This window comes from Macaca nemestrina, chromosome 11 (assembly GCF_043159975.1).
Source record: "Macaca nemestrina isolate mMacNem1 chromosome 11, mMacNem.hap1, whole genome shotgun sequence".
Taxonomy (NCBI): Eukaryota; Metazoa; Chordata; class Mammalia; order Primates; family Cercopithecidae; genus Macaca; species Macaca nemestrina.
In genome coordinates this window covers 71,924,415-72,160,737 of record NC_092135.1, presented here as the reverse complement: position 1 = coordinate 72,160,737, position 236,323 = coordinate 71,924,415, and the positions used below count along the sequence as shown (strand labels likewise).

At 38.4% G+C, this 236,323-nt stretch overlaps 1 protein-coding gene and 3 pseudogenes across 2 annotated transcripts; 1 reads left to right on the top strand and 3 right to left on the bottom strand.

Moving 5' to 3' along the window:
- The first annotated feature begins 19,726 nt into the window (after positions 1-19,726).
- Positions 19,727-190,405, top strand: LOC105483215 (Obg like ATPase 1). 2 transcript variants are annotated; one of them, XM_011743947.2, is made up of 11 exons: positions 19,740-19,873; positions 21,481-21,581; positions 38,518-38,661; positions 44,129-44,256; positions 123,802-123,977; positions 141,169-141,249; positions 141,566-141,663; positions 183,469-183,609; positions 184,286-184,382; positions 186,451-186,573; positions 189,887-190,405. In XM_011743947.2, the coding sequence occupies exons 2-11, from the start codon at positions 21,481-21,483 to the stop codon at positions 189,986-189,988; spliced, it is 1,191 nt and encodes a 396-aa protein (XP_011742249.1). In that variant the 5' UTR covers positions 19,740-19,873; the 3' UTR covers positions 189,989-190,405. The 2 variants fall into 2 exon arrangements, with proteins under 2 accessions (XP_011742247.3, XP_011742249.1); XM_011743945.3 differs by lacking the exon at positions 21,481-21,581 and having other exon boundaries at positions 19,727-19,873.
- On the bottom strand, positions 47,870-48,298 carry LOC105483214 (small ribosomal subunit protein uS8-like; annotated as a pseudogene).
- Positions 95,512-96,387, bottom strand: LOC139357027 (Y-box-binding protein 1 pseudogene; annotated as a pseudogene).
- Positions 190,406-222,639: 32,234 nt separating the features above from the next.
- On the bottom strand, positions 222,640-224,081 carry LOC105483360 (small ribosomal subunit protein uS2B-like; annotated as a pseudogene).
- Between the last annotated feature and the right edge of the window lie 12,242 nt (positions 224,082-236,323).

Genomic DNA, 236,323 nt, shown 5'->3' with positions numbered 1-236,323 from the left:
AATACATTATACTTTCTTTAAAGTTAATATTTATGGCACAGATATAAAATACAACAGAAGACAGGTGCTTTTGATAGGCACAACATTCCTGAGATTTTGACTTTAAAAAAATAATGTGGATTAGAAGACTAACGTTAAAAAAATCTTCAAACAGCACCAAACACCTGCTTCAAAGCCCCACATCTAAGGTGGAATCTGTGGCTAAAGAATACTGATATTTCTATACTCCCCCAAGATAGCTCATTTCAACTTATTCACAAATGATTGAGTGTTTATATTTAGCTAACAATTCTATATGAAGGAATCTCTAAGCATTCTCTTTAGCAGGATATTTTCATATAAACATGAGCAATGGTTTTAGGCCAAATTTGTTCCTTTGGCCTAAAGGAAGCTCTAGACTTTCACAGTTTCATAATCTGGCTCTTCTTAGGGCTGTTTTACTAGTTGGCAGGAACTTTAGTCCACTTTAATTGTGTGCATTAACAGAAACATTGGTAGAGACAGCAGTGGTGAGAAGAGGCTGGCAGGTAAGTGCATTTAGGATCTTGCCTTTGTCCGCTGCTACCATGCACCCTGTGCTCTGCCCTAGTCACATGCAGCTATTTATTGAGGACTCTGTGAATAAGTCGTGTTCTTGCATTACTCCAAGACTTGCTTCCCATCTCATTTAACCTCTACTCAGTCTATACAACTCAGCACAAACATCTCCCACTCCAGGATGTCTACCAGTTATTTTCAGTCTTAGTGCCATATTGCATTTTACTCACCTCCACTATGGGCCTGACTTATTACATTGATTCCTTCGCTTCTTTTCCCCATTAGACTATGGAACCATTGAGAGAAGGAATTACATTTTAACCTGGCCCTGAGCAGAGTACCTGGCAGGCCATTAGGTTCAATAAATGTTTGTTTGTTGTTGTTGTTTTTGTTGTTGTTGTTTTGAGACAGAGTTTCATTCTGTCATCCAGGCTGGAGTGCAGCTCACTGCAGCCTCCAACTCCTGGGCTCAAGCAATCCTCCCGTCTCAGTCTTCCTGAGTAGCTAGGACTACAGGAATATGCCACTGTGCCCAGCTAATTTTTAATTTTTTTTGTAGAGACAGGGTCTTGATCTGTTGCTCAGACTGGTCGACTGGTCTTCAACTCCTTGCCTCAGGTGATCCTCCCAAAGTGCTGAGATTACAGGCATGAGCCACCATGCCTGGCTAACATGCTCGTTAAAGGAGAAAATGAAAGAGAAGCTCTGTGTCTTACAGGAGAAAAAAAAAAAAAAAAAAAAAGAAACCAAACCTTAGAAAGGCATCTTCATGGAGAACCATAAAAAACCCCACCATTTTCGGCCACTGCACTCCAGCCTGGGCGGCAGAGCGAGACTCCGTCTCAAAAAAAAAAACAAAAAAAAAAAACCCACCATTTTACATTCTGTTTTGGACAGGTTTTATTGAGAGATCATTCACATGACATATAATTCACTTCTGAGGGTTCTTTATGCTGCTATGAGGAACTGCCGGAGGTAGTTAAAATTTATATTCCTTCCAGCCATCACGCATACCACGAATAGTTGTTTTTTCAAAAAAGCTTTTTTAATATTGGGTTTTCAAACACACTAAAAATATTCCACACCCTTAAAAAACTTGAAAGCCCTTTGTCTAGCACACAGGGGTTCTCAAATTTTAGGTGTATCAGAATCACCTAGAGGGTTTAACAGGTAGATTGCTGGGCCCTACCCTCAGAGTTTCTGATCCAGTAGGTCCTGGGGTAGGTCCAAAAATTACCATTTCCAGCAAGTTTCCAAAGAAGGTCGATGCTGCTGGTTAGGAGATCTCATTTGGGAACTTCTAGTCTAGAAGTGTCAACAGTTATCATGGGGCACAGTGGCTCATACTTGTAATTCCAGCACTTTGGGAGGCCAAGGCAGGCGGATCACTTGAGGTTAGGAGTTCAAGACCAGTCTGGCCAAAATGATGAAACCCAATTTCTACTAAAAATGAAAAAATTAGCTGGGCGTGATGGTGGGCGCCTGTAATAACAGCTACTCGGGAGGCTGAGGCAGGAAAATCGCTTGAACCTGGGAGGCAGAGGTTGTAGTGAGCCAGACTGTGCCACAGCTAGAAAGTGAGACTCCGTCTCAAACAAACAAACAAAACATTTTTTCCATTTATCCTTTCCTTCCTTTCCTTATCTTCTATAGTTTCTTTTTGAATTTGCTTTCAGCAAATTTCTCTTCCTTCCTGTCCTTCCTTCTTTCTTTTTTGAGACAGGGTCTTGGTCTGTCACTCAGGCTCGAGTGTAGCATAGTGACCAGATAATAGCTCACCGCAGCCTCAAGCTGCCAGGCTCAAGTGAACCTCCTTTCTCGGTATCCCCGGTAGCTGAAACTACAGGTGTGAGCCACCATGTTTGGCTGATTTTTAATTTTTTGTTGAGATTGGGTCTCACTATACTGCCCAAGGTGGTCTGGAACTCCTGGGATCAAGCAATCCTTCCACCTCAGCCTCCCTAGCAGGTGGGACTAGAGGGGTGCGCTACCACACCCAGCTAATTTTTTTTTTTTCTTTTGTGGAGACGAGTTTTCACCATGTTGCCCAGGCTGGTCTTGAACTCCTGAGCTCAAGCAATCTCCCTGCCTTGGCCTCCAAAAGTGCTGGAATTACAGCTATCAGCCACGACACCTGGCCTCTAAAAGCAAATTTCTGACATTTCTCTATCGTTTTACCCTGAAATACTTTGATATTTGTCTAAAAAATAAGGACTTTCTTTTTTACATATGTTCGCACCTAAAAGCTAACAATACCTCCTTATATCATCTAGCTGATAATCATCATGATTTCCTGATTATCTGAAAAACGCTTTTTATGGTTGTTTTGTTCAAATCAGAATTCAAACAAGGTCAGCACATTCCATTTTGTTGTCATGATTCTTAAGTCTCTTTGAATCTAGAACAACAGTGGCCCCTCCCTTTTTTTCTTTTTTTTTTTTTTTGAGACAGAGTCTCACTTTGTCTCCGAGGCTGGAGTGCAGTGGTGCAGTCTTGGCTCACTGCAACCTCCGCCTCTGAGATTCAAGCAATTCTCCTGCCTCAGCCACCGTGCCCCCCCACCCCGCCCACCTGAGTAGCTGGGATTATGGGCGTGCACCACCTCTCCTGGCTAATTTTGTATTTTTAGTAGAGATGGGGTTTCTTCATGTTGATCAGGCTGGTCTCAAACTCCTGACCTCAGGCGATCTGCCCACTTCAGCCTCCCAAAGTGCTGGGATTACAGGTGTGAGCCACCACGCCTGACTCCTTTTTTATTTTCTCATGCCATTGACCTGTTGACAAACATCAGGTCAGTTACCATGCAGAATACAGTCCTGTCCTACACTCTGGGTTTGTATAGTTGCTTCCGTGTAGTGTCATTTAAACTTGTCCTTCTATCCACTGTATCACCCATAAACTGAAAATTAGAACTAAAGGCTCAATCGGATTCTGTTTTAACTTCTTTAGCAGGAATATCTTGTTGGCGATGCAATGTACTTCATACAGCATCACATCAGGAGGCATATAATGTCTGGCTGTCCCACTTTTAGTGCTGCAAAATTGGTGTATTCAAGGGGTAACAGCTTAATTTTTACATTGAACAGTGAACTATCAACCTTTCTCCTAACAGTTTTATCATCCATTGATAAGCACTGCCTAACCCACATAATAGTGGTTTTCTAAGTCTATCATTCCTTTTACATGTATTAACTGGATTTCTCTTTTCATTTTTCGTTTTCTTTTCTCTTTTTTTTTTCGAGATGGAGTCTCACTCTGTCACCCAGGCTGGTGTGCAATGGCGCAATCTCGGCTCACTACAACCTTCGCCTCCTGGGTTCAAGCCATTCTCGCCCCTCACCCTCCCGAGTAGCTGGGATTACAGGCACGCGCCACACGCCCGGCTTATTTTTCTATTTTTAGTAGAGACCATGTGGGCCAGGCTGATCTCGAACTCCGTGCCTCAGGTGATCTGCCCACCTTGGCCTGCCAAAGTGCTGGGATTATAGGCATGAGCCACCACACCTGGCCCTTCTCTTTTCAATTAGGGCTATTTAGTGATTTAAAAATACAGTTTCTACAGGAGAGGCAGGATAAATTCTTTCTTCTTCTCCTTTAATTTTAAATTTTCGAAGTATACACTTGGTGCCTGTCCTTACTACATTGTGTCCCTAAAATTCATATGTTGAAGTCCTAATCTTCCATTCCTGTTTTTGCAGACAGGTCTTTAAAGAGGTAACTAAGTTAAAATGATGTCATCAGGGTGGGCTGTAATCCAATATAAATGCTATCCTTATAAGAAGAGGAAATTTGGATACAGACGGTACAGAGGGAAGACCATATGAAGACACAAGAAAAGACGGCAATCTACAGGTCAAAGACAGAGGCCTCAGAAGAACCAACCCTGTCAATACCTTGATCTAAAACTTCTAGCCTCCAGAATTGTGAGAAAATAAATTTCTATTTTGTTTTTGTTTTTTGTGTTTTTTTTGAGATGGAGTCTCACTGTGTCGCCCAGGCTGGATGCAGTGGCACATCTCGGCTCACTGCAAGCTCCGCCTCCCAGGTTCACGACATTCTCCTGCCTCAGCCTCCCAAGTAGCTGGGACTACAGGCGCCCGCCACCTCGCCTGGCTAATTTCTGTTGCTTTAAGCCACCCAGTCAGTAACCCTTTGTTATAGTAGCCAGCTACTTCTAATGATGACCAGTGACTTTTTGTTTAATTAATTAGCTTTCTTTTTCTTTTTCATATCACTGTGAATTCGTGGATTTTATACAATCAGTGTGTTTCAATCGGTCGCAGTTATTTTTGTTTTGAATGTTTAAATATTTCCATATTTGGCCAGAAGAAGCCCCAGAGGAAGTTAACTTTTGGGTCATTTTAATATAACCCCGGCAGTCTTTGATAACTCTCTTGCTTTCAGGTACATTTTATGTTCTAGACCTGGAAGCAGCTATCTTAAAAATGGTACAGTAGTCCCTCCTTATCCATGGGGGATACATTCCAAGACTTGCAGTGGATGCTGGAAACCAGAGATAGTACCAAATCCTATGTATACTAAGTTTTTCCTACATGTACCTGTGATGAAGTTTAATTTATAGGCTTGTCCAAGTGCAGTGGTGTTTACAACTAATTTGATCACAACCAGTTATATGTTCCTTTGTTCCTTCTTCACTACCACTTCTTTACTTGACTAGCCTAAAAAAAAGATTAATTCATAAATTAAAACAGGCAAATATTAGCAAAATTAATAATAGAACAAATACAAAAATACAGTGTAATGAAAGTTATGTGAGGCTGGGTGTGGTGGCTCACGCCTGTAATCCCAGCACTTTGGGAGGCTGAGGCGGGTAAATCACAAGGTCAGGAGATCGAGACCATCCCGGCCAACACGGTGGAACCCCGTCTCTACTAAAAAAAAAAAAAAATTAGCCGGGCGTGGTGGCAGGTGCCTGTAGTCCCAGCTACTTGGGAGGCTGAGGCAGGAGAATGGCGTGAACCTGGGAAGCGGAGGTTGCAGTGAGCTGAGATCACACCACTGCACTCCAGCCTGGGCGACAGAGCGAGACTCCGTCTCAAAAAAAAAAAACCAGTTATGTGAATATGATCTCTCTCAAAATATTACTGTACTGTACAATACTTCTTGTGGTGATGTGAGATGATAAAATCCCTAAGTGATTAGATGAAGTGAGGTGAATGACATAGGCATTGTAACTTAGTGTTAGACTACAGTTGACTTTCTGACAATACATCAAAAGGAGGAGGATTTGCTTTGGGTGATCCTGGATCATGCAGCCATGACAATGGCAATGGTTGGCTGTCAGGAACAGATGATGTTGATGACTAATGGGCAGGTAGCACACAGGGCATGGATACACTGGACAAAGGGATGATTGACATTATGGGTAAGACAGAGAGGTATGGCTCACGATTTCATCATGCTACTCAGAACATTGCACAATTTAAAGCTTATGAATTGTTTATTTCTGGAAATTTCTATTTAATATTTTTTGGACTGTGGGTAACTGAAACCTTGAAAATTGAAACCATGGTTAAGGGGGATCATTGTAAAATCTGGGCATATGATTGTTCATTGCTACTAGGTTGCCACTGCATCTAAGCTTTTTCAGGAAATAAAAGACTATAGGGCTTTCACTTCTTTGTTTTTCTATTTGTATCTTTCATCTCTCATGTGGAAATTTTAGACCTAACACATTACTATAATCATTTTTACTATAATATCTACAAAAGTTTCAAAATGATACATACACACATATATATTTGCCAACCATTAGACTATTAAACGAAGTTTTTAAATTTTTATTTATTTATTTAAGATGGAGTCTTGCTCTGTCACCCAGGCTGGAGTGCAGTGGTGTGATCTCCTGGGTTCAAGCCATTCTCCTGCCTGAGCCTTCCAAGTAGCTGGGATGTACAGGTGTATACCACCTTGCCCGGGTAGTTTTTCTATTTTTAGTAGAAACAGGGTTTCATCATGTTGGCCAGGTTGGTCTTGAATTCCCGACCTCAAGTGATCCGCCCACCTTGGCCTTCCTAAATGCTGGGATTACAGGCACAAGCCACCACACCCGGCCTAAATGAAGTTTAAAATTCGCCTTTTTGAGTTCGAGACCAGCCTGGCTAACATGGTGAAATCCCATCTCTACTAAAAATACAAAAATGAGCCAGGTGTGGTGGTGCACGCCTGTAATCCCAGTTACTCAGGAGGCTGAGGCAGGAGAATCACTTGAACTCAGGAGGTGGAGGTTGCAGTGAGCCAAGATCATGCCACTGCACTCCAGCCTGGGTGACAGAGTGAGACTTTGTCTCAAAAAAAAAAAAAAAAAATTGCCTTTCTGACCTTAGAATACATATTTGTAAGACTACATAGTCGAAGTCTTATGTTCTAAAATAATTGAAAATAGTTCTTTCCTTTGTGGTTATGTCAACTTAATACACAGTTAAATTCATTTGTTTTAGAACAGTTTTTTTGGTTATGTCAACTTGATATACAGTTAAGTTTATCTATTTTAGAACACTTTTTTTGGTACTTTCTCAGACAATGTTTTTTGTTTTATTTTATAAGCATCATTAGAAAATAGTTATCTTCAAGCTGCAATGAGAACTGAGGTTAAAAGACAGAAGAAATGGGACAAGACCGTCTGGGACCTCATCTTCCTACTTATATGCATCATTTAATAGTTCACCATTGATTTCACAGCAATTCATCCAGGATTCCCTGAATAAACTGCTCCCTGACAAAACATTTTAATCATTGCTTCAATTTAGATAATCCTGGTCACATCAGGAACATTGAAGCCTTAATGTTCCCAGGCTCTTGTTTCTCCTTGAATACCGAAGCCTACTGATACATTGAATATGTCTTCCAACACTGTTAATATTCATATTTACAGAACTGAAATAGTCATGATTAAAAACAGAAATCCTAGCCAGAAATTCCCTTTGAGGTCAATTCTTTTTTTTACATAAAATATTTGAATTCATATTTTGCTTCAGTAAAAAGAACACACACCCACACCCACACACACACACATCCCTTCTTCTTTTTTTTTTTTTTTTTTGAGACAGGGTCTCACTCGGTCACCTAGGCTAAAATGCAGTGGCACGATCACAGGTCATTGCAGTGTCGACCTCCCTGGGCTCAGGTGATTCTCCCACCTCAGCCCTCAGGTAGCTGAGACTACAGGCACATATCACCATACTCAACTAAATTTTTGTATTTTTTATAGAGACAGGGTTTCACCATGTTGCCCAGGCTGGTCTCAAACTCCTGGGTTCAAGCAATCTGCATTCCTTGGCCTCCCAAAGTGTTGGGATAACAGGTGTGAGCCACCGTGCCCAGCTGTCTTCTCTTTTAAAAAGCAGACTGGCCAGGCGCGGTGGCTCACACCTGTAATCCCAGCACTTTGGGAGGCCAAGGCGGGTGGATCACGAGGTCAGGAGCTCAAGACCAGCCTGGCCAAGATGGTGAAACCTCATCTCTACTAAAAATACAAAAATTAGCTGGTTGTGGTGGTGGACACCTGTAATCCCAGCTACTCAGGAGCCTGAGGCAGAGAATTGCTTGAACCTGGGAGGCGGAGGTTGCAGTGAGCTGAGATCACACCATTGCACTCCAGCCTGGGTGACAGAGCAAGACTGCGTCTCAAAAACAAACAAACAAACAAACAAACAAAAAACAAGACTTTATTTTTTTATAGTGGTTTTAGGTTCACAGCAGAATTGAGAGGAAAGTATAGAGATTTCCCATATACTCCTGCCCCACTCATGCATAACCTCCCTATTATCAACATCCTCACCAGAGTGGTGCATTTGTTACAACTGATGAACCTACACACTGACACCCAAAGTCCATAGTTTACATTAGGATTCACTCTTGGTGTTGTACATTCTGTGGATTGGGACAGATGCATAATGACAAATATTCACCATTATAGTATCATATAGAGTAATTTCATTGCCCTAAAAATCCTCTGTGCTCTGCTTATTCATTCCTCCCTTCCCCCTAACCCTAGCAACCACTGATCCTTTCACTGACTCCATTGTTTTTGCCTTCCCCAGAATGTCATATTGTTGGAATCATACAATATGTAGCCTTTTCAGATTTGTTTCTTTCACTTAGTAATATGCATTTTAAGTTTGCTCCATGTCTTTTTATGGCTTGATGGCTCATTTCTTTTCAGCACTGAATAATATTCCATAGTCTAGATGTAACACTATTTATCCATAATTCTTACTGAAGGGCATATTGGTTGCTTCCAGATTTTCGCAACTATGAATAAAGCTGCTATCCACGTGCAGGTTTTTGTGTTAATATAAGTTTTCAACTCCTTTGGGTAAATACCAAGAAGTGCAGTTTGCTAGACTGTATGGCAAAAGTGTGTTTAATTTTGTAAGAAACTGTCAAACTGTCTTCCACAGTGGCTGCGCCATTTAGCACTTGCATCAGCAATAAGTGAGAGTTCCTGTTGCTCCATATTCTTTCCTTCATTTGGTGTTTTCAGTGTTCTGGAGTTTGGCCATTCTAATGGGTGTGTAGTCACTTTTTTTCATCTATACTGTTAGATTGCATTATTTACTATACTATGTAACATCATTTGATTACTGTTGGAAAAACATGTTTAAATAGAAAGTACAAGAACTCTGAAGTCAGGTGGAACTGGTTTTATGCAACCTAACAGTTGTTTAAAGTTAATAAAACAGTGGCCGGGTGCAGTGGCTCATGCCTGTAATTCCAACATTTTGGGAGGCCTAGGCAGGCAGATAATCGGAGGTCACAAGTTTGAGACCAGCCTGGCCTACAAGGCGAAACCCCGTCTCTATAAAAAATACAAAAATTAGCTGGGTGTGGCAAGGCATGCCTGTAATCCTAGCTACTCTGGAGGCTGAGGCAGGAGAAGTGCTTGAACCCAGGAGGCGGAGGTTGCAGTGATCCGAGATTGCGTCACTACACTCCGGGGGCGGGGCGAGAGAGGCGCGACAGAGCAAGACTCCGACCAATAAATAAATAAATAAATAAAACTAATACAGTTTCCTACCTTTTTACAGACTTGGCGTCCTTAGCTGTGTTGTAATAATACATACTCATGGAAAGTTATCTTGAGCAGTAAATTAGGTCCCAAATGTAAAGTGCTAGCACAGTACTTCATACAACAGGGGTTTAACCATTATCTTTCTCTCAACCTAAAAACCTCTTAAGACAAACATAAACAGAAAAAATGGCTTGATCCTGAGGATGATTGTTAGTACCGTCCTCTCTTGATTTTTAGGTCATTTGTGTAATCCAGGTGTAATTTAAAAGAAGTACCAAACCGAGTCCTTATTTATTACTTCAGTTGGGCAGGAAGCCAATGTATTAAGCAATCTTTTTAGTCTTGCTGATTCATACAGGGCACAGAAATAGTATTAAAAAGTGGCTATTCTAATCAGGGGTTCTTGTACTGGCTGTCAGACAGGACATCCTAAAGATAGTTTCTAGAGAGAGATCCCTAATTTGCCAAGGTCATTTAAGAAAAGCTACAAATTTCATCCTACTGTTTGGAGATCTTTTACTCCACTTGAAAACATATTTTCTCATCCAGAATGAAATATAGTTCAAGATTCTTAATTTTATTTATTTATTTATTTATTTATTTATTTATTTATTTGTTTGTTTGTTTTTTGAGATGGAGTCTCGCTCTATTGGCAGGCTGGAGTCAGTGGCGCGATCTCAGCTCACTGCAACCTCCGCCTCCCAGATTCATGCAATTCTCCTGCCTCAGGCTCCCAAGTAGCTGGGACTACAGGTGTGTGCCACCACACCCGGCTAATTTTTGTATTTTTAGTAGAGACGGGGTTTCGCCATGTTGGCCAGGATGGTCTCGATCTCTTGACCTCGTGATCCGCCCACCTCGGCCTCCCAAAGTGCTGGGATTACAGGTGTGAGCCACTACATCTGGCCAGACTCTTAATTCTAATTTAAAATTTTTTCTTGATAGACATCTTGTGGGAGCACTGTTTTCCTTAGGATTGAAACTCACTTTTCTTTTTCCTTGTTAAGTAATCATTTTGTTTGTTAGTTGTTAAAAGGCAAGGGAAGAGAGTACTCCTCAATATTTTTTTCTGCAACAAAAGTTATCCTAAATCACTATAGTAGCAACTTTCAAAGAGTTGCTCTACAGAGAGTATGTGTTCCAAGAGATTTTAGTGCTCGTTATATTAAGAAGGCTATACGCATTTGGTAATGCTGGGTTAAGGGGTGTTAACAGATCTTTTTTTCTTGCAGAACTTCTCAAAACTTTAAATATACTAATATATGTTATCAGTCTCCCAAAGGGGTTTTACAGCACTTCCTAAAGTTATCTGATCCTGGATCTCTTATTTCACAGAGCAACATGGACTGTCATTGTTCCACAGAATACACTATGGGAAATAATGTCTTATAACTTAAAACTACAGATAAGAGGGGCCGGGGGTGGTGGCTCACACCTGTAATCCCAATACTTTGGGAGGCTGATGTGGGAGGCTTGAGGTGGGAGGCTTGAGGCCAGGAGTTCATATCCAGCCTGGGCAACATGGCAAGACTCTTTCTACAAAAGACAAACCAAAAGAAAAAACTACAGCTAAGAGGAACTTTGGACCAATGTGCCCCAAAACATATTAACAGTTTTCAGGAGAGTATACATTTTCGTTTGCTTTGGCCATTGCAACCATTGTCTGGCTATAAGAAACAGAAACCACTGCAAATGTATTTAAATAGAAAATGGAAGTTCTTGTAGAACACAGTGCTATCTCACAGAGTCCAGGGTCAGAAAATACACAGGGCTTTAGGAGAACTAGACTCTGGAACTGGAAACTCAGAACTTGTGATGACTTTCTCCTCTCTCAGTTTCCCCAGGACCCTACAGATGGTTGATTAACTGCACTTCTTCCTCCCTCCCTGCATATTTTAGTTTTCTCTTTCTTTCTTTCTTTTTTTTTTTTTGAGACGGAGTCTCGCTCCATCTCCCAGGCTGCAGTGCAGTGGCATGATCTCGGCTCACTGCAAACTCTGCCTCCCAGGTTCACACCATTCTCCTGCCTCAGCCTCCCAAATAGCTGTGACTACAGGCGCCCGCCACCACACCAGGCTAATTTTTTGTATTTTTAGTAGAGATGGGGTTTCACCGTGTTAGCCAGGATGGTCTCGATCTCCTGACCTCGTGATCCGCCTGCCTCGGCCTCCCAAAGTGCTGGGATTACAGGCGTAAGCCACAGCGCCCGACCAGTTTTCTCTTTCTTTAGTGTATCTACCGGTCAACAAATTGTCTGACATAGACCTGATTATATGTTCCCCTTTAAGCAGCAGATATTATTTGTTGCTATGTTCCAAGTTCAGCTTCTAGAGAGAAAGAGAATCTCAATTTGCACAGCTTGGGTGAGGTTTTCATCCATCCCTAGTTCAATCTACTGTAACTGGAGGGTTCATGTGCTATAAGCAAGAAGGCTTAGTCTCAGTTTGATGAGGAAAACGAACGCTTCTTAGAGTGAAGGGGTTATGGGATGATAGGTACCACCAAAGTCATGACTTCTAAGAATCAACTTAGGACCTGGTGCAGTGGCTCACGCCTGTAAACCCAGCAGTTTGGGAGGCCGAGATGGGTGGATCACCTGAGGTCAAGAGCTTGAGACTAGTCTGGCCAACATGGTGAAACCCCGTCTCTACTAAAAATACAAAATTAGCTAGGTGTGGTGGCACATGCCTGTAATCCCAGATACTTGGGAGGTTCAGGCAGGAGAATGGCTTGAACCTGGGAGGCAAAGGTGGCAGTGAGTCAAGACTGTGCTGTTGGCTCCAGCCTGGGCAACAAGAGCAAAACTCCGTCTCAAAAAAAAAAAAAAAAAGATTCATCTTAGAAGTCCAGCCTGATTATAGTATTTCATATATAGGCGGAGCATCCTAATCTGAAAACCTAAAATGTTTCCAAATCTGAAACTTTAAAAAACTGACATATAATAATTCTGCGTATTTGGCCAGGTGCGGCGGCTCAGGCCTGTAATCCCAGCACTTTGGGAGGCTGAGGTGGACGGATCACCTGAGGTCAGGAGTTTGAGACCAACCTGGCCTGGTTTAGTGAAACCCCGTTTCTGCTAAAAATGCAAAAATTAGCCGGGCGTGGTGGCACGTACCTGTGATCCCAGCTTACTTGGGAGGCTGAGGCAGGAGAATTGCTTGAACCTCGGAGGTGGAGGTTGCAGTGAGCCAAGATCGTACCATTGTGCTCCAGCCTGGGTGACAGAGCGAGACTCCATCTCAAAAAATAATAATAATAATAATAATTCTGCATATTTATGGGGTACACATGTTGATACATGTATACAATGTCTGAGGATCAAATCAGGGTAATTGGGATGTCCATTACCACAAATATTTATCATTTCTTTGTGTTGTGGACTTTTTTTTTGTTTTTTGAGATAGGATCTTGCTCTGTTGCCCAGGCTGGAGTGCAGTGATACAATCACAATTCACTGCAGTCTTGAACTCCTGGGCTCAAGTGAGCCTCCTGCCTCAGCCTCCAGAGTAGCTGGTACTACAGGCATGCACCACCATGCCTGGCTAATTTAAAAATTTTTTTTTTGTAGACATGGGTTCTTGCTATGTAGCTCAGGCTGATCTCAAACTCCTGGCCTCATGTGATGCTCCTGACTCAGCCTTCTGAGTTGCTGGGATTACAAGTGTGAGCCACCGCCCCCAGCCTGAAACATAAATTTTGTGTTTAGAGTTGGGTTCCCTCCCCAAGACATCTCATTACATATACGCAAATATTGCAAAATTTAAAGACATTTAAAATCTGAAACACTTCTGGTCCCAAGCATTTTGGATAAGGGATACCCAATATGCATTACAATACCACATTCATTTAGAAAGAATGTCCTTCACAAATCTATTTCTGAATGAATATTGGGTTAGGCATTATTAATATTTATCAATATCTAATTTTCCTCTACTTCTGGGTACAAGGAGGATTCCCAGTCCCTTGAGATTAGATGTGGCCATGTGACTTAACTTGGCCGATGACATGTTACATTGGGATAACAGCACTTCGATATGGAAGGGTTTTGAGATGGAAGCATCCTGAAAAGTGCTGGGCCAACTCATGGACAGCTGGCAGATCTCCAGTGGACTTCATGGAAGAAAATAATTTTATTATGGTAAGCCCCTCAAATTCTGGAGTTGTCTGCTATTATATTGCTATCTAGCCTATTCTGAGTAGTACAAATATTCTTTGAACTGAACAACACAGGTTCAAAACTGTAATGAAAATGATACATTAAGCTGAACTGATGTTGAGAGGCCATGAATTTGGTGACCTAGGCCCATGCACAAGATTCCTCAATTTCCAGCTCAATTGATGTGACAATTGGGACACATTTTGGTAAGTAACCTTCCACTTCCATGATGGGAATTTTTAGTATCTTGTAAAGGTTAGTAAACATATTGTTTTCACATGCTGTCATTTTATAACACCATTAAGTGTTGTTAGAAGATGATCAGTTTTCTTCAGTGTTTTCTCAGTGATCTAGGTGTGCCAATGTTTATTATATTACAATTTGTACATATCATATCAGATGACCACCAATGCCACTGATATTTTCCAGAATTACCATACTCTGCTCAATGTGTTATCTTAAAAAAATGGTTCAGGAAGTGAATATTGCTGGTGTCCTTTTCTTATAAAATCCTGCTTTTGCTCAGATATCTATCCGTACTTCACACAGTCATGTGGCTCAGAGGAAGTTGACTTCTCCTCTAGCCCCAAGGATGGACTAAATGGTCTAAGGGTAAGTCCATTTTCCCTGCCAGTGTCTGGTTCAGGTACAGGCATGAGACCCAGTTTTGCCCAGTGAAACAGAAGAAGTTATCTGGAGAGATCTGAAACATGTTTCCCATACTGAAAGAGAGCTACTGAAAGAGATGGTCCCACTCTACCCCAATATTGTCATTCTGGTTATGTTGCCTAGAACTGCTATCATAGTCAGCTTGCTGTTAACTTAAGAATAAAACCAGGGAAGCCCAAGGAAGACAGAGACATTACATGGAAAGAATTAGTCTCCTTGAAAATAGTGTTGAGCTGTTGACTCTATGAGCCTTGTTCTCCCACTCTGTACTTTCTGTTATATATGATACATTTTCATTGAATCAAAACTTCTGTTATTTGTATCTCAAAGTATTAGCTAGCTATTACAATGATAATATATTTACTTTTCTGGATTAGGATATGTCTTTTTATGTTGCCTCTGAGAAAATAATATGTATAGTTTTCTTTTAAGAATTCCTAAATTGAGGCTGGTCATGGTGGCTCATGCCTGTAATTCCAGCACTTCTGGAGGCTGAGGAGGGAGGATTGCTTGAACCTAGGACTTCGAATCTAGACTGAGCAACATACTGAGACCCTGTCTCTACCAAAGAAAAATAAATTAGCTGGGTGTGGTGGTATGCACCTGTAGTCCCAGCTACTTGGGAGGCTGAGGTGGAAGGATCTCTTAAGCCCAGGAGGTCAAGGCTGCAGTGTGCTATGAACAGCCCTTGGTGAATAGCCACTGCACTTCTGTGAACAACCACTCCATTCCAGCCTGGGCAACATAGGGAGACATTGAATCTTAACAACGAGAACAAAACAATTCCTAAATTTTTATTCATGAATTACAATAGATATTACAAAACAAAACTCCAGCAGTTTCTAGGATACAAGACTCTTTTAATCAGCATTCTTTCAAATACTATGAGCAATTCTAGAATAGAAGCAATTGATTACTTGTGTTTTGCTTCAACGGTAACTTATAGTCCAATTTCAATAACTCAGAAAATAGACTCTGTCAAGCGTAAGAATGACAATGGAAAATCTGGGCTGGGCACGGTGGCTCATGTCTGTAATCCCAGCACTTTGGGAGGCTTAGGAGGGTGGCTTGTTTGACTCTAGGAGTTCGAGACTAGCCTGGGCGCCATGGCGAAACCTTGCCTCTACAAAAAATACAAAAAAAGTGGCCTGCCATGGTGGTGCACACCTGTAGTCCCAGCTACTTGGGAGGCTGAGGTAGGAGGATTGCTTGAGTCCAGGAGGTCGAGACTGCAGTGAGCTGTGATCTGGCCACTGCACTCCAGCCTGGGCAACAGAGCAAGACCCTGTCTCAAAAAAAAAAAAAAAAAAAAAAAAGAAAGAAAGAAAGAAAGAAAATGGAAAATCTGTTTCTTTGCTGATGCCTAATAAGGTTTGACTATTGCTGGTGATGGAAAAGGAAAGGGATGATGATTAGGCACTGCCTTGTACATAATATCAGAAGTTGTGAAGGTAAGTGAAAACCAAGATGGTTTATTTTAAACTTTCAAACTGTAGTTAATGTATTTAGGTATCCTTCTATGTATTTTACCAGCTTGTTATATAATTATTTATGTAGTCACCTATTTGTTTGCTCCACTAGGTTGCTAGTTTCTTCAGGGCAAGGATATGTGTGTGTATATATATATATATACATATACATATATATATATATTTTTTTTTTTTTGAAACGGAGTCTCACTCTGTCACCCAGGCTGGAGTGCAGTGGCGAGATCTTGGCTCACTGCAAGCTCTGCCTCCCTGGTTCATGCCATTCTCCTGCCTCAGCCTCCTGGGTAGCTGGGACTACAGGTGCCCGCCACCACGCCCAGCTAATTTTTTGTATTTTTAGTAGAGATGGGGTTTCACCGTGTTAGCCAGGATGGTCTCGATCTCCTGACCTTGTGATCCACCCACCTCAGCCTTTCAAAGTGCTGGGATTACAGGCCTGAGCCACCATGCCCGGCCGATCGTATTTATCTTATTCTTCACTACTCTAAGGCCTACAGCAATGCCTGGGATGGAGTAGGTGTTCAAGAACATAATTTTATATAAATGACAATAACAAAAATGTTCAGAGTAGGATATTCTAAGCATATGGGACTATCCCAGTCCTTTGTCTGAATTCTGGATATGATAGTAAGATTAGTGTAGACCAAGAAAAACATCTGATACAGGTAATAGATAAAAATGTGATTTAAGTTAACTACCTATATAGGATAATTATTTTTGTGCAACTTGTCCCCTTCCCCTCCTAAAGTTATTATCAGGACTCAACTTCCCTTTTAGTGTAGTTATTACTCTTATTCTGTTTTCTGTTATGCCCCTCACAGATGTGGACAGGGCTGGCCAACAGGTGTAGTCAGGCCTTGCTAGCACATGGTGAACACGTTGCTGCTATTTTCCTCTTTTCCTTCTCATCCTCTCTCTTTGTGTACTCTTTCTGTCTCCTGTTGCTTAGCTTTCTGTACAGGATCAATAAACCTTTGAATTTCCAGCGGAGCTACTCTGTATTTGGGGATAAATTACTGACCCCAAACCATTCTCTAGTTCCTTTGTGACCTTAGGTCAACTCACTTGATCCCTGGTCATTGGCTGAGCCTGGGAAGGAAAGAAAATCCAGAGAGGCTAATGATAGCAAAGAGTGAAAACATGGGCTCTGTCTACTTTTTTTCATTCCATTGATCTTTCCATAGTAGCAACCTTCTATTGACATGACCTGATGGTCTATTCTCATTTCCCCTCTGACTGAAATCTTTTGCTCAATTTTCATTCTAGAATACATCTGATTCTTTCCTCTAGGTTTAACTTAATCATTTAGCCCAACGGGTACTAAATAGACTTCCCTTCGTGCAAAGGCTCAAAAACATACTTTCCTCTGTTTAAAGGCCCTTTTTTAAGGCTTGGCATTAGTATTAACTATTTTTGTTTGTTTGTTTTTTGTTTTTTTTGAGACAGAGTTTTGTTCTTGTTGCCCAGGCTGGAGTGCAATGGCGCAATCTCAGTTCACCGCAATGTCCGCCTCCTGGGTTCAAGCGATTCTCCTGTCTCAGCTTTCCTGAGTAGCTGGGAAGGTGGTATACGCCACCATGCCTGGCTAATTTTGTATTTTTAGTAGAGACGGGGTTTCTCCATGTTGGTCAGGCTGGTCTCAAACTCCTGACCTCAGGTGATCCGCCCACCTTAGCCTCTCAAAGTGCTGGGATTACAGGCGTGAGCCACCGTGCCCGGCCAGTGTTAATTATAATATCCTGTTTGTTTCACTGAGTCTTCCTTTAGCATTGTAGAATAGTAGATACCCACTAGGGTCTTTTCTGAGAACATGTGTTTCGTTGGTAGGTAGGGCAAGGTCACTCATACAGCTGTTTTGACTATGTGACCCTTATCCACCTAGCCAAGGCTGATGGGACCTGGGACTTTATGGGAACTGGGCCAATCAGATCTTCTTTCTCATGAATACAAATTTACCCCCAGTGACACTGAGTTGGAAATGGAGTTGTATTATCAGGCAAGCGTTGGCAGCAGCAGCTGGCCACTCCTGAATTCTGCCTGAGATTTGTGTAACCTGTTTTGGCAAGGCACTTTAAAGGTGGTTAAAAGTGTAGGTAAGAAAGATGTAGTTATAGAGAAACAAGTGATTAAGAACTTGATAGTGTAAATTTAAGGAAATGGATAGATCTGAGAGATACTGATATTGAAGAAGTAGCTAGATTTGGCCAAAAGACAGTGATACGTGGAAGATGATTCTAGTACTCCATGACTGGGGAACATCTTCAATCAGTATTGGAGTGGCTGGTTGCTGGGCAGAGAGGGCTCTCTGGGATTCTTGAGCTTTTTTTTTTGAGATGGAGTCTTGCTCTGTTGCTTAGGCTGGAGAGCTCTCAGGCTCATTATGCTCTCACCTCTCACCTTAGTGTAGAGAGAGAAAAACATCTGATACAGGTGATCATAGCTCACTGCAGCCTTGAGCTCTCAGGCTCAAGCCGTCCTCTCACCTCAGCCTCCTGAGAAGCTGGGACTACAGGTATGTGCCACCAATCCCAGCTAATTTTTTTTTGTTTTTATTGGTAGAGATGGTGTCTCACCACGTTGTCCAGGTTGTTCTCCAACTCCTAGGCTCAACTGGTCCTCCTATCTTGGCCTCCAAAAGTGCTGGGATTACGGCCAGATTTTCAGTTAGATTGGGGTTTGAAATATGCTGCTGCCATGTGCTAGCTGTGTGACTTCATCCAAATTAATCAACCTTTCTGATATTGTTCCCTCACTTGTAACATGAGGATAGCAACCAGTTTATATCCTTTAATATTAATAGCAACTAATCCCTTTAAAAGGAGCTTCTAGTGTCACAATTTTTGGACAGGTATTATATTCATTACAACAAAACCTGAATGGCATCTGAAGGCCAGGACCTAAATGAAAGAATTCCTTCTCCAGTGGCTCTCATGGTGTTGACATGGTGTGGGTGAGATGGGATGAAATCCTAATATTAACAACAGAGACTATTCACAAGCCTTTTCTATATGTGCTGGGTACTGTTGTTACGAGCTCAACCCGCATTGTCTCATTTTATCCTCACACGAATAACCTCATAAGGTGGTCTCAATAGCCTCATTTTATCCAGAACGAAACTGAAGTACAGCGAAGTTAATTTGTCTAGGGTCACACAGTCAATGAGTGGAGGAATCCAGATTGGAAATCCCCCAATTTCAAAGGCACCTGCTCTCAACCACCAAGAGGAAAAGGGAGGAAATTGGCTCAATTAAACGCATTCTGTGATCCAGTACCTGTGTGCGACGCTTTAACTATAAGGCGAAGAAGAAATCCTTAGACTAAAGTTTCCCTTAGCCCCTTTTCCTTCAAGAACGTTTAGTTAACAGCTTATCTCCGCACGGACTGAACGAATAAAGTTATAGGAAAAGGGAGATGGGCTAGCGGCCAAGCGGTCCCCGGGGCTGGTGTGGCTGTTTGCCTGACTTCAGGCGCCCCGAATCTCCCGGAGGGAAGTCAGGGCCCAAGGCGCTTCGCAGTCCAGCTGGGGAAGCGCGGGGCTGCAGGCCCGCGAGTGAACATGAGCAGGTAACCCAGGCCGCGCAGCCGGGCGGAAGCGGAGACCTAGAACCGAGAAGCCCATGTGCTAAAGCGGAAGACTAGAGCTCCCGGGAATGGCCTGGTCAGCGCCTTGCCCCTCTCCAGCCCTCGCGTCAGTCGCGAGGCTCCTCCCACCCTGGGCTCCTCCGGCCCTGCTCCCGCCTCCCCGGCCTGTCGGGCCAATGGGCGGGGCGCGCGGGCAAAACGGGGAGGGGCGGGGCCCATGGCCTGCGCGCAGGTGCCGCTCGGCGCCCGGCCCGCCCGTTCCGCCGCTGCCGCCGCCGTCGTGCGTGCCGCTCGGCGGATGGGCCGGGCCTGCGTTCTCTCCTCCTTCCTCCCCGCCTCCGGCTGCCGGCAGGACCTTTCTCTAGCTGCCGCTGGGACCCCGTGTCATCGCCCAGGCCGAGCACGGTGAGGCCCTCAGGGAGCCCGGGGGCGCGATCTCTGCCAGGTCTTCGGTGCCCGGGCTCATTGCCCTGAGGCTGGCGCGAGGCCCGGGCCCAGTGGCCAAGATGGGGCCAGGGCAGCGGGTGGCGTGGGGGTGTGTGGATGAATGAGGCGCTGTCGGACTAGGCCGCGAGTCGGGAGATCGGCCTAACCTCACGCGGGAAAACCCTGGGGAAAGCCTTCTCCCGAGGCCGGGACGCCCGGTGACCCCGTCCGGAGAGGAGGATGGGGGTGGGGCCCACTTTGGGTGGGCTGCCGGCCACCCCTCGGTAGGCCAGAGGACCCGACAGGCGCTGTTCATGTGTCTGTTCTTTGGAGGCCTGGGGGTTGGCCAGGAACAGGTGTCAGGACGCTGAGAAGGGAAATTCCTGGCGCTCGGGGTCAGGGATCAGAGGCTGGAATACTACTACGAGGGCTTGGCCTCAGCGTGGTCCTAGGAGATACAACTCTCAGCCAGAATAGAGGGACAGTTTTAGTTCCCAGCTTCTGAGACGTGAGCTTAGCGGTCCTTGTGATTTCACTTTGCAGTACAAGAGTGGGACTAATTCTGCACGCATGATTTGGAGACAGAACTAGTAAGGGACAGAGAAAGTTTCTACTTGTAAATAAAAAGTTCCATCGATTAATTTACGATTAGAAATAGTAACCATAGTGTAGATTATGGAGGTTGCTTATGAGGACTGATGAGCCGTACCTTCAGTGCCAAAGGTGGCAGGGACTTGGTGGAAGGACCCCAGTATCTGGTGGGTGTTCATCTATGTGAAAATGGGGATTGTGGGCGAATGGGAAGGATAAGATTCCAGATTATAGAGGAATGGTTTTGTGTGAAGGGTGACTTGGTTGCTGGTGGTTCCAGATGGAATTTTCTTTGACTCTCATCTATGTACGTGCTTCCAAATGCTTTCATTCATATAACCATGTATCAGGTTAAGAAATAAAGTGTTTTGTGAGCAGTCTGGATGGAAGATTGGTAGCTAAACTCTTAGTTTATCTTTGATTCCTGGTGCCACAAAGATTTTATTTATTTATTTGAAACAGGGCCTCGCTTTGTCGCTCAGGCAGAGCCCAGGGGCGTGATCTCCGCGCAGTGCAACCTCCGCCTCTCGGGTTCAAGCAGTTCTCTAGCTTCAGCCTCCCGAGTAGCTGGAATTACAGGCACGCGCCCCCACGGCCAGCTAATTTTTTGTATTTTTTTTTAGTAGAGACGGGGTTTCTCCGTGTTGGCCAGGCTGGTCTCGACTCCCGGTCTCAAGCAATCTGTCCACCTCGGTCTCCCAAAGTGCTGGGATTACAGCGCCTGAGCCACTGTGCCTGGCCCAACAAATATTGATTTTAGATCAGTCTTTCTGGGACTTCTCAATAGCGACTTTTTTGACAACAGATAGATTTACAGAACTTTTTAAAAATTTTTGCTAAAAAAAGGATTTAGCTCTGTGTTAGTTTTGGATCGCTATATGAAGTATGTTTTGTTCTTAATCTTAATTCAATAATGTATTTTATATGATGACATGTGTTTTGGGTCCATGTGGATAGTAAAAAGTTTTGTTCATATGTTTGCTTTGGTATTTCAGATGCCCCCTAAAAAGGGAGGTGATGGAATTAAACCACCCCCAATCATTGGAAGATTTGGAACCTCACTGAAAATTGGTATTGTTGGATTGCCAAATGTTGGGTAGGTGAACGCTGGGGCTTTTCTGATTTTCATTCTGTAAATATTTTGGGTCCTATTTTAGAAATGGGAACCGTGAGGTAATTAAAATTTAAGTTGAAGAAAAGAGGCCAGGAAGCTGGACTATTAATGTTGCAAAATTAGGCTTTAGTTTAGATGTATTTTATTGATTTCAGTGCTGGTTGGCTATGTGTGGTACCTACCTAGGCTGGCTACCGGAGGCCGTGCAGTAGGATGCTTTAGGAAATCGATTTGAAAGCTCCACTAAAAGCTTGATGGAGAAGGGGGTGACAGTTTTAGATTTCGTAGTAGAACTTGGTAGGTAAAAGCGTTGCTGTTATAAAGTGTCTAAATCTGAAAGTTCTGAGAGCAGAAATTTGAGTTTTTGTAATGTTTTCTTTTCTTTTTCTTTTTTTTTTTTTGAGACAGAGTCTCAATCTGTCGCCCAGGCTGGAATGCAGTGGCATGATCTTGACTCACTGCAACCTCTGCCTCCCGGGTTCAAGTGATTCTCCTGTCTCAGTTTCCTGAGTAGCTGGGATTACAGGCACGCACCACCACGCCCAGCTAATTTTTGAATTTTTAGTAGAAACAGGGTTTCACCATGTTGGCCAGTCTGGTCTCGAACTCCCGACCTCAGATGATCCGCCTGCCTCAGCCTCCCAGAGTGCTGCGATTACAGGCACGAGCCACTGAGCCTGGCTGTAATGTTTTCAAAATTACAGTGAGTTGAGTATTTGCAAATAAGAAAGTGATAGTAAATACATGTGGGGTTTATCATAAATCTATACACATGCAACTTAAGTGTTTAAAGTCTTTTTTTTTTTTTTTTTTTGAGACGGAGTCTTGCTCTGTTGCCCAGGCTGGAGTGCAGTGGCATGGTCTTGTCTCACTGCAGCCTCTGCCTCCCTGGTTCCAGCAATTATCCTGCCTCGGCCTCCTGGGTAGCTGGGATTACAGGCACGTGCCACCACGCCCGGCTAATTTTTGTAATTTTAGTAGAGACGGGGTTTCACCATGTTGGCCAGGCTGATCTTGAACTCCTGGCCTCAAGTGATCTGCCTGCGTTGGCTTCCCAAAGTGCTGGGATTAAAGGCGTGAGCCACCGTGCCCGGCCCAAGTCTTCCTTTTTCATTATTTAATCTTTCACTAACCTTAAAATATAAAACATCTCAAAAGTGATTAGGGTGTACTAATAGGTAACAGATTCAGTGTGGATTTGTGAGATCAAGGGTGGCCTTTTAGATTCGTGGCAAGTAGGACAATCATGTTCTTAGGTATTCCGAGGAGCCCCTGTCATAAGGATTCCTCAATGAATAGAGCATGGTGTGACCAAGTGAGGCATGTCTTAAATTCATGTCATGTAAAACATGAGCAAGTGTGACTGTCCTGATTTCAGTCTTTCGTGGAGCTTGAAGAGGCTTTCATTTTGAAGGGGTTTCCTGCTGTGATATAGTCTGCTTGCAGAGTAAGACTAAGTAGAGAGTTGAAATGTAAGCAAAACAAATAATTAATCAAAGTACTGTAGGGTGCTATCAATAAACGAGAAAGCAAGGTATGATCATTATGTATGTTGTGAGCTTTATTCCACTAGTAAGGAAGATATAGTTTTTAGATATTGACATACTTCTCATTCTAGAATTGTTGCAGTTACTACAACTTGATTTTAACTGGGACTATATTAAAATGGGCCATATTAAGTGTTTTCTCTTCATATAGGCAACCTTCTGTATCTGTGGTTTCACATCCTTGGACTCAACCAATCTCAAATCAAAGATATTTTTTAAAAAATTGGCTGGGCATGGTGGTTCACGCCTATAATCTCAGCACTTTGGGAGGCCGAGATGGCTGGATCACTTGAAGTCAGGAGCTTGAAACCAGCCTGACCAACAGGGTGAAACCCCGTCTCTACTTAAAAAAAAAAAAAAAAAATTAGCCAGGCATGGTGGCAGGAGCCTGTAATTCCAGATACTTGGGAAGCTGGGGCAGGAGAATAGCTTGAGCCCGGCGGGGCAGAGGTTGCAGTGAGCCAAGATCCTGCCACTGCACCCCAGTCTGGGCAACAGAGCGAGACTCTGTCTCAAAAAAAAAATTTTTTTTTAATTAAATAAAAAATGACAATACAGGCTGGGCGCGGTGGCTCAAGCCTGTAATCCCAGCACTTTGGGAGGCCGAGACGGTGGATCACGAGGTCAGGAGATCAAGACCATTCCTGGCTAACACGGTGAAACCCCGTCTCTACTAAAAAATACAAAAAACTAGCCTGGCAAGGTGGCGGACGCCTGTAGTCCCAGCTACTCGGGAAGCTGAGGCAGGAGAATGGTGTGAACCTGGGAGGTGGAGCTTGCGGTGAGCTGATATCCGGCCACTGCACTCCAGCCTGGGCGACAGAGCGAGACTCCTATAAAAAATACAGTAAACAACTATTTACCTATCAATTACATTGCATTAGGTATTGTACTACACCATTGTATATAAGGGACTTGATCTGCTGGAATCTTAGAACCAATCCCCTGCAGCTATGGAGGGATAACCATATAAGCTTTTTAGTCATAAAGCATAATGAAATTAATGTACGTGGAAATAACCTAAAAATATTTTATTATTCAGAATAAGTGTGCTGTTTACACTTTTAAATAAAATGCTTTCCCCACCCAGTGTCATTGAGGTATACTTCGCAAATAGTAAAATTCACTCATTTTAAAGGTACAGTTTAATGAGTTTTGGCAGTTGTATTTGGTTGTAAACACTACTTTTTGTAGAATGATCTTATTTCACACAACTGTATCAGGTAGGATTCTTTGTAAGCAACACAATTCTGGCTATTTTCAGCAAGAGAAAGAGGTTTATTGGAATAAGTGAATTAGGATCTGAACAGCCAGGCCTCAAGAGGGATAGGAGCCAAGTGGTGCTGGCAGAAATGGGTCCATGTGGAGCTCAGCCATGTGAATCCCTGGACTTCTGGGTGGTTCTCATTTCCTGTCTCTCCTGTAATTCCAATTCCTGAGTAAGGAAATCCAGCTGGACCTGTGTGCTTCTGTGTAGGTCTACAAGATCAAGATTGTGGGAGGGAGACAGTTCTCTAAAGGATGGCCTGCTGATCAAAAGTAAGGACATTCAGTACAAAACCATCTGGAGAATCTCTTGGTTTTTAGCTGGGTGAATAGGAAGGCTTACTTTTTAGTCTGCATAAGGCTGATGACCCAGAAACTTAGAGGTAATATTTATAGCGAATCAGATATTTATTGAACATTTACTATATGCCAGTCACTATTCTGAATGCTTTGTATATATTATCTAATTTAATAAGTGGTTTGACATTCCCCTCCATTACAATTTAAGTTCTGTGAAGGTACGGATTGTCTTGTTCTTGCTTATTGGTATATTTCTAGTGCCTAGACTGGTATTAGGAACATAGTAGATATTTAGTAATTGTTTGTTAATGGGACATGGTGTTAGGAACATAGTAGATATTTAGTAATTATTTGTTAATGGGATACATATTTCCTCTTTGACGGCTGGGTGTAGATTTAGTGATAAAGAGACATGTTTTAGTTTTTGTTTTTTGAACAAGATTTCATTCTCTTGTCCAGGCTGGAGTGCAGTGGCATGATCATGGCTCACTGCAGCCTCAACCTCCCCGGCTCAAGCAGTCCTCTCATCTTAGCCTCCTGAATAGCTGGAACTGCAGGCACAAAAAAACACCATGCCTGGTTAATTTTCGTATTTTTTGTAGATGGGGTTTCACCATGCTGCCTTCAGGCTGGTTTCAAACTCCTGAGCTCAAGCGATCTGCCCGCCTCAGCCTCCAAAAACATGTCTCACGTTAAAACATGTCTCCAGCTGGGCGCGGTGGCTCACACCTGTAATCCCAGCACTTTGGGAGGCTGAGGCAGGTGGATCATGAGGTCAGGAGTTCGAGACCAGCCTGACCAACATGGTGAAACCCCATCTCTACTAAAAATACAAAAATTAGCCGGGTGTGGTGGCAAGTGCCTGTAATCCCAGCTACTTAGGAGGCTGAGGCAGGAGAATTGCTTGAACCCGGGAGGCGGAGGTTGCAGTGAGCTGAGATTGCACTACTGCACTCTAGCCTGGGCGACAGAGCAAGACTCAGTCTGAAAAGAAAACAAAAAAACATGTCTCCTTGCCTGGCGTGTTGGCTCACGCCTGCTGGAATTACAGGTGTGAGCCACGGTGCCTGGCAAGGAGACATGTTTTAATGGCCTCTTTTAATGATGTAGAAAGAATGTGGAGATTTGGTTTATAGTTCTGTACTGCTTTTTCTTACCCGAGTGACCCTTTATAAATGAGCTCCTGTTGGACCAATGTATTATTGTTGTTGTGAGGAGTAGAGAATACTGGGGGGAAGGTACATTTTGGTACAATTGGTACAATTTGGTACAAGAAGGTACAGTATTCCAAACTTCTTTATTTCTGTGAGGGATAGCTCTTCTTGTTGCTATGCACTGCATCAGATGGGATTAGATTCAATTAAGAGCATCAGAAAACCCCAGGTAACCAGTTGGTTTTTTTTCATGTAAAAAATGTACCTTTTACAGTCATAGATTGGTATAGTGGACCTGCTTTATGAAGTCCTCAGCAACCCATGGTCCTTTCACTTCACAACTTGGCAATCCCTAGGGTGTGGTGTCATTCTCATGGTCTAGGGCTAGGGTCCCTGAACCTCATGCTGGGGACTGGTACTGATCTGTGGCGTGTGAGGAATCAGGCCGCATGGCAGGAGGTGGGCGGCAGGCGAGTGAGCATTCCCACCTTAGCTCCACCTCCGGTCAGGTCAGCAGCAGCATTAGATTCTCAGAGGAGCGTGGACCGTGTTGTGAACTGCACATGCAAGGGATCTAGGTTGCACGCTCCTTATGAGAACGAACTAAAGCCTGGTGATCTGAAATGGGGCAGTTTCATCCTGAAACCATCTCCCACACCCTTGGTCCATGGAAAAATTGGCTTCCATCAGCCAATTTATGGTCCAGTCCCTGGTGCCAAAAAGGTGGGCAGCTGCTGGTCTAAGGTGTGAATTCCAGGCGGCTGGTTATCCGAAGGGTCAAGGGGCCAAACTTGACTAGCAGCCTTTTTCCTGTAAACTGCCATACCATACTTCTGCCAACATCCCTTTGTCCAGAATTTAGTCACAAGAATTTAGTTGTGAGGAAGGCAAGGAAATGTAGTCTTTATTTTGACAGCCACATGTTCAGTTAAAAATTCTGTTATTCTTGGCTGGGCGCAGTGGCTCACGCCTGTAATACCAGCACTTTGGGAGGCCGAGGCAAGCAGATCACTTGAGGTCAGGAGTTTGAGACCAGGCTGGCCAACATGGTGAAACTCCATGTCTACTAAAAATACAAACATTAGCTGGGTGTGGTGGCACACACCTGTAATCCCAGCTACTCGGGAGGTTGAGGCAGGAGAATGGCTTGAACCTGGGAGGCAGAGGTTGCAGTAAGCCAAGATTGCACCACTGCACTCCAACCTGGGCCACAGAGCGTGACTCTGTCTTTAAAAAAAAAAAAAGATTACGCTGAAAGAAGGGGAAATGGATATTATGGACAACTAGTATACTCTGTTCAAACACTCACAAACTGCCCCAGGAGAGTGACTGTCTTGCTTAGCTGATCTTCTGGGAATGCATTTTGGTGTCCCTGCAAACTGCCTTCTCCCATTTTTCTACAGACCAGTCACAGCATCTGTAAAAGCCATTTACTATTGCTGAAGGAAAAGGTTATAGAAAATGCTAAAAAAAAAAAAAAGCAAAAAAATCACAACAGAATTATCATCATTGTTTAGTTACCTATTATTGTGTAGCAAACCATTCCAAAAGTTGATGGTTTAAAATAGTAACAATTTTTATTGGTCCGGAATGTAGTGAGTTACATAGGTCTTCTGCCAGTCTCATTGGGATCCCTCATGTGACTGCATTCAGCCTGTGGCTAGTTGAGACTGGAAGATCCAAGATGGCCATTTTAACAGATCTGGGACCTTAGCAGGGTTGGCTGGAAGTCTGGGGCACTTCTCTTATATTTGGCCTTGTTCTCTTTCTAAATGGTCTCTAGACCAAGCTTCCTTATATCCTGGTGTCTGGCTCTTGAGAGAATGGAAGTGTGGCAGTGGCATAGCACACTTACACAGAAATCTTTTGGTCAAGGCAAGTCATGACCCCAGCCCAGAGACTTGGGGAGAGGGGAAATAGACTCCACCTCTTGATGGGAGTAGTGACAAAAACTGTGTGGCCATCTTCAATCCACTGCAGTCCACTATTTTTCCTAATACAAAATACGTGATGCCTATGTGTTCCTAGAAGTCTTCCTAGTTGATTCTTAGCTCACTTGTTTTTTAGACGCTCCATTCTTGATTGCTCAAAGGAACTCACAGGAGGAAAATTATTCTCTAGGCTGCATATACCTGAACTGGTCCAGGTCAGAAACAGAGCAGATGAAAACTCCTGTCCTGATGGGTAGTGAGATCTCTGAATAGCCACCACACTCTAGCCTGGACAATATATGGAAAAAAAATTTCTTTTGAAATAATTTCATGCTTAAAAAAATCTCACAGTTGCAAAAATAGTTTTAAAAATTCCGATTTATCTTCTGCTCGCATCCCCTAAGTGTTAAAATCTTGATAACTATAGTACGATGTTTCCTTAGTTTCCTTTAACCTGGAACACATTCTCAGTCTCTTTTTGTATTTGATGTCCTTGACACTTTTGAAGAGTACTGACCAGTTATTGTGTATAGCCCTCATTTGGGGTTTGTCTGATGTTTCCTCATGATTAATTTCAAATTATGTACTTTTGAACATAGGAGTGACATATGCTTTTCAATACAGTGTATTAGAAAGCACATGATGTTGATTTATCCATTTTTGGTGATGTTAACTTTGATTGCTCGTTGCTGTCTGACAGATTTCTTCACTGAAAGGGCTATTATTTTTCCCATTGCAATTAATAAGCATCTTGTAGGAGGTCCTTTGAAATTATGTACATATATTGTTTCCAATGCTTTTGCCCCCTAATTTTGGCATCTATTATTGATTCTTACTGAAACAGTTATTATGGTGGTGTTTGCCAAATGGTGATTAAAAAATATCCCTTATGTCTTCTACATTTAGAAGGAACAATTTATAGAAGGAACAATGGAAATTCTATTGTGTAAAACCCTATTGTACAAAAGAGTTTCCCATTTATTCATGTATTTGATTATAATTTTTGTATATCAGTATAGATTCTTATTCTTTGGGTTATAATCCATTACTGTTGTTATTTTGGTGATTAGGAGCCTTTATGTTCACTTATATTCCTTTTGACACGTCCTCTTTATTTTTTGAGTGCTTTCTACTTTCTGACACCACAGTACATTTCAGTTATATACAACATATTTTATATTTCAGTACAATATGTTATTTGTACTCTGTCTGCTTCAGCCTTAGGATACATAAATTTTTATTTAGACATACGATTTTATTTCTCTTAGGTATATATTTAGGAGTAGAATTTCTGGGTCATATGTGACTGTGTATTTAACTATTGAGGACTGCCAAACTGTTTTCCAAAGTGGCTGCACCATTTTATATGCGCACAAGCATTGTATATGGGTTCCAATATTCCACATCCTTGTCAACACTTGTTGTTATCTTTTTGATTATAGCCAAGTTGTGAAGTTTTTGATTGTTTTTTCTGTTTTTTTTTTTTTTTTTTTTTTTTGACAGAGTCTCACTCTGTTGCCCAGGCTGGAGTTCTGTGGCACAGTCTTGGCTCACTGCAGCCTCCACCTCCCGGGTTCAAGTGATTCTCCTGTCTCAGCCTCCTGAGTAACTGGGATTATAGGCGTGCACCACCACCGGGTAATTTTTGTATTTTTAGTAGAGCCAGGGTTTCACCATGTTGACCAGACTGGTCTCAAACTCCTGACCTCAGGTGATCCACCTGCCTCAGCCTCCCAAAGTGCTGGGATTACAGGCATGAGCCACTGGGCCTGGCTAATTGGTGTTTTCTTGATGGCTAAGAATATTGACATCTTTTCATGTGCTTATGACTTCTTCATTTTGAAAGATATTTTCACTGGGTAGAATTCTAGGTTAACAGTTATTCTTCTAGCACTTTGAAGATAATCTTCTACTTTATTCTCTTTCTGGGATGCCTATTACAGACAAGTGCTGCATAATGATGTTGGTCAATGACTGACTGCATATATGATGGAGGTCCCATAAGATTATAATGGAGGTGAAAATTTTCTACTACCTGGTGATATTGTAGTGCAAGGCATTACTCACATTTGCAGTGATGCTAGTGTAAACAAGCCTGTGCTGCCAGTCATATAAAAGTATAGCATATACAATTATGTACAGTGTATAATACTTGATAATAAACGACTGTGTTACTGGCTTATGTACTTACTATAGTTAATTTTTGTTTGTCTGTTTTTTGAGACAGAGTCTTGCTCTGTTGCCCAGGCTGGAGTGCAGTGGCCTAATCATAGCTTACTGTAGCCTAGAGCTCCTGGGCTCAAGCAATCCTCCTGCCTCAGCCACCTGAGTATAGCTGGGACTACATGCACACCCCGTCCCACCTGGGTAATTAAAAAAATATATACACTGTGGATTTTATGTTAAATGGGGACTTCTTGTGTTGCCTAGGCTGGTCTTGAACTCCTGGCTTCAAGTGATCTTTTTGCCTCAGCCTCTTTGTGCTGGGATTACAGGCATGAGCCTCCATGCCCAGCCTATACTGTAATTTTTATTGTTACTTTAGAGTGTACTCTTTCTACTTACAAAAAATGAAGTAACTGTAAAACAGCCTTAGGCAGTTCCTTCAGGAGGTATTCCAAAAGGAGGCATTATTATCAAAGGGGATGACAGCTCCACGTGTGTTATTGCCCCTAAAAACCTTCCTGTCGGACAAAATGTGTAGGTGGAAGACAGTGATATTGATGATCTGACTCTGTGTAGGCCTAGGTTAATGTATATGTTTATGTCTTGGTTTTTAACAAAAAAGTTTAAAAAAAGCACACATTTGAAAGATATAAAAAAGCATATGGAATAAGGATATAAAGAAAAATATTTTTGTACAGCTATACAGTAATTTGTATTTTAAGCTAAGTGTTATTACAAAAGAGTCAATAAGTTAAAATTAAAGTTTATAAAGTAGAAAGTAATGGTAAGCTAAGGCTAAGTTATTGAAGAAAAATACCAAAAAATAATTTTAGTGTATCCTGAATGTACAGTGTTCATAAAGTCTACAGTAGTGTACAGTAATGTTCTAGGCCCTCACATTCACTCACCATCACTCATTGACTCACCCAGAGCACCTTCCAGGCCTGCAAGCTCCGCTCATGGTAAGCATCCTGTATCACTTTTATACTGTATTTTCACTGTACCTTTTCTACGTTTAGATATACAATACCTGCCATTGTGTTACATTTGTCTCCAGTGTTCAGTACAGTAACATGCTGTACAGGTTTAGCCTAGAAGCAATAGGCTATACCATATAGCCCAGATGTGTAGTAGGCTGTACCATCTAGGTTTGTGTAAATATACTCTATAATGTTCACACAATGATGAAATTGCCTAAGGACCCATTTCTCAGAATGTATCTCCACCATTAAGCGATGCCTGACTGTAAATGCATGTTCTTCCCTAGATAGTATCCTGCAGAAGCTCTGGTTATTTCCTTCTCCAGTCTTTTTCTCTCTTGTGCTTCATTTGGATACTTTTATTGCTGTCTTCAAGGTCTTTTCTTTGCAGTGTCCAATCTGCAAAGTTTTTCCTTAAGAAAAATTTTAAAAGATTTGTAACATTTATTTTAAGGTCCTTTTATTCTACTTCATCTCTCAAACTGAGTATGTTTATATTTACTGACTTTTATCCTGATTTTGGTGTATATTTTTCTGCTTTTTTGCATGTCTTATAATTTTTAATGGTTTCCATACAGTGTGGATTTTATGTTAAATGCTAAATATTGTTGTTTTCCTTTAAAGAGTATTTGACCTCGGTATGGCATTTAGTTAATTATGTATCAGATTAATTGTTTTGAGGCTTCTTATGATGGATTAATACGATTTTGTGCTCTGGTGCTACTTAATCCCTAGTACTAAGACGTGACCCTTTTGAGGACTCTATCCAAATTCCCTTGTATTACAGGATCTCTCCAGTCTAGCTCATAGGAATGTGAACTGTTCCAATCTCTGTGTGAGCCCTGAGAATTGTTCATCCTAGTCTGTTTGGGTGATCCTTTCCCTGGACTTGTAGCGATTGAATTTACTCATGCGCAAATCATTACTTAGCTGTGTTCTTGAGGGGACCCTCTGCAGCTCTTCAGAGTGCTTTCTCTGTGCAGCTCCCACCTTTCTAGTATACTCTCCCATAAATTCTAGCTGCCTTGGCCTCCTAACTCTCATCTTAGTCTCTTCAACTTGGTGTGACTGCTGGGTTCTGTTGGTTTCCCCTCTTGGAATGGTGACTTTGAAAGCATCAGTAGGCAGTAAGCTGGACCAGTCGCAGAGCTTAGTTTATTTGTTATTTTTCTCTCAGGGAACACAGTCCTGTGATGCATATTGTCCTTTGTGTGAAAACTGTTATTTCATAGATTTCATCTGGTTTTCTAGCTCTTTATAGCAGGAGGGCAGTTCTTGTAGCAGAGGGGAAGCAAAACTCCCCAATACCATTTTAAATGAATTTAAATCTTATTGTCTACTTGTCAACATTCCAGAATGCCTGTTCTTTCATAGAAATTTATGATTTGGGAATTATTTGCTTTCTCTTTTTAATATGTTCTGAATGATCTTTTTGAATAACAGATCTGTTTTTCTACTCATTCTTTCCTAGTATTCAGCAGTGATTGTGTGCCTTAGAGGTACTTCGTAGATTAATGGGTTTTAAGTTTTAATTTTTTTTTCCTCCAAGACAAAGTCTCGCTCTGTTGCCCAGGCTGGAGTGCAGTGGTGCGATCTCCACTCCCTGCAACCTCCGCCTCCTGGGTTCAAGCAATTCTCCTGCCTCAGCCTCCCAGGTAGCTGCGATTACAGGCATGCGCCACCATGCCTGGCTAATTTTTGTATTTTTAGTAGAGATGGGCTTTCATCATACTGACCAGGTTGGTCTCAAACTCCTGACCTCAAGTGATCTGCCCACCTCTGCCTCCCAAAGTGCTGGGATTACAGGCTTGAGCTACCATGCCCCGCCTAATTTTAAAATTTTAAATGAGTTTCTTTTTCAGAATTCTAGTCTGTATTGCTGTATCACCACATAATTTCAAATAATTTTTTTTTTTTTTTTTTTTTTTGAGACGGAGTCTCACTCTGTAGCCCAGGCTGGAGTGCAGTGGCCGGATCTCAGCTCACTGCAAGCTCCGCCTCCCGGGTTCCCGCCATTCTCCGGCCTCAGCCTCCCCAGTAGCTGGGACTACAGGCGCCCGCCACCTCGCCCGGCTAGTTTTTTGTATTTCTTAGTAGAGACGGGGTTTCACCGTGTTAGCCAGGATGGTCTCGATCTCCTGACCTCGTGATCCACCCGTCTCGGCCTCCCAAAGTGCTGGGATTACAGGCTTGAGCCACCGCGCCCGGCCCCCCTTTTTTTTTTTTTTTTTTTTGCTCCTTAAGGTACAGTTGAGGGCTGGGCATGGTGGCTCACACCCATAATCCCAGCACTTTAAGAGGCTGAAGTTGGCGGATCGCTTCAGTTTAGGAGACCAAGATCAACCCGTGCAACAGGGTGAAACCCTGTCTCTGCAAAAAATACAGATATTAGCCAGGGGTGGTGGTACGCACGTGTAGTCCCAGCTACTTAAGAGGCTGAAGCGGGAGGATCTCTTGATCCTGGGAGGTCGAGGCTGCAGTGAGCCATATTTATGCCACTGCACTCCAGCCTGGGCAATAAAGTGAGACCCTATCTCCAAAAAATAAGAAAGTTAAAAAAGAAATTACAGTTGACCCTTGAATTAGGAGCACTGACCCCTGGCCCAGTCAAAGATTTGTGTGTAATTTTTGATTCCCCCAAAACTTAACTAATAACCTACTATTGACTGGGAAGCCTTACCAATAACATAAACAGTTGATTAAGCTATATTTTGCATATTATTCTATACTGTATTCTTACAATAAACTAAGCTAGAGAAAATAATGTTATTAAGAAAATCATAAGGAAGAGAAAATGTAGCTACTATTCACTCAGTGGAAGTGAATCATCATAAAGGTCTTTGTTGTCTTCATGTTGAGTGGGTTGAGGAGGAGAAGGAGGTGGAGGGTTTGGTCTTTCTGTCTCAGGTGGCAGAGGCAGAAGATAGAGAGGAAGTGGAAGGAGAGGAAGGAGGGGCAGGCACACTCATTGTACATTTTATTGAAAATAATCTGTGAACACATGCACTTTGAACATACATTTCAAACCAGTGTTGTTCAAGGGTTAACTGTATTTGCTTTTTTACTATTAACTAAACCTCAGACTTTATTTGGATTTCACCAGTATTCCCATGATGTCCTTTGTCTTTGAATACCATGTTGCGTTTTAGTCTTCATGTCTCCTGTCTCCTCCAATCTTTGACAGTTTCTGAATGTTTTATTTTTCATGACCTTTAAAGATTTATTTTTGAAGAGTACTGGTTAGGTATTTTATATAATATTTATCCATTTGAGTTTGATACTTTTTAAAGAAATTATGATAATAAACATATAATATATGGCCATGTGCAGTGGCTCACGCCTGTAATCCTAGCACTTTGGGAGGCTGAGGCAGGAGGATCACTTGAGTTCAGGAGTTTAAGACCAACCTGGCCAACATGGCAAAACCCTGTCTCTTCTAAAAGTACAAAAAATTAGCTGGCCATGGTGTCATGCACCTGTAGTCCCAGCTACTCTGGAGGCTGAGGCATGAGAATCTCTTGAACCCAGGAGATGGAGGTTGCAGTAAGCCAAGATTGTGGCACTGCATTCCAGCCGGGTGACAGAGTGAGATTCTGTCGCAAAATAAAAAATGTGATATATTATACAATTTACCATCTTCATCGTTTTTAAATGTGCAGTTCAATTGTGTTAACTATAATCATTGTTGTATAACAGATCTCTAGAACTTTTTCATCTTGCATATCTGAAACTCTGTACCCATTGAACAACTTCCCATTTTTCTTTCCCCCCAGCCCCTGGAAACCACCATTCTACTTTCTGTTTCCATGATTTTGACTACTCTAGATATCTCATATAAGTAGAATATATGAGTATATTAATATAAGTAGAATCATAAAGTGTTTGTACTTTTGCGACTGGCTTACTTTACTCAGCATAGTGTCCTTAAAGTTTATTCACGTTGTAGCATGTGACAGGATTTCCTTCTTTTTAAGGGCTGAGTAATATTCTATCATATGTAGATAACATTTTCTTTATCCATTCATCTGTTTATGGACATTTGGTTCTACCTCTCGGCTATTATGAAAAATGCATCAATGAATATGGGTTTGCAAATATCTCTTTGAGATCCTGCTTTCAACTCTTCTGGATATATACCCAGAAGTGAGATTGCTGAATCATATGGTAATTCTATTTTTACCTTTTTGAGGAACCTCAAACTGTTTTCCACAGTGTCTGTACCACTTTACATTCCTACCAGCAGTGCACAGAGTTCTAATTTCTCTGTACTCTTGCCAACACTTGTTATTTTTTTTTTGATAGTAGCCATCCTAATAATTGTAAGGTTTTGATTTGTGGTTTTGATTTGCATTTTTCTAGTGATTAGTGGTTGAGCATCTTTTCATATTTTTTTAGCCATTTGTGTCTCTTCTTTGGAGAAATAATCTGTTGAGAATAGACATTTCTCTAGGTGTGATCATTGCTGCTGAAGTGTTGCTATTTTTAGACCTCTGATGGAGTTAGAAAATATGTAATTATACTCACCCATGTATACATGGATTATTATTTATTTCTGTCATCTTATGTATTTGTGTATCTATCAGATAGATGCTTTTAACAGTTTAGTTATATCTAAATTGAAAACATTTTGCAAGGACTTTCTAATTCTTTTCCCATGTTTTGAATGGATATTATATATACATGGTTAATTCAGAATGCTGTGGGAATTTGCACTGGTATCCCTACTTCCCATTACATGCTGCAATTTTGTGTAAAGTTTTACATAAAACATCTATTCTGTCAGGTTTACTTAATAGATTAAAATAGTAATTTCCAAAATAAAGTATTTAGGTCCTAAGTCTAGGGGGCATACACTTAGTCTAGTCACTGTTTTTTTTTTTTTTTTTTTTTAATACTATCATTGCTGAAATAAGTTATGTAAACCCATTCTTGCATGAGAGAAATTCCTACAACTTTGAATCTTTCTCCTACTTTTAAGCTTTAGTATTAACCTCAAGGGATCTAAGTGTGTGTGTGTGTGTGTGTGTGTGTTTAAAAAGTTCTCATTTTACAAAAAGCATATGGGCTTTAATACTTCAGGCATAGGCCAAAACTTTCAGATTCTTTGCTTTCGCAAGGCTTTTCTTAATAGATTTGAATAGATCAAAATGTCTTATGTTGCCACTGAAGCCTATAGTAATGATCTTTAGAAATTTCTTTTTCCTTCTTCCTTATTTCTTTTTACTTTTTTATACCTACAAAGCTGTTAGAAGCTACAGATGACTTGGGTTTCATGAAATTTAAAATTCATCTAAAATGAGACAGTCTGTGAAAATGGACGTTTGTCTTCTAAGTTTAGTTTGAATGCATGTAAGAATTTTTTCTGCCTAAGGAATTTTCTTTTGCTATGTTTTACCATATAATATGCTTTAGGGGATACATTTTTTTAAACAATCACAAAACATATCTTATTTTCTTATTTTGTCCAGGTAGACAATATAAAATATAAATAGTAATAGCCATACATTTGAAAAAACTTCTGTAAACAACCTATGGCCTTTTCAGAATTGCAATTGACTGTGGTAATAGCAATGAGCGGTTTTTAAACTACACTATACAAAAATGCAATAGCATTTTGTCTTCATAATGTTAGGCCCAAGTGTCCTATAAATGTTTAAATTACTGTATTTAAATTTTGTCTCACATACTTTTATTACAACATTATTCTGTAATATTTCCATTGTAGTTATACAATATTTTCATTACATTTTAGATAAATAAGGATTCCTGGACTGTCCTGGCAACTTAACTATCACTCTTTATTTTAAATTTTTTCGTGGTGAGGGGAAGAAGGTATGGAGAGTGGGCCAGTCTGTGTTACCAGTGACTGGAGTAGGCTTTTGTAGTTTTCCCTGGAGGAAAATATCCCCAGCGGGAAAACTGGTGGTGTGCCTGAGGTTCTCCAAGTCTCCTCCAAATGTTTTGCTGGCTTCTTTCTCCATCAGCATCAGCTTTCTATGGGTATAAAGTCTGGATCCTTGCATCCTTCTTTTGCCCAGAATGGGCACAGGTCCCCAGGGTAAAAGTGGCTGTGGAGGTCAAGTGTCTCCTTCCAAATTTTTTGTTTTCATTTTCAGAATCCCAGACCCTTCAAACAGATGACTTCTGTATCCTGCATTTTAGATGGTTTTTCTAGTTCTGGGTGGGATTGTTAGTCTGCTGTTAACTTTTACATCTCATCCAGAAGAAGTTTCCCACTTACTTCCAGCCCCCAGATGACCTGTTGAAGAAATCTGGTTTTTAGGCTTATAAAATTTGCCAGAGTCTGGATTTTATTGATTGTATCTCTGTGGTATCATTTAATATGTTCTTCTGTCCTCTATATTTCCTGTAAATTAGCAGTAACATGTAAAGTGTTGGTCAGATTAAGATGACAGATGATGTATATACTTCTTTCGGGAGGTACTATTTTTTTCTCCTCTTTTTGCAACACTAACTGTCATTGGAAATTATTACCAAGATCCATTAATTTGTTGGGGTTGCAGAATGATGCTCTTCTAAGTTTTTATTCTTTCCTCATTTATTGGCTGGAATATGTCTATAAAATAATTTTCTTTTCATAACTACTGGTTATTTTGAAAGCACAATTTGTATAGGTAAGACATGGTAACTACTTTAACAGTCTTCAAAGAATTAATTACCTAGCATTCTTAAAAGATGGCCACTGAGAGTTTAAAATTTTGTTTTAGATTTTACTCTATATGATATATGACACCATATTCTCTTATTTTATATGATATTTGGTACCATATTCTCATATTTTATTTTTATTTTTAAAATTTTATTTCTTTTTTCATATTTTTAAGACATGAATGATAAAGTATTATCACATTTTTAAAAAAACATGGCTGATGTTAACATGAGTGGGCTTTCTCTGAGCTCTGCTTACTTGATGGCAGTCAAATGATTGGAAAAGTAGTGACTAGTTTATTTCATATTAATAGATATTATATTTTCTTGATTTAAGTCATGCCTTGAATAAAATTCACATTTTGATTTTCATAATTCACAATTCTAGACTTACCAGTAATCCTTGTATACTAATGATTAGAAGGCAGTTCTGAGTAACAACCTCCCATTTCCTATCAGATACCAGACATTTAGCATCTCTTTCCCAATTCAGAGTTTTTGGAAAGTCATTGACTTGACTAGAGACATGCCTTGTACATTTCATGCTAGAGAAGGTTATGTTAGGTATAGATGAAGTGATGCTGGTACGATCAGGTATATTATGGAAAAAAATAGATTTTGTAGTATGACATGAAACTCACAACAAAGATTCTTTGAGAACATGCTTTTCAAGTTTCAAATAGACTGTGATAGGGACATAACCTAATTATGTCATGAGCTGCCGCTATACTGTTGTAAATTTCACTGACTTCTGTTAGTAAAAAATGTGTTGTTCCTTTTTCCCTCTCTTTGTAGATTGGTTTTATATTCCTCATGGATCTTATTTGAGCATTGAAATTAGAGTGAGATAAAGTTTTCTTGGTGTTAACCTAAGAATTGATTGAAATTGCTTTTGTTCGTTTTAGGAAATCTACTTTCTTCAATGTATTAACCAATAGTCAGGCTTCAGCAGAAAACTTCCCATTCTGCACTATTGATCCTAACGAGAGCAGAGTACCTGTGCCAGATGAAAGGTTTGACTTTCTTTGCCAATACCACAAACCAGCAAGGTAAGAGATATTTTATGCTATTTATTTGGTGGCTTTGTGTAGACTGGGCAGATATGTATGTGATACGTTTAAAGTCATATGGAAGAATTTTTCTTTTAAAATTAATGTAGCATTATTGTTTTGGATGAGTATAAAAGTAATGCAGAGGGCTGGGCCTGGTGGCTCACGCCTATAATCTCAGCACTTTGGGAGGCCCAGGAGGGCAGATCATGAGGTCAGGAGTTTGAGACCAGCCTGGCTAACACACCACTCTCTACTAAAAATACAAAAAATTAGCCAGGCGGGGTGGCAGGCGCCTGTAATCCCAGCTACTCGGAAGGCTGAGGCAGGAGAATTGCTTGAACCCAGGAGGTGGAGGTTGCAGTGAGCCGAGTTACGCCATTGCACTTCAGCCTGGGCAACAGAGCAAGACTCCGTCTCAAAAAGAAAAAAAGTAATGCAGAGTATGGAGAAGGGTGTAGAAGGGTATACCCAGTTGTTAACATTGCAATTTTTTTTTCTGGGGAGTATGAAATAGAGGGAGTAATTAGTCTGTATTATGTGATCTCATTCATGTAAAACTATATGTGTTTGCTTATGTGCATAAAAAATGTATGAACATAGGCTGATGATTGTCTCTGGGTAGTGGAATTTTTACGTGATTTTTACTTTATTCTTATATTCCTCTATGTTTGAATTTTTTTACAATAAGCGTGTATTATATCTTCAATTAAAAAATAAGTAAAACTTTTATTAGGAAAAGATGAGATAGTTTAAGTTCATTGTCGGAAGTTCAGACATTAGGGAAATGTATAATGAGAGGAGTGAAAACCACCTCTACTTCCTCTACCTTGATAAAATAGTTGTAAATACTTTGGGGATATATCCTTCCATAATTTCCTGACTGTGTGCACACTTCCTTACAGAAATAGAATACTTGTTTTACTTGGGATATTATTAATATCTTTCTGGATTAAGCAATACAGACTTAAGTAATAATTTCTAATATAATACTTATATTTATTGCTATATTATATGAATATAGCACAGTTTACCATTTGCTTATTATTGATAATTTAGTTTTTAACTTTTTACTATTTTTAATGTCCTGATAAATCCCAAGTTTCTGTCTCGTGTCCTGAACTCTGCAGAACTCCAGATTTCTTCTATCTCTGACTGCCTCCTTGATATTGACAATTGGAGGTCTGAATAGGTGCCTTAGACTTGACATGTCCAAAATGACCTCTTGATTTCACCTTCTTGCACCAAATTCTTCTTCAAGACTGCCATAACTCAATAAATAGCACTGTCATTTCCTCAGTTGCTTAAATCAGTGCCCACCATTTATCTTTGATTCTTCTCTCCCCTCAGCCCGTATCCAGTCTATCAGCAATTTTGTGAGTTCTAACTACAAAGTATATACTGAACTCATTCACTTTTCTCACTTTCACTTACTAGTTGTAGCATCCATTGATTTTTTTGATGAATTAATTTTTACTATGGATATTCTCACATGGTGATTTTGTAGTTCTATCATTCCTCCTTCATTTGTTAATATTGTACTGTAAGGAAAAGCTTTCTTCATCTGTTCATTCATGTATTTATTCAGATGAGTGTTATTTTATTGGTTTTAATCTGTCACAAACATTGATTTGATGCTCAAATTATATCTCTCAGATTGGCTCCTCAGGCTGACTTCAGTGTCCTTTCTAAAACCTTTTTATTTTTAAATGATTTTAAATTTATATAAAAGCTGCCAAAGTACACAAGTGCTTATATACCCTTGCATACCCAGATTCTTTGAACCTTTGAGAGTAAGTTACAGACATAATGCCATATTATACTTCAGTTCTTTAGTTTGTATTTACTAAATACAAAGACATCCTCCCACACAACCATAGTAAACCATCAAAATCAGGGTAGTTTACTACGAGATTAACACTGATCCCATATTACCATCTAATTCATAGACTTTATTTAGATTTTTTCAGTTGTTCCAATTATATGCTTTGTTGCATCTAAACCAGGATCATGTGTTTGTTCAGTTGTTTTATCTCATTTTTTCCTTTCTTTCCTTTCTAAAATAGAGATGGGGTCTTGCTATGTTGCCCCAGGGTGGTCTTGAACTGTTGGCCTCAGGCATTCCTCCTGCCTCATCCTCCCAAAATGGTGGGATTACAGGCATGAGGTACTGTGCCTGGCCTTTTCTTTCTTTCTTTCTTTTTTTTTCAAGACAGAATCTTGCTGTGTTGTCCAGGCTGCAGTGCAGTGGTGTGATCATACCTCACTGTAGCCTCCAACTCCTGGGCACAATCAAATGATTCTCTCACCTCAGCCTCCTGAGTAGCTGGGACTACAGGCACATGCCACTGTGCCTGGCTAATTTTTAAATTTTTTGTAGAGATGGGGTCTTGCCATGTTGCCTAGGCTGGTTTGAACTCCTGGGCTCAAGTAATCCTCCTGTCTTGGCCTCCCAAAGTTGTGCCCAGACCCACCAGCCTGTTTCTATTGAAGAACATTAATAAATGGTTTTGGTAGTCTGTGTTCATTACAGTATAGCGATTAAAAAGATTTTAAACATCATTTTAGTCTCAAGAGTTCTAAAGTAGTATTTCATTCTAGAAGTATTTTGTTCAAGTAGTCGTGAAATCATTGGTGTAATACATCAGAATTCCTTGACTTAAATCTCAAGTTTTAATTTTTTGAGATATTATATTTATAGTTTAAACCTTATCCTAGCCATAAATCACAAACCAGAATTGAGAAGCTCATTTTCAATAGAAAATAGAATCTCAGAGCTGAATATCTTCCTGTCTAGTTTTCTCATGAAAAGAAACTTGAAGCCTAGAAAGATGAAATAATTTGTTCATGGTCACACTTATAGTTATGTCAACCAGAAATAGAACTCAAGGCTTCTCACTTCAAATTTCATGCCATTCTACCCATATGCATGCTACTTACTGTACTTCTGCATTAGTCCATTTTGTATTGCTGTGAAGGGTTACCTGAGGCTGGGTAATTTATAAAGAAAATGGGTTTACTTGGCTCATGGTTGTGCAGGTCATACAAGCACAGCACCAGCATCTGGCTTCTGGCGAGGCCTCAGAAAGTTTTTTTTTTTTTTTTTTGAGAAGGAGTTTCGCTCTTGTTGCTGAGGCTGGAGTGCAATGGCGTGATCTCAGCTCACTGCAACCTCCACCTCCCGGGTTCAAGCAATTCTCCTGCCTGAACCTCCCAAGTAGCTGGGATTACAGGTGTGTGCTACTACGCCCTTCTAATTTTGTATTTTTAGTAGAGACACGGTTTCTCCATGTTGGTCAGGCTGGTCTCAAACTCCCGACCTCAGGTGATCCACCTGCCTCGGCCTTCCAAAGTGCTGAGATTATAGGTGTTAGCCACTGCACCCAGACAAGGAAGCTTTAACTCATGACCAGAAGATGAAAAGGGTAGTAGGTGTGTCACATGGAGACAGGGGGAGCAAGAGAGAGTGGAGAGAGGTACCAGACCCTTTTAAACAATCTGCTCTCCAGTGAACTAACAGAGCGAGAACTCACTCATTACTATGGGGAGGGCACCAAGCCATTCATGAGGGATCCACCCCTGTGACCCACACAACTCCCACCAGGCCCCACCTCCACCATTGGGCATCACATTTCAACATAAGTTTTGGAGGTGACACAACATCCAAACTATGTCAACTTCATATTTATCATATGGGTGCTTTTAGTTGTTAGAAATATCATTTAGGATGAATTTAGTTGCCCTTAACAGAGTGACTTACAGAGCTGATTTATTGAGTTAGTAACAGGTAGCACAGTGTTTAGCTCAGTGATATCATCAAAGGCCTGGCTTCTTTCCTGTCTTCAGTTTACTTTATCAACTTGATCATAAGGTTGTCTTCCCCTTGTGGTCACAGGATAGATCTGTATACTTTCTCATCCATGTTCAGAGTGAAACGGGATTGCTTCTAAAAGTTCTCCCAGAAGACTGATGAGCTTCTATTTAACAGCCTCCTACACCCCCTCCAGTAAACCTCTTCTTAAGTCTTTTCATGTCTTTTTTTTGTTTTTTAAGAGGTGGCGTCTCACCATGTTGCCCAGGCTGGACTTGAACTCTTGGGCTCAAGCCATCCTCCCTCCTGACTCAGCCTCCCAGATACTTGGGACTACAGATGTATGCCACCATGCTTGGCTTTTTAAGTTCTTTGAGGCGATTAGGGCAAGGTGAAGGTCCTAGAATTTTTTTACTTTGCCTAGGAATGAGATTAAACTGCTTAGTGAAGGCCGGAGCTACATGCCTCACTTCTAGAGTTAGGGGTAGAGCAAGCTTCTCCAAAGCTCTGGGCTATGCTGGAGAGGAATGGCTATCGAAATGAAAATCAGTATAGGTACCAAGAGAGGGGGCAGTGGATGCTGGGGAGGCAGTCACTGTGTCCAACAACAAAAAAACTAACCAAATTTATGTGGTTTTAGTGGATTTGGTGGTAACAATAATCAAGTAATTTCAATCTGTAATATTTGTTTATAGAATAATTATTTTGAAAGGACTCATTTTCCATGCCAATAATAGGGAAGTCTTTTGTGGAACTTTTATGTTGTATTTTATCAGGTAGTGAAATTGACATTCTGCAAAATGCATGCTCTCAAAAATTGACAAAGGATACAAAATTACATTATATATGCCTTTGTCATATAACATTAAAAGTTGCTTTTATGTATTGATATACTTAAATCTCCATTTTGACATGGCAGACTTGTGTTAAATGTGCCTTTGTTTAGCAAAGCAAGGGTTATTTTGTATATAGCCTAATTTGGTTGCTGTTATCAACAACTAGGTTATTACTATGCTGATAACTGGTTCTCAGCATTACACACATTTTTTTTTTTTGTCTATATAACATGTGGGTGATCAAATGCAAACCCAGACAGCCTGTGTTTGAATCCCAGTTTTGTCACTACTGGCTGAATGATCCTCAATACAATAGATTTCGTAACTCCTCTAAGGCATAATTTCCTTATCTGTAAAGTGGGCTTAATAAATAGCACCCATCTTATAGAGTTAATTTGAACTTTGAAGTGAGATAATACGTGTAAAATACTTAATTTAGTGTCTGGCACAAAGTTAGTTGGCTCATTTTATGATGATTACCTCGGCATACTCTAAACATTCTTCACCGCTTTTGAGTGTGTGTGCATGTGCCAATAGAACGTTACAGTAAATTTAATGATAAGTGTTTTAATTTCAGAAACATGATAAATACATTTATACTGTTTTAGTTTTCTCCCTCATTATCCTAGGTAAGAAAGTCCTAATGTATTACAAGGCCATTTCTAATTTTTTTTGAGGGGGTGGATATTCATTTATCAAATCATTATTGTTCCATCGTTCTAGAAAGGAAAGAATTTATGTAAAATGTTTGGGGAATTCATTTGGTTAATAGATAAGTTCTTAGTACTGTTTTATAATAAAGCCATGTTTTGTTTTTCAGCAAAATTCCTGCCTTTCTAAATGTAGTGGATATTGCTGGCCTTGTGAAAGGAGCTCACAATGGGCAGGGCCTGGGGAATGCTTTTTTATCTCATATTAGTGCCTGTGATGGCATCTTTCATCTAACACGTAAGTACAGTTGTTTATTTAATCATTGATTTCATTCAGATCAGTGTTTTCTTTCCATTAGTGCTCAAATAAAATTAGAAAAGACTAATGGAAGATTGCTTTGCTTTACCAGATGAATCTTGGGTTTGTCTGTAAATCTGTGACTTTAATGTTACTTAGTATCATCTCTGTATCTGAGGGCTTATTCCATAGCAAGTATATGCTGCGTTGAGATTATATTCGAATTGAACTTTATTCCCTGTTCTGGATTAGAGCAATCAAGAAGTGTTTCTATATGGAACTTTGTTCATTGTAAAGGCATTTTGAAATTGTCTTAAATTGTGGAACTTTTATTGCTTTTCTGTGTGTTAAGAAGGCAGAATTGTTAGAGAAGGGGATTCTGATTATTTAACAAGAGAGAAAGGCTTCTGGGTTATCTATTAGAGATGAAAAGATTAAAGAGAAACTATAGATCAGCTAGTCCTTATGGAGACAGGAATATAAAGCAAAGAGAAAAAACAGAACTGTGGCTTAGTTTGGGCTCTGTTGACCGACTGTAAAAGTGAGCCAATCACATAGTAGTTTTCTGACAAAATAGAGTTTAGGTTAAGGCTTAGGTCAAGGCTGCACTTTGTGTTAATAGTATTATAATGAGCAAATTAATAGAAACAGAAAATACAAGCTAGAGGTGAGAGGGCCAGCTGTGGTCTGGTTAAGTGCCTTTGTTACTGGTCCTCAACTAGATAACTAGAGTAATTGAAAGTGAGCTTTTAGAAAATATAGCAATTTGACTAATTTTTTGGTCATTTGAATAAAGTAATAATAAAATTGTGCTGGTACTTTTGGTGTGCCTTTTATAAAACACCATTTACCTCTGTGGTTTGCATAAGCTGTCTAGAAAAAAGATTTGTTTGCCTAGTATTAGGTTGATGCAAAAGTAATTGCAGTTTTGCCAATGTAATGCCCAAAACTGCAGTTACTTTTGTACCAACCTGATAATTCATTTGTATTGTATTTTACAAAACCCCATGACAAACAATTTGAGAAGCATTGATCTAGGTAGTTTAAATTTGCGTAAAGGTATGGTGAGACCTCTGGGAAGTCTAGACAAAGAATGAGGCTGTGATGGGGAAGTGATCCAGTCTTGTAGAAAAGTTTTAACTAAAGCCTGTATATTGGCAGAACCTCTGTTTTCCTGACTGGTTTTCTTCTGGTTTTGGTGACTGATGTGAGGATTTCAAAGAGAAGCTGGAGTGAACTGTGACTCCTGGATTTCTGGAGTAGGTCAGTTGAATGAATTGTGATACTGTTCATTGAGACATTAAACACAGAAAAAGCAGCAAGTATTGAGAGAGATGATGATGAGTTCAGTTTGGGGCAATTTAAAAAATTTTGTCGTTGAGACATCCTGATAGGTGTCTGTCAGAAACTAGAATTGATAGAACACACGTGACAGAAGGATCAGGGCAAGAGAACTGAAGATTTGGGTATGAGAGAGTGAGTTGATGGGTAGAAAAGAACTTAAAATACAGAGTGGGAGTGAAAATAGGAGAGGACTGAAAAATGGAAGGCTTATGGATCTGATTCCCTGATAAGGGTTTATAACAGGTAGGTTGAGTGTAAGGGTGTCATGTGGTTAGGGAGGGATATTTGACTTAAAATTATCCAAGCCGGAGCAATTTAGGATGATGGTAAGGTCCTGATGTTGTTGGTAGTAAAAATGTCTCTGGTTTTGTTGTTTCTTACATAATATTCATTTGATGTGTTTTTCTAACCCTTGGGGGGAAAATGAATTTGGTGAGGAGCATACATACTATACTGTATTTAAGTCAGGCCAAATATACTATCATTCAGGAAGGAAAGAAAATCCAATTAAACTAGATACTATGCTCTTTTAGAGTGATTGATCTCAGAATGTGAAAGTGTCAAAATATGCATCTTAGAATTGATGAAATACAGTGTATATATTATTGTATAGTACATAGAACACTGAATGGTACATTTATAATCAGAACAAAAAAAATCCTTAGATTTATAGTCAGAAAAAAAGACTTGTAGAGATTAGAAAGATTAGGGATTACTTTGAGGCTATGAAAATTGATAATTCTTTAATTTCAACTGTCAGATATATGTTAGTGTTTAGAGTACTTTTCAGCTTTTTTCTATTAGAACATCCGGGCCGGGCGCGGTGGCTCAAGCCTGTAATCCCAGCACTTTGGGAGGCCGAGACGGGTGGATCACGAGGTCAGGAGATCGAGACCATCCTGGCTAACACGGTGAAATCCCGTCTCTACTAAAAAAATACAAAAAAATTAGCCGGGCGAGGTGGCGGGCGCCTGTAGTCCCAGCTACTCGGGAGGCTGAGGCAGGAGAATGGCGGGAACCCGGGAGGCGGAGCTTGCAGTGAGCCGAGATCGCGCCACTGCACTCCAGCCCGGGCGACAGAGCGAGACTCCGTCTCAAAAAAAAAAAAAAAAAAAGAACATCCGAAAGTTCGGGAACAGAAAAAATTGTTAATGAGAAGTTTTAGTTTATCTCTGAATTTTAATTTATTAATGTCATGTTTATCTCCATTAATTTGATTAATTTTTAAAAATTAACTTTTCCCTCACCTTGTTAACTTCCCTGGGTTATTAGAAATATGTAAAATATATACATTGTTTCAAACACATATACTTGTTTAAAATGCAAATACTCATCTTGATGGATTTGCTTTGGCTTTAAATCTTTAGATCACTCTATCTTATTCATTTGACCCATTTGACTCTTATAAGTGTAGTAGGTGCTGAGGGATGTATTGGTGAGTAAAAACAGACATGACCGTTTTTCTCGTGAGCTTATCCAGTGGAGGATATAGACATTGAATAAAATGGTCACATAAATATTAGATGTCTTTCCAGTTGTGTACAAGGAGAAAGGAATATGTGTGTGAGTATGCAGTGTTACCTTGAGGAGGTGACAGTTATGCTGAGAGGTAAAAGCTGAATGGGAGCGAAGCTGGCAAAAGGAGGAAAGGAAAGATTAATTATTCAGAGTAAATGGTTTGTTTCAAGGCCCTATGGTGGAAAGGAGCCTGCTGCCTTAAGAACTGCCATGGTGGATAGAATGAATGATGAGGAGTAGGAGCGGTGGAAAAGAGCCCAGGGATATAGTTAGGGATGTCATTAAGTTTACCATATTAAAGATATCCATCTGAAATGGCTTAAATATAAAGAATTTTGTTTATTTATTTATTTGAGACAGAGTCTTGCTCTGTCCTCCAGGCTGGAGTGCAGTGGCATCATCTCGGCTCACTGAAACCTCCACCTCCAAGGTTCAAGCAATTCTCCTGCCTCAGCCCATCCAATAGCTGGGATTACAGGGGCACACCACCATGCCAGGCTACTTTTTGTATTTTTAGTAGAGACGGGATTTCACCATGTTGGCCAGGCTGGTCCTGAACTCCTCACCTCAAGTGATATGTCCACCTTGGCCTCCCAAAGTGCTGAGATTACAGGTGTGAGCCGCTGTGCCTGGCCTAAATATAAAGGATTTTAAATGGACAATTAAGGTGGGGATGGCGGCAGATGAAATTGTTCCAGCAGCTTATTTTGCAATCACAGTATTCAGTTGAGTTGCACTTTTTTTTTCCATGAGGCATTTTATTTGTAAATATATGTATTACATCCCTAGAAAAAGAATCCCAGGATTTTCCCTCCTGTGTGTTTTCGTCTTGCTTCTTCATGGTGCATGATGCCAGCTGAGGTTGTCAGTACAATGAAACCAAACTGGCGAGATGGAAGCAGATTATTCTGCCAATTTTATAGATCTTTGAGTTGCACTCAAATCTGGGGCTGATCACTCCACACTTGTTTAGCCGGCCTGTGAGGTTCACAACAATTTTCCCAGCTCTGTGATCATCAATGATTTCAAATTCGCCAATGTAACCATACTTCATCATCACACTGAGAAACCGGACGATGACTTTGGAGCATGGCCTAATAAGCACCTGGCGTTTGTCTCTCCTTTCTACATTGTTGATGCTCTTGAGAGCATCAGCCAGGACATTCATGCGCACCATTGTGGCGGCGCGGAAAGATGGCAGAATGGGAACGGGAGGGGAGAGCGCAGGGAGTTCGAATTGCACTTTTAATGTTTTAACCAATCAAAATGGGCTGAGCACGGTGGCTCATGCCTGTAACACCAGCATTTTGGGAGACTGGGGTGGGCAGATTGCTTGAGTTCAAGACCAGTCTGGACAACATGGTGCGACTCCTGTCTACCAAAAATACAAAAAATTAGCTGGGTATGGTGGCGCGTGCCTGTGGTCTCAGCTACCCGAGGCTGGATTGGGAGGTCTGCTTGAGCTTGTGAGGCGGAAGTTGCAGTGAGCCAGCGTCGTGCCACTGCACTCTAACCTGGGTGGCAGAGTGAGACCCATCTCAAAAAAAAAAAAAAAAAAAAAAAAAAAGGAAAAGAAGGGAAGTAAAAATGGAGTAAGTTGCCAATAGTTTGAATTTTCATTTTGTATAAAACTATATTTCCAAGATACTGATAATGATTTCCCTAGATAATGTTTGAGCATAAACAATGTAGAATACTTTTTTTTTTTTTTTAAAGAGTCAGGGTCTTGCTGTGTTATCCGGGCTAGTCTTGAACTCCTGGACTCCAGCAGTCCTCCACCTTGGCCTGCCAAAGTGCTGGGATTACAGTCATTAGCCACCGTGCCCGGCCAGTAATGTATAAAGCTTCTTTCACATATAAAATGTATTTGCCCAGGTGTGGTGGCTCATGCCTGTAATCCTAGCACTTTGGGAGACCTACGCAGATCACTTGAGCTTAGGAGTTCAAGACTGGCCTGGGAAGCATAGGGAGACCACATCGCTGCAAAAAAAAAAAATTCGCTGGTCTTGGTGGCCTGTGCCTTGTAGTTCCAGTTACTTGCGAGACTGAGGCGGGAGGATCACTTGAGCTCAAGAGTTGGAGGCTGCAATGACTTGTGATTGCACCACTGCACTCCAGCCTGGATGACAGAGCAAGATCCCCTGTCTAAAAAAATAAAAAAGATTAAAATAATCTATACACATGACTTAGTTTGTTTACCCCCAAATAACATACGCGCCCACCCACTGGGGTTTGCTGCCTAATGTAAAGGTATTTCAGATCGCTACCCCCATTAGTCATTTAGAGTTCTCGCTAAAGTTTTATTTTCAGTAGTTTTGTTGTTTGCAAAGTGTACTAATGAGGACATGCCAGATAGTAGAAATAATGAAAGATTATTTTCTTGTTTGAATATGTGCAGATCTGGAGCTACTGTAGTTTTTTAAAGTATATTTTTGAAGTTACTGTATGCTAACTCGTAACTATGGATTCAGCTATATAAACAGGAGTTTATCTTTCACTAAACAAGTGCTGCTGAGGTGAAAGTTAGGTCTTATTTTGACACTTAAAAATATAACAACTGTCAGGATTTGCATGAGGAATTACAAGAGCTCATCTTTTTATTCTGGTGGTTTTTTTTTTTTTATCAGAAAAGCTTTGTGAGAAATATTTTTATAGTACAAATGAATGTCTGCTTATTAAATTTAATTTGAAAACAGAATCAGAGTCTTCGCTTATTGGAGGGTCACTTATTTTTCTTGCCCTAATTTAAATCCTTGGAATACTTTTCCAAAAGAATATCGGTTCTTCAGTGATAGTAAGGAGCTGAAAAAAAAAGATTCAAAGCCAGGTGCAGTGGCACATGCTGGTAATCCTAGCTACTCAGGAGGCTGAGGCCCGAGGATTGTTTGAGCCCAGTAGTTTGAGGCTGTAATGTGTTATGATTGTGCCTGTGACTAACCACTTCACTGTAGCCTGGGCAACAGAGCGAGACTTTGTTTCTTTAAAAAAAAAGAGACAATACTGATTCAAGAATGATCTAATAATCTGCTGTCTAGGTGAAACTTTACGTGTAGCTAATTGAAGATTCCCATCTTGTGTGTAAGCCCAGTTTGCCCCAAATATGGACTAATTTTATATAGCAGGTAGATGCAGCATTAAAAAATTTTCTATACACAATAATATGGATGAATCTCAAAATAATTATGCTGAGTGGAAGAAGGCAGTCCAAAAAAAGAGCGTATACTATGATTCCATTTATATAAGATTCTAGAAAATGCATACTAATTAGAAAGCAGATCATGGTAGCCTGGGGGAGGAGCAGAGAGAGGGATTATAAAGGGCTGTGAGGAAACTCTTGGAGTGGTGGATATGCTCATAATCTTGATTGTAGTGATAGTTTCACAGGTGTATGCATATGTCAAGACATGTATACATCTGACTACACTTTTTGTACATTTTATTTTATGTCAGTTTCACCTCATTAAAGCAAAAAAAGTGGGAAAGAAAACTTTTCTTATACTTTTCCTTTTAGGGGAGCTTTGTTTGTACTCTGTTTACTTTGTTTCAGCAGTGTAAGCGTTGGAAATAATGTCATATTTTTAGATAATAATTAGCAGGTTGGTGCAGCTATTTGTATTGATTTAAAAATGAAAATAGGGCCAGGTATGGTGGCTCATACCGGTAATCCTAGCACTTTGGGAGGCTGAGGCGAGTGGATTACTAGAGATCTCGTCTCTAGAAAAAAAAATTAAAAGGAAAAATAAAACCTGATTGTTTATGAGCCTTAAAATTTTGTGAAGAACTTTGGGTTTTGGTGCAATTATAGTGAAATTATTTCTCTCTCATATATCAGTCTTGGAAGTACAAAATCTTTTCAGTTACAGAATTTGTTAAACTTGTTTCCAAAATACAGTTGACCCTTGAACATACTGGGGTTAGGGGAGCTGAGCCCTGCACAGTTGAAATTCGGATATAACTTTTGTCTCCTCAAAAACGGAACTACAAGTAGCCTACTGCTGACTGGAAGCCTCACCAATAATAGAAACAGTCAATTAACACATATCTTGTATGTTATATATATTATATTCTATATTCTTAAAATAAAGTAAGCTAGAGAAAAGAAAACGTGTTCAAGAAAATCGTGGCCGGGTGCGATGGTTCAGGCCTATAATGCCAGCACTTTGGGAGGCTGAGGGAGGAGAATTGCTTGAGTCTAGGAGTTTGAGACCAGCCTGGTCAACATAGGGAGATTCACATCTACAAAAGATAACATTAGCCAGCATTGTGGCGTGCACCTGTAGTCTAGCTACTCAAGAGGCTGAGGCAGGAGGATTGCTTGAACCCAAGAGTTTGAGCTATGATTGTGCCATTGCACTCCAGCCTGGGTGACAGAGTGAGACCCTGTCTTTAAAAAAAAAAAAAAAAAGAGAATATACATTTACAGTACTATACTGTATTTTATTGATACTGTCATCTGTTTACAAGATGAATTGTTTATCTGAAATGGCAGTAACCCCAGGTGCAAACCTCAGTCTATGGTCCATATCAAGCAATTCAACTTTTTCTTATATTGTCAGTGACTTTTCTCTTCTCTGCTTCTTGGGAGCATTTCCAGCATCACTAGTAGCACTTGGTATAGGTACCATAATGCTATTTTTTATTTTATTATTATTGTTTTAGAGATAGGGTTTAGCTCAGTTGCTCAGGCTAGAGTGCAGTGGTATAATCATAGCTCATTGAAGCCTGGAACTCCGGGGCTCAAGTTATCCTCCTGCCTCAGCCCCTGTAAGTAGCTAGGACTACAGATGTGCACCACCATACCCAGCTCATTTATATTTTTATATATATATATATATATATGTATTTTGTATTTTGTAGCAACAGGGTCTTGCTGTGTTGCCCAGCCTGGTCTCAAACTCCTGGGCTCAAGCAGTCCTCCTGCCTTTGCCTCCCAAAGTGCTGGGATTGCAGGTGTGAGCCACTTGCCCGGCTTTTGTTCTTCAACATTTATAGTATTGCGACCATGATGAAAAATATTAATATGCAGGAACCTTGAGGGATCACTTTTTACAGCAATACACAATTTACTGGAGAAATGAACTGCTCACGTGGTGATTAATGTCTCACAGTGTTTTAAGATGAGGATACTCGCAACACTCAAGCGTATCCCAGTAGCAACCGGAGGTGGCTGTGAAATAATTATGGTAGTACAATATGGATTACAGTTAATTTTATGCAGTTACAATTTTATACTGCATTTTTAGTTTATTTACATTTCCCTTAAATGTGAATGGTTCCATGTATGGTCTATAAGTGTATCTAAGTTTTGATAAATTTTAACTTTTTATAATAGATTTGTGTATATCTTACAGTAGTAAGTGATAAAATAGACAAGTATCTATGTATATTTTATGCATGCATGGCATACATAGTTTTTTCTTTTTTTCCCCATATTTCTAGGCTACATGTTTCATCTACACGTTTTTTCAAATTATTGCAAATCTTCAAAAACTTTTCCATTATATTTATTGAAAAAAAGTCTGTGTGTAAGTGAATCCTCGAAATTCAAACCTAAGTTCAAGGATCAACTGAAGTATTTATTGACAAGTTTATTAGTAAATTTGTTATGTAAAGCATTTAAAAATATTTGTAAAGTTCAGGAGTGTACATATTTTATTTTACAAATTGTCGTACAGTAAAGTAGACATTTTGGGTTTACAGTTCTATGAATTTAACATGCTTATAGATTCATAAAACCACCACAACAGTATGGCTACAGAACACTTTCATCATCCCAAAAACTCCCTTCTACTCACATTCTTTTATGGATCTTTTAGGTGTGTTTAAATTCCAGAATGTTCTTTTCATTCTTGGTGTTTTGGAAATATTCCTCTTATTTTCTTCCAAAGTTTACTTTTTAAAAATTCTTTTTATTTATTTATTTTTTTGAGACAGTCTTACTCTGTTTCCCAGGCTGGAGTGCAATGGTGTGATCTTGACTTACTGCAACCTCCACCTCCAGGGTTCAAGCAATTCTCCTGCCTCAACCTCCCGAGTAGCTGGGATTACAGGCACCTGCTGCCATGCCTGGCTAATTTTTGTATTTTTGGTAGAGACAGGGTTTCACCACGTTGGCCAGGCTGGTCTCGAACACCTGACCTCAGGTGATCTACCCGCCTTGGCCTCCCAAAGTGCTGGGATTACAGGCATGAGCCACGGCACCCAGCCCCTTTCTAAAATGCTTAACAAAATTTTGTGTTAAACCAAACTAAATTTTGAACTAATGGGCAGAGCTGCCTATTTCTGAAATGTATAAAGAATTTGATACATTCCAGACATTTTACTGTCTGGAAAATACAGGATAATATGAAAATGGCAAGACTCCTGTGTTTGTTAAACTTTTCCACCCAAGAGCCCTAACCACAAAGGATAAGGAACATGATGACTTTTGGTACGTGGTGTAGTGCCACACACTTTACTTCAAGGAAAAGTTTTTAGAGTCTCATGGGTTTTTTTTTCTTCTGTATTTCCAGCAGTCTCCAGTTTGAGAGGTAGGATCTTAGGTTAAGATATAACCCTAGGGCAACCAAGAGGCATATCTGACCAAACTACCAAGTGCAACTTACAATAATAGTAATGAATATTTTTATAGCACTTTGCTTAGTTAGTACTGTTTGTTTATTTATTTTTTTGAGGCAGAGTCTCTCTCTGTTGCCCAGGCTGGAGTGCAGTGGTGCAATCTCGACTCACTGCAACCTCTGCATCCTGGGTTCAAGCTATTCTCATGCCTTAGCCCTCTGAGTAGCTGGGACTACAGGCGTGCGCCACCATGCCTGGCTAATTTTTGAATTTTTAGTAGAGACGGGATTTTACCATGTTGACCAGGCTGCTCTCCAACTCCTGACCTCAAATGATCCGCCTGCCTCAGCCTCCCAAAGTGCTGGGATTACAGGGGTAAGGCACCGCTCCTGGCCTTGCTTTATTTTTAATGATACATTATTGGTTTTTTTTTTTGGTGAATATAGGTTTTAAATTTCAATACTTTTTTTTCATTTTTTATATTTAAAAAACTGTGGTAATATATACATAACATAAAATTTGCCACTTTAATTTTAGGTATAGAGTTCAGTGGCATTAAGTACATTCACATGTACTTTTAAAAAATTACAAATGACATTGCTAGTGAATACCCTTTTAAAAAAAACTTTTATGATAGATTTTTCTCTTTCATCTTCAATAAACAGAATCATGCTCAGATAAAATGGCCTTCCAAAGATTAAATACAGGAGAAGGAAATAGCAATCATATTATAGGAAGCAAATTCTTTTTAAATTCATACATACAGTAACCTATCTGAAAGCAGCATGTGTTATTTGAAAAAACCACTAACTTTTTCTCTAGGGCTCCTTGAGCCAATATGACTTCACCAGTTTTTGGAATCAATATAACTTACTATTGCTGGGATTTTTAAATATTTGAATATGATGAAGCTATTGATTTCACCAAATCTTTAGCCTTTTTTTTTTTTTCTTTTGACACCTAAAGATCACTGAGCAAAGATTCTTAACTTTTTAAAGCTGTCGTTAGAAGTTTTGAAGTTACATTTCAACAGGAAGCTAAGACATTTGTGTGTTACTTGAAGGATATCACCTTTGGTGGTATCACTGTACCTACTGTCAGGCTATTCACGGATCAAACTTGTTAAGGTTTCTCAGTAAGTACTTAGAGATATGACTTTGGAGACTAGAAGCAAGAGTGCTGCTTTCTGAGCTATGGAACAGTTTTCTTCCCAGTTTAGAAACGTATAGTAGGAGGGTCTGATATATGGGACTGGTATGTAATTAGTTATAGTTGTGGAAAACAAAATTTCAAGTATGATTTATTTTCAGCTAAGTTTGCATGTGCATGTATGTGTGTATGTGTGTTTGATGGTGATGGTGGGAGTAGGGGATATATTGCCTTATTCTTTCCTGAGTTCTGGTCACCCATTGTTATAGTTAAATTTTCTGCCTGTGGATTTATTTTGAACTTTTTGTGTGAATTTCAGTCACTATACTTTTTCTCGTTAGAGTGTACTCTTTCTAGTTATTAAAAAGAAAAGTGAACTGTAAAACAGCCTCAGGTAGATCCTTCAGGAGCTATCCAGAAGAAGCCATTGTTATCATAGGAGATGACAGCTCCATGGGTGTTATTGCCCCTGAAGACCTTCTAGTGGGACAGATGTGGAGGTGGAAGACAGTGACACTGATGATCCTCACCCTGTGTAGGCCTAGGCTACTGTGTGTATTTATGTCTTAGTTTTTAACAAAAAGATTTAAAGATAAAAATAAAATTTAAAAAATGAAAAAAGCCTATAGATAATATAAAGAAAATATTTTTATACAGCTGTGCAATGTGTTTGTGATTTAAGCTAATTGTTATTACAAGAGTCCAAATGTTAAAAAAATCAAAAAGTTTATAAAGCAATAAGTTATGGTAAGCTAAGGTTAATTGATTATTGAAGAAAAAAATTAACATAAATTTAGTATAACCTAAATGTACATGGTTGATGAAGTCTACACTTGTCTATGGCAATATTCCAGTCATTCACATTCACTCACCACTCAATCACTGACTTAGCCAGAGCAACTTCTAGTCTGTAAGTTTCATTCATGGCAAGTGCCCTATACAGATATATGACATTTTTGTCTTTTATACTGCATTTTTACTGTACTTTATATTTAAATATGTTTCGATACACAAATACCATTGTGTTACAGGTGCTTTCAGTATTCAGTACAGTAACATGCTGTACAGGTTTGTAACCTAGGAGCAATAGGCTAGACCATTTAGCCTAGGTGTGTAGTAGGTTATACCATCTAGGTTTGCATAAGTACCCTGTATGATGTTCACATAATGATGAAATTGCCTGAAGATGCATTTCTCAGGTGTATCCCCGTTATTAAGCAACTCATGTCTGTAGTTGGGAGTAGTACTCAATAAGGCAAGTCTAATTCTAAAAACAGCACTGTTTGCCTTTGTACCAATGCTGACCAATGGAAATATAATAAAAGCCATAAATGTGAGCTACATATGTAATTTAAAATTTTTCTGATAGCCACATTAAAAAAAGTAAAAAGACACAGGTGAAATCAATTTTAATAATATTTAATGTAACCAAAAATATTATTTCAGTATGTCAGTATGGACTAGCCATATTTCAAGTACTTAATATCTTAATAACTTAATGGTACTTAATAACTTGTGGCTACTCGCTGCAGTATTGGACAGCCAAATCCTGTACTATAAGCATAGAAAAAAATTTCAAAAAGATACATTACACTATTGATAGATTTCTGAAAAATAGAACTGGGATAGAGGGAGAAATGGGGGACTTTTATTTTTTATTTTAGAACCTTTGCTTTTAAAAAAGTGAATATGTATTATTCTGATTTTTAAACATGAGGAATTTTTCATTTTAAATACCAGTTTTGGATATGATGTGTACAAATGATTCAAATATAATTCTCAAGAGTTCTGCATTAAAACAATGATAGGATGATTTTGGCTTAGAATGATGTGATGTATGGAGTTATCAATAATGTATTTCTAAAATGTTTGCTTTTTAAGCTGGGATAATCATGGTGGTTCTACCAGGATGGTTTAGGTAAGGGGTTTACTCTCAGATAATGAACTTTGTGGGTTCTGTTGTTAGAGAACTTACTTCCTCGATTGTTCTCATAGTATTATGTTTGTACACTCTGTTCTACCGTAAAGTGATATTCTAAGAAACGTTAGTGGAGAGAGAGAGAGAGAGAGAGAGAGAGAGAGAGGGAGAGGGAGAGAGAAAGAGTGTGCGTGTGTGTTCTAGGGAGGAGGAATGGAGGCTGAGGGAAGGGAGGGCTGCCCTTACCTCTTTGTCCTAATAACAAATGAATTTCTTTGCACACAACTGCCTCTTCCCTATTCTGTGTATTCTTGGTGAAGGGAATATTATCCAGCTTCCTCCTTCTACCTCAGGAGTATGAGGTGGCCTTATCTATCCTCTGCCAGGTAGAGCCAGGAAGTGGCCAGTTAACTTAAGCTGGACTTAGAAGGATGCAAAGCTGGAGGGAACATCATTGAGAATTCAGTATTTCATTTCATATGGCCTCTTCTTTTTCAAAGGTAAGAATGATGATAGAGGAAGAAGCGCAGCCTTTTAAGTAGATTTCAGCAGTCTTACTGTCTTTATACCTGTTGTTTTAATGTACACAGTGCAGAATCACCTAAACAAAATTCTTTTCTTGATTTGTCAAAGCAAAGGAAAACCTATGCTAATTATGCCATCCACTGTTGTTTGATATAATCAGTAGTCATCTACTTGCTAGCAAAAAGCATTCCCTTATAATAGATTTAACTGTATGCAATTTAGGTACAAAAACTTGTGTTTTAGAAAAAATGAGGGTCATTCTATAGTACATATAAAATTATGATTTAATTATGTGTTTGCACCCCTTTCCCTTATACCTTATGAGTAGACAGTTTTGGTTTTATCAGTTTTGCACTCCTTTTGATTATAAATGACCAAACAAATGCTATTACTTAAAAAAATTAATTATAACTTTGTAATATATATTACAAAATGTATATGTAATATATAAAAATTCTAAATGATATATGCCTATTTTTAAAAAACAGGAAATAATTAAGGTTCAAAATAAAATTTCATGTTTGGCCCTGTTCCCAGTCTCCAGAAGTAACTGCTTTTCCTTGTTTTTCTTTTTCTTTTTTTTTTTTTTTTTGAGACGGAGTCTGGCTCTGTCGCCCAGGCTGGAGTACAGTGGCCGGATCTCAGCTCACTGCAAGCTCCGCCTCCCGGGTTCACGCCATTCTCCTGCCTCAGCCTCCCGCGTAGCTGGGACTACAGGCGCCCGCCACCTCGCCCGGCTAGTTTTTTTTTTGTATTTTTTAGTAGAGACAGGGTTTCACTGGGTTATCCAGGATGGTCTCGATCTCCTGACCTCATGATCCGCCCGTCTCGGCCTCCCAAAGTGCTGGGATTACAGGCTTGAGCCACCGCGCCCGGCCTCCTTGTTTTTCAAATCAGAAAGGATATATGCTTGTTTTCTTCTCCTGATTTCATGTGTAGTACATGTATGTTGTACAGCATTCGTTTTCAGTAATTAAAATATGATAGATATAATGTAGAAAGTGAAATCCTATGACATCTCCTGTCAGTTTTGGAGCATATGCCATCAAGTTTATTTTTATTCTTGAATATATCTTAATGTAAATTGTTGTTAATTTTTTCCCACAAATGGAATAATTCTGTATATACTTCCTTGATGATTTAATTTTATCTTTGATACAATTTTTTAATCTTTCCTTGTCAGTATTGATACTTCATTTTTTAGCAGCTATACAGATTTCATTATATGGATATATCATTGGTTAATAGTTCCTTATAAATGTTTATTTTTATAAACAATTCTGAAGTGAACATTGTTACACAGAACATTCACGTTATATTTTTGCAGACTTATGTGAATAGTTCTGAAGGATAGATCCCAAGTGAAATTACTATTCTAAAAACGTGTCAATTTATAATCACATCAATTTATTTCTTCATTTAGAAAAATTCTAAGATCTTCACTTTTACAGTCTTATCAGGCCACCTGGGAGGGGGCAGTGAACCAACATTATTATTATTTTTTCTTTAGAGCCCAAGATTCTATTTGTATGCAGCTACCAATAGAGTCTCTTTTGTCCCCAATTTCTTGGATCTCCTTATCTTAAACTGTTCACCTCTGCTTCAGCCCGAGTTTTTAATCTCTCCCTGCTCCTTTGGAGTTGATGTTGCTTGCTGACCCTTGATTTGGGTCATTGGTCAGCTAGCCCAATGTGCCCACTCTGTGTGCCCAGGAAACCTAGCCTACCCCAGGATTCTTGGATCCTTTCATTTGCTTAGAAAAAAAATTGGAAATTATGTATACTTGGGATATGAAAAACAGCATGTGATAGGTGCCAGATGAATGGTACATAAAATTAGTCATGTATCAGAGAGGGATAGAAGTTCTAGAAATAGTTTGGGTCAGGTTATGTAGATACCAGGATGAAAATACAGAATTATTTTTATGAGGAGTAGAATGTATTGATTTTTGTGCTGGCAAGTGTATAGCTTCGTAAACGTTTCAGGAAATGTATTAGATTTGAAGAAGACTAAGATGGGTGATTAGTGAAAACATTGTTTTATTTGTTTATTTATTTATTTAGAAGCTGGGTCTCATGATGTTTGTTGCCCAGGCTGGTCTCGAATTTCTAAGCTGAAGCAGTCCTACTGTCTCAGCAGTAGCGGAAACAACAGTCATGCACCACCATGCCCAGAGAATGCATTGTTTTAACAGTCCAAGTTAGAGGCCTCAAAATAGAAAGGAAGGGACAGACTTGAAAGACATAGACATGAGTATAGAGTTGATGGTAGTGTTTTTACTAACTTTATGCAGTTTTTGTGTATTGTCCATTTATTTGATGCTCTGAGACATTAAAGCTATTGTCCTTTCTGCCAAAGTTCTGAGAAAAGAACCTGACTAAGGGAATAGATAAGAAGTTGTGTGTGTGGAAGTTGGTGATGGATATGCATGGAGGAGGGAGTACAGATACATAGAGTGAACAGAGCACAACTTACGCTGATAGTAACATTTGTGAACATCAGATTTGGTGGGAGAGCTTTGATTAAGAGGGAAATGTATAATCTACTCTCAGCTGTTAAAATTTTCAGTTTGACTCCTGTGTACTGCTTTGCTCCCATCACATGGTAAATTGATATGGGTGACCATAAAAAAGCTTTAACACTGAATTTGGTTTTGAAACATCTTGGACAGACCAAGCCCTATATTCTTCTGAGGTGAGAGAAAGAGTCATGAATAGCAAAGAGGTTGCTACCTGGTATGTTGTATAGCTGATTAGAGAGGCTCATTTTCAGAGGCGCATTTTTCAGAGGGAGGAAAATTCATACTTTCCCTTTTTGGGGCAAAGAAGTTGAGGGAAAGTAGGAATATAGGCCTTATAGTAGACCCTTGACCTTTTCTAATTTAATAATAATGGTTTGGACTATTTTTAAGTGATTCTGAAGATACAGGACATGAAATTTACTTGTAATTTTGCTGACCCATGAATTTGAATGGCTAGAGCTCAGAGGCTAATTAGCCAAGTGATCATAGCTGATGATTTTATTGTTTTCTGCGCATCCTTCTCCCAGCAGTAACATCAACTTTTTGCTGTATTTATAAAGTCATGGATGATAAAGGTTATAGGTGAACTGTATTTATGAGCCTTAATGTCCTTTGCAAATCTAAATAAAGTGTGCAGATTTTGGAACATAGAAATGTATTACAGTCGTCCCTTGCTGTATGTAGGGAGATCAGTTCCGCAACTGCCTGTATTTTGCATCAGGCCAATACTGTATTTTCTGTCCATGTTTGGTTGAAAAAAGTCTGTGTTAAAGTGAACCTGTGCAGTTCAAACCTGCGTTGTTCAAGAGTCAACTTTACTTATTTTCTCTCACAATGATATTTGCAATGTTAGACTTAAGTTTTTTTAGCCAATAATTTAATTTCTGTTTGATTTTACTTTTCAATCTTTATTTTCCTTAAAAGAGTCTATTTTAGTAAGTAGAGCATATCAATTTTTTGAATAACTGTACTGTACTGGTTTTGATGTCACTCTTTATTTGAAAAATCTATACAGTTTTATAGTTATTAGAAAAATAATTCCGTCTCTTGCCCCCGTCTCCCCAAATGTGATACTCACCATTGACTGATTTCACTTCTCCCTTGGCCTTCACCACTCATAGGCTGGTCTGACAAGTTCTTAAGGAAATAGAGCTAACATCAATCGATGTAGGTGATTTTTGTGCAAATGGTTAGAATTTTTGGCTAGGAAAAATAAAAGCCCTTATCCTTTCTCCTTATTTATTAATGGCAGATGTGACTTCATTCTGTTTTATATTACTGTCCCTCTGTATCTGTTTGAATTTCATATGTTTAAATTGCTCAGGGCTTTAAAAATAAGATTCCAGAGAGCTACTTTAGTTTTGTTATGGGTGTTTGGTTAAAAAGAGATGAAGGTGGCACTGATGAAAAAATAGTTTCTAAGTTGCCTTTTTAGTTTATATGGAATTGTAGCCCTTAAGGCATTACAACTTTATTGAACTGCTAAATGAGAAGGTAAAAATGCCTTCATTTAATTGCTGCCCCCCCAACTTAGGTTAAGTTAGGTGTTGTTTATATGTCTTGTAAATCACCTTTAGTAACCATGAACATAAATTACTGTTTTCAAGAGCCCACCTTCCTCCCCAGTAAGCACATCATTTAAAAGTTTTAAATGAGTCACACATTTTTGCCTAGACACAAATTGCCAATATAAAGCTGTCTTTGATTGTATCCTAAAATAATGGAGTTTTTTCCTTGGGTCCTGTAATTTTCTTTTTCAGCAGTATTTATTAAATTACTCTAGTATTGGATTGCAGTAAACAATCTGACCAAAAACCATATGTTTTCTTTGTTTCTTCAGTACAAATTCAATGGGTTAAGTAATTATGCAGTGGTTCTCATCTACATATACAATGCATTCTAATAACCAACTTCTGTTTACTGTGGAAAATATTGCAGCAGTAGGAAGCAGTTCCTTCTACTTTGCATTGTAATACTGTATGAAGCTGTGCAATCTACTGGCTATTTACAATTTAATTGCATGAATATATCCTTATATTCATTCATGGTGGTCTTATATCTAAGTGATTGGTGATTGAGGCATTTGTATTTTTTTCTGGAATATCTTTTCTGACATGTTTTTGAAGGTCTTGTTTCCTGTCCTCTCTGCCCAAAATAGCTGGCTGACTGGGTTCTTTTAGAAACTCTCATATCGAAATTCCTTAGGGATGTGAGGGCAACGTTTAAGGGGCTGGAAAATCTCTTGATCTTTAATGATCAGTTTTTGTTTTGCTTTGTTTTGTTTTTTAAGAGATGAGGTCTCGCCATGTTGCCTAGGCTGTCCTCAAGTTTTGGGGCACTAACAATCCTCCTGCCTCAGGCTCCCGAGTAGCTGGGACTACAGGCTTGTACCACTGTGCCCAAGTTAGTGCGTCAAGTTTGAACCTCATTTTTCTTGTCAGAATGCTGTCATTATAAGTTAAAAATGTAAGTATTGAGACTGACTTGGTTTTGAAAACAAAGGCATTCATTATTATATGTAACTTGAATGAATGAAATCAGTTGAGCATTTGTGTTTTATTACAGTGAATCTTCATTTCCTTATAACCTGTCCTTTTGCAAATTTTACATTGATGCCTTTACTGCCTTTACACCACTCATTGCATGCCAGATACAGTTTTTCTATGTCAGTGACTTGTAATTTTGAGCTTATGACTTGGTAGTACCACTTGCTAGCCCTGAGAGTTGAATGAAAGGCAGGGCTATAGGGCTCTAAGGCTCTACGGGCTGTAGGCTGTGTTGCAGCACTGGTCAAAATAAAAGTTTTCTTTCTCTGCGTTGGTAATGTCAGGGCTTCCCCTCAGAATCCCCAGACTGTCCATGTGCCTGGAATTTGTTTGTTCAGGGCCATGGTGTCCCCCTTGACTGGTCCATCTGCTCCCACTCCAACTCTGTCTTTGCTGTCGTTGCTAACTCTGTGGCAGGAAGGAACATTACCTGGTTGTCCTGGACTTGACTGACTCAACTCTTGCCATAGTATAGTACCTAAGGAAGACCCCATTGAACCAGCAGAGATTTAGATATTTTGTACTTCTCACAGGTAAGAGGTTGGGTCAGGGAAGACGGTCTTGTTCCTCTTCCCTAGTTCCTGAGATGAAAAGGACAACTGTATCCACCTTCTGTTCAGTTCATTTGTGAAGGTCTTCTCTTTCATTCCAGGTTGCCAGATGAGTAGAATAAAAAACTAGGGATTACTTGATAGATTTCTGGGAATAGTGTTTTTTATCTTCCAATTAACTCAATGTTCAAATATGTTTTTTAAAAGTATTAGGTGTGAAGGTGCAGGGCAGGTGTCTTGAAATCTTCTCTGCCCATTTTCCTAACTTGTTTTTTTCCGCCATTTTTGTATATATGGGCTGAATTCTGATTTGTGTATTGTAGGTAACAATTTCGTTTGGGAAAGAACTCTAAATTGAAATTATTTTGAATATCATTTTTAAAACAATTGAAGCAGTGTTATATTCAGGATAACAGCTGTACCAGGGGTTGATGACTTTTAAAGAACTGAGGAATATATACCAATAAGGAAATTTACTATACGTGAGAATTTTATTTTTTTATTTTTATTTTTATTTTTGTAACAGAGTCTCGCTCTGTCACCCAGGCTGGAGTGCAGTGGTGTGATCTTGGCTCACTGCAAGCTTCACCTTCCAAGTTCACGCCATTCTCCTGCCTCAACCTCCCAAGTAGCTGGGACTACAGGTGCCTGCCACCACGCCCAGCTAATTTTTTGTATTTTTAGTAGAGACGGGGTTTCACCATGTTAGCCAGGATGGTCTTGATCTCCTGACCTTGTGATCCGCCCGCCTCGGCCTCCCAAAGTACTGGGATTACAGGTGTGAGCCACTGCGCCCGGCCACCTATGTGGTAATTTTAAATGTGGAACAACAATCTTATGACTTTAACACCATTTTAGATATGACCTGCTGTTTATATACTTATAGTGCAATAATGGGAAGGGAATCAACTGAGTAATAGGGAAGGGAATTTATTAATGTTAGGGGGCCAGAAACTTTATGGTGATATCATTTGATTCTCCTAGGAACCTATGAATTTCATATTATTACCCCATTTTAGAGATGAGGAAACTGATTCTCAGAGAATTTAAAAATTTGTCAAAAAATCACACAGCTGCTAAGTGGCAGAATCGAGATTTTTAGCAAAACTTCTATCTTTCCTGCTCCTGTATATCTATTTCTTAAAGGTTTTTTTTATTAATATTATATCTTAAAATATTTTTCTTGTTTTGGAATAGCTTTAATATTAATAGCTTTAGTGAAGGAATAATATTTCATTGTATCAATGGTGTATGATTTATCATTCTCTAATTGTTAAGACAGCTGGATGTTTTCAGTTATTTTGCTATTATAGGTAACTCTTTAGTGAGTGACTATCCATTTATATTTTTACCTTTATTAAATTTTTCCTTATGAAATTTTATTGGAGATAAATTAATGAATCAAAGATTAGATTTCTCTTTTAGTGGCTCTTGTTATATAATACCATGTTGATTTCCAAAAGGATTTATTAAATTTGCTTTTTAAAAATAATTACTGGCTGGGCACACTGGCTCACGCCTGTAATCCCAGCACTTTGGGAGGCTGAGGCGGGTGGATCACGAGGTCAGGAGTTCAAGACCAGCCTGGCCAAGATGGTGAAACCTCGTCTCTACTAAAAATACAAAAATTAGCTGGGCGCGGTGGTGTGTGCCTGTAATCCCAGCTACTCAGGAGACTGAGGCAGGAGAATCGCTTGAACCCAGGCAGCAGAGGTTGCAGTGAGCCGAGATCGTGCCATTGCACTCCAGCCTGGGCGACAGAGTGAGACGCTGTCAAAAAAAACAAAAAATTACCATACTCCATTTAACCAACTGTAAATATAAAATTGTACAGCATACATAAGGAATAACTTAAAGTGTATGTATCTCAGTAAAATAAAATAACAAAGCATCTATTTACCCTATCTAGAGTAAAATGGAGGAGCTGGGGAACCATTATATGGAAACAGCTGGAGAAGGCCCAAGAATAGAACTGTTTCTAAAGCTGATAGAGCCTGGGCACAGTGGCTTCTGCCTGTAATCCCAGCAGAGGCTGGGAGGCTGAGGCGAGAGGATCGCTTGAAGCTGGGAGTTCGAGATTAGCCTGGGTAATAAAGCAAGACCCCGTCTCTTTAAAAAAAAAAAAGATGTTAGCTAGACAGTAGTGACAGTAGTTAGGAGTGAATGCACTTGAATTTGTTAGGGTGATGGTTTGTACCTGGTTTGCTGTAATTGGCAGGGTGTTGCAGTTAATCTTTACGAATTGAATTTGATGTAAATTAAGATCAAGCTATAATTTAAATTTGAATTTTAATCCCTCTTTGTTATAATCCCTTTCTGTTCTCATCAGCCTTTCTTTGCTAACATTGTAATTCATGGTGAGAGAATTTTAAAGTTTGCTTCATTTGATTTAAGAAGCATTAGGACACTGGCCTATTTTACTTGCAAATAGAAGGTTTATACTGAATATTTACATACAAGGATCATTATGTTTTAAACGTCACTATGTTTTTTTCAGTAAATGACATGTTAGATCGCATTTTATTAAACCTAGAAAAGAGGACAAAGTTGATGTTATTTCAGATAGTACAGTTACAGATGGCTTCTGTGAAAATATGTGCACATTTATGCACAGTTGACCCTTGAACAACATAGGGGTTAGGGATGCTGACCTCCTGCTCAGTTGAACTGTGTGTAACTTCTGACTGCCCAGAATCTCTACTGTTGAGCAGAAGCCTAACCAATGACATAAACTGTTGATTAACACATATTTTGTATATGTGTTATATACCATATTCTTGAATTAAGCTAGAGGAAAAAATATTAAGAAAATCATAAGGAAAATAATTTACAGTACTGTACTTCTGATACCATAGGTTCGTATTATCTGTTTACAAGATGAGTCTTCTGAAATGGCAGCAACCACAGCTGTAGATCTCAATCTACGGTCCCTATTAAGTGGACTGTCTAATCTATGGTCCAATTCAACATTTTCTTGTAAAGTCATGACATTTCTCTGCTTCTTGGGAGCACTGCCAGCATCACCAGTGGCACTTGGTATGGCTTCCATGGTGTTATTCAGGGTTTACAGTATAGCACTAAACACAATGAAAAAAACACAAGAACTGCAAGAGATCACTTTTTACTGTAATACACAATTTTCTGGAGAGATGAACTGCTCATGGGAAGATGATTAATGTCTCACGGTGTTTTAAGCGGATACGCACAACACTCAAGCTCATCCCAACAGCAACAGGAGGTGGCTGTGAAATTATTATGGTAGTACAGTATGGAGTACAGTTAATTTTATGCAGTTATGATTTCATACTGCTTCTTTATGTTTACATTTCTCCCAACTGTGAATGGTGTTATGTAAAAATCTTAAGTGCGCATGTGTACATTTCGATAAATTTTTAAGTTTTTATAATTTATATATATTTTATGTTAGTAGACGATAGACTAGTGTCTGCATATTTTTATGCATTTTTGACACACCTAACTGTAAACATTTTTCAGTATTTCTAGGTTACCAGGTTCATCTGTGAGTTTTTTTCAAACTTGCAAATCTTCAAAAATTTAAAAATATGTTTACTGAAAAAAATCCACAGGCAAGTGAACCCTCTCAGTTGAAAGCCATATTGTTCAGGGTCAATTGTATTATATTTCTATGTCATTTTTATAACTACCCATATTGGCTAAACGCAAAATGGTAGCTTACCTTTATTGGACTGATAATGATATCCCTTAATAGTTGGTAAAAGGAGCTGTTTTACCCAGCGTTTTCCCATCATCTTCTTTTTTTCCCATTGCATGATATAAATGGTAACAATGTACTTTTACTAGAGGCTTTATTTATTGAGGATTAATGTGTTATAAGCAGTATAATAAAGGCTTAATTATTCCATCTATTACCTCTCAAGATTTGCATGAAGTACACACTATTATTCCCATTTTGCATACTAAAGAAACAATTCTAGTGCTTTGTGGGGGCTGTGACGGGAAGATCGCTTGAGTCTTGAAGTTCAAGGCCAGCCAGGACAACATAGTGAGACCCCCCTTCTCTACTAAACAAAAAAAAAATCATCCGGGCATGGTGGCGTGCGCCTGTAGTCTCAGTTACTTGGGTGGCTGAGGTGGGAGGATCACTCAAGCCCAGGAATTTGAGGCTGCAGTGAGCCATGATTGTGCCACTGCACTCCAACTTGGGCATTAAAGCAAGACCCAGACACTGTCTCTTAAAAAAAGACAGGCGAAGTGACTTGCTCAAGTTAGTAAATGGAAGAATTGCGAGTTTAATCTAGGATCTGTGACCTGAAACCCATCATTTTAACTTCTCTCATATTGTATGCTGTGTGCATTTTTAGTTAATTGACTATAACACTCATGGTTACATGCTTTAAGCCTTTAGTCTCCTCTACCTACAACCCATTTACTTGAGAATAACTTCGCATTCTCTTTTTGAACCTAAAATACTCATGATGATACTTTGATGCTGACAAGTAGTTCTAGGAATAGAGGGCAGAGGGCAAGAGAGATCATCTTTAGTCAGACAAGTTGTAATTTTGTTTGGTTTTTAAAGGTAGGTGTTTGGTGTAGGTTTCTTTGAAGGCAATTTATGTGTGGTGAGGGGAATATAGTTTACTTTAAAAAGTAGATGCTTACTATTAATTGGTATCAATGAATCAGTATTTTCTATGGAATTTAAACAATTGTATTTAAGGGTTACAAGATCTCGTTTTTACCAAGTGAGGATTCCGTTGAAATGCTTTACTGTTTTAAGCCTCCTCCCCTTACTCCTTGGAGATGTGGATGGGATTGATTAAAAAAAAAAAAAAGGAATTATATTGATGTTTTCTTTGGATAAAGTTGTTAAAATAATGAGTTGATTCATTAGGCTCCTCCAAAGGTAGATAATGATGCTTTCTGATTTCTTAAAAGCTCCTGGGTTTAAACATTTGTTATGTTTCCATCCTTTGCAGTTATCCATATTGATATTCCAGTTGTTCCAAGGGAATCTCTTCAAGTTGGTTCCTGAGCACTTTTGATGCCACATTAGTGGTCTTTGATAGCTTTCTTGCTGTCTAGTATGACCTCAAGGGTGTTCCAGGCCTGTCTTTTTCTATCCTTCCCAGGTCTGGAAATAGCCAAATGTCCAAGGAGCCTTGGTTTCTTTCTCTAACTGCTATAGTCTTTCTCACTCAGCTATCCTTTGTAGCTCCTTAAAAAAATGTATTTTTATAAAAAAGAATGTAACTCTTCATCCACCTGTCTCCCTACGGAAAGATAGAAATATATCTTGGAAGAAATTGGTATTAATAGCCTTCAAAGCAATGGTTCTCAAATTTTTTTTATCTCAAGACTCTAAAACTTTTAAAATTATTAAGGGCTCTCAAAACCTTGTGCTTTTGTAGGTAAATGTCAGTCGGTATTTACCATATTAAAAATTAAAACTAAGATTTTAAAATGACCTATTAATTCATTTTAAAACCATGGTAAACCCATTATATGTGTACATAATATATTTTTTGAGAAATGATTACATTTTCTAAAACAAAAATATTTAATGAGGCAAGTGGGATTGCTTTTTTTTTAAATAAATTCTTTAATGTCCAGCATAAGAGAAGACAGCTGGATTCCTATATCTGCTTGTACATTTAATCTATCACTGTATGTTGTTTTGTTTGAGTTATATAAAGAAAACCTGGTCTCAGATATGTGGTTAGAAAAGGGAAGAATATTTTAATAACCTTTCAGATAATTGTGAATATTCGTCTTTGCTACTACATCAAAACTTGACAAATAGTATCTTAAAAGTTAATCGGAATGTGGAATCTACAACTATAACTGTGAACATTCTGTACTCTTATATTAAAGTCCCTTAGTCTATCTTGTGCTTTGAATGACTCTTTTACTCCTTTGGTTGTTTGGAAAATACTGATTCTTGGTGAGTGATACAGATCTTCCAAATCTTGACACCTTATGTGATACAGTATCAAAAAATCAAATCTGTCGATATCACCACAGATCTCATCGGAAAAGTCTTTAAATATTGGGACGTTGTCAGGCTCACAGTGGCAAATGCAAATTTTCAAAAATTATAATTTTTACTTGAAAGCCTGTATCCTGCCGCCTCCCAACCCCCTACTATCTTGCCAGGTCTTATTAACTAATACTTGACAAGGAATGGAGCATTGGCTGTGTTTGAGCAGCTGCCCCCTGCTAGTGTGTAATTCAGGAAATTGGGAACATGGGAATGTTTTTGGGTGGTATGGTCTGTGTCTGCCCTGTCCTGAGCTTTCCCCTGGTGGCTGAGAGCCTGAATTTTATAATTTACAAGAAAATGGCTGCCAGATACAAAAGATTAAATAACCATAGTTTGAATGTCAGTTATTTTTTCACATAGAAATGGTATTCTACAAAAAAGTGGGTAGTTCAGTTTGCAACCCAAATGCTTTCCTTTGACAACCATTATTTTGGTGTGTAGCAGAAACATTTTATGCATACTTCTGTTACCTCACCCAGCACATTAAAGATGTGTACCCAACGGTTGAGATACAATAAAATTAATAGCCCTTACTGGACTCATCAAGGACTTCCTTAGGTGAAACTGGGATGTTTATTTTTAATTGTGATGAATACACGGACCAAGTACAGTATGACCTTGATTCATGCTAAGATACTAGCAGTTTTTCCCACAATTACTTTTGTACCATGACTACTAGTGTCAATACAGTGAAAAAGGCAAATAACATCTTAATATTATGAAATTACATATATGTAAAAAATATATATATATATACACACACACATATATATGTATAGAAATTTTGAGACAGAGTCTCACTCCATGACCCAGGCTGGAGTGTAGTGGTGTGATCTTGGCTCACTGCAATGTGTGCCTCCTGGGTACAAGCAATTCTCGTGCCTCAGCTTCCTGAGTAGCTGGGATTACAGGTGCCCACTGTCACACCCAGCTAATTTATGTATTTTTAGTAGAGATAGGGTTTTGCCATCTTGGCCAGGCTGGTCTCGAACTCCTGACCTCAAGTGGTTTGCCTGCCTTGGCCTCCCAAAGTGCTAGGATTACAGGCATGAGCTACTATGCCTGGCCTAAAATAATATTTTGACCTGGAAGGCTCCCAGGGGTTCATGGACCATACTTTAAGAACCCCTGCTTTAAGTTATTTGAAAATATCCAGAAGCCTATATTAGTCTTTATTAATCTGCCCACTTTCTTGTTTTTAACTTGGATTTCTTCAGTTTCTACAAGTGCAGGTAAATGACATTAATTTAGAACTCAGTTTTACCATTTTTGCTTTGCAAGCATTGCAAGCATTGCATATAAAATTTTATTGCAGGCCGGGCATGGTGGCTCATGCCTGTAATCCCAGCACTTTGGGAGGCCGAGGCGGGCGGATCACGAGGTCAGGAGATCGAGACCATCCTGGCCAACGTGGTGAAATCCCATCTCTATTAAAAATACAAAAATTAGCTGGGCATGGTGGTGCGCCTGTAATCCCACCTACTCGGGGGGCTGAGGCAGGAGAATCACTTGAACCTGGGAGGGAGAGATTGCAGTGAGCCGAGATCACACCACTGCACCGTAGCCTGGCGACAGAGCAAGGCTCTATCTCAACAAAACAAAACAAAACAAAACAAAGAAAACCTTTATTGCAAATGTGCAGAGTTTTCAGCTACATGATCATTTTTGAAGACTGAATAGATATTAATATTTGGCTATACTGTGTCAATAAATTGAGTGTTAAATTTACACTCCAGAATTAAACAGTTTTAATGTGAGTTTGAGGTATTCCTTGCTTGTATTAATGTGACTGTAAGAGAAGTTGTAGATCACACTTGCCTTTTTGTTTTTTCTTCATTTCTTAGTAGCTAATTCCATCCCTCTTCACCCTTTAAACTAGAGCAGTTGTCACCCTTTGAACTAGAACAGCTAAAATCACTTGAGAGAAATAAGGAGCCTTTGTGTATAGGAACATTTAGAGTTAGGGAAGTGGGAAGAATCCTTCAGAGTGTAATTCATTCCTAATCAAAATTTCCCCCCCTGGGCTTCATTGGAGTTGGGGGTGGGATAGTGAGTGCCTATGTGTCAGACTTTTGAAGTTTAATTTCATTCTGACTTGGAATTATTCTCATAAAAAAAAAAAACATCAAAACAACATAGCTTCTAGCGCTTTATTAAAAGGTTAAATCCTTAGGTGGTGGTGGTAGTATTGGGGAACGCTAGTCATTCTGGACACTGCCATCTGTTTCAGTTTTTGCCATCAGTGAGAAACCGCCTCCAACACTGCTAGTTAATTAGGCCTTTAGAGCTTGGGTGTTTGTTGTTTTGTTTAGCTTCTATGGGGAGGTTTTCTCCAGCACTGAATAACAGTAGCCAGATATCAGTTAACCTATTTTTGCCTAAGTGTTCCATTATTGGAACACTAAGCTTGTGGGAGTTATTTATATCCTACTGCTCGAGGTCTTCTCCACGGTCTGATTTTTCACAAAAAAACCAACTTGCCACCTCTGGTGTAAATGGGTTAATAGGACAAATGTTAAAAAATATTTGAAAACATTGTAACAAATTATTAACCTATAGAATACACTGGCAACATATCACTACATTGGTAATATATCAGTACATTGTCTTATATAAACATTCAGCATTAATTCTAGTTTGATTCAGCTTCTTTTTTAGGTTGAGAATATTATATTTCCCTGTTTAAGAGTTCTTTTAGTTATTCAAAGATTATAGCAGATATTCTGACAGGGCATATTATAAAAACGTTGATTGTGAACATGTTAAAAGCTTCTCTTCAGTATTTTCTTTTTATAAACCACCTGTTGTCTTATGTGCATAGCATATACATTTGAACAAAGTGCTCATCACTTGTCAGCCATCAGTGGCAGCATAGAAATTACTTGTGGTACTTGCTTTGCAAGAAATTCTTTTGTATTTGTGACATCAGCTTTGTTTTATACAATTAAAGTATTACACGCTAGAATAATCTAAATTACAACCACCAAATGGTGATGTAGTTCTTCTTCCCTTGAACTGAATTTGTTTACTGAATGTGTGCAGCTATTGACTATTATTTAACACGACAGTTTCATAAAAATCTCTCCCTTATTTTGGTAGCAAATAAGAAGGTGGTTGTATTATTAAAGATATTTCTCAATTTTAAAATGTATTTTGAATAAATATTACATTAATCGATAAAATGTGGAAAATCCCATGTGTGTGAAAATCCTTCAATTATACAATTTGATTTTCAAATGAAATTTAATACTCTTAATATGATACATTCATGATCACTTTAATAGTATTTTTCATTTTTAAATTCCCAGTTAAAAGCATTTTGTACTCATTTTAATTCATTTTCTTCTGTTAAAAGAACAAAATATAACTGATTAAAACTTAAGATTGATATTAGAATAAATATTTAGACTGTTAGATAACTTCTTTTATATTTGCATGAGCATTAACTCTACACAGCAAATCTAGATACTTAGAGAACCATACCAATGGATTCTAAGTAATTGAGTTTTTTTCCCTTTGATGTTTTGTTAAATAATCCTGGTTATTATTTATTTAAGTAAGTTAACAGTACTAGTATATTGACATTATTTGAGTTGACAAGGATTTTTAGATAATTATTTCAAAAAACATGTTTTGGGACTAATGGAATAAAATTACTCATTTAAAGTAAGTTTATTATCTTGTACTTTGTAAAAAGCTTTAAGAATGTCACTGTTTAATAATAGGTAAAAGGTATATTTAGTTTTTATTTTAATAACAGGTAAAAGGCATAGTGTAAGGATGTTTTTTAAAGTAGCCAGTGGTATGCCTCTGCAATATAATTGGCTTGCTAAACCTCTATAATAGTTTGCATACAGAAGCTCTACATGAATTCAGTGATTAAAAAGCAGGAAACTACTTAAAATAAGACCTTTTGTTCTTTTTAGAAACAATCTAAATGGGAACTTTGTATTTGCAAGAACAAGATTTGGCATTTCTTTTTCACTGCTTGGTTGCTTTGATGTGAGTGGTATAGTGTAGTGGACATTAGTATATAAGTAAATGATTAAATGAGTCATAAGATGGAACATCTGCCTGAGAAGGCCTTTCAGACAGCATGAGTTATGTTGTTGAAGTCTCTAATCAGTGCATCTGTCCCTGAGACTTCAGTTGGTACAAGGATAGTTTTCTATTTTGGATTAGTTACTATATGAAGACAGCATATTTAAAAAAATTTTTTTCATGCATGCAACTGGAAAATTTGTGCCTGTGATATTGGAATAAAAAAATTACAGCAGTGATTTTTTTTGAGCATAGTAATAAATAAAGGATAGCAATAAGTGTATAAATTTTAACTTTTATAAGCCTTAAAGTGGTTATTTATGGTCGGATTTTACATTACAGACCCATAAGTCTTAATGTCTTGCCTGAGGAAATATTCTTAGAAATAATGGTATTATAACAGGAGATAAATTCAGATGGAGGCTGAAGCACAGCAGGATTCAGATAGGATATTTAACTGAAACTGCAAACCATGTTGTGGGTCCCTTCCGATCTCGAATATTACCATAGTTTCAAAATTGCAGAGAGAGAGAGAGAGAGAGAGGAAAATATGAATATGCACGTTCATATGTTGTATACAAGATAAAAACTCCTAACCAAAAGCACATTGTAGAATACCAGAGGATGATGACATGGAGTTGTGGTAAATGTATGTATGTTTTATTCTTTATAATCAGCAAGTCACGGGAGACAAATTCTTGTGATCATAGTTAATTTTCACTAAAGGGTGCAATTGAAAGGAGAAGTTGGCTCTTCTTTCCTTCGAAAATTTATACCTAGCTGTTCAATTAAACTTTTTTACAAGAAAATAATGAGTGCAATTAAATGAGAATATGGGAGTTTGAATAAGAATTGGTACATGTTAATTTACATATTGGGATTTTTAAATCTTTGAAATATAGATCAGTCATCAGGAAATATTTTTATTTTAAAAAGTGGTTTTAAAAAGTTGTGAGGTCCTCTAGTTTTTGCCCTGGGGTGTAGAGAACTAGAAGGAGTATCACTCCCACCCTCACAATGAAAAGGAGCCTGACTAACTTTAAAATGTAAGGATATACAGTGCCTGTGGGGATGGAGGAGACATGAACACACACTCAACTTGGGTAAACACAATGGTACACCAGTGAGAAGAGTTCAGCTAGATTTGGGACAGATTAGTGAAGGTTGAGTCCATGCCAGCAAGAATTTGTGATATCCGTGCAGGCTGCAGAAACTGGGGGACCTGGTACCCTCTTGTATATTCCTTCTTCACTAGTGGATGGGGTAAGAATCTCAGGAGATGGGAAATGGGAAAGAGTCCCCAACAGTATGCGACGTGGCACACACCCTGGGGACAAGAACAGTGGTGACAGGTGGCTTCTCCCTTCTCTCCACTATACAACAAAAGCCGTCATCTGGGAACAGTGGAGTGGGAAGGAAGTAGTACGCACAGCAAGCCTTAGGGCCTTGATGAAATTCTGAAATTCAGTGCGGTTAGGGAGAGGAAAGTGCATGCACGTGTGTGTCTACTTTGTCAGGAATATGCTGGGCCCGCAACTGTGGTTTAGGGCAGGAGGATAGATAACTGATAAAGCTGTATCCTCAAGACCCAGGTTGACATGTGACTAAGGCTGAGGCTTGCTCAGAACAACAGAGGATTGGTCTGGGTCCCCAACCATTTCTCACCACCAAACTAACAGGTTTCTAATAATAATTAACAGCTGCTGGGTGAGAGACAGGAGAGGAAAGAAGAATAGACAACGATTCCTGGTGTAAAGGAAAGAGCTAAACTCACAATAGAATAGACATTACTCTGATAAATTTTAAGCCCCATCATAAAAACAAGATATTTCTACAGGAGTTTAAAGCCTGTAGTATACTTAGGGTAACAGTGCTAACTTCAAACCCAGCCCAATTCCTAACTAGATAAACTCTAACCCTTCAGTAAAGCCTAGGAGAGGAAAAGACTTGCCCCGTTTTCGGCATTAAAAACTATTTAGTTTCTACTGTTGCACACAAGAGGATCAGCTTCCAACAACAACAAGAAAAACACTAGATGAATTTAAAAAGCAAGAAAAAACACACTCAGGGTTAAAGCAATCATTGAAACAAGCCTTAGATGGCTGGGCGCAGTGACTCACACCTGTAATCCCAGCACTTTGGGAGGCCAAGGTGGGTGGATCACCTGAGGTCAGGAGTTTAAGACCAGCCTGGCCAACATGGTGAAACCTCATCTTTACTAAAAATATAGAAATTAGCCCAGCATGGTGGTACACGCCTGTAATCCCAGCTACTCGGGAGGCTGAGGCACGAGAATCACTTGAATCCAGGGGGCGGAGGTTGCAGTGAGCTTAGATCATGCCACTGCACTTCAGCCTGGGCAACAGACCGAGAACCCCATCTCAAAAAAAAAAAAAAAGAAAAGAAAAGAAATAATGACCAAGAATTTTAAGAAATAATGACCAAGAATTTTCCAAAATTAATGAGAGACAAAACCATAGGTCCAAAAAGCTCAAGAGAATAACAAGCAGGATAAATACCACACACATATGCTTGCACATGGACATGTAATATTCAAGCTGCTTAAAATGAGAGTTAACGAGAAAATCTCGAAGGCACCCAGAGAAAAACGTAGCATTATATATGGAGAACAATGATAGGAAGTTTATGTGATGGCTGACTTTTCATAATTATGGAGGCTAGGAGACTGTGGAATGACCCTGTTGAAGTGCTGAAAGAAAAAAACTCAGCCCAGAAATCTATACCTAATGAAAATATTTTTCAAAAATGAAACGGAAATAGTCTTTTATAGGCAAACAAAGGCTAGGAATTCATTGCCAGTAGACCTACTCTACAAGAAATATTAAAGCAAGTTATTTAGGCACATGGAATAAATGAAGGAAAAAATTGATATTTTATGGTTAATTGTTCTGAAACAAGAATCAGCAAACTTTTTATATAAAGATTAGATAATAAATATAGGCTTTGAGGGTCATACAGTTTTTGAAACTACTCAACTTTGCAGTTGTCGTGTGAAATATGAATGAATGAATGAATGAATGAATGAGCACATAGCACATCTGAAGTGGTGTGTAGGCTGAGTATCTCTAAAAATTCAAAATTAAAATGCTTCAAAATCTGAAACTTTTTGAGGGCTGACGATGCTCAAAGGAAATTCTTGTAGGAGCATTTTAGATTTTGGACTTTTAGATTATGGATGCTTAACTGGTAAGTATGATGCACATATTCCAAAATCCAAAAAAAATCTGAAATCTGAAACACTTCTGGTTTCAGGCATTTTGGATAAGGGATACTTATAATATCATTTAAAGGTGGACTCAGACTAATGAAAAATGTATGTGGTAAACCTTTAGACAACTACTGGAAGTTTTGAATTGGAGGCATAATAACAAATCTATAGAAGAGATAAAATGGAATTATAAAAAAAATCCTTAGCACAAGTCAGAGAAAGAGGAAGAAAGAAAGAATAGCTGGAACAAGTAGAAAATTCTAGCAAGATGGTAGATTTTAGTTCAGTCATATCAATAATATTATATGTGAATATTCTAAATCAGGGATTGACAAACTGCTAACAACTATTTTCATTTGTTTGTACACATGTGCTGTGATTGAGAAAACTCCTGGACTTAGAGCGCATCTAGAATTTAGATAGCCATAAACATGTGCATGAGGAAGAATTTAGATAATGCACGGTGTGGCCCACGAGTTTACTGGTAATTTTTTTTCAAGAAACCATTTTTGGTTGGGTGTGGTGACTCATGCCTATAATCCCAGCACTGTGGGAGACCAAGTTGAGAGGACTGCTTGAGGTCAGGAGTTTGAGACCAGCCTGGGCAACACAGTGAGACCCCATATCTACACAAATTTTAAAAAATAATAAGTTAGCCGAGTATGTGACGGGTGCCTCTAGTCCCAGCTACTCAGTAGGCTGAGGCAGGAAGATCACCTCAGCCCAGTAGTTCAAGGCTGCAGTGAGCTGCGATTGCATCTCTGCATTCCAGGCTGGGCGACAGAGTCAGAGCCAGGACCCTGTCTTCACAAAAGAAAAAAAAAAAAAGAAAAAGAATTTTCATTTTAGGGGAAAACATTGACTTGGGTGAATGTGGGTAGAGATAAAAGGGGGCATTGTGTTTTAGACTTTAGGAACACTTTTCTGAAATAAAAGAGAAGGTGTTATTGTAAACACACGCTGAAGCTGTTCTGTCTTGTCAGTTTCCTAAATGACATTGGATCAGGAATTATTTTTCTGTATATACATACATTTTTAAGTATAAATTATATATTTATGTTGTACAACATAATGTTTTCGTATATGTATACATTGTGGATTGGCTGAATCAAGGTGTTTAATGTATACATTACCTCATCTACTTGTCATTTTTTTGGTTGGGGTAACACCTGAAATCTACTGTTAGCAATTTTCAAGGATACAAATATAGTATTAACTATACTTACTGTTATGTACAATAGAGCTCTTGAATGGATTCTTCTTGTCTAATTGAAATTTTATATCCTTTGACCCAGAGTTACTTTCTAATGTAAGAAGTTTTCAAAATTGATTTGTGAAACATAACCTATTATTAGATATACACCCATTATTCCTAGAGCTAAGGTATATTCTTTTCCTTTGGAATACTGCTGAATGTACTAAAATAGGAATGCTTCCACATTACTCTTTGATAATTACTAATGTGTGGTTGATCAAAATCTGTTCTTAATATTGTGCTTGTAACTTTCATGTAAATCATTTGAAGCAGTACTTACTGCCTTTGAAGGTAGAATTTCATATATTCAACATAGAAGTAACCCAATATTTGGAAATAGGTCCATGGATTTTAGTCCCGGCTTCGTAACTTACTAGTTTTGTGCAAGGAGTAGCATTTAAGCTTCATGAGTCTCAGTTTCCTCATATGTGAAATGGAGATGATTTTCATATTTGGTTTATAGTCATAATTAAATGAGATATATGTCAAATATTAATTGCTGAGAAATACTATACAAATTTAAATCCAAAAGTAATTGTTTTGAATATATAATTACGTATGTGGCACAGAAGTAAAATAGACATAAAGGTATACGCTGAGAAGGCTTACTCCTTGTCTGTATCTACCATGTCCCCCTTCACGCCCACAGCATTTATTTTTACTATTCCTTATGTATTTTTCTGTATTTTCTTTATATAAACATAAACAAATGCAATTAAACTTTTTTTTTCTCTTTCCTAAATGAAAAATAGCCTACAATGTACACTGAAGTACCTTACTTTTGGCATTTGCAATCTCCTAGAGGGCCTCCACAGCAGCGCACAGTTCTTGTTTTCATTTTTCTTCTCAGATACATTTTATTTCATTGTATGGCTGTAATGTTGTTTATTGAGATCGTTCAGTATTGGTGGGTACTTGAGTGTTTTCCAGTTTTTTTTGTTTTTTGTTTTTTTTTGCTCTTTTTGCTCTGATTGTATTATAATGCCACAAGGCCAAATTCATAATTCAGTATATATGTCATTTTATACATGTATAGTGAATGGGAGATAGGTTTACAAAAATGGGATTGTTGGGTCAAAGAGAAAATGCATCAGTAATTATGGTAGATATTTAAGTTTCCCATTTAGGAGTTATACCATTTTTGTACTGCTACCAACAGTGTATGTGAATGCCTATTTCTCTATGCCCTTGTCAGAAGAATGTGTTAAACCTACATATCTTTGCACTGAGAATTGATATGTTGGTATAGTTTTACTTTGCTTTTCTCATTATGAGTAGTGAGACTGAACATCTCTTCATATTTAAGAACTTTTTTTTTAATGTATTGCCTGTTCATGTTGCTTGCCCCTTACTGTATTGTTCTTTCTTTCATTTTTAAATTTCTTAACAACTAAGACTTCTTTATAGATATCAGCCCTATGTTGTATGAGTTGCAGATATTTTTTCCAAGTTTGTCATTTGTGCTTTAACTTTCTTTGTGATGTCTTGTGCTATTCAAATTTCTTTTTAGTTGATCTAAGTTATCAGAAAGGTTTTCCTCAATCCATGCTTACAAAATAATTTACCTATTTCTTTCTTTTATGATTTCATTTTTTTCTTTGTAAATCTCTAATCCATTTACAGTTCATATGCACTGAGACATAGATCCTACCTTTTTATTTTTATTTCCAAACAGCTCTTTGGTTGTTCGATAATTTTTATTAAAAAGTATGGATTTGAGTTGCTTTTATCATATGCTAGATTCCTGTGAGTATTTGGGCTCATTTCAGATCTTCCTATTCTGTTTCATCAATCTGCCAATATATTAATTTCTTAATGCCACACCTTTTATATAACTAAGATATAGTAATACAAGGTGAATATCTCTTATCTGAAGTGCTTAGGATCAGAAGTGTTTTGGATTTTGGATTTTTTCAGATTTTGGAACATTTGCTTATACATAATAAGATATCTTGGGTATGGGACTCAAGTCTAAACGTGAAATTTATTTATGTTTCATATATGCCTTATACACATAGCTGAAAGTAGTTTCATACAATATTTTTAATAATTTTGTGCATGAAACAAAAGTTTGTGTATGTCAAACCATCAGAAAGCAAAGTTGTCACTGTCTCAGCCACTCATGGGGACAATCTGTAGTTGTTTTGCATCACCATCCTTCCTGACTCTGAATTTATATGCTGCTGATTAAGCAGCCATTTTCTTACACTTATTTACATGTAAGTACTTAACAGTAAATGTAACATATCATTAATATGTGAAAAGATGATGTGTTCAGGGTAACTCAGCAGCACAGTAGCATCACCAGAATAGCCATGTCAGCTGTTAGACAACAACAACAACCAACAGCAGCAGGCTTTCAGTCTCCTTCTATGATGCTGTGTTTTGATAAAAAGGTTACTATATACTGTATTTATTTATTTATTTAGGAGAAAAGAAACATTAGAGGCAAGTGAAGGACCAGAAAGTGGGTTTTGTAGGCATGAGGAGACATTCTGCTGGATGGTTTTTTAAAATGTTTGCTTCAGATCATCTGCCTCGTTAACCATGTTTTTTTGTCTTAGCAACCTGTCTTTGATTTTATAAACTGACGTGATTCCTTGTTCTGTTATGAACACATGCTGTTCTAGTCCTTTTATAAGCCCATCACACATTTTCACCATGTGGTCTATATGTACTTCTGCAGAATTAATGTCCTCTCCATCATTGGTATTATCATGATCACCTTGATTCAGAACAATTTTGGCCGTTTAACCATTGGTCAATGAATGAACAACTGGAGCCTCATTATTGATGTTAAAAACTTCTTTGATATTCGCTTATTCCAGCTTGCTGACAGACTCTGAAGGTATATATTTTGCATATATAAGGAGGTCAGGCATCATTTTTTCTCACTGGACATACAGAATCCTTCACAGTCACCACCTTGTTCATCATCACTCAATATAGTCACAGGACAGAGGTTGTGTCTTTAGTTACTGTGTTCCAAGCATTGGCAACAGCATATGTGGCATCCTTCATGCTAAACTCCTTTTGAAAACTTTCCATACCCATGCCTCTGTTCACTGCTACATGCTATTTGAGAAAGTGTTTTTATATTTACTCTTCATTGATCTAAGGATACCCTGGTCACATGACTTAGTTAAAGAAGTCACATTGGAGGAAAGCACATGGCATAAACATTACTTTTGATGAGAATTTCAGCTGGAGGATGAGCAAAACAGTTTCCAAAGAGTAGCAAAATCTTGTAGTTGTCATTCAGTCCAGCTTCCCTGCAGTGAGCATGAGCTACTGGTACAAAATGTTTGTGAAACCAATTAGAAATGGTGTCGGTGGTGATCCATGCCTTTTTGTTAGCATAATGGACTGGTAAGAAGTTTACTCCTTGAAAATAGCAAGGATGCAAGCTTTTGGCTCTCACAGCAAGTGTGCCTGCTGTATTAGCACATCCTAGCACAGGTATTCTGTTATTGGCATCCTTAATTCCTTAGGAACAGTCTTATTACCTGTAGTCAGTATCTTTCTGGGGCAATAACACCAAACAGTAGTGATTTTTCTCGAGCAATATAGACTTGTTCTGGCATCACATTTTTATCAGTGATGACCTTGGCAAATGTGTCAGTGAATTTTTCATTGATTTGTGATCAGCAGATGCTTTATCACCACAACATTTAAAAATTGAATAATTTCTGCAACCAGGCTGTTGAGTATTCACAATCCCCTTTAATTTTTAGTTCTTCAGTAGATCTTTGCTTGTTTTTTGATCATATTATTAAGTGGCATGTGTTCACTGTGATACTGATGGATCCGCTTTTTCAATACATGATTGAGATCTCCATTTTTAGCTTTATTTGGTGTTTTTCTGTTTTTCATTAACTTCTGTTCATCACTTTTGGTATAGAGTGTCAACAGTTTATACCCTCGTTTCTTCATGTCATATATGGTGGACATTTCAACACCATGCTCTCCTGTAGGACGTTTCACACTTACACCACTGTTCAATTTCTCCAGGTCTTTCTGTGCTATAGATAAACACTTCCTTTTTTTCTTATCACTGTTAGCTGTAGGGGCATCAGCGGGCCTTTTTTTCTTTTTTTTCTTTTTTTGACATTTTCAAGAATATTTTTACACCCCAGAGCACAGAATAAGCGAAAAACAAGTGAGTAATGCACCTAGGTCTTGGCCTTATGTGGGAACATCAGCAGGGAACCTGTGTGTCCAGCCTGCACAACACATGCCATTTTATACCCTTTGTGGATGTGCTTGCATGGGGGAGTCTGGGTATGATCGGAAAAGATATGCCAGCTCAAGAGGGCTAAGAGGGTCTTTTTTTCTCTTGGATATGCTGAGTAAACTGTGTGCTGTGCACTTGCATTTTGACTGTGAGCTGTCACAGAAGTCAGGTTTGGAATTTTCCACCTGTGGCGTCATGTTGGAGCTCATAAAGTTCTGGATATTGGAGCATTTTGGATTTCAGATTTTTGGATTATGGAGTTCAACCTGTATCTTGTCAAGCTTATTTCCTTTCATATTCAGAGTGTTTGGTCTTGTTTATTTTTTGCATATAAACTTAAGAATCAGCTTTCTTCAGCCTACAAGTAGAAATCTTATTGGAATTATTATTATGAAGACAATACATTCATACATTAACTTACTTACATGTTTTGAATCTTCCCATTCAAAAACATGATACGTTCTTTTACTTGTTGAAGTATACTATTGGAGCATTTAGAAATGTGTTAAAGGTCTCTCATGTTGGTTTTGCATATATCTTGTAAAGTTTATTTCTAGATGTCTTGTCTCTTTTTTGTTGATATTGTAAATGTGGTATTTTCTTGTGTTATGTTTTCTGATTGCTGTTTATATATGAAAAATACTTTATTTATTTATTTGAGATGGAGTCTTGCTTTGTTGTCTAGGCTGGAGTGCAGTGGCGCAATCTTGGCTCACTGCAACCTCTACCTCCCGGGTTCACTCGATTCTCCTGCCTCAGCCTCCCAAGTAGCTAGGACTACAGGCACGTGCCACCACACGTGGCTAATTTTTGTATTTTTAGTAGAAACGAGGTTTCACCATGTTGGCCAGGCTGGTCTTTAACTCCTGACCTCAGGTGATCCACTCGCCTCAGCCTCCCAATGTGCTGGGATTACAGGCACGAGCCACCGTGCCCAGCCTGAAAAATTCTTTAAAAGATCAGTTTGTTTGCGTAATTCTTTATTAAGTACTGTAGAGATTACCTAAGGAAAATGTGAAAAATATACTTTCTTCCTTAGTGACTAATATATAGGTTGAATATATAAAGCTTGTATGTTTGAAATTCTCAGACTACTTTATACTCATATTTAAATTATGCATTTCAGACTATCATTGGGAATTAATGATAAATCAGCATCAGTAGAATGAATGTATAAACTCAACATAGCAAAAGCCTTCCTGGATGAGGTAGGTTTTAAAGAAATACTTGAAAGATGGATAAAATACAGATGAGAGGAAATTGGATCTAGCACATTAATTCAGTGCAGGGGAATACTATGCAGGCTGTATTAAAGTGGAAAGCTGTCTGTCACACTACAAGTGAAAAAATAGGTTATACATGGAAGCATTCTGGTTTGTTTAACCAAAAAAAAAAAAAAAAAAAATAGGCTCATAGGAAAAAAGTCTCAAAAAATAAGTATTCGAATGTTGACAGTGGTTATAGATTTCTAGGTGATTTCTTCTTTTGCCTACGTATTTTAATGGTGATTACTAGTTGTCCACCATAATCCATGCTCTCCTTCTTCTTGGCACATGGCTGCTCATCTTTACTACATTTTATTTCATTTTATTTTTTTACTACATTTCCCAGTTTACCTTGAGAATATGTGTTTGTGTTTTCTGCAATGGGTTGTGAAAAGAATTGGTATGTGACACTTTTTGGCCTGGATCTCAAGACATTGTGCCTTTCCTAGTAGTTGCTCTTTTCCTTTTATGCTGTTTTAATTGGAAGTACTCAGACCATTCAGATGATGACAGTGCCTTAGAGAATAGCAGAGCCATGACTTGGAAAGTACCTGAATCTGTGAATGACTACAAGGAACGGGGAGCTGCTCCACCAAGCTGGACCATTTATGTTAAGATTGAAATTAAAGAGAAATAAACTTTTCTGTTTGTGAAGCCACAATATTTTGGAATCTCTTTTACTTCCATAGCCTTATTTACCCTAGCTAATATATCTGTATTTTCTTCATACATTGTAGACATACATATTACTTTATAATTTAAAAGAAAGCTACTTTTCAAACAACTTGAGAACATACTATGCATATGATGCTTAAACTTGCTTTTGTTGTTTAATATAGTCTGAATATCTTGCCCATTTTGTTGAAATAAATGTTTTATTTTGGAACAGTGTTAGATTTACAGAAAAGTTTTACAAATAATACATAGAGTTCTCATATACACCTCACTCAGTTTCCGTTACCTCTTATGTTATCATTTTACTGTGATACATTTGTCAAAACTAAGGAACCAACATTGGTATATTGCTGTTAACTAAACTCTAGACTTCATTTAGATTTCACCAGTTTCCACTAATGTCATTTTTCTGTTCCAGGATTCAATCCAGGATATCACATTACATTTACTTGTCATGTTTCCTTAGTCTTCTCTGTTCTCCTGATAGTTTCTTAGTCTTTCTTTATTTTTCATAACCTTGACATACTTCACTGTTCAGATATTTTATAGACTATTCCTTATATTGGGCTCATCTGATATCTTCCTCATGATTAGATTGGGTTGTGGGTTTTTGGAAAGAATATTTTAGAGGTAAAGTATACTTCACATCATATCGTGGAGTACGTGATAGCTACATGCCATTAGTGATCTTCCTTGCTTGGTTAAGGTAATGTTGGTCAGGTTTCTCTACTGTGAAGTTACTATTCTTTCCTTTCCATATTTTCTTTTGAAAGCAGGATAAACTTAGGCCACTCTCAAAGCAGAGGAGGAAACACTCATTTTTAAATGCTAAATTTAATTTGATAGATGTCAGTCTTCATGTTCACCAGACCAACATTGAATACTTGGATTTTTATAAAAAACTTTCATCCTATGGACAACTGAGCAGCCAGCATGGAATCAGGCTGGAATTTCCTTCTTTAGTTGCATGGAGTATAGCCTGCTGGTTGAGAACAAGAGAGGAAGAAATGAAATCAAAGAATATACCTGTGTCTCAACTCCAAAGCCCCAGTTTTTCTTTTGGTCATCTTGATTTGGAAATCAAAGCTAAATTCCTATCTTTAGAGACCTGAACATTTCTGATAGTATTAATGAGAAGAAGAGATATTGAGTACCCTTTATTGAGTTCCATTTGAGATCAGGACTCTGCAAGGCCTTCTACATGAATCATCCATTTAATCCTAAGAGGAAAGTACTACTATTATCTACATTTTACAAATGAGGAAACGGAGACTTAGATTTTGACTTGCTTAACACTTCCAACGTGTAAGTGGTAGCATCTAGATGAAAATCGTCATTTGCTTATTTTTGCCCTCTTACACATCAGAGTACCACTAGTTCTACATCAATGAGAACAGTCTAGTTATCAGAGGAGTATGGTATTCGATAGAGGGATAAGGTAGCTATTTGGGAGTACTGAACAGATAGCATGGAGAGATAAAGGCCACTAATGCTAAGTGGTGAATTCAGATTTTCCAACTAGGGTTCTCCCTTTTCCAACCTGGATCTTGTGTGCTCTGTTTTCTACATGTTTTCTGTGCCCTAGTGCATACTTCCTGAAATATCTGAAGCAACCCATGAGAGACTGAACTCTTCTGGTCTCAGTTTGGCTCATCATTGCACAGCTCATGGCTGGATTATCAAGTCTGGCTTTGCTATTGGCCAGCTCATTCTGATGCCAGTGGCCTACTTTCTGCTAACTTAGAGTCTTGGTATGCCAACACATTGTAACTAATCCCTCCCTCAGAACTGCACTTGTTGTATTTTTTTCTGGGAGTAAGTTATGTGCAGATACAGTAGTTATATTAGCCAAGATTGACCTTTTTTTTTTTTTTTTTTTTGCTGAAGTAGTGTCCCATTTTATTAAAGATGTGATGCTGGACTTTCAAAAAAATGGCATTTTTAGAGATTGTATGGAGCCACTTAACAGTGAAACTTTTGAACATTTTATTAACTGAGGCAGTACACACTTTTCAGTGAACTAAATTCTTTGACAAACAGTGAGATTCTGGCATTTATGGAAAACTTTTAGTTTAACTCCCACAATTAGATGAGGTAATTGGGGATGGAGTAACTGACAGTTTTGTTGTCACCATCAAATCAACTCAAAACATCTTGGATATTGCATGGCATCTTACAAACAGGATAAAAAGACAGCCCTAACCTGGAGAGACCTGCTTGGGAAGGTTGTTGATAAGATGGTGCATTGAGGGATGAAAACAGGGATTTTTTTTTATTTAGGAGAAACAAACATTATTTTCTGTCTGATAATTATGACCACAGTAATACATTTGTACTGTAGGTGAAGTGGCCCATTGCTGCCATATGTGTGCACCTTCCTCAATACCCATTTGTACTTCACAGAAATTGAAAGAGATTTTTAAAAAGAAATTAAATTGCATATAATACATGTGGATCACTCTTAACTCTTTTTAATGGCTATGTAGCATTTTGTCATAGGAACATACCACAGTTTACTTAAATGATGGATATTTAGGTCATTTCAGATTTTTAGTTCTTCAAATATTTAACTCTTTCTTCCCTCTTTCAGTTCCTTATTTTATTGAGAAAACAGAAGCAGTCAGAAAAGAATTACCTCCCTCTTTTCCCACAATTTATTCACTCAAGGATATGATAGTGAACAAACGAAACAAAAATCTGTGCCCTCAAAGTGCTTATATGCTAAAGGAGGGAGATAGAAAATAAACAAGGTGTTTAAAAAGTAAAGTATGTTGTATATTAGATTGGCGATAAATACTGAGGAGAAAAAGTAGGGAAGGAGCATAGTATAGTAAGTGTTGGGGGGTGGAGTTTGTAGTTTTAAAGGCAAGGAGAGATTCACTGAAGTTGACAATTGAGTAAATAACTGAAGGAGGTAAGGGAACAAATCACGTAAATATTTGTAAACAGAGGCAACAGCAAATGCGAGTGCCATGAAGCTGAGTGAGGCCTGCTGTCTGAGTTCTGTCACCCTACATCCACTTGCATCATATATTCTACCTTTCCCTCTGATTATAACGAGTGAGTTGTCCCTGCCAAGGCTAACCCCATCCACTTGCACATGAAATCTGCTTCCCTCTGTCATATAGGACTGTGATCCTGCTGTCATGCCCTCTTACCTGTGTCACATTTTCTCTCTAGTTGGTTCCCATGAGCTTGCAAACATGCAGCAATATCACCCATCTTTAAAAAATGAACATGAAAGAAAAACAAAACAACAGAGTCCCTTGGCCCTCATTCCCTCTTCTCCCCAGCTACTGTTTTATTTCTTTGTTCGCCTTCACAACAAAGCTAAAAAGAGGTTGTCTCCACTTCTTCACATTCTATTCCTTTTAAAAACCTACTCCAGTGAGGTTTTGCTCCCAAAAGAGCATTTTAAAATGCCCTTGTTTATGTCACCAGTGACCTCTATGTTGCCAGTTGCTCCTTTTCCATCATTTTCTCTGATAAAGTATTAGCAAATCATGGTTTTTTTGTTTGTTTGTTTATTATTTGTTTTGCCATACTAGAATGTAAGATCCAAGACCATAGGTACAGGGGTGCTCTTCAATATTTGTTGAATGAGTGAGTGAATGATAATACCAGCCTCCTTGTACATACCTTATATGTACCATTGTCCTCTTGCCTGATTTGTTTTCCTTTGAGATAAATACCTAAAAGTACTAAAATGATAATTTCCTAAAAGTACTGAGTCAAAGGGTGTGTGCATTTTTAAATGCTTTTATCAATTGCTACTAAGCAACCTCTTTAACCAAAACATGCAGTTAGGATTTGTTTGTTTTTAAAACTTTGATATTTATCATGGACACTTCTTAAAACAGATTATTTTACTACTTTTGATTTCTATCTTTTCCCAGACTGCCAGGATCAAATGATGTATGCAGAAATTCCAGTGTAACTTGTATTTTCATACTTGAATATTCAGTTAGGGCCAGGTAGGCCAGTAGAAAAGGGTTCTCCTCAAGTTTTGTGTCCACAGGACAGTGAAGACTTAGAATGTCATTGAAGCTGCATGACTGTCTTTAGGAAAAAAGGTTTTAGCCATTATACTGCATCCTGCTGTCTTATCTGAGGAATAACACATTTGCTAGAGGTTCTTTCCTTTAGATTGCTGCCCCAGTCAAAGGTCAAGTATTGTGGTAACTACACTTTTGCTATATTGATTGAAGAAATAGAGCACTAACACACATACAACAAATTTGTACTCAGATTATATGCCTGGATTTCTGGTGCTGTACTTAAAGCTAAGGAGTCTGGTTTTACTTATCCGTTCCCAGCATTTTGTAGTCAAAATGCGGATAAAGCTATTGATAAGAATAGAAATGGATACATTTGTTTTCTAATTGTCTCAGTATTAGACTGAAGGTAACATATTAATAGTTGCCCACATAAATATAATATTTATAACAAACTTTTATTATCGAATCTTTAGATTTTTTTAACCTTCATTGAGAAAAATGTTTCTGCTAATGTTAATTAGCTAGTAACTGCTGTTTTCAGTGTGCTTCAATTACAGTATGTTGCTTGATTATATGTTATAAAATAAACTTAAGGTTGCCCTAGGCCGTTAGACTCAGTAGTTTATGTTAGCTTATAACCTAGAAGCAGATTTCTTATAAATTTGTGAGGAAAGGAGAAAAGTAAAAATTAAGCTCTATCAAGATATTTTTCTATTTTATTATGCTTTCTCATTAAATTACTCTCTTTCTATTTCTGGTTCTCATTATGTGAGTTGCAAGTGAAAAGTTGCCAGTCCAGAATGTTTCAGAAACATGGAGCGTTTCAATGATAGCTATCACTACTGTCTAATAATTGATAGTGAACATTTATTAAGTGCTTACAATGTCAGATGTCAAACCCTAAGGTCTGGGTTAGTAAAATTCATAATATATCTGTCCTTAAGAAGTTCAAAGCCCAGTGGAACAATTAAGACAAATGATGAAATTCTTTACAATTCAGATTTAGTCAGTAAGTAAAATGTTAGTAAATCTGCTTTGTAAGGAGCATGTAGTTTTAGGAAATTTATTATAATATTGTTACCCAGTAGATATGTCTAAAAACCTTTATATGTTTATCCCACATGAACCTTTTTCTGTCTTTCAGATAATTCAGCAAAAATATTTATAGGTTCCATAACTGTTGATATTGAAGAGTTTTTCAAAGAAGTATTCCTGAGTTAATATAAGGTTCCCATAAATCAGCCTTTAGTGTAACAAATATATATATTTGAATATCTAGCATATGGACATGAAGTTTTGAATATTTAATAAACTGAAGTCAGTATACTATACTGAGTACTTATGCGTAACTATTTTCAAACATTTCTATTTATTTAAACTTTAATGTATTGTATAATAGCCAGTCATTTCTCACAGTTTGTCAAACTGTAACCATAAAGTTACATTTTAGGAATTTAGTTTTTAAGTTTTTTTTTTCTTTTTTCTTTTCATGGTAATGTTTTATCCTGGATATGTGTAAAATAAACTACTTACAGTTAAAAAATACATACACTCCTGTGCATATAATTTTCTGCCCATTCATTATCCTTTTAACTTAAGCATTATCTTTGGTTAAAATCGCTACTCACATTTGCTTTTTAAAATACCTAATGTAGTTTTAATATAAGTTATATAACTCAGATCATAAACTAAACCAATACAAAATAAGACAAGTAAGAAATGGATAAGATATGGCATCTTTCTTGCTATACTCATTCCTTTCTGGTGGAAGTGGAACTTTTGAAAATAAAAGGTAATACTGTTTAGGAGCAAAGTTTTAATTTTGTTCTTATTGAAATAATTGATAAATTGCTTATTTCTTTGTAAATTTGTACTTAGTTTCAGAAGTCAGGAGTTTATCAAGTTTGTACAAGTTTTTTGGAACTAGTTTTACAACATAAAATAATTTTGCCATCTTCTCATTTTGTGATTAGACATTTAAACCAAATATAAAGCTTAGGTTAAAGACGTTGAATAGAACATAGCATATATACTATATATGTGATTTGAAATGTACTTTGTTCATAGGCCCATATAAAGACAGTTTAAGTTAGCTGGCCTAATGTATGCCGAAAGTAATAACAATTTGATCATATCAAGTGTATGTTTGTCTTAAGTAAGTAGAGTATGTTTACTGTATTTTTTCTTGCTCACGAATTAATTAAATTTCTATCTTACTTTTCCAGATCCACCAGTTCCACCAGGCTTTGAAACTGGTGATTATTTATAGTGTTCCTTTGTGGAAGGAGTGGATTTATAAATTAAAATTGTCTTGTTTTACCACTGTTTATTTTGATTTAGTTTATTCATAAAATTAGTTTAGTTCTTCCCAGAGAGCTGTGTTTTGATTTAATTAATAAATAAAAAATAGGTGTTTTTAACTTTTGCATAGGCTTATAATATGCTACCAAACATCTATAATAAATACTGAAATAAAAACCTGTGTTTGGCTAATACCTATAATAAATACTGAATGTTAATGAAATTATTACATAGCATTGAATCTTTAGGTGTAAAAAGAGTTTGGATAAATTAGCTGTAGTTTAGTAGCAATTTGAAATGTACAGCTTTTTTATGTGGTTTAATTCAATATTTTAAAAATAGGGCTAGTATATTTTGAAATCACTAGAGAATTAGTTGAATTGGGGAAAAGTCAACAACTTTTTGTAAATTAAGTTTTTTTGAGATCTATTCTTTCCTTTTAATTGATATTAATTTCCTGAGTTGATATTAATTTTCTGATTAATCATTTTAGGTTGTGTCTGAAAAAATTTTAAGAAATCCAAATGTATTTGATTTTATTAAGCTGGCTGACTTTGTCAAAAGTCTGGAAAAAATTTAAGACATTCAAATGTACTTGATTTTATTAAGCTGGCTGACTTTGTCAACAGTCTGAAAAAAATTTAAGAAATCCAAATGTACTTGATTTTATTAAGCTAGCTGACTTTGTCAAAAGTCCATTGCTATTTGCTTAAGGTTTCTAGCTTTTGCAGCAGAGGATAATAGTGCTCTTAAATTGGATTTATGCTAACTTTTAAGAAACATATCTGTTCCAAGCAGTCTAAGAAGTGCAGAGATCCATGTCAATATTCAGAATTCATATTTTCCTTGAACAGAAGGTTGTGATAAAATGGTACATGGTGTGTTTTCATTGCCTGTTGAAAGACTTTCATGCAGTTAAAATAAGCATTTTGATGGTGGTTGAATTAAGAGTTTTTGTCAGTCTCTTCTCATCATGGATGATTAGACTAAAACGTCTGCTTGTCTTGACTTGAGATCACCACAGCTTCAGATAACATGCTTTGTGATTGAAGGTCGAAATATTTTGAATTCTAATAGGCTGCCAGATGAATTGCTTGAAATAGACTGTAAAATTTCAAGGCTTCCTTTTCCATCTGCTGTGAAAAGAACCATTGGGAATGGTTGAGCTTGATGATCATAGAATTACTGGATGGTGATTCTAAAACCCTCAAAGGGAAGTTGCTATGGAGATCTAGTTCCAAACTGTGAAATGATTCACCTTTGAAAGGCTGCAGGGTCTGAGAAGCTGAACACATCATTGTTCAGGTGGTCATTGGTTAGGAAATTGCTGGTGCCTGTGTAATCAGCACTCCTGTGGTAGTTAACGATCTAAAAAGGTTTGTTCTGAATGATGTGGGACAACAGCAATGTGCATAAGATGGCTTCTCTCAATCATGGTTTGCTCAGCCTGGTGCTTGTAAAAATACAGCAAACTAAATAGCACAGAAATGAATTGCTTTATTGAGGGAATCTTTTGAAAACAAAATTTTGAATTGATGAGTTTAGCATCTAAAATAAAATGGTTCTTTTTGAAAATAAAGTTTTTGCAGAAACGTGCATTGTTTTCTTTATTTTAATTCATCCCCATACCTCCCACTTTTTGTGATAAAAAGCTCTTTGTCTTTCTAGGTGTAAGACCCTTACCGTGATGAAATGTTTAGCTTTTAATATCCTAGAGTACTATTTCAAGAGCCTTCTTGCATAAGCACAGGGGCACCTGAGAAGGAGTTTAGAAAAGCCCCTAGTCATTGAGAATGAGTCTAGGAAATCCCCAAATCATTAGAAGTAGAAAGTAATTAATCCACTTATAGCAAATTGTTTCCCCTCAAATTGTTTTTTATTTGCCTATTTGTGACATGTATTTTAAATTGATATCTTTTCCAATTTTTGTTTTATTAAATCAACTTTCGTTTTTATTTCTGGAAACCTGAGGCCAAAATAATTTTTGAAATTCATTTAACAGCAAATTATTATAAACTGCTATTCTCCCATATTAAGATTTCAAAATAGGTAAAATTCAATCTTAGTTAATTTCCTATCAGCCTATAATGGTGAACTTTAGTAATCAAGTATGAAATCTTATCAAAAATAATGTATGTATATCAAGTTTGTCTGTATGGTGTTTTCTCCAGACAACATTAATGTAAAATATACATGTAACAAAAATCATATATTCTTAGTGTACAGTTTGATGAAGTTTATTGTACACAGTTGTAGATCTACTATCACAGTCAAAATACACAATGTTTCAATCATCCTAAAATGTTTCTTTGTGTCCTTTTGCAGTTGATCCTCTCCCCTAACCCTTATCCTTAAGTACTCACTGATCTGCTTTCTATTGTTGCATTTTTATTATATTTAAAATTTCATGTAGTATCATGTAGTATATAGTTTTTTCTGTTTGACCCTTTTTAAACCTAGCATAATGTTTTTGATATTCATTCATATTGTGTACATTAATACTTTCTTATTACTATGTAGCCATTAATATTATCAGTTTGCTTGTCCATTCATTAACTGGTGGACATTTGAATTGTTTCCAGTTTTTATTGTTATGAATTATTTGTGTAGAAATGTTTGTATGGATATATGTTTCTATTTCTTTTGGGTAAATATCTAGAAATGGGATTGCTGAAGTGTATGGTAACTGTATGTTTAGCTTTATAAAATACTGCCATACTGTTTTCCAAAGTGACGGTAACATTTTGATTTCTCACCAGCAATATGAGTTCCAGTTCCTCCGCATCCTTTCTAACACTTGATATTGTCAATTGTTTCTAGTTTAGGCGTTATAGAGAATACTTCATTGTGGCTGTCATTTTTATTTTCCAGCCTATTAGTGATGACCATCTTTTCATTTGCTTACTTCCAAACTGTATATCTTCTTTGGTGAAGTGTCTGTTTAAATATTTTGTCCATTTTTAATTGGATTGTTTGTCTTATTTTGAGTGGAAAGAGTTCTTTACATATTCTAGATACAAATTCTTTGTCAAGTATATATTATATGAAATTTTCTCCTAGTCTGTGGCTGGCTTTTTTTTTTTTTTTAATTATGTCTTTCAAAGAACAAAATTTTTCATTAGGATGTTCATTTTATCAGTTGATTTTCTCTGATATTTGTGTTTTTTGTGTCTGGTTCAGAAGTCTTTACCCAGCGCAGTGTTACAGATATTTTCTTTTGTTAAAGTTTAATATTAAATAACTTTAGCTCTTACATTCAGGCCTATCATCTTTCTAGTTAATTTTGCATATGGCATGGGGTAAGGTGTTAATTTTCTTCCATAGAGATGCATAGTTTTTCCAGAATCATTTGTTGAATATTTTTTCTCTCACTGAATTAACTTGACACCTTGTCAAAAATCAATTCACTGTTTTAGGAGGTCAAATGCAGGTCAGTTTATGCACCCTATTCTGTTCCATTGATCTATTTGCTTTGGCAATACTATACTGTCTTGATTACCATAGCTTTAGAGTAAGTCTTAAAATTACATAGTGTAGGTCTTCTGACCCTTTCCCTATTTTTAAGATTTCTTTAGCTTTTCTAGTTCCTTTGCATTTCTGTATAAATTTAAGAACCTGAAAAAAAAGCTTGATGGAATTTTTTGATTTTTGACTTTGTACTGAAACTGTCAGTGGAGACTACCAATCCATGAAGGTGATAAATTTTTAAATTTATTTGGGTCTCTTCTCAACAGTATTTGATAGGTTACAGAGTATAAATCTTATACATATTTTGTTCATTTTATCCCTAGGTATTGAATATTTTTCTGCTATTATAAGTGATATTATAGGTTAGTTTTAGAAGCCCTTAATCAGGTTGAAGTAGTTATCCATTATTCCTAGTTTGCTGAGAGTTTTTATCCTGAATAGGTGTTGAATTTTGTCAAATGAATTTCTTTTATCTATTGGAATGATCTGGTTTTTCCTTTTTATTCTATTAATATGGCAAATTACATAGACTGATTTTTGAATGGTAAGCTTTTGTTATTCCCAAGATGAACTCACTCTATCATTATAAATAAACCTGTGTGCTTTTGAATTTGATTTGCTAAAAATGTTTTAAAGGATTTTTACATCTGTATTAATGAGGGATTATTGTTTCTGTGGTTTTCTTTTATTGTAATTTTTGTCAGAATTTGATACCAGGGTAATATGAACCTTGTAAAATCACTTGTGAAGTATTTTCTCTTTGATTTCCTGGAAGAATTTATGGAGGATTCATGTTATTTCTCCCCTAAATGCTTGATAAAATTTACCTTAAAGCCATCTAGGCATGGAGTTTTATTTTTTATTTTTATTTTGTTTTTGTGGGAAGGTTTTTATTTCAGATTCAATTTCTTGAACCGATGTAGGACTATTCTTATTTTCTATTTCTTCTTAGTTCAGTTTTGGTAATTTTTGTCTTTCTAGCATTTTGATTACTTCATTTAAGCTGTCAAATTTATTGGGCATAAAATTATATATGTTTAATGACTTAGGACCTATAATGTCTCCTCTTTCCTTCGTGATGTTAGAATGAAGTGTAATTTTTGTCTTTCTTTTTGATTAGTCTATCTAGAGGCTTATCAATTTTATTGAGCTTTTTAAAGGACTATGGGTTTCACTGATTTTTTTTTCTTTGTTCATTTCCTATTTCACCAGTTTATTCTCATATCTTTTGTTATTTCCTTCTTTCTACCTATTTGGGTATTTTAAAATTACTTAAGACCTTTTTTTTAATAGGTGCTTGCAGGTTGTTGACTTATAAAAAAATCAAGTTGTAAATTTTTATCACAGATTTCAAATGAAGTTCTTAAAAATCTTAACTTGAACAAATATAAAACAATTTAAAACCCTTTCTTTAAAGGCAGATTGAGAAAAAAACAGGCTTAAAAATATGTTTGTTATTAACAGAAAGAAACATATTTAGGTAAAAGTAATAAAAACCTCACGCTGCATAAGTAATGCAAATGGTTCTAGTTATCTGATCGTTGGACTAAAAGCAAGTACTTAAGGTCTTCAGCTCCAATCTTTTGTTCATTTCTTATTGCTGGAATTTTATATTCATTTCTTCTTGTTAGATGACTAAACAGGATGATGGTTGATAGTAGATAGCCTTATCTGCTGGCGATCTGACGTTTTTCACCACTTTGCCATCTTGTGGTTTAGAGTTGTGTTAGTCCATTTTTGCGTTGCTATAAAGAAATACCTGAAGCTGGGTAATTTATAAACAAAGTAAGTTTATTTTGGCTTATGGTTCTGCAGGTCCTATAGGAAGCATGCCACCAGCATCTGCTTCTGGTGAGGCCTCGGAGCTTACAGTCACGGCAGAAGGCAAAGGGGGAGGCGGCATGTCACATGGCTAGAGAGGGAACAAGTGAGATGGAGCAAGAGAGAGTGCCACTCTTTTTTGAACAACCAGACCGCACTCAACTCAGAGCAAGAACTCCTTATGGTGAGGACAGCACCAAGTCTTTCATGAGGGATCTGCCCCCATGACCCAAGCATGTACCACCAGACCCCACCTCCAACACTGGAGATTACATTTCAACATGAGATTTGAAGGAGACAGAACAAGCAAACCATATCAAGAGTTTTCAGGTTGTCTGCACTGATACTTGAAGTTGTAGTGGCACTGTTGCTGAGGTGTCTGCTGACCTTGGGTATCATCTCCTTGATTTTTCCTTATCCTCTTCACTTCTGTCTTCTCTAGACTACCTTTGGCAGAGGGTCCCTGAAGAATCATGGTCTGTCTCTCCCATACCTACTCTGCCCCATTGGCCTGCCTTGTTCTCTTGCCCACTGGTTGTGGGTACCCTCCAGCCCTTCTCCCTGGGTGTAGGGTCTCCGCATTGGGAGGTAGGAAGGTGGGAACTTTTCCTTCCCTAGGCCCTGCGTGTTGGGCCTGGCCTTAGGGAGCACTCTTTTCCCTGGTTCTTTTTGCCACTCTCACTATTATGGTAATTCTGCTGGCAGTTGCCTGGAGGACCCCTAGGAGGTAGATAGGGACTTACAAAGATACAGTCCCCTGCATATTTACTGCCTTGAACTGCAACTCCACCAGGGCCTGCGGTGCTGGCTGCCTCTGCATTCTTTTCTCCTTCAACAACATCAAACTCTACATCTCTCCAGCTCCGCCACTGCCAAGCTAGTTCTTGGGGTTATTCTTTATGGCAGTATGGTGTACAAATACATCTCACTTGGTGTCATTCCTGTTGATGAATCTGTATCCGTTTCTTACATTGAACCGTTTTACTGTTCCCAAAACTTTCGTAGTGATGACCTTCTTGTCCCTGCTGGTCTATATGAGACCGACTGGGCCCCCGCTCCCCGCTGCCTCTGGTGCTGGGCTGGCTGTTGACAGTGCCAAGGGTCGGGGGAGGGGGGCTGCCGGCGGCTGCTGGGTCTCCCCAGTGGTTGCGGAGGTGGTGAGTGGGCCTGCGCTGGCTGCGGCTCCTCCCATGTGAAGCCCTGAAGGCTGTGATGGGTGGGGGCTGCTCAGGGCTCTCTGGAGTCCACTGTCCTCTCCTGCTGCCCATCAAACGCCTGTTTGGTTTTAATTTACTTTTTCTTTCTCCAATTTGTTAGGGTGAGAACTCAGATTATTAATTTTGGAGGTTCTTTTCTAATATGATTTTAAAGTTACAAACTTCTCTCTAAGCACTGCTTTAGCTGCATCCCACATACGTTGATAGGTTATATTTTTATTATCCCTTAGTTTAAAGTATTTCCTTATTTTTCTTGTGACTTCTTTGATCCGTTGATTCTTAAAACGTTTGTGTATTTCCAAGTATTTGGAGCTTTCCTAGCATTCTTTCTGTTACTGATTTCTAATTTAATTTTTTTGTAGTTAGGGATCATCCTCTGTGTGATTTCAGTTCTTTAAATTTGGGACTTGTTTTTTGGCTATGCATAGTCTGGGCCAAATGAACTACATGCTTTTGAAAAGAACGTGTTTTGTTATTATTGAATGTAATGTTCTATAAATATTTCGTTCAAGACGATTAATAGCATTGTTCATATCTTCTGCGTTTTTACTGATTTTTTCATCTAGTTCCATCAATTTAGTTAAGAGAAGGGTATTAAGATCTCCAGTTCTGATTGTAGAATTGTTCATTTCATCTTTACTTCTGTTAATTTTGGCTTCCTGTAATTTGAAGCTGTTATTAGGCACATATACATTATGTGTATATTATGCCTTATGTGAATATTATGCCTTTTGGATGAATTTACTTTTTTTTCATTAAAAAATATGCTGTACTTTTTATTTTAAAATCAATTTAATCTGATATTAATACAGCTACTATAGCCGTCTTATACTTACTGTCTTCCATCCATTTACTTTCAACCTATCCCTGTTGGTTTGTTTGGAGACAGAATCTTGTGCTGTTATACAGGCTAGGGTGCAGTGCCACAGTCACAGTTCACTGCAGCCTCAAACTTCTGGGCTCAGGCAATCCTCCCACTTCAGCCTCTCAAGTAAGTAGGACTGCAGGCTCATGTCACCATGCCTGGCTAATTTTTTAGTTTTAAGTTTTTGTAGAAATGGGAGCTTGCTATGTTGCCTAGGCTGATCTTGAACTCCCGGCCTCAGGCAATTCTTCTGTCTCAGCCTCCCAAAAGTGTTGTGATTACTAGGGTGAGCCATTGTGCTTGCCATGTCTTTATATTAAAATGTATCTCTTATACAGAACATATGATTGTGTTCTATTTTATTATCAATTCTGATAGTAAACACCTTTTAAAGTGCTTATTCCATTGCCTAATGGACTTTATAGGTTTGGATTTGTAAATTTTTATTTGTGTTTTATTTGTTGCTTCTGTGGTTTGTTCCTCTGTTTCTCTATGTTTTTTTTTTTGATTATTTGAATATTTCTTAGGATTTTATTTTAACATTCATCTTCGATTCCAACTAGATTTCACTTTTTTTAAGTGATTGCTCTAGTGATTAAAATATACATCCTTAACTTTTCAGTTTGTTTACAGATGCCTTTTAGTTTTTTTTTATAGTTTACAGTTTATATTGTATCACTTCATGTAAAATATAAAAAACTTGCAAGTTTATAATCCCATATTCCTCCCCTGTCTTTTATGCCATAGTTGTGTGTAATACTTTACACATATTGTAAATCCCACAATTTAAAAAATTGAGATAAAATTTACATTACCTAAAATTAACCATTTAAAAATGTACATTTCGGTGGCATTTAGTATATCATAAATGACTTTTGTTTAAATATATTTGTATTATGAGGAAACCATGAAAAGAAAAAACAAAAACCCTTTTGCACTTACTTAGATATTTGCCATTTTTGATGCTTTTCTTTTCTTTCTGAGAATCTGAGGTTCTACTTATCATTTCTTTTAACTTTGAAGACCTTTTTATAGCATTAATTGTAGCACAGGGCTGTTGGCAATGAATTATCTTAGTTTTCTTTCATCTGAAAATGTTTTTATTACAAGATTCATTCTTTAAGAATATTTTTGCTGTATATAAAATTCTTGGTTGACAGGTTTGTTTAATTTTTTTCTGCACTTTAAAAATATTGTTGCACTCTCTTCTGTCCTTAATTTCTAATGAAAAAATCAATGATTAATTGAAACTTTTTTTTGCTTCTTTCAAGAATTGCTCTTTACCTTTGACATTTATGTCATACCTCTGCTATTGTATGTCTTAGCATTGCACTTCAATTTGTAAATTGCTTTCAATAAATTGTGTAAATGTTTATTCATTAATTCTTCAAATTTTTTTTCTCCCCATCTCTTTCCCCTCTCCTTCTAGGACTTTAATTATATGCATGTTGGGGCTGGGCGCAGTGGCTTACATCTGTAAACCCAGCACTTTGGGAGGCCAAGGCAGGCAGATCACGAGGTCAAGAGTTCGAGACCAACCTGGCCAACATGGCGAAACCCCATCTCTACTAAAGATACAAAAAAATTAGCTGGGCATGATGTTGCATGCCTGTAATCCCAGCTACTTGGGAGGCTGAGCCAGGAGAATCACTTGAACCTGGGAGGCGGAGGTCGCAGCGAGCTGAGATTGCGCCATTGCACTCCAGCCTGGGCTACAGGGAGGGCGAGACTCTCTCTCAAAAAAAAAAGAAAAATTATATGCATGTTGGACCATTTTATATTATCTAGTAGGTCCCTGAGGCTCTGTTCATTTTTATTCTGTCTTCTGTGTGTTCAAATTAGTTTCTGTTGATTTATCTTTGACGTATTCTTTTCCTCAGTCATCTTAATTTGGCTGTTATATCGATAGATAGATAGATAGATAGATAGATAGATAGATAGACATATTGTGTTTATCAGTTCTAAATTTGCCTCCCTTCCTCCCTGCCCTCCTTTCTTCTTCTCTTCTTCCTTCTCTCCTGCCATTTCTATTTCTCTGCTGGGAGTGCCTATCTCCCAATTCATTTTGTGCATAATTTACTGTTATTTATTGAAGATAGTTTTAATAGGCACTTAACATTTTTTCTCAGCTACTTCCACCATCTGGATCATCTCAAATTCAATCTCACTTGTTTTCTGATAGCATTATGCTTGATTTTTCTTAGGTAATTTTGGATTGTATCCTGGACATTATGAATGTTACGTTTTGGTGATTCTAGGTTCCAGTTTTTCTGTCATATGTGTAGGGGGTTTGTTTTGTTTTTTGGTTTTGTATTAGTAGACAGTTTGAACTACAATCTCTGTTTCTTAGATGGCAGCTCCAGTCTCACTTCACTTTGTCTTTAGCTGATCTGCTTTGAGTCTGCCCACCTCTTTGATTGAGTTCTGGTATCAAAGAGGTGAGTAGACTGAGGGGATTTCATCTATTTTTCCTGTCTCTTTCTCTTCTCTTTGCATTCTTCCATTGCTACAGTTTCCCTAGCTTTGGTTTTCTGCTTCTCCAGGACAGAAAGACTAATTTATCTGTAGCTTGCCCCATGTTGACAATACTTGGTTGCAAGCTAAAAGCCTTGAAAAGATGAATTTCCTTCATATAACTCCCCTTCTTTGAGCAGGTACTCCTAACCAGTCTTTCTGATTTCCTTTGCTCTCCAGTGCCTTTAGGTAGCTGCTTTTTGTATCTTGTCTGTGTTTTATAGTGTTTTTCCCCACCAGGGTGGTCAGTGGTAGTTTTCCAGTGAGATCTTACTGTGCCATTATTGAAAATGAAAGCCCTTGGTTGGAATTTTAGGCTACCTAATAAGTCAGTAGCACTTCTTATCAGTTTTATACACCAGTACTTTACTTCCTATAGTGATAGCATGCATACTAAGACAGTGGGTTTTGAACCTTAAGGAAAAAATATTTGTGATTTATAGTTAATTTTAACTTACTACCAAGTATAATAATCTTATATTGATTATTACACACTATTTAATCTTTAGCATTAATTTATTACCATCATACCTTAATTACTATGTAATACAGTTTTACCACGTGAGTAACTGAAAATTATAAGGATTATATATATATATATACACACACACATACATATATATATATATTTTTTTCTTTTTTCGGGGGGAGGGGGATGAAGTTTTGCTCTTGTCGCCCAGGCTGGAGTAAAATGGTGCAATTTCGGCTCACTGCAGCCTCTGCCTTGCAGGTTTAAGCGATTCTCCTTCCTCAGCCTCCCAAGTAGCTGGGATTACAGGCGTGCACTACCATGCCCAGCTAATTTTTGAATTTTTAGTAGAGACAGGGTTTCACCATGTTGGTCAGGCTGGTCTTGAGCTCCTGACCTCAAGTGATCCACCCACCCCGGCCTCCCCAAGTGTTGGGATTACAGGCGTGAGCCACCACTCCTGGCCTAAGGATTGTATTTCTATAAATTCTGAATTGACTTGTGCCAGAGTCCTATTTCTCATGTAGCCTTTGAGGATGAATTGAAGAAGATGTAAAAGATTCAGTCCAGTATGATAGTGACTAAATTGTAACTAGTTTATATTTACTGATGTCTAATGGGGCACTTTTTTTTTTTTTTTCCTGGGGATAGGCTAAATGTTGTGTTGGCTTGTGGGTTCTTTCCCTCTCTTCTTTTTCAGTTTACTTAAAATTTCCTTAAGACATAATTGTTGACTCCTTCTAATGTTAGTTAATTTTTATCTTGCGTAACAATTATTATGACACGATTATAAAAGAAGATATTAAGTGAATTCTTAACTAAATGGGGGTTATAGGAGAAAGGAGGGGAACTTTAAAATATGTTTCCCATAAAGAAGGCCCTTATTAAATTCCCCTAAAGAAGTTAGTACAGTCTTTCAGCAGGGTAATTTGGGGCCATAAAGTGGAGTAGTAGTTGGGTAAATCAACAGTATAAGAAATATAATCTGCTGCATTTTTGTGTCCCCATACTTTAAAGATAATAGTTATGATTTTCACTTAGATAAATTTTGTGGACATCTGTGTTATTACAGAACACAATTTTGTAGATATTTAAAATCATATAAATGGCAATACTTAGCAAAATGACAAAAGGAAGCACTATTGCACAGTGCTATGGTAGTAATAGAAATGACTTTCCTCTAGGAAATCAGAGACCCATTCAAGTAAACATTTACCTAGATCTATGATACACCGAAGGAATTTGAATTGGCTGCCAATCTTTGTTGTTGTTGCTGTTGAGAGTTCATGTTCAGATCATGTTTCCCAAGTATGTGAACCAGTACTGCGACTCCCACAGTTGGGTTTCTAAGGAGAGCTTCCTTGTCTTCTTGTATCTGCTTGCTCAAATCTGATATCTGTTCTGTCTAAGAAACTCAGTCTGTCTAAGAAACTGCTTCTCAGAGGCCCTGTCATATTTTCTTCCTGTGCAGGAGGTAAATTTTGGTCCCACTTGTAAATAATTTGGCTTATTTTTAGTATGTGAATTGGAATGTTCTGAATTAGGTCAAAAATTAAATGTTCAACAGTTAGCTACAAATTTATCAGATACTATCTTCTGATAAGTAATAGGAGGTGACATCTGAGGTTTTTTTTTTGAAATGGAGTCTCACTCTGTTGCCCAGGCTGGAGTACAGTGACACGATCTCTGCTCACTGTGACCTCTGCCTTCTGGGTTCAAGCAATTCTCCTGCCTCAGCCTCCCAAGTAGCTGGAGGCTACAGGCGCATGCCTCCACGCCCAGCTAATTTTTTTATATTTTTTGGTGGAGATGGGGTTTCACCATGTTGCCCAGACTGGTCTCAAACTCCTGACCTCAACTGATGAGCCTGCCTCAGGCTCTCAGAGTGTTGGGATTACAGGCATGAGCCACTGCACCCAGCCTGACATTTGAGTTATGAATGGTAAATCATTTGCTAGACAATGAATAGAGGAACGGCATTCTCATTTGTTTTTTTGTTTGTTTGTTTGTTTGTTTTTGAGATGGAGTCTTGCTCTGTCTCCCAGGCTGGAGTACAGTGGCGCATCTCGGCTCACTGCAAGCTCGGCCTCCCGGTTTCACGCCATTCTCCTGCCTCAGCCTCCCGGGTAGCTGGGACTACAGGCGCCCACCACTGTGCCCAGCTAATTTTTTGTATTTTTAGTAGAGATGGGGTTTCACCGTGTTAGCCAGGATGGTCTCGATCTCCTAACCTCGTGATCCGCCCGCCTCAGCCTCCCAAAGTGCTGGGATTATAGGCATGAGCCACCGCGCCCGGCCAGCATTCTCATTCTTGTAAAGTGTGTTTCTTTTTGTCTCTGTTACTGAAATTATTTAATTTGACAAGCTAATCCAGTCCTTTGATAGGTGATACTCTTGCATATGATAAATGCTTGAACACTATTTAAACAAATTATTTTATGTTTAAGAAAGAAAACTTAAACTGGATAGAATTTGGTTAGATGGAAGGGAACAAGAATTTCTTTGGCATGGACTCTCCAGCAAAGGTGGGAATAGGATCAGCATTTGTTCTATACTTTCTTTGTGTCAGAAATTTTGTGTCACAATTTTTTTTCAGTACATATTGTCAGTGTTTGGAAATGAAAAAACCTTTGAAAAAGATTGTTGGCTATGTGACCTTGGGCAAGTTAATGGCCGAACTCACAATTTCTGAAGACAGGACTGTTGTTGGCCTGAACATACCCTTTCTTTCACCTCTTATGTCAGTTGGATGTATTTTCCTTAGACATATTTGTTTTCTGAATATACCTTGTGCATTTCACCGTTATTTTTTCTGTATCCCATTTTAAATATGGGACAGTAGATACTCATTATTACAATGTTTTATTTATGGTAGGAAGCGTAATATAAGAGTTGTGATACTTTCAGTTACAGTAGAATTCCAGTCCAAAATGGTTTAAAAAATAAAGGTAGTCTATATATATATTGGCTTGCAGTTACTGAGAAGATAACATACATGGTTTCATGCAGTACATGATTAGTGCATTGTCTCAGAACTTTCCCTAAGGTCTTAATTTCTTTCTGTCTCTACCTTTTGGCCAGCTTTACTCATCTTTTGGCTGATTCCTCTGATGGTTGTAACATGGCTTCCTGCATTTCACTGGCCATGTGGTTTTTAGTTCACATCTGTCAGAGGAGAAGGAGTGACCTTGTTCAAGTCTTGCAATAAATTTTGAAATTTCCTCCAGTGGGCCAGCTTAGGTCACATGCCCAATCCTTCAGTAGTCACTGTGGGCAGATAAAATAATCTTACCTGAAGTTACCTAAATTCCTAAGCGGCAGTTGGGGAGCTAGAAGAGAGTATAGATAGGATATAGAAAGATGCTGATGCCTAAACAACAAATGCTCTACCTATCAGTGATAAACTTGAAATTGTTATTGATAATTCTGTGAATTTGGAGAGGGGAGAAAATACCTGTGAAATTTTACCTTTAAAATATTTTAAGAACCTATTTACTTTGATTATTGACTGAAAAATACATTTATCTCATCTTGGTAATACCTCGTAATACTGGTTTAAAACATCACACTATTATGAGAGTTAGAGCAGTATAATTCTGATGAAATTTCTTTACCACAGTTGTAATAAAAATGTTTCCTCTTCATTAAATATGTGGTGAAGCTTATTGTTCGTGAAAATGAAACCGATATATTACTTTGTGGGATCACCAAACATAAAACAGAATGGTATCCAAACCCCTTCTTAGTTCTCTGTATTGTGTAGTTGCCAACTCTAACCTTGTCCTGTGGGAGAAAGTCAGGGCATAGGGCAAGTTGAAACTTTATTAAATGCCATGTGTATTAGTCTGTTCTCATGCTGCTATGAAGAAAATACCCAGGACAGGGTAATTTATAAAGAAAAGAGGTTTAATTGACTTACAGTTCTGCATGAGGCTGGAGAGGCCTCAGGAAACTTACAATCATGGTGGAAGGCATCCCTTCACAGGGCAGCAGGAGACAGAATGAGTAAAGGGAAAAGCCTCTTATAAAACCATCATTATCTCGTGAGAACTCACTGTCATAAGAACAGAATGGGGGTAACCACCCCCATGATTCAATTACTTCCCACCAGGTCCCTCCTACCACACATGAGGATTGTGGGTACTACAATTCAAGATGAAATTTGGTTGGGGACACAGCCAAATTGTGTCACTACATTTTAAAAGTTTCATTTCTATTTATTTTTAAACAGTTTATTTGGTTAAATAAAGTAGTTTTGTACTCTAAATGAAAAAACTTTTTTTTTTTTTTTTTGGATCAGCTTTCTAAGCAGGCACCCATACATTTATTTATTTGTTTATTTTTATTTGTTTTTGAGACAAAGTCTCACTCTTGTCTCCCAGGCTGGAGTGCAATGGCGCAATCTCAGCTCACTGCAACCTCTGCCTCCCGGGTTCAAGCGATTCTCCTGCCTCAGCCTCCCAAGTAGCTGGGATTTATAGGCGCCCGTCACCACGCCTGGCTAATTTTTGTATTTTTTAGTAGAGACGGGGTTTCACCATGTTGGCCAGGCTGGTCTTGAACTCCTGACCTCGCATGAGCCACTGAGCCCGGCCTATTTATTTTTAATTAATAAAATTGATTTACCTTATATTATTGCTATTATCTGTCATCAAGTTCTATCAGTCTTTTCTGGAAGTACTTCTCTTCTTTTTTGCCTTATTCTATTTTCACTACCACTTAACTGACGTTACTAATAAATTGTTGCTGGGGCTCTGTTTTTCTGATCAGTGTGACCCTGTAATCACTTGTCTCAGACATATGTTTTCTTTGAAATGCAGAATCCCAGGCTTCTCCCTAGTAATCCAGAATCAAGGAGAGGGCTGGGAATCATCTGCACACTAGAAGATTTTTTAGAATAACTGTTATAGTCTTTTCTTCTTCCAGTTTCTTCCTTTAAAAGCAGTGGTTCTTTTCTTTGTTTGAGACAGTCTCACTCTGTTGCCCAGGCTGGAGTGCAGTGGCACTATCAAGGCCCAGTGGACCCTCGACCTATCGGGCTCAATCGATTCTCCACCTCAGCCTCCTGAGTAGCTGGTACTACAGACACGCTCCACCATACCCAGTTAATTTTTGTATTTTTTGTAGAGATGGGGGTTTCGCCACGTTGCCCAGGCTGGTCTCGAACTCCTATACTCAAGCAATCCGCCCGCCTCTGCCTCCCAAAGTGCTGGGATTACAGGAGCAGTGATTCTTCACCATAATTATATCACTTAGTGACTCTGCCCCAGTACTTGGTTTCCTATATCATAGAGGGGTTAAAAATCTATTTTTCACAAAACAAAATAATTATGTGTATTTTGTTAAATTTCTAACTTAAGTTTTATCAGCATTATAGTATTACTTAGAAGTATATATTGTTGCCATGGTTTAAACATATATACACAAATAAAAATCTACCAGTAGCTGAACATTAGTGATTATTCAGTTTTGTCCTATACTAACTGTAAAACAAAAAGATAACACATAAGCATACAGTTATTAAATAGGAAGCAATAATACCTTCATAGCCTAGTATGGGACAAGGACTTAAGGTCCACAAGTATTGCCGTTATTCCAGAGGACCACATCTTTGGCATATCACCTTTAATTGTGATATGGCCATTGAGAAATTAGATGTATCACTGCTTGAGGGTCATTGCATTTGATTATGTTACTGCCTGTTGTAAAACATTCATGCCTTCCTGGGAATTCCATTTTCTGCCTGGTGCTCAATGCTCTTCATTGTTAAGCGTTAGTATGTTTTCCAGTGCTTTCTTTTCTGTTCTAAATTTTCCTCAGACATATCTACTCTGTGTCCTGAATGTACTTTATGTATTCCACCCTTGCCTTTGCTGTACCTCTAGCTAAGTTTTGTCCTTTAAGGTCCATATCCTCTGTGAGCTCCCTCTGTCCGCCTTTTGCTCATGTTTCCTGCCTTTGAGATTAGGAGCCTTCTTCATGTAGGGGTCATTTTTTGATGCCATGGTTTAGTTACATATTCTTGTCTTATTTCTCCAACTAGACTGTAAACTCCTTGACAGTATGGGTCATGTCATTTAATTTCATCTCTCCCTAAATACCTAAAATGTGCTTTTTTACATAGCAGTCAGTAAAAGAAGGAAGGGTATCAGTTTCATTGCTAAAATTTTTTTCTTTAGTGTAAAGTTATCTAGATGTGGTCTAGTACATTTTTTCAATTACTTTGGTTGATTAAGAGAATATGCAGGGTGCAAATGTATGTATGTGTGTCTGTCTATCTGTCTGTGTGTGTGTGTGTGTGTGTGTGTGTATTTTTTTTTTTTTAAAGAGACAAAGTCTTAGTCCGTCACCCAGGCTGGAGTGCAGTGGTGCCATCATAGCTCACTGCAGCCTTGAACACTTGGGCTAAAGCAGTCATCCCGTCTCAATCTTCCAAGTAGCCAGGACCACAGGTGTGTCCTGCCATACCTGGGTAATTATAGGCGTGAACCACTGCTCCTGGTCAATGTATGTTTTTTTGTCTTTATCCAAATCTGTTAGTCAAGCAGTAAGGTTTTAGATAAATGAAAATAAAGTTCTTATATTTTACTGTTTTGCATTTATTTCTAGGCCACTGTGTATTTTTCTTTATGCTAGTCACATGCATATTTATATTCAGCATGTGTATAAGTAGGCCTATGTAAGTTATAGGCATATAATACATTTATGTTTACATTGTTAGTTTGCTTTTGTTACTATTACTTGTGTTGTCTCTTATATTATACTTTTATTCAGGATTAAAACTTAGCTAGCAAAATATTATATGGCATTGTATTAACTGTGTATGTGATATAGTTGGATGCATTCTTATAGGTAAAAATTTATATGAAGAAATGGAAATCTTATTTAAAAAATAACTGCACTATTTAAAATAGAAACCCACCTTTTTAACATTGCAGCTGAGTTAAACAAATAATCTTTCCACCATTACCAAGAGGTGCTGTAGTTAAAAATACATTTATACATATTATTTTTAAAAACCTAGTTAACTTTAAAATATGTAAGTTTTCTTGTCGTTTAGGGTTCTGTGAAGCTGATCATCAAGAGGGTTGCAAATCATTGGTGGTTTCTATTTTCAGATTTCCACATCCCGGAGTAATTTGCTTTAATTTCACCCAATTTAACCTATACTTCACACCATCACCATTCAGCTTTAATAGCTATGTTCTATGCATAAGAAAAGCAGATAAATGTCCACAATTAGGCTGCAAATGATTACAACTAGTTAGGGCTTTATGAAGACAAAACTTAAAGGACCATGGCGCCAAACAAAGCCACAAAGACGGCTTGAAAATGCTGTCTCGAGAAGTCAAGTCTACCATGGCATTTGATTTATTACTTTTGTAGTTGATTTTACTTATTTTTAATATATTGGCAGGTGTGCCTACTCTGAGAAGTATTCATCTTTAAAGAATATTAGTTCTCTGTTCATTTATTTTGGTTTTTAATTTATTTGCTTTTTTGAATCTCAGCATAACCAGATTGATTCTTTTTTCAAAAATATTATTAAAAGGTAGCAATTTTTTAAAAATTGAGAATAATTTTTTGAAATGTACTGGCATTTATATGCCTTGTTAAAGCATTTCTGAAATCAAGACTTTTCTGAAATGTTTATATGTTGAATAACCCTATCAGACATTTACTGGAAGTATAGTTTTACAATTTTGTATAGAATTTCATTTCCAGATAGGTTTTAGTATGCAAAATATAAGCCTATGGAGGATTACTTCTATGAAATGTTACTTGTATGTGCACATGTATAAAAAATTCAGAAATTGTTTTAATCCTATTTGTATATTTTCTAAGATGTATGTTCTTGTTGATGGTTAATGTATACTGTTATTTCAAGGTATAAAGAATTTATTTATGGTTTAAGGTTTTAAAAAGTTAAATTATTCATTTTAATATAATGGCATTTTGTAAATTTATTTTCTCCTATGAAGTAAAACTTATTATTTTGGTTAATATATCGCTGTATTTAATGAAGTAAATAAATCTCAGTCTCAAGACTGGATCCCATCTCTTTTCAAAATTTTCTGAAGATTTTAATCAAGGGGTGACATATAAAAACATTTTTCTTTAAATACTTTGTAATAAATATGTACATAACAAATATAAAATAAATATAACTCAAGGCTTTAGTCTGGTATTCCAACATTAGTCATTCTGTTAGAAGTTCTCTCACACATTTTATATAGATAAGAATAGCAATACTGATGGATAATAACTTTATGGGCACCCATAATTATTATTATAATTGTAATTCTCCCCATTTTAGAAATGTAGTGTTAATCATTTTATTTATTATATAAGTGGTGACATGTATTTAAACATTTAGATAAGTCTTATTTTCTTAAATAATAATTCTGTCCTTAGTTTATTATTGCTTGAAATCCAAAATAAATGTAGATGAAAAACCAAAGCAGTTGTGGGTTTTTTTGTACACATGTAACACACATGTGTGTGGTGTTGCATGCAGGTGCTAACTTTAAAAAACAATACTGGGGAATTAATAGCTGTGTACTTTGTTTATAAAACCAGTGTATGTGGGAAAGTACACTAAAACTTATTATTTTTAAATATCCTTATTTTAAAGAAAGTAGTCACTTATTTGTCCTGCAAAGTAGACCAGTATAGCCGTGGCAAGACAATACAGCTACACAGCTTCACAGTTGTATTAAACTAGTTTCATATGCTATATCATAAAACTTTCAGTCCAATCAGCAACTAAATTTAAATACTGCAAATTGTAGCAGCAAAACAATAATTCTGCTGATTAGCCCCTTTCCATTTCTTGTAAGTGAACTGTTTATGCTGTTGAGTACCTTTTGAAAAAAGAAAAAGCCAAAACAGCCTTGATTAGTCAAGGAGTAATTGGATGACTTGATTTTAGCAAGAGAATGAATTGGTTGATGATAGCCTGTAACTAAGTGTAGTGGTTCTGTTCAGATGAATACATAACATACAGTCATCAGATCTTGACAGGTATAACATATTAGCAGTGCTAAAATCCCGTGGTGGGGGGATTAGATGGAAATGGAGGGGAATAAGTTTGCCATGAAGTCTTCTACTGGAAAATTTGAGGTGATTCTTAGAGGACTTTCCATAAATATTCATAGTTTTTTTGTTGTTCTGATTTTCCATTGGGGGGTAAATAGGTGGAGCGATTTCTCTATTACAATAGTCCCCCTGTTTTTTGCTCTAAAGACAAAATAGTTCTATAGACAAAAGAGCTAATGGGATCACTGAACTTTTTGCAGGAGGATCAATGATAATATCCTTTCACTTTTGTGGAAAATCATGCGGTAAAGATCATGGCTTCTTAGTAAGAGCCTTAATGCATTAAATGTATTCATATTTAACTAAAGTCTTGATGATGTCAGAACTTTTTGTATACTGCATTCTTATTTATGATTTCCTGATTACTTTCAAGACTGTATCTGAGTTTATATTAATGAAATATGGCATAAAGCAGGAAAGAAATTTTTTAAATGTATTCATTTGTAACTAGTCTTATAACAGCCCGGTTGTACTGCCTGTCCTCCACCAAGAGTAGAATACAATAACCACCCCTTCTCTACCATAATGTGTTGTGTGGGTCCAAAAGTTTCATTTGCATAAAATATGGGATCACTTTATTTCTAGGTGAATTAAATGACAGGATGAACCTGCACAACTGACCACAGCGGGGTGTCACAAGGTCCTGGCCCATCCAAATCCATTCTGATACTGGCTTTGATTTGGCACCACCTGGTGGTGATAGCTCTAGCTTAACTGTTGAGGACTAGATCTTGTAGACTGACTAGGACTTTATAAGATTGCAGTAGAAATTCTAGAAAGATCTCAGGTAGATCGTACCCATTTTGTTGGGCCAGTTGGGGTGGGTTACATCAGAAAAGTACTGGGGATGCAGTGGCCTCCCTTACACAGTCTGCTCCCAAAGGACGTGGTTGCTTGCTTATCCTTCATCTCCCTAGATCTTATCCTTTCTTCCATGTTTCTATTCTCATTTTAGAACTGTGTGTTAATGCATTTAACGGTATATTTTGTGAGGTATATTATCTGGTTTCAGGGCATCTACCATCACAGTACTTTTCATTTGGACCTAAGATGTGATCTCTATTGTGTAATGTGGACTTAGTCAAACCATCATCTTCCTATTATAACACTAGGTGTTCTTGGTGAGTCATCCCTCTTACATTCCTATATTCTCCCGTCTGTATCTTAGAAAAATTAGATAGAAGTCAAAATCCATTGATATTATGAATAAAGGTTATAAAATGATCTTAGGAGGTAGGTGCTGTTATTGTGTACATTTTACAGAGGAAACTAAGGCATGGAGAAATTCATCCAACAACTAATCAGTCAGTCTGAAATCCAGATTTGAATCCAGATGTTCTGATTCCAGAGTATGTGCCCTTAATCACTTCTGTTATACTTCCATCCTGCTGGAATGTCTTCTTTACTCTCTGCTTCCCTTTGCAAATATCTGTCCCTGAAAGGCCTCGTCTGCATGCCGGCCTTCCCTCCTTAATCCTGATTCATGCTGATCCATCCCTTCTCTCTCTCTTTTCTCCTTTTTTATTGCTACATTCATTGGTCTTAGTTATAGTATGTAGGTATGTGTTCCCACTTCTTAATTTGACTTATACATTCAAACAATTGTTTGTATTAACTAAAATATGTAATCCAATGCAAACACCCCAGAAGTCTTCAGAAGATAATTGTCTGTCCTTCACTAACAGTTAAGCAATTCAGGGATGAAGAGATAAGAAATTTCTTGTGTCTTCTATTGCAGTCTGTAGTTTGCCATGTTTTATGCTTTGCTTCTCTAGTAATTTTTGTGATTGATATGCTTAGCACTAGTTTCTTTGAAATGCTCACTAAATGTCTTATTGTGTGCTGTGAAATTGATCTTTTTCTGTTGTGCTGCATGTTTAGCTTCATCTAGAATCTGTAGTTTCCCTCTAACAATTTTTCATTCTAAGTGCCAATAGCTGCTTGAGGCATTCATTCATTCATTGATTCTTCCTTCAGTCATGTCTTCACTTGTATTTTTGCTCACCCCTTTTTTGGGCCTGTTGTGCATCAGCTCTGATCAGGGCACTGATGGGAATTAGAAAGACGTTTAAGATACACATAATCCCCAAGCTTAGGTAACTAGGCATAGAATCATATATTCTAATACTAGATGTTAGAATGGATAGTGGTCAGATGAATAGAATAGATAGTGGCAGTTCAAATAGAGGGTGTGGTTAGAGAAGGCATATTGCTATGGAGATACCATTCAGTGACATTTCATTAAGGCCATGAAAGATATGTAAGTTTTTTTGAAAGGCAAAAGTGAGGAGGAAGAATATTCCAAGCAGAGGGATGAGTAAGAGCATGGAAGATGAGAAATGAAAGCATTGAGAGTAATTTAGTTTGATTGAAAATGGGGTCTTGTGGGCACCAACATTACAAAAATTAAAGCTCTGATTTGCTGTTTAGTTTATTTCTTGAATAATGAATGGTTCACATGTCCCCTTTATCCATAACTTACAGTATTGCTAATACAGACAGAATTCTAGTTTTTGTTAATTTCTGTGCTTGCATTTTTTTCCTCCTTGTAATATGACTCCTTGGAAAGGTGTAAAAATGGGATTTTCTCAGAAGCCATATTTAAGGTAAAATATGTAACCACCAGTTTTGCTGTACTTTATTCCAAACAAGTCTCTACAACTTCTCTGTGACTCAGGTATGGTAGAGATCTCTTAGACCTGAATTCCTCTAGAATTGCCTTGTAAATGAAGGGAAACTAAACTATACATTTTAAGGATGGATGTAATTTGTAATAGAAAGAAAGGATATTTATTTATCTTTGAGGCCCAAAAAAGGCAGTGGGAAAAAATACAGTGATAGTTAAACATGAGGAACTTTCTGGCCTTCATGAGTCAGCACGAGTTTGGCCTGAGCTGAGGATTTCTGGAGGGTGGTGATGGTAAGGTTGGAAGGGTGAGGGCAAGGTCAGTTTATACGGGGCTATTTCTGCAGGCAGAAGGCTGAGTGATGTTTTGTAAGTTAAGAAAATAGAGAGCCGGCTATTGCAAAGGGTAAATACAACAGAAACAGTCAGCTCAATATTGGAAGTAGGGCAGAATCTCAATATTAATTCAAAATAACATTGATTGGCTGAGCGCAGCGGCTCACGTGTAATCCCAGCACTTTGGGCAGCTGAGGCGGGAGGATTACTTCCACCCAACTGTTCAAGACCAGCTTGGGCAAGATAACAAGACCTCATTTCTACTGAAAACAAACAAAAAAAATTAGCCCGACTCAGTGGCAGGCCCTTGTAGTTCCACCTACTCAGGAGGCTGAGGCAGTAGGATAGCTTAAGGCCAGGAGATCAAGGCTGCAATGAGTCGTGATTGTGCCACTGCACTCCAGCCTGGCGACAGAGCAAGACCCCATCTCAAAACAAAAACTAAATAACATTGGTTAATTTTGCCTTTTACACATTTAAAGTATTTGTTATATAATAAGGAATAAGAAGTGAAAATCTTGTTTAAAGCCGAATGCTAGTTCTCATTAAGATACTTCTTTTTTGCCTACTTCTTTGAAAAGAGTTGCTATGTTGCAGCAACTAAAAATTTAAAACCCTTGAGCAATTGAATATAATTAAGTACAGGTGTTGACTCTGGGTTATAATTCATAACTTTTAAGTGACTTTAAGGATTCTTTAATGGTGCGGATGTCTAATTATCTACAATATAAGTATAATACCAGTAACTGTTAGGCAGAATTTTCTGGTGTTCTGTACATTTAGAAGAATTACACTGTATAATATTGTAATGTGTTGCTTCTTGTCAGTCACAACCAGAAGATTTTTTTGATTGCTACTATATTAAATATAAGCTCCAATTTTAACGTTTTTCATGTCTTTCTACCTGCTTTTTTTCTCTTTATCTCATCCTTACTATTCAATGTTGTTTTTCACTGCTTAAAAGTATGTTATTTTTAATTTAAGAGAACTCTAAAAATTAGAAGAAAATAACAATTTTTAAGGTTTCTCAGAACTGAATTGACCCACTTTATTATTCTCTCCTATGCTAAATATCTGTTTGTCTCAAGATTTGGAATTATATTTACTTACAGCTTTGCTTGATTGCTCCCATATAAGTTTACTTTGTGTAAAAGTCCTATAGGAATCATTTATGATTTCTTTAATTTTAGACTAGTCCCTCAAAGTCAGCTACATATGCCTTTTTACTAAGCTTTTCGAAAACTTAATCAATTTTTGAGTATGTCAAAGGGATGGTAGTTTTATTCCTCTGGGTCTAGATTCAGTTTTAGAGCTGTTTCCTGTAATGAGAGAGGAGGAAGGAAGAGGAGAGGGAGGGGAGACAAGCAGAGCAAAAGCAAATTCTTCTGGCTACTTGTAGTTTTGTTTTTTATTCCAGCATTAAACAATTAGACTGTAGCACAGACTGGATTATTTTATGGCCTTTGTTATATCTATTTTAATAGACTTTTCTCTGGAAAACAAATATTAAAGACTTTAGAGATTACTTTTGATTGATTTCTTATTGTAAATCAGCACAACCCACCAACTCCAGTTATACTATTCCAATGCTTTTGAATCAAGTAATTAACACTTTACATACTAGACCAATTATTTGCATTTTTATATATTTACAAAATATTTTATTTCTCCAGAGATCTAAAAATACATTCACTGATTAATACAACTCTCTTCATTTGTTTCAAACTCTAAAGGCTAGAAATGTAAACCTACCTCTTTTTGAGTGGAATATTGTTAGCGGAATGTACTGTTAGTTATTTTGTGTATGCCAAAATTTGCCTTCTTCCCTGATATTGTTAAGAAAGGCAAATTGATTTTTGAAGTGAATATAATAAATTGAGATGCTCTTCTCCCACTTTTTAACTTTTTAATTTTTACTTTTTGAGACGAAATCTTACTCTGTCACCCAGGCTGGAGTGCAGTGGCGCAATCTCCCCTCACTGCAACCTCCACCTCCCCAGGTTCAAACAGTTCTCCTGCCTCAGCCTCCTGAGTAGGTGGGACTACAGGCACCACCACGCCCAGCGAATTTTGTATTTTTAGTAAAGACAGGGTTTCACTATGTTGGCCAGGCTGGTCTCGAACTCCTGACCTTAGGTGATCTGCCCGCTTAGGCCTCCCAAAGTGCTGGGATTACAGGCATGAGCCACTGTGCTGGGTCCCACTTTCTAACTTAAGGAAAGTGATTAAAACTACACACCTTACTTAATGCAAAGATACATATTACAAGCTTTAGGTTAAGCTATAAATTAGATTATGGTTTTGCTCAAATTGCTTTTGTTGCCAAGATGTTAAGGAGCTTTATCGAGATTAAGACTAGAGTTTTGCAGTGTTTCTGTAAACCAGGGCTTAAACTATATTTTCAAATCAGAGCATTTGGAGTATGCAATAACTAGCTTTTATACCTCTTCTCCCCCCAACCCCTGTTCACATCCCCACTTCCACTCCAGTGCAATAAAGAATTTTTGTCATGTCATTTATGGAAAATAAATAGGAGTTTGTATTTTCCAGTGTTTATTAATAAAACTATAGATAGTAAAGGAATTGCCAATGCATGTTTAGCTCTCTCCCTTCTCTTTAAATATTAATGAGTTAGAGAACTGTAAGGAAGTTGGGAACCAGAGTTCTGACATAAGGTAATACTTTGTTTTGAAGAATGGATTGGAAATTTGAAAAGGTAAAGGTTTTTTTAGCAGGATATTCTTGTCTTGATTTCTAACATTGTATTTAATAATTGATCTTCTATTGATTTAGGAATCTGGCCCCTAACCTCTGAATGATTAGACTATAAACTAGTGGGACTCTGGATTAGAATATAAACACTCAAAACATATACTGTTAACACATAGGACAAACTGGAAAGCAGTGTAAAATAATGTAGCATGTAGTTTGTTTTGGTGCTGTGATTTAATATTACCATATATTTGTGTAATAATTTTATTTCTCTTTATCTGTAGTTTGCATTTTAGAAAAGTGGTTATCTGGTTGACATCATTTTCTTGAGTTAATTTGCACGTTCATCCTGTTTTCGTGTGTCCCATCAGATTTCTAATGCCATTCTTCTGATCGTATGTGAAGAACAGTGATTCCCTTTTAGCTAGTTCTTTACTTCTGGTTAGTCTTTCTAAACTGCTGCTTTCTATATTACTCATTAATGTAAGACTCCTTATTGGCTCCCTATTGGCTAGTAGATGAGCTCCAGACTTATCCTGATATTTGGACCTCCCTATCCTCCATGCCCACCTTTTATCATTTTCTACTCTTCAGCACAATTTCTCACTGTGATCAGCTCTCCAGTAAGCTTTGTTCATTTCAAATTTTAGTTTTTAGCTGATGCTTTCTCCTGTTGCTTGTCATGCCTTTCTTTATCTTCTTAACCTGTTCAATTTTTCCTATTTTTAAAGGCCTTACTGATTACCTGTTATTAATTATGCTTATATTTAAAGTCTGCTGGTGAATATTGCTCTCCCTTTTTAATAGGTTAGATTTGTTTTCTCACCAGATTATCCAGTTACTGAGATCAAGATCCTCTTCTTTTGATTTTTGTTTTTAATTCTCACAGACTTAGCACATTGTTGGATATATAAGGAGTCTTTCTCCAATTGGAAAACTTATATTTAACAAGGCATATTATAGTTTGCATATGTGTTGAGAGGGTGGCAGTTTATGCAGTGGTTTACATACCAAGGAATTCTTTACCTCTGTATTGTATAGTGGTAGAGTATGGGAAAAGCATAAGTCAAATAGGTCTATTTTGATTACATACCCTCTTATTCCCAAGAAAACTCTAGACATGCTATTTGGAATCTCAAAGTATCTTATCTGTTTTCTCTTGCTGTAACTGAATACCTGAGACTGAGTAATTTATAAAGTAAAGAAACATATTTCTTACAATCATGGAGTCTGGAAAGTACAAGGTCAGCAGGCTGCAGCTGGTGAGGGCCTTCTTGCTAGTGGGGACTTTCTGTAGAGTCCCAAGGCAGCACAGCTCAGGCTACCATATGGTGGTGGAGCTCATAAGAAATGGGCAAACTTTTTATAACAAACCCACTCTGGTGATAAATAGCCTACTCCCTTGATAACCCAAAAACCCATGAATGGCTTAATCCATTCTAGGGGCAGAGCCCTCATGACCCAGTCACCTCCCAGAGATTCCACTTCTCAACACTGCTGCATTGAGTTTCCAACACATGAACTTTCAGGGAATGCGCTGAAACTATAGCCCAGGTTTTCTATGACAGATGGTTTATCAGTATTGCTGTGAAGCCTGTACTCTTCAATACATCATGTATTTCTATGTCTCTCTAGGGATTCTTTACTTCTAAAAACTGAATACAACCCAAGTTTAAGTAGTACTGTAGGAAAGCAGTTCACTGAAGTGCTGAATTTCCAAAGTATATTTTTGTTTCTGAAGTCCTTCAGGTTAGATTCAGCATCCTAAACAGTGTATAGATTTATCCTTTTTACTCACATCTTTATGGAGTAAGAACAGGCCTTGAGTGAATGAGTAAACTGATTAATCTTCACTTCATTTGTAATCATTGATAAGAGCCAACTCATCATTTCTGCCAAATCATACCAATAAATAAGTAGCATGCAGAATGTCCAGTACCATAGGAATAGTGAAATGTATCTCACCAAGTAGATATGTATTTTGAATGGACCTCAGTAAGGGAGGTACAGAAATTAGAAAAGTCACAATTTTAGAGTAAGCATTGACATTTTGCATTTATTCCCTTAGTGAATAGATTTTATATTAGAAACAGTTTATATAACTAACTAAAAATATTTTTTGGTTCATTTCATTTGATACTGCCTCAGAGTATACTGGACCCACTCAGGGGAGTTCTGAGTTGGAGATTCTGTTAGTGAGAATGTAATAGAGGGATAAGAGAAGAGAGCTGAGAAAGACATCAACATTTACAGGTAAGTTATAACAAGAAAAGAAATGACCAGAGAAAATAGAAGAAGAATATCAGGAGAATGCAGTTAGAAAGAAGCAATGAAAGAGACTACTATTTCAGTGCTCTAAAGTTAGGTGCTACTGAGTGGTCATTCAAGATTCCTAAAGAATGGCTGTTAGATTTTAAATCATTAAGGCAAATCACTGATGTCCTTTCTAAGATCAGTTTGTTAGCTTGGTGGTGGCATATGCCAGACTATAGTGGGTTGAGTTGTAAATAGGGGAAAAAAGTAGAGAGAGCAGATGTAGATAGCTCCTTCAAGAAGCTTAGCTCTGAACTGGAGGAATGAAAGTAATAACTAGAGGGGAAATTAATGTCCAGGGTGAATGACATGATTGATTTAATGCAGAATCTTAAGCATGCTTAAATGTTGATGAGCAAGTATTAGTGGAAATGGAGGAGATACAAATACAGGAGAGAGGTGTAATAGATTGAGGTCTGAGGAAATAGAAGGAACAGTCTATGGAGCAAACTTCCTTGGTAGGGGCTCATATCCAGCACAGAGATGGGAGAGAGATTTACTAGAAATAGTAGAAGGAGTGATGTTGTCCATTTTACTGCTGGAGAGAAGGAAAGGTTAGTTAGATAACAACAAAAAGGGGGTTGGCTCTCCAGAAATGACATGCATTTCCCTGTGAAGCGGGGAAGGTTAAGGTAGCAGGGGAGAACTGGAAAGCACTAGAAATTTGAGAGAAGTCAAGAAGGTTTGAAAAGAGTACTTTGCTGTGAAAGGAAACACTGTAGGATTGCTGGGTGAGAAATCTCTGTAATAGAATCTGGCTTAAGCCTATTAAGGTTAATTTTTTTTCTATAACAAATAGTTTTTTAAATGAGGGTTTACCATAGTTAATGTTTTAGTTACCCATTATGTATTTCTCCTTGTGCAAATTAAACTTGTTTGTTGTGTTTTTTGTTTTGTTTTGTTTATTTGAGACATAGTCTCAGTCTTGTCGCTCAGGCTGGAGTGCAGTGGCGACATCTCGGTTCACTGCAGCCTCCACTTCCCAGGTTCAAGCAGTTCTCCTGCCTCAGCCCCCCAAGTAGCTGGGACCACAGGCGCATGCCACCATGCCTGGCTAATTTTTTGTATTTTTAGTAGAGATGGGGTTTCACCATGTTGGCCAAGCTGGTCCAGAACTCCAGACCTCAAGGTGATCTGCCCTCGACCTCGCGAAGTGCTAGGATTACAGGCATGAGCCACCATGCCTGGCCTATTGTGTTTTTTAAGAAGTGACTTAAAAAGACCAGGCAGGCAGATCACTTGAGGCCAGGATTTGAGACCAGCCTGGCCAACGTGGCAAAACCCCATCTCTACTAAAAGTACAAAAAAGTTAGCCACACATGGTGGCACGCACCTGAAATCCCAGCTATTCAGGAGGCTGAGGCACTAGAATTGCTTGAACCTAGGAGGTGGAGGTAGCAGTGAGCTGAGATCCCACTGCTGCCCTCCAACCTGAGCAACAGAGCAAGACTCTTTCTCAAAAATAAATAAATAAACAATAAAAAATGACTTGTTTTTGTATAAACAATGCATGTTTATTATAAAAAGTTTAAATGAGACAAAACTGATAAACAAGTTTTTAAAAATTACTCAGTAGCTCACTTCTCAGAAATTCTCATTAGCATTTGGTCGGTGCCATTAAGAGAGAGAAATGACTTTATACAAATGTGATCATATAGTGTATGTGCTATTTCAAATAGACTAAATTTCATTTTGAGTTTGAAAGAAAAAGAAATAATACAGAAGAAATTACTGAACCTCAGGTACGGGTTTTTTTTTTTGTTTGTTTGTTTGTTTGTTTTTTTAAACAAAAGATACAAAAGATAGGTTCTTAAATGATCCTTTAGGCCATAAGAGAGAATTCTGAAGCCTTTTGTAGACTTGATTTTTTTTTTTTTCTTTTCTTTCCTTTTTTTTTTTTTTTTTTTTGAGACGGAGTTTCGCTCTTGTTGCTCAGGCTGGAGTGCAGTGGCACGATCTCAGCTCACCACAACCTCTGCCTCCTGGGTTCAAGCAATTCTCCTGCCTCAGCCTCCTGAGTAGCTGGTGATTACAGGCATGCACCACCATGCCTGGCTAGTTTTGTATTTTTAGTAGAGATGGAGTTTCTCCATGTTGGTCAGGCTACTCTCAAACTCCTGACCTCAGGTGATCTGCCCACCTTGGCCTCCCAAAATGCTGGGATTACAGGCGTGAGCCACCGGGCTCGGCCTTTGTTGTTGTTGTTCAATCACCCAACTTGAAAATGTGTGACTTGATTTTAATGCTTGTATGAGCATAGTTTTCTTCTCCTGCTCTTGATGTTATGTGTGGTGTCAGTGATTCTGTGTCAGATGGTTGACCATCCTATAGTTGGTCAAGTATACTTTTTATTTCAGTGTTTATGCCATCTTATTTGGAATGTGAGTCTTTGAAAGTGGCTATGATTTCTAAGTAGGCCACCTTCTTGACTGATAGGATCACTTTCACAGACTGTGAGAAATCTTAGGGTGTATTACTTTATACAATTAGTCCACTTATAGAAAGAGAAAATGTTTCAAAACTCGGTGAATTTAGAAAAGCTAAACTTTAGCACTTTTGGACTCTTGCGTTATAAGAAATTTTATCTGTCTTTATGTCTAAATAGTATCTGACTGTTGAATACACCTTCCTTCTTTAAATATTTTTTCCCTCACTCTCATAAGAGCATACTCCTAGTTTTTCTCTGACTTAGGTTAGTCCTTCTCAGTCTCTTGCCAGTTCTTCTCCTCTCTCAGATATCTGAGTGTTGGAGTGCTCTCTCTAGGTGATGTCATTCAGATCTGTTACTTTAAACACATTTGATAACTGTCAATTTTGTATCTTCATTCATGACCTTACATCCTACATCTAGCCTATCTCTAAAATATAGTCCTAGTACAAACGCTTCTTTTCTTCTCCACAGTCTTATTTGAGTACCACTCGTCTGGTTATTGCTCATTGGCACCACTATAGCTACCTCCTAACTTTGTCTGCAGTCACTCTTGCCTCCTCTCTTAGAATCTTTTCTTTTTACAGTAGCTAAAGTGGACTATTTAAATCATAAGTCTTATCACCCTGCCTTCCATATATATATATTTTATATATATTTTATTTTAATCCTTTCCAAGATGAATTGAATAGCATGAAACTATATTACTCAAAATTAATTTTTTGAGTATATTGCTGAGGATTTCTTCTAAATTAGTAATTCCTACATTAAAAAAAAAAGGTATATTCCCCAGTTACTGAAAGAATTTTGTGTGTTAGACTCTCTGCTAAACACTTGACGTATATTATCTGATGTAATCGTATCCATTCTCTGGGAGGTAGAAGCATCCTCATTTTAAAGATGCGAAGATAAGATCTATAGAGGTTAGATAATTTGTCTAAGATTCTATGATCAGCAAATCTATCTGATATATAGAGTCCGTGAACTCAGATAGGTTTGCTGATCATAGAATCATATATATATATTTAAAAACTATATATATAAAAAAACTATATATATATAGTTTTTTTTTTTTTTTTTTTTTTTTTTTTTTAACAGGGTCTTACTCTGTCGCCCAGCATGATCACAGCTCACTGCAGCCTCGACCTCCCAGGTTCAAGCAGTCTCCCACCTCAGGTCCCCAAGTAGTTGAGACCACAGGTGTGCACCACCATGCATGGCTAATTTTTTTATTTAGAGACGAGGTCTCACTATGTTGCCTAGGCTGGTGTCAAACTCCTGAGCTCAAGCGATCCTCCTGCCTCAGCTTCCCAAAGTGATAGGATTACTGGTGTGAGCCACCATACCAGGCCTCAAAGACTATATTCTTAAGCACTAAATCTTGTACTAAAGAAGGCAAGATGCAAAAAAATAAATTGCTATGACATAAGTGTATGATGAAGTTGGTTGACCCAGAAGCATGTCTTTGGAAAAGAATCTCCAATTTTTTAGCTCTAAGAAATGAGAAGTTACTCAAATGGCCACCAAATTTTATGGAAGCTTATATTTTATGGCTTTTCTAGGCCCATTCTAGGCTATTCCATTTGACAGGATAGCCTTAGTGTTCCCTTTACTTAATTTTTATCTTAATATTTGACAATTTTTTTTCAGAAATAAATTTAAATTCTACTTGTGGTATGTTACCACCTTACAATACAAATGAATATAATAATATTAACCTTGGGGCAAGGGAGCAACAGTGCCACCAGAGTATATAAGGTCTGTGGTTTGAATTTTTTTCTTATAGCAGGGGGAATAGATTAGTGATGATACAGTCATAACTCATTTCCTAGGCTAGTCCTTGGCAGAGTCTAGGTAAGGTACAAACTAGAAAATAATTTGGTTTTTTTTTGGGGGGGGTCGTTTTTGCTCGGCAAGGTCTTGCTCGGTTGCCCAGGCTCGACTGTAGTGGCATGATCATGGCTCATTACAGCCTCTAACTCCTGACCTGAAGCAGTCCTCCTACCTTAGCCTCTCCAGTAGCCAAGAGTATAGGCACACACCACCATGCCCAACTATATTTTTTTTTAATTTTCTTGTAGAGACAGGATCTTGCCTTGTTGCCCAGGCTGGTCTTGGACTCATGGGCTCAAGTGATCCTCTCACCTTGGCCACCCAAAGTGCTGAGATTACAGGTGTGAGCCACCACACCCAACCTAAAAGATAATTTGAAAATTGCAAGATAGACACATGATTTCTTCCCCTTCCTCCTTTATTCTGTTTTTTTTCTTTGGATTTGTTTAGATCGTCGGAGGGCTTTGTTTTCTTTGCATTCAGAAGAATTGCAGTTACTAAGTTTCTCTCTATTATCAACTTGGTTAAAATTGAGGATTGTAATTAAGAATTGCCATTAAAAACCTGCTAATGCATTTACTGTAGGGATGTTGTTGAGGACATCACTATGGTTAGTCATTGGACCCTACATAGAGACAACTATGTAGGATATTTTTCATTCTGAGTGTCACAGAAAGCTTAGTCACTTCTGTAACTTACAGTGTTATTTGTGTTGCTTGACTGCCAGGAAGCTTCCATTTTTATTTTCCTACTTTATTGTGCTATTTGCATAAGATGCCTCAAATCTTGACAAGAAGTAAATAATATTGTGCTTTCAGGGAGACTTCTTTCATATTTTCAAAGATTCAAAAAATTTACCTAAACCACTGTCTATTTTGTTTATTAGTAAAACATAATGTAACTCCTCATTTCTGCTAATTTTGCTCATATGAATTTGACATTAAATAGTATACTATTTGTACACAAAAAACTTAAATACTACTTTACATACCTATACTTTAATTGTAATAGTATATTTATGTTTTATTATTATTACTGAATAATCCACATTACAATACAACTTAATTATTTTTAATTCTGGGAAATTATATTTTAAAACAATTTATAACTTGTAACAAGAGTATCTTGGTTTTTGGTATTTAAGAATGAGCTGTGTTCACTGTTTCTCTTAACCAAAGTCAATCAAACTCTCTCATGATTTCTTTGATACCTCTGTCTAAAATAATTGATACTTTATGTTTGAAAACATCTCATTTGGGGACTATAATCTAATTGGTAATTTTAATGAAATTAATTTGTTTATAAATGTGTATATTGTTTGGTGGATGTATCATTGCTTTCTGTTTGTAATATTTCTTAGTATTTGTTCATTTTTTATGATACTGTTCTTTATCTGGTAATTTGAGTAAATCCCAGTTGAATTATGTTGCCACATTATGTCTTCAAAAGGGCATAAAGTCAGTACACATGCTTCAGTAATATCTGGTTGTTTTACCCTTATGTTTCCAGTTGGCAATTTGAAATTATGGCTTCAACTGCACTTTAAATATGTGATAATAGCATGTGTTTCTAATAAGGGCCAGCATCATTTTGTTCAGATAGTGTGAATGGTTGTCACTCATATATGACAAATGCACCTTCATCTGCTTCTTTGATAGCCCCCTAAAAACCATACCCTGAAATCAGGCCGATGAAATTAGCTGCTGTGTAAATTGTGTGTCTGAGTGGTTCATTATCTAATCACCGTCAGAACCACAGTGATAAAGTAGATTGAAGCAGGGAAGAGGTCTGCCAGATGATTTCAGACACCCCCCCTCCCTAAATCTGGTTTCCCTTGGAAACCCTAATAGTGCAGTTCAGAACTTCAATCTTTCATGCCTGGAATTCAGTATCTTTTAATGTACCAAACTTGGAAATGCCAATAGTTCTAGAACATAATTTTGTTTTTGTAAAGACCATAATTTTATTTATTTAAATCAATTTTTGAAATATTGAGACTCTTGAACTACTGTTTTATTGCCAGTAGCCTCACTATTACTAAATGGGGAAAAAATGCTATGTCCTACTTGCTGAGAAGCCAGAGTAATTTATTTATTATATTTATTTGTTAACCTTCTAGGAATCTTTCCCTCTAATCATAATGAACCCTCTGTATTATTTGTTTATTGAATTGCTTCCCTTTAATTCATTTTAGGTGCTTTTGAAGATGATGATATCACACATGTTGAAGGAAGTGTAGATCCTATTCGAGATATAGAAATAATACATGAAGAGCTTCAGCTTAAAGATGAGGAAATGATTGGGCCCATTATAGATAAACTAGAAAAGGTGGCTGTGAGAGGAGGAGATAAAAAACTAAAACCTGAATATGTAAGTAAAAATTTACAGCTTCTTTAGATACTCAAGAGTTTATTTTTCTTGATTAAATTTTTTAAATAATGCATGTGATATATCTAATATTGTTATGGAATTTTAGAAGCTAAGGGTTATTTCTGTTAAAAAAAATTGTTAAGAAACTTTATTTTTAAACAACCAAGGACCATGGTGATAGGCTAATTAGGGGGTTCTAAGCAAGCAGTAGTTAGCAGTAATAATGAGTGTTTATATGATTACTATGTAGGTCTTCAAGTTTTAGTGTTAATAAAGTGTGGTTTATGATGAAAAACTTACTGGATTTGGCAAAATGACTCATACAGGTTTCATGGATTTGAAGAAGTGATTTATACAAAGAACTGGTTCTCCAGAGGGGTTAACTAAATTAATACACTCTTAAAGTAAACAGATCATTTTAATATTTTATGGAATGAAAAGATGCATCATTGTTCTTAATATTCAAATGTGTTTTCTATCACATTATAATGAATAATTATTAGTAACGTTGTAATAAATGTTCCAAAATGTACTTTGAAGCTTTTAGTTTACATATGATTGAATTGTCTTTAACATTTAAGAAACGGTGCCCTGGCGAGGCATGGTGGCTCACGCCCATCATCCCAGCACTTTGGGAGGCTGAGGTGGGTGGATCACCTGAGATCAGGAGTTTGAGACCAGCCTAGCCAACATGGTGAAACCCTGTCCCTACTAAAAATACAAAAATTAGCCGAGTGTGGTTGTAGGTGCCTGTAATCCCAGCTACTCGGGAGGCTGAGGCAGGAGAATCACTTGAACCTGGGAGGCAGAGGTTGCAGTGAGCAGAGATTGTACCACTGCACTCCAGCCTGAGTGACACAGTGAGACTCCATCTCAAAAAATATATTCAATAGTGGTCTCATAAGATAACGTCAAATTTTTTCTCTACCTTTTCTATGTTTAGATAAACAAATATTTACCATTGTGTTACAATTGCCTACAGTATTCAACACAATAACATGCCGTACAGGTTTGTAAGAGCAATAGGCTATACCATATACCCCACAGCCTAAGGAATATTAGTAGGCTGTACAATCTAGGTTTGTGAAAGTATACTCCGCATTGTTTGCACAAGGAGAAAACTGCTCAAAGACACATTTCTCAGAACAGTATCCTCATCATTAAGCACTGCATGACTGTAGTTTCTTTGGGAGCTATATCAGGAGACACATCAGAGAGTAAGAAATTGAAACTAGTAAGAGAGGCTGGGCGCGGTGGCTCATGCCTGTAATCCCAGCACTTTGGGAGGCCGAGGCAGGCAGATCACGAGGTCAAGAGATTGAGACCATCCTGGCCAACGTAGTGAAACCCTGTCTGTACTGAAAATACAAAAATTAGCCAGGCGTGGTGGCAGGCACCTGTAGTCCCAGCTACTCAGGAGGCTGAGGCAGGAGAATTGCTTGAACCCTGGAGGCAGAGGTTGCAGTGAGCCGAGATCGCGCCCTTGCACTCCAGCCTGGTGACAGAGTGAGACTCTGTCTCAAATAAATAAATAAATAAAATATTTTTAAAAATAAAATAAAATGAAACTAGTAAGAGAAAGTAACCAACACAAAGTATGTAAATGAGCAGGTTACCCCTATGGGCAAGAGTAAGGAAGCTGGGGTAATTATCAACCAATTTATATCAATTACTGGCTATGGGCTACTCCGAGGAGTGTTAACTCCTTGGTGCCTGATGTCTTTGTGGTTTGAGCATAGAATTGAGTCAGACTAACAGATGCTTACCTTAAGCCATCACCATGTACTAGACCTGTGATAGCAAAGGGAATTTTGGGCAGGGTAATCCTATAATTCTAGCACTTCGGGAGGCCAAGGCAGGTGGATCACCTGAGATCAGGAGTTTGAGACTAGCCTGGCCAACATGGTGAAACCCCATCTCGACCGAAAATACAAAAATTAGCCAGGTGTGGTGGTGCGTGCCTGTAATCTCACCTACTCGGGAGACTGAGGCAGGAGAATCACTGGAACCTGGGAGGTGGAGGCTGCAGTGAGCCGAGATCATGCCACTGCACTCCAGGCTGGCCAACAGAGTGAGACTCAGTCTCAATTAAAAAAAAAAGAAAAGGAAAAGAAAAGGGATACCTATATGATTATGAGATCAACTAGCTACTGTAAGGAAGTTTCTTTTAGAAATATGTTTCTTATTTTCTCTAGCAAATGGTCTAAAGGTACAAAAATGTGATAGACATAAAAGAGATAGCTACTTGAACTTTATGAGAAAGATAGGCAGGTCATTTTGTATTTTAGTTTAGGTATTGTATTTACCTATTCTTCTTCAATATTGTTGATTCTTCCTGTTCATTTAAATGTATCTTTATTTTCTGAGTAATCTTTCAAAAATTCAACATTCAAACCTCTTTTCCTATGAAGTTTCCAGTTTCTAGATGTGGATTTTTGTATTTTTATGTCAATAAGCATGAAAGACTTAGGTTAAATATACTCTAGCATGAAACATGAGCTGACTTTTTAATGTTAAAGCAGAGTCTTTCCTGAGAGCAAGGTAGATATACTCTGACATAAGATACACCTTTTTTTTTTTTTTTTTTTTTTTTTGAGACTGAGTCTCACTCTGTCACCCAGGCTGGAGTTCAGTGGCACTATATCGGCCTCCCTGGTTGAAGTGATTCTTCTGCCTCAGGCTTCCAAGTAGCTGGGACTACAGGCACATGCCACGACGCCCAGCTACTTTTTGTATTTTTAGTAGAGACAGGGTTTCACTGTATTGGCCAGGCTGGTCTCAAACTCCTGACCTCATGATCCACTCACCTCGGCCTCCCAAAGTGCTGAGATTACAGGCGTGAGCCACCGTGTGCGGCCAAGGTACACCTTTTATAGTGAGTCTTGCTGTCTGAAGTAAAACCCAGGCATTAAAGAAGGCAGGAGTGGGATAAGCATATTCTCTTGGCATCAGCCAAATGTGTTCATTTCCTAGGGTGGCTGTAACAAGCACCATGAACTGGATGACTTTAAACAACTATGTCTTCTTTCCCGGTTCTAGAGGATGAGAAGTCTGAAGTCAGGGTGTTGGCAGGGCCATGCTCCCTCTGAAGCCTCTCTGGGGGAGAAGTTCTAGCTTCTGGTAGCTCCAGGTGTTCCTTGCCTTGTGACAGCAGAACTCCAATCTCTGCCTTAGTCTTCACATGGCCACCTTTCCTGTGTCTCTGTCCAAATTTCCCTTTTCTTATAAGGACACAAGTCATACTGGCTTAAAGGCCTACCTTCCTCTAAGTATGGCTTCATCTTAATTAATTCCCAAATAAGTTCACTTTCTGAGTATCAGGGATGGGATTCAATCTATGATACCAAGTCATCAAGATCAAAGTTAATTTTAAATCTATTTGTGTGTATGTACATCTCATTTGGAAAAATGAAATTTGAAAAATGAAGTTAGGAGGCTTTAAGGAACAATTTATTTTGTATCAATTATTTGGAAATCATTATACTTAGAAAATATTCATAGAACTAATAGCTAATTAAAGAACTAAAGACCACTAGAAATTATAATTAATGAGTCTTTTTTTCTGAAAACATCTGAGTAAAAAATTAATGTCCTTAGTAATATGTAACTATTAGCAGATTTCTTATATTCTTAAGGCAGTTTTTAAAACTGGTATTAACATAGCTTTTGAAATATTTAAGGTATTTGTTTTTAACAAACATTGAAAGATTCAGAGTAGCATACAGGCATACTTCATTTTATTGACCTTCACTTTATTCGGTTCCACAGATGTTGTGGGTTTGGGGGGTTTTGTTGTTTTACAAATCAAAGGTTTGTGGCAACGCTGTGTTGAGCAACTCAATGCCATTTTTCCAACAGCAGGTGCTCCCTTTGTGTTTCTGTGTCACATTTTGATAATTCTTACAAGATTTCAAACCTTTTTGTTATTATAGTATTTGTTAAGGTGGTGTTTGACCGGTGATCTTTGATGTTCCTGGTATAACTGCTTTGGGGAGCCATGAACCATGCACATAGAAGACAGCAAACTTTGTCGATAAATGTTGGGTGTGCTCTGATTGCTCCACCTACTGGCCGTTTTCCATCTCTCTCCCTCTCCCAGGTTGTCTATGTTCCCTGAGACACAACATTGAAATTGGGCCAAATATTAATAATACCCCTACGATGGCTTCTAAGTGTTCAAGTGAAAGGAAGAGTCACATCTCTCACTTTAAATCAAAAGCTAGAAATGATTAAGCTTAGTGAGGAAGGCATGTTGACAGCTAAGATAGGCTGAAAGCCAGGTCTTTTGCACCAGATAACCAAGTTGTGAATGCAAAGGAAAAGTTCTTGAAGGAAATTAAAAGTGCTCCTCCAGAGAACACACGAATGAGAAGAAAGCAAAACAGCTGTATTGCTGATATGGAGAAAGGGATTTTTTTGTTTTATTTTGGTTTGGTTTTTTTTGACACAATGTCTCACTGTCTTGTCCAGGCTGGATCCAAACCCCTGGGCTTAAGTGATCCTCTTACCTCAGCCTCCCAAGTAGCTAGGATTATAGGTGTATACCACCATGCCCGGCTAATATGGAGAAAATTTTAGTGTTCTTGATAGAAGCTCGAACTATCTGCAATATTCCCTTAAGCAAAGGACTAGTCCAGAGCAAGGTCCTTACTCTTTAATTCTAGAGTTAGAAAATAGAGAGGTGAGGAAGCTGCAGAAGAAAAGTTGGAAGCTTGCAGAGGTTGTTTCATGTGGTTTAAGAAAAGAAGCCATAGCCCTAACATAAAACTGCAAGGTGAAGCAGCAAGTGCTAATGTAGAAGCCGCCGCAAGTTCTCCAGAAGGTCTAAGATCACTGATGAAGACAATGAAAACAACAGATGCTCAATGTTGACAAAACAGCCTTGGAAGAAGAGGCCATCCAGGCTTTAATTGCTTGAGAAGAGAAGTCAATTCTTGGCTTCAAAGGATATGCTGACTCCCTTGTTAAGGGCTAATGTGGCTGGTGACTTTAAGTTGAAACCAATGCTCATTACCATTCTGAAAATCCTAGCGCCTTTGAGAGTTATGCTAAATCTATTCTGCCTGTGCTATATAAGTGGAACAACAAAACCTGGATGATAGCACATCTGTTTACAGCATGGTTTACTGAATATTTTAAGCCCACTGTTGAGACCTACTGCTCAGAAAAAAACGATTCCTTTCATTGAGACCTACTGATCATTGACAAAGTACCTGATCATTCAAGAACTCTGATGGAGATGTGCTAGGAGGTTAATGTTGTTTTCTTGCCTGCTAAAACAACATCCATTCTGCAGCCCATAGATCAAGGAGTAATTTTGATGTTCATATCTTATTATTTAAGAAAATACATTTCATAAGACTGTAGCTGTCATAGGTAGTGATTTATCTCATGGATCTGGGCAAAATAAATTGAAAACCTTTTGGAAAGGATTCACCATTCTAGATGTCATTAAGAATATTCATGGCTGGGCGTGGTGGCTCACGCCTGTAATCCCAGCACTTTGAGAGGCCAAGGTGGGCAGATCACGGGGTCAGGAGTTCAAGACCAGCCTGGCCAACGTGGTGAAACCCTGTCTCTACTGGAAATACAAAAAAAAAAAAAAATAGCCAGGCACGGTGGTGTGTGCCTGTAATCCTAGCTACTCAAGAGTCTGAGGCAGGAGAATTGCTTGAACCTGGGATTCTGAGGTTACAGTGAGCCAAGATCACACTACTGCATTCCAGCCTGGGCGACAGAGCAAGACTTGTCTCAGGGGAAAAAGAAAAGAAAAGAAAAGAATATTCATGATTCATGAGAGGTCAAAACATCAACATTCATAGGGGTTTGGGATGAGTTGATTCCAAACCCACATGGATGACTTTGAGAGGCTCAAGACTTCAGTGGAGGAAGTAACTGCAGATGTGGTGGAAATAGCAAGAGAACTGGATGTAGACGTGGAACCTGAAGACATGATGGAACTGCTATAATCTCATGATAAAATTTGAATGGATGAGAGGTTGCCTGTTATGGATGATCAAAGAAAGTGGTTTCTCGAGATGGAATCTACTGCTGATGAAGATGCTGTGAACATTGTTGAAATGACAACAAAGGATTTAGAATATCACATACACTTAGTTGGTAAAGTAGTGGCAGGATTTGAGAGGATTGGCTTCAGTTTTGAGAGAAGTTGAAATGTGGGTAAAATGCTATGAGATAGCATTGCATGTCACAGGGAAATTTTTTGTGAAAGGAAGAGTTGATTGATATGGCAAACCTCATTGTTTTCATGTTTTAAGAAATTGTCACAGCCACCCAACTTTCAGCAACCACTACCCTGATTAGTCAGCAGCCATCAACATTAAGGCAAGTCCCTCCACTAGCAAAAAGATTACAACTCACTGAAAGCACAGATGATCATTAGCATTTTTTAGTAAAAGTATTTTTAAATTAAGGTTTGTATACTGTTTTTGTAGACATGCTATTGCACACTTAATAGACTACAATATAATGTAAACATAACCCTTATGCTTACTAGGAAACAAAAAAATTTGTGTGGCTTGCTTTATAGTGATACTTCATTGCACTCACTTTTACTTGCTTTATGGTGATACTCACTTTATTGGAACTAAACCTGCAATATCTCTGAGGTGTGGTTGTACTGTAAAAATATATTCTTCCTCCTTTTATCTTCACATTTACCCCTTTCTTCTCTTTAGACTGTTGTGTGTCCTTTTAGGACACATGACTTAAAGAGATCATTTCTAAAAGAACATGATACTAGAGTAATTTTTGATAAGGCTGAACTCTCAGTCCTCATAATCTCTAGTTAATTGAACCAAATTGTTTAACAGAAAAACTATCTATGACTCCTTCCTCTTTTGTACCATCTACATCTCATCCTGTTGATTTTATATCTTGAATATTCCCCATACCTCTTTCTTTCTTCTTGTTTTTATTACTTCTTCTTTGGTTTGAGCCTCACTTATACTTAATTTGTTTTTGCGGTTTAACTGATCTTTTTGCCTCTAACTGCTCTTGTTTTCCACAAATACAAAATGAAGATCTAATCATGTTATTCCCTTGATTAAAATACCTATTTCCTATGGGACAGTGCCAACATAAAGGCCATGGCTCACAAAGTTCTTTGTGACTTGGGTTTGCTGGCTTAACATTGCTTTTTTTCCAGCTCTCCTGATGGTGAACTTAGGACTTTAACTGTACTGATTTTACATGAGGTCATTTACCAGAACTTTACCTGTTTGGTACTCTTCCATTCCCAATTCTTAGTCATTCTTCAAGACATAGCCTAAAGCATAAGTTCCCTGTTCCTTAAAAACAACTTTTTTATTGTGGTAAACTATACATAACAAAATATACCATTAACCAATTTAAGTGTACAATTTCACTAGTATGAAGTACATTTATAATATTGTACAACCATTACCCCTATATATTTTCATAACTTTTTCGTCATTTTATACTGGAACTTTGTACTTTTATTATTCTTACAGCTTTTCTGTGAGTTTAAAATTTTTTTCAAAATAAAAAGTAAAAACACAATAATGATAACATGTTTTAATGTATAGAGTTCAGTTAAAATACATGACAATAATACAGAAAGGGTAGGAGAGGGTAGTGGAGTAAAAATGTTAAAATACTGCAATAAAAGACAAAGATTATATTTCAAAATAACCAGAAGAATGTTCTTACTACAAAGAAATGATAAATATATGAGGTGATGAATATGCTTAATACCCAGATTGATCATTACACAAAGTGTACATGTATCAAAACATCGCACTGTGCCCCATCAACATATGCAATTATTATGTGTCAGTTAAAAACAAAACTTCAAATACGTTTACTTTCTCTGGGGAAAGAAAAAAGAGGAGTTTGACAGTTTCTCTAAAAGTTAATTATAGACTTACCATATGAACTAGCAATTCTACTTCTGGGTATATACCCATCACAGTTACTCAAACAATATATGTGCATGTATGTTCATAGTGGCAATATTCATAATAGCCAAAAAGGAATGAAGTACTGATGCTACAATGTGCATGAGCCTCAAAAACATTATGCCATGTGAAAGAAGCCAGGCACAAAAGGTCACATCGTGAATGATTCCATATATATGCAGTGTTCAGAACAGGCAAATCCATAGAGACAGAACTGCATATTGGTGGTTGTCAGAGACTAGGGGGAGGAATAATGGATAGAAACTGCTTAATGAGTACCTTGCTTTATTTTGGAGTGATGGAAATGTTTTGGATCTAAATAGAGGTGGTCTGCATAACACTGTGAGTGTATGAAATGCTTTAGTACTAGATTGTGTTCAGATGGCTAATTTTATGTTTTATGTATTTTACTCCAATAAAGTTTTTAAAAATTAAAAAAGACAAAGAATGTCAGATTGGGTTTTAAAAGTCCACCTCTCTGCTGCCTACAAGAAACACATCTTAAATACAGATGCTCCTGGACTTATGTTGGGGTTACATCATAAGTTGAAAATATTGTATGTTGGCCTGGTGCAGTGGCTCACTCCTGTAATCCCAGCACTTTGGGAGGCTGAGGTGGATGGATCGCTTGAGGCCAAGAAACCAACATGGCATAACCCTGTCTCTACTAAAAATACAAAAATCAGCTGGGCATGGTGGCACATCCCTGTAATCCCAGCTACTTGGAAGGCCAAGGCACGAGAACGGCTTGAACCCGAGAGGTGGAAATTGCAGTGAGTCAAGGTTGCACCACTGCACTCCAGCCTGGGTGAGAGAGTGAGTCTCTGTCTCAAAAAGAAAAGAAAATATTGTATGTCAAAACAAAAAGCACTAATACCCCAATATACCCATCATAAAACCCAGAAGTCATAAGCTAAACCATCATAGGTCCAAATTCTCCTTGACTTACAATGCGGTTATGTCCCAGTAAAGTAAAAAATCTTAAATTGAATGAACTATTGTAAGTTGAAGATGCGGAAAAGTTGAAAGCAAAGAATGGAGAAATATATACTGTGCAAGCCCTAACAACAACAAAAAAGTTAGGATAGTATATGATATCAAAGTAGACTTTAAAGGAGTTAAAAGGGGCATTTCATAATGCCAAATGTTCAGTATACCAGGAGGCACAAAAACTTAAGTTTGTATATGCATAATAATATAACCTCAAAATACATAGTGCAAAAAGTGGCAGGATTGGAAGACAAAACATAAGAAAAACAAATCTATAGTAGTAAAAGAAAATATTAATACTTTTAGTAATTGATAGAATAAACAGAACTTTAGTAAAGAATATAGAAGATTTAAACAACTTAATGAAGAAAGTTGACCTAATTGACATATATAGGATACTGCACCCAACAACAGTAGAATGTACATTCTTTTCAAGTACAAATGGAACATTTTCCAAAATTGATCATTTCATTGGCTATAAAACATGAATTTCAAATTATTGAAATTGTAAAGAATATATTATCTAAACACTATGGAATTAAACTTAGCAGTCAATAATGGGAAGATTACTAGAAATTGTCTAAATGTCTAGAAGTTAAGCAGTATAATTCTGAAAGATATCATGTTTCAAAGAAGAAATCACTATGGAAAGAAAATGGTTTAACTCTATGATAATGAAAATACGATATATCAAAATTTGTTGTTTTCTGATGTTTAAACTCAAGTTCTATAAATTTAGTCATAAATGTGTATGTCTCAAAATAAGGAAAGGTGAAATCAGTGATCTGAAAGTCTTCTTCTGAAGGAGTTAGAAAAAGAACAATAAAAGGAAAAAGGAACCCAGAGAAATTAGATAAAAGGAAACAATTAAGATGAAAGTAAATATTAGTGAAATAGGAAAGAAGCATGTAATAAAAAGGATCAAAAAGGCCAAAAGTTGGTCATTTGAAAACACTAGTAAAATATAAATTCTTAGCAAGACTAGTGAAGGGGGAAAGAGAAAAGGAAAAAACTAGCATTATGAATGAAAATGTGTTACTGTAGATTCTGTAGACATCAATAGGCTGCTAAGAGGCTATTATAAGCAATTTATGGCAATCATTTTGAAAAATATATGAGATGGGCAAATTTAAAAGACTGCTTAAGAAAATGAGTGTAAAAAGAAATAAAAATGTAAATAGTTTTATATCTATTGAAGAAATTGAATTCATAATTTTAAACCTTACTATAAAGAAAAGTCCTGACCCAGATGACTTTACTATACATGTAAAGTCTCAATCACACTCTTCCATACAGTAGAAAAAGAGGAAAAACTTTATGAGGTCAGAATAGTCCTGATACTAAAATCTTACAATACAAGACAGAAAAATTATAGATGAGTCTCTTTCATGAACATAAAAGCACATTCCTCAGAGAAAGAAGATATCTGCAGTATCTAACAAAGAACTCCTACAAATAAATAAGAAAAAGACAGCCTGATAGAAAAATATGCAGAGACTTCAACAAGTACTTCACAAAAGAAATTCCTCATTAATCACCACAGAAATGCAAATTCAGACTATAGTGAGATACCATACACTTGCCATAAATTAGTAAGACTGACAATACCAAGTGTTGGGAAGAATGTGAAGCAAATGAAATTGTCATACAGTGCTGATGGGAGTGTAAATTAGTACATCTGCTTTTGAAAATTTATTAGCAATATGTATGAAGTTTAGATAAATGCCTGGCCTACAACCAAGCAATTCCAGTCTTAGGTATATACTCAAGAGAAATGCGTGCACAAATTTACCAAAATACATGTACAAGAATGTTTATAGCAGCTTTATTCCTAATAGCCTTAAAGTATAAACAGCCTAGATGTCCATTAACAGTAGAATGTATAAATTGTGCAATATTCCTACAGTGAAATATTATACCACAGAGAAAAACACAATACTGCTACATGGAATGACATGGATGAATTTCACAAATAATACTGAGCAGAAGAAGCCAGACACAAAGTAATATATATTGTGTGATTATTTCTATAAATTTCAATAACAGGCTAATTTGTGATGCAAAGAAGCCAGAAGAGTGATTATCTCTGAAGAGTAGTGGAACATTGTGACTGTACTACTAATAATCTTCTGTATGTTGATCAGGGTAGTAATTACAGACATGTGTTCATTCTCTGATAATTCATTTGGGCACTTGCATATGTTATACTGAGTGTATGTTATACTTCAGTATATTCCCTTCTCAAGTTTGACCTATAGGACCATTGATTATCTTCTGCCATATCAGTCGTGTCTCCAGATTGGACTTTTATTTTCCTCCTTTGATTTTGGTTTCATTAAAAATACTTGTACTTTTATCAGCTCTCTAGATATATCTCATCCATTTTTTTCTAACCTCACTGTTCTCTTTTTGTGACCTCGAGTGCATAGTTGGCTGTCATTGTTAAAGCTACCTGACCAGCATAAGTCAGTTCATCTGCTCCTATTGCATAGATGCTCTTATCTTTTTGCATTCTACTAAGTATGCCAAATAGTTCATTGAGGTTTTTTGTTTCTCAGTCATTTTTAAAGATGTGTTTTTTCTATGACTCTACTTTCCATAAATTATCAGTATTCCTTTTATTAAAATAAGATTTATTGGCTTCCCCACAACCTCCGGACCCTTCCTCAAACATGGTAAAGTCCATTCAAACTTATTTTCAGGAATCACAAGGACAGTTGCCTTTTTAGAGAATGGCCAGATCCTTTGCTGAGATCTATACCTCAGAAGTAAATTGGTGTCCATTTTGGTTGCCACTTTATTGTAGACAGGGGCCAGAAACATTATATTCAGGTGGTGGTCTTACTGTCTACTTCGGTAAATCATATAACTGAAAACCTACAGTTGGCAGCCTGTATTCTACCAAGGTTATTGCTAGAATTAACCTATTGTGTTAGTTCTTGGGGGGTCCCCTTCACCCCCAAAATTACTCAGCCAGAAAGTGGTAGAACCAGGACTTGAACTCAAATCTTGAGGAATATGGCTGAAATCCATATTCTTAACCATATTCCATTTTTCTAAACCTGCTGTTCTCACTTAGCAGTGTATTTTGGACATTTTCCCATGCAGATATACATATAGATACATCTCATCTTAATGGATACAAAGTGTTCTGTTCTATCAGTTCCCAATAACTTAATTAGCAAATCTCCAATTAATGGCTTTTTAGATTTTATTTATTTGTTTGTTTGTTTGTTTCTGAGAGAACTTTTGCTCTTGTCCCCCAGGCTGGAATGCAATGGTGCAATCTCGGCTCACTGCAACCTCCCCCTCCCGAGTTCAATTGATTCTCCTGCCTCAGCCTCCCGAGTAGCTGGGATTACAGGCGCCCATCACCATGCCTAGCTAATTTTTGTATTTTTTTTTTTTAAGTAGAGACAGGATTTCGCTATGTTGGCCAGGCTGGTCTCGAACTCCTGACCTCAGGTGATCCAACTGCCTTGGCTTCCCAAAGTCCTAGGATTACGGGCATGAGCCACCATGCCCGGCCTAGATTTTCTTTAAAAAAAAGTTTTAAAAATGTTTATTTCTTTCATTATTTTTTTGGATACAGGGTCTCACTCTGTCACCCAGGCTGGAGTGCATGGTGTGATCGTAGTTTGCTGCAGCCTCGTACTGGACTCAAGCAATCCCCCCTCAACCTCAGCCTCTTAAGTAGCTGGGACTACAGACACACACCACTACACCCAGTTAATTTTTAATTTTTAATTTTATTTAGAGATGGAGTCTCACTATATTGCCCAAGACAGTCTCAAACTTCTAGCTTCAAGCCAGCCTCCTGCCTCAGCCTCCCAAAATGCTGGGATTACAAGCATGAGCCACCATGCCTGGCTTTTTCAATTGTTTCTAATTTATATCTGTCTTCTTGTGCCAGTGCCATACTATTCTAATTACTATAGTTTTATGGTTTATTTTAATATCTAGTAGGACAAGTCCCATATTTTTCTCTCTAAACATTTTTTAACCTTAAGCAATTAGTTCTTTTAGAATAATGATATATTTAATATATAATATTCTTCAACATCCCTATTTTGATTTTAACTGGAATTTGTTAGATAAACATTATAAAAGGTAGAATTTTTATCAGTTTAGTATTGGATAGGATAGAGAAATTTTCAGTGCAGGGTCTGGCTAAAGCAAGTTTTGGGTCAGTGTTTCAACCTCTGGTCTAGAAGTCCCTGGACCTAGAACATTTACTTAATTGGCTGTTGTTGGGGCATTTGAGTAGTGCCATCAGAGTCACTAACAGCCATGGTTCTTGGATTTTTGGATTATGGATCCCTTTTAAAAGCATGTGAAAGTTATGTGCCATCTTCCCTCAAAGGGACATAAATGGAACTTTATGTACAATTTCAGGGTGAAATCTATTTATGGATCATAGGTTAATAATTCCTGCTATGGGAACTGAAGATACCAAGATATAGAAGTCTCGTGTTTTAGGAATATCTAATAAATGACTGGATTATTATGTAATTGTCTGCAAAGAAAAATTACTATTTTTGTGATACATGGATTAATGATCAGCTATTGTACCCCAATAATAAAAATAAGAATATTGAATTTCTCTGATAGCCTGAATGAGAATGAGGATTTTGAATAACAACCTTGGGGGATGTCTAGGCTAAACAAGGAACAGTTATAAAAGTAGTAAGGAAGACAAATATGCCAGGATATGGAACAGAACATGAACTTGCAAGTCACTTAGACCAGAATTTGAATCTCATCTCTGCCACTTACTAGCTCTGGGAATTTAGGCAAGTCACACATGATGCTCTGAATCTAAATACATTACAGTTACTGTTAACAATAACAATAATAAAATATATCAAGAAAATAGAGCATTTCTAATTTTAAATGTGAAGCTCTGAGTAAGAAGAGTCAAAGCAAAATAGTGAGGTATTAAAGGTGAGTTTGGGTTTTTTTGCAGTTAAATGATAGTCGTTTAGCAAAAGCTAGTTCTTGCAGAATTAGAAGCCTGACTTGAGATTTCATGAAAAAAGCCAGTAGTTTTAGTAACTCAGAAATTTGAAGAAAAGGACTAGTGAACAAATTATACAGATGGAAAAGTATACATACACTTCAAAGGAGCACCCAACAGAACATATTGCCATTTTGTAGATCACTGGGATTTAATCTTTCATCTATCATGACAACAACAACAGTTCTGTGCCAAGAACTGTGCTAAACACTGTATGCATTATCTCTTTTAATCTTCACAACAACCCCCAGGAGGGAGATCTCATCTTCTGCATTTTATCAATGAAGTAGGTCACAGACCTGGTTAAGTGGCTAGGATTTATTCCCACGCTTAAGCATTATACTGTTACCTCTTGAATTAGTCCACTCATGTAACTGCAATCTAACAAAAAAGTTCAAATGACCAGGAATTTTTATGTATCTCTATAATGTACAGAATTTGTTTTGAAAATGAGGGATTTGTTAAAGTTATCAAAATAGCCCAATTTAGTACCCCTACATCTGTATTTCTATATAATGATAGTAAAGAAATACGGAACCTAAGGCAACTTCTAAATGCATTGAGTATTCAATTTTTTTTTCCAGTTAACCAAGTTCAGTTAACTGGAACCTTTTATTCTTCTAATCATCGTTATTTATATATGTATTTATACATATGAACATAAGGAAATAAATTCAGTCAACCATTAAGCATTATATCCAAACAAGCCCAAATGTTTTCTTTCATCTGTTTAGAAGTTTTTCAGATAAGGAATATCACATCTTTTAATTTTTTGCTAAAATTAGAATTAATTTTTACTTTATGTAAGAAAAAGAGCACATTGAAACTATACCATATACTGATCATTTATATAAGATAATCTTATCTGAAAGGCAATCTGTTTTTTATTTGTCTGAAATAAAACTGACATCTCTTAATAAATCTAAGTTGTCTTTTCTTGGCTGTTAGATCTTTTGTGGAAATAATTAAGAGAGCACTGAGTACAAAATATTTTTATTTCAACTGTTCAAAAACTAGGTTATAATATATAAATTTCTCTAAAAATATTTGAATGTGGCTTTAAGGAATACTGTGCTGTTCAAGAACTTTGATTATAAGTGAATTCTATTTAATTAAAACTTGACTGCAAAAAATTTTTTGAGTGCTCCTAATTTGTAATATAATTTGTAATGTGAGAAAAAGCAAACTAATGCCAAAATGCTTTTGTGATAAGATTTCTGTATCTGAAGTAGTGGTCTAGTTAATTTAAAATGAAAGAGAAATATGGAAATTCCTTCACTAGTGATCAGCACTTATTGAGGCTCTTATGTTTTGTAAAAATGTTTAGAGTTACAGAAGTATTTTATACTTTTTATATGATTAAAATTTAATTTCTTCCCCTATTTTTTGTTTGGCTTTCTTTTGTCTGTTTTCTTTCTTTAATTGAAAAAACTAATGGAACCAAATATAAGATGGTACCACTGTTTTTTCTTTCTTTTGTATAATCTTGTTGCGTGTCTCTACATAAGCTGTTCTGGCCACTCATCATAGTAACCAGCTGGGCCATTTCACCTGCTGGAGCCATTAAAGAGGACTCTCTCCCCCTAGATTAATCCCCTCCGACATTAGTTTTTTGCACTGACAACTAGAGCAGGCATTCAGAATTTGCAGGTGGCCAGTGTGACGCACATAATTGCCTACAATTTTAGGCAATGAATAAAAATGGTCTACATTACTTGTCAAAGGTTGTATATGCAGTGCCAAGTGAGATCTATGGGAAGCCTTTTAGGGTTTAAAGAACAGTTAATAGCAAGGCTGCACAGGGCTTTTTTAATCATAATGCATTTGTAATATAGCACTTTGATCTTCTCCTTGTAGGAAATGGTGTTACATTAGCCACTTTTAAACATTTATGAGTGAAATTCAGTTATAGAAGAGTAAAAGTGATTATTCTTAAGCAGAACATGTTAGATTTCATTAAAAGTTTTCAGCTTGCCCCTTCCTTGTTAAAATCTGTGGGAAGTCCTTTGCCTGGAGGGTTTCAAATCAGGATCTAAGGATATAAGGCTTTTTCCTTATTTTTCCTGTTGGTAACAGCAAGATTTGGAAGGAAGGTATACTAAATATTGAGATAATTTATACAAATGGATATTTAAAGAAGAATAACTGATTATGGTAAAGTACATCGATAAAAATCCAGGAAATTGATTACTAATAATTGTGTTACAATAAATTTTGAGAAATGCATATTTAAAACCTATCCATAAATTATCTTTAATAACAACAACAACAAAAACCCAGATGACTCTCAAATGCACTTCTTCTGGAAGAGCAAAATTTGACCTTTCAGACCCGAGAGCCTTTTATTAACACCTGCCTGTAAGGAGAACCTTGCCACACGCAGCTTTTAGATTCAGAACCACAAAACTGATGAGGAAAGGCTTGAAGGGTTCAGTTTGTGTCACTTGCTGTTTGCCGTTTCCATTTCACAGATGTTTAATCTTTCTGTGAAGAAAGGCCAGAGAAACAAAGCACATTGGGCTCTTCCTGCAGTTACTCCTTCTGAATGCACACTAGCTTGCTAACTAAAAGGCCTTTAGATTTCCAGCAGAGAGAGATGTTCTGAAAGTGAATGCAGCTGGTTGGAGGTCACCAGTGCAGGGCTCTTGCCATTGTGTAATGGAGGCTTTGGCAGGTTGGGGGGGTGGGGGAGTTGGGGGTATCAGGGGTGCGGCTGCAGGAGAAGTGGTCAGGGAGAAGGTGTTGACAAAAAATTAATTTAAAATAAAAAGGGATTTGGTCAGTTGATTTAATATTTTGGAGGCTGGATCATCGATAATAGGCTCAATTTTGTCTTGTTTGTTTTTCTTCTTAAGGGAAAAATGTAATTTAGTCTTTCTTCAGTATATTCCCTCACTCCATTTTCTAATAGCATGTTTGTCTTCTATATGGCATCACTAGGTAATATTGAAATGGTATTAACTCTTGTATTTAGTCTTTGATGTAATTGAATTGACATTTTTCAGGCTGTTACAAATTTTTGCTAATATTATCCATTTTATACATTAAAAATTTAATGCCACAATGTTTTATTAGTATTTGGTTTTTAAGTGAGATATTGAAAATAATTATTTGTGTGACCTAGCCCCCTTTCATTAAAACAATCTATTTTTATTTTGAAAATTTAAAAACTTTTTATTTTAATATTTAGTATCTAAATGCTTAGTTATTCATATATATTTACTTTTTTCTCAATCGTGTGTAGGATATAATGTGCAAAGTAAAATCCTGGGTTATAGATCAAAAGAAACCTGTTCGCTTCTATCATGATTGGAATGACAAAGAGGTAAGTTATAAATATCATGCCATCTCTTACTGCCTTTGCTTTGATTTGCTAGGGAACAAATTAGAGTTGTCATTATTTTACACTTACCATTATATCTAAACTTTTATTTCTGTCAGTGATTGCTTATTCCTGGGCTTGTTATTTTTTTCTTTTCCCCCATTCATGATATTTCATAACCACTAATCTTTTGGAAACAAGAATTATAAAAATGAAAATGCCTACTTGTTTTAAAGAATGTTTACTTTCAAATTCTTCAGTGATTTACTCCATATTTACTAAACTTTTAAAAGGATTCTTTCTCCATCTCCCACTTTAGATTGAAGTGTTGAATAAACACTTATTTTTGACTTCAAAACCAATGGTCTACTTGGTTAATCTTTCTGAAAAAGACTACATTAGAAAGAAAAACAAATGGTAAGTTTTTCCTCACCATATATACCCAGATGCATCATCTCTGTACACACACAAATACACACCCATGTATATGTACTTAACCGCAATGTTTAATTTTAATATTTTTGTCCTTATTATTAAAAAGTTTAAAATGAATGAGAAGGCTTTGCTTGGTATTTACCTTCACAGATGAGTCTTCTAATTGATTTATAGTTAGAGAACTTAAGAAAACCTGAATTAAATTAAGCAATATTGAATTATATGTTTACTTATCAAATGTAAGTTTATTAGACGTTATTATTTATTTCCATTGCAAAATGGGAATAAATGTCACAACAATAAAACTTCTTACATTAGGATTTCTAGCTGTGTTGATATTATAAGTGACTTTAAAATACCCACTTGGGGTTGTAGCTGGGCATGAATTTTAAAATACAGATTGAATGCTTTAAAAAAAAAAAAAAAGGCTGTGTGTGGGGAAAGACCAGTACCTGTTTCATATGCTTTAAAAGTACATCGAGGTAAAAACTGTTCATTCATGTATTGATTGTCATTTTTGGCATGTAACCAAAATGTACAAGATTTGTTGCTGTCACTAATAACTTCAGAAAATTATGTGTTCATGTACGTGTAGGCATGTCCACATTTGGCATACCACTCACTTTGACTTGCCTCACTGGACTCTAAGTATTTTATACTATTGAATCATACAAACGAATCAAAACTATCCAAAGCAAAATATCTGAATTCTCCTAAAATATATTGTCTGTTTCTCCCTGTACTTCATTAAGTACTTAGATGCACATGGTTTCAATTTTCCATTAAAAATTCTCATTTCCATATGATATCAAAGAGTGAGAAGGCTTTAAACTGAAAAATAAACATTCATAGACTGGAAGCCAAAACAATAATTAATGTCAGATGGTTAACTCCAATAAATCATTAGAATAAATTCTGTGAAATTACTGCAACTAAAAATGCCCTGTTAATATTACTATAAGACATTTTGTGTTCCCGATAGAAGCTGAATTTAGCCTCTTTATTGGTAATGTTCTAAAAAGCATAAATGGAACTTAAAGATTTCATTCAGCCTGGTCAGTGTCCTCCATCGGGTAATTAACTTTAAAATAGTTCTGTTGCCTTTCAAATTCTTATAAATGTGATGATTGTGTTAAAAATTGTTACCTTTAGGAATGAATTTTAAAATTTATTATTTGACCTCAGTTAATAAATCTTCTCATTGTGGTATGAATGGTAAGGTTTCCTGTGGCTCTGTGAAACAATACAGACATCAAAGTTTACATGAAAAGGGATGAGTCAGTTTCCTTGCCCAAAGGGGCTTCTCACACCTGTATTTGGATGATTACAGGTAGAACTCCCTGGCTCTAATTGTATAGTAAATACCATTTCCCAGACCCTAATGGTAGACAGACTGCTTAGGAGACGCCAGTCTGTGATTTAGCTGTCGCCAGACACCCCATGTTTTTTGTGAGACCAGTTGTGATGATGATATGGTTATAGCCAATTGAAAGTAAACTCTTGTCTAAATAGCAAATTTTAATTTATAATAATGTAGAGGTATGAATGATCCTATTTTATAAAACCAAATCTTAACAGGTTTTAGGTATAACTAATGATCTGGTTTGGGGTTGGTGTGCGTATGTTTTGGGGGGAGGGTTGGGAGGGATCCAGATCTTGTGGAAGTTAGTGTAATTGTAGCTGAAAGATCAAAGACTGGGTAACTGAGTGATGTTCCAGAAGAGAATTTACCACATAGCCATTTTCTGTACAGTTTCTGCCGCCTGCTGTTCCTATTTTCCCTCAAGCTAGCCATTGACTACCCCCTGTGCATCCCTGCTCGTAAAAAATGATTGAGGAAGTATTTGTCATGTATTTATGAGTGGGAAATATTGTGTGATAGGGAATGGCATCTACTGGAGCCAGAAAGATTGCCATTTTCCTTTCATTCAGCCACTCTGCTACAGCTTTAAATCCTCTGTTTATGCAACATAGCCTTTGTATTAAAGTGCAGAATAAATTTTTATTATGAAGGATATGAATACTAGGTTTTCATCATTTATAACACTGAAAGCAGATGTAAATAGTTAAAATCCATTTTAACTACTAAATCCTTTTAATTGTGTTAGCATCTTGTTTTTTGGTAATGTTTACATCTAAGCTGCATTTGCATTATTAGTTGCTTCTTTAGCAAAAGAAAAAGTTTTTGTTTTTTAAGATTAACGTGTAATGTTACTATAGCAAATAAGCCTGATGCAGGAAATAGTAATAAATATTTTCATGGGTCTTTTAGATCTGGAAAACTATTTTAAACCATCAAGAAAGAGGTGAGGAGAAGTTTGTGACTTTGGCCACAAGAGGAAGACTAAAACTGTTGTTATTTTAGCAGGTCACCATTTCAGAAGTATTGAACACTTTAGTTACTGAAGTTCACCCTAAATGTAAATGGTAATGTGTTATTTTTCAACCCTAGAGAAGAAGGAAGCATTTTGAAAGATAGGTCTATTGTGTTATTGAGTAGCTGTATTGACCTTTTGTAAGATGCAAAAACTGGAATGGCTCCAAGCATCTACTCACTAGTTTTAACAGTGTTGAATTAGTCATTTCATTGATTTATGATTAAAGACCTAGCCCCTGAAGAGAAGCTGACATGGCAGCCGGGTTGGTTGCAGTTGTGTTATGAGCAAATGACAGTAATCAAGATATTGTAAGTGAATCCATAAACCATTTTTTATTATTACAAATTGCTGTTTCTTGAATGAATCAAACTATATAGAAGTTTTTGTTGTTTTTGGTGAGCACAAGCATTTTTGAACGCTCAAGGTTTTCATTTTCTAAACACGATCAGCTGTTACTTATAACTAATACTATACGCGGTATTAATTTTCATTTGAGATTGCTTACTGAGTCATGGTGTCAAGCAGGTACAGGACATTAGAACTGTCAAACTACTGCTTAATTAGGGGTTTAAATTTCAATCTTTGCACCCTTGCTGCTCTGTTAGTAGAGTATGCCATCCAATTATGAAATCAGTAGAACAAACTAATTTTAGGTATTTTTTTACACCTACCAGCTATCAAATATGTTTCATTTTTGTGATCCTGCCTTTCTTGAAACTGTTAATAAAGGATAATTATATTTTATTATTTATTATACTACATATTTATGTTCAACTAGAAAATATAACTAAACTTTTAGATATGCAGACTTTGTGTGTGTGTGTGTGTGTTATACACACATTTTCATATGCCTTGGTGGGCTTGTAGTCATTTAGTATTACCTTTTGGGTAATATTATATGAGTCAATTAATCTGAGTCATGAAATTGATTCAAGATAGGTAGACAAATACTTGGAAAGTCTTTTAAGCTGTTTTATAATGAAGGGCAATGTGTCAAGTTCACTAAATGCATTTTAAGTAGAAAAATGTTTTATTATTAATTCTTATTATACTATGATTCAGTTCCTTCCCCTTTCCCATCTTTGTGTGTTCATTAGTTTTCCACATAATTTGGACACAACAACTAAAAATAGTTTGGGGATACTATACATTATGTGCTTGGTTCAGGGGGAATCATGGGATAAATATATTTTCTTGATTTCCTGAGCTGCCTATAAAAATTATAGCTACTATATCTCAGCAAGTATATATGTAGATGGAAGTGTGTATATTTTTGACACACAATTTTCTATTTCTGTATGTGTGCATATATATACACACATATATGCATATAAATATAAAAAACGATTTCTGTAGAACTATTGTAGGAGGTCATCAGTTTCTGACAAGATCAGTTAAGCTAGAAATACAACACAGACATTCTGCTTTGGAAAAATTACTTTGTATTATGATAAAGCTTATTATTAATAGTATTATTTATACTATGAATTAGGATTTCAAATAATTTTTGGTGAATGAATTTTTTGGAATTATTTCTTTCTCTGATCAGAATCTTTAGAGTTAAAAAGAATATGGTAAAGAAAAATGGTCTTTTTATTACAGGAGATGGAAGGCTGAAAGAAGTGGGGATGGGGAAAAACCTTTGCCCATTCAGGAATCTTTTTTTTTTTTCTTTTTTTGGTCAAATGTACTTTTGCATTTGAATATATTTTTACATGTAGTAATATTTGTGAATTCCTGTTTGGTTTTCATTAAATGGGTTTTGAATATTCTTTCGACAATTTCTTGTTCTTATCAAGAGGTAACAATGCAGTAGTGCACTTCGGATTTCTTATGAAAGAGATAATTATATACGAAAGCATTTTTTTTATATGAACATAATGCTACTGACCGTATGCATATTAGGAATTTCCCTTGGCCTGTTTGTATTTTTTGCAATACTATTTATAGCCAGTGATTTCTATTTGCCAGATGGTTCACTGAATTTAAGAAAGTGATACATTTGGGAGTGCCCGTTGTAATCTTATTAGCACCATCTGCTGACTTACTGATTTGTGAGTGATGTAATTTATCAAATATGTCAGGACTTTCATCTTTTTCAAACTAGCTGAAGAATTTCACTCCACATAAATAGGAAAAGTTTTATAAAATTGTTTCTAGCTTCCACAGATGAAAAGGTTTATAAGTACTTTTTAAAAAATAAGTGTTCCTTAGGATTCTGTCATGTGAAATTAAAATATATATTCCCTATACATGTACACACATCAATGATCTAGGAAATGAAATATAAAGTTTGGTTTATAGCTATACAATGTTCTTCAAATTACAAATGATTCATCTGCACAAAGAATTTCTTTGCTTCCCTACCCTACTCACTTTGTTGAATAATTCAAAAGCAGTCCTCTTAAAAATCTGCACTAGAGGTTAAGGATCTCTGAGTCATATTTTGTTACCAAGACTCTGAGTTGGGATGAGCTACACTCTTACAACTGGAGTTGATATGGTTTGGATTTGTGTCCCCGCCCGAATCTCATGTTGAATTATAATCCCCAATGTTGGCAGAGGGGCCTGGTAGGAGACTACTGGATTGCAGGGGTGGATTTCCTTCTTGCTGTTCTCATGATAATGAGTGAGTTCTCATGAGATCTGGTTGATTAAAAGTGTGTAGCACCTATACCTTTGCTCTCTTCCTCCTTCTCAGGCCGTGCCTGCTTCCTCTTTACCTTTGCCATAATTAGAAGTTTCCTGAGGCCTCCCCAACCAATGCCTCACGGCCTGCAGAACCATGAGCTAATTAGATCTCTTTTCTTTATCAATTACCCAGTCTCAGGTAGTTCTTTATAGCAGTGTGAGAATGGACTAATACAGGAGTTTAGTAGTTGGTGAAGGCAGTAGAGGAGAATTTTGAAGCTCAGAAACCTTAGGACTGTTGGGAGTGGGAGATACAGGGCAGAACCTTGGGAAGGATTTAGAATGGAGGCTCAAGATAGTTTGTAGGATTTGAATAACAGGTTTTCCTGGGAGAAGGGTGGAGAAAAGGAAAGGTGAACAATGTCAGTGTTTTACAGCCTAATATGTCCTGCTTGTGCAGGATAGGAGGAAGAACATTATTTGTCTCTACCCTTTTCTCCTGTGCAGCACGTTCCCCAGGCACAGCAACTACCTTTGGACTTAGTGTTGTAGTTTATCTGATGAGTTAAATAGACTTGAAGGCTAGCCCAAAATGTTAGGTACCATTAATAATATTGTTTCTATAAGGAAAATGAATCCTAAAAAACTGGAGAATATGGTCTATTTGTAACCTAGGGAGTAGATGCTATCAAGGAGTTTGGTGTGTTAAGAAGAATACTACTTTAGAATTTGAAATACAAGTGCTGTGGTCTTTATTTGCTACCATAACTAGCTCTTTGAACTTGGCCATTTAAATTACTTAGCCTTTCATGTAGAAGATAATTCATTGAGATTGTTCATATAAAATGTGTTCTGTATAAACAGTGTTTCCCAAATTTAGTTATAGCTCAAAAAGTATTCAGTATGGCTCAAGCCTGTAATCCCAGCACTTTGGGAGGCTGAGACGGGCGGATCACGAGGTCAGGAGATTGAGACCATCCTGGCGAACACAGTGAAACCCCGTCTCTACTAAAAAAAATACAAAAAACTAGCCGGGCAAGGTGGCGGGCGCCTGTAGTCCCAGCTACTCGGGAGGCTGAGGCAGGAGAACGGCGTAAACCCAGGAGGCAGAGCTTGCACTGAGCTGAGATCCGGCCACTGCACTCCAGCCTGGGCGACAGAGCGAGACTCCGTCTCAAAAAAAAAAAAAAAAGAAAAGAAAAAGGACTTCTTTGGCCTTGTGAATGCATCTTTTGGATACATTACCTTGGTTCTTATTTCTGTTATCAGGATTAAGGAACAAAATGTATCACATGTATAAATATAGCAGTGAGACTCCCATGATATCACTGCCATGTTCTGTACAACCCCATCCCCTCGTTCAGGTTGGGCCCTATAACTTCACCATTTGCAGCTTAGAGGCTTCCATTAGAGTAAATATTCTTTGTTTATATTGTTACAATATGTACAGTCTTTATGTAAAATCGTGTTACAGTAGCATGATTTTTTTTTTTTTTTTTTTGAGACTGAGTTTCACTCTTGTTGCCCAGGCTAGAGTGCAATAGCGTGATCTTGGCTCACCGCAGCCTCCACCTCCTAGGTTCAAGCAGTTCTCCTGCCTCAGCCTCTATAACCCAGTAGCTGGGATTATAGGCATGCATCACCATGCCTGGCTAATTTTGTATTTTTAGTAGAGATAGGGTTTCTCCATGTTGAGGCTGGTCTTGAACTCCTGAGACCTCAGGTGATCCGCCTGCCTCGGTCTCCCAAAGTACTGGGATTACAGGCGTGAGCCACTGCGCTCAGCCCAGTAGCATGATTTTTTTTTTAAAGTTGTTTATTATTTTAAAAACCTTTTAAAACAGTTTCATTGTGATTTCCTATATCTCAGTCCCTCTGAGTATGAATGTATGTATGTATATGTTGGAGGTGAGGCAGTGAAAGTTAGTGAAGAATTAAAGATCGTCTCTAAAGTTCCCTTCCAGGACTAGAATTTTATGATTTTAATGAAGTGTAATGAATTCACAAAGAAAAGATGCCCATGCAAATATCTAGGTTTGTCATGGTAATTTTTCCTAATTGTGTACAGAGCATTCCTGAGGTTGCAGCCCAATTTAAGAGCAACTTTTCTGGACTGGGTTATAGATAAGACCTGGTCTTTTTTCCTACTCTCATTCCCTCTTCCGTATCTCAGGCCCTTGAAAATAAGCCTTTTCTGCATCTCACCATGTTTCTTCCCACCTTTCCTCATAGTGAGTAGCTGTTGCTTTGGCTAGAATAAGAGCAAAGTGAATTGGCATATCTATATTTGAGATCAGTAACATTACTTAAACTATTACATTCCTTTATTCTAAATTGACCTAGAAAGCATTTCCCCAAAAACATTAGATTGTGAGACTCACCCTCAAAAGCCTATTTCATTCACAATGTAGTAGAAATAGAACAATTTGAGAAATATTTTGGTATCTGTGACCATTTTTACCACCAGTTTTAAAATTCTGCTTTTTAAAAATGTGTTCTAAAATAACTGGCTTATGAACTTTGCATATATTTCTATTTATATAAGGCTGGGACTGCACATTGCTGTGCAGTCTGTCTTTTTAATGCTTTACATCAAGAAAAGCAAAACTTGGTAAAAAAAACTTATTATAAACGCAAATTTCAAATTTATGTTCCTTTTGAAGACTGTGAGCTCATTGAGGAGGTGGATACTGTTTTCTTTTTCCTTTTTAAGCAAATAATTATTAAGAATTATTAAGCCTTTCTGTGTGTCATTTATTATCTTAGGTGGTGAACAGAAAAAGCCCTTTCTCCTGCAGGACTTACAGTCTCATGTAGTAATAGACATCCAACAAACAGACATTTAATATAATGCAGGGAATGATTAGGACCATGAATAAAAACAAAGCAGAGTAAGAGGAAACTGTTTTAGTTAGGGTGGCTGGGGAAGACCTTATGAAATAAGGATACATGCCATGAGAGAATCCATGGAAAGCTCAGTCCATGGAGAGGAAACTGCAAGTACAAAGGCTATGAAGTAGCTAGATGGAATAAAACAGAATACGAGTTATAGGAGTAGAAGTTACAGAATGAAACAGGGGTCTACAGTTGATGTAGAGCGTAATGTGCCATCAAAAAGGAATAAAATGTGAAGACAGCCAGCCACTTGAAAATAACTTACATATTTTTATTTAAGTACATTCCATTGAAACAGATTTTAAACATGTTCTAAATGTGTTCTAAAATTTTATTTGGGTTTTAAGAATAACCATCATGTATTTTCTAGTTTGCTTTAATTGATTTCTTATAGTCCAGAAATATTTTCAATTGCTAAGTGTTTTAAACAGCCTTTAAAGTAATAATTGCAATTTATTTCAAATTTCATCTTTCCTTTTCCATGCTTGTCTAGTGACTTGCTGATTCATGCTATCAATTATGAAGCACTTTTTAAAATCCCCTCAATGTACAACTTCAGAGAAATAGATTGAACTTTATTTAGAAATAACAGCAGCCAACATTTGTCTAGAGCCTTATGGTATTTCAGCTTTTTTATTTCATTTGATCCTCAAATTCTGAGATGGCCCTCATTACACTATTACATTGGCCTTGAATTTAATGTTTACTAAAATGAAGCATTTTTTTCCTTTTCTTTTTTTTTTTCAGAGACAGGGTCTCACTCTGTTGCCCAGGCTGGAGTGCAGTGGTGCAATCACAGCTCATTGCAGTCTGGACCTCCCTGATGGGCACAGGCCACCACACCTGGCTAATTTTTGTATTTTTTGTAAGAGTCAGGGTTTCACATGTGGCCCAGGCTTGTCTAGAATTCCTTGGCTCAAGTGATCCACTTGCCTTGGCCTTTTAAAGTACTGAGATTACAGGTGTGAACCACTGTACCTGGCCAAAATGAAGCATTTGCTTCCTTGGAATAAGAGTTCTGCATATTAGTTTAGGAATGGGTTACTCCAACACAGAGAGAAATAAGCTTCGTCTTTCCATTAGCAAAGATTTAGCAGTGCCTTTTCCGTACTTCAAATATATGTCATTGAAATGAAGGGGTAGTCATCAGTATTCCTGGGTGATAATCAGCATTTTTCTTAGAGATTATTTTAAAAGAATATATTATGGACTGTGGAAAATGTTGTTAGATTTAATCCATTTTGAAATTTAAAAGGAAAAGATCAAAGAGCATCTGTTCCTTGGTAATCATTTTTAGCGTTTTTAAATGAAATTTTCAAAGATTTTCCCCAGGAACATATATAGATGTCCGACATGAAGGTCACTAGCACTTTTCAAACATGACTTTTAAGTTTTGTCGTTTATCTTTTGTATGTCCTGCTTCCCGCCTTCCTCCATTTAATATAATTGATTTAGCTTTTCTTATACCAAACTAAAAGATATACATAGCAAACCATTATTTATTATTGAGTTCCTGCTATGTGATGGGCATTCTGAGCTTGGAAATTGCTGAGATGTATGATATTATACTTATCAAGCAGATATTATCATGCCCATTTTACAGATAGGGCAGGCAGTTGGAAAGATTATAGAACATGCCCAAGTTCTTGGAGCAGGTAAGTGGTAGAAATAGATCCATTTGACCTGAATGCGACTGCTCCACACAGGATGACTGACAGCTACGTGACAGTACAAGATATGTTTGTGAATCTCCAGAAATCTTTGAAAATATCATATTAGCAACTTTAGCATTTTGCTATGTTTTATCTCGGAAAGTTTAATCTCCTTCCAATTGTTTAGTTAATGGACTAAATTAGGATTTTAGTTAAAAAGAACAATTCTCAAGACGACATTTATGTGTGGTTTTTTTAAGGATAATAAGCATTTGCTGCTGATGTTTTCGCCTTGTCTTGTAATTTTATTAACGATTTAATAACTTATTGTTAAGAGGCAACAGCAATGTATTTTAGTACCCACCTTAGCTTGCATTTTTAAACAATATCATATATAAAATTTTTGGTGGAGAAAATACAATGGCTCCTATTGAAACCGAAATTTTAAATTATATGAAATTGCCAAGTCTAAAATAGTGGTACAGAGTAAACCCCCAAAAACATATCTGTAACCACAAATTGGTTTTTATATATTGATATGATAAACAGATTTTAACTTTTTCTTCTATAGCAAACCATAATTTGTTAAAAATAATTCTTCGGCTGGGCTCAGTGGCTTATGCCTGTAATCCCAGCACTTTGGGAGGTCGAGGAGGGTGGATCACCTGAAGTCAGGATTCAAGACCAACCTGACCAACATACCGAAACCCCATTTCTACTTAAAAAAATAAAAAAATTAGCCGGGGTTGGTGGCAGGCACCTGTAATCCCAGCTACTCGGGAGGCTGAGGCAGGAGAATCGCTTGAGCCTGGGAGGCAGAGGTTTCAGTGGGTCAAGATTATGCCATTGCACTCCAGCCTGGGCAACAAGAGTGAAACTCCATCTCAAAAATAGTAATGATAATAATAATTCTTCACTCATGGGGTGAGGGAGTTGATGTTAAATAAATAGGGAAATGAGAGAATATTACATGTGTCAGTTTGATTCCTGCTGCTGTAACAGATACCACAGACTAGGTAATTTATAAAGAAGAAAAGTTTATTTGGTTCATCGTTCTGGAGCCCAGGAAGCCTGAGAGTGTCACTGGCATCTTCTAAGGGTCATCCCATGGCAGAAGAGCAGAAGGCAGAAACAAATGGGAGACAGAGCAAAGTGGGTCAAAGTCATTCTCTTTATCAGGAGTCCACTCCTTACTCCCATGATTGCAGCATTGATCGCTTCATAAGGGGTTAGCCCTCATGACCTAGCCACCTCTTAAAGGCCCCACCTCCCAATCCCATTGCATTGAGGGATTAAGCTTCCTAACACATGAACCTTGGGGGGCTGCACTCAAACTACAGCACTACGAGGTAGAGTAATAGCAGATAATTTGTATGCCTGATGTTGTCTTTGTAGTAGTCATCATTCAGTCAACACTTCATACTTGACCTCATGCCAGTTATATTTAAGATTCCCAACAAGCTTATAAAGTAGGTGCCATTATTACCCACATTTTAAGGAAATGAAAGGCAAGTATGGAGAGATTAAGGAACTTGGCCAAAGTTACATAACCAGTCAGTGGTGCCGACGTTCAAATGTAAGCAGTTCATCTGTGGAGCTCATTTTCCTCACTAACTGCTAAGCTACGGTATCTCAGCACTGGGGCATTGGTGATGCTGGAAAGGTAGACAAGGCCTGAGAAATATGTCATATACTAGTCACATTTCCTATTACTGTGAATTTCATTTAGGTAAGGTTTTGTTGTTAGACAGTTCATGCACTATAAAATTTGAGACTAAAAATTCATTATAACCTAATTAGAAAATGGCAACTGAGAGTAATATTTTTTTTAAAGTTGTACCTAAAATTGTATCTTTAATTTTATGGACTTATCTCAAAATACTATTTGCCAATTTAATAGCCGTTGTAGGGACAGTACATAAAACAGTTTATATATTTTTAGGTTGAAAATACATATCATTGCTACTTTTCTCAAGAAAACTTTCTTCAACCACTTGTTTTATTTATGTGTTTGTTTTTAACCATGTACTGATTTATTGTGTTTCTTTACATTTTCACTAACTTGGATTTGTTTTTGAGAACTACAAAACAAAGTAGGGAAGTGTGTGAGAGTAGGGAAATGTGTGAGAGTGTGTGTGTTTGTACATATCTCCTTTATTAGCTGAAATACAAATGGATGATTTGTATAATGTTCTGGTTTAGTACTATATTAGTGCATAGCAATATAATGAACATTATATATGTATATGTATACGTATATGTACCTATACATCCAAGTCGGGCAAAACTAATAACTACCACTTGTTGAGCATCTATTATATGCTGGATTTTGGGGTGTTTATATATGTTCTCTCATTTCGTTTAATCCCCATAACAACCTTGGAAGGCAAATTTCTATCCATTTACTAACAAGAACCTAAGGCTCAGAGAAATGAAGTAAGAAACCTAGTTAAATATTTTGGAAACTTATTTTAGCTCAAATTCGTGAGAGAACGTATAAAACATTTTATGCATTTATAGCATGCTTTTCATGCAAGAAAAGTAGACAGAGTTTTTTATGTTGTTTGTATCCTAGTGAAAATTACACAGAAATTTATACCTAACGGAGAGCAAACATAATTGCAATATTTTGTATAAGCATGACTCAAGATTGGTTGGCTGGTTGCCTTATAGCCCTTGGTTTCCTCACCTGTCAGAGAGAGTAATTATTTTCTTATAGAATTATGAGAATTAAATAAAATGGTACATATATTAAATGAAATTATCCTGTGGCAGAAATTATTCTGTGTCAGATCTGTTTGACTTGAAATATAATTTATTTAATTTTCATAATTCTAAGAGAAAAGCATATGTATGTGTATGAACACAGAGAGATTGATAGTTAATTGGCTAGTTCCTGGCAGTTGTAATCACATAATAAACTCTCTTAACTAACTTGAGTCCTGCTTATATAAAACATTGCAATTAGGCAAAGTGCAGTGGCTGACTCCTATAATCTTAGTGCTTTGGGAGACTGAGGCAGGAGGATCATTTGAGGCCAGGATTTTGAGAGCAGCCTAAGCAATATAGGTACATCCTACATCTACAAAAAATAAAAACATTAGCCAGGCACAGTGGCATGCGCCTATAGTCCCAGCTACTCAGGAGGCTGAGGCGGGAAGATCACTTAAGCCCAGGAATTCAAGACCAGCCTGAGAAATATAGTGGGATCCTGCCTCTACAGAAATTAAAAAGAAATTAGCTGTTGTGATGGCCTGCACCTGTAGTCCCAGCTAAGTGGGAGGCTGAGGTGGAAGGATTGCTTGAGCCCAGGAATTCGAGGCTGCAGTAAGCTATGATTTTGCCAGTGTACTCCAACCTGGGTGACAGAGTGACACCCTGTCTCAAAAAAAAAAATTGACCAGGCGCGGTGGCTCACACCTGTAATACCAGCATTTTGGGAGGCCGAGGCAGGCACATCACTTGAGATCAGGAATTCAAGACCAGCCTGGGCAACATGTTGAAAACTCATCTCTACTAAAAATAAAAAATATATTAAAAAATTTTTTAAAAAAGCTAAGCATGGTGGCACATGCCTATAATCCCAGCTAATCGGGAGTCTGAAACATGAGAGAATCATTTGAACTCGGGAAGTGGAGGTTGCAGTGAGCAGAGATTGAACCCAGAAGGCAGAGATTGTAGTGAGCCAAGATCAAGCCACGCCACTACACTCCAGACTGGGTGCCAGAGCAAGACTTTGTCTCAAAAAAAAAAAAAAAAAAATCCTTAGCAAACTAACACAGGGATAGAAAACTGAATACTGGATGTTCTCACTTATAAGTGGGAGCTAAATGATGAGAACTTATGAACACAAAGAAGGAACAATAGACACTGGGGTCTACTTGCGGGAAGAGGGTGGGAAGAGAGAGAGGAGCAGAAAGGATAACTATCGGTTACTGAGCTTAATACCTGGGTGATAGGTACAAAAAAAAACCGTGATGTTTTTATGTAACAAACCTTCACATGTACCCCCAAACCTACAATGAAAATTTTTTTAACTGTCATCAGATTTCAGGACTGGAAGAGAAAAATGTGTGATAATGCTTTTATTATTTAAAAGTGTTTTTCTTCCTGAGTCTTATTTTGAAAAATTATACAGAATAGTTTGCATGGCATATTCCTTGCATCGTAGAACTTGCTCTGCTTCAGGCCAAATTGAAATAGAGACAGAAAAGAAAGACCAAGAAAGAGGATATGGAGAATATCAACCATTTGTTTCCTTTCCTATATTCAAAGACAAACATCTTAGTTGTCTGGATCTCTTGAAATTAGTACTTGTAAAAGCTTTTAAATGTTACTAGAACACATCGTTAAAGCCGTATCTGGTTAAAGTTTTCTGATTAAGCATAATTAAATAATTGTTTCAGCAATTACACAGTTCATGATTATGGTGTGCGATGGGACTTTTTTTTTTTAAATCTGTTATTAAGTAAAATATGTATTGGCGGCCAAGTGTAAGTTTTAGTGCAACTTGCTATATCTTGGACATTTTGCATATATACCTTAAAGACCAGTGGAGTAGATTGGGAAGTTCTGTCAGCTTCATAATTTTGGAAAACAGAAACAAAAGAAAAAACAATGCTGAGTAAACATTCTTAGCCATAAGAAGATATGTGAGTGTGGCTTAGCTAATAATACCTACTTTCTTACTATATATCACTTCATGGAATTTTTTTGCTATGAAATATTTAATAGTTACGCATTTGCTGTTTTATAGTTATTTCACTGCCCTATTAACATCAAGGGTTACTGATTGTTGTATTAGTAGTTCCTGACAAATAGAAATTATTTGATATTCTAAGCCATTTCTGACAGAAGATATAAAGTTTTGACAAACACGTATGGCACAGCAAGTGTCCAATTCTAAAGAGCAAAATAAATGCAAACCACCATTATGGTGAACACAAACAGCCTGAAAGCAAGTTATCAGTAAGCAAATAATTGTTGAACTGTTATGAATGGAATAGGATGTTGAAATAGGGCATGATTGGCTGATGTTACGTATGTCCTTGATTACCTTCCTTGTGCTTTTATCCTAATAAGTGACATTCTTTGTATTCCCTTGGATGGCTAGACAGTCTGACACTGAAGAAGAATAAATATTGCATGTGGTACACATTAAGCTGTCATCCAAGACAGCATTTATAAAAAGTAACTGGAGAAATTCATAAGAAATTCTGCACTGCTCCAGTTTCCTGGCTTCAGTCATAATTGTCAAAGTTCTTGACACATTCAGGTCTTCAGAAATGATTTAGGTTTACAGTGGTTTGGTGTATGAATAATTATTATGGATTTGAGTTCTCATATTGCCTTTGGATGTTAATGTTAGTTACCAAAATGTTATATTTTATGATAATTTTTATTTTAAGAAATGTCTCTATATTGATAATTGTGACATATCTTCTATCTTACAGACTTTCATCAAAGGCTTTTAGACAATTCATATAATTGAAAGGAAGAACAGGAGTTTTTAAATGCTTACATTATCTTTAATCTGTTGGAAAATATTGCTTGCTTGTGTTTAGTGCTAGCAAACAATTTTGAAAATAAGTATTTTTATTTTTCTTCCCTAGCAACATTGGAAAGCTTTCAAACAGCCTAAATGAATACCATTTTAAAACTATTTCCAAAAAAACCAAATCACTGATGTTTCATTTTAAAATATTGTACGCTTTTATTCACATACTTTTGTTATTTTAACATAGTTCTTTGAGGCAAGGCAGTATTTTATTTGTTGCATTCACTATTTTCTCTTAAAATTTCCTTTCAAAGGATGGTAGGTAGAAATTTTGAAAAGAGATAATATTGTACTACAATAAGCATACCTAAAGAAAGAGGTAAATTATGAATGTAAATTTAGAGAGCACATTTTTAGCCCCTCTATCTTTCTTTAAAACACCTCCTTTTTTTGTCCTATCCATATGGTGTATAATATCTGAAGAATGCCCCCTCCAAATTATTTTTATATTTTTACATTTATTATCCTAAACCATTTGAAATTAAGCAATTAGTATTCTCATTCTATAATCTAATCAGGAATATAGAATATTCTATCAGCTGATGACTTCCAAAATGTGATTAAGTATCAGAATGATTTAGGATCCAATATAAATATGAAAATAAAATAACAGTGTTAAGTTCCAAATTCTGAGCCCCTGTTTTAGGGGAACGAGAGGTCAGTCAGGGTTTTTGTGACAACCATATTTTATATTAGTTTTAAAATTTATCCTGTTAATTTGGGGAAATGTTTTTAGGATACTGTCTTTGCTTTGAAATCTAAACCATCCATTTAGATTGAAGGAACTTTTCTCCAAGTATAACACTACTCGAATGTTACCTACAGCTTTTAACTCTCTAGGCCACTACAGAGCACAAAATATTTGCCCAACTGGTAAATTGAACTGTAAGTCCCACTGTGGGAAATTGCTTTGCTGTGCTCCAGACAGCAGTTATCTTAGTAATTGTACCTGAATTCTTTGTGGCTAATAGAGCGTGGACGTCCATTTTACAAACAGAAAATTATTTTTCTTAAATACTTTTAATTATAAAGTCTCCAAATAAAATGCGAGTCAGTAGACAAGAGTGAGACATTAAACCACATCATTTTTAATTGTTAGTGCAGAAAAGTGAAATCCTTTTTTCCTTTTAGTGTAAAACTGTACATAACCGACATTTCACATTCTAAACTGGAGCTCCCAACAAGGAGCTTATCAGAGCAAATTGTCTAGTCCATCCCCTTCCTCACTCAAAACCTAATGACCCTTTATCATCATGGTTTAGATTGCTGGACACAGATGTGAGAAAATACAAGTAATCTACAGGTAACTACAGTAGCTGCACTGATGTTCTCAGAGAACTGACTGCTGGGAAGATAAAGAGCCTCCCACAGTGTCTGTGACTTTCCAGCAGCAAAGCACATCATGAGCTCATACATGAAGTTTTATTTGCTGAAGATTCACAATAAGATGCATTAGAACATTCAGCAGGGACTCCTTTTAGATGAGCACAGAAATTCTGGAGGGTGATTAGTTGATGCACCAGTGCATAGCATCACACTAAAATAAGAAGAGTTCAACAATAATTCTTTCTATGGACACCAAAGATTATGGCCACAATGCAGTATTATTATTGACTTCTTTTCTTGATATTTATGTAATCTACTAAACTCTAATCACTTTCTCTTCACAAACGGCTGAACTGCTTGCTGAAAACAGTTTGGTTATGATTTGTAATATGAAAGCAGAACAGCAATTTCTCAAACTTTAATACTAAATTGCATTTCAAAGGACTTGTGCTCTGCTTTTGTTAGCTGCTTAGATTGTGATCAGTGAGGTAAACTCATTTATCTATTTGCATGCAACTGAGTAATTTACCATGAAAAGAATGATCGGTTTTTGGATAAAGGTACTGCACCTGTAGCTTAAGTTTTATAATTGTTGGTTTGACTATTATTTGCAATGATCATAGTTTCATACTGTTTTAGAAAACAACAATACAAAATATATTTACTTATGTATATATGAGATGTTTTGTTTTTAGTTAATGAATTTGGTTTAAGTTTACTAGATTGGGATGAATCAATATGAATTAGATTGTTTGAACTTCAGGTGTGTATTTCTTTTTAAAAACCATTTGCTTGTCATATTTTTTTAAAGCAGATTAATTTTGTTTCTGTAAAACACTATAACTACTAGATTAGGAATAGTGATATTACTTTCATATGTCCTCAAATGATTTTTAGAAATTATCATTTTAATAGCTGAAAGATAAAGATAGTTTTCAACAACCAGTATTGGTTAAGCAGTTGACAGCCAACAAAAAGAGCTACTGAGATATTTGATTCATTCTTGTATAGTTGTGTGTGCTATGTACCTAGCTTAATTGTTGCTGTTTATGGAAAATATTGAAATGCTCAGAAAATTAGAGAAGATACTAGTTAAGGTTTTTTGGCTAGGTTCGTACTCATTTTTGCTTCAACAATATTATAATGTACATTTAAAAACAGTCCTTTGCAATTGGAGCACCAAAATTATATCAAATACACCTGCAATCTTAAAGAATTAATTTAATATTAGGCTTCTAGTATAGAATAACCCATGAGAAAAGTAAACTTATCAGCAAACAGAACAGATGGATTATCTAAAGTACTGCTGGTCATTAGAATCCTTACTATTCTTCTGATAGCAGTTAGGATCACTCTTTTTGGAGATTTTCTGTCAGTGAAGATTTTCAGTTTACCCTGACATATTTGAAATATTCGTAGTTGCATGGCATAGATTAATCTAGAAAACAGAACATTGAAGAATTGTTTGAGGTGGTGTTATACATTAATTCTGTTTTTAGTTTGCTATAAGATCTAAAGAAAAAACTATATTTGTTTTCATTTAGCAGCAAATAGGAAACACAGAACTCAAAATTCTACAAAGTACATTTTCTTGCCATCTTCGTATTTAAAAGGCAAAAAACCAGAGGATCATGTGCAGTATAAGATTGTTTTGCATTTTTGTTTTTACATCACCAGATTAAGTATAATGAAACCCATCTGCAAATTGTAGGAACTACTCATTGATTTTTCTCAAGGACTGTAGCATAGTTTTTCCCTTCTTTTTCTTCTACCTTTTTTTTTTTCTATTTCAACAAGATATACATAAAATTAAAAACCTTGTCTGTTATAAAGTTTTGTTTGAGCTTTTTAAACTGAGTGATTAGCAGAAATAATGACCCTGTCAGCCTTAATCACATTAAAATGTGGTTAACATCATTTAATTTTTTCCACTTAATATGCAAAAATTTCCAGTAGATTTGCAGTGAAGGCCATTGAAATTCCATTAGAACAAGAATAAAAATTTCAGGCATCATTTATTCAGAGAAGGAATAAAGGTCTCGATTGAGAACTGCTGAATCTTTCTATTAGAGACACTATGAATCATTACATTGAATTGTACCTATGTTTCAATAGACCTGTGTGTCTGGCTTTTCAAGTGGTTGAATATCATGTGTTTTTATCATTTTTCATAAGGAGGAATAAACCAGAATTGCATAATTATTTGATAAATATTTAAAAGACTACTGAACAGTTTTTGTGCTGCTTCAAACTGCTTAAATTTTAAGTAGAAAGTTGATTGTACTCTAGAAACAGGTTAATGAAATAATTATTTTAAAACATGGAAAAAACTGCATAACCATCCCACAAAATGGACAGATTGTATTTTAAGTAGTTATGTTGGTATATGCCAAGAAAGAAATTAAGAACCAAGTGACGCTAGCTCTTTCCCAAAGTTCATAGCTTATCGTTTGTCAAGCTTCAACTGCTATGTTATGCTGCATTAGCTATGTATGAATTACAACCAAAGAATATTCTACTCTTTCTAGTATTCATTCTTTTATGATCATTTTGATATTTAATTGTTGTAATGTGTTCTTAGAATTAAAAAGTAGGAAAAGCTTAATGTTATTTTAAGCAGTGCCTACCATTTATACTTTCTTTGGCATGTGCACATTTGCCAGCATCCTGAAAACTTACATTGTGTGGAATGCTTTTCCCCCATTTTAAAAAAGACAAAAGTGTTACTGTATATACCTGATAAGCAGAAATGGCTCTCTGGAACCATTCTTATCCTTCGGGTAATTAAGTAATTATACAGTGTTGTGGTTTTTTTTTTTTTTTAATTTGTATTTTGTTCCTGAACCATTTGGACCCATTATATAATTACGCTGTGTGTACTTTGTAGTAAAAATACCATTGGAAAATTCATCAGGGAAAGTAGTCTCTGCATATGCTCTTCACAATGTATAAATTTCTCCATCCTCCCGTTTCTATGTCTGCGGAAATCTCAGAGTGTTTAATTGTCTGCTTTACCTATACCACTTCCCCCCACCACGTTTGACTCTGTGCTTCCACAGAAACACCTTGTGTGACTGCCTTGTCTAGAATAACCTCCCAGACTCCCTTTTGTTCTCTATCATAGCATCATGTTTATTTCCTTGGGAGCACTTATCACAAGCTGTATCATCTTGGTTACTTGTCTCTTGTTTTTGTTTTGTTTGTTTGTTTTTTGTCTTGTAAGAATTTAAATTCCATGAGAATAAGGACCATGCATGTTTTGTTCATTTTGTATCTCCAGTGCTTGGCACTGAATTCAGTAAATATTGTTGATTGATCGAATAGCTGGCTGGATGAAATCCATTGAATTTATCCCCTTTGTTCAACACTGACTTTTAGTCTTCATTAATAAAATATTTGGATGATTTGAAGTCAATCTATTCTGGTTAGATACATATACAGTTTAGAGCACAGGTGGATAGGCTGTGTATGCCAGGGTTAGCACATACTCTCTATAATGGATCAGGATATTTTTGTCTAGGACCACACAGTCTCTGTTGTAGCTACTCAACTTTGCCATTGTAATGCAAAAGCAGCCATAGACAATAGTGTAAACAGATGGGCATGTCATTGTTCGAATAGAATTTTATTTATGGACACTGAAATTTGCGTTTTATATAATTTCACTGTTACAAAATATTTTTCTTTTGTTTTTTTAAGTCATTTAAAAACATACAAACCATTCACTGCACAAAAATGTATGCAGTGATTTGCTTAACCCCCAGTTATGCTATTGACCAAAAAGACATGATACACATGTACACACGATTATATATCTCCATTCATCTCCTGAAGTAGTTCATCTCTCTCTCCTGCATCATCCGTTCTTCTTCCTTCAGTGGATGTTCCCCAGTAGCATATAAGCATGATGTTATTTCTCCAGTCTTAGAACAACAGCATATTTTGACCCTGTTTGCCTTTCACAGTACTGCTCATTTCTCTCCTTCCTCTTTGAAAGTGGCATATTACTCATTGTCACTTGGGCCTCCATAAAAAGCTCAGCAGTCTTCTGTGTACAAATGAAGGAAAAGTGTCATTTGAAAAGTGTAGCTCTCAATTCACAAATTGAGTTTTTGAAAATAAACAGGCAACTTGATACAACAGGAAGATCAGGAACTTTGAAATTAGATGGGCTAGAATCCTGCATTTACCACTGTAGACAAATCATACCAATCTCAAATCGTTAAGTAGTAAATCAAATTGCATATGTAAAATGCCTGTCAGTTTCTCCTTTCCCTTTCAAAAACTGTAGCTGTGTAGCAGTATATGTTTTATTATTACTCTGCAGATTTCCCTTATATGAAGGAAAACTAGTCTGGAAAGTAGATCATGATTAATGTTCTTCCTCAAAACAATATGACCTTCATTTTTGGGGTGGGGGTCTTGAATGGAGAAAGGGCATTTTCATTCTATGTGCTTTTCTCTGTCTTTCTGTCTCTGTCTCTCTCAGAATAAACCAAACTTAGAAACTTCATGACATCCTCTTCTGCTTGGCTTTTGGGTGACAGGCTTATTAGCCTTTCATTTCTAATCTCGTCTCTACTGAGTTTTCTCTGTCCGCCATGACTCTTCCCTAGGGATTAGTAATTGCGGGATTCTGTTAACTTTTTTCACTTGCCTTCTGTGCTTATGCCTCAGCTCTAACCCGTGTGCTGTTGGTTCTCAAACTTTAGTGTGCATTAGAATCATCTGGAGGCTTTATTAAAATAGACTGTGGGACCTCACCTTCAGAGTTTCTGACTGAGATGGGGCCTGACAATTGTCCAGCGTGCTCCCAGGTGATACTGATGTTGCTGACACTTGGATGATACTTTGAGAAGCATTGCTCTCTGCTAATGACTTATAAACCTAGCCTTAGTTTCTCCTCTTTACCCTTTTCAAGTTTCGTTATTCCTGATTGTCAACAAGAAATCTTCATTTGAATATTCTCTTATCATACGAAATGTAAGATATATAAAACTAAACTCTCTATTTTTTCTATAGTAATATCCACAATGAAATTCACTTTCAGACTCTCCTGTCTTTGTTAGTATTGGCACCCTCTGAATCATTTAGGCTTGGGCTCTTCAAGTCATTTTAACATATCTTCTTTTATATATGATATTCAGTTAATCAAGTTTCATGTTTTTTCTTCTAAATCTCACCTTTATTCATCTCTTCCTCTTCAGTTACACTGCTTGTCAAGCAAGACTAAAACTGCATCACTTCATTTTGGAGTTAGGTAACTGCCTCCTAACTTACTGTCCTTGACTCTGTTGCTTCTTTTCCTCCGCAGGGCATTCTGATTAGCTTCAAACACTTCCACTCTGCCATTTTTTCATGTCACAATCCTTCATTGAAACATAGAAGAATATCTTCACAACCCAGGATAGGCAAAGATCTCTTGGATAAGTCACAAAAAGCACTAACCATAAAAGGGGGAAAAAATGGACTTCATTATGTTGAAAAACTTCTGTTCATCGAAAAACACCATTAAGAAAATGAGTAGAGTAGCCACCAGCTAGAAAAATATATTCACAACACAAATATCTGACAAAGGACTTGTTTTCAGAATATATGTTTTTAAATTTTCTACAAATGAACAATATGAAGACCAATGGCCCAACTTTTAAAATGAGCAAGACTTGAACATATACTTTATTAAATAAGATAAATGAATAAACATGGAAAGGTACTCAGCATCTTTAAGCCATCATGGAAAGTCAGATTATAACCATAATTGAATATGGTTATATTCAATTTAATATTTCATACTTAATAGAATGGCTAAAATAAAACTAACACCACCAAGTGTGGATAAGGAAGGGGAACAAAAGGAACTGTGATGCATTTCTGGTGGGAATATAAAGTGATACAACTGCTTTGGAAAATTGGTGTTTTCATTTAAGTTAAGCATATATCTACACTGTGATCCAGTAATTCCAACTTTCAGTATTTGCTCAAAAGAAATGGAAACATGTTCATATCTTATACATGCATTTACTACACAAAGTAGCAGCCTTATTCATGATAGTTCAAAACTGGAAACAGCTCACTTGTCCATCAATAGGAAAATGGATAAGTTGTGGTCTGTTTATGCTGTGGAAATCATACACCTCACTAAGAAAATACACAGAGCAACTTGGAGAGAAGGTGGGGATTCATGGAAGGGAGCATAGGGGAACTTTCTGTGGAAATGTTCCATATCTTTGTTGGGGGGATAGTTACATGTGCATATAAAATTTTCAAAACTCGTTCAACAGAACATCTAAGATCTGTACATGTTAATTATTTGTTAATTCTACCTCAATAGAAAATATTTTTTCCTGGAGGCTGAGGCAGGAGGATCATTTGAAGCCAGGAGTTCAAGACCAGCATAGGTAGCACAGTGAGACTCTGACTCTTAAAAAATTGATTTAAAAATTAGCTGTGTGTGCTGGTGAATGCCTGTAATCCCAGCTACTCAGATGGCTGAGAGTGGGAGGATTGGTAAGCCCAGGAATTCGAGGCTGCAGTGAACCATGATTGCGCCACTACACTCCAGGCTGGGCAACAGAGACCCTGTTTCAAAAAAAAAAAAGTTATTAATATCTCCTTGTTTCCTACTAGGTATATATAAATATACATACAAAATACCTAGAGAGGTCAATCAACTGCTGACTTGGTCATCTCTGTGAAGACAAGGACAATGTCTGTCTTTCTTACTCCTACCAACCCATTACCCAGCTAGCACAGTGTCTGACACATAGTAAATATTTAATAAATACTTCTTATGTGAATAAATATTCTCAATTTACCATGAATGTTTTTCCCATGTATTTTCATTGCTCTGTGATGTATTATTATTATTTTGATGTACTACATTTTATTGATCCAGGTCCCCCAGTGTTTCTTGTTTGGTTATTTACTTTTTTTTTTTTGAGATGGAGTCTCGCTCTGTCGCCCAGGCTGGAGTGCAGTGGCGCGATCTCAGCTCACTGCAAGCTCTGCCTCCCAGGTTTACGCCATTCTCCTGCCTTGGCCTCCCAAGTAGCTGGGACTACAGGCACCCGCCACTACACCCGACTAATGTTTTGTATTTTTAGTAGAAACGGGGTTTCACCATGTTAGCCAGGCTGATCTTGATCTCTTGACCTCGTGATCCGCCCGCCTTAGCCTCCCAAAGTGCTGGGGGTTATTTACTTTTTAAAAAGATAAAATACATTAAACACTCATGCAGCCATTCAAGAAAATACATTTGTCTTAACCTCAGCCAACACTGGGTTGTTATTATTGTTTTAATCTTTACCAATTTGATAGACAAATAGTGATATATTGTTTTCATTTTATTTCTGTGATTACAATGGAAAGATAAGGTGCATTTAATAACTGTTAGACTAATTATTAGAAGATGGAAACCTATTCCATGTCTCCACTGGGAACAAAATTTAAAATGGACTGAAGTCAATTACATAGCATTTGATTTCTCATTTATGATTATTATTTTGATATTAAGAGCAGAAATCTTAAAGTATGAGAAACCACTCAGGAATATTTAATTATTATATGTCATTAATAAAATTATTTTTGGCAATTTATTTTCAAGTGAATTAATTTATATGTAAACAGTAGGTAAACATAAAGGCAATGTGTCTGGGTGATGGAAAGAACTTTGCAGTGAGGATAGCAGCAAAGGAATAAATGTTTCATCAGTTTTTGTCTTTCCTAATATGGCGAGAATGGAGTATATGAAACAGCTTTTCATACACAGGGCCAAGTAACAAATGGTTCCTTCGCTGGCTACTTAGAGTGGTATTGATTTAGAAAATAGAACAAAGTCGGCCGGGCCCAGTGACTTACGCCTGTAACCCCAGCACTTTAGGAGGCCTAGGCGGATGGATCATAAGGTCAAGAGATCGAGATCATCCTAGCCAACCTGGTGAAATCCCCCTCTCTACTAAAAATACAAAAATTAGCTGGGTGTGTTGGTGCGCACCTGTATCCCAGCTACTCGGGAGGCTAAGGCAGGAGAATCGCTTGAACCCAGGAGGCGGAGGTTGCAGTGAGCCGAGATCGCACCACTGCACTCCAGCCTGGCGACAGAGCAAGACTCCGTCTCAAAAAAAAAAAAAAAGAAAGAAAATATAACAAAGTCAAATATGCTTCCTACTGGTTTACCTCAAATCTATTTCTATGTAATATTTGCAACCCTACATAGTTTGTTTTTTTTTTTTTTTTTGCCCTTCTTAGAAACTGCAGTCTTATCACTCAGCAGTGACTTTTAATGAATAGCAAAACTTGCCATTTGTCTATACAACGGACAGAAAAATTTAAGGAAGAAAAGAGAAAAAAATGCCTTTGAAGTGATTAGTGCTTAGACCTGCCTTCTCAGGTAAAACTGATTAGTAGCCACATCACAGGTAAATACAACACAATTCTGTTTAGGAAAATGTGATCTGAACTTTGCGGAAGCCATTCTTCACTTTATAAATAATAATAATAGCCAGTACATGTTGAGCACTTACCTTGCATCAGACACCATGCTAAGCATTTTACGTGTACGTCCTCATTTAATCTTCGTCATAACCCTCTGAAGTAGCTACTATTATTACCTCCATTTATAGATGAGAAAACTGAGACTTTAGAAAGTTCCATGGCATGGCCAGTATCCCCCCTGTCTGGCCCAGTGTTCTATAACCATATTCCATACTACCTCCTTTGCAAACAGGTTGCTTGTGGGAGTCCTTTATTTATAGAATTTCTTTAATGAAAATAAATTAACTTTTGTATTTTATTTACAAAAATTCTTTTTGTAAAATTCTTTTTGTAAAACTATAAGCTATGAAGTCAACTTCAAGTTTTGGTGGATATGATTCTACTCACACATTTCCCAATCCTTCCTTTTCTCATGTCAGAATATTCCATTAAGCCAGTTGGCACTTTGTATAAGACTGTAAACACCAAATTATGTTAAAATAAACATTTCCTTAAGATAGAATAAGTCTTTCAGAAGCAGCTGAAAGTTTTGCCACAGGTTGCATGCATACCGCTGGTAGGGAAAAGTATATAGAGTAAATGTATTTTCCAAAATGTTTTATTTCTCATCTAACATGGTTCCACTGAAAGTATATGTCAGTAGGAATTGTTTCACCTGCCTATTTGTAACTAAACTATTGAAACTTTGTAACTATTAAAGCTTGAATAAGAGCCACCACTCCTTTTTTAGTGCTGCTTGTTTCTCCCGTGCTCAAATTCCTTTTCTCTAAAGATCCAGAAACAGTGACTTTCCCTTTTTTACAATGACTATTTGCCTTGGCTTTGTATCCCTCAGTGTCTACTCCTTTATGAAACTACATATACCCCACATGATAAATAGTGAGACGATTTGGATAAATGGGATCATGGAATGGACTCTTTTATTAGAATAAGGAAGTACCCTCCAGAGGATGAATTAAGAACAACTTCAGAAAGAAGGATCCACTTGGGAAAGGATGTCTGTGCAAGTGGGTTCTGTCATACACATCCACATTTATCTTTTGCCTGCAAATGTCTTCCTTTCTTTTCTTTTTTCCTTTTTTTTTTTTTTTTTTTTTGAGACAGAGTCTCACTTTGTCGCCCAGGCTGGAGTACAATGGCGTGATCTCGGCTCTCTGCAGTCTCCACCACCCAGGTTCTCATGCCTCAGCCTCCCAAGTAGCTGGGATTACGGCTGGTCTCAGACTCCTGGCCCCAAGTGATCCACCCACCTCGGCCTGCCAAAGTGCTGGGATTGCAAGCATGAGCCACTGCACCCAGCCAGGAGTTTCTTACTTTCTTACTGGCCCCACAGAATCCCAGCTCTGTTACGAACAAAAACCTTTCCTTTCTGTTTTTCTTATTCCAACTGAATTTAACCTAAAAAAAAGTTTTATGTATGTAACTGAAAAGACTGTTAAATATATTGCTTTCCTTTTCCATCCCCTACACTCCTTTTTCAAAGTTGCACCCTCAAGATCTAGCATAATGCTTATTAATACACATAGTTGCTTAAATGTATTTTTCCAGTCATTGTGCTTGAATTCTTTCCCTTCCAGTTACCTCCCTATCTGTAAATATTCAGTTAGTCAAGAATTCTCAGAAATAAATACCTGATTTTTATTTTTTTTTATTAATTTTATTTATTTTGGGACGGAGTTTTGCTCTTTCGCCCAGGCTGGAGTTTCGCTCAAACCTCCACTTTCCGGTTTCAACCAATTCTCCTGCCTCAGCCTCCCAAGTAGCTGGGATTACAGGCACTCGCCACCACGCCCAGCTAATTTTTGTATTTTTAGTAGAGACGGGGTTTCGCCATGTTGGCCAGGCTGGTCTTGAACTCCTGACCTCATAATCCGCCCACCTTAGCCTCCCAAAGTGCTGGGATTACAGGCGTGAGCTTCCGCACCCAGCCAAGACCTGAATTTTAAAAAGAGCTCCCATTCTTTACTCACAGGCAATATAACAGTATTTTTAACTCTATGGTAACTATTGAGAATGACCCACTCACTGACAGCAGACAGTTAAAATTGGGGGCCACTGTGTGCAGGCGTCCTACATTCGAGGGATTTTAATCCTAACATCCACCGGTGAGGGTAGGTATTATTTTTGTTACATGTGATTAAACTGAGGCTGGGGTGGCTTAAATGGCTTCCCCAGAATCTTATAGCTAGTATGTAATTGAGCTGTAATTTGAATTGTTACACACCTTACTCCAAAATCTCTGCTTTTTCTATTGGCCCATACTATTTCCAACGGAAGGTTAGACATCATATAATCATAATGTGGGGAATATTAGCATTTCTGTTTTTTAATCTTTAGATTAGTTCTCAGTTTAGTTTTGGGGTTTTATTTTTTAGATATAATTCACATACACAAAATTCTCTCTTTTCAAGCACACAGTTCAGTGGTTTTTAGTATATCTACATTGTTGTGTTGCTATCACTAATTCCAGAACATTTTCATCACCCCAAAAAAGAAACCCATGCCCATTAACAGGCATTTCCCATTGCCTCTCCAACCTAATCCCTGGTAACCACTAACCTACTTTCAGTCTCTTTGGATTTGCCTGTTGAGGCTATTTCACATAAATTGAATCATACAATATGTGACCTTTTGTGTCTAGCATAGTGTTTTCAGTGTTCACCCATGTTGTAGTGTGTATCAGCTTCTCATTTCTTTTTATTGCTGAATAATATTCTGTTGTATGGATATACTACTTATTGTCTGTCTCCTTAATTATAGTCATCCTAGTAGATGTGAAGTGGTATCTCCTTGTGGTTTTGATTTACATTCTTGTAATGACTAATGAGGAACATCTTTTTATTATGTTTATTGGTATATTATTGCTATATAATATTGTTATTATATATTCTCTAGGGAGACCTGTCTATTCAAAATATTTGACTTTTTTTTTTTTTTTTTTTTTTTTTTTTGAGACGGAGTCTTGCTCTGTCGCCCAGGCTGGAATGCAGTGGCCGGATCTCAGCTCACTGCAAGCTCCGCCTCCCGGGTTCATGCCATTCTCCTGCCTCAGCCTCCCAAGTAGCTGGGACTACAGGCGCCCGCCACCTCGTCCGGCTAGTTTTTTTGTATTTTTTAGTAGAGACGGGGTTTCACCGTGTTAGCCAGGATGGTCTCGATCTCCTGACCTCGTGATCCGCCCGTCTCGGCCTCCCAAAGTGCTGGGATATTTGACTATTTTTAAACTTAATTTCTGTCATTTTATTGTTGAGCTATAAGAATTCTTTATATATTCTGGATACTGGACCTCTGTCATATGTATGATTTCCAAATATTTTATCCCATTCTGTGGCCTGTCTTTTCATTTTCTTGATAGTATCTTTTGTTACATAAACTTTTTACCTTTTAACTCTTACATTTAGATCTTCGGTCCATTTTAATTTTTGTATGTGGATATCCAGTTGTCTAAGCACCATTTGTTGATTCTTCTTTACCCGTTGAATTGTTTTGATACCTTGTCAAAAATCAATTAACCATAAATAAACTTTACAACAAACAACCATCCAATTAAAAACATGAGCGGAGGACTTGAGTAGACATTTCTCCAAAGAAGATATACAAGTGGCCAACAAGCATGAAAAGATGCACATCAGTAATCATGAGAGAAATGCAAATCAAAACCACAATGAGACATCATCCCATACCCATTAGGAAGCCACTGTCAAAAACAAAACAAAACAAAAAAACGGGAAATAACAAGTGCTGGTAAAGATGTGGGGAAATTAGAACCCTTGTGCAGTGCAGTACTAGTAGGAATGTAAAACGTGATGTAGCCACTACGGAAAACAGTTTGATGGGTCCTCAAAAAGCTAAACATAGAATTACTGTGTGATCCAGCAAACCCACTTCTGGGTGAATATCCTAAAGAATTGAAAGCAGGGTCTTGAAGAGATATTTGCACACCCATGTTCAGTACAGCATTATTTACAACAGCTAGAAATAGAAGCAACCCAAATATCCATCAATAAGTGAATGGATAAAGAAAATGTAGTATAGACATACAAACAGTAGAATATTTTTCAGCCTTAAAATTGAGGAAATCCTGTCACATGCTAAAACATGGATGAACCTTGAGGACGTTATGGTAACTAAAATAAGCCAGTCACAAAAAGACAAATACTATATGATTCCAGTTATGTGCAGTTTCTAAAGTAGTCAAACTCATAAAAACAGAAGTAGAATAGTGGTTGCCAGGGGAACAGGAAGGTGTTACTCAATGGCTATAGAGTTTTAGATATGCAAGATGAAAAAGTTCTGGAGAGGCCTTGCACAACAATGTAAATACAGTTAACACTGTTGAACTGTATACTTAGTAAATTTACAAGTGTTAAAATAGTAAATGTTACGTTGTTTGTTCTTTACCACAATTTTTTTAAAAATCAGTTGACCATAAGTGTATGGATCTACTTCTGGACTCCAAATTCTCTTCCACGAATCTTTACATCTAGCCTCGTGCCAGTGCTGCCGAGTCTTAAGTACTATAGTTATGTAATAAGTTTTAAAAGAGGGAAGGGTAAACCCTGCAACTTTGTTCTTTTTCAGGATTGTTTTGGCTCTTGCATTTTCATATGAATTTTAGGATTGACTTCTCAATTTCTGGGGGGAAAAAGCCGGGATTTTGATAAGAATTGCATTGAATCTGTAGATCTATTTGAGGAATATTGCCATGTTAATATTAAGCCTTTCAGTTTACTCACATGGATATCTTTCCGTTTACTTAGCTCTCCAATCTCTTTCAGTGATGCTTTAAAGTTTTCCATGTAAAAGTCTTAGACTTCTTTTGTTAAATATATTTCTGTCTCAGTTTAGTTTGTGTCATTTATAGACCCTTCATCAGTTTCAGCCAGTCTCAGACTCTACTGACGTTTTTGTCTTCTTTATGGTAGTGTTTCTTCCTTGTATACCACTGGGCCACACATGCTGGGATGCAGGCCCTCTCTATTCTCAGCATCCTCTCCTCATCTCTCCCAATATATCAGAGGGAGTCTTTTGATTTTCTCCATCCTCATAAACAGTTTGGATATGCAAGTTCCATCTCTGATCACATTCTAAGAAAATGATATGTAGTGGTAGTTAAATCAAGATTTGTGGCTCTCCCTGTAAACTTACATTTTGATTATAAACTACATCAGCCTATTGTTGTTGTCCTCTTTGAATAAAAATGGAAAAGAGAGATAGTTTATCCTGGAGCCTTATGGCCAGATGTAATTTTATCTTGTATATGGGAACATAATATAGGGTTGGGAAATTTTTTTGCAGCTAACTGAGCTTCATAGTCTTTAGATACAAATATTGGCTTCGTATCTCATGACAACTATAATTACAGAATGTTTCTATGTGTGATGTTTACAACCAGAATATAAAATTACAAAGAATAGATACAGATTTAAAAAACAGGGACTTTCAGACGTCCGAGTACAAAGTGCTGTAAGAGTTAAATGCATATTCCTTGCTTCTAGAGATCATAAATTTAGTTGTTTTTTGGTAGTGGTGGTGGTGTTTGGTTGGTTGGTGGGTGGGGTTTTTTTTGTTTTGTTTTGTTTTGTTTGAGAAGAGGTCTTCTTCTGTCACCCAGGCTGTAGTGCAGTGCAGTGGTGCAATCATGGGTCACTGCAGCCTCTCCTGGGCTCAAGTGATCCTCCCACCTCAACCTCCTGGGTGACTGTGCTATAGGTGCGCACCATCGTGCCTGGCTAATTTTATTATTTTATTTTATTTTATTTTTTATTTGTAGAGATGGGGTCTCGCTATGTTGTTCAGGCTATTCTCAAATTCCTGTGCGCAAGCCATCTTCCCACCAAATTCCCAAAGTGCTGGGATTACAGGCGTGAGCCATTGCAGCCAGCCAATTTAGCTTTTTTTGTAAAGCCTGGATTTATAGGTTGTTCACAAACCGTATTTTGAGAAACACTGCTTTAAAGTTTCAAAAATGTAACCTGCTGGAGGCCACTTAGTCTGAACACAAGTCTTAGTAACCTTGAAGCAGAGTCAGAAGCCTGAAATTCGGGAATGATCTAAAAGGTTGAGGTGCTGCTTGTTTTGTGCATTCACAGAGAACCTTGAGATGGTTAGCAGCCTGATGGCTCAGACTTGAATTGTAGTCGGCCAAGCCACAGATAGAACTTGCAATGAAAATAACCCCACTGTACTCTGATTTTTTTATATATAGCCTTATAGCAATCAGATATGACTCCCACAGGTCCTGTTGCGATTTTCACTTCACAGTTCCAGCTAAAAAACAAGCATACTAATTTCTAAACTAAACAAGCATATTAATTTCTAAAGGTTGACCCTAGCAGAAGATAAGTAGATAAGGTATGTAAGAATAATACGTGCTTCTGAATGTTCTTTTTGAGACAGAGTCTAACTCTGTCACCCAGGCTGGAGTGCAGTGCTGTGATCACAGCTCACCACAACCTTGAACTCCTGGGCTCAGGTGATCCTCCCACCTCAGCTTCCCAAGTAGCTGGGACTACAGGCGCATGCCACCACACCTAATTTTTGTATTTTTTGTATAGAGACGGGGTTTCACTATGTTGCCCAGGCTGGTCTCAAACTTCTGGCCTCAAATGATCTGCCTGCGTTGGCCTCCCAAAGTGCTGTGATTACAGGCGTGAGCCACCACCAGACACCTGGCCCTAAATGTTCTTTTACTTAGTTTTTTGTAGATTAAGTTTCAAATTCATTCATTCATATTCACTGATCCACCCAACATTTATTGAGCATCTGCTTATGCCAAGCACTATTCTAGGTGCTGGAGATACACTGCAGTGTAGAAAATATTCAAAAAGTTCCTTGGCTCAATAACTGGTCAGGTGGGTCCACTAATGCCAGGTGGAAGATGGTTAACATTAAGTACATAATGTAATAAGTGCCCTGAATAAAAATAAGTCAATGTAAGGGAATAGAGATTGACAGAAAATGGGAAGGAAGAGGTTTTTTTTTTTTTTTTTTTTTTTTTTTTGGAGACGGAGTCTCACTGTCTCCCAGTCTGGAGTGCAGTGGCATGATCTTGGCTCACTGCAACCTCCACCTCCCAGGTTCAAGCGATTCTCCTGCCTCAGCCTCTGAGCAGCTGGGACTACAGGCCCCTGCCACCATGCCTGGCTCATAGTAGAGACAGTGTTTCACCATGTTAACCAGGCTGGTCTCAAACTCCTGACCTCAGGTGATCCGCCCACCTCGGCCTCCCAAAGTGCTGGGATTACAGGCACGAGCCACCGCACCCGGCCATTATTTTTAAAAAGATGTTGAAAAGTAAAATTTAAGCAGAAATCTGAATGAAGTACCTGAAGATTTCAGCACTTGTACTTGTTTATTTCTGGCATATGCCATAAAGTTACAGAATTTTCCATCTGAAAGAGATAATTTAACCAGTGAACTTTAGAGTCGTTAAAAACAACAGATAAAACAGATGATGACAGATAAAATCTTCAGATAAAATCTTATGCAGAAGCCCGTCATATAAAAATGTAGCATTTCTGGTTGAAATGCAAGAGTGGAAAATCCAAAACCTCACTGTCCCTTCTTCCCTTGTTCTTCCTACCCTTTCTCTTCCTTCCACGTTGGGAAATCCTTTTACAGAACTCGGAAGAGGTTGAAAACTACTTATCTAGATCAGTTTGCAGATGAGTATATTAAAGCTAAGAGATGTTAAGTAACCACCTGGAGTCACTCAGCTAGGTATTAGCTGAAACTCTTTCCCCCTTATTATCTATTTAGAAAATATTTGAGCATCTACTATGTGCCAGGCATTGTGCTAGGAGGTTTCTGTGGATATAATGGGGAGTAAAGCCACAGTCCCTGACCTCAAGAAATTTTTTTCTATAGTATGAAGATATAAACAGAAAACTATATGCAATATTATAGTATACAATGGAATGTGGTGATAGCTGTGGCCCACATGGGAGCTCAGGGAAGGCTCTAGAGGAGATTCTTATCTTAAAGAACAAATTAGATTTAGACCAGTTAAGAGGAGCTACAGTCATATACTTACATGACGATAACCCTAAGATGTCATCATTATCAGTATCGGGATTCCTTCAGCTACAAATATTATAATCCCAGTACCTAAGACCCAAGGTAGTTTGTCTCCTCGGTTGGTTAATTAAATGTTCCTATGATTTCAAGAACAAGGGTTTTCCCATCTTTCCCCACTTCCCTTCTTACGGTCACAAAATGGCCGCTAGAGTGCCAAGGATGAAATCCAAAATAGTCTCCGCCAGAGAGGCTCTTCTTTTCTCTCTTTAAGAGGCAGAGGAGCCTTTTGGAGCTTTTTCCTGAAGTCCCTTAGCAGATCTTCCCACAAACTCCATTGGCTCTTTTGATTAGAACTCGTTCACATGCCCCCTCAAACCGTTTGCCAGCTGGAGAATGGGGAACTATGATTAACTCAAACTAATTAGAATTTACCCTAATATTTTCTTTCCACCTGTTTATTCATTGCAAAGAACTTTTTTTAAGTGGAGCCTTTTTGCTAAACATTCAAATTTGCTTTGCAGGTTGCCTGCTTGTTGTAACACTCGTCATTTCAATTTTGGGGTAGTCTTCCAGTTATCGCTAGAATCAGAAAGCGTGTTAATCCTCAAAACAGAAAGTCTGAAATCCAATTTTTTTATGCTGCAAAAGAAATGGCCATTTCTTTAGAATTTATTTTCTTACACATACACAGACACGTGCTGCCTTATTATAGTGACTAAAATGAGTGGGGTTTTTTAGCCAGTAGTTCTGTGAGGTTCTCATAGGGAACAATTTGTGGTAATATATCTTTCACTTGATGTAAATTTAGATTTCACAGTCCTCTGTCCTGGAATCACTTCTTATATTCTCAATCTAGACTCCAAAGCTAACTTACTACAGATGTTTTTCCAGGTATTGAGGCTTATTAGGATAAGAAATGCATAATTATGTCTTTTTTTTTTTTTTTTTTTTTTTTTTTTTTTTTTTGAGACAGGGTCTCGCCCTGTCACAAAGGCTGGAGTGCAGTAGCATGATCTCAACTCACTGCAACCTTCTCCTCCTGGGATGAAGTGATCCTCCCACCTCAGCCTTCTGAGTAGCTGGGACTACAGGCATGGGCCACCACGCCTGGATAATTTTTGTATTTTTTGTAGGAACGTCATTTCACCATGTTGCCCAGGCTGGTCTCAAACTCAAGAGCTCAAGTAATCCCCTCACCTCGGCCTCCCAAAGTCCTGGGATTACAGGCATGAGCCACTGCACCCAGCCAATAATTATGTCTTACAAAGTAAGACACTGTTGACCATAATAATGTGAATCTGAGACTTCTTTGACATTGCAGAGGCTTCAGAGCAAACATTTTCCTTATACTTCCTGAAATTCTGGTGACATTTCCTTTTCTGGTTTTGAACCTGGGAAATAGAAGCAGGAATTTTCCTATCATTCTCACTGTTCTCTGCTATCAGCAGTATAGGTAGTCATTATCCGCCTCTAGTTTATCAGTTGGTCTGCATAGTTATCTCAGCTATTTTCGTGCTTTCAGTTCGTGTGTGTTTATTTTCAAAGTCCTTTAGTTCAGTGCTTCTGAAGGTTTAACATGCATATGAATCACCCAGGGAGCTTGTTAAAGTGCAGATTCTGATCTGAGGTGGGGTTCAAGATTCTGCATTTCTTTTTATTCTTTTTTCTTTTCTTTTTTATGGGGTCTCACTCATTTGGCCAAGCAGGATCATAGCTCACTGTAGCCTCCAACTCCTGGGCTCAAGGGATCCCCCTGCCTCAGCCTTCTAAGTAGCTAGTACTACATGTGTGAACCACCATGACCAGCTGAGATTCCTGCATTTCTATCACACACTCAAATGATACAATCAAAGTTGCAATTATGTTATTCTGTACAACTCCATAAAGTCAGACAAGAACACTGAAACTTGAGGTCTCTTACATGTATGGAAGATGGAGCTTTATTTATTTATTTGTTTATTTATTTATTTTTGGAAATAATAAATAAATTATTTATTATTTGTTATTGACACTCTGTCATCCAGGCTGGAGTATGATTGTGCTCTTGTAGCTCACTGTAGCCTTGAACTCCTGGGCTCAAGCAGTCCTCCTGCCTCAGCCTCTCAAAGTGCTGGGATTACAGGCATGAGCGACCAAGCCCGGCCTTAGCTCTCTTTGAGAAGAGGGATTAGACTTTCAAACATTAGTCAGTTAAACTAGAATTTACTTTCTTAATATTTCTTCTTTCTCCTTCTTGTTTTCATCACAGACTTCCTTAATAACCTCCATTCAGAAAATGTTTATAAGCAGAAATAAAAGTAAAGATGTATTGAATTTTAATAATTTTATTCAAAGAATTTTGAAGAGTTGAGAATTTTGGAATTTTGACTTTGAAAAAATATTATTTATGACATATTTTAGTTTGTATATTGTTTGTGGTATTGATTTCAGTGCGGGTTATAAACCTGCTATAACAGGTTTACAGGTTAATACTGTAAACTGACATTAATTTATAGTAATCATATTTGGAAAGTGGTAAAGAGGACTCTGATATCTTGAAATCATGCTTTGGGACGCTGAGCAGTTGTAATATAAATGAGTATAAACCTTCAAGGGAAAAAAGTAGAAATGATATTAGTGTTTAACAGAATCCCCTGGATTAATGGTACATCCATCCCACGGACAACATGAGGGGAGCTAGCTTAGTAAAAGCCAAGTCCTTAATGACTGAATGATACTAAATTACTTAATTAACCAGCCCTGGAGCCTCTTTTGTGTAAGTTGTATCATTTTGTGTATATTGAGATGTGGTTCTTGCCACCAGTTATATTCAATTAGCAAAGCAAGATATCACTGTTGATTTATTTTTAAAGTGAAGATGTAAGTTCAAACAAGTAATTATATAAGGTATTTGTAAAGGTCTAATAATACCATATGTACATTTAAAAAATATTTTAAGTATACTTTGATATACTTATTTGAGATTTGAGAATATCCTAATATATATCAACAAAGATGCCATAAATGGTAATATAACTTGATTTTGTTGTTGGATTGACCCATCTTTAAAGGATTTTCAGAAATTGTCATCAGAATTTGAGTGGCTAGACGTAGTTGAAAGGTTAGAAAGGCCTGAGGTGGGGAAAATAATACGATAAGTTTCTTATTAACGTATGCTAGAGAAAACTATTTCAGGGTTGTGTTTTAAGTTGCAAGAATTTGGTTTTGGATTTTATGCAAAATATCAAATAGCACTATTGGGATTTCTCTGTTCCCTTTATAATGCGTGTGAAAATAATATGTCTGTATACCATATGTTTGAGTCAAAGTGTAAAATCTATTTTTTACTAGGGGGGTGTGGTCAAAAAAAGTTTGAAAGCTATCGTATTAGAACATTATAGAATGGACATTTAACTGTAGTATGAAGTGCCTCCTGTTAAGATGGTGAACTGGGCCAATACAGGAAGCTTCCTTCCTTCTTGTTCCTAATATGTAGAAACACCAGATACGATAACCAGAAAAAACTGGTATTGATGATGGTGTGGTAATTTTAGAATATACAATAGGGGCCGAGCACGGTGGCTCACACCTGCAATCCCAGCACTGCTCACGCCTGCAATTCCAGCACTTTGGGAGGCCGAGGCGGGTGGATCACCTGAGATCAAGAGATCGAGACCATCTTGACCAACATGGTGAAATCCCATCTCTACTAAAAACACAAAAATTGTCTGGGCGTGGTGGTGGGCGCCTGTAATCCCAGCTACTTGGGGGGCTAGGACAGGAGAATCACTAGAACCTGGGAGGCAGAGGTTGCAGTGAGCCAAGATCACACCACCGTACACCAGCCTGGTGACAGAGCGAGACACCATCTCAAAAAAAAAAAAAAGAATATACAATAGGACTTGAAAGCAAGAAAAGGACTCTCTAGGTGCTAAAAATAAGGAAACTCAGTAACAGTAAAGAATGAAGTTGACAGTGCATGGCCTTCAGAGAAAACTGAGCTAATATAGCAGTTCCCCCTTATCTGCAGTTTTGCTTTCTGTCATTTTAGTTCCCACTGTCAACCAGTCTGAAAATACTAAGTGGGCAAAAATAAACAATAGCTAAGTGTTAAATTACACACCGTTCTGAGTAGTTTGGTGAAATCCTGAACCACCATCCCCGAATGTGAATTGTACCTTTGTCTAGCATATCCACACTGTGGGTGCGACCTGCCCCGTTAGTCACTTAGTAGCCATCTTGGTTATCCAGATTGTCAAGGTATCATGGTGCTCGTGTTCAAGTATCCCTTAATTTACTTAATAATGGCCCCAAAGGCATTATTAAGTGTATGATGCTGGCAATTTGGATATGCCAAAGAGAAGCCATAAAGTGCTTCCTTTAAGTGAAAAGCTGGAGAGTTTTCAGCTTCAGGAAAAAACATAATATATATAGGGTTTGGTACTGAGGGTTTAGGCATCCACTGAAGATCTTGAAACATATCCCCACTGGAAAAATGGGGGCTACTGTATGTGGTTTAGAGGCTTTCGTGTCCACATAGGAATAAGAATCAAGGAACAGTTTCCGGGCTATAGATAACTGGAGTGAGGCCCACTCATAAAGCCCAGAAGAAGCTGTCATTTCCATTACCAGATACTAGAAAAATACCCCTCACTGCTTCCAAACAAGGGAGGAAACTTATTCTCAGGAAATTAGAAACTGAGACTGCACTGTAAGAAGCATTACCCATAACCTAGTGCAGAAACACTAAGCCTAAAAACATGAATAAAACTTCCCTGGATCCCAGGACCCTCCATAGATCTCTCCCTAGAAGAAGTAACCACAAGACTACCCCACAGATATATCTCAATCCTGGGGACCACCAGACTCCCTTGGAACATAACTGCAGCTGCCAAAATGACCACACATACACAAATATAGCACATAGGCAGGAACCAACTGTCCTGAAAGATCGTTAGCAGATGACAAATGGGGAAAGGGGGATTTGAGAGGGGAGTTACACTCAAGAAAGTGTAAGTCAAAGCAGTCTGAAAAGAACTTGCAGATTAATGTTGAAAGGGACAAAGAACTTATTAAACAAGTGTAAAATATTACCCAGTTAAAGCAAGTGGATTTGGAAGAAACAAATAGAATGTTTAGTAATAAAATTCATATCTGGGGAAAGAAATATAAACAATGTAAACTAACCCTGGGAAAATCAAAGTTTGGGATCTGGAATTTTAAGACTGGCCAAGAAAGTCAGATTACAAGGCTAAAAGTAAATTTGAGACATGATCTTCTGGAAATTTGATATTAACTTAATACTAATGGTCTCATTCTGCCAAAGAATCTATAGACCAGTGGTCCCCGACCTTGTTGGCACCAGGGACTGGTTTCATGGAAGACAATTTTTCCATGGGTGGGTGATGGGGAGTGGTTACGGGATGAAACTGTTCCACCTCAGATCATCAGGCATTAGATTCTCGTAAGGAGCACACAACCTAGATCCCTCGCATATGCAATTCACAATAGGGTTTGGGCTCCTATGAGAATCTAATGCTGTTGCTGATCTGACAGGAGGCGGGGCTCAAGTGGTAATGCTCGGTCCCCACTCACCTCCTGCTGTGCAGCCTGATTCCTAAGAGGCCACCGACTGGTACCAGTCCACGGTCTAGGGGTTGAGGACTCCTGCTGTAGACCACAACCTGCCAGTGTATCTCAAAGTATCATCCTTTTTGTCTTAAAACTAGTTGTCCCTTCTTTGTCCTCTTGCTGTGGAATCACTACTGGGGAGAAAAATACAACTAATGGCATTTCCACTTTCCATTTGTTACTGCTAAGACTTTGAGGAAATCAAATGTGGCTTTTGCTGCTTATGGGGAAGGATGGATCCCTTTGCAGTAATCTGCTCAGTCAGATTTGCAAAATGAAGTCTATGTAAGGCTTTACAGTTTAACTCTTTAGGAGTCTGCTGTCTTTACTGTTCCTTGTCCTCCTACCCGCCATATAATTTGATATTCTTTGACAATATCATCATTATTATTTTGGTCACTAGCAATTGGATGACTTGCTTTAGACATTTGCTAACATTTGTACATAGAGATTATTATTCAGGCACTTCGACAGAATGGCTTGGAATTTTTTTTTAGTAGTGGTACTGAGCTCAACTTTAATTTTCTATATCCCTCATGTGCCAATAGCACACATTTTTGAGATGACTGGCTATAGTTTGGGGTATGGTTTGTAGCAAGAGAATAGACATTTTTCTGCAAAAGGTAACTGGTCCCCATGGGGTTCAGACTTGTGATCTTGGCCTCATTATCACACTTTTGTAACCATCAGACCTAATAGATATACCACATATATTTCAGTCTATAATCTTGAAATCAAATAATATTGTTAATTGCCCTGGGTTTATTTTATAGATGTAATTAAAAATTACTTTGGGACATTTCCCACTTTTGTTTGATAGTAAAAGTCACAAAAGTAAAGCAGACAGCCAAAGAACCTCACTCACTTTTCATCTTCCCTGTGTTTTCTATGACAGTGAAAGTCACAAAAGTGAAGCTGGCAGGCAAAGAGCCTAACTCACTTTACGGGAGAGTGCTACGGTACCTTTTTCTTTTAGTGAGGCTATAGCAGGTCTGATGTCAGTCACTTTAGAGACCTTTAGACCTCAGTGCTCATTTACTGCTAAAATGTACCAGCTCTGCTTCTGCATTATGAAGATCATCTGTCAACACTTTGAGATATTCTCCTTTGTTATTAAGCTTGTGATGCTCTACACTGTCAGGTTTTTTGCCAATTATAGTTAAGGTACAATAGTGTATTCACCAGATCAAAGTCTCACATTGGCGGTAGAGGAATGATTTGTAAGTCTTTATTCATTTGAATTGTACAATAGAACACCTGAGGAATGCAAATAATCCCTCTGAGAACTCTGCAGGAAAGGCTGCTAAAATGACAGGGTAGGACTATTGTTATTCTGAATTGATGTGTTAGCTAAAGTAATTATTTCTTATCTTGTTGTTTCATAACAGTTCTAGTTTTATTAGTTCTGTTGTCCATATTTATGAAATAAAGTGTGTATGATATTTTTATATTATCCTTTTACATGGGCTTGTTTTATTTCACTTTCATTGAATCTATTTGGTATGTGATCTGCTTTTTAAAAATTACATATTTGATTTTAACTTGTATAATAAAAGTATGTTACTAAACCATTGATGATAACATTTGAATATAGACTTTTGTTGGAATAGTGTAAGTCTGTGAAGTAACTTAGAATACCATAATATTATCAGAGACAGAAGCACCAATTTCAATCCCCCCTCCTTTTTTTAACCTGTCCTTCATAATTTTGGATAAGAAAACATCTAGTTTGAATTTTATTTTAAAGGCAATATACTTTTTTTCAAAATAAATTGTAGGGCTTGGTCCATTTTTTAGGATATGAACAAAAGAAAAAATACTATTATGAAGATTCAAAACCACAAATAACATATTAAATAAGTAGTTGCCTTTGTATAACAAACATATACAAACTCTTGTGTGATTGTTTTTCATTCCTTTTTCCCATCCTAAATCCCGCTCAATGGGCCATAGTCTTAATTTTTCTAAGAACTCTGCTCCCCTGCCATTGATGGATTTGTGATTTACTTCTTGTTTTTCTTTTCCCCTAAAGTGGCATTTACATTAATTACTTAAAGGACTTCTGCCACAGCATTTTGCCATAATAACTATTAAAACCTTTGTCTAAATATAGCAGGCTAGTAGAATTATGTAAGACTATAGCATAATTTTATAAAAATTTTAATGGAATGTATAGTCTTACACTAAACTCAGTTCCAGATTCATAGGAATATATGCCATGATTATCTGAGAAGGAAAATTAATAATAGTAACTACTGTTAATTTTTTACTATTTGCAGGCTTTTCTAGGTTCCTTACAATATAATATATACTATTATTATCTCTGTTTTTACAAGTGAGGAAACTGAGGCTTAAAAACGTTCAGTAACCTGCCCAGTAATAAAAAGCTAAGAAAGTGTGAGACTCTGAACCTAATTAATACATTCACTACACTTATTTCATTTATGTTCTAATTACTACTTTGCCAAATACTCCATGCTTTGGAAGGAAAAAAAAATGACTCAATAATGTCTTTTCAGGTAACCACTAGGATCAGTTTCCTAACTGATCTGGCTTTCCAAATCCTTTGTGATTAAAGGAATTTCTTTCCTCTGCAGTTCTATTATTCTTGTTCTCACAAAAGTCAGGTTCATAAGAGCTGCATATGTGATCAACTATATTTGTAAATCTGTATTTCTGCACGTGCTTGTTTTGGCTAGCAAAAATCTTCCTCAAAACCAGTGACCACTGTGAGTTCTGTTAGTCCATGAAGGAACTAAACCAGATATATGGGCAGAACAAATTATTTATTTGTGAAGGGCTCTTCAGAATTAGCTGGTATTTTTAGGTATGATTCCTACACAAACAGAACTTTATGTCTCCTCTTTTTAAAAATTCACTTTGTAAAGTAAGGAAAACAAAAAATTATAAAATGGAAGCTTTATTCAAGGGTACAGGTGTTAATGCTGAACAATTTTAGTGTAACTAAAAAAAGTTTTTAAATATTTGTATAATAGTTCCCATAGATAATGTGCTAAAGTAAAACGAGGTTACAGTAAAATATTATGGCGTATACCTGAAGCAGTTGCTGCCTGTTAATGCCTTGACCTTGGAAAGCTATACACAAAAAGATGGCATCATAAAACCGTGCAATTCTTATGAATATGTATGTGCTACTTGATAATAATGAATGTGGTACAGTCATGCATGCACTACAAGATAATGTTGTGCCCTTTTTTGTCTACAGGTTGATAAAAATTAAAGAGTGGGTGGACAAGTATGACCCAGGTGCCTTGGTCATTCCTTTTAGTGGGGCCTTGGAACTCAAGTTGCAAGAATTGAGTGCTGAGGAGAGACAGAAGTATCTGGAAGCGAACATGACACAAAGGTTAATTAGCATTCATTTTCCCTACACTTTATTATCAACTATTTCCTTGCAGTAATTTAATTGCTTGCGCTGATAGAATAATAAATGACAGAGTAATTACCATTATAAAGAGGGAATCTTCTCCTTTCTTTACCATGAGACAGAGTGAAAAGATTTATTTTAAATTAAGTTTTTAACTGTCATCTGTCATCTCCGTACAGTGTTTTAATTATAACATAGGTATTAGTTATGTATATTTTTGAGAAGGAATGATCGCCAAAACTCTTTCGTCATGTTCAGTGGGGGAGGGGAAAGGGTGAATCAGTTGCCGTAATTTTTTCTGAGTAACTGTAATATATTGTTTAAATATCAGATTTCAATCAAATAATTTTGCTTTTGTGGCCCCGGTCCTGGAAATAATTAATTTTGGATGAAAATTGTCATAATTTTTCTTTTTTTAAATAGTAGACAATTCAAAATAATATCTTCAGGCTAAGACAATTAAAATCAATTTTAGAAGAGAGGTTTTTAAAAATAGTTACTTGCTTTCTGACCCCTTCAAGTGTATTATGTAAGATGAGTGGTCATTTACTAATACCTTTAACATTTTCTGCTTGAAATGAGTAATTTTAGCTCTATACCAATTTCTGGCACAATCAACTTATGTGTTGGGTGAATTTGTTTCATTTGATTTCAGTGCTTTGCCAAAGATCATTAAGGCTGGGTTTGCAGCACTCCAACTAGAATACTTTTTCACTGCAGGCCCAGATGAAGTGCGTGCATGGACCATCAGGGTAAGATTCATACTTATTCATCAGCTATATCCAGTTCCACACTATTGAATTCAGATTGATATCACTGACTTTGAAGTTTGTCATGGTGGCGGTTAGCTAGTCATTACAGATGAGGTTTTTGTCCAGGATAACTTTAATTATTTGTGAGCTGCTGAACAGTGAAAGTGGAGCGGCATTGATTGAGGCAGGTAACAATTGATTCTGCCTATTACATAGTCTGAATTTCTTCATCCTGTAGAATCTGTCTACCCTCCTCCTGTGGTCAGAGATAAGACGCACCAGTATTGTGCTTGCTTAATCTGTGTGACTGGGTTTGTCTGCAGTGAAATTGATGTTGCTTTTCATTTTGTATTCACTAAGTTTGTTTGGGTTGCGGGTGGTTCTTTCCTCCTTTGCTTTGCTCGGATTACATTTTCAGCAATAAAAGCAATATGACATCATTATGCTCTTCATAGATACACAGTTGGGCTCAAAAAGCTAAACTCGATGTGTAATAATTCATGCCTTTTTAAATTTGAATTCATAGAAGTAATGTTTATTTTTAGTGTTGTATGTTCAGTCTTACTTCTTTAAAAATGTGATATGTATTTTAAAAATTGATGTATACTGAATACGACCAGAGAGAATGACTAATTTATTCCCAGAGGACAACAGAAACTGAACTGTAATGGTTTGCTTTTAAATTTAAATATATTGTAACATAGTAGTTACTATTGAAAAATATTTTGAAATATATGTAATCCTAAATAGTATGTTACAGAATATAAAAATAATACCAGAACTTTTAGAAATAGTGTCTTATTCAGTCTTTTATTATGCTTTTTAAATATATGCTACACGATAAATTTTAGTGGTGCTTTGATTCCTGTTTTCAGTGACTACTGTAATTTATTGTTACATGTATTTTGATTTAATATGGATAGAAACATGGAGGCAGTTCAACATAATGTTAAATGCCTTGTGTGAATGTGAGATTTACTTTTCTTTTATCTCCTCTCCCCTTTGTAAAAAAAATGTTTGATTGACTTCTAACCAAGGTCCTTTTATATAGATTTAAAAAATAATGTCAAAGCAAATCCAAGTTGGTAAACAAATTGCCAGGATTTATTTTTACTATATATTTTAAAGATGTATTTTAAAGCCTTAAAACTTTCTAACTTAAGTATGTGGAGGTAGCAAACATAGCATGTTCTGGGCTTGAAAACGTAAAAGCTGGTTTATCTTAAGACTGATTGTAAGTATCCATGATTTAATGTGCTAAGATATTTAGTCAGGTAAGCATCAGTGAGTAACCATATTAACCCAATACATCTTTTATTGTAAAAACTGTGCTTTCTAGTGTCAGACTCCTTATCACTTTAACATGCTTTATTAAGCAGCCTTTAGGTCACCGTTATTTCTCAAATTTCTTTCCATGGTTATGTGTGTGTGGAATATATATCCTTGTAATATAACATATGGGGTAATTATAAGACATTTCTCTTCCTATATCAACTTGAATTTCCTTCATGATGGTTAGAGGCAGTGAATATTATGCAAAATGTTCAAAGATTTTATTATCGAAATTTTTTGAGAGTTTCACAATTATTTGCTGAATGTAGATTTCCAACATGATTTGCTGGAAATGCCTTTAAAATGCCCCTTTGTATATTGATTTTTATATGTTCTTTAGATGAGCTGAAATTTTGAGAGCTTTTTATCTTTTTAAAACCTTTGATAATTCAGCTTGAAAGTTACTTAAAAATCTATTTTTTTCCACTGTGAAGAATAGAAAATCGAAATGAAACCTACACCAAAACCAGACCACTGCTTCTAAATCAATAAAACAGTGGATGACTGTTAGGAAAAACAAAGCTACGCTTCTTTAATATCTACTGATCTATCTGTGCTAAATCTGCTGCATAGATACTACCCAGTGTTGAAAATGTACTAATTGTATACCTGACATCTTAACAGATATTCAACTAAGTTCTGGTTGAGCCCAACTGCTGATCAGAGAAAAGAAACTCTGTGCTTACAATCAATCATCTTAAATGCAATTAGTTTTCTCTGGTCTTTCTTTTCAAAGAAAGGGACTAAGGCTCCTCAGGCTGCAGGAAAGATTCACACAGATTTTGAAAAGGGATTCATTATGGCTGAAGTAATGAAATACGAAGATTTTAAAGAGGAAGGTTCTGAAAATGCAGTCAAGGTAAAGAATTATTTTTATTTTTGTATTTCATGATGTTTCCACTGATGTGGTTATTCATGATAAAAATGAATGATAATTATCTTTTAAACTGAGTGTAGTCTAAAATAATGTAATAAGATGATCAATGTTTAGTGTTACTATCAACTGACTTAAGAACTATAGATGTTTACATACTTTTAGATCATTTTAAAAATGTGTGAATTGTCAGTACTTTTGTGGAGTTTTTTTCTATAATTGAAAAAAAATAGATTAGATTTAAGTAATTGTAAATAATTTCAAAGAATTTGTTCACTTATGGCCAATGAAAAATTATACTTATTGCATTTGAATATCTGAAGTATAATATATATGCTTATGATTACTTCAAGAATAGAAATAGAAACTTAGTTAAATAAAAGCTGTTCTTTCTAAAACTTCATGGTTTTACTTGTTTGTTGTTTAAAGATACTTGGGGATTTGATTTGCTTTCTCAACACTAGAGGGCAGGTCCAAAATTGTGCTTTATTTTAGCTAATAAGGATAATTTGGTTTGCAGACACTAATAGTGAAGCAGTTTTATACATGAGTAGTAGATGATTTTTTAAATGTAAATTCTGTTGCAAAATTAATTTTGTTTGATTTGTTAGATGTTACTTAGAGAAATCTAGCAATTTCTAATATAGATTAGCTGATTAAACTGACATTGTAGGACAGTTCTTTAATTTAATATTTGAAGACTACCATAGAAAATGTTATAGAATTTAAAGAAGATTCTTGTGTTTACTATTTCATAAGTTGAAAGGAATACAAAAAAGTTTATTTCAGGTTTAGTTTATTTTCATTGGTATCATTGGAAAGGTCATACTGAACAGCAGGACTTTAATAGAACTGTTGGAATACCAGGAAGAGGAGGGGAAATTCTTGGTATACTTGGTTCAATGTTGAATGAGAACCATTTTGTTTTTTTAAAAGAGTGGAAGGAGTAACAGTTTACAAGTAAACACGGTTGTTAATTTTTCAGTGGCGGCATCTGTATAGATATAGATAGGTATGCAAATACTGAGATGGAACTTTGTCAGGAATACTGATTAGACTTGAACAAAAATCTCAGATTATTTGTCAACATGCTACATCATGTTGGCATATCTGTTTTTCATAAGGAAGATAAAAATGAGGATGTTTTCTATTACTAGAATTCAGAGATCAGATGCTTCTTTTTTTATACTCTTGAAATGGTAAGCCTGTTTACCAATCCTTAGTAGATCTATGTAAGTATTTCCTTTAACAATTGAGAAACTTTATAATATCCAATAAAATAATATTTCCTGCTTATAAGACTACTTACCACTAACTGGCAGTTTTTATACTATAAATTGGAAAGGGTTGACTCTGACATTTTCACCTAGGATGCTATTAAATATTTTACGTTGTTTTAACCTCCAAAACTAATATTTCAAAATTTGAAGTCCAAGTAAAATGAAGCATTTATGAATTGCTCTATGCTCCTTTATTCAATAAATGTTTACTTTCAGATTATCAAGTAGGTTTTAGACTTGAGGGCAAGATTGTGTATATGTGTATGTATGTATATATATTTCTAACACCAGTGCAGCATAACTAATTTAATGCCAGTGCTGTGAACTATATACTGAATAGCTCTGTGTGGGCTTTGTAGTCTACAGGGATATCACATTATTAGCAATCATATCTGCTTAGGCAAAGCTGGCTTCTACAGATGGCTGCTTTCAAGTGCAAATGAACTGGTTAGACGTGTCTTGTTTAATACATACTCAAGATTCACAAATGGGTATTGATTTTTTTTTTCAACCAGTGTTTCTGATAGCAGTGGAAATGGATTAAATGGTCTCTAGAGAATTTAAAGGAACACTGTCACTTTTAATTAATAGTAAACTTGAGTGGTAACAAAGTATATAAAGTTACATTAATATGTCATGTCAATATGTACTTGATTTATATTGTCTATATAGTTTTATAACATTGGGCTATAGATTCTAGAAATAAGTAGCTCATGGCCTTCAATACATTGCATGTCTTTATAAAAATATGAATATATGTGTTTATATATGTGTGTGTATGTGTGTGTGTATACACATATGCATTTTAGAATGGTAGGGTGCATTACATTGGCTTTTTGAAATAAGTTTTATATATTCTTCATATATTTATATTTTGTTAAAATCAGGACAGTTTTATACGTGGTCTAGATAATTGAAAATATGCTTACTAGGGCTCTGCAATCTGGTTTGTTGATTTTACCCTCAGATGTATGATCTTTATTAGTGTTTTTGTTACAGATTAGTATAATTTCACTTGGCTTTGAACATTCTTATCAATATCTTCAAAGAGAAGCACTAATCCTGTTGGGCAAAGGTTTCTTCTCAATACATTCTAACAGAAGGGAAATACTTTTGAGAATTTTCCCCAAAAGATCCTCAAGTCCTTATTGTTGAGGAGTCGATGGTGGGGTCATGTGCGACCATGTCAGCCGTGTGCAGTGTTAAATGTGGGTGCTGCAGAGTCTGTTGTACTTAGGGTGAAGTCAAGTTCATGCCATGGACTAAACCTGGTTTTCTGGAACTGCTGCTTGCTTCTATTAAAATTGCCAGCAGATTGCATGTCTGGATCTGCATACCAGCAGGTGGAATCAGTTGCTTTGCCGACTAATTTACAAGTGGAAGAAATATCTGTCTTTACAACTGCAACCTGTTAGAGTCTCCTTGTAACTAGGGCCATTAGTCAGGAAACCATACGATGAATTCTAGTACATATTTCTATGTATAGACATTGTCAAGGCTAAATTTTAAAAACTACAAGGAAACAGTTCAGAATCTTACACAACAACGAATATAATTTTCCTTATACCAACTATATTTTTGGCATCACCAGTCTCACCAAAGGATTTCTTTAAGCAAATAAAGCAGCTTTTAACTAGTTATATAGTCTTTTTCTTTCTGCCTGGTTTGATCTGTTTTGTTACAGTGACTTGCTGGATGTTTGCAGACACATCAGAAATGTACCATAAACAGCATGTAATGAAACTTAATGATATTGGTATAATTACATTTATGTACCAACAGTTTAGTGGAGAATACATTATGATTATGTATATATGGAAAATCTAGTTCTGCCCAAATCAAGAATACTTTGCTTCTCTCCAAGTCTAGTTTTGAACTTGTATGCCTTCCTATATTTCATTTTTTCTTTTTTTATATCACCCAAGTAGTATAATACTTTTTATATCTGTTGCCACCATTTACCCTGTGTATTTAGTTGTAAAATAACAACCCATTTCCTCTATGTTTTCTGTTTGCAGGCTGCTGGAAAGTACAGACAACAAGGCAGAAATTATATTGTTGAAGATGGAGATATTATCTTCTTCAAATTTAACACACCTCAACAACCGAAGAAGAAATAAAATTTAGTTATTGCTCAGATAAACATACAACTTCCAAAAGGCATCTGAGTTTTTTAAAATTAAAGTTTCTGAAAACCAATGGGACAAATAAAGTTGGGGAGATGGGAATCTTCAACAAATAAATTATTTTTATTTGTTTTAAATTTAAAATACTGTGTGCCCCCCCCCAATGAAATGCAAGTTCACTAAATGTGAACAGCTTTGCTTTTCACGTGATTAAGACCCTACTCCAAATTGTAGAAGCTTTTCAGGAACCATATTACTCTCATGATACTTCATTAATCTCCATCATGTATGCCAAGCCTGACACATTTGACAGTGAGGACAATGTGGCTTGCTCCTTTTTGAATCTACAGATAATGCATGTTTTACAGTACTCCAGATGTCTACACTCAATAAAACATTTGACAAAACCAGCCTTGGTGTGTTTGGGGATGTCTGTATTGACTGACTGTGGTGTGCTGAATGTGATACGGCACCTGGTGGTTGCTGATTACGGAATTTTAAGGCGTATGTATGACACAGTAACTGGCAGTGTGGGGCAGCTGCAATTGTGTCTTAAAAGTGAGTCTTTCATGGGAATCAGAAGAATAGTATACCAGGGATTTGTCTCAAAAAAGTTAATTAATTTATAGATCAACATTTATTGAAAGATGATAGCAATGATATTATGAGGGATATGAAATAGGTGAATCTGACCACAAAGAAGAAAATTCTGTTTCAAAAATTAAAGAATTTTGTTTGCTATTGTTCTGACCATATTGAAAAGGGGTTCACTTTTAATCTTTCCTTTGAAATTATTAAATTGTAAAAACGGACCCATTGATGTCTGATAGGTTATGTTTTGCTTCAATTCAGCAATGTGTATAAAAGTTCATACACTGATTTTGAAATACTAAGATCAGACTTTGGAAATTTTAAAAATTCTTTCATTCTTACTCTTCAGATATTTGAGAGCAGTTGAAGTGGTAGTATGGGTAAGTTAAGCACTTCTTAACATTGTAGCAGAAAAGTCCAAAAGAAAGACTAGAACAAACTGGTAATTTGGAGACCCTTTGCCTTCTCTTGTGATGATGGCCTTACAGCTCTCTCAGCCCTGAGCTTCCCTTTCTCTCCCGTGGTTCCATTCCTGTGAGACCTCCCTTCCTTGTCCTCATCCTCTGCCCTTTTGTCCTCTTCTGTGACCACAGGACCATTTCCATGGAATGCAGATTCATACCCAGCCAGCCTTTGCCTCTACTCTATCGCTTTGGGACTTTAAAGATGCAGAAGTATTAAAACACACATAAACTTAAAATGGAAAGTTACCAAATGTAGCACAAGAGGCAAGAAAAGGGGTGATTTTTAAAGGGGATGTGGCTATACTTGGGAAAGGATAAAGAGGATGAGGTTGAGTCGTGAATATAATTCAGAAGCTCTCCAGTATTTTTTTAGTATCAAATAGTGATCTTCTTTTGCTAACATAAAAATGAGTAAACTACAGCAGAGAAATAAGAATAAAGCTAATGAAGGGTTTTTATAAAGAACTAAGTAAAACAAATAAAACTAGGCTACAGGTGTAGCTGACCAAGTTTGCTGTGAAAAATCCTTGTTATATCTATTTCTGTATTGGAGTAATGTGTAGATTAGTGGATTGTTAGGGATTTCAGCAGTATAAGAAAGAATCAAATATCTTGCTTTTGGGTCTTCTTTAAAGTAAATTGCATAGACTTCTTAAAGAAGTTTGAAATCAGTAAAAAGACGTTAGGATCATGTAATTGTACTTTGTCTAGCTTCTAATGTGATAATTGCACATTGCACAACAGAACCATTAATAAGAGAAAGAAGTTAGTTTTGAGGTAACTGCATTCATTAGGGGCTGAAAATAAATGTTAAAAATGTTTAATTTGGTTAGAAGTTCTGCAACATTGTATGTACATATACAAAATTTCATTTTCTCCGAAAGTTGAGAATTCCAGGAACTGTTACATGTAATCACATATATGCCTATATCTAAACGTTTTCCCTCCTTTAATATTGATATAGTTCATATATTTTAGGATGTTATGTAAATATTTTTGCATATATCTGTAGCTCCACCTTCATCAAATTTATGGTTAAAAGAGATTTGAGGCCAGGTGTGGTGGCTCATACCTGTAATCCCAACACTTCGGGAGGCCAAGGTGGGAAGATCACTTGAGCACAGGAGTTTGAGACCAACCTGTGCAACATCATGAAACATCATCTCTACAAAAAAAAAAAAAAAAAATTAGCTGGGCATCCTGGCACCTGTAGTCCCAGCTACTTAGGAGGCTGAGATGGGAGGATTGATCAGTCGCTTGAGCCTTGGAGGTAGAGGCTACTGTGAGCCATGATCATGCCACTGCACTCCAGCCTGGGCAACAGAGTGAAACCCTGTCTTCAAAGAGAGAGAGAGAGACTTGAGAAGGCTTGTGCCCAAAGCTTCAAGAAACTTTGTGATAGCATTTAGTTGTGTTTTATCATGTTACCTTCATAACATGCATTTTGTGCATGGCTCAGAGCAGAACCAGATCTCCCAAGGAAGCACAAATAGTTTTCGTTGCTAACTTAGTTATGAGTGAAGCCTCTGTTCACTTATAACTTGCCAGTTTCATTGGTGGAATAAGCCCCTTACTCATGATTCATCAATATTCCTATATTAGAATTCCAGTTCGATGTTTGTCTGTAGTTGTCTGTGTGTAATATTCCCAAAGCTCCTTTGGAACAGCCCCGTCTCCTTTCATTCAGAGAGTCAGAGACGATATCTCCTCCTCCTGCCTCTTCTATTCTGATTAGTCTACTTAAATTTACTTGATGCTCTTTTTATTTTACAAGAGACTTGAGAGATGTTGGTTGTTTCTAATGGCAGACTACTTTAGCTGGGAAAATTCATTTCAACTTATTTAAAGCTTGTAAAATACACTATGGTGATAAAATAAAAGAGCTAGGTTTGACTTTTGAGTGACTTTTTGTCTCCTAACTGGCTTTGGGCCCCTTATAAAAACTGACCATTCTTGCATCACCTTCATGGTCTATGAATATCCCAAACCACTTGTAAATTAGTACTTCAGTGAAAAGCCTTGTGTTGCAATTAGGAAGTATAGAAAAGAAGGGACTCACGTGACCACCCAGGCAGCAAGCACTTCACAGAGTTCTCAAACCACACATCTAATCTGCTCTTTGGCTCTGCAGGTCTAGGAACTAATTTTCTTCAGCTCAGCAATGCTGTGTTATAACACTTTCTAAACGTCGAAGAGCCTAATTTATAAATTAGAATGGCAAGTTCTTCATTTACAGCAGATGTTCCTGATATATCGGTAACAGATGCTAATTAAGGCCCATCCATCCTCAGGAGTCAGGAGGCCAGGATCTGTACCTGACTCTACTGCTTCCTGGTTGTATGACCTTAGTTATACAAGCTACTTACCCACTCAGAATCTGTTTCCTCACCTGTAAAATGAGGATAATAGGACCACCCTCATGGGGTTTTTGTGAGGGTTAAGTTAACTTACGTATACATGGAAAATGCTGAAGCTGCTTAGTACCTAGTAAGTGCTCAATAAATGTTGGCAATTCTTTTAATTTGTTTGAGGTGCTTGCTTCTTGTGTCTACTCAAGAGGCAAAACTATAGAATGTTGCTTTGTAAAATTAGAAGAGAGTAACATAAATGTTCTTTAGGAAATCACTTCCAGGATCTCTCTAAGTGGGTGTCCCCGATTGAGAATACTTCTGTCTGCTTAATCAACAAGTCAGTTTATTATTCTTTCTCTGTAAGGTCACAATGGAAAGATGAGCACAAATACTTAATTATGGGTATTTCTTCTAAAGAAACATGAGAATAGGAGATAACAATTTGCCTATTCAGCATCACAGACTTCCACCAGCTCTACAATGACCAACAGACTTCTTAATGAAACCTGAGAGGAACTGGCCAGGCACATTACCTCACGCCTGTAATCCCAGCACTTTGGGAGGCTGAGGCAGGCCCAGTAGTTTGAGACCAACCTGGGCAACATAGCAATACCCTGTTTCTACAAAAAATAAAAAGGAAAGGAACTCAGTCATATGAGCTGGGATTCTCCAATCCATCTCTTCCTTTCATTCTAAATGTATGCTGCTTGTGTCAGAGAATGGCTTATTCGATGCCATTCCAGGGGAACATTTCTGTATCTGCTTTCTTACTATGGATTATAGAGTTGCTTTCACACTTAGGCAAGCAACTAAGTAGGAAGCAGCCTTCATAAGGCGTCTGTGTGTGTGGCCTGCGTTTGAAGCTCTCATCCGTGAATCAGCGCATTCTGTTTCCATAGAACCTGGGAAAGATGGACAAACAGTGAGATGTCCTATTCTTTGACTCTTCTTCCTCTGGTCTTATAAATTGCTTTTTTTTTTTTTTCTGGTGAGATAACGCATTTTGGTTGCCATAGGGTACAAGGAATAGGTCACATCTTCATTTAGTTATATGATAGCATATTTCCCTAGTCCTCTTGATACAGTTTTATAAAACACTGTGTTCAGGATCATAATAAACTCCTATCTTTTGGAAGGGGGTTATTTGCAGATTATTTAATCCTGTCTATGTTGATTTAACGCTAAGGAAAGGACATTAGAGGAGGCCTGAGGGGGTGCTAGTTGTCTACCAGAACACGTTCCTCTTTCTAATTTGTGTAGAGTACAGCAGGGTGCGTGGCTGTCCTGCTGTAGACTGTTTCCTGGCTTCCTTGCAGCCAGATGAAGGCCACATGACTAAGTTCTCATGGGTGGAATATGAACAAAGTGATGCAGGCTGATTCCAGACCTCTAACACACCTACATGCGTGCTCCCCTCACATGCCCCTCACGTGCTCTTCCAGAGCACGCGCCATTAATAATGCATGTGAGGACAACACCCAGGGGACAGTGGACCTGCATGGCAGCAACTTGGATCTCTGAATGACTGTGGGGAACAGAGCTACCCAGTAACTTGGCTGCTTACCTTGGGGCTGGTACATGAAAGAAAAAGAAAAATGAATTTGAGTGTTCTTTAAGCTACTATATTTGAGCTACCATATTTCCGTCGCAACAGCTTAGCTTTTTACCCTAGCAAATATGTAGACACATTTGCTGTACTTGTTTCCATTATACTATATTTGGAGTTTATAGCTCCTGTTCTGTTATGAACACAGCTTTATAGAGTGGAAAGAGCTTTTGATCAGTTCTGGAATCAGATTCCACTTCCACCACTTAGATGTCATCTTGTGCACATTAACTCTTCCGGCCTTATATTCTTCCTATGTAAAATGAAGATAACGCTAATGTGTGGATTAAAGGGCCTAGTATCAAAGGACTGAGGAGAATTCCAGATATAAGCCGCTCAATAAATGCCAATTCCCGTACAGTTCTTTTTAACATCACCTAAAAGGAAGCACCATTAACAGGCCCAATCTTTATATACAACACACAAGAAAATTACAGAGCATGTTTTTCTGTTACTTTACCTACCCTGAGGAAGAAATGTTAATCTTTTAACGTTGCTAAAGAATATTCTGAAAGGAAATTTTGGTATTGAGTGGTAAGTGTTGACATCTTGCTAATAACACGTCAGGATTTCAGGTAAATCATTGAATTTTCAGACTGAAAATGTCGTTTGAGAGTATCTTGCTTAACTCATCTTCTATGAAAGAAGTTACTGAGAAGGAGGAAGAGTAAGTGGCTTACCTGAAGTCACATAGCTAGATTAAATAATGCTAACTACAATGACCAGTAGTGAAATAATAAACTGCCAAAAATGAATTTATAAATTAGTTATTTGTAAGTTGGAATTAATTTTCTCACAGAAAATTGTGATTATACTTTCAGAGTAGCCACAAAAATCTATTGAACACCGTGTTACTGAAGTGCTTTAGGGGGTCTTGGACAACCAAGAAAAAAAAAGAAAAAGAGTAAGAAAGTCCAAACATCTCACCTTAACAGCTGATGATGTGGCTACAGTGTACGTCTCTGGTTTTCTCTGCCATTATTCATTTTCTTGTACAGATACAGATAAATTACCTAACCAACATTGCAGAGCTAATTATTTCCTCTGTAAAAAAAAGATTGATTGTCCATAATTTTAAAACCAGTACAGTATAGCATTCTTTGCATTGAATGATTCATATTGGCCTTAATGAATAAAACAAGGTTGGGTGAATACAATGAAGATTCCATCAGTTTTGATCAAATAAGCTTGAAAATTTTCAGCAATTCATGATTTTCCCATTGAATCCTGCCTAGTACACTCAGAAGCAGTTTCTTTTTTTAAAAAAGTAACTGATTAAGGGTAAGTAGAGATGAAAAAACAAACAGATCCTTGTGGTTCTCCTTTTTTTAAAAAACCTTACTCTCCCTTCTCCAAATTATTAGTACCAGAAGAATCATAAAGGAGTACTCATCCTAAAGAAATGAGAATATTGAGCCTTCATAAAGTGCATGTGTTTGGTAAAATTTTAAAGATGTTGACTAGAAATTATATCAATATATAAAGTGCACACAAAAAAAATTGTTAATGCTTAGAATGACCACATTTCACAATTGAACAGAGTATATTATTTCAGAAACCATAATAAAAGAATTGGCTCCTGTAGAAGAGAGGGTAAATTATTTTCTATGATCCAAAGAATTAAAATACGTATCAGTTATAGTAAGATTCAATTGTAGTAGCAAAAACAATTGGAAGCCATTTACATGTCCATCAATACAGGAAAATGGTGACATGAACTATAATACATCCATACAAAAGAATATTGTTGACCATTAAAAGAATAAAGTACATCCTTGGCTGGGCGTGGTGGCTCATGCCCGTAATCCCAGCACTTTGGGAGGCTGAGGTGGGTGGATCACTTGAAGTCAGGAGTTCAAGACCAGCCTGACCAATATGGTGAAACCCTGTCTCTACTAAAAACACAAAAATTAGCCAGACATGGTGGTGCATGCCTGTAATCCCAGCTACTCGGAAGGCTGAGGCAGGAGAATTGCATGAACCCAGGAGATGGAGTTTGCAGTGAGCTAAGATCACGCCACTGCACTCCAACCTGGGTGACAAAGCAAGACTCCATCCCCCCCCCCCAAAAAAAAAAAAAAGACTAAAGTACATCTTATATGAGCCGGCATAGAGAGATTTCTTAATCGCACAGCTTTGTGAAAAAGTACCTTGCAGAGCAATAGAGTGTGACCCCAGAGGTAACCTCAGTTAACTGGTATGTATCCTTCTAAATACTTATCAATATATTTACAAATATGTACACATCTACATATTAATTGGATCATCCTATACATTGTGTTATGTAATTTCATCTTAAAGAACTGAACTAAAGATTTGAAGGCAATGCAAAAATGCATCTAGAATTATTACATCATATTTGATAACTTATTTAAGTTAAATGATAATTCATTTAAGCCAAGACTTAAGTGGAAATGATCCAGCCATCAAAGCAAGTGTGATGGGAGCCTCTGAGGTAGGAGGACCAGCAAACGTAGAGGCCGTGAGACAGGAAAGAGCCTGGGGGAGCTGAAGCATAATGAGAGAGGGGAACCAGGCAGGACCTTGTATGTATGATAAAGAACTGGGATTTTATTCTGACTGAAACGGATAGCCATTAGAGGGTTTTGAACAGGAGAGCTAGACTTTGAAAAATAACCTGGCTTCCGAACCCCTCTGCCATCTTACCAAGTCTTTCCAGTTGTGAGAGCCCCCTGTGAGGACGAAGCTGAGGTGCTGGCTGAAGTACAGAGGAGAGGTGGAGGAGAGTCCGGGGGAGCAGGAAGCAGAGAGGTCAGGGGCCAGAGAACTGCAGCCGACGGCCATGACTGTCCAGGGCAGCATGGCCCAATAGACCCATAATGGGACACATATATGTAATTTAAATGTTCCTAGCAACAGCATTTTTGGCTTTGGCTTTTTTGTTTGTTCATTTTGAGACCGGATCTCACTCTGTCACTGAGGCTGGGGTGCAGTGGTGTGAACAGAGCTCACTGCAGCCTCAAACTCCTGGCTCAAGCAACACTCCTGCCTCAGCCTCTTGAGCAGCTGGGACCACAGGCATATCTCAGCCTCGTGAGTAGCTGGGACCACAGGCACCCGCCACCACGCCCAGCTAATTTTTTAATTTTTTGTAGAGACAGGGTCTTGCCATGTTCCCCAAGCTGGTCTCAAACTCCTGGGCTCAAGCAGTCCTGCCTCAGCCTCCCAAAGTGCTGGGATTACAGGCATAAGCCACCATGCCCAACACAACCACATTTTTAAAAAGAAACAAAATTCATATTAATGATTTAACTCAATGTGTCCAAAATTTTGTCATTTTAACATGTAGTCAACCTAAAATTATTAATAAGGTATTTTAGAATACTTACTTTCATACAAAGTTCTTAAAACCTAGAGTATATTTTATACTTATGACACATCTCGATTCAAACTAGCCACATTTCCAGTGCTTACTGACTTCATATGGCTTGAGCCTACTGAATTCGACAGTGCAGGGCTTTACTTTTCTCCTAAGAGATTTACACTGAAGCTTCATCCCCATCTGATTTCAATGCGTCGTAAAAAACCCACTCGGGCCGGGCGTGGCCACTCACGCCTGTTCCATTGTAGAGGACAAGAGGTACAACAGTTATAGTAGTACCAATGAGATTCGCTCTTGAGCTTAGTAGAAACAGAAAGATGCAACCTGATTTGTACTGTTCACTGGAGGAAGGATTGAGAAGACACATGTTGGGCTGGATGCAAGTTGGGAAGGAAAGAATCAAGAATGACTTGTAGCTTTTTAGCCTAGCACATGGATGCATGGTGGTGCCATTAACTGAGATGGGAAAGACTTGGGGGTCAAACACGTGTGACAGTGTATGCAGAGGTGGGAATCAAGAATCTGTTTTGAATGTAGATGACATTACCTGACTTCAAGACTTAACCATAAAGCATCCAGGGGCTGTGGCTCATGCCTGTAATCCCAGCACTTTGGGAGGCCGAGGTGGGTGGATCACCTGAGGTTAGGAGTTTGAGACCAGCCTGGCCAACATGGTGAAACCCTGTCCCTACTAAAAATATAAAAATTAGCCAGGCATGGTGGCGGGGGCCTGTAATCCCAGCTACTCAGGAGGCTGAGGTAGGAGGATTGCTTGAACCCAGGAGGCAGAGGCTGCACTGAGCAGAGACTGTGCCACTGCACTCCAGCCTGGGCAACAGTGAGATTGTGTCTCAAAAAAAAAAAAAAAAAAAAAAAGGCCAGGTGTGGTTCCTCACACCTGTAATCCCAGCACTTTGGGAGGTCGAGGTGGGCGGATCATCTGAGGTCAAGAGTTCCAGACCAGCCTGACCAACATGGAGAAACCCCACCTCTATTAAAAATAAAAAATTAGCTGGCCGTGGTAGCATGTGCCTGTAATCTCAGCTACACGGGAGGCTGAGGCAGGAGAATCACTTGAACCTGGAGGGCAGAGGCTGCAGTGTGCTGAGATCGTGCCACTGCACTCCTGTCTGGGCAACAAGAGTGAAACTTTGTCTCAAAAAAAAAAAAAAAAAAAACTTACTATAAAGCTCCAGTAATCAAGAAAGTGTGGTGCCGGTGAAAAAATAGACAAAAAAAAAAAAAAAAAAAAAAAAAAAATCAATAGAACAAAATGGAGAGCCCAGAAAAAGACCCACATAAATGTAGTCAACTGATTTTTGACAAAGGAGCAAAGGCAATAAAATGGAGCAGAGATAGCCTTTTCAACAAATAGTGCTGGAACAACTGGACATTCACATGCAAAAAACTAAATCTAGACACACAGACCTTACTCTTTACAAAAATTAACTCAAAATGAATCATGGACCTAAAGGTAAAACACAAAACTATAAAAATCCTGGAAGATAACACAGGAGAAAACCTAGATGGGCTTGGGTTTGGCGATGACTTTTTTTTATAGATACAACACCAAAGACATGATCCACAAAAGAAAGAATTGATAAGCTGACCTGCATGAAAATTAAAAACTTCTCTACGAAAAACTGTCAAGAGAATGAGAAGACAAGCTACAGACTGGGAGAAAATATTTGCAAAGGACATATCTGATAAAGAACATTTCTGACTGTTATCCAAAATATGCAAAGAACTTAAAACTCAAAAATAAAAAAATGAACAACCCAATTAAATGTCTTGAGGATAGGCCGGGCGCGGTGGCTCAAGCCTGTAATCCCAGCACTTTGGGAGGCCGAGACGGGCGGATCACGAGGTCAGGAGATCGAGACCATCCTGGCTAACACGGTGAAACCCCGTCTCTACTAAAAAAAAACAGAAAAAAAAAACTAGCCGGGCAAGGTGACAGGCGCCTGTAGTCCCAGCTACTAGCGAGGCTGAGGCAGGAGAATGGCGTGAACCCGGGAGGCAGAGCTTGCAGTGAGCTGAGATCCGGCCATTGCACTCCAGCCTGGGGACAGAGCCAGACTCCGTCTCAAAAAAAAAAAAAAAAAAATGTCTTGAGGATAGGTTGGAGATGGCCATTAAACACCCTTGGGTAGATATCAGATTGGGTAGATACCAAGACCAATTGTTGAGTCTGAAGCTCAGAGGAAAGTTTAAGGGAGCAGGTATATAAATTTAGAATATTACTATGTGGATGTTACTTAAAACCTGAGGGCCAGAATAGCTCACCTAGACAAGAGAGAACAGAAAGAGAAGAGGAGAGGGCCCAGGAATGAGCCTAATGCAAAATGTCTCTGGAAAGAGGAGGGGCCAGCAAATTGCAGCCAAAAAAAAACCTGCCGAGGCCAGACAGGGTGGCCCACGCCTGTAATCCCAGCACTTTAGGAGGCTAAGGCAGGCAGATCACTTGAGGACAGGAGTCCAAGACCAGCCTGGCCAACATGGTGAAACCCCATTTCTACTAAAAGTACAAAAATTAGCCAGGCAGGCTGGTGCACAGCTGTAATCCCAGCTACTCAGGAAGCTGAGGTGGGAGGATCCCCTGAACTCGGGAGGCAGAGCTGCAGTGAGCAGAAATGGTGCCACTGCACTGTAGCCTGGGCAACAGAGCGAGACCTTGTCTCAAAAAAAAAAAAAAAAAAAAAGAAGCCAATGAGAGAGGAACAAACCAAGAGAGGATGGTGTCAGAGCAGCCCAGAGACAGAAAAATGGTTTCAAGAAGAGAGCAAATGTTGCTGAGCAGTTGAAAAAAATGAAGATGAAAGATGTGCTGCTTGAGGGTGGAGCACGGTGGCTCACGCCTATAATCCCAGCACTTCAGGAGGCCGAAGCAGGAGGATCACCTGAAGTCAGGAGTTTGAGACCAGACTGGCCAACATGGTGAAACTCCATCTCTACTAAAAATGCAAAAATGAGCCGGGTGTGGTGGTGGGCACCTGTAGTCCCAGCTACTCAGGAGAATGAGGCAGGAGAATCGCTTAAATCCGGGAGGCAGAGGTTGCAGTAAGCCGAGATCGCACCACTGCACTCCAGCCTGGGTGACACAGCGAGACTCTTCCTCAAAAAAAAAAAAAAAAAGAAAGAAAGAAAGAAAAAAATCCAGCACTTTGAGAGGCCAAGGTGGGAGTATCACTTGAGGCCAGGAGTTCAAGACCAGCCTAACATAGTAAGACTCTGTCTCTACCAAAAAGTAAAAAATAAAAATTAGCTGGATGTGATGATTGTGGCACTGCTTTGAGTGACAGAGCAAGACCCTGTCTCAAAAAAAAAAAAAATTAAAAATAAAAAAAAAGGATGTGCTGCTTGATAAGTTCTATTTAATTTGAAAGCAAGTTCGGATTACTCTTTTGAGAAGTTTTGCTGTAAAGGGGACAAGAGGAATGGAAATGGGGGGGATGGGAAGCAAAGAGGTTTCTGTTGTTGGTTGGTTGACTGCAGATTTTTTAGGAATGGAGCGTGCCAGGGCATGTTTGGATATTGAGGGGAATGTTCTCGAGAGGAGGAGAGCTGGAGGCTGATGAAGCAAGAGAGAGAGGAGTGACAAAAGAGACCCAGTCCTTAAGAAGCTACAGGGGATGAGAAGTGGAGCATAGGTGGAGGGACTGGCCTTTGGTGGAAGCAGGAATGCTTCCAGTAAATAGAAGGGAAGGCAGGACTAGATGTGTAGCTTCCATCTTCTTAATGAAGTTGGAGTGAACGCCATCAGCAGAGCGGGTGTGAAAGCAGTGGATGTGAAAGGAATGGAGGTTTGACACAGCCCTCTTCAACGTGCACTGTTGTTTTTTTTTGTTTTTTAAACCTAGATTCCAAGAACTAACAGAGAACCCTGCAGGGCCCCGTTCATGAACTCTTTAGTTACTGGATTGTTTCACAGGTGACAACATTTTACCAACCTGGGCGGTCTACAGCGCTTCCCAGCTGGGGGTCAGTCCTAGGAGAACCAGGCCGTCTGACTCCTCCATGCCTATTCTTTACTTGGCTCCAGGGAATAAAAAATACGAGGGTTTCAGTAATCTCTCATTAGGCTCTGCCTTTTATCTTCCCATTTTTGTGATAAGATTCCTCAGTTCTTGCTCTAAAGAGGCCCGCCAAATCTGAGCAGCCTCTATTTGGGGCAACTACACTTCTTCGAGAAAGTTCCGTCCCTTTCGTAGAACAGAGCAGTCCTGGCTGCTGATATCAATGATGTAAATGGGACAGGGGCTGCGGAGAGTGACGTGTTTGGTTCACGGCCTCTCGCTGCAATCCTTTGAAATCCCATGGAAGTGCAGACAAGAGACCACCCCTTGAACTTTTGAGGCTCTTGTCTGAGTGGATTAACTAACCCTGTTTACTAATATCTCTCTTCTCCCACTGAGGATCCTTGTCTTTAGAATTCAGTGTTCTTTTTGCTTCAAACAAAGCTTCCAGTTTGCTGCTCTTCTGATCACAGCATGAGAGCAAGCTGATTTGCTTTGGTCAAATGTTGTGTGTAAGTGATTTCAGCCATTTGGCATATTGTATTTGTGTCATTTTGGGGTGAATTCCAGGACCTTGGGACATCATTACTTTAAACTTGAAAATAGATTTAATGAAGAACTGTATTTCTAGGGAAGAGACTTGGTCAAGTTTTATTTCCAGGGAAGGAGCTTATTCTGTGGCTTACCTCCTACAAAGCCACGTGTGATACCTGGTTTGACTGAGGGCTTTATCCAATTTGACAATATAGCAAATGGAAGATGTATTTCCTTATTATGCACTCTTTGAATAGTAATGATGAACTCAGGCTTTGGGACCAGGGTCCCACCTTTCACCTGTTAATGCCTCCAGACATCACAAACACTATTGATTGTTTAACCATCGCCATCTCACAAACCCACCACACCCCCTTTTCCTCGCCAACAAAGTCTCATTTTGCTCCATAGAGAGCGAGTGTGCTCAGCTTCAGGAAATGAATCATTATGGCTCTAAATTCATCATGATATCCCACTTCTCCTTTGCCAGTGACAGGGCTAGGCAGGTGAGCCAGCACTGGCCTGGAAAGTATGAGGGTCTGGGGAGGGGGCTTGGCAAAGCTTTGCAGGGGAAATTTTTCCTCCCTGATCCAAAAAGGGAGACAAGAAAAGCTATCCATTTTGTCTCTTTTTTTAATGTTTTGAGACAGGGTCTTGCTCTGTTGCCCAGGCTGGAGTGCAGTGGTTGCTCACTGCAACCTTTGCCTCCTGGGCTCAAGCGATCCACCCGCCTCAGCCTCCCAAAGTGCTGGGATTACAGGCATGAGCCACCATGCCTGGCCAAGCTATCCATTCGCTCTCCTGCTGCGAGGGCTTGGGGTGAATTCCAGGGCCCTCTGGACATCACTCCTTTTTTTTTTTTTATTTGAAAATAGATTTGATGAAGAACTGCATTTGAACCTATGGAAGGGGAAAGCCGAGAGGCAGAGAAGCAGCCCCTAGACTCTGTTAGCCAATCCGGATCAGAGCAGCTGCCCACAGACGTCATCTTTTGTATAAGAATTAAATGCCCTCATGATTTCAGTCACTTGTAGTTGAATATTCTGTAACTTGCAGCTAAAAACCTCCAGATACTTCTGGGTTCACAGAACTTGCTATGTTCAAGAACATATATAACTAACACTCTTCATCCTGGCTTAGCAAAAACAATTCCCCATCCCCCACTTGGCTGTAAAGCCATGGTTCCTTACTAGCTTGTTAAGCACTGTTAAATACCCAAGAGTAGTACAAAAGCAAAGTGTTTTGATTCTTCTGGTTTTCTAGTGCAGTTTGGCTAAGCAGGATATTAAAAATAAAATAATGTTTCAGTAACTCATCTATAGAGAAGAGAATGTCAGTATTTCTAAACAGTTATTTTATTTAATTCAAAAAATGTTTTAGAGACAGAGTCATGGTCTGTCACCCAGGCTGGAGTACAGTGGCACAATCATGGCTCACTGCAGCCTCAAACTCTTGGTCTCAAGTGATCCTACTGCATCAGCCTCCCAAGTAGCTAGGACTACAGGCACGTACCATCACCATGCCCAAATTTTTTTTAAAATTTTTTTTGTAGAGATGGGGTCTTGCTATGTTGCCCAGCCTGGTCTCAAACTCCTGACCTCAAGTGATCCTCCCACTTCGACCTCCCAAAAGTGCTAGGATTATACGCATGAGCCACTATGCCCAGTCTAAATAGCTATTTTAAGGTTTTCTTCTTTAAAATGTTTTTTAAACTTTCTGGTTCAGAATTTGAGTTCTTAATTGGATCAGACTTTGAGAATTATTGGAAACCCACCAAATACAGTTACTCTTGCCTGAGGCAGTAACTTTTTTTCTGTAAAAGCTCACCTGTATTATTAAAACCCAAAATATTCCTCATCCTTTATGGCGTGGCCTTTGTTAACCTTATTTGTCTATCACTTCAGCCCTTTACCCACATTTATCACTAGAGGCTTAAATTTGTTGATATTTTTTCACACTTTTTCTCCTTTCCAGTTCATTCATATCTTTACACCTTGTGTCCCTAAAAGTGTGGGAATATGGCCAGACCTCATCTTGGGGACTGCCAAGTCAGTTTCACAGATGACAATGTGGAGAGTTACAGAATCAACTATCAAATGTACATCTTTAGTTTATCAGGTTTTCTGTTTTCATATCTTTTCCTGAGAGTACAATTAAGGCATTTAGATTAAAATCACTTCCAGAAATCCCCTGATAGTAACAAGCAAAAACAATAATAAAACAGCACTTATTCAGAGCCTAAAGTAAACCATGCAACGATCCCAAATGAAAGAAGCATAACTTTGTTTTTCATTCTGCGTTTTAGCTTTTAAGGTGGTCCAGGTAGATTTAGTTATTGGCAGTAGATACAGGTTATTTGCCTAACTAAATGAATTAGGGGCAGGGTGTGGGGAAGAAGGAGGAGGAAAAAGGAGGGTGATAAAAGAACACTGAACAAGTTAGGACGGAACTTTTACAGTGCCGATACATAGGCTGATGAGCATTTCTGAAAGTGGCTTATTGAACATCTTTTCAAATTCCACATCAAGTACTGATTGCGTTAAGCAAGATGAATAATTTATCTCCTGCATCACTAGAGCAAAACCTGGTAGTGTAAACATTATTAGGTTTTTTTTTTTTTTTTTTGAGAGACAGGGTCTTTCTGTGTCACCCAGGCTGAAATGCAGTGGCCACATCACAGCTCACTGCAGCCTCACCTCCTGGGCTCAAGCAATCCTCCTGTGCCAGCCTTCTGAGTAGCTGGGACTATAGGCGCATGCCACCATGCCTGACTAAGTTTTGTATTTTTCGTAGAGATGGGGTTTTGCCATGTGTCCCAGTCTGGTCTCAAACTCCTGGGCTCAGGCAGTCTGTCCTCCTCGGTCTCCCACAGTGCTGGGATTACAGCATGAGTCACTGCACCCAGACTGTTCATTAGATTTAACAAGTATGCATGAGCCCAGGCCTGCACCAGGCAGTAAAGACTATTGACCTACTGAAACCTAGGCCTATAGATCAGAGGTTTCAAAGCTGTTTCAATTTTACTGGAGATTCTAATTCAGGGAGAGGACTGAGTGATGACATGGAGAGGCCAATGAAATTGGAAGAAGAATTTATGAGTTGTATTTGCCAAGGGATGAGGGCACACCATGCATGCAGGGCCACATGGGGAAGCACCAGGTTAGGTCAGGAAGGAGAAGTGGTGAGAAGAAAGGCCAGGCCACAGCCTTTATTGTGGTTTCCTTAGGAAAAACAAGTCGGGGCAGGAGAAACAGTGTAGGATTGGCTATTTCAAATAATTTTGGTGGGCTCTGGGCTATAGGGGTGGTCTGTAGTTGTCTGGTACAGTATTTCCTCTGCCCTGGGTGATTTCGGGCAGAGGAAATATTGGCTGGTGTATAAGAGTTAGATAAAAAAGTGTTTGGAAGTATGGACTCAAATGATTGGTTAGAGGGTTTGTAATATGATTTTCGTGCATCTGGGAAAGCTGGATTGCAGAGGAAATCTAAATAACTTTGGTCATTAATTTGGCCTTGTGACTAATGAATACCAAACAGACAAATAGAGAATCTAAGAAAACACAAAAGTCCACATGATCAGAGTATCTCAGTGAAGATCAATCATCTTACATAAACACACAACTTAGAAACTAGCCCATGTACCAGGCAGCACGTGGAAAAACAATTAGCCACATGGCTATTCCATGTCTTCATTCTAACAATGTGTAGTAAAGCATTTGGTTTTCCCCAGAGGGTGAGCTGGCCTTTGCCCTCAGCTTCTGGGATTAACCTCAGTCACAACTTACAGGAGGATCTTGGTTTAGGGGAGGGGATAACCACATTGGATCCTAGGGTACATGCTGGCCATGCCAGAAAGACCCAGCAGTGTGATTTAGGGTGAGAATTTGGATCATGTAGTGTCAGTTGACCTTCAGAATGAGATCAGCCATGTGGGCAGTCAATAAACCCATCATACCTACAGAACGAAGCTCCAATAAAAACTCTGGACACTGAAATTTGCTTGCACCTCTTTGGTTGACAGTACTCAAGGTGTATCCTCACACATAGATGCCAGGAAGGTAATGTGTTCTAACTCCCCAGGAGAGGACATTGGAAGCTTCATGTTTGATAAGCCTCCCAGACTGCCCTATGTGTCTCTTTGGCTAATTCTAAACTGTATATTTTCTCTATAATAAATCAAAACCATGAGTATAATAGCTTTCAATAAATTCAGCGGGTCCTCCTAGTGAATTATCCAATCTGAGAGTAGTTTGAGGAATCCCCCAAAGACGAGGTTAGTGTCAAAAATGAAAGCAGGGTTAAGAACTGTGACCTCAGCCTTTGCAGTTTGGCTGACTCTGGGCTTTATTTTTTTAAAATGAAACCAAAAAGAAAGATATTAGGTAAAAAATGGAGGATTCTCCAGAGGATTTCTCTGTTAACTGTTTCTTTATGGCTTATCTTTCCAGATATTTTCTGTATAAATATAAACATGTATGCACAGTCTATTTTTAAATCATAAATGAGATTGTGCTCCATAGCTTGCCCTGAAACTTCCTTTTACCACTTCCATGTCATGAGTATTTTTTGTGTCAGCACATCTGGACATATTCCTGAGCTTTTTGATGGCTGAGTGATATTTGTTTGTATGCGTGAACTATCCTAAGACAGGAACCAGGTCTAAGGGATCTTGAGAGATTACCTGACGTCACATGCATAGAACTCCTAGAACAGTGCTGGCACAGAATAAGCAGGCACCACGTGTTGTTCTCATTTATTTGTTTATGTAGCCAGCCCTCTCTTGTGTACATTGAGATTTCTAATTTTTCCATTATTCCCAAAAGGCTGCAGTGAATATTCTTGAGCTTGTACATACACTTTCACATTTAGGATAAATTCCTGAGAATGGAATTGTTGGATCAAAGGGTATGCATTGCTGGGTGCTGTCAAATTGCTCTCTAAAACAGTTGTACCATGGCCGGGCACAGTGGTTTATGCCCGTAATCCCAGCACTTTGGGAGGCCAATACAGGCGGATCACTTGGGGTCAGGAGTTAGAGACCAGCCTGGCCAACGTGGCAAAATCCCGTCTCTACTTGTGCACACCTGTAGTCCCAGCTACTTGGGAGGCTGAGGCAGGAGATTGCTTGAACCTGGAAGGCAAAGGTTGCAATGAGCCAAGATCATGCCGCTGCACTCCAGCCTGGGAGCCACAGGGAGATTCTGTCTCATAAATAAATAATAAAATAAAATAAAATGGTTGCACCGGTTAACATTCCCACCTCACCCCATGGTGTGGTGGATTCCCAGACCCTACTGAGCATTATCAACCTTTTTAGTCTTTACCAATCTGATAGATTTTTAACATTTCAATCTCCTTGTGGTTTAATTTGCATTTCTTTACTGGTGAAGTTGGCTATCGGTTTTATATATTTGTTCATTTACTTTATAGTACTTTTTTTTCAGGCTGCTTGTTCGTGTGCTTTAATATTCTATTTGGTTTACACAGATTTCCCCATTCCGTCGGAAACCGATATCTTGAGCGAGATTCAGGCAACACGAAAAGGTACCGGGATGCTTTCTCAGCCAGCATTTCCATACCATCGTGACTTCCACTATGGTTTTAAATTGCCTTAAAAACACAAAGCAAAGCAAAATGAAAAACAGTGAAGACTAGAAAGAGGGATTAATTTTCTTTTCTTTTTTTTTTTTTTTTGTTTGAGACGGAGTCTAGCTCTGTTGCCCAGGCTGGAGTGCAGTGGCGCGATCTCGGCTCACTGCAAGCTCCGCCTCCCAGGTTCCCGCCATTCTCCTGCCTCAGCCTCCCGAGTAGTTGGGATTACAGGCGCCCGCCACCACGACCGGCTAATTTTTTTTTTTTTTTTTTTTTTGTATTTTTAGTAGAGACGGGGTTTCACCGTCCTAGCCAGGATGGTCTCGATCTCCTGACCTCATGATCCACCCGCCTCGGCCACCCAAAGTGCTGGGATTACAGGCGTGAGCCACCGCGCCCGCCCTTGGAGGGACTAATTTTCTCTGGTTGGTTGAGGAGCTTTTATTTGTTTCCTCCTCTCAACTAAATAGATATCCTTCATTTTAACTTTATTTTAGGGGTCTCACCATTGCTCCAGTGTGGAAACCAACCTACCAGGAACTGAATTATTTTATTCTTTAATTTAAATCAATCTGATAAATAAATATCCTTTTATTTCTCAACCTAGCATAGTTGATGTTATATAACAGACTGGTAAACTGCTTTTGTGTTTTGGTAAATAAGTTTTTTGCACTTTTATAAGGCTGAATTACTTTACCAAAAGTAGTTTGTTTGACTTGCGTGTTGTTTTAAAGATATATCTTTTTTTTTTTTTTTTTTTAGGGTTTTTTTTTCTTTTTTTTTTTTTCAGAGATGGGATCTTGCTGTGTTGCCTAGTTGGGGTCTTTCTGTGTTGGCTAGTCTCCATCTCCTGTGCTCAAGCAATCTTCCCACCTCAGTCTCCTGAGTAGCTGGGACTACAGGTGTGTGCCACTGTGCCCAGCTAAAGATGTATTCTTGATTTTCAAGTGCATTTCACATTTTGCAAAGAATATTTGCATAAACTCCTCAAGAATTTGGTTTCTTCCAAAAGGAAATGGCCGGGCATGGTGGCTCACACCTGTAATTCCAGCACTTTGGGAGGCCAAGGCGGGCAGATCAGGAGGTCAGGAGTTTGAGACTAGCTTGACCAACATGGTGAAACCCTGTCTCTACTAAAAATACAAAAAAAATTGCCAGGCATGGTGGCTTGCACCTGTCGTCCCAGCTACTAGGGAGGCTGAGGTGGGAGGGTCACTTGAGCCTGGGAGCAGAGGCTGTGGTGAGCCAAGATCATGCCACTGGACTCCAGCCTAGGTAACAAAGCAAGACCCTGTCTCAAAAAAATAAACAAAAAACAAAAATGGAGAGAACCCAAGATGTGGTCCTGCCTTTCTTTGAACCTCCTTTTCTTCTAATATTGACCTCCTAATTGGGGGTCCTTGCTTGTCAACTGTACAGCCTGCTTCCTTCCTCCTCACATTTTTCAGAACTTGTATAACAGTTGGTATATGATTCATACATACTGGTTTATTTCACATAGTTTTATATGTTCAGATCCATCTTTTCTCCCCTGTGAAGTTATAAAGCTCTTATAGATTAGGTGCTGTATTAGTTACATAGTGCTGCATAACAAATCACCCCAGATTTAACACCTTAAAACAACAATAACATTTATGATCTAGCAGTTTCTGCAGGCCAGAAGTCGGTGGAAGCAGCTCATCTGTGCACAGCGATCCCAGGGCTGGGCTGGAGCTGCAGACAGTACTCCCGAGGTAGCTCACTCTCGTGGCCGCCAAACTGGAGCTACTCAGTTTCTCACCATGTGGACTTTTTGGTGGAGCTACTTCCCAGAGCCACTCAAGAGCCCTCATGACATGCATCTGGCTTTCTCCGGAGTGAGTGACTCAAGAAAGAGCAAGGCAAAAGCCATAGGTCTTTTATGGCCCAGGCTCAGAAGTCAAACACTGTCATTTCCAAAATATCCTGTTGGGTACCTAGATCAGTCCTCCACAGGGTCATGAATACCAGGAGGCAGGAATCATTTGGGGCCATCTTAGAGGCTGGCTACCATAGTAACCCTGTCTTTTATTCATTCTGTATGTTATGCCTTGTAGATCATAGATTCTGGCATAGGCATAATCACTTAACCCAAACTATGCAGAAATGTCATAATGAATCCAGAAGCAAATTCTGCCGGGTGCAGTGGCTCACGCCTGTAATCCCAGCACTTTGGGAAGCTGAGGTGGGCCGATCACCTGAGGTCGGGGGTTCAAGACCAGCCTGACCAACATGGAGAAACCCCATCTCTACTAAAAATGCAAAAAGTTAGCCAGGCATGGTGGCACATACCTGTAATCCCAGCTACTCAGGAGGCTGAGGCAGGAGAATCACTTGAACCCGGGAGGCAGAGGTTGCGGTGAGCAGAGATCGTACCATTGCATTCCAGCCTGGGCAACAAGAGCGAAACTCAGTCTCAAAAAAAAAAAAAAAAAAAAAAAAAAAAAAAAAAAGGAAGCAAATTCTTTTTATAACTCATGACTCTGAGTAAAAGGACCAGTCTTGGGTCAAGTTGCCTGGGAGACATCTCCAAGGCAGACACTAACATGCAAGAAGTTTATTGGGGAAAAGAGCCCTCTGGGTCACCACCGCTTGTTGGGGAGCGAAGGAACTAGCATTGGGATCAGGGAATTGTGGAGCAACAAAGGCCTCAACCAATCCCAAGGGAAGCTCTGGAGCTAGGATGGCCCATCGAAGTATTTACACCATGAAAATTGGCAGTGCTACAAATCAGAGTCCTTGTTATTTTTAGAGACAGGGTCTTGCTCTGTCACCTGGGCCAGAGTGCAGTGGCACTATCATATTCATAGATCACTGCAGCCTGAAACTCCTGGGCTCAAGCAATCCTCCCACCTTAGCCTCCTGAGTAGCTGAGACTGCAAGTACAGGCCATTGTGCCTGACTAACCTACTTTTTCTAGAGACAGCTGTCTCACTATGTTAACCAGGCTGGTCTCAAACTTCTGGCCTCATGCCATCCTCGCACTTCGACCTTCCAAAGCATTGGGACTGCAGGCATGAGCTGCTACACCCAGTCAAATTCGGATTTTTGAAATCCCTGATTTAAACCTTGAGTTGGTTATTAATAATTTACCAGCACACTAGTGATCTTTTGAATCCCTTTTCCTGAGATCCAGAAGGTAGTATCTTAGCACGTTAAAATTTCTGAGAAGTGCCACAATAAGGAAATTTGTTTAACTTTGTGAAATAAACATTTCCCGAACATAGGACATTGGTATAAATTTTGGTGCACAGACCCAAGTGTCTAAAAAACTATTTAATTTCTGATTCTAACTCCCTTTTCTTCCAGATTGATGGGGGAAAACAACAACAAACCACCTGGTTCTCACTTGTTGATCCACTCAGGCACTGCTCAGATGCCCAGAATCCCTGCTCACAGGCTCTGCCAGGTCTGAGGACTGAGCTCAGTTTCTGCGAGATGCTGGAGGGAAAGGGATCCTTGTCCTCTGGGCGGGGGTGCACGCTTCCCTCCCCTGTGATTCAGCCTCTACTATTTCTGCCTCTTGGGCTTGTTTCACCCGTTCTGCCTGACTTCTGAAAGCATTTGCGTTTGCAAGCCCGGTCTAGGTGCACTTCCTGACCACTTTGTCTCTGCCACCTCCCTGGTGCTCTGCTTGCAGGCTAGGCCTGGGGGTCTCCTGAGCCACAAACCCTGGCTCCCTCCCTCTCCCCTCTTCCTTCCCCCGCCCCCTGCTTCTCTTCCAGACTCCTGTTTCCCTGACACATTCCTCTTCCCCTTCCCTTTTCTCCTTTTCTTCCTGTCTCCCCTTCCTCTTTTCTTCTTTCCTCAAAAACTTTCCAGGCTGGAGTAAATCTCTCTCCCTTCATCCAGCCTTTGCTTGAGAATCAGCTGAATTCTCCCAAGGACTTTGGCTTTGTTTCCCGTTCCATCAGCAGCCTCCAGAAGGTAATGAGCACTGTGCCTCTCCTGCCTCAATGGGGGAGGAACGGTATGGAATTGGGAGGGACGAGAAAAGTTCCTATCTAAAACCCCCTTTCCCTTCACCACACTGATTTGACTTTGGAACAGTTTTGTGGGGCACAGTTCAGGGAAACTCTGCTTCCCACGGTCTCTTGCAAAACCAGAGGGTGCCAAGGAGGTGCCACAGTGACCTCTGGGCTCACAATCTGTGACAGACAGTAAGACAGTCTGGAAATACTTTCATCTCAGCCCTTCAAGGGATTAGGTGCGAACGGGGAGGGAGGGTAGAGCCTGGGAATCCCAGCTGACCTGGAGTCACTGAGTCCTGGAGCGCCAAGGCCCGATGTGATGCGAGAGGAGTTGCTGTTCTTGGCGGCTGTTTGAAAACTTTCATACAAGATCGCATCTTTCTTCATCCCGTTCACTTGTGTTTCCACAGGTACTGCTTTCTGAGGGTCTGGGTGGCTCCTTGGAAAAGCAGTCTGGTCCCCACTGTGATAGTATTAAATATAAGTCTCTGAAAACATCTTAAAATCCCTCCCAAAATTCATGCATTGATTTAGAAGTGAGACCAAAATGTGAAGTCTTCACCAGTCTAAAATAAATTCAAAACCAGTTAAATGAGCATGACTGAATAGCCAGTCATTTCTAAATTGTTCATTTCACATAGTGAAGCCTTTACAGTGGTGGCAACTATGATAACAGATCCTATGACTTAGATAAGATCAACAAATTACCAAGTGCTAATTGTTTCTGCTGGGTGTAGGTGCGGAGATAAATAGCTTGTAAATTAAACAGCAGTGCGTAAGGGTGCCATTCCCAGACTCACAGGGGCTGCTCCGCGCTCTCCAGCAAATAATTTCCCCTTATCTCATATTTCAATATTTTTACCTTTAAAAACCAGAATCATTAGTGAATATGTTATCCTCCCAGTGCCAAATTTAAAAGAGGAGAAAGGAGATAAGAAGCAGTAATCTAATAAACTGAATGTCAATGTCATTTCATCCTTTTGCAAATCATCCAAGTATAGGCTTTCTGTCGTGGGTGGTTATTGGGTCATCTATGCAGCTTTTCCATAAGCAGCTCCTGCCCCAGTGCTGAAGTGTGGCAGCCGTCAGATCCCGAGCTTATGTGGCCTGGAGCCTGTCAGTAAGGGCTCATGTGCCGCAGCTGTTCCCTGTTGTTTAGGATCTTGCCTCAGATTCACCTATAAATGGCATTTATAACATCAAACTTATTCAGTGCCTGTTAAGATGTTTTAACTGTCAACTGTTCCTTTCCCAGCTTCCCATCTCAAAGGAGGACCATGAGAGCTGAATATCACTACCACATTATTTTACTCCAAGTACAGACATACAGTGCAATGCAGTGTAAAGAACTGTTTTCTTTCCTTCCCTTTGTCTTCAGTCCCTGAACATCTGGTTAGAAGAGTGTTATCTGGATAATGTTTTTCACTCTGCGCTAGCTATAGTATGTCCATGCGTTAGAAATTCTAAGGACAAAAATGTGTCCATTCCTTCTTTGTTCATCCATCCATCCTTTCATCCATGCATTTATTTCATCATTTATTCTTCTCATGTTTATGAAGTTCTTTTGGTTCAAACCCTGTGCAGGGTGCTAGATGAAAGGCAAATGTGCGTGGAGGCACATTTCTTTCTGCTGAGCTCAGAGGGAGAGGCCAAAATTGTAAATACTGATTACAGTAGAAAGCACTGTGGAGAGGCCCCACCCAGCTTGAGCCAGGCAGGAAGATTCCAATGAGGCAATGATAAAACCAAGAGGAGCAGCAGAGAACAGCGGCCTGCAGTCCCCTGGCTGAGCTAGCTTCAGACACAGATAAATAAGTGCCTGCCAAGTCTCTGGTATCAAGTGCAGGCTTGGCCAGGGGTAGCCTGCAAAGATGAAGCCTTTGACCTGGGCTATCTCATTTTATTCTCCTGGTAACCCATGATGTAGGTTCTTCCCTAGCTGCTCTGCAGTGGGGAATAAGAGAAACAGGGGAAGAAGTCCTGGCTGCGCCTGCCTATTGTAACTTTGAGAAGGAATTACCCTCCTGGGGCTTCAATTCCCTAATATGTTAAATGGGGATCATAACAGTTTCTACCTCTCAGGCTTGTTGTGAAGATTACATGAATTTACACATGTGAAGCATTTAGAATAGTGCATGAATTCAATAAATAGTAACTATTATTACTAATCTTACTAATTAGTCTTAGTGAGCATAATTAAGTGACCCAAATTATCCAGCTGAAAAGAGGCAGAGCTAGGGGTCAAACCCCTTCCTTACCTGCAGTATTGTGTGCAGCATACCATGGGACCACACAGGATGACCACTTAATTAAGACTGGATGCAACCCGGAAGGGCTTCCTGCAGGAGGCAGCATCTGAGCTGAGTTTGGATGCAGGACCTAGAATTTGCCAGGGAAATAAGTGGGAAAAGCATTTTAAGGAGACAAGCAGAACGTGTAAAGGCCTGGAGGCATGAGCAGCCCTGGTATGCAGCAGGATTGTGGTATGGCCAGCGGGTGGAGGAGTTTAGATTGGACCCTGAAGGCAAAGCAGATTCTTTGTTTTGTTTTTGGTGCTAGTAATTTGTGTGTTTATTTGAAGAGTGGGAAAAAGTAAAAGAGAAAGTTAAAAATACAGGTAATCTGTATTTACAATTTATTTAGTGTTTTTCTTTAAGTGACTTGTTCTTTTTACTTAAATTTATTTATTGATTTTCATTTTTGGTTTTTAATAAATAGAGACGGGGTCTTGCTTTGTTGCCCAGGCTGATCTCCAACTCCTAGACTCAAGTGATCCTCCTGCTTCAGCGTCCCAAAGTGTTGGAATTACAGGTGCAAGCCACCACTCCTGGCGTAAATTTATTTTTGAACTGTATCACAACCATAAAATGGAAAACTATAGTGTCAGATATGTTTTGGAATTCAGATGTTTTTCTGATTTAGAAAGGAGATATAGTGCATATGCCCTACAGTAGTTAACACTCTCAGAGGCCAAAGAATCAATAAATATTTCTCAGAGAAATGTATGAATATTTACATCAAGTAGGATAGAGGCTATATATAGCTTGCCTTAAGGAGCTTTGGCCCCAGCATTACAAAAAAAGCTTTCATTTTTCAGAGATTTTTAGATTTTAGAATGTGAACAAGTAGTCTCACCTGCTGGAACTAGAAGGTAACAGAAAATGTATTTGTTGCATACAAAGCATTGTTCTTAGAGTCCAGCTCAGCCTCCCAGCTGTGGCTACAGAGGTGCATCCTTGTTGAAAGGAGATTCACGGCCGGGCGCGGTGGCTCAAGCCTGTAATCCCAGCACTTTGGGAGGCCGAGACGGGCGGATCACGAGGTCAGGAGATCGAGACCATCCTGGCTAACACGGTGAAACCCCGTCTCTACTAAAAAATACAAAAAACTAGCCGGGCGAGGTGGCGGGCGCCTGTAGTCCCAGCTACTCGGGAGGCTGAGGCAGGAGAATGGTCTAAACCCGGGAGGCGGAGCTTGCAGTGAGCTGAGATCCGGCCACTGCACCCCAGCCTGGGCGACAGAGCAAGACTCTGTCTCAAAAAAAAAAAAAAAAGAAAAAGAAAAAGAAAGGAGATTCACTGGCATCAGGGAGGTGTTCAAAGTTTCCTCTAGCAATATTAACAATGAGGAAACTGGGTGTTGGGTATTTAGGAACTTTATGTAATGTTCTTGCAATTTTTCTGTAAATCTTCAACTATTCTGAAATTTAAAGCTTATATTAAAAAAAAAAAAAAAAAAAAAAGCTCACTCACACCAAACCAGACTTTCTCCACAACAGAATCACTGATATGGTTAGGCTTTGTGTCCCCACCCAAATCTTATCTTGAATTGTAATCCCCAGGTGTTGAGGGAGGGACCTGGTGGGAAGTGATTGGATCATGGGGACGGTTTCCTCCATGCTGTTCTCGTGATAGTGAGGGACTTCTCATGATATCTGATGGTTTTCTAAATGGCAGTTTCCCTGGGCTTTTTCTCTCTCTCCTGTCGCCTCTCTCACCTCTCTCCTGTGAAGAAGGTGCCTGCTTCTCCTTCCTCCATGATTGTAAGTTTCCTGAGGCCTCCCCAGCCATGTGAAACTGCGAGTCAATTAAACCTCTTTTCTTTATCAACTACGCAGTCTTGGGTAGTATCTTTATAGTAATGTGAAATTGAACTAATACAATCACTTTCTCATTCAGTGACTCCATTTTTAATGCCCCCGCCTCATCCCCACAAAATGATTCCATGGACCTCCCCTGACCCCAAGGTAGGCTCCCAGGCTTTAGGAAACCCTGGCTGGGCTGGGCTAGGCTATGCTGTCTCTGGACATCAAGCCGAAGGATAGGGCTTTTTCTGTGGCAATGAGATTTCATTAAAGGTGTTTAAGTGGGTTGGGGTTGCCTTTGAGAGTATTGTTTGTGGATGGGGGTGAGAAGTTTGGCCAGAGAGGAAAGAGACTGGGGAGCGGGAGGGAAAAGCTAGTGGTCAGGCTGGCGGGCTGATAGCCAGGAAGGGACAGATGTGGGTGAACTGGAGGGTTCAGAGAGGCAGGAATGCAGACCCCCTGGAGGTGTGTGTAGGACAGCATGTTAGGGGCTGGCTGGGGCAGGATGCTGGCTTTGTGAGGGGCCAAGGGCATCTCACAAAAATGTCCTGCAATGTTCTGGGTCATTCCCTGAAAAATAAAACGTATATTTAAAAAAACAATTTGAAAGAAAAGAAAATGTCCTGCAAGGGCCTGGAAGGGCGGGTTGCCCAGAGCAGCTTCAGAGACTCTGGCTGGATGCCATCCTTTACAGATAGTAAGAGGCTCCCAGAGCTGGAGGACGTCTCCAGGAGACAGAAAAGGAACATTGCCCTCCCCCAGTCCCTCACAGCTTCGCCCCCCTGTGCCCCACCACAGTGTAAACAACAACAAGGTTGGGACACAGGAGGGATTAGAAGAGAAGACAAAGGGGCCCTCATTCTACTCATTCTGGGTGGAACAGGAAGCTCGGCTCCTGGTTGTTAAGCTTGAAGGTGGCGGATTGGAATCTGATGGGGATGGATGGAGATCCTCCCTTACAGGACCCGATGTCCAGGGCTGCCTAAACAGGGAGTTGTTCTACTAAAGGCGTAGGAATCACTACAGAAAAAAAGTGAAAGATACACAGGTAGACGTCCCCCAGAAAGCAAGGAGACTGAGCACCCAGCACGCAGAGGACACCCACTCTGCTCGTGTGCCTATTTTTGCCCCCAAACCCTCACCTGGGCATCAGTACCTCATCTGAGCCACCAACAGCCAGGGTCCTGTTCCAAGCCAGTGCCATTCTGGGATTTAACTCAGCTGCTACAAGCCGGAAAGAAACTGGGGACTCCAGGGCCGGTTCCTGAGCCTGCACGCCAGCAGGAGGGAGAGCGCCCAGGAGAGGCCGTTGGCTGCGCCCTGGGCGCGTCCCTCCGCTGCCCTCCGTGGGCGCGAGTGGCAGCCGGCTGTGGGCCTGGCGGGGAGCCGGTCAGCCTGACACCCCCAGCAGATGTCAGTCTGGGAACAGGAAGCAGCGTGTTTGGGGTTTCTAAAAATAAATAAATAAATAACCACAACCACAAGAACAGTCTTTTATTGCAAAGTAAAAAAATGCTTTAATGACTAGAGCATTTAGCACATCGGGGGTTTTCATTGTTTTCAATTATGTGCCATTCTGAAAGGAGAGCACAAATTCTGAGCCTGAATGGAGAATTGTGGGGCTTCGGATTTGTGCTGTTTTAAACATTTGCTTTACTACTTTAAGAAGAGAACTGTAAAATAGAAATAATCATATATTATTACAAGTAAATTACACTGTGGAGTAGCATTAATATTGCAGTTGAAACCTAGAATTTGAAATAAAGATGGAAATATTCATTTGTACATAGTTTTTGTTCTTAGAAAAATGATTTAGCATGAGTCAAGAAGCTTCCTTCTGCGTGCGCACATCCCGCGGGGACTGAGGCTCCCTGGCCCGGGCACCCCGGGACCGCTCTGCCAGGATCCCAGTGGTGAGCCCTGGGGTCCCCACAGGAACCAGGAACCTGGAGTTCTCAGCACCAGGGCTGGCACAGGCTGGGGTCCTTCATGTGTCCCCCAGCAAGGTCTTGAAGCCAATCCACTGTGATGCCCCCTCCTCTCTCTTACTTTCTGGCAATCTAGAAATGGAGAAAGGGGCAGAGGGATGGAGAAAGGGGCAGAGGAGACCCAAGAATGGCAGGCATTATAGGGGGACTGATATGGGGGGAAGCAGATCTTTCAAGAAGATCAATCTAGATTGGTATGGGAATTGGATGTTTAGGGTTTCTCTCTCTCTCTGGTCATTTTTTTTTTCCAGATTACAGAAGTAATATACATTTGTGGCAAAAAGAAAATTAATGTATTACAGAAACATGTGATTTAGAAAGGGGTAGTCCCTGCAATCTAGTCTAGGGTGGTGGTAAGGGTATTAGGTGCTTGTGGACAGAGGCTGCATAAGGAGATGGTGACAACAGGTGACAGAAGAGCTTTATTCTGCAATCAATACCTCCCTTCTCTCTTTATTTTTTTCTTTGTGTGCCTCTACCTGAAAAATATCACTCTTCTCAAAGGCCGGCCCTATTCTGTCAGGCCTAATCCGCTAGCCAGCCTTCTTCCTCCCCGTCTGGGAAGAAGGTGGTGAGAAAGGCCACAGAAAAATTTAGGGTCCATGGCTTCCTTCTATTTATCCATTCCAGTGTTGTTGTTGTTTTAAACCAGTATAATACAGCTGAGCTCCACCAACTGCATTTTCTGAACCAAACATCAAAGCTTGTCATGGTCAGTAATAAGTGATCTTTGGAAATGCATTTTTTAGTGGCACCCCGTCATTCTAGACAAGGAACTACACTGCTCATGTGGGGCTCAACCCATTTCCTAACCTGGCCCTGCCCACTTCGCCAAACGCCCCCAGTCCAGTCACCTTCCTGACACCTGAACTACCCACTACCTTTGCCCCTGAGGGCCCTCATTGCAGGTTAGGCTCCTCTTCCATCACCTGTGCAGGCCACCAAGCTCATGATCCTAGACTCTGCCCCATAGCCCAGCCTCTATGAAGTCTTGTTGGGCAACTCCTCACTCCTTAACACCCAGCGCTTATCTTTTGTTAGTAAAGAGTAACTTGACTCAGATTTGTATCCCTTGCTCCTTGTAAAGGAATAATAATAAATAGTTAATGAATGGATAAATTGGTGATTTGGGAGGTGGTACAAGGAAAGGAATATGAGGGAAGTACTATTTATTTAGCACATTTAAACAGTCCTGCCGAGTAGGCATGATCTCTCTCACTTCACAGTTGAGGAAACTGAGGGTCAGAGAGGATTAATAACTTACCCAAAGTCACACAGCCAGGAAGGGGCAGAGCAAGGATTAGAATCCAGGTATGCTTTGACTCCCTGTGGTTTGAATGTTTGTCTACTAAATTCATGTTGAAATGTAATTGCTAACGATGGGACCTAATGACTAATGCAGTTATAAAAGGGCCAGTTTGGCCCCCTTTTGCCTTTTGCCCTTCTGCTCTCCACCATGTGATGATGCAGCAAGAAGGTGCTCACTGGCTGGTGCCTCAAAGTTGGACTTCCCAGCCCCCAGAACTGTGAGCGAATAAGGTTCTGCTCATTACAAATCACTTAGTCTCAGGTATTCTGTTATAGCACAAACAGACTAAGACATTGCCTTTTCAACTCTCAACATGGAATGAGCACTGGCTCAGAGAATCCCTAGCACGTACACTGGGCACCACCAAGAGACCATGTGTGGGCTCCCTGGAATCCTCAGGGCAGGCCAACACATACCAAGGGTCTTTCCCATAGAGATTTGGTTAAATTCCTAAAATTCTCAATATCCACTCCCACCTTCCACCTTGGCAACCTTTTATCTGAAAAACTTTAAACTTAGAAAAATTGAAAAAGCCGGGCGTGGTGGCTCATGCCTGTAATCCCAGCACTTTGGGAGGCTGAGGCGGGTGGATCACCTGAGGTCAGGAGTTTGAGACCAGCCTGACCAACATGGAGAAACCACGTCTCTACTAAAAATACAAAAAAGTAGGTGGGCATGGTGGCACATGCCTGTAATCCCAGCTACTCGGGAGGCTGAAGCAGGAATCGCTTGAACCCAGGAGGCAGGGGTTGCGGTGAGCCGAGATCGTGCCATTGCACTCCAGCCTGGGCAACAAGAGTGAAACTCCGTCTCAAAACAAACAAAACAAACAAACAAACAAACAAAAAGAGTTCAATAAGGAAAAATTGAAAGAACAGGACAATGAATGTGAGTATATCCTTCACATTTCCAAACATATATACACACTTGTATGTGTATTTATATGTTAGAGTCTTTTTGTTTTGGTTTTGCTTTCCTGAACTATTTGAAAATAACTTGCAGATATCGTACACTTGACGCATAAATATTTCAGCATGTTTCTCTTAGAAGAAAGGGATTCTCTTCCATAAGCGTAATATCATTATCACACCCAACAAATTTAACATATACTTAATAGTTTAATATGCAGTCTATATTCAAATTGGTTCAAGAATGTCTTTTATAGCTCTTTTTGTTTTTTGATCCTGAATCTTTTTTTTTCTTTCTTTTTTTGAGATGGAGTTTTGCTCTTGTCACCCAGGCTGGAGTGCAGTGGCACAATCTAGGCGCACTGCAACCTCCGCTTCCCTGGTTCAAGCAATTTTCCTGCCTCAGTCTCCTGAGTAGCTGGGATTAAGGCACCCGCCAGCACGCCCAGCTAATTTTAAAAAATATTTTTAGTAGAGACGGGGTTTCACTGTGTTAGCCAGAATGGTCTTGATCTCCTGACCTCGTGATCCGCCTGCCTCAGCCTTCCAAAGTGCTGGGATTACAGGCATAAGCCACAGCACCCAGTGGATCCTGAATCTTTTTAAGGATCACAAATCTCATGATTTGTCATGTCTCTTTAGTCTTCTGTAACTTACAGCAATTATTTTATCTTTTTCATGATATTGACACTTTTTGAGAATTCAAACTGGTTCTCTTACAGAGTTTCCCACATTCTGGATTTGTCTGTTTGTTTCTTCTTTCCTTTTCCCCCAAGAATACTATATCTGTATCACTGTGTATTTCGCATTGTGGTGTATCAAGAGGGACATAATGTCAATTTGTTTCATTACTGGTGATGTGGTTATACTTGATTACCTGGTGTGAGTGCCCTCTAAGATGGCCCCCCCATTGGTCCCTACCTCCTGGTGTCTACCTTCTTGGGTTCCCCCTCCCCTTAGGTATGCGCTGGACTTAGTGACTTGCTTCTAAAGAATAGAATAAGTCAGAAGTTACAAACTGTCATTTCTGAGATGAGGTTATATAAAACACTACGGTTTTCATTTCGGGAGCTGTCACATGGCTTGCTCTAGGGGAAGCCAGCTGCCATGCTGTCAAGAAGCCCTATGGAAGGGCCCCCAAGACCTTGAGGCTAACCTTCTGAGGTCTGCATTATAATCTACTACAATAACTTATTTTTGATGTCAGATTGTCCCAAATATGGTTAGTGGAAGTTCCTCCAAGCTGATGTCAGTATCCTTTTGACATAACCCCATCCATCTTTGAGCACTTCCTTACTTTGCGGCTCACTTCATATTTTCCCTGCTCCAGGTCTGGAATCAGCCATTTCTCCAAGGTTTCTTTTAGTGGAAAATGGCATTCAGAAATCAAGCTCTGGCCACGAGGTTTGCTCATTGCTCCTGGGATACCATTGCTTATAAACCCTTTCAGTGGACAGATCTAGGAAATGCATACTTTTAGAACACTAGTATTGTTTTTTTTAATTTCTTCCAATTAAAATCCAGCTCCACAGGATTCCTCCTCATCTTTCCATTCCATATTTGTATCTTTGCTTCCTCCACAATGGGAACTCTGACTTCCAACACCATCAATACATTCATTCATTTAGTTTATTTTGACACACCTGTTAGCAAAAAGGAAACATCAATATATTTAACCATTTGCTCTATCCTACAATACACCCCAAACACTTTTAGAATGACTGCTCCAATACCATTTCCTTTTTTTTTTTTTTTTTTTGAGACGGAGTTTTGCTCTTGTTGCCCAGGCTGGAGTGCAATGGTGCAATCTTGGCTTGCCACAACTTCCGTCTCCCGGGTTCAAGTGATTCTCCCGCCTCAGCCTCCTGAGTAGCTTTGATTACAGGCATGCACCACAATGTTCAGCTAATTTTGTATTTTTTGTGGAGACGAGTTTCTCCATGTTGGTCAGGCTGGTCTCGAACTCCCGATCTCAGGTGATCCACCCTCCTTGGTCTCCCAAAGTGCTGGGATTTCAGGTGTGAGCCGTGGTGCCTGGCCTATCATTTCCTTTTTAAAATAAATTGGTGTTTATTTCTGTCAGCTTTCTTTTCATGGTGTTTAAAAGCTTGTAGACAAACAGCTTAAGCCCATTCAGTGGTTGCTCCTATACATTTAGTGGCCTAAGCAGTGGGAGTTGCAGACCAGTCTTCCGTGGCAAGCAGAGCACTCCAGTCTTCAGTAGGGAGCTGCTGAATAGCACAGAGGGCACCTGCCACCTTCAGACCAGTCTGCACCCTCAGGCTTACAGCAGTGGACTCAGGAGCTGCAGCAGTTCATTCCTCCTGAAATTCCTCTTGGTCACTGCCTCTCCAGCAGCAGCCTGCTCTTCTTTACAATCTCTTCAGGATCTCTGTAGAAGCAGAGATCTGGCATGACCTCCCTTTCACAGATGGTGCCAGGCATGTGCAGGACTTTCCAGGCCAGCATCCACCACGTCAAACCCCCTGAGTGAGCTCCCTTGTTGTTGCATGGAATGGCAATGTCCACATAGTGCAGAGGAGAATCTGTGTGACACAGAGCAATGGTAGGTATGTTAACGTAAGATGCTTCTGTGAGGGGCTGGTGATCAGCCCTGGGGTCAGTAACCACAAGAAGCCGTGACTCCCAGAAGGCTGCCGGGATCTGGTTAGAGAATGTTCTAGGAGTGAAGCGGCCAGCAACAAGAGTGGCTCCAGCGATAGCAGCAAATGACAGCATGGCTTTCTGGCCAGTTTTCCTGGAGGATATGACACTGACATCAGCAGGGTTTTCAATGGCAACAATGGCACGAGCTGCCAGCAGAAGCTTCTCCCAGGTCCTCCTCAGATTTATGATGTAGATGCCATCACTTTTCATTTTATAGATGTATTGTTCCATCTGGAAGTCAAGGTTGGTGCCACCTAAGTGGGTTCCTGCTGCAAGGAACTTAAGGACATCCTCCTCCTTCATTGGCAGAACATCAAGGGCTCTGGAAATTGTGAACATTTCCCTTTAAATTAAGACAGGAATCCAGAACAAGGCAGAATGGACCCCTCTCTGGGTAGTGCAAAAGCCCATTTCCAACATCAAGCCTAAGAAAATTTCAAGACTTCTTTGTAGTACTATTTGTTCTTAGAATACATCCAGTTAAGGGTATATAGTCAGAATACTGTATTCACAGGTCATGTCAACTTTTTCTTTTTTTTTTCTGTATGGTTCTATTATTAGTTTTATATGCAGTTAAGTTCATTTGTTTATATTTGCATTTAATTTTAAGGTTTTCTTTTTGACAAATCTCTCAAAATTTAAAAAGTTTAAATATGGGCCAGGCATGGTGGCTCACACCTGTAATCCCAGCACTTTGGGAAGCCGAGGTGGGCAGATCACCTGAGGTCAAGAGTTTGAGCCCAGCTTGACCAACATGGCAAAACCCCATCTCTACTAAAAATACAAAAATTAGTCAGGTATGGTGGCACACACCTGTAATTCCAGCTACTCAGGAGGCTGAGACAGGAGAATCACCGGAACCCAGGAGTTGGAGGTTGCAGTGAGCTGAGATCATGCCACTGCACTCCAGCCTGGGTGACAGAGTGAGACTCTATCAAAAAAAAAAAAATTAAATATGAAAAACTTTTACAAGGTTCAAAAGTCAAAACTATATATATGTATACATATAATTATATATGTAGTTATATATAACTGTATATCAAAAACTACACTCAGAATTTGATATGGTTTGGCTGTGTCCTCACCCAAATCTCTTCTTGAACTGTAGTTCCTATAATCCCTGTGAGTTGTACTAGGGGCCTGATGGGAGGTAATTGAATCGTTGTGGTGGTTACACTCACGCTGCTGTTCTCATGATAGTGAGTGAGTTCTCACGAGATTGATGGTTTTATAAGGGGCTTTTCCCCCTTTTGCTTGGCATTTCTCCTTCCGGCCACCATGTGAAGAAGGACGTGTTTGCTTCCCCTTCCACCATGATTGTAAGTTTCCTGAGGCCTCCCCAACCATGCTGAATTATGAATCAATTAACCCTCTTTCCTTTATAAATTACTCAGTCTAGGGTATGTCTTTATTAGCAGTGTGAGAACAGACTAATACGAAAGGGTAAACTCACATCCTTATTACTTCCACTCTATTCCTGCCAATCGCCTCTAGGCAACTACTTGTTTTTGGTTTATTCTTCCTGTGTTTCTCTTTCTAATACAAAAAAAAAGTAGCATAATATATCCATTCTTTAGTACTTTAATTTTTTCACTTATCCTGGAAATTACTACATGTTAATTCAGAGAAATACTCCTCAACGCTTTTCAGCTGTGTGGTACTCCATTGTGTGACTGCATCACGGTTTATTCAATTACTATCCTAATTGAATGAAGCTGTTTCTAATATTTTGCTGTTTAAGTAATGTCTCCGTGAACAACCTTATAAATATGTTGAAAGTAGAAGTGTACTTTCAGGATAAATTCCTGGAGTTAGTATTACTGAGTCAAAGGGTAAATGCATATATAGTTTTGCAAGATATTTCCAAATTCCCTCCACAGGCGTTGTATCATTTTGCATTCCCACCAATGATTACGAGAATCATTACAGCCTTGCCAATGGAGTGCACTGTCAAATATCTGAAATTCTGTCAATTTTATAAAGATTGGTATCTCAATGTGGTTCTAATATATATTTATAACATAATGAGTGAACCTGAACATCTTTCTGTACTTTAAGGTCCATCTATATATTTTTGTATCTGTGTGTGTGAACTGTTTGTTCATGCCTTTTGCCTAATTTTCTATCAAGTTTTGGCCTTTTCCCCTCAATATTTAAATGTTCGTTATATTCCTAATATTACAGATTAACCTGTTTCTGTGAAAATGTTGCAAATATTTCTCACAATGTGTCAATTTTCTTGCTATGCAGCAGGTTTTTTTAAAGTTGTTGAATTTATTAATACTTTCTTTTATTTCATTGAAATATTTGATTTTTCATTAGAAAAGCATTCATTTTGGTGTCAGGCTGAGCTTGGACTGGGTTTCCATTCCTCTCTTAAAATTTTTATTTGAAAAAAAAAAAACTTCTTTTTTTTTTTCTTTTTTGAGACAAGGTCTTCCACTGTTACCCAGGCTAGAGTGCAGTGGTGTGATCTTGGCTCACTGCAGCCTCGACATCCTGGGCTCAAATGATTCTCACAGGGGTACAGTGCTGCACCCGGCTAATTTTTAATACTTTTATTTTACTTTTTGTAGAGACAGAGTCTCGATATTTTGCCCAGGCTGGTCTCAAACTCCTGGGCTCAAAGGATCCTCCTGCCTGTCCTTCCAAAGTGCTGGGATTACAGGTAGGAGCCACTGTGCCCGGCTCCATGCCTCTTGATATCTTGAGTGTCTTCCTTTTTGTGAGGCACAGCAGTGAGACCTCTTTTCCTGTCTGTCCAGAAGGCAAAGGGGGCAGTGGGCCCAGCCAGTTTAATTGTTTTTTAAATCTGTTTCCCTCCCCTTGATCCCAGGAGCCCAGGCTGGGGACAGTCACTTAGCTCTAATGGGGTAGGGCAGATGCCACACGGAGGAGAAGATTGCCCGCACATCGCCTTTCCTCCCCAACTCCTCTCTCAGCTGGAGGAGCAAGCACTCAGAGGCCCTTTGGTTTGCATCTGGGATTTGAATCACAGACAGACTTCCCACACCCAGGGTATAAAGAAGTCCACCGATGTGTCTTCTAATACTTGTTTGTTTTCATTTTTTACGTTTGGATTTCTGATCCATTTGAGATTATCTTGCTGCATGGTGAGGGGTATGGGTCCAGTTTTCTAACAGGCAAGGTAGCCTATAAAGTGGGGGCGGGGTAGCAGGTGGAGAAGGAGCCACGATCTTGAAGGTTTGGGCCACTAGGTGGCGTTCTTCCAGGTTTCTCCCCTTTCAGGACGGTAGGAGAAAAATGCTGTATGTTTTCAGAAGAAAAAGGAAATGAGTCATTAGGTTTAATTGGCCAAGAGGAAGCCCTAGTAAAAAGTTCCCCTCTGTCTACGCAACCTTGATTTCTGAAGGCAGGCCCTGTGCTTCTTTCCCTGTGTTAGAAAACATCATTTCCTCTGTGTCTGTGTTTCCCACCGGGAGGCTGATGCGGGCCAAGTGTGCATGCACAAAGACTGCCTTTGCCGTGAGCGCCCCCAGGTTCTGCCTAAGGCCATGGGAGAGAGCAATCAAAGAGAAGTGCAGACGGCATTGCCTCTTGGGGAGCCTGGGCCTCGCAGTGACAAGACCTTGGTTCCTGTCCCAGTGCTGCTGCCACCCGGCCCTGTCATTGCAGGCATGCCACCTAGCCCTCTCTTCTTCAGTGTCCTCATCTATAAAATGGGACAATGTCTTCCCTAACCATATGCCAAGGATTTCAATGGGATAGAATGATACATGTGTGCTGCCAAGTAAAAACACTGTAAATATGTTTTTACCATTATTATAGTTATATTTTATATGTGGATACATCTCTATGGAAGATCTATTCTTTTTTTTTTTTTTTTTTCCAGGAAACGGAGTCTCACTCTGTCGCCCAGGCTAGAGTGCAACGGCACAATCTCGGCTCACTGCAACCTCCGTTTCCTGGGTTCAACTGATTCTCCGGCCTCAGCCTCCTCAGTAGCTGGGATTACAGGCACACACCACCACGCCCGGCTAATTTTTGTTTTTTTAGTAGAGATGGAGTTTCACCATGTTGGTCAGGCTGGTCTCAAACCCCTGACATCGTGATCCTCCCACCTCAGCTTCCCAAAGCGCTGGGATTACAGGCGTGAGCCACCACACCTGGCCAATCTATTCTATATCTTACAAGACTTTGAATTTATAGCCTGTATTAATAGGTTGATTTGCTGTTTATAAGGTGTTTTTTTTTTTTCCACATATACTCTCTTCTGTGAAAAGGACACAGCCTTAATGAGAAAATGAACCGGCTTAGAAAGAACTGCCAAAGTAGCGACCTTAGGAGAGGGTCTACAATGTGCTTTCTCTGAAGTTGTGTACAAAATTATGTGTATGCGTATTTTTTCCAGCTTGCATCAGATTGCTAAAGGAGTTCATAGCTCAAAGGTGGTTAAGAACCACATTCTTGAAAAAAGGAGCCAGACTGGCCTCAGGACCCCCTCCCCATTTGGCTTCTGGGAGGACTGAACTGGTTCCAGTCCTTTCTTAAGTCCTACATTGGGTCTTAAGGTACTGATCTCACTCCTTGCTGTAGCTGGTCTGGAGAGAAAGAGAAAAGAGAAACGGGAAGGGCTTGTAGTGTCTAGAAACCAGAGGTGAAACTCTTAGTAAGACTTCAATGGCAGCTCTGCAAGAGGTCAGAAAACAATTTAGTCTTGCAAAACTCTTTTTGTCATGCCACGGTGGTCCTCTTTCTGTTCCTCAAATGTGCCAAGGTTGATGCTACCTTGGGGCATTTTGCAGAGGCTCTTTTATTTACCTAGAATATTGTTGCCCTGGCTTCTCCTGGACTGGCCCCTTCTTTCTATCCAGCTCTGATGTCATTTTCTCTGAAAATTCCTCCCTGATCACACAATTCCCCCGGCCCAAATTATTTTCCAAGAGCGTCTGTCACCATGGGAAATCATCTTTTTTATTTGTTTACTTTGTTGTCTACATTGCCTGTCTTTCACTCAACAGAATTAAAACTCCCTTGGGGTAGTAGCCACATGTCATTTCTAGAGTCTACAGCAATATCTGCCACAAAGTAAGCACTCAGTACACTCCTATGGAATGGAAACGCGTATCATGAAAGGAGCTGCATTCTTGTTAGAAGGTGCTGCATGGCATCTGTGACTCATCTTTCCCTTGGTGCCAACTCTATGTCACCAAATCTTCAGTGGGTTCTACTTCTGAAGAATGTCTTATACCTGAACTGTCCCCTCCTATTTCCCACTTTCCCAGGGTCACTACTCTGATACCTAGGTAGTGACAGCCCTGTACCTTTCTCCCTGCTGCCCACGCTTCCTAAAAAGCAAGTGGCCCTGCCCCTGCTCTGCTTCACCCCTTGCTTCTATTCACACCCCACTCCTGGGACAGCCAATCCCTCTTGGTATTCTCCTGCCATTCTTGGGCTGAATCAAAGCATCTTCCCCGCAGTACCCCGAGGTCCTGCCTTCCAGCTGGCAGACCTTGCTCATCTCAGTAGCAGAGCCCAGCATGGAAAGGGAGGGAGTTCCTTGGGAATCTCTTAAGAAGACTTGAGCTCCACTGTGGGTTCGTGGGGCTCCTGAAGGCAGCGGGGGGGTGTGAAGAGGGGCTGGGCAATAGCCAGAGGGAGCTTTCTGAAGATGGCTCAGGAGGAAGTTGAAAAGGGCCCTGCACAGGCAGATCCGGGGTCCTAGACAGCTCATGGGGAGCCTTGGGTAAAGGACTCTGGGGCTGCCCCACCCCAAATCAGTCAAGGCCTTGGAAGAGCTGGAGTGGAGATGCTCGCAGGCAGTGAGATGCTCCCCTCCCCCTTCCTGCCTGTTATGCAGCCATATGCCTGTCCAAGGGTGAGCCGGTGGGCTGTGTAGGAAATTAAGAGGGGATCAAGCTCACCCAGGGAGACAGGACATCTGGCATTGCTGAGGGAACTGCCCACAGCTGATGTGGCCCTTCTCTTCCCATCAAAAGCTGTTGCCAGGTGTGGGTGGGCAGGGGCTGGCAATGGCTTGTACCTTGTATATTAGAAATTTATTGTGGTCTGTTCAGGTAACAATGTCTAGAGACCTTTCTTATGAAAGGTGCTATATTCCCTGTGAGTCATTAAGACTATTTATTTATTTTTAATACCAAATGTCTAAATTCATCTACCCTCTAGGGATCATTTCATATTGTACTGTGTGCTATCTCAGCAGAAAAAATGCTTTCCCCAAATGTGTCAGTTCTATTTTTAAAAAGGTTCAGTGACCTATTTCTGTAATTCTCACAGACACTGGAAGAACAGCAGAGTCTATTTAGGCTCAGCTCTGTCACCAAAAAGTTACCCTGGCTTCCAGGTATTGCCTAGAGAGATGCCACCTTGCTTTGCAATGGAGAAGCATAAATAAGAGGAGTACATCTGCCCCCCTCCTGGGGGGGATTCACCCCAAGACCCTCAGTATTTGCCTGAAACTACAGATAGTACTGAACCCTACATAGACTATGTTTTTTCCTATATATACCTACTTATGATAGAGCTTAATAAATAAGTTAGACACAGTAAGAGATTAACAACAGTAACTAATAAGAAGATAGAACAATTAAGTAAAGTAAGAGTTACTGGAACACAGGCATAGTGATACTGCCAAGAGGGCTATGGAGCAACCACGGGCAGGGAGCATCTATGGCGCCAAGATGCTGGACAAAGGGGTAAGTCACCTCCAGGAGGGACAGAGTGGGGCACTGTGGGATTTAATCATGCTACCCAAAACAGTGTGCAACTGAAAACTTAGGAATTGTTTATTTCTGGTGTTTCCATTTAATATTTTCAGACCAAAGTTGATCATGGGTAACTGAAACCACAGAAAGTAAAACTTTGGATGGGGGGACTACTACATTGTCAGGATGAGATCATGAGAGCAAAAAACATGCAGACATATACACACATACGACATGCTTCTCCAGTTTCAAACAATGTCACGATGACTACACTCCACCTTTAGCCAAACTCGACATTGGGAAATTGCTTAAGAATCAACTGTTTCCTAGACAAAGAGCTTAAAAAGACAATTTACAAAAGAGGAACTAAAGCTCATCCACTAAGATGTGGCAGGCGGATAGCTCCGCTAGTAATTCAGGAAATGAAAATTAGAACAATGCCACTTTCCAAAACTAGCCTGTGGTGGGAGAAGTCAGAACAACCATGACCCTTGGGTGGAGTGGAGGACGGGGAACAGGGCCACAACAGTGGCCTCCAGGGTTCTGTTTCTTGATCTGGGTGCCGGTTACTCAGGGGTGTTCACTTTGTAAAAATTCACTCGTGATTTGTGTACTTTTCTGAATGCATGATAAAATTCACTATAAAGTTTACCTTAAAAAATCAAGCTCACTTTTTACCTATTAAATTAGCAAAAACAATTTTTTTTTTAGTAATACTAGCCAGTGTGGTTTAAGCCATTGCAAAGCTCACATTTTTACGCATTGCTAATCACAGTATACATTAATATAGTGCCCTTTGGGGAGGAATTTGGCAGTATGAATGTAAAACTCTGAGAAGTGTTCATATTTGTTAACTCTATAACTTCACTTCTGAGACTCTGTCTTAAGAAATAACCCTAAATGCCAAAAAATGGTTTATGTGCACATATGCATTATAATACCATTTATAATAACAAAAATCAATAACAGCAAAACATTGAAAGTAATCTAAATGTCCAACTCTAGGGCAATGGTTAAATAAACTTTGACAAATTCACACGATGACATTTTATGCACTCACTACAATAAACTAAAGTGAGTAATGACAGAAGAAAACACAATATAGTAAGTAGGAAAAGCAGGATATGAAATTGTAGACATGATTACAGCTAAGATTTAAAAAACAAAACAAAACAAAAACCCTACACAGAGAAAATCTCCAGAAGATCTTAAAAAGTGAGTAATACTAGTGTTTGGATAACAGGACTATGACTGGGATATTTTCTTTAATTAACTTTCCTGTGTTTTCCAAATGTTATTTAATGAGCCCGTATCGCTTTGTTGAAAGAGGGAATGTTCAGAGTCATCCTTGCGTGTGACTCTTCTGTTTCAGAACGCTCTGCCTATGGTTCTCTCGGGTCCCCCATGCCCCAGCAGTCTGTGCTTTGATGTCTGATGTCGCCATTCCAGGCTGAATGGAGCCAGTGATATTTAGGAGCAAACTGATTGTCTGTCTCCTTTCTGCAGGGCTGACTAAAAACTGTCAACCCTGAGAGCCCTCCTGAAGCAAGGTGTAGGGAGTTCAGGATGGAGCTCTGTGTTCTGTGGTTTGTAAGGAAGACTCAGTTGGAAAGTGTTCTGCTGGGTCACTAGGTAACCGCAGTGCCCAGTTCATTCATTCATCCTCCCCTGTCTGCTGGCTCTTTTGGTTCAGGGAGAAATGTTCAACCCTGCTTCCCTCTCTAGACATCACCTTCACTCTCCTTTCCTTCCAGCCAAACAACTTGAAAGGCAAGTCTTTGATACACTTCTTCTACATCCATCGTTTGCCCACCCCCCAACCTGCACCCCATTGCTCTGTTCTGGCTCATGTGGGACTTGGTGGGGAGTGGTACTCGGCTTAGGGAGAGGGATGTTGGTGAGTTTTCAGCTCTCATCCTGATTCCTGCTCTACTTGGTTGCCTTTGAATATTCCCACAAACCTCAGTTGGAGCCCTGCTAATTTTGCTCCAATTTGCCAAATGGACATCCAGTGCCACTGTGGCAGCCCCTCACAATGATGGCTCTGCCACCCTCCTTCTGGCATCCCAGAGGTATCCAGGACCCAACCCTGTCCAGGTCTCCCCTTCCTTCTCAAGTTGCTGCTCCTCCACAGACTCTCCTAAAATACTGGGTGTTCCCTCAGAATCATCTCTTGTCTCCATACACTTTAACCTTTACTTGTATTCCCAAGACTTTGGGCACCTCCTAATTCCTCCCATCTCCCAGATTAAGTGGCTCAGAGTTTGGGCAGAGTGTCCCCACCTACATCTGCGTGTGGCCTTGAGCAAGTTCCTTTCACCTCCCTGCAGCTCAGTCTCATCTGTAATGTGGAGATGGTAGCAGCACCTACCCCAAAGGGCTGTTGAGAGGACAAAGTGTTTAGTGCCGGGGCTGGCCCTTCCTAAGCCAAGAGCATGTGTTAGCCACTGTTAATATCATGATTACCACTCACCCTGGCTCTGCTCATCCCCAGACCCATCCATCTAAAGTCCCCTGGATGTCTCCATTTGGGGGTCCTTCAGGCAAACTGGTTGCCTGTCTTGGAGTTAATGTGCCCCACCCCAAATTAACCATTTCTCTTCCCTCCATTTGTTTATCCTTCATTGTGTCTTTGGGGAATGGGTCCACCAGTCACCCAGACTCTCAGAGTCGCCCTGAAGTCCTCTCTGCACAACTCTGATTTTTCACTAAGTCTTATCCTAAATGTGTCTCTCCTAAATGTCTCTTTAATACCACCTGTCCTGCCCGTCCTCTCCATCCTGGTGGATGCTGGCTTGGTTCTGATGGCCTAGTTACCCAGGAACCTGCCTAAGCTCATCGCCAGGACTACAAACTTGCCAGGGTCCTACTAAAACACTTGAAACCCGGCAGCAAGGGGTGGTGTGGAGGTGGGGGGTGGGAGTGGGGTAGCTCCAAAAGAAGAAAAGTGTAAAATTAAAATTAACAAATATTTCAATGGCTACAAAATGTACATTATGTCAGCTCTCTTGTTAACTTTTGATGTCATAAAAATTTCAGTACATTTGACAGCAATTTGTGGGGTAGGTTTTTCTCCTGTACAAGGGTTTCTGACTATTCATGGCCTTGAGAGAAGTCATAGGCAACGCATATTAAATTAGCGGAGGTTAGGGGGGTTGTAGCCAGAAAGATAACTTTAAAAAGCAAAGTTATCAGAGATCTCTCAGAAACAGTAATACAAAACAACTGTTTGATGTGGGACAGGCATGCATTTAATGGTCTCCACACGTAAGAGTGCCTGGGGCCCAGAGAGGTCTGTAAGCCACCTGTCCTTATTTCTTTCCTGAGGCAATAAGCAACTGAGTCTTCCAAAATAAGAATGCATTCAGGGCCATTCCTGCTGACTTCTTGCCTACGTTCCTCAAGCCCTCTTAGAGAAGTCCCCTGAACCCCTAGGCCAGGTAGGCCCCTCTGTTGCCACTCACCTAAGGCCTATGTTTCCTTTTGTCAAGCCACCTTCTTCTTTGAATTGTAATTACTGCCTCTGTCTGTTGCCCTGGGAGATCCCTGAGGGTAGGGACCACATCCCAGAGATCTTTGTTTAACTTTACAGACATTCCAGAGTGTTGATGATTAAAAGAATGAATGACAGGCTGGGAGGGAGGGGCGGTAATGATATACAGGGATCAGGAAGAGGAGGTGAGGGTGGGGCAGAGATGAGGTCAGCCTAGACAGACTTGGATTGAGTGCTGCTCGGCACGCACGAAGTGGATCCATCAGTCTGGAACTCGGGCTAGGGGCTGGGATAGAGAAAGTGGGGGTGGTGGCCACTAGTATAAATGGGGGTGGTTGAAGCCCTGACTGTGGCTGTGAAGAGGCCAGGTAGGAAGTGTGGGCAGGGAGAGAAGCCACAGTTCTGGGAAACCTTGCTGTCACTTACGGAATGGGCAGAAAGGTGGGAGGGAGCAGAGGCTGCAAGCACAAGCAGGAAGAGAGGAAGGCGTGGTGGCTCACGCCTGTAATCCCAGCACTTTGGGAGGCCGAGGTGGGCGGATCACGAGGTCAGGAGTTTGAGACCAGCTTGGCCAACATGGTGAAACTCTGTCTCTACTAAAATACAAAAAATTAGCCAGGTGTGGTGGCAGGTGCCTGTAGTCCCAGCTACTCAAGAGGCTGAAACAGGAGAATTGCTTGAATCCAAGAGGTGGAGGTTGCAGTGAGCTGAGATTGCGCCATTGCACTCCAGCCCGGGTGACAGAGCAAGACTCTGTCTAAAAAAAAAAAAAAAAAAAAAAAAGAGGACGAAGGCTCCGATAGGAGGCCTGAAACCCAGGAGTCAGAGTCAGAGTGGCAACCCGATCACTCTTTGCGGTTGATGGTGGGCCAGGCCCTAGGCCCAGTGCTTTGCATGGAGTGAGCCACAGAAGGATGTTAAGATAAACCCCATTTAATGGATAAGTGAATCAAGGCCCAAACTGGCTGAGTAACTCACCCAAGGTCACACAGGGAGGAAGTGAAGGAGCAGAGACTCAGCTCCATAATCCACATTAAGGCAAGATGACCTGCACGTAAGGATGGGGCTGGGACTCTGTCCAGGGAGATGGACATTAGAAAGCTTTGGTGAAGTCTCAGTGATGAGGGCGGAAACCCAGCCGCAGGGCAATGGGTGAGTCAGCAGGAGGGAGGAACTGAGCCGGGAGGAGCTGTTTCAAGGAGCAAAGGGGTGTTGGCTATTTCCCAAGTGTAGTTGGCATTTTTTCCCCGCATCAAGAGGCAATAGCCGGGTAATACTATTATAAATTTGATGTTTAAAAAAATTACCTTTGAACAATAAAAACCTGAGCACTTCTCCATTACTGTTCTAACTTCTCTGCCTTAATGCCACAACAAACATTAGAGGCCTTTCCCTTCAGTGTCAACCTTATAGATCTTCTTCTATCTTCTTTGTCCACAGGAGTCTTTTCCAGAGACCTGCTGCCTGCAGAAAAGTGAGGAGAAGGGAGAGAAGGCGGGGTGCTCCATCCCTCTCGAGGACGGGGCAACTCTGTGTGGACAGAGAACATCCTTACTCTAGATGTGCCCTCTGCCCAGAACTCTCCTCCCCCAGGCATCGGCTCAGCTGTCTTCTCAGCTCCCCAGAATCTTCCACCTCAGTGAGATGGGCCCGACCATGTTTATTAATACTGCAACCGGTCTCTGCCCCCTGATGCCCAAGCTCCTGGTCTCCATTTCCCTGATCTGTTTTGTTCTTTTTTCCATAGCAAGCTCAGCTACTAAGTCATCCTGCTGATGAACTGCGTTTAGCATTTAGTATCAGAGTCCCGCCTTCTGCAATAGTGCAAGCTCCCCAAAGGCAGGCAGCTTTGTCTGGTTTGTCCTCTGTCCTATCCCAGGTGCCCAGAGCAGTTCTGGGCACTTAGTAGGCTCTCAATTCATATTTCTGGAATAAATAAAAGGAGTGATCTCAGCGGGCTGTGACTCCATCTTAAGGAAGATGGGTGGCCTTTCCATAGGAGAGGGAAACGGGGAAGGCATTTCAGGCAGGGGAGCGACATGAGTGGGTGCTTGAGGACAGGAACAAGTAAGTCACTCTGTGGGCAGTGAACAGAAGACTCATTTGGTGGTGTTCAGGATGTGGGCATCGAATGCCAGGATGGAGAGTGTGGATTTTCATTTGTAGGCAATGGGAGGGAAAAGGAGGGCTATTGAAAGATTTCGAGCAGGGAAGAGACTCCATGTGAGTGATATTTGGAGAAGATTAAGTTGGAGGCAGGGAATCCATTGGGTGGAAGTGTCCTTCTGGGATATATTCCTCAATCCCCATTCTGTCCTCCCCTTCCTCGTGAGAACTCCATCTCACTCTGGGTGTTTCCTGTGACCCCTTTCTCTGTGCTCTCCCTCCTCCAAGTTAAGCCAGAATCAGAGTCTGCAGGTGTGCTGTGCACCTTAGATTTGAAGGGAATTTGTACATTTTCTTTCTCTGGGTAAAGTCAGGGGAGGCATCATCCATGGCCTCTGGTTAGAAAAGGCATTCAGCACTTGGAATGCTTCCTCTTGCTTCTCTATCTTCAAATTTGTGCAGTGGCAACCCTGAAATTCCAAAGGAGTAAAAAGCACAAAGACCTCTGCCTGGTACATCAAGAATGTGGACAAATTTAGAACTGGAGCCTTGTGTTACAATTGCAAGTCAAACTCCAAGAGGGGGTAACCAGCCCATTAGTGC

Excerpts from the sequence above, each read along its gene's own strand:
- LOC105483215 (XM_011743945.3), top strand. The coding sequence starts at position 19,767 with ATGGGCCGGGCCTGCGTTCTCTCCTCCTTCCTCCCCGCCTCCGGCTGC. Across the intron at positions 141,250-141,565 it reads ATGATTGGAATGACAAAGAG|ATTGAAGTGTTGAATAAACA; the intron begins GTAAGTTATAAA and ends CTCCCACTTTAG. Across the intron at positions 141,664-183,468 it reads ATTAGAAAGAAAAACAAATG|GTTGATAAAAATTAAAGAGT; the intron begins GTAAGTTTTTCC and ends TTTTGTCTACAG.